General features: G+C 33.9%; 3 pseudogenes; all 3 read right to left on the bottom strand.

The window, feature by feature from the left end:
- Nucleotides 1-121,943: 121,943 nt before the first annotated feature.
- LOC129072905 (pyruvate dehydrogenase (acetyl-transferring) kinase isozyme 1, mitochondrial-like) lies at nt 121,944-128,145 on the bottom strand (annotated as a pseudogene).
- A 44,074-nt stretch (nt 128,146-172,219) lies between these two features.
- Nucleotides 172,220-284,602, bottom strand: LOC129072811 (non-POU domain-containing octamer-binding protein-like; annotated as a pseudogene).
- Nucleotides 173,713-174,435, bottom strand: LOC129077013 (leucine-rich repeat-containing protein 57-like; annotated as a pseudogene).
- Nucleotides 284,603-288,358: the final 3,756 nt, after the last annotated feature.

Raw genomic sequence — 288,358 nt, 5'->3', positions numbered from 1 at the left:
TTTTTTTCTTTTTATCCAGCATATCATGTTCTGTTACCAAGGTTTCACTAGCCTGACAATACAAGTTGTGGAGATCTTTTCTTTTCTTTTGTGCTGGATTGGACATACCTGTTCTTTGAATTTTTGGTAAAGGTCAGATAAAAATTCTTGAGTCAGTTAGTCGTTTTAAAATAGTATTTACATTTCAAAAATACATTAAAAAGACCCCATAAAGGTCATTCTTACAAAAAATTTGAATATAAAACATAGTTTATTATCATATCCATTTCTAATTCTCGTTATCTTAAGCTTTCATATTATCCCTCACCTTGAGAACTGTGGTCACAGTCAGTATCCTCCTCATGTCTCTCCACCTCCTCGAGCTGCTTACTGTGACATTTAATCCCAGCATGCTTGTCTGACCGGGACATTTGTGCCTCAGATATTTTCTGGCTCTATTAAAGGAGATTTATTCTATATAAGCTCTATGTAAGCAAATATTTATTACTGTTTTGAGAAGCATCTATGTCAGTAGACATTGTGAAAGAATATGTATGACAGGCTATGATAAAAAAACTAGGAAATTCTATTCATTATACTATAAAAATCTGGCTTCATTTTACAATTAATATAATATATTTATTAATATTTAATTGATAAGTGGCTGACAGTGGCTTATAGCAGTATCACTTCCAGAAAACATTTAAATGTTAATTGTCATCTTTAAGACTTTCGAACTGCCACTTGGAGCATTGAATTAAGTCAGTGAGAAAATATGTGGGGGACTGAAAAGTCTTGCAGTCCTCAAGTGGCCATGTGCGGCAAGCTGTCTGATCTACACATCAGGAAATTCCTAGTCAGCCAGTCACTAGCAAAACCTACAAAGTGAATTTCTAATTTAAAACAGAGTGTTTTAAAGGTACACAGCACATAAAATATTAAGCTGTTACTTTTCCTCATGGTTAGGGTTTTAGTGGCCATCTTCATTGTTTACACCGAATATAACTTTGACTAATAAAGGAATTCTGAATGCCACATAGAGAAGCCTCTTTTCATTCACTTTCTATTAAAGTTTAATGATCTGAGTATGAAACATAGGCACAGATTTGTAGCTGTAACACAAATATAGTAATTTCCTTCCAAAAAATTTTGTTTGCATGATTGCCATTTTAGTAATGATTGTGTTTCCTATTTTATGACGGAGGATTCTTAAAAAAACATAAAAAAGAGAAATTGTAATGATGAAGAGTACAAAGTATGAGGTAACATCGTCTGGGTTAGAATCGTGGCTCCATCTGACTGAGCAAGTTAGCATGCTGCCTCATGTTGTCTCCATTTCCGAACTGCAAATTTGTGCTTCCCCACATATACTACTGCATGAATATTAATTCCGAGGACATTTAAAATTATTGACATGCCATTTTCAAATATTTTCTACTCTTACTGTTATTATTATATGATTATTATTGTCATTACTATGAATACTTTCATTGCTACCAGAAAAATTATAGATAAATCTGTATACATTTAAATGATTGTAAGGTGGTGAGATATGCTAATTTATAAGAGGATAAAACATTTGAAATCACTTTCATATATACACTTATATCCTGCCTGTGTTTTCCTAGCAGTTAAGAGTTCATGCTTTCAAGTCAGACTATTTGTGTTCAAGTCTCAGCTATTCCATTTTCTAGAAATATATTCTAACATTTTAATCAGAGTTCACTCTGCCTGAGTTTCCTCATCTGTTAAATGATAATAATAGCAACAATCTCATGGTTTGCTGATGGAATTTTATAAATTAATGCACATGAAATATTTAGTACAGTATCTAGCACACAGCAAGTGCTAAACATCCCCAAATCAATTTCTAATGTGTATGTCCATTAATGCAATATTTAACATTCCCATATGCAATTTCAAAGCTCTAAAAACAAATACTAAAAATATTAGCTAGGAAATATGGCCATGTTTAGTCATTTCCAATGTAATATTTTATTTTATAATAGGACTAATATTATATTAGAATTCTGCAACAAGCTAATAGAAAATCTGCCTCGCCAATCTCCGTGACATAACATAATATTGAAATTTTACTGCAAATCACTTTACAGTCCAATGAGATTAGAAGTTATGGTAGTTGCCTTCTTCATGAAATTATTAAGAAATCTAGTTTCTTTACTTTTGGATGTCACCATCCTTTACATTCCCATCTAAGTATGAGGAAAGGATGGGACAGGATTTGGTGTGGGATATATTTATAACCCAGTCTTGGAAGTGGTTTATATCATTTTTCTTACATTACGTTAGCTAGAACTAGATACAGCTAGGCTGGGAAATGTACTTTCTCTGTCTTCAGGAGGAAAATAAAATGAAATGCCATGTGTTCATCATATTTCTTCTATTGTAAATATTAAAATTTTATATCAAACTTCATTTCAATTTTTTTCATTTTTATCACTTAATATTTGCTGAAGCATGTGAACACAACTGTATAAAACTTGAATAAAAAAGAAGTGATAATGAATAAGTAATGCAAATCAAATCCCTAAATTATTTTAACAGTAAACTGTTTATTATCATTGCTGAGAGAGTACTATAAACCAGTAACAAGAGCTTCTGAACCTGGAAATAACAATATATCTTAGAATTCTGCAAATAAGCTAGAGAATATCTGCTAGGAGTCATCATCTGATACATAGTTTTAAGAATTTTGGCCAGTGATCATTTCATAAAGTAATTATTAAAAAGCTAATATTGCCAAATATATTTGTTCCTCTTTTAGTATGCCATATGCAAAATAAAGTGATTGAAAAATTCATAGGTGAATTTTTATATTAATTTTCCCAGAATGATTAGTATCTGTCATTTAAGTCTCATAATTCCTTTTCTATGCATGCATAATTCTATTGGGATATATAATAGTATCCAGAAGCATGAATGAGCCATATCTAACTATACTTTACTATAAAACAGAAAAATAAGTTTATATGAAGAAACTTATTTTCTCTAAGTTTTACTTTCTGATAATAATTTTAATAGCTTTATTGAGGAATAATTTACACCTCATAACATTTACATATAGCTATTTTCTTTTTTAATTTATTTTTTATTGTTCAAATACAGTTATCTCCATTCCCCCCCCCCCCCCCCACCAATCTCCTCCACACCACTCATCCCCGCCTGCCATCTTTAATCCTTCCCCCCTTTGGAAAATTCTCAGAAAAATAGAATAAGTCCCTCATGTTTTTACAGCTAATGTAGAGAATTATGAGCTTGCCAATTCACTTAGGCAAATTAGGAACTTATTAAATGACCTCGACTAAAAGGAGTTGATGAAAGAATGAATGTCATCTTCGAAAAAGACTATTAGTTATGTGTAAAGGGTTCCTTGTCTGTTCTAACATATTCCACAATTGAAAAGTAATGACCTGAATAAGGACATATTTAATACACCTGTAAAAGTTGTTAATAATAAGAACTGATGACAAAATTGACATACAATTTAGATATGTAAAACAGAATAAATTTATAAGACTTAATTTAATAACAATGCATGTGAATACTTGAACATTTTTCTCAAATGTAACTACAAAATTTTCAAAGATGAATCAGAAAACAGATCAATTTTGGAAATAGTATATTAATAATCTAACAATTCATTCTTTAATTGTTTACTGTCTTACTATTATGTACCAAACATTGATAGAACAATAAAATATGGTTAGAGAGTAGGAATTGTGGATTAATTCATAGTTAAATTGTTTATAATTAATGGTATATAGATAAGATAATCAGCTCTATGCAGACTTTCAAAATTCTCTAAGATATTGACATAGCACCTTAACTGTTACATAGATTCAAGGATATTACCAGGGTATTGACTAAGGGATTCCAGAAATTTGAACCCTTTTACTTGAGGGATCATTAAAAGAATTGAGCATTTAATCTGGAGAAATATGGGACAGGACTGTAGTGAAAATCTCTCCTAAATTTTAATTTCAATTATCAGTTAGAAATAGTGAATAGCCTTGTTCTCAAGAAGATAAAAGTCATTATAAATATTTTGATAAATGGTAAAATATTGGTGTTGTTAAAAGAAGTGACTGAACCATTCTTTTCTTAAAACCTAAGTTGGCTTTCTTTTGTAAAATATAAGACATAATATTTTGTTTTGTTTTATTCACCACTAATGAAATGTAATCTAAATTGTCCTGCTTGAGATGACATGATAGTGTACATAGAAAACCCTGTAGACTCCACCAAAATACTCCTCAATCTAATAAGTGAATTTGGCAAAACAACAGGATACAAAGTCAACATTCAGAAATCAAAGGCATTTTTGTACACCAGCAACGAACTAGAAGAAGAAGACATCAGAAAAAAAAATACCATTTGATATAGCAAGAAGAAAAATAAAGTACCTAGGCATAAATTTAACCAAGGAGGTAAAAGACCTGTATGCAGAAAACTATACAACATGGAAGAAAGAAATTAAGGAAGACACAAATAAATGGAAGCATATACCGTGCTCATGGATTGGAAGAATTAATATCATCAAAATGTCCATACTACCCAAAGCAATTTATAGATTCAATGCAATCCTTCTTAAGATACCAATGACATATTTCACAGAAATAGAACAGACATTTCAAAAATTTATATGGAACCATAAATGACCCCAAATAGCTGCAGCAATTTTGAGAAAGAAAAACAAAGTAGGAAGGATCACAATACTGGACATCAAACTATATTACAAAGCCACTATACTCAAAACTATCTGGTACTGGCACAAGAACAGACCCATAGACCAGTGGAACAGAATAGAAAGCCCAGAAATAAGTCCAGGTCTATATGGGCAACTAATATTTGACAAAGGGGACAGAAGCATAAAAAGGAGTAATAATAGCCTCTTCAACAAATGGTGTTGGGAGAGCTGGACGGCTACATGCAAAAAAAATTGAAATTGGATCATCAGCTGACACCATACACAAAAATAAACTCGAGATGGATAAAAGACTTAAATATAAGTCACAACACCATAAAAGTCCTAGAGGAGAACATTGGCAGGAAACTCCAATATCCCATGCAGCCATTTTTTCACTGATATGTCTCCTAAAGCAAGGGACATAAAGGAAAGAAAAAACAAGTGGGACCTCATCAAAATAAGAAGCTTCTGCACGGCAAAAGAAAACATCAGCAAAATGAAAAGGGAGCCAACCATATGGGAAAATATATTCGCTAATGATACATCAGATAGTGGTTTGATCTCCAAGATATATAAAGAACTCACTCGACTCCACTCCAAGACAAATGATCTAATCAAGAAACGGGCAAATGACCTGGGCAGACTCTTTTCCAAGGAGGAGATACAGAGGACCCAGAGACATTTGAAAGGATGCTCGGCATCACTAGCCATCAGAGAAATGCAGATCAAAACCACCATGAGGTACCATCTCACACCGGTCAGAATGGCCATCATAAACAGATCAACAAACAACAGGTGCTGGCGAGGCTGTGGAGAAAAGGGAACCCTAGTCCACTGTTGGTGGGAATGCAGACCGGTGCAGCCACTATGGAAAGCAGTGTGGAATTTCCTCAAAAAGCTGAACATGGAACTGCCTTTTGATCCAGTGATTCCCCTGCTGGGATTATACCCTAAGAATCCCAAAATGCCAATTCAAAAGAACCTATGCACCCCAATGTTCATAGCAGCACAATTTACAATAGCCAAGTGTTGGAAGCAACCTAAATGCCCATCAGTAGATGATTGGATCAAAAATTATGGTACATTTACACAATGGAATACTATGCAGCAGAAAGAAAAAAAGAACTACTAAATTTAACGACAACATGGATGGAACTAGAGACCATTATGCTAAGCAAAATAAGCCAGGAGGTGAAAGATAAATACCATATGATCTCACCTATGAGCAGAACCTAACCAACAAAACAAAGATGCAAAGAAAATAAGACCAGCAGCACTGAAAGGAAAAGAAACCAACAGAGACGAGAGGCAAGGGGAGACGAGTAGGCGCGGGAAAGGAAGGGAAGGGGCAAGGCAAGGAACATATATGAAGGTCTCATGGACAAAACCAAAGTGAGGAAGTATTGAAGGAGGGAGCGGGCGGAGGTGGCAGCGGAAAGTGGTGGGGGGAAGGCAGAGACAAATGTATTTGGAAAAACAAATAAATTAATTAAATTAAAAAAAGAGGTGATTATAAATAGTAATTAGGGACAATAGTGGAAAATGTAAACAGGATAAGGGGACAGCTCTGGTTGGCAACAGAAAACTGTTATGCTGATGTTATGTTATTTATTCTTTAATGAGTGCGATCTGGACTCACAAGGTGAAGTTCCTAATAAACTATTTTTGTGATCAAATAAATAAATAAATAAATAGTCCTGCTTGAAAGTTAAGGGAAGTCAGATTCCTGTTTGTTTAAAATTCTAATCAGAATATAGTAAAAATGTTAAACAGAATTGTTGTTGATTTAAATATAAAAACACTGTGCCGTTTTAAATGTAAAATAATAAAAATGAGTTAAAGTCAATATAAGCCTTCCTTTTCCAGTATATGTCTGATTAGATTATCTTAAAAGACCCATTTATCCTGAAGGCAACAAAAATGTTGAATTAGTATATATTTTGTATTTTAATTTTATTATGTCTGTAGTTCTGTCATGTTTTCCTGGAAGCTTTTCCTTCCTTAGTTATCTCTATCAAAATACTTATACTGATTTACAACTTTGTGCTTACTCATCCCTCTAGACTGAGCTGATTCAAGGCAGAGACAGTAATTCATTATTAATTCCAGAGTGTTCACAACAGTAGTATTGTGTAAATCCTTGAAAAATGACTTCTAATTAGAAAGAACACCCTGTCCCATCATTGAAAATTGTTGCTTGCATAAAACTGCAAATTATTTTAACATTTTTCATTGTATGTGTAATGTTATTTTAAAATGTAAATTGTTAATTGGAGCTCTTTCAATCTGTGATATTACTATACCTATATTTTATAGTTGGCTGTGGATGATGAAAATAGGCATTGAGATCATTTCTCTTAATAACTCTAAGTTTTACCACATATCTAATTTAATATTATTTTATGGAATATTTGGATTCCAAGTCCAATGGGTTTTTCATTACACCTGTTTGTTCTTAGTTATTAGAATACAGAAATAACCAAAATGTTATCAGAGAGCTAAACGTAAATTTAGTAGGTAAATTATGAGGGTCATTTATCAGTTTTGAACCAAAAAGTTGAAAATATTAAACAGATGATTTCACTGATAACATATTGCATTCTATCAAAAACAAATTAGAATCTAAAAACAGTTGCATTATTTTAAGCCATATAACAAATATTTTCATATCATATATTTCTATAAAAAATTATACTCTATATATAGCAAAAATATATATTATGCAAAAATATATAGAAACTGGTGCAGCCACTGGGGAAAACCATATGGAATTACCTCAAGAAACAAACGTGGAACTGCCTTTTGACCCAGTGACCTCATTTCTGGAAATATATTCTAGAAATCTTGGGACACCGATTTGAAAGAACATATGCATCCCTATGTTCATAGCAGCATTATTTACAGTAGCCAAGATCTGGAAACATCCCAAGTGCCCATCAATAAATGAGTGTATAAAAAAGCTGTGGTACATTTAGATAATGGAATACTATGTGGCAGGAAAATAAAAGGAACTCCTACCTTTTGTGACAGCATGGATGGACTGGGAGATTATTATGCTAATTGAAATAAGCCAGTCAGTGAAAGACAAATACCACATGATCTCATGTATATGTGGAATCTAATGAAAAAAATAAACCGATGAACAAAATAGAAACAGGCTTGGATACAAGGAACATACTGACAACTGTAAGAGGGGAGACAGATGGGGGACTGGATGAACGAAGGTAAAGAGATTAGACAAAGTACATATATGCATAACCCATAGACACAGACAACAGCGTGATGATGGCCAGAGGGAAGGGGATCAGGGGCTGGGTGGAGGCCTTCAAAGGGGGGAAAATGGGGACAACTGTAACAGTGTGAACAATAATAAAGTTAAAAAATACTTTGCTAAAAAATACAAAAGTGATATTAAAAATTTTTTAAATAAATTTAATCCTTAAGTTTGGAGAGAAAATGCTACAGAAGCACAGTGATTTACTGCAAAATGCAGTTTATTGTTTTAAGGCACAATTTAACAGAATAATTTTCTGAATTATTTTGTATTTTCATTATTATTTGAGTACCATTCAGTAATACAGTATGGTCACTTAGATTTAGGTGAATTATAAATAATAATTGTTTATACCTAAAACAGAATCAGAACTTGCCATGTTTGATTTTATATTACTTTTTACTTTCAAGACAGGCACATTAAAAATACAATATATTGTAAAATTTGAACTTATTACAGAATATTAACTTTCTTAAAATAAGGTTAATTTAGATATACCGAAATTCATTTATTGCTTTGTCAGACACTTTTTTAAAATGTTATTTTTTAACTTAACATCCTCAACTTTAATGAGAATATGATTTGATTTTCAAATATATTGTACAGTGAAATTTAGTTAACCACCTGGTGGAATATACTGGAATGCCCAGATATCTTTACTCCCATGTTCATTGAAATACTATACACAAGACCCAAGATATAGAAGCAACCCAAGGGTCTATCAACATAGACAGGCTAAATAAAGTGAGGTATATATATAAAATGGAATGTCATTCAGCCTTAAAAAAAAAAAAAGGATATTCTGCCATTTGGGACAACATGGATAAACCTGGTGGGCATATTGTTGAGCAAAATAAGCCAGTCACAGAAAGAAAAATATTGCCTGATTCCCTTTATGTGAGATATTGAATATAGTCAAACTCATAAAAACAGAAATACAACAGTGACTATGGGGGCTGAGGGTTGGGAGAAATGGAGAGTTGTTATTCAAAGAGTATAAAGTTTTAATTATAAAAAATAAGACCTAGAGATCTACTATATAACATAGTGCCTATAGTTAACAATTTGTTAAGAGGGTAGCAATCATGTTAAGTGTTCTTTCCATGTGGACACACCTCAAAATGAAAAAAAACAAAACAAAAAAAGGGACACAAGAAAACTTTGGGAGGTATGGATATGTCCATTATTTTGCTTGTGGTGATGGTATCATGGGTGTTTGCATATGTCCAATCTCATCAAATTGTATACACTAAAGATGTACTGTTTTTTGTATATGATTATACCTCAATAAAGGTGTTTTTTAATTAACTACCAAGTTGTTGAAATATCCATAAAGCTTTGGTATTTAAAATGTTACCTTTCCCATGACCAAATGTAATAATTTCTACAGTTTGAACTTTTTAACCAGCTCTGCTAAATCTCCCACATAAATTTTTAGGATATTACTACATTAAAAGCAATGCATAATAAAACATCTCAGCGTCATTTGAAAAGCTCATGTTTTTTCTTTAGTCTTTGGTATGATTTACTGATTGAAACTGAATTGTAATTGATTTATATAATCCTTTAGTTAAACTATCTTATAAGGTTATTTCTTAATTTTATACATGCTATATGAGTGAAGGACTAAAACTTAAACTGGTACAAGATCCTAGAGCTTATGACACCTGTACTAGAGTTGATCCTATTACACCATTCTGTCTCTCATTAGCTGCAGCCATAAAAATAAATTTTGAAGGACCCATTTATAGACATCATAAATGAGATTTATTCAAAGTATTATATAAAAGTGATACTACAGATAATATTCTGTAAGCTATTAAAAGTAAGTTATTAAGTATATTTAAAAATTTCAGTATTTCAGTTTTTAGACTAATGTACTAGGATCAGATTCGATAGTGTTGACCTATGAGATGCCCAAAATATAAAACACTATGACTTAGAAAATAAGAGACAAGACAAATGCACAAAGAACCAAAAAATATCTGTTGCTCCTGAATATTTCTTAGCCTTCAGCATTTTCCCTCATTATTTCAGGATGGTTGTTTTCAATTGGCAATTAAGCATCAAGTTAGAAAAGAGATAACAGGAGAAAGGTAAAAAGCTGAGTACAATAGATCTTCTTTCCCAGGATATAGATGATAGAGATGATAATAGCTTGATTGATAGATAGTGGATAGGTGGGTGATAGATAATACATACATGGGTACATACACACATATATGCATACAAAATACATATCTATATATTATGTATCCACTTATCTTTAGATATAGATATCTATAGACATGCACACATATGTCACCAGGTCACCAGGGGTTTCTGCAAGTATTTAACTGGCCAGAACTGTGTCACATGTTGCACCAATATTAGGCAGGAATAAAGAAAAACTTCAATATACTCATATACTGTGGTCTCACAGGAATCAAATTCAAATTGATTCAGATCTACATGTATTAAAATATTTGTGTTTTTAAAGTTTTCCCCAAAGTTATTGTAAAAGAAATGCTATTAAAGTTAGAATACAAAATGCATTGCTGTAGGGTCAAAGTAGGCTATCTTAATACTGAGAAAGAAGCATACTCTTCTCTTGCATGCTTTGGATCACATACTTTGACAACCTTGATCAGCAGCTCAAAATATCCAAAATAGTTTGTTTTTATAGATAAAATTTTATAGCATATCTACTTGGTAACATTCCAAAATAGTCATGTTTTGGTCCTGGCCAGGTAGCTCATGTGGTTAGAGTGTCACCCTGATACGCCAAGGTTGTGGGTTCAATCTCTGGTCAGGGCACATAAAAGAAGCAACCAATGAATGCATAAGTAAATGGAGCAACAAATCTATGTTTCTCTCACTCTCTTTCTCTCTCTCTCATTATAGCATTGCCTTGTTTTTTGAACAATCAATTTTATTACAAATATTACAAAAACCATTATTCTATGGATTGTATTGTTATTACAAAATAAATGTTAATTTACAGTAGGAATATTTCTTCCTTCCCAGAAGAATTGGTCTTTATCCATATACTAAATATTAACATAGAGTAGAATATATATCTAGACAAATTTCAATAAATTTTAAATTCCAGGTATTTGGTGAACATCATATAATCCTTCCATCATATAAACACTATACTAATATAATGTTATATCACTATATACTAATATATACCTATACTTATATATACTATCTACTTATATCAGTATACATTGATGTAAAAAATTTAATACACTTCTTACAATCAACTGTACAATTGGATATGTTTTGTTTTTCATTTAAGTGAGAGTCTGTGGCTGAAGAAGTACCCGTATATAAATTGCATTCATCATTTGTGAGGTGCCAAGGCTTAGAAGACCCACGGTTTTTCCAAGGTTTATAACTTGTAGTCCTGAGGCCAATATCCCTGAACATCTTCCTTGAGGTAGTTATTCCATTGGATTAAGCATACCTAATACCTTCCTGAGTTTGAAAATTCTCTTCCCCAATCTGTCTTCTAACACATTGTCTAATTCTTTGTTGAATTGGTTTTACTAATTTTTAAAATTTCAAATTGCAAGTCCGGGCTGTTTACCATAATTTATCTTCCTTCTGGAATAACAACCTTGTTAGAAGGCTATTCAAGTTAATGAGTCTTTTTTCTTGGTAAATTTCCTCAAATGTAAGAATATTTGTCTGGCTCTTTGTGACTGGTTCAGTGCCAGGCTCACTTTAAGTGCTTTGGCCCATGTTGATTTATGGGCCATAAGTATTGGTGTCACCATATACTGATTTTATGTTTAATTTGTATATATATTTTCTATCAAACATATATTAAGTATCCTAACAGAAAGTCATGCAAGTATAAATTAATTCTAAATGTACTTTAGTCTGAATGTGCCAAAGAGCTCCATCAGGCAGTTGTCAGTCAATGTCAGTATTTTTAACTATGGGCATAAAGCGCGCCACGCTACTCTTAGGCATATATTACTTTTGATTTGCCAAACATTTTGCCTCTCAGTCTTTGCTTTTGACCCACAAAAACAAGGTATTTTTTTTTACCTTGTATTACGTACAGATTACAGCACATTATTTTGAGACAGAGCATAGGTGTAACAATCTTCACTCATCATAACCAGACACTTTTCTCAAATAGGTGTCACCTTTGTTAATAGCTGTACAGCACTTAGTAGATCTTATGTTTAATAAATCCAGTTGTGATTATTATGGTGGCAGAAACTTTTTCATATGCTTCCCAGGAGGTATCTTTGATAATAAGTATAACCTGTAAAATGAAAGTCAGTAAGTATTGCCGTATTAAAATCATTGCAAATGTTTATTGAAAATGAATTTTTCAAGTACTCAAACTACCTCATATATGTCATATTGGCTTAATTATGCCTAAGGTCTTCTGAATTCTAATTTATTTCCTCAATTTTTAATAATGGCAAAATTTTTAGAAAGCAAATATCTTTATTCTTCTGGGCATCTGAATATATAACAATATTTTTCATGCTCTCAAACTATAATAAAACATCAAAAATACTAGTCTGATACTTTTCCTTTTACTTTGATTTATCATTAAGTTTTATCCACATCTTTCTCCACTCTTCTATCTTTCCTGGAAGTAAAACCAGCTAGTTCAACAAGAGTACCAACCAACAGAACTGTAGCAATATAAGCCTGGCCAGTGCTCACATTTGTCCTATTCCTGTTGTGTAGAATAGGGCTAGATAAACACATTCTTACAGATTTCACTCATCTTTTGGTCCACTAGGTTTCAAAAGTCTGAAACATTGAATCCTACATTAGACAGGAGAAGAGAAGGCACAACTTAGTCCATCATTAATTCCTTTAAGAATTCAGGCAATTATATTTAGAACTATTGACATATTGCAACTTTTTGCAATGGATTCTTCTGAAACTCATGAAGGCAATTCAGGCCCAGATAGTATAAGATAAGTTGGAGGGGAAAAAAGTAACTTAACAACAAGAAAAAAAGTTTTATGAAATTTCCAATGTTATCCTCACCCAGAAATTATTATCTTCTTCACAATATCTCAATAACCTATGTGATTTATTAAAGTTTAAATCACAATGATTTTATAGTGCAAGCCATTCAGTCGCTATATTGCCCTATTTGGTCAGAGGTATTTCAAATACCCATTCCTGTTTTCAATCAAGCTACATTGTGGATAGTTAGGCTATTGTAAGTCCACTATATATGATGCTTCTTGATACACTGGTGCACTGCAACTTCATTAAAATGGGTTTCTAAATCAAATGGTATACAAAAAGAAAGTCATTTTTGAAGTAATATTTTTGTCCTGATCTTCTAATGGCATTTGAAAGAAATCCATATTAAATATCTATTCCAGTGAAAACCCAGGACTACCCATGCATTACCACAGTAATGTAACCCAATCACCAGTTATAGCCCTGCCTAGATTCTGTATAAAGCCCCATAGTTTTTGCTGGGAAAATAAAATACTTTCAGTACAATTTTAGACTCAGAGATTTAGTAGAATATGACTTTTTCTTCTGAACTACTGCATTACTTGGATGCCCCTTTGACTTCTTATCTGTTTATCTTGTTTATCTTGTATGCACAGCAGAGTATCCACTTGTCGATTATCAGTTTCTTTCTAAGATTGAAACAGGCTTTTTTTTCTTATATCCTAATTTTTCTCATTTTATGTCCATGAAGTTACCATAACAGAGCACCCAATATCAAACTCCTTTTTTTTTTTTTATTTTCCAGTGATATAAATTCAAATTTCTGAACTACACAGTGAAACCACTGGCATCACCACAGTGTTTGCTTGTTTATTGGCCAAATCTTTAGCATCCATGTGTCAGAAGTAATTATTATGAAATTAGACTTTACTAATTATTTTATAATTAATAAAAATTATTTTAATTATTTCTATATTCTTTACTACATGTTAATTTGAAAAACCTTTCCCAAAATTAATGTCTTAATTTGAAGACTCTTTATCACAAAAGCTTTTAACTCAGAGAGAGTGAAAGACCACTTTGGGAACAGAAACATCCAACCTGGTGGAAAGGGTAGCCAATGCCTGTTTCAATGTAAAGAAAAATGCCAAGAAGTGTCGTAAATAAAATATCTTTCCCTTTAATTTGGGCCTTCCAAATTTCTTAACTGACATTTCTTCTTCTAATCCCAAGACATATTTCGAGGATGACAACAAAAACAAAAAAATCTAAACCATGTTATTTTTGATAAACTCCCTGTGTGCAAATAATATTGTTAAAAAGAGAATATCCATAAAAAGCAAGTTGGAGTTAATAATGAAGTGATAGAAAACTGGTGACTTTATTATAACACAAAACCTTACTGTTGCTTAATGGAATAGGTTGTGGGGATTTTTTTCCAGGTCTATTGAAGTATGCTTGACAATTGAAAATTGTAAATAGTTAAGATGTACAATGTAAGGTATACATTGTAAAATAATTAACACCAATTAACATATCTATCACCTCCCATAGTTACCCTGTGTGTAGAAACACATAAGAGCTACTCTCTTGTCAAATATCAAGCACACAATTCAGTATTATTAATTGTAGTCATCATGGTGTACATTAAGTCTGCACATCTCCCCATTTTTCCCACCTGGTACTTTTTGTTTGTTTGTTTTCTCTCTCTCATTTGTGCCTCACAGGGCAGGCTCTCCAGGACTGGAATAGCAGTTCCACAATCACCACATTTTCTTCTCCACCAGCCATAGCATGGCACTTTTATTCTTTTTATGCAACTTTGGGTATCATGGCTTCCTTCCGGGCCAGAAAAGGGATGAGGCACAGATGAATGTCATGTGTAAGCTGAAAACCTTTTTCATTAGTTAAGAAAACAGCAGATCTCCCAGGAATCTTAGCCTCTGAGATTCTGCTTACATCTCTGTAGTCAGGACTTGGTCAAAGAAACTCCTGTAATTTTAAGGGGATTTGTGGGTCTGTGGAAGTTTGGTTTTTAAGTGCATTGTCAACCTGAACAAAAATAAATAAGATATTTTAGTAAGTATAAAGAGAACAAGGGAACATTGAGTAAAAATTAGTTATCACTGCCACATACAATATATCAAAGTCCAATTGAAAGGATTAAGAAATGTTTTCTTTTTCCCCATTCTTCATGTTTTCATAAGATTCTTTATGAAAAAAGACAATTTTTATGGTCACCTGCAGAGGTACTTTGACTTCCATTCAAAGTTCATTTCTGATACTAAGGCTCATGATACCACGCATTTATCTGCTATGTACCCAGAAGGTATGAAAAGCTTTATTACTTAATAATTCAGCAGGTGTAAAATAATTTGAGAGAGCAAAGAAAGAAGACTGGCCTGCATTTTTATTGTGGTTGGGGTGGTGCCAGGGTGACGGTTCCCACTGGGAACAAAGGGTCTTTCTTGATTTGAATCCCCCACTTTGGCCAAGGAGGGAACACCCAAGCTTTCTTACAAGTAGACAAAGATGTGGGGCATAAGGGAAAATAGGAAAGTTAAGGCTTAAGAGATGTCTGCATTCAATTACCAAAAAATGGAATCAGGGTCATCACTACAACAATGAAACCAACTTTACCTATCTCCAAGACTCCTCTAAAGGGTGTCTTTCTGATTGGCAATTTCAATGGCTCTGAGACGCCTAATTTTACCATTCCATGAATATTCAAAGGTTTCATCGATATATTCACTGTTATTCATATAGAAGTGCCTTTGAACACACACCTTTCTGTTTTGTTGTCCCATCTCTAGTATTCTCATCTCAGTTGGTAAACTGGGATTTTATATTTAACTAAATAAGCAGACTTGAGGTTCAGGTACTTAAGTTGGAGAAGTGAAGAGAGTACATGATCCTTGCCACATGGTTTGTATTCATGGTTTTGTGTTAGTTTTGCCTTTAGGTTTTCTGTTGTTGCTTTCACATTTCTTATTTGGGTATGTTGGAATGTTTCATATATATGTATTTCTGACAGATTTTATTAATTTTATTAAACTTACAGAGTTGTGCAAATATCACCACAAACCATTTTTTTGTATTTCCACTACCCCATAGATAATTCCTACTTGTTAAAACTCAATTCCTGTTTCTGCCCAAGCCCCAGGCATGCATTTAATTTATTTTCTCTCTGTACAGTTTGTCTTTTTTGGGTATTTCAAGTACACAGACTCATATAATGTATGTAGTTGTTTACATCTGCTTTCTTTTACTTAAAATAAAATTCTTGAGGTTCATTCATGTTGCAGCATGAATCTCTTCTTCATTTGTCTCATTGCTGAATAGTATTCCATTGTATGGATATATCACAATTTGATTTTCCATTTTTCAGTTGATGAACTTTTGCATTGGCTCCACTTCTTGGATGTTATAAATAATGTTGCTATAAATATTCACTTTCAAATCTTTTGTGGACACATTTTTCTTGGATAGATACCAGAGTTGGAATTGCTAGGTCACATGGTAAATTTCTGTTTATCTTTTAAAATACTACCAGTTTTCCAAAATGGCTAGATCATTGTACATTCAAACCAGAAATATGAGAGAGTTCCAGCCTCTCCAGGTCTTCAGTAACTTTTATTTTTGTTTGCCTTTGGTTTATACCTATTTTATTGGATGTAGAGGTATGTCTTTTTGGTTTTTTTTTTTTCTTTCTTTCTTTCTTTATTTTTAAATACATTTGTCTCTGCCTCTCCCCCACCACTTTCCCTTGCCCCCTCCCTCCTTCCCTCCCTCAGCTCTTCCCCTTTGGTTTTGTCCATGAGTTCTTGCTATATGTTCCTTGACTTTCCCCTTCCCTTCCCTTTCCCTGCCCGCCCCTCCCTCCTTCCCTCTTATCTCTGTTGATTTCTTTTCCTTTCAGCGTTGCTGGTCATATTTTCCTTGCATCTTTGTATTGTTGGTTAGGTTGCGCTTATAGGTGAGATCATATGGTATTTGTCTTTCGCCCCCTGGCTTATTTCGCTTAGCATAATGCTCTCCAGTTCCATCCATGCTGTTGTGAAGTTTAGTAGTTCTTTTTTCCTTTTTGGTTTTAATTTGCATTAAAATACTGACTAATGATGTTGAGCTTCTTTTTGTTCTATTTAACTGTACATTTTAAATTTCATCAGGATCATCCTCCTAGCTGCTATTTGTTTGTTCACACACTATTTCTCTCTCCACACACATACACAGATACACACACCTTGATTTCAAATCCATTATTCATAAACTGTTGTACTCTGTCAGTGTTTTACTTTTCTCTCTATTATTGTTACCAAACAAAGTGGGATTCAGCCACCTGCCACCATGCACAAACATAACACAATAATTGGTAGGAGAGGAAAAAGGTTTTTATTAACAGAGTGCCCAATCTGGGTGAGCTGGGAGCTCCGCTCCTCCAAGTCATTCTCTCCTGCAAAATACAGAAAGAAGCCAGCCACCCCCAAGACCAGAATCAGTGTCCAAATACCCCCACTCCATTCTGGTCTGTCTTCCTGGAGCCTAAGGCTGTTACTGTGAACGGGTTTCTTTCTTCAGGTCCTTCCTTCCTCCCTCCCTCCCTCCCTTCCTCCCTTCCTCCCTCCCTCTCACGGGGCATGTATCTCCAGTGCGTTGCTGCAGCTTCCTCCCTCTCCTGGGGCTGAGGGTGTGCTGCCAGATTACCGCAGGGTCCCGTGAGGGCCTCTGTCTATGAAGCCCTGGCATCTAAGGCTGCGGGAGCTCCCAGGGCTGATGAGCATTCCCAGCCCGGTATGTCTGCATGCTGCTGTCAGAGGGAGAGAATGGGAGCCACCAAGGACCCATTCCGGGCAGTGCGAGGCCGCAGCTTCCCACGGGCTGCTACCTGTGAGGGGGGCATCCTGCATGAACCAGCTCACCACCAGGCGAGCAGGGGCCAGGCCAGAGCAGCAAGCAGGGTTTGGCGTCTGCCAGGTCGCATGAATACTCCAGTCCCTCAGACCAGACTGGGTGAGAGAAATGCAGAAAGGGAAAGAGACTGTCCACGTCATCCATTTAAAATCTTCCACCCCAAAATCCTGTGTACTGCAGGACTATCCAAATTTCCAGCCGATCTAGGCTGGCAGCCACCATGCTGATCAGTCCGCGCAGTGCACAGCGTATCTACCTCATTCTCCTGCAGCCATGACCTGGGATGGGAGGGGCATCACCATGTTCACCTCCATGATACTTCTGTTTTGTGACCATTTCAACCCACGCATACTCTGTGCAAGCTTTGTCACTGCTGGTTTGTTGTTTACCTTCTGCCCGGGGTATGGAGTCTATTACGCAGTTTCAGGTGTGATTTAAATTTACCACTTTTGGCACTTCCTGGCCCCTCTCAATCAAGAGTCCTTCCCTTCTGCACAGAGATCTGGCCAGATCTCTCCGTTGCGCTATCTTCTTGTAACAATAGCCCTTGCTATCTTCCTACATTTTTACATGCCAAATATTTCAGGTCCATTAATGACCAATGGAAAAATTTTCAAGCACCAAAAACAAAATGAATGAGTTATTCTTAGAAGTCATATTGCTTCACCAAGCATTCCATTTTCTATTAACATATTCCTATGCATTTTATTTTATTATAAATATTTCCTTTTAGTTCATGTCATCTTTTAACTTTTCTTTGTTTCTATATTTATTTATTTATAAATCATGATTGTTCTATTACAGTTGTCTCAATTTTTCCCCCTTTATCCTCTCCACCCATCCCACCCCCCCCTCCCTCCCACAGTCACTTCCCACTCTGTTGTCCATGTCCATGGGTCATTCATACATGTTCTTTGTTTAGTTCCTTCTTCTTTCCATCATTGTCCTCTTTCCCCATCCCTTCTGGTCACTTTCAGTCTGCTCCATGGTCTGTGCCTGTGGTTTATTTTGTTCATTAGTTTATTTTGTTGAATAAAGCCTACTTATAGGTGAGATCATATGGTAATTATCTTTCATCAACTGGCTTATTTCATTTAGCTTAATATTCTCCAGTTCCATTCATGTTGTCACAAAAGGTAGGAGTCCCATCTCTCTCTCTTTCTTTCTTAAATGGATATTGATTTTCTTTATTTTTTAAAATGTCAAAGTTAATTATAAAATATTTTTAAAAATTTAAAAAAATTATGAAGTCTCAGCAATTAAACCAACATGACACCAGCACAGGAATAATCAAGTAGATCAATGAAATATAATGAATATTCTAGAGATAAACATATATATCTGATTAATATATGTATGATTAAGTTGATATTTCAAATCAATGGGTACAATAAGTCTTATTCAACAAATAAGGTGTATGGACCACTGTTACTTGAAATAAAACAAATATAGAGCCTTATTTAACACATTATACAAGAAATATGCAGGTGGGTTAAAAAACAACATGTAGAATCTAAAGAGTTTTAGAAGAAAATAGAACTAATATTTTTCATGACCTGAAGTAAAATATTCAAACCCAGAAGCTATAAAGTAAATATTGACAATATGACTATATTAAACATTTAAGACTATACAATAATATACACATTAAAAAAAAGTTAAAGGACAAGGACTAGAATAGGAAAGTGTTTGCAACATATCTAAAACATGGTTAATAGATTTTTTTTAAGGGAAAAAATTTCTACAAACCTTTAACCAATAAAAGGATAAAGAATACCAAAGAGTCATTTAAAGCTTTCTTTAAAAAGAAATAATAGAAATAGGTCAGAAATATACAAAACCAAGTTTAGTTTCAACAAATAGGAAAGGAACAATTAAAATAACATCATTGTCACAATCAGATTAATGAGTATTAAAAATATTGGTAATATCAAGTATTGGCAACTCTGAGAGGAACTGGGTATTCATAGGAAATTTTTCTTCATCTTAAAGCAGTCCCTCTAGCATATTTTGCAGTGCTGCTTTGGTGGAGGTGTATTCTTTTAGCCTTCTTTTGTCTGGGAAACTCCTTATTTCGACTTTCATTTTAATTGAGAGCCTTGCTGGGTAGAGCAGTCTTGGTTGCAGGCCTTTGCTTTTCATGGCTTGGACTATTTCTTGCCATTCCCTTCTGGCTTGTAGTATTTACATTGAGAAGTCAGCTGCTAGCCATATTGGGGCTCCCTTATATGTTATTACCTCTTTCCCTCAGGCTTGCTTTAGGATTCTCTGTTTGTCTTTGATATTTACCATTTTATTGATGATGTGTCTTGGAGTGGGCCTCATTGGGTTCCTCTTGAATGGGACCCTCTGTGCTTCCTGGACTTGTGTGACTTTTTCTCTCCTCCAATTAGGGAAGTTTTCCATCATTACTTTTTCAAACAGGTTCTCTATCCCTTCCTCATCCTCTTCTCCTTCTGGTATCCCTATTATGTGGATATTATTACATTTCAGGTTGTCCTGTATTTCCTTAAATGCCTCTTCATTCTTTTTGAGTCTTTTTTCATTTTCTTGCTCTTTCTGGGAGCTTCTTTCTACTTTGTCTTCCAGCTTGCCGATTCGGTCCTCAGCTTCATCTACCCTGCTTTGAATTCCTTCTACTATGTTCTCCAATTCAGAAATTGTATTCTTCATATCCTCTTGTCTCTTATTGATAGTTTCTATGTCCTTTATCATGCAGATATAGTTTGCAGTAAGTTCCTCGTAGTTTCCCTGTAGTTTTTTGTAATTCTCTCTGAGCTCACTGAGCTCACTGAGCTTCCATAGAACCATTGTTTGGAACTCAATATCTGATAGTTTACTTGCCTCTATTTCATTTAGTTCTCTTTGTGGGGATTCCTCCTTTTCCTTCAAGCAGGGCATATTTCTTTGTCTTCTCATTATTTGTGAGACTCTTCTCTTTTGCTTCTGCTTCTTAAGTTGATCTGTCTTGATTTCCTGACTTTGTGGTGTGAACTTCTGTGGTTAGAGACCACTGTTTTTACTTTCTGGATCTGCCTCTGATGATGTCAGATGTTGACACCGTCTGACCTTAGGCAGTCTAATCGAGACTTCCAGTAATCTACTGTTTGTGGCTGTGTCCTTCAGCTGTTAATCTATTCACTCTGCACTCAGCAGGATGCCTTAGACAGCTCAAGGCCAGTCGGAGTACCTCCTGGAAGCGGGGTTATTGGGTCTTCTCTCGCTGCTGCCATATGAGGGAGGAGTCCGCACTGGGATCATGCCAGCTACTCTCTCGGTTCTCTTTCCAAAGCCTCCTTCCCCAGTCTCTCCTGAAGTGTCTCCTGACCTCTCTGCACCAGGGATCTACTGTCTGTGGCTGCCACTCTGCACTCAGCAGGCAGCTTAGTGCATCTCACCTCGGGGCAGGGCTATTGGGTCCTTTGACGCTTGTGCCAGTCAAAGGGAGTGGCCTCTTCCTGAGCAAAATGCTACTGCAGCATGGAGGATGAGTCAGCACCGAGATCCTGCTGGCTACTCTCTCAGTTCTCTTTCCAAAGCCTCCTTCCCCAGTCTCTCCTCAGGCATCTCTAGCCCACTCTGCCCCTGCCTTTGACAGAGACCAGGTCAAGTGGCTGCAAATAAAAATTTTGCGTTGGCCCTATAGAAGGATCTTCGCGTCTCCAGCCGCCTGTCTCTGGCAGAGAGCAACCCTGCCATTTTTTGCAGCTGGCTGTTTTCTGTGTACCTTTTGGGCTCTGGAGCTGTGGGCTAGAGATCCCCACTTTTGGTTTAGACCCCGCTCTTCTTAGAGGGATCCGACTGGCCATTTCAATATCCTTGTGGTGCTGCCACCCATGGGTGCCCCACCTGCCTTCCTGAATCTCTACTGCACTCCTTACCACTTAGATTGCGCTAAAGCTGATTCTTCCGTCTCCGAGGTTACAAGGCTCCTCTCTCACTCTTGTTCAGTTTGTTCCAGGTGATTTCTCCACAATTTAGTTGTAATTCCAGGTTGGTCCTGGGAGGAGATCAGTGTGACTTCCACTTACTCCTTTACCATCTTGATTCTCTCCTTTTCTTATGCATTTTAAACAAATTTTTCTTAATATTTTTAACATACAGATTTATTTAGCACACAGGTATTGATTTAATGGCTGGTCTCAAGAGGAAATAAAAATCCTTAGGGAACTGCACTGTTGATTAGAGTGATTTTAACAAGAATTTTTCTCCTTAATCAGATTTTACTTGCTTAAAATCAAGTTAAAAAAAAAAAAAAACTTCTAGAAATTTAGTCTGTGAGTCCACTTTAGAAGTTTTAGAATTTTTTTTTTTAATGAAAGTCGGTACTGAATGCATTTATCATTCCTAAATGGACAGTCTATGAACTGCTTCTTAACATGTCTTGTATTGATCACTTGGGAACTCTGCAAAGGGGCTATGATCAATGGAGAGAACAGTAGTGAACTGGCAGCTAATTATGTTTGCCTGTGCCTGGGGGCATGCTCCTCTCTACTGGTAGATGATGATAGCTGGTTCATTATTTTTCCAAATTACAAATGAACTCCCTCCCTACTTTTTTCTCATTGTCTATGAAACACCAAACAAAATTTCAATTGGAGCCAATACTATAAAGTGATAGAATCCCTAGAGGAGACCAAAGGAAGAAAACACCTAATTAAAATAAAAGAATAAAGCAAAATGCTTTTATTAGCCTCAGTAAGAGAGAATATGTGTAAATCCCCAGTGCAGGTCTTAGGTTTGAAAACGTCTTTATGGCTAATAGAAACAAAAGAGTCCACTTCTGAGGACTCCCAAATGTAACATCATGTCAGACCATTTTTTAATGGCATTCCGTTAACTTGCTTTGTTTGAAAAAATATTCTCACTAAAGTCCCTTCTGCCATATAAATACAGTAATGTTTTCTTTCAAATAAAGGAAGACTGGTGGGATTATATTCAAACTCTCCAATGGAGACAGAATCTCTGTATGAAACTTGTCTATATAAAATAAAATTAAGGATTTACTTCCTTTGATATAATGCAAAAAACATATATAAAAGATGTAGTGTTAATTTTGATGATTTTTGGATAAGGGAAACTGAATTCCTATGGAACTGAAATAAATGTTCATAGTTGCACACTAGTAAATTATACTAAGACACTTTTAATGGCTTTTAAAGCCAAACACCAGTCTTCTTCCATTCTGTCCGTGTTCCCCTTTGGACCCAGATACGGTATGCGTCTTGGATCCAAGTAGGAAGACTGAAGGACACTGCCACCATTGTAACTTGCTAACTTTACAGCCAAATACATAGCTTCATGAATCCAAAAAGGACATCTTACTGTTCAGGGGCATTAAAGAGAGAAAGCCAAATCTATGTCATGAGATTTTTTTAGAAGAGATTTGATATTTATTATGGAAAGTATCTCTTTTCATCAGCATTATAGGAGATATTGAATTAAATTTCTTAATGTTAAATAATTTTTAAAACTTTTATTCATGATGTATATAAAATATAAGCAATAAAAGCATGATTTGGCAATATTATATGGAAAAGGTATTTTAATTTATCAGTTTTGGAAATATAAATATATACATTAATGTAATGGTCAGCGGAAGAGGAAAAAGCTTCTACTGAGAAATAGATTTTTTTTTCTCTACTCCCTAAATATTTCCATATCCCAGATATGTGTAGCTATACCAAGTAATTCTGTGACATCAGTTGGTTGTCCTACAATTTAACTCAATTATGACATTATCTACCTGGAAATAGCAACGAATCCCACAGATTAAGGGCTCAATCATAAGCCCAGGTAATCATGTGGGTTTCTGACTGACCAGCTGTAAATCAGATGTTCCCATGACCTCCCCCCATGAGGTTTGATCATTGCTAGAAGGACTCACAAAATGCAGAAAAACAATTTACTTACTAGATTACTACTTTTACACAAAAATTGTAACTCAGGAACAGCCAGATGAAGGAGATGCAGCTGGTAAGGTATGTGGGAAAGGATGCAGAGCTTTTGGTCTCTCCAGCTGTGTCATCCTCTCAGCACCTCTGTATGTTCGCCAATCTCAAGCTCTCCAAAACCCTCCAGGTAAGTTTTTGGTTTTGTTTTTAATGGAGGCTTCACTACAAAAGCACAATTGATTAAATCATTAGTCATTAGCGATTAACTTAACCTCCAGTATTTTTCTTCTCCTCAGAGGCTGGGGTTGGGGCTGAAAGTTTTAACCCTCTAAATCACATGATTAGTTACCCAGGCAGCAAGTCCCAATCTTTGGGGGCTTTCCAAAAGTCATTTCATTAACATAAACTCAGGTATAGTTAAAAGAAGTTTGTTATGAATAAAAAAGATACTTTCACCTTTATCACTCTGGAAGGAAATATACTCAGGAACTGTAGCTCTTTGAAGACAAAAAAAAAAATCAAATACTAAAATCTTATTGCTTGGGAAATTACAAGAGTTTCAGGAGCTGTGTACCATGAAAAGGGAGATAGGCCAAATAACTATTATTGTAAATCACAATATCACAGTAGCATAGTATCCTCACTTAAAACTAAGAATGTTTCCACCTATAGCCCAGAATTTCTACCTCGATTGTCTAACTTTGAAAAATTTCCAACTTCATACATGATGTGCCAGATATTAATTGCATTCCTTAGCATAAAAAAATTGCATTCTAAATGTCCACCAAAAACCAATGTTGAAATTAAATATGGTGCATTCCTACATTTAATACAAAGTATACATAAAGAAATGCTCAATCTACATATTTTAATATGGAGATAATAATAAAAAATATTTGGCTAAAAACAAATAATTTCTGGAACAATATTAGAGTAAGATACTATTTATCTGAAAAAATACAGAAAATTATACAAATTGCTACCTATTTCAATGATGTTTACCTAATATAAAAGTTCAAAATTGAATCAGGCAAATAGTGATCATCTAATGTGAGGAAGAGAGGTAACTAGGTCCTGGAAGGATGATTAGGGAACAATTTTAATTTTATTAAAATATGCATATGTTATAAGGGAGAGCATATTCATCTATTACTTACATAATTAAAATTTAATAAAATTGGATAGTTATTAAAATTTAACACTCATTAAAATTTATGAGTGATTTTATTGGAAACTGCTAAGTAAATATCATGTCTGTCTTATATTCATAGACTCATATTAAGCATCACAATATATTTCCTGCAGTGAAAATAGTTTCAATAACAACAACAAAACATTTTTGTCCAGTTTGTATACCACAGGTAAATGTATATATTGTTATTCATATACCTTATGAATTAATTTACTGCCATTGTAAAATATCTGTCTATTCACAAGCACTTGTAGCTAGCTATGAAGAAACTGCATATCTCAAGCTGAATGCAATCACTAAAATGCTAGCATTAATATTGTTATAATAATGTTAACAGTGATATTCCATGTACAATATGGCTGACTCATTAGCCCATTTACTTGCATTATAATTTTATAGGGTTCACAGTTATGACTATGAAGACCTAAATGCTGCTATATCACTGTGATAGAGAGCATCTCCAAGAGTCATATTAACACTCCCACAATTTTAATTTCAGAAAGTCTTACATTTACATTATTTTGATTGAACCATTATACAAGTAACCTTGTCAACTTTTAATTTTAACAGCCATTTAGAAATTAGCAAGGAATGGTTTAAAGTTTTTCTGAACCATGACGAAATCCTAGAGATGAGTACTACAGTTAAGACATTTGAAAGTGGAAGCCAACTATAGTAAGAATGAAAAAGCAGAAGTGAGAAAGAACTGTGGTAGAGGGTAGAGGAGGGAAAGTAAAAATATGTGGGTGGGCATCTGGGGAAGATGACTGCTTCATACATGTTACGCTGCAGAACCATGAATAATATATCAGTATATACACATTAAAAATGAATTCTATTTTTCTAAGTAAGTACATGGATTTCTCTTAATGGAAAGAGAATATTGAAGCTATTGTTTGATTCATTTTCTGTGTGCTTTAACAAGTATGCACCATTCCGCACTAGAGCAAAGTAAAAATACAATTTAAAATCAATCTTGTCATTCCAATATGTGACATTTTGACATGTCTGTAAATATCATAGCTCATAGTCTTAAAAACATAAACCTGTAAAATAACAGGCAAAAGTTTTCATTTTCTGGCCCGTACAATTAAAAGGTTTACTCTGGATTTTATTCATAATATAAGAAAATAAAATATGAGCTTGTGATTCCATCAGATGTTTTAGTCCTGTAGAAACATAAATGAGCCAGGAGAGAGAGCGAGCCAGAGGTCACAACTAGGGGTAAGCTCGAGCTTTTCTGTTAGGTCCTTTTGTGTTCCTGCACTGCCTGCGTGGACCTCTGATTACCTCTTTTCAAAAAGCAGCTCAGTCAGCTAAGGGCAGTGGGGCAATATCTTGATTATAATGTGTCTGCTTGTCTGGGGAAGGACCTGCCAACCACCAGTGCAGAGAAGCTATCTGTCTTCCTGTGCCAAATCTCCTCCACTTCAATTTTAAAAAATATAATTGTAACTGCATGAGACAAACCTTTACAAAAAGTAGTTTTTATGGTATGTGTAAACTGAGGAGCTCTGGGGGAAACCAGGAGTTAAAGTTATAGGGTTGAGCCTTAGTTTCACATATGAAAATCTTACAAACTCAGGGAGAGTTCTCATCCATGAAGTATGCTCTGAAAAATGTGAGTACTTATAGTCATTAAAATGACCCTTGATAAATAAAATCCTGAGATTTTTAGATAAAACAAAACCCAAAAACACACTGCAGTGAGCAATACTTTTAAGACAACCACAACATAATATTAGGTTCTTTATTCATTTCTGGTTTTGTTTTCATTTCCTAGACTGATAATATAGGAACAGAGTATGACATCCTAGGCAAATATCAAAATATTAAAAGAGTAATATTTATATGTGACAAAACCAAACATGTGAAAAACATTGGACAAAGGAGGAAAGCTATAATTGGTAAAAATAATACATTTGTACTTAAATTAATGTCTCAGAAAAAATTAGTGGCCATCAGATTTTTACATAAATACAGAGAGATGGAATAAACTTTGCATCCAAATAATATAAAATGTACTTTCTTGAAGCATATGGATAATGGTCATTTTGATACGTCAACTTCAAAACAAACACTATTCTTAATATTGCTATAGAGATATTTTGTAGATGTGATTAAAATTCATAATCAGTTAACTTTAAGGGAGATTTTCTAGATAAGCTAGTGGACCTAATACAACCAACAAAAACCTAGAGCTGATGCTCCCCAAAGAAGAAGTTCTGCCTGTGGTCACCAGCTTCAGCTTTTGCCTTGCAGTTCCAGGCTGCCTTTCCCGACAGCCAGCCCTATGGATTCTGAACTTGCCTAGCCCCATGATCACATAAGTCAAGTTCTTACAATAACTCCCTTGATATATATCACCTACTGTTGTGTTTCTCTGGCTGAACTTTGATACAGCATTCATGTAGCTGAGGAACAATAGCATGTTCTATGGGATATTGAGACAATAAATGTGCTTGTTACTAAAATATGGCAAAAACCAAGACAGGTGACATGTCTTCCAAGGTAAAATCAGGAAGGTACACTGCTGTGAAAGTCCACCTTTCACTATCATATGAAATAAAACTGATTCTAGTTGTTTTTGTTTTTTTTTTTGTTTACAAATGTGATTGCAAATTTTGTGTGTCTACTTGACTGAATCATAAGGTGCCCAGATATTTAGCTCAACATTATTTCTGTGTTGTCTGTGAAGGTGTTTCTGGCTGAGATTAGCATTTGAATGAGTAGAGTGAGGAAAGCAGATTGCTCTTCCCGTCATGGTTGGGCAAGATCCAATGCATGGAGGGCCCAAATGAAACAAAATGATGTAGAGAAGAGAATTCACTCCATCTCTGCCTGACTGCATGAGATGAGAAATAGGTCTCCTGCCCTCAGATCAGAACTTAGACCATCGCTTCTCCTGGTTTTCAGGTCTTTGTACCAGAATAGAAACTACACCACCAGTTTTTCAGGACCTTCACCTTGCCACCTGCTGATCATGTGACTTCTCATCTTGCATAATCAATTAAGCCTATTTTAAATTTTTACATGTATATACCCTATTTTATTGGTTCTCTTTCTCTGGAGAAGACTAATACAAATGAGATAGAAGAAAAATATTTGCCAGAAAACATAGTTGCATATCAAATTCCAGGACTTGAAAGTTTTTTCCAGATAAGAGGAAATAACCTGAATAGTAAATGCAAGGTAAAATTATATAATTTTCCCACATTCAAAGAATAACCAAGTGAGATAAATAAGGATATAATAGGTGTCTCTATTTTTGTAGTGTTCTAGTTATTTATGGTGGCACTTGTTTCTCCCATTCCCTAAAGAATGGATATTGCCTTTGGTTCAAAATTTTCAGTTTAAAGGTCAGGTTCCACAGGTCTTTCCCGCCAAAAGGGCCAATATTTGGATGATGTAAATTTAGCACAAGAAAATATAAGCTTGGTTCCTAATTAACATATTAATTAAATGAAATCAACAATGAACTTATGAAGTTATATACCATGATCAAATAGGGTTTATCCTAGGAATGCAAGAATGGTTTAATATTAGAAATGTATCTATGAAGATCACTTCACTAATGGAATTAAGAGAAAAATGTTAAGGGATATATGATGAATTCTACTTCATTAAACATTTTTAGATAAAATAGAAAAACATTTAACTTGAAAAACATGTCTGTCAGAAAATATTTCATGAGGGAAAACATATCTGATATGTTTTTTTTTCATCTGATATGGAATAGTATCAACAACTATGAAAGAATTGAAATTTTAGTCTACTTGCAAACTTACATTTTAGCCTGTCACAGTTTTATGGAAGCTGATAAAAGAACTGAAACTGTTAGATCAAAGACAAAGGACTGCATTAGTCACAGTACAGCAAGCACAATGAGCACCAGAACATTGTATTAGTCCCCTTATGTGCAAATGTCACAGCTTCAACATAATGGCCCACATGGGTTCCTCTACATACAATGGGCTATGTTATAGGAAAAAAACTCTGAGCATAGGAACCCAAGTTTTTTACAATATTCAGTAGATATGCCTATCCTTTCCTTCCACATGGGACAATGTCTACATCATGTTTGACAATAAGAATGCCTGCCCTTTACTTTGCAGAAAGTTATTATCTCTCTATTACAAGCCTTTGTAAGCAAACCCACCCTTTGCTTTCAATTGAATCACATTCTTTAGATTGTTTTCTAGTGAAACATTCTTTAAAAAATTGTCCTGAATAAAGGCAGGCATGTGTTCCTTTCACAAGACAGCCAAGAATATGAGAAACCCAAAAAGAACTGTTTCCCAACAATGTACCCCTGACAGTCATAAACACATCTTGGTTTCAGTTTAGTTTTCCTATAAGTACTCCACTCTGGCAGCTACTCTGATTAATTTAACTAATAGAGTCTGTGCCATATCTATTCACTGTCTATCATACATCATTTAATTAAGGTTACTATTAACAGGACTCCAAGCAGCAAGTAGAGGCCACCCTGCAGTACTGAACTCAAACATATCCCCAGGGTGCTGGACCGGAGCAACTACAGAAAACCATCAGGACATTCTTTTTTTATATTTTAGCAATTGATCTTTCCACTTGGCCTGATGCATTAATTGCATTAGCTCTTGCACAGTCACCGCCTTGACCCCAAAGCTGGAGGTACAGGCCAATTCAATCATTCACTGCAATCTTGGCCAGGGAGCAGAGGCTGACCCAAATGCCTTTTGTGGCTGATGTGGTTTTATTGATTACTTCAGCTTTTCTAATTGGTTCATTCCAATTTTAGAGGTAATGAGTCATTTAATTCTCTAGTGAGATTTCCTGAGTAAACAAGGGTAGCCTCATTTTGGAGACATTTCTGCCAGTGTCTGGGACCACATGATTTTTAGTGGAGTTTCACTATACATTTAAATATCTTTTGTGATAGTTCTATAGTGGGAGTCACTATGTTTTGGGCAGGTTGGCACATTGAAAAGTATGTATGCTTGGCTTTGACATGAGAAGCACAGTTCCTGAAGTGCACGTAGTGTCCCTGGAAAGAAAATAGTTTTTGCAGTTTTTGACCTCCCCAAGTGACTTACATCATTCGGGAGACACAGGTTGACAGTCCCTCCAGGATGGCACACCACCAGCAGGTGGCATTCATTTGCATCCGGAAATGACTGAGTAAAGGCTTTGGGATTGACTATGGGGAAAATGGCCAGTGGTGCTGACAGGTATTTTCCTCACTGGTTTGTAGAACCTTGGCTCCACATACACACAGCCAAATTGCCTCTCAGTGGGAATGAGACTTGTGTTGTCCCTTTGTTATGACATTGGCTTTTCCTTTGCCTTTTTAAAGGAGAGTAAGCAATAACTCCAGTACCATCTGGACAGACTGCCTAATTCATTTCCTGCTCTTTGTCCTATAAACACTCATTAACAGCTAATGCAATGAAGAACACTCGTTATTCCCATCACCACCACCACCACTTGGATGACGGCAAACACTGCTGGATTTCAGGGAATCCTCTCACGTCACTGAATCTAGCCCGCAACAGAATTCCATTCTGATTGTCAAAACTGTCAATAGGTGTCAAGGGCCTGAGATTTTACTTTCAGGGTAAGTTTACAAATTAACCTGCTGGTAGAGGACTCCTAACTCTGAGTCTAAAACAAAGATCTTTCATTTTACATCACAGTAAGTAACTTAAGCGGGAACCACTCATTTCATTTTCTTGCTGATGTCACTCCAATACTGTCCTTCTCTTATTCATTATGTCTCACGATATCTATTCTTGGTTATCAAGGTTTGTGTTCCTCCCTTATACAATGGGGCGGGGGGAGACAGGAAAAACAGAAAAGTTATAGCAACTAAATATATATAAAATGAATGATAAAGCAAACAATTAGTGGAAAACCATCATGACATGTGCCATAATAGATATCAGGAAGCTTTTATTTTCATATCCATATTTCCTGTTCCCACCATACACAAAAGAAAATGGTTTATTTTTCCCACATGCCTAATTCAAGGTACCTCATTAATTTTTTAAAAATTTCTAGTAGCTTCCAAATCTTTAAATCTTTGATTTGTCAAATATAACTAATTTTTGAAATTTAACAGGTATATGTTTAAACAGGTATGAGTTGCCCAGCTGCTTAGGAATTAGGTCCAGAAATTAATGTTTGCATTACTCATTACTGCATATTATTTCATTATCTTCTTCCAGACCATATGAGTTTGTTCACTATGTGTCTGTCAGACTCAAGGCTCTATTAGCTTACTTCCCCAATCCCAAACAAGCACCAGAACCCAGCTGGCCACTGGCTCAGTCCTCTCCCCAAAGCTTTCTTCCCAATCCCTTCTTAGGTGGCTCCAGCCCACTCTGCCCTCGCCTTTGCCCAGAGACCAGGGGAAGTGGCTGCCACTGCAAATTTATGCACTGGCCCTTTAAAAGCCTCTTTGCATCTCCAGCCGCCTGTCTCTCTGGCAAAGAGCACCACTATGCTTTTCGCAGCTCTCTGTTCTCTGTGTGCTTTTTGGGCTCTGGTGCGGTAGGCTGGAGATCCCTGCTTATGGTTCAAACCCTGCTCTTCTCAGGGGGATCAAACTGGCCGTTTCAATATCCCTCTGGCGCTGCTGCCCATGGGCGCCCCGCCTGCCTTCTTGAGCCACCACCACACTCCTTACCAGTTCAGTTGTGCAAAAGCCGATTTCTGTCTGTCTGATGTTTTAAGGCTCCTCTCTCGCTATCGTTCCATTGTTTTCCCTAATTTAGGGTTTTTAAATTATGATGATGTTTTTCCTTCATATATTTTAAAATTTTATATAAATAAGTGAATGGATTTGAAAATTTTTTTATAAATAAACTGACAATGAGCTAAAAGAGCATAGCCTACTTTACAGAAGTTTCTTTAAAGAAACAAATTTCACTCTCTTACCTAGTTTAAAAGGGCATTCATCACTTCTTGACACTCAGATGCTGTGAAATAAATGTACTTCCAAAGAACTCAATACCTAGTTCAATTTCCTCCTCACAATAGCTTTCAAGTTATCTTCCTCGTAACTTCTGTGGGTCGACAGATAGTGTTGCAGACGTGCTAATTGACAGACAGTTCCCTGTGTGACAGATGTTAACACAGACCCAATTGTCAGAGTGCAACAATGTTAACTGTCAGAAATGAGACACAAACACATCAGGATCCTGCTTTACACAAACACGCACACACACAAGCAAAAGCACACTACACTAAAATACAGATAAAATGTTCATGTGATAGAAGCCAAATACCACCTTAATATTTAAGTCTAAATGACATTGGAATGTAAATTATATTACAGAGATTTCTCTAAGAGAAATAACCTCAAAATAGTATAAAATATGATATTAGGGTGATGGAAATCGTTCTCAGAACAATTTCATAAAAGTGATGGGCACCTTTAATATATGTTTAACTTTCTATAATGATCATAATTCATGGAAGCTGTCCCAGGATAGAGAATAAATGTTTTTGCACATCGTATCACTTATAAATAAGTACTTTATGCTTGATTTCAAACCTTATCTTGAGAGGAAAGAATGAGTTTTAGTGTAATATAAAATAAGGGATTAGATTTGACATAACATCTGGTTATTTTAAATTTAAATATACTCTTAGAATACCTAGAAAGAATCCCAACTTATATACTGTACATTATGCCGTTTTTAAAAAATTATTTTAAAAGTTACATGCCAGCAAAAAGTCGAAATTTGTGAAGGAAACAAGCATCCTATAAAGAGCCATCAGAGATCTGAAAAGATGGCGGAGGAGTGAAAGGGAGTCACGCTGACCTCCTCCCAAAACCAAACTGGAATTGCAACTAAATAATGCAGTAATCACCTGGAAAGCAGTGGAGCGATAGTGGGAGAGGAGCCTTGGGGCCGTGGACAGTGGATTCGACTCTCACACATCCCAACGGGTGAGAATTGCGGTGGAGGCTCCAGAGGGTGGGCTGGGTGCGCACGGGCACTGGCACCAGAGGGACATTGAAACGGCCAGTTAGCTCCCCCCGTGAAGAACGGGGTCTGAATCATAAACAGGAACCCCTAAACTACAGCAGCTAAAGCCGAGAAAATACAGACAAAACGCAACCCCAAAAAGCTTAGGGGTGCTCTCTGCCAGAGACAGGTGGCTGGGGATGCAAAAAGACATTTAAAGGGCAAATGCAAAAGTTGCAGCGGCAGCCACCCTCCTTGACCACTGGGTAGAGGCGGCAGCAGGGTGGGCTGGTGCCTGGGAAAAGACTGGTGAGGAAAACTTTGTGAAGAGAACTGACACGGCAGCCAGTGGAGCCCGGTGATAACACACTTCCCATTCTGTAGCTACCATCTCGCTCAGGCATAAAGGAATCAATTAACCTGCCTTTTGTGCGCTCCGCACACAGCTTGTACGCATGTGAGCTACGGGGCTGAGTGCAGACTGGCTGGGAGAACCTTGAAGAGAGACTGGAGACGCAGGCATTGGGGAAAGAACAGGAGGAGGAACCGGGGAGTCCCGACTCCCTCCACGTTCCGTAGTCTCCATTATGGGCTGGAAAGGCGCGACCCCAAAGAGGCAGAAGCCGAGTGCGCATGAATCAGACTGCCTGCGATTGAAACGCAGTCCGCACAGGGGTTGGATCCTCGGCCGAAGGGGTCACAGAACTGCCCAGAGGCCCCTGAGGGGAGACTAGAAATGGAGGCATTGGGGAAAGAACAGGAGGAGGAACCAGGGAGTCCCGACTCCTTCTCATTGCGTAGTCTCCATTGCACGGGAAGAGGCCACACCCCCAAAGAGCCAAAAGCTGAAAAGCAAACATAGACACCCACAAAACACCCAGAGCAGGCGCGCACACTTGCGCCAAGTGACCGGCGAGGGTTGGCGAGCGTGTCTGTGACCCACGCGGGCTGGCGAACGCTTGCACCTGCCGGCAAGGCCTCACACAGACTGGCATCCATACGGCCTGCGAGGGAGTGCACAGAGGGGCAAGGGCAGGCGTAAATTGACCTACCCGCCGCGATTGCGGAGCAGCCCACAAAATAAGTAGAGCTGCCCAGAGTCCCTGGAGGAGAGACCAGAAACAGGATTAACCGGAGAGTCCTAGAGCTGATTTCCTCCCATTTCCGAAATCCCCATTTGGCGAGGACAAGCAACGCACCCAAAGAGCTAAAAGCGGGGAAAACACACAATAGAAGACCCTAAACTGACCAGTGCCACGAAGCTCACAATCCAGGGAGGCCAGATGAGTACGGGAGGTCGCGAATAAGCCCCCTGGTCTGGGGCAAGCACATGCGAGCCCAGGCAGGTGGGGGACCCTGCCGCGCTGGGAACGCGCTCAAGGAGCCCCCGTGAGAGCGCAGAGAGATCCCAAAAAATAGCCCAACCCTGACCGAAGGGGTCACAGAGATGCTCCAAGCAGGAGTCAGACATAGGCATTAGACTCCTGAAAGACTCAAACAAACAACCCAAGGCCCTGTAGGGTCAACAACTGACATCATCAGAGTCAAGCCCAGAAAGAAAAGTAAAGGACAAAAATACTTAACAGACTCTCACAAAAATGGGAAGAAAAAGAAGTTCCCCTCAAAGGAGTGGAAAAGGGGACTCCCCACAGAGAGAGCTAAATGAAATAGAGGCAAGGGCACTCTGATATGGAATTCAAAACAATGGTTCTAAGGAAGCTCAATGAGCTCAGCCAGCTCAAAGAGAACTATGAGAAACTGCAGAGAAACTATCAGGATCTTAGAGCAAACTCTATCAGCCTGGAAAAGGACATAGAAACTATCAAGAAGACACAAGAGGATATGAAGAATACCATTTCTGAATTAAAAAACACAGTAGCAGGAATCCAAAGCAGGCTGGATGAAGCTGAGGATCGAATCAGTGAGATGGAGGACAAGGTAGAAAAAAGCTCCCAGAAAGAACAAGAAATCGAAAAACGGCTCAAAAAGAATGAAGAAGCATTTAGGGAAATGCAGGACAACCCGAAAGGCAATAATATCCGTATAATAGGGATACCAGAAGGAGAAGAAGAGGAGCAAGGAATAGAGAACCTCCTCGAAAAAGTAATGATGGAAAATTTCCCTAATGTGAGCAGAGAAAGGCTCTCATGGATCCAGAAGGCAAAGAGGACTCCACTCAAGAGGGACCCAAGGAGGTCCACTCCAAGACACATCATCATTAAAATGGCAAATGTCAAAGACAAAGAGAGAATCCTCAAGGCAGCAAGGGAGAAGGAGAAAGTAACATACAAGGGGGCCCCGATACGCCTAGGAGCTGACTTCTCAACAGAAACACTACAAGCCAGAAGGGAATGGCAACACATATTCCAAGCCATGAAAAGCAAGGGCCTACAGCCAAGGCTGCTCTACCCAGCAAGGCTCTCCATTAAAATAGAAGGAGACATACGGAGTTTCCCAGACAAAAGAAAGCTGAAAGAATACATCTCTACCAAACCAGCACTCCAAGATATGCTAAGGGGACTGGTTTAAGCAGATGAAGGAAAAGAATGAGACAGAGAGGAACACAAGTACAAAGAGAAAAGATGAGTAAGATTCTATCAGTAATATCTCTCAATGTGAATGGACTAAATGCCCCAATCAAAAGACACAGGGTAGCTGAATGGATAAGAAAACATGACCCACACATATGCTGCCTACAAGAGACCCACCTCAGAGCAAATGACCTACACAGATTGAAAGTAAAGGGATGGAAAATAATATTCCAAGCAAATGGACATGAGAAAAAGGCAGGGGTTGCCATACTTGTATCAGACAAAGTAGATTTCAAAGCAAAGGCCATAAAGAGAGACCCAGAGGGACACTTTATCATACTTAAAGGAAGAATCTATCAAGAAGACATCAACATTGTAAACTTATATGCTCCCAATATAGGAGCCCCCAAGTTTATAAGGAAATTGTTGGATGACTTCAAAAAAGATATAGACAGCAACACACTGATAGTAGGGGATTTCATCACCCCACTGTCAAAAATGGACAGATCTTCCAAACAAAACATTAATAAACATATCGTGGAGCTGAATGACACACTGAATCAAAGAGACTTAACTGACATATATAGAACCTTACATCCCAAAGAAGAAAAATACACATTCTTTTCAAATGCTCAGGGCAGTTTTTCAAAGAGAGACCACATGATAGGACACAAAGCAAGCCTCAGCAAATTCAGGAAAAGTGAAATAATACCAAACTTTTTCTCAGACCACAAGGCCTTGAAACTCGAAATCAACCTCAAAGAGAAACTTCAAAAACTTGCAAACTCATGGAGACTGAACAGTACACTATTAAACAATGAATCGGTCAATAATGAGATAAGAGAAGAAATCAAAGAATTTCTGGAAACAAATGAAAATGAACAGACAACTGTCCAAAACCTATGGGACGCAGCAAAGGCGGTCCAGAGAGGGAAGTTCATAGCAATACAGGCTTACCTTAAAAAGATAGAAACATTTCAAATAAAAGACCTAACACTACAACTTCAAGAACGGGAGAAACAACAACAAATAAATCCCAGAACAAGGAGAAGGAAGGAAATAGTCAAGATTAGAGCAGAACTGAATGACATAGAGACAAAAAGAACAATTCAGAGGATCAACCAATCCAGAAGCTGGTTCTTTGAAAAGATTAATAAAATTGACAAACCTTTAAGCAGACTCATCAAGAAAAAAAGGGAGAGGACCCAAATTAATAATATCAGAAATGAAAGAGGAGAAATAACAACTGATACCACAGAAATACAAAGGATCATCAGAAACTATTATGAGCAATTATATGCCAAGAAATTTGAAAATCTTGATGAAATGGATAAATTTTTAGAAAAGTATAATCTTCCAACACTGAAGGAGGAAGAAACAGAAAGCTTGAACAGACCGATAACAGCACGGGAAATTGAAGCAGTAATCAAGAAACTCCCAGCACATAAAAGCCCAGGGCCAGACGGTTTCCCAGGAGAATTTTACAAAACATTTAAGGAAGAGCTAACCCCTGTCCTTCTCAGACTATTCCAAAAAATCCAAGAGGAGGGAAGACTCCCAGACTCCTTCTATGAGGCCAGCATCACCCTGATCCCAAAACCAGATAAAGACCCTACAAAGAAAGAAAACTACAGGCCAATTTCACTGATGAACATAGATGCTAAAATCCTCCACAAAATATTGGCAAACCACATCCAGCAATACATTCAAAAGATTATCCACCACGATCAAGTGGGATTCATCCCAGGGATGCAGGGATGGTTCAATATATGCAAAACAGCAAACGTGATACATCACATCAATAAAAGAAAAGACAAAAACCACATGATCATCTCGATAGATGCAGAAAAAGCATTTGACAAGGTACAGCACTCATTTATGATCAAAACACTCAGCAAAATGGGAATAAATGGGGTATTCCTCAACATAATAAAGGCCATATATGAAAAACCTACAGCCAATATCATATTCAACGGGCAAAAACTGAAAGCTTTCCCACTAAGATCGGGAACACGACAAGGATGTCCGCTCTCACCGCTTCTTTTCAACATCGTATTGGAAGTCCTAGCCACAGCGGTCACACAAGAGAAAGAGATAAAAGGCATCCAAATAGGGAAAGGAGGAAGTAAAACTATCATTGTTTGCAGATGACATGATAGTGTACATAGAGAACCCTGTAGACTCTACCAAAAAACTCCTCAACCTAATAAGTTAATTTGGCAAAACAGCAGGATACAAAGTCAACACTCAGAAATCAAAGGCATTTTTGTACACCAGCAATGCAATAGAGGAAGAAGAAATCAGGAAAAATATACCATTCGATATAGCACGAAAAAAGATAAAGTACCTAGGGATAAATTTAACCAAAGACACAAAAGACCTGTATGCAGAAAACTATACAACATTGAAAAAAGAAATTAAGGAAGACACAAATAAATGGAAGCATATACCGTGCTCATGGATTGGAAGAATTAATATCCTCAAAATGTCCATACTACCCAAAGCAATTTATAGATTCAACGCAATCCCTATTAAGATACCAATGACGTATTTCACAGAAATAGAACAGACATTTCAAAAATTTATATGGAACCATAAACGACCCCGAATAGCCGCAGCAATTTTGAGAAAGAAACACAAAGTAGGAGGGATCACAATACCGGGCATCAAACTCTACTACAAAGCCACCATACTCAAAACAATCTGGTACTGGCACAAGAACAGACCCATAGACCAGTGGAACAGAATAGAAAGCCCGGAAATAAGCCCAGGTCTCTATGGACATCTAATATTCGACAAAGGGGGCAGAAGCATAAAATGGAGCAATAACAGCCTCTTCAACAAATGGTGTTGGGAGAGCTGGACGGCTACATGCAAAAAATTGAAATTGGATTATCAGCTGACACCATACACAAAAATAAACTCAAGATGGATAAAAGACTTAAATATAAGTCACAACACCATCAAAGTCCTAGAGGAGAACATTGGCAGGAAACTCTCAGATATCCCACACAGCCATTTTTTCACTGATATGTCTCCTAAAGCAAGGGACATAAAGGAAAGAATACACAAGTGGGACCTCATCAAAATAAGAAGCTTCTGCACGGCGAAAGAAAACATCAGCAAAATGAAAAGGGAGTCAACCCTATGGGAAAATATATTCGCTAATGATACATCAGATAGAGGTTTGATCTCCAAGATATATAAAGAACTCACTTGACTCCACTCCAAGAAGACAAACGATCCAATCAAAAAATGGGCAAAGGACCTGGGCAGATGCTTTTCTAAGGAGGAGATACAGAGGGCCCAGAGGCATTTGAAAGGATGCTCAGCATCACTAGCCATCAGAGAAATGCAGATCAAAACCACCATAAGGTACCATCTCACACCGGTCAGAATGGCCATCATAAACAGATCCACAAACAACAGGTGCTGGCGAGGCTGTGGAGAAAAGGGAACCCTAGTCCACTGTTGGTGGGAATGCAGACTGGTGCAGCCACTATGGAAAGCAGTGCGGAATTTCCTCAGAAAGCTGAAAATGGAACTGCCTTTTGATCCAGCGATTCCCCTGCTGGGACTATACCCTGAGAACACCAAAACGCCAATACAAAAGAACCTATGCACCTCAATGTTCATAGCAGCAGAATTTACAATAGCCAAGTCTTGGAAGCAACCTAAATGCCCATTAGTAGATGATTGGATCAAAAAATTATGGTACATATACACAATGGAATACTACGTAGCAGAAAGAAAAAAAGAAGTACTAAACTTTGCGACAGCATGGATGGAACTGGAGAGCATCATGCTAAGCGAAATAAGCCAGGGGGCAAAAGACAAATACCATATGATCTCACCTGTAAGCGGAACCTAACCAACAATGCAAAGATGCAAGGAAAATAAGACCAGCAACACTGAAAGGAAAAGAAATCAACAGAGACAAGAGGGAAGGGGGGGGCAGGGAAAGGGAAGGGAAGGGGAAAGTCAAGGAACATATAGCAAGGACTCATGGACAAAACCAAAGGGGAAGAGCTGAGGGAGGGAAGGTGGGAGGGGGGCAAGGGAAAAAGGTGGGGGGGAGGCAGAGACAAATGTATTTAAAAAGTAAATAAATTTAAAAAAAAATAAAAAAATAAAACCAACAAGAATTAAAAAAAAAACAAAAAAAAAACAAAGCAAAAAATAAAAAATAAAAAAAATAAAGAGCCATCAGATGACAGAAGACAGCTGATCTTTAAGATCTCTTCCAGCTTTCATATTTTAGTCCCAGAGAAATTTCAAACTCTTCTCTCATATTTCATCTTACAGGTAGGATTGTAGATTAAATTTGGCATATGTTTTGTATTGTAATCCCACTGATGACAACAACTTAAAAGCAAATTTATGTATAATTGGGCGGTTAATGTATAGTTAGTTAAAGCATAGTTAAATCAAGACAACTGGCTTCTCTTTTGGTAACTAATAAGGAATACTGGAATTTACATCAAATACAACTGCCTTTGAGTAAGTTGTAAAAACAAAACAAGAAGCTCAGCTTCCTCTTCAAGCCACACTAAAATAATAGTAAAATGATTTTTAAGGTATAAAAGCAAAGAGGGGACAAAGATAACAGGGGAAATAATGATAGCTACATAGTTTGAATATTTTTAATGAAAGGTAGGTGATATCTGAGGGGACCTAAAGAGGTCATATTTTACTTTATTTTTAAAAAGATTTTATTTATTTATTTTTAGAGAGAGGGGACGGGAGGGAGAAAGATAGGAAGAGAAACATCTATGTATGAGAGAAACATCCATTAGTTGCTTCTTCCAACTGGACCAAGGCATGTGCCCTGACCAAGAATCGATCCAGCAACCTTTCTATTCACAGGCTGGTGCTCAATACACTGAAACACAACCAGCCAAGGCAGAGATCATATTTTAAATAGGATTGTTATAATTAGCAAATGCAGGGGTACCCATTAATTTGAATCTCAGGAAAACAATAAACAACAATGAACACTTCTTTTAGCATAACCATTTTCAAATTTAAGAGTCCTGGGCCTTATCTGGGAACTCTAATTCTAACACTTGAGTGGGAGAAGCTGAAAAATAACAAGGCTTAAAATAGAAACCATAAAATCATGGAGGAATATTTGGCAAAAACAGGTGCCTAAAGTTTTTATGATGCAATTACCCATTTAATGTGGACAACAGAAGACTAGAGAATTATTTTCTGGAGAGAATGAAACACAGTGTGTGATATTCAGATAATTCAGACCCAGTTGAGGTTAAATATTATAGTGAAATTTGGGATTATGTGAAACAGGTTCTAGAACCACCGTTCCTCTTCCAGGTTTTTTTCTAAGGCTACAGTCAGTGAGGCTTATTCTCTTCAAACTGGAGACTGAAAGAGCCTTCTTTATAAATCTTGAACACTTGAGAAAAACATCTTGTACATACCATTAAGGAATTCTCAAATGAATACCCTATCCATATTATTCTACATTGATGGCCAGAGGTAATACCTTCTCAGACATGAACAGAGATTTCTATGTTTGGTGTTTCCTTCACTTCTAAATAGGCAGACAAACATAACCAGATATCTGGAGAAAGTATCTAAGAAGAAATATAAACAAATTGATAAAAGGAATTTGAAAGAATGACTGTGCAAGGTGAAAACAACTCCAAAATCTCAGTGAATGAAAATATATCACAGCTATGAAAAAAAAAGAATGTTTGGGGAAAAAAGCACAGTAGAAGAAAAATAAAATGTAGTGTCAAAAAATTAGGTGTTGAAACAAACTACGGAAGAGTTCAATAAGCATTTTTTAAGTAAATTTGCAAGAATATAAAAATTAAAGCAAAAATAAAAATAGATAAAAATTAAAAGACAAGTTGAAACCCTTGTACCTGCGTTCATTTAAGTGCTCCTCCAAATAGCCAACATGTGAAAACAACCGAATTGCCCATCAATGGATGAATGGATAAAGTAAATGGAATATATACACTAATGAAATATTTCTCTACCTAATAAAAGAAAAAAATCCTATCATTTGTGACAGTATGAATGAACCTTGAGGATATTATGCTAAGTAAAATAAGCCAGTAAGAGAAGGACAAATACTGCATGATTCCATTTATATGTGGTATGTAAAATAGGCACATTCATAAAAGAAGAGAATAGAATGATAGTTGCCAGGAGCAAGAGGGTGAGAGAAATATGGAATTGCTAATTAATGTGTATAAAATTTCAGTAATATAAAATGAGTAAGTTCAAGAGATATGATGTAAAACATTGTGCTTATGGATAACAGTACTTTAGTGTGCACTTTAAAATCTGTTAAGAAGATCCACCTCATGTTGTGTTCTTATTAAGAAAGAAAAAGAGAAAAGAGTGTGACTCTGAAGTCACTTTTTGAGCACCTGGCTCATAAATGCAAGTCTTGTATCAATGAGAAACCTGAGCTATTCCTCTTCTGCGTAAATACTATTTTCCTAGGAATCCACCTTTTTTTTTTAACATGGTATAACAGGCTACACATTATTGGAAATTGTTGGACAGAAAGTGGAAACAGGGTTAGACTGAGGTTAGACAATTGCATCTTTGTTGATAGGGGTGAAATAAAAAGCCACTGGAGTAGCAGTGTGTGATAACAGAATCAAGACCTTTTGACTCCAGTCTATGTCAGAGGACTAGGAATATAGTCTGGGAATAATGTTATTGCAAGACAGCTGCACCGCATTCATCGCAGGGACTTGGCTAGAATCTTCTGCTTTTACCTGACCTCTTGCTGTTGTTACCATAGCTCTGAAGGGAGATCTGATTAATAACCAAGTAAAGAAATTCTGGGAACAAATGTCATCTACCTCTCAGCCTATTACAGAAAACTGGTTCAAGCTATTGTCTCAGTTGAAAGATAATCTGAGAAAGTAGTTCAAAAGAGCTCAACATATTCAAGATAAAGTCAATGATGCAAGACCACAAATGTAAAATGTAATTGTCTTTTAAAACTATAAGATAAAGGAAAAATTTCATATGTCAAATTGGGGGAAAATAGAATCCATTATGTAATGAAATTCAGACTTGTCTTGTAGTTCTCTGTTCTCTTTAGCAATAAATGCCAGAAGTTAGCATATTGTCAAGTACTAGGGTTAGCAATGAGAACTATTTATTGGAGATTTACTAAGTGTCTGGCACAGTTTATTTATACCAAATAGTGTTATCTCTTTTTAAGAAGTGAGGAAATTGAGGCACAGAGCAATTAAAATCTTATCTAAGGACAGATCCTATGAAATCACTGAGGTAAGAATTACAGCTGGGACTTCAGGCTTTATAGCAAGACTTCTGTGCTCTGCTCCATTCCATTCTTCAAAATGTAAGGCCAAATAATTTTAATATTTACAAAACAAAAACAAGCAAGACGTTTTAAAATGTACATAGGTTCATAAAATATATCATCCACTTGCCTGACTCAAAAATAATAATAAATTTTATTATTTAAAATAATAAAAATTATTAAAAAAATGAGAAAAATAAGATATAAAATAATTGATTGGAATAACTGAAACCAATTAATGACAGAGGGTCATAGTATATAAAATACATGAGTCAAATAATAATATTCTGCATCTAAAATCCCAGCATATCTTAACACAAATCAGAAAATATTGTAAGTATAATTTTGCATTTAATAAGTAGGCTAAAATTCTTGTCTTACAAGAGACAAATTTTATAAAATTTTGTTAATCTTGAAATTTGATAGAGAATTATATTCAAGTAAAGAGACATATTTCCATAGCAAAGAAAATGTTACTGAAAGTTTGCAGTTTTTTAAAATATAATGGAATTCATTATTATGTTATAAATTTATAAATTAGAGAAAGTTATTAATAGGTAACATTTATTTAACAGATATTAATATCTCAAGTACTTTATTGTATGTATAAATCTCATATTAATAGTCAAATGATGGAAATTCAGTATGGCTGGTTGCATTACTATTAGAATGTATGCAAGTATTGGTTTGGGGTGTATATAGTGCACAGAAAGGAGCCATAAATGTGGCAATGATATATCATATGATCAGGAAAAAAGAAAATAATGTACCAACACCTTCATACTCTAATGTGTCATTAGTGGTAATAGAATGTAACCAGTGATGACCTTTTCTTTATCATCATGTTTTGTGCCATGTGACTGCATTGTATTGTCTGATGTAAAATCAGTTCTATTTGGTCAACTGTGATTAAAACTGAAAAAATAAATAAACTATTTTATTAGAAAATTAGAATAATACAGGATTTATAAGCATATTTCAGCTGAGAAAGAAAAAATAGAATAAATTCAGATTATATTTCTACACATTTCTTTTATGCTTTGGAGTTAACAAAGGAGATTTTGTTATTACTATTCTGAGGGTATTTCTGGCTGTTAATTACATATGCAATCCAGGAAACAGCATAATAACATTTATTACATTTTTCATGAAGGAAATGGAAGATATTCATTAGTTCTGGTTAAATAGTCCAATCCTTTCTGTCAAAGGGCCAAGATGAAGTCTTTTGGACTCAAGGTAACAAATCCTGTAACAGTGGACATCTGAAAGGTAATTTAAAAAGGACTAAGGAGCAATTGGATATTATCTAAGAACCTCAAAATGTGATATGGTGCATAATACTAAGGAAGAGGCGGACCTAATCTGTTGGTCAGCCTGTTCCTTCCTCTTGTGCTGCTTTCCCTGTTGGAAGTGGGACACCCGGGGAGAGTGCATTGCGTGCCCAACATTGTGCCACTTTATATGATAATTCTAAGACTGGCTTACTTCTTCCTGGGACATTCATTTTCTAACACTCATCCTTGTAAACAGCTAAATATGTTTGACATAATTATTCAAAGTTTTAGTAATATAAGTATGAAGCTTACCTTTTGAAATTGGCCGTCTGCAGCACATAGCTTCTCTTCCCACTTAAACAGCTAGAGTCTACATTTCAACTTTGTAGCTATTGTTAATTGCAAACACTTTCAATGCATCAATGTTGAATACCGTCCTTTCAGTTACATAGAGATGATTTAAACATTCACATGCTTTGTCAGAAACCTGTCATTTTTAATAGTCACTTATCTGCATGCCATTAAAATCACAGCACATTATTCTTCAACCGTTAATGAAACAAAATTTCATTAAGAGCTCATCTTACACAAAATACTCAGGAAGCAAATAGTAGGAGACCACATGGTTAGGAAACTCACATTCTACATTCCAAAAAGCTCCAAAATATTCTGAGGGCTAAAACAAAATGAATATGAACAATTGAAAAACTTACTTTTAGAAAAATCCAATATATCTTTACCAAGCTGTCTTATTAAGTATTTGGAGAACAAATTGCCAATTTTAAGTTCTGACTCTTGAGCAGCAAATACTAGGGCATAAAGAAACAACTGGAAGAACCAAAGTAAGGAAAACAAAATTGAATTTTTTTCTTTATTTGTTTTCCAATTTTTATTGTTATTCTGTTACAATTGTCCCATTCTCCTCCCCCCTTTACCCTCCTCCACCCAGCCAACTTCCCATTCCTCAGTCAATACTATTGTCCATGTCCATGGTCATTCACACATGTTCTTTGAAACAGAAAAAAAAACTTTAATGAATTTATTGGATTTAACAGGAAGAGTGAAACTGACAGTCTAGGCAAGAAGTTGTGATTGCTGACACATGGACATATATTTATTTCAATTCTGCATTCAGTTTATTCCTGTCTTTACACACTTATGGAGATAAATTTGAAAACTCAAATATTTCAGACAAATTAGCGACAAAGGTCAAGACTACATTAATTTGTTGATGCCTCCTCCTGTATTTATGCTTAGAACATGAAATCCCTACTACGCCAGAGTTCATTACATTTGTTTGTTTCGCTGCTTAAATCAAGACATGTACAACAAATTTTGCCTTGTTTTCATGTTCCTAAGAAAAATCCAAAATAACTTCATAAATAAGAAATTATCTATTATTTTTCTTTGAATTATCCCTCCTGAACTGAGAAGTTGTTCAGATTGAGAAAACAATAAATCCATCCTCTTTCTATAATTTTAGCAATAAAATTCAAATTGTATGGTAAAAGAAAAAAAGCCCCAAAGTAGAACCTGCACTTAGTTTTAGCAGTCTGGCAGCTTTAACCAAAGAATGGGATGCATTATATCTTTATGTCATCTATTCTAAAGTCAGCAGCCTTTCATGGATTAAGATACTGTTCTTCCCACTTTTCTTTTTTAGTTGTTCCTGTGGCAGAGCCCTGCTTATTTGGACATTATTTCATGCTCCTCTTCTCTGTTTATATAACCTCTCCAGGACACAACTAATTTTCTTGAACAGAACTGAGTGACTTAGAATAAAGGATACAGCCTTAAACGAACTTACTGGTAAGATCTAATTGCTTTCCTATAACAATTTTACTTAAGCGCAATTTTACTAATTGCTTTCTATATACAAGGATCTAACCTAGGTGCTAGAAGTCTGATGAAGTCTCAGACATACTTGGAGCTGATGTCACCCCTGGGTTATCCCGGAGACTAGTCCTCATGAAAACTATGTCTAGAATCCTATATGTATAATAGAGTCCTGTAGCAGATTCACATATTGGTTTATAAACTTTACAATATGTATTATTAAATAACATCATTTTCATATCTGATACTTATTTGCTGACTTAGCTATGTTGAAGTACCATGATGTTTTATATTTTATTCTTTTTTGAAAAAAAATCATAGAGCTCTTTTTAAAAGTTCACTTTGGGAATGATTCACATGTGAAACTTGATGAAACAGCATATTCTTTGCCTTGTTTGTCTTCTTAATTATAAAGAAAAATGTTCTATGTAGCAACTCTGAGCAGTTAGTATTAATGTGAGTATGGTTTTCCAAAGCAGTGTCTTCTGACAGGTTATCACTCATGTGGCTTGATTTGCATTATCAACAAGTAAGAGAAATCAGAAGGCAAGCAAACTATGGCTAATATATCATAAGGCTGATTTACAAAATTTCTACAAGCAAGTCTGTTTCCTGGACATCAAATTAGCAGCATGGGCAAGATGAAATTTGCAATTGCTTTCAGGCAGTGCAGAGATAAAATGCTTAAGCATATATTAATGAAGTCCTAATTAATATTCTGAAATGCTTTTATATGGATGAAAAACAAGAGCTTTATGTTAAAAGGCAAAATATCAAGTAATTAACAATATAGAAATTATACTCTGTTGCAAATTCATATGTGCACCTAATGCCCTCATCCTTTATGTAATAATGGTGACACCTAATGCATTGATTACTTAAACTTCTTCACTGACAGAATTGATTTAGAATTTGGTAATAATGGGATAGATTGTTGTAGATTATATAACAAATATTTTTAAATAATTCTTAGACCCCCATTAACTATATACACATATGTCCTTGAAAAAATTATTCTGGATATGGGCATTATATTCCTTTCATAGACAGCATGATCAAATAAAGCAAAGGTGCCCCCTCCCCATTACCCTTCTCCCAAAACAAAAGGGTCTGAATAATTGTATCATGAATGATGGGGCAACCTGTTGCTGAGGTGGTGAGTGTGAACAGTTAAACAGTTCTATAATCTTTAGGTATATTCTAAGGAATGTAAGGCAGAATGCCTCATCATCAGAACTCAGAGACAATGAGAAGAAACTGACACCAGGCCCCCAGGAAAATTGAAAAGCTGTAAAAAATCTTCAACACTTCCATTATTCTGGAGATAATAGGGCATTCTGACCAGACTTAAGTTCGATGTGGTTAAATCTTGTCCAGGAGGCTTGTCTGCATATGTGTAAAGTCAAGCGGCCACCATGACTGAAGGCATTTCCCCACATAGTTTTATATTATTAACATGTTTTAATTTTACCAAACTCAAATGTATCATTTATCTTTATTTTACTGTTGATGCTTTTCGTTGTTTTTCTAGGAAATCTTCCTGATCTCGAATTTCCCCAAATATTCTCTTAGTTATTTCTTTTAATAGCTCAATATTTTCACCTTATTTTTTAGAAATCTGGTGAACCCTGAATTAATTTTTGTCTGTGGAATAAGGTTGGTTTTGAAGTTTATTCTGTTTTCCCTCCATATACCTAGCATTTCTATCACTGCTTGTTGAAAAGGTTCTGCTTTTAACATTAAATTATTTTCACACCTTTGTTGACACTCAACTGAAATCATCAGTAAGAGTCTATTTAGATCATCTATTCTATTTTTCTCTTTGTGCTATTTATACCAATACCAAACTCTTTTGACTACTGTAATTTTACAGAAAATTTTGCAATAAAATAGTATGTCCTCCAGTTTTTTTTTCTCAAATTATACTGTTTTTTTCCCTATTATCAAAGAAATTTTAGAACAGTTTGTCAGGAAAAAGGAAAAAGAAAAAAAAAACAGCTTCAATGTTGATTGGGATTACATTGACTTGCAGGGGTCAATTTGGAGAAAATCAATATCTAAAATATATCCTATATCTCAATCAATAAACATGATATAACTTTTCAATTATTTAAATCTTCTTTGGATTCTCCTTTCAAATGTTTGTGGGAAATAGAAATAAAATTGATTCTGGTAGATTGACACATCACGTAGCCATCATAATTCCCTTATGAAATTTTGTAATAGATGCCTATGCATTTTCTTTAAAAAAATAGTTCTATATAAAAAATTTTTCTTCTACCTTTTAAAAATTTATTAATTTTATTTCATTTTATTGTATTTTTGTTTCTGACTAGGATCTCTAATAAATGTTGTATATAAATAGAGAAAGCATATGTACAGCCTTGAAGGCTAGAGCTCTGTACTTAGTTTGCTAATTGTTTTAATCAAAGGTTGGTATTGAATTTTTTCAGTAGTGTTTTTTGCACCTATTGATATGATGTTGTCTTCTCTATGAGTTACATTGGGTGATAGAATACAAAAACAAATTCACCTCCTTGTGATAAACTTGACTCAGTAATAATTTACTAAATATCTGAATTTTTCTCAATGTATTGTTAAGGATTATTTTATTTAAGTTCATGAATTTTAGTTCATCCTGTCCGCATTTTTTTTCCTTCTGAAATGTGTTAACATGATTTAGTTATGTTCTTCAGGATGACTGTTAATAGACTCCAAAAAATAAAAACTGGCATTTTTTTCCTTAGTGAGATGGATCTGGGAAACACATTCTAAGAGCCAGCCTTAGTGAGCATGGTAAGAGTTTGAAGTGGGGTATAACAACCATCCAAAGTCATGACGTTGTAATCAACTGATAACTTAGCAAGTGTGATGTAACTGAGAATCTTAGATGAACAAATTGTCTGGAGTTGTCCAAAAGGGCCCTTAATGTTATCACAAGTCTCCTTGTAAGAGAGATGAAAATGGAAATGAGACACACAGAGGTGGTGTAGAGACTGAGGCCATATGCCAAAGAACAAACAGAAAGGCCTTGAACCACCAAAATCTACAAGAGAAAGCAATGAGCCAATTCTGCCGTTGAACCTTCAGAGCGAGTATGGCACTGCTGAAAAATTGATTTCAGGTTTCTGGACCCCAAAACTGTGAGAGAATAAATTTTCCTTGTTTTACCTCACCATGTTTATGGTAATTTGTTATGGCAGCCGCAGGAAATTAATACTGGAGAAAAATATAGTAGTGAGAACTTAACATTATTGGTAATTTAAATAGATAATTCATGAAGACTACTGAAAACATTTACAGTTTCTGGATGACATTGGTCATTGATAAAGTGCCCATAATTAAGTATATTCGTGGAGCAAAGAAACCCTGAATCCTAAAGAGGCAGTACGTGATTGGTTATTGGACACCTAAAGCCTCATACTTGACCAATGCTCTTGAGCAGATTTCTGTGGAACTGTCAACCTCAGCCATCAAGGCATTTTCCTGAGGTGCATTCAACCATAACCTGTCTCATCTGTCCTCACTTCAACAACAGGAGATGGATGATGCTGGCTGAGATTTGACATAAATAGATACAGTTGGCTGAGGACCTGAAGTTGGGGGTTACTGCTTCTAAAGCCACCTCTGGGTTCTTGTACTCTTCATGAAGATGACAATTACTGAGGGTTTGGGAGGGATTCTTTAAAATCTCATTTTGCCCACCCAACCCACAATCCGATTCTATTTGGTTGTTTTTGTTTGTTTTTCTCCACAGCACTATCATTACCTAATCCAGTAGTTCTGAATCAAGCGCCATTTTCCCCTCAACTCTAAACTGAGGGATAGTTAGATTTATCTGATGACATTTTTGACTGTCATGACTACTGTAACAGAGGTCTTGGCATCTATTGTGTGTAAGTCAGGGTGCTACTAAACATCATACAATAAACAAGACAACACTTCACAACAAAAATATAAAATTACTGGTCAAAGATGTCAATTGTGCCAAGGTTGATAATTCTGATTTAACCCAATCAAGTTTATTTATTTATTTATTTATTTGTTTCTACCCTCTGCCTAGAATATAAAATCCATGAAGGCAAGGATGTTTTATTTTTGTCTTCTGCTCTATCTCTAAAAACTACAATTACAAACTTAAAAGGTCAATAATGTTTTATTTTATGACTGAAGAAGCAGTCTATGCCCCAGGGTAAGATTGTTAAATATTATGAGAGATCTCCTAGAGAAATAGACTATCCATTTTACCAATAATGTTTATTGTCTTTTATGTAAATATATTCCACCAGTATTTATTTTTTTAAATATTTTATTTATTTATTTTAAGAGATGGGAGGAAAGGAGGTAGAGATGGAAAGAAACATTGATAACCTCTCGAGTGCCCCCAGCTGAGGACCTGGCCCGCAACCCAGGCATGTGTTCTGACTGGGAGTTGAACTGGCAGCCCTTTGGTTCTCAGGCCTGTGCTCAATCCACTGAGCCACACCAGCCAGGTCTATTCCACCAACATTTAAATACACACATGTATAAATACACTTTTTCAATGGGTCTTAATTATTCTAGTTTATACTATTTTCAAAGAAAAGTATAAAAATATTAATATGACTATATGGAAACACAACTATATATGTTTTATGTTTATATTTTTATAATTGAAATAAAAAATAATTAAAATTAAAATGCTGAGACAGCTCAATCATCATATCCCTGAAACATTTTAACTGATGGTTAATATTTTAAAAAGGTGAGTAAAATGTTTTACTATACTCATTAAAGAGAGTTTTTTATGTAGTGTTTATGCACATTTTATCACACTGAAATCTTTTTATTAAGGAGATTCCATAAATAAGAAATTATTTTTATTTTTCTTTGATGATTAGATAAGTTGTCAGTTTTGCAACTGTATAATTTAATGGCTGTAAATTCTTATTTTTTTACTTGCTTGAAATCAATCAAATATATAAAACAATAATGATGTATCAGGTATTTCTCACCATTATAAGGATCTGATCCCATTTCCTAATCTCGTTGTATTTCAGATTCATTACTTGTAAAATGAGAAGAGTAGCACTTTCGTATGTGCTTTTGAGGATGCATGAGACAGTAAAACACAGAAGAGGCTAGAACAATGCCTGTCATATAGCATGAGCTGCACAGATTTTACCCATGCCATCTGTGATAGTGCCTGATTCTGAAAACCTGAATGCATGGCACTATTTTCAGTAATGAATACATGCTTTCCCATCAGTTGGGATAACTGTGATGTTAAGTACATTTATCTAAAAAGATATTACAACATGTGTCAAGCTTATATTTAAAATTTGAAGTACAGGAAAAGAAAAAAAAGCCTGGGGCTGAGGGAAGGGGATGGGAAAGGAGAGCATATAAAAGGGAGGCAGTACAGTGCAGGACTATCTGCCAAAAGATTATTGGGCTAGTTGATCAGGTGACTAGGCAACCCTAACTGCCCAGAAGATGTAAATCTCATTAAAGTATATTGGAATATAGTTCAAACATTTAATTCAGAATACCAGTTCTGTCCACAAAGGGCTCAATGACATGATGCAAAAATATTCTGTACCAAGGAAGTTTAGGACAATTTTCTTTCTTCAGTTCAGTGAGGAAAGATCTACTTAATTGTTTTTGTGTGTGTGTGTGAGAAAATTATTAATTGGACTTGTTTATTTGATTACTTTTGAAATTCCATAGAGATGCTGGAAATCAACCACAGGCTAATTTATGCAATAAATATACAATCATAATAACCAGCAATATTACACATGATTGATATACTTCACTTAAATAAATTTCCTATTTTAGAAAAAAAAATCCAAACAAAATGCTATCATGATTCATTTTCCGTGGTAGATATTTCATGCAGCTTTTGGATGTTGAATTTTACATTCTGTGTACTTGAATTTATTTGCCTTGTTTTTTTCTCCCTTCTCCCTCTCTCTTTGTTAGTGTAATAAGAAACATTATTTATGAACTTCCTTGTTCCATCCTTATAAAAGTGATACATACAAAGGTAAAAGAATTAAATTCTTGTCAGGAAAAGTCCTAAAAATAATAATTGAGAGCTATAATTTTGATTACTTTCATTTTCCTAGAAATTATAATAATAATATTTTATTGTCCTATTACCTTCCATGTTTAGAGTACAGAAATCATAGTATTCCCATGTACTGATTAATGTGCAATCACATCTCTACCACTGGGAGCATAGTAAACTTCAGGGTACATACTGGATGGATATCCTGGTCTGGGCAGGACACTTCAGGCATATGTATGCCTGCATATGATGGTTGATCTTGCTGAATAATAAAAGGTTGTCATATTTAATAAATTAAAGGTTGTCTGTGATGTTTCCTACAAACTTTTAAAAATATTGTATCTCAGTACAAAGGAAGACTAACTCTTGTTGAAACTGTGAACACAACTATGTTTCAATGAAGAGTAAAAGGAATCGCTAAAGGTATTTTAATTAATATTTGCACTATTTATGTAAGGAATAAACCCTATTATTTTGCAGCATATTTTAGATCCCGACAGAGACATTACCTGGGAATATGTTTAATTGTTTACAAATGTGATGTGGTTGAAAGTAACTTTAACACAATGTTTTTTATCAAGATAGTTGTGATTTCCCTAAGCTTAATCAGAAGAGTAAAACATTCCTTTGAATTCCAATTATTATAAGCATTGTGCTTCAGTTCTCCTGAGAGACATTTGCTTCTGAAAGCAATTTGTCACTTTAAAGCTTATTACAGATTAATTTTCTTTCTTATGATTCCACCTTGGGAAATCTATGTACTTACTTGATTCTGATGGGTTACAACAATGCAAAAATTATTCTGAAGAATTCAATCCCTCACTTCCTAAAGGTGAATCACCTGAGGCCAAGAGATTATTTTTTAAGTGGATTCTGAAGTACCTGTTATAACAATAAATCCAAAAATTGAATTTTAAGAAGCCAATAGCTAAAGTATTTTAAGTTATTTACTCCTTATCCATGGTTTTAAAAGAATATTCATTCTAAGTCATTTAAGTATACCCTAAGAAAAAGAGGGTTAAAGGTATAAATAATTAGGGAACAAAAGCTAGTGGGCTTTATTAAGGATTCGAAAACAGAACTTTGGAAATAGTGACAAGACTCTTCTCAGATAAATACAAATAAAATTTCCCTCAGGGTTTTCACCCACACCCATATAATAAGTTTTGTTCTGTTGGCCTATGGTAAGCAGAGCAATCTATTTCTCAAAGTCATGGATTCCTAATATTTCTAGATATCCTGGGTCTTTCATTTGTCTGTGTCATTTGATGTCAGCTTACTCTGGAAGCATTTTCCTGAAAATATCCTCACAATATTAACAGTTGAGTGTAACTCATACAGTCCTTTCAAGAGGCCAATCTCTGGCCTAGAGCTCAGATGAAATTTCAGGTGAGACTGAGTATCTCAGATATTTATGTCAGCATTTAAAAATCAAAATTGAGAGGAGGGGACTCCCCTAGGAGCATATAAGTGCATCTGATCATATTAAGGCATTTATGAGAATTGGGTGATGATTATAGTTAGGCATAGAATGTATAAAATTAGAGACAGATGTTTTTATTTAATTTTCAGCCTTCATCAAAACAAAAAATCTCAGATATTCTAGGATAGGATCTGATATTTGGAGGCACAAAATGAATTTGACTTCAGATCACAAACTGATGTAATTCATGACTCTTACTTATGTTACATAAGATAGGCATTTGATTAATTTTGTTTTTGCCTCAAATCCACCAAAAACCTATATTATATACTACATTAGTAAGAATATTTCATTTGGGAGTATAGAAGAGCTAAATCTACAAGTATCACTTGTGTCATATTTTTAAAGACTTCCCATATACTAAATACTGGCTTTGAATCCATATATTGAATTTTTGTTTTGCTTTATATTTTTTTGTTTTTGCCAGGCACAATAGAACACATATCATGATACAATCACTGGCCTCGTAATAATATCATGAGCTGGGACCTTTTCACCATAACTTGTTCTACTCTTCACAAATTAACTATGACTATATGAATATTTGAAGTAAGTTAAAGATAAGAAACCTGTATTTTACTATAAAAACTCCAGCTGGAAGTCATAGTAGCCAAGCCAGTGGCTGTCTTCTGCCAAACTCCAATAAAACCAAATTCAAGATGAGGAAAAAAAATCTTCCAGCACCATATGCCAAGATAATCTTGTAGTTTCATTCTCCTCCAAGAGTATACAGTCAGCATGAGTTTTCATTGGGCACTCTGTCTTGGCAAAGATGTTTGCTTTGAAAAGACTCTTGTAACTTCTCTCTGTAAATTCTTGAATTTAGGTTTCTCCATAAATTATTATTCAGTGGTCAAAATTTTACTAGTAATTTGGATACTAAATGTAACAGTTGAGTCCCCAGCACACATGTAAGGTAAAATATCAATGTTGTGACAGTTTTTGTATAATATCCTAAAACTCAGAGTGGCTCTGTTGAATGTTATTGGAAATAAAAAGTCCCCAAGAATTAAGAAGGATGGCTCTGGCTCCTGAGCCTGTAATATAAGCAGAGAGACCACCATACCAATTTCAATCACAGCCATTATAAAATGTTCATTTATACAAAAACTCATAATCACTGTACTTATACCTAGATATATGTTTAATAAATTATTGCTACTTATATTAATTACTTTATATTAATTAAATTACTATATTTTAATTAATTTAATTAACATTAACAGTTACTATTTATTTAGTATTTACAATGCTCCAAACACTGTGCAAGGCCTTACAGCTACATTATTTCTAATGAACTCTCCTTTGATGGTAATTACATGTATCAACCTGACTGGGTCATGAGATGTCCAGATATTTGGTTAAATATTATTGTGGATGTTACTGTGCACTGTCTAGATGAAATTAACATTTTAATTGGTAGACTGACTAAAGCCGATTGCCTTCCATAACGTGTGGGCCTTATCCAATCAGTTGAAGGCCTGAATAGAGAAAAACATTTGATTCTCTTATGAATTAAAAGGGAATATCTCTTCTGATTGCTTTCTAGCTGGAACATCGCTTTCTTCCTGGCTTCAGACTTAAAGTGATACATCAGGTTTTTCTGGTTCTCAAGCCTGAAATGACATCAAGGGCTCTCCTGAGTCCCCAGTTTGCCAACTGCAAATCTTCAGACTTGTTAGCCTCCTTTATCATATGAGCCAATTCCTTATAATAAATATCCTTAAATATATGTGTATTTAAAAATATTCTGTTGGCTTTTTATCTGTAGAACCCTGACTAATAAATCTATAAATCTTTAAATGTGCAATTTTCACATAAAAGATACAACAAATAAGAGATTAAATTACTTGCCTAAATTCACACGTTCAGTAAGTGAAAAAACAGTTACAAAGACAACTTGTGGAGCTACATAAGCACAGTCCCCATTACACAACACATTTGGGTTCTCCAAGAGGATTTTTGTGAGATATTCCATTGGAATTAAATCTCTTAGAGAGTCAAGTTATTATATCTATTTTATAAAATAACTTGAGGACTTTATCTAAATATTATAGCTAACATATTTTTCAAAACCCATAATTAAAAAAATAGGTTGAATTCTCACATTTCCTGGTGACTCAAGTATTTTAAGATTACCTCTGGGTCACATAAGACATAATAAATAATATAAAGCAAAGTTAATTTACTGTAAATAGATATATCACAGAGGTATGGGTAAATTGGTATATTCCAAGCATCAAAAAAAACAAAACAAAACAACAAAAAAAACTTATAAGATGGTTTGTGGTTTCTAACAAAACCAAACATACTCTTAACATATGATGTTGATAGCAATCACACTCCATGGCATTAATCCAAAATACATAAAAGCTTATGTACAAAATAAATAAATAAATCTTCCCACAGATATTTACAGCAGTTTTATTCATAATTGCCAAAACTTAGAAGCAACTAAGTTTTATATAGTGGTTTCTTTTAGGAAAATCTGTCATTAAAAAAATTATAGCCTTGCAAATAACCACTCAGCCATATTTAAGTCACGGTTTATTCTAGTGAGAAGTAAAGAATGCTGACTTCATTTATTTTTCTACCTATATACCTGTCAGGAAAGGAGGAAGACTGATGTTTAAAAAAGAAACAAACAGAAACCCAACAGAATGTAATCTACGGGGTGGTAAATTTTTAGTGCTTATGTGTAAGGCTGGTTGTATTTGCTTACAGTCACAATTGGACAATTTTAGAAATATGATTCAAAGAAAAAAAAATGTTGTATCTAACATCTTAAGATGTCCTTCAGCAGGTAAATGGATAAACTAATTTTATATATTTTTGTGCATAAATAAACACCCAGACAATGGAAGGTTATTCAGCACATAAATAAATAAATAAATAAATAAATAAATAAATAAATAAAGCAAGCTACCAAGCCATGGAAAGACATGAAGATACTTATACATGTTACTAAATGAAAGAAACCAACCTGAGAAGGCTACATGCTATATGATTCCAAATATACAATATTGCATAAAAGCAAAACTATAGAGATAATAAAATACCTCAGTGGTTGCTGGGAAACAACCAGCAGAAAACAGAGGATGAATAGGCAGAAAACAGAAGATATTTAGATATTTAGGACAGTAAAAATCCTCTCTATGATATTATATGTATATGCCATTACACATTTGTCCAAACCCATAAAATGAGCACCACCAAGAGTGAACTATTAGTTAAACTATGAACTTTGGGTGATTATGGTGCATCACTATAGGTTCATTTTGGTGATATACGAATATACATACTATTGTGGTAAGTAATGTTGATAATGGAAGAGACTACGCATGCCAGGGACAAGGAGAGGGTATATATAAAATCTCTATAACTCCCTCTGAATTTTGTAGTAAACACAAAAACTCTCTATAAAAACAAAGTCTTTAAAAAAACAAATAGAAACCTATGTTGTCACCATAAAACAGATTAGTGACACAGACCTTATAGTCCATTGGTATTGCTACATCCACCTTGTGCAATTATATTGAGTACCATTACATTGCATTGTGCTCTGATACAATGAAATTTTGTATCTTTTCTAAAGATCAGAAGAATGTGAATCTCTGAAATGGACAAGGAAAAAACATTCTAATTATGTGTTTGCTCAAGGTTTTTTTTATCAGACATATGATAAAGAGAGTAAAAATCTCTACTAATCTATGCATCATATTCTTTATAATTTATTATATGTAATAATACACAATTGTTAACAAATTATACACTTACAAATGTATGTTATGATTTACTCATTGTTTTCTGTAAAAATCCATATAGGCATTATTACACATAGATTACCTGCAATCATTGCACCTGTCCTCAAAAAAACAGTCAAGTTTCTGGATCCTCCTTTGTCAACAACTGCTGAAACAGCACCCCTTAGAAACAATTGCTTAAACAAGAATTACTTCTGCCTGGGCCCATCATACGTTAAATAATAAAATTTATATGTACAAAATTTAGAGGCGGTATCAGGAAATTGATTAATTTAATATTGGTCAGAAATGACTTCTAAGAAAAGATGTTATCTAAGCTTGGCTTGACAAATTAAAAAGAACAAAATTTTTTAAAAGACTAAAATGAACAATTGTAAGTCCAGTCTCTATCATATCAGCTGTGTGTCTTGAGGTACTTACTTTTTATGTGTTCTTAACTACAACATTCTCCAGATAAGTGGAAATAATTAAACATGCTTCACAAAGCTATTAAAAGGATAAATGAGATACTTTGGAAAATTTCTATAAATGTATTGGGACTATATTACAGATAATCAAAAAAATAATTAAAATTAAGTGCAGATTTTCTCCTAAAAGTAGATAAAGTAGGATATATTTCATGATCTCAAGCATTGACCTTCTTAAAATAAATTTTTTATATAACTTACAAAGAAGAGCAATTGAAATTTAAAAAAAAATTTACTGAATACAAACTACCTGCCAGGCAATATTCTAAGCACTTGGGATACATCTATAGGTAGAACAAACAATTTGCCTTTTCCTCTGGGAAAACATGTACAATAATGACATCATTGAAAAGCTTAATGAGCCAAAGGAAAGCATGGTCAGGTTATGAGGAATGCTTATTGTCATAGTTCTGTGGCTTTATGTAGTTAAGAGAAGTGTATTGCTTTTCCCATTTTCTACCATTGCTCCAAAACTAATCTCTGCTTTACTCTGCAGCTTCAGAGGCTTCCACCTGTGGCATCACCCAGCCTTCCTTTCTATTTGGTTTACAAATAGGTTTAGCCAACAGGAGTTAGTGATAGAAAATCAGGAAAAGAATAAAGAATAAGCATAATTCTTCATACCTCCCCTCCGATATCAGCACCTTTGTTCTAAAGAATATTGCCTGCTTGCCCTACTATGTATGGAAGATCAACCACCACACCTCTACTGCAGCTTCAGCTTTAATGAGCTTACAAACATTATTTCCTCACATTTTCTCTTTGCTGTCTTGAGTCTTAGAAACTAGTTATTGCTCTGCCATGTGTGTGGATATTGAAAATTCATGAAGTTCATTGAGCCTCATTCCCTGCTCCATAGAAATAAATGCATTACATCATTGTGGTTTTGATTTGCATTCCTCTAATTAGAGATGTTGAACATCTTTTCCCGTACCTGTTGCCTTTGTATTTCTTAAAAAAAGAACCTGTTCAAGTCTTTCGCCTATTTTTTAACCAAGTGCTTCTTTTGCTATTGACTTTCAGGGGTTCCTATAGTTAAAAATATAGTGCACTTCAAAACTTAGACTGATCTCATGCTAAGTGTTCTTACCACTTAACACACACACACACACACACACACAGCAGAGGATTCTTTTGGAGGTGATGGATCTGCTTATAACCTTGCATGTTATGATGGTATCATGGATGTATGCATATGTCTGAAGTCAAATTGTATACAATAAATAAGTGCAACTTTTATATATTAATTACACTTCAGTAAAGTTGAAAAATACATTTAACTTAAGTGACTTTTTTTAGTCAAATATATATATTTTTATTTATTTGTTTATTTATATTTGCCTTTCATATAATAAGTAGCACTTACACTTCGTGTGATCAAAATACTTATCTTTATATCTACTGAAATTTTACAAAAATAAGATATTTTAAAATTACAATTGTGGAATATAAATTCTAAACTAATAATTATTATAAATTTAAATCCTGCCCCTAGATGAATCTGGCTGCTCTGAAACAAATGTGGAATAATGAATGTGTGCCAGAGCATAAGCATAAAGAATAAAATACCTAAGAAAAGAAAGTGGCTACATATTAGTTACAATAATAAATGCTGATGAAAATTGTTATAGATGTAATTTTCTTTGTCTGCTTATTAATATAATTATTATTCATTTATTTCCAGTTGCATTGAAATGGGTTAACCTGAAACTTTCACCTACCACATTTATATTCTATAAACTCTTCCCTCTCCCTTTCTCTGTCTCTCCAGATTTAAAAACTAAAATATTGACTAAAACAAATCTACTTAAGTGGACTTCTTTCATCCTACGACCCTACTTTTTCCCATAGCAGTAACTGCGATAATGAATCATATGCCCATAATTCTATTTCTGTCCTTGTTATATTCATTTTTGTCATACACAGATACCCTCACACATGTATATGTGTATATGTGTATCTGTATAAATAGTTTTAACTCTTTTGAAATTTACTAAAATGACACCATGTTGTAGTTAATATTTTGGAATTCCCCTTGCTAAATCTTATATTTCTAAACCATATTTAGTCAACTATGTATCACTATAGTTAATTTATTTTGCTGGCTATAAAATATTCCATAGCATATACCAACATTTATTAGGGCCACAATTTAACAATTAATAATAATAAATGTACATCCCGAAGTGTTTTTTAAAATGCTTCCTGATGCACATGGTTAAGACTTATTGGATTGTATATTTGGCTTTACAAGGAGAAGCCAACCTGTTTGTGTGTGTGTTAATTTAATCCTTATTGCATTTTTTCACATTACCTTTTAGTTCCCAATATACACTTCCCCCCAGCAATCACCACATTGTTGTCCATGGCCATAAGACCTTTTTTCCTTTTTTGCTCAGTCCTTCCACCCACTAACCTTCCCTGCCACTAGCTGTCATCCTGCTATGAGTCTGTCTCTGTTTTGCTTGTTATTTCTGTTTGTTCATTAGATTACACATGTGAGTGAAATCATATGGTATATTCCTTTCTCTGATTGGCTTATTTCACTTAGCATAATGTTCTCCAGGTCCCTCCATACTGCTGCAAAGGGCAAAATTTTGTTCTCTTTTAAGGTTGAGTAGTATTCCATTGTGTAAATATCCCATAGATGTTATTCACTCATCTATCGATGGACATTTGGGCTGTTCCCATATCTGGTTGATTGTGAATATGCTGCAATGAATATAGGGGTGCTTGTGTTCTTTCAAATTAGTGTTTTGGGTTCCTTTGGATATGTTCCCAGAAGTGGGATCACTGGGTCAAAAGGCAGATCCATTTTTACTTTTTTGAGGTATCTCCATACTGTTTTCCACAGTGGCTGCACCAGTCTGCATTCCGACCAACAATGCTAAAGAGTTCCCCTTTCTCCACACCCTCACCAGCACTTGTTGTTTGTTGACTTATTGATGATGCTCATTCTGACAGGTGAGAGATGATATCTCATTGTGGTTTTAATTTGCATTTCTCTGGTGATTAATGACATTGAGCATCCATTTTTTTTTTTTCAGCATTCCAGAATATTTATTGAATGCAAATGTTCCACTGTGTTCCACTGTGGACGACAACAAATGTTAAACTCAAGAACCATGCTCCTTGAAGTATATTCTACGTATTTCCCAAATGCCTTTATTCTTATGTTGTCTTCAGTAACCCTAGTGACAGTGTCTATTCAAGGGCCAATTAAAGAAATAAATAGTGATGAGTATTTCTCTTGAAATGAAATAATTATAACTTTTAAAATAATATTTTATAAAATATTTTATGAAGCTTTTCATTCTTAAAAGCAAGCTTAGCTGTTGAATCTGACATAGTGGATGAGTTCACAGAAACTTGCTATTCCATCCATGGTATTAAATTGGACACATTTTATTTGTAGCTTTGGGTTGTGTATTCTTTATGGCTAATAACTCATTTATGGGCTCACAAGACAACTGTTGTGAGTATGTTATTCATAAAGCCAACTAGAGTTATTCACAGCATGAAGGAAAACACCTAAGGTACAATAAACTAGCAACACGTATTATTATGGGACTACTTAAAGAAGAACAGTTAAAGTACTTTCTAATCTTTGGTGATTAGATTAGTGACAGTGGAAAACTTCCAGAAGATTTATGCTTGTAAATGTCCATACACTAGTTAATAAAGCAGCATGCAAAGCCTCTGTATCTGCAGGTTAAGAGTAGACCTCAGATCTGTCCCTACCCTCCAGTTTTATACCCACCAATCTAGTTCAAACTCGTGCACCCTATTGTTTTTATTATGCACTTCCTGCCTGGTATCCTTTTATATGTCTATTGGCCATCTGTATGTCCTCTTTGGAGAAGAGTCTATTTGGGTCCTTTGTCCATTTTTTAAATTGGGTTGTTTGTTTTCTTAGTGTTAAGTTTTGTAAGTATTTTGTAAGTTTTGGATATTAACCCCTTATCAGATGTATTAGTGAATATGTTCTCCCATTCTATGGGTTGTCTTTTTATTTTGTTGATGATTTCCTTTGCCAAACTGTTTTATATAGTGACTTTATCAATTTATACTCCAATCTGATTTAACATTTTATTGACCCACGTGTACTACAACAATTAGTTTTACTGGTATTTTTATTTTTGTCACTGAAATGGATATAAAATGGTCTCTTCTTATAATCTGGAGTTCTAAGTCTCTGGTCACAAATAAGGTTGAACATCTATTTAAATCTTCTTTGGCCACATGGAGCCCTCTTTGTGAAATTTCTGTTCATGTCTTTTGTTGACTTACATTATATTATTTATTTTTTCTTTAATGTGTTTATAAAAGTTATTTATACATTTTTGATAATTTATCAGTTATACATTTCAAATATATTCTATCAATTGGTAAACTGTTTTTCAAATTCTTTGAGGTGTTCCTGAGGAATTAGTATTTTTAATATAAAATAAAAAATGCTGTTCTTTACTTTGTATTAGTTTTTATGTGTTCTCTTTCAAAAATTGTCTCTAATTTGCTGTCTAAAATACATTAACTCATATTGCTAAACTTTAGAGTACATTTCTAAATATCTCAGTATTCAATTCATTTGGAGTCATATTTTCTGTATAGAATAAGATAATAACCCATTTTTTTTGTTTGATATAGATGATCATGTCTTATTCTTTCATTTATTGAATCATTCTTCCTTGATCTACATTGCTGCAATGTAAAACCTGTTAATATCAGTGGTCGACGTATACCTCAGCTCTGCTTTTGGTTTCATTTTTACATTTCAGTCGAGTGCTACTCCACTTGATGAAAAGAAAGAAAAAGTATAGCAGTATCTATAGCTGGACAGTCATGTGAAATTGTTCAATTACAACAGAAAGTACTGAGGGGCACTAGAAACCTCTATTCATAGGTAATAGCAGAAATGTTTATATAAGCATTCATTATTACTCTTTTAATAGAGGTTTATGGAACTTTTAGCAGAAAAAAAGTTTTCCTTACTTTCCTCATCTTTCCCAAAAGTAAGCTACTATTATGTGACATCTGTCATTCTACTCCAAGCTTAGCTTTTGTTGTTTTTTTGTTGTTGTTGTTGATCATATTGTTGGTACATGCAATTGTGTTAGTAGGTTGGTTAAATAGGAGAAAAATTATTTATTTCCTAATATCTTTCCAAGATCAAACAAATATTACTTTAAAGTTGTTAATTACCCATATAGGGCAAGTGTTCTTAAGAATAAATAGAACTTTTCATATTATTGGATATGTTTATATACTAAAGTGAAACAACAGATAATCTGAGATTGAGCAAAAGTATGTAAATAAATGTATTAATTCAATTATTTATTCATTAATATATCCATAAATATAACTATATATATTACTACTATCTGATATTTAGTACTGAAATTACCATCAGTACAACAGTAATAGTGAGCAGACTTCATGGACTCAGTCCTCAAATACTAATAGTGCCAATAGTTATAATCTTTTGTTTTCACATCAGTAAAAGATGTGTAAGTATAAGTCAATAGCTAGGAACATAGGTTCTGCTTTTAATTTTTCTGCAACTCCAGTTATGGCTTATTTTTGCCTAACTAAAACACAATCTAAATATTAGTGTATACTTGTTAGTAAAATCAAATTACTAACAACTGCCACCTAGAGATTTTTTAAATAAAAAAATTATATTAATTTTTTGTTTTAATTTATTATGAATATAAATAAAATTCAGAAGTCTGTTGACTGTTTTCTTAGTACATGGTGCCACAGAATCCCATGGTTCATCAGTCTTATTTTGAAACATTTTTAACTGTTTCAAAATATTAACTTTTCACATGCATTGAGAAGTAAAACTTTTTTAGCTCTTAAAAAGTTGGAAAAAATTAAAATAACTCTTATAAATGTGTAGATCAGTTAAGAATTATAAAATAAAGTCTACAGTCTATAAAACATGCTTCTAGCTTATGAGGAAAACTGAAGGGACCTGGGAATTAATTAATTTCCACTCAATTCTTTGTCTCAGCCTTGTTCTTAGTATAACTTTAGCTTTTGTTTTCTGACTTCTGTTTTACAGTAGCTTTGAAAACAATCACTAAGATTTTATTTGACATTTTCTCCTGCAAAACTAAGAAGTCATAATGAAAATCTTACAAAACACAAAGTTGTCTTACATAGAGAGGACTTACCTGCTAGAACAAAGAAAAATGGTAATGTATTTTTCACATAGGGGAGTAAAAAGCATGTTAGTAAGAACATAAACTTTAGTGTCAGAAAGATCCAACTTAGAATCTGTGTGCCACAATTGACAAATTATGTGAGCTTATGGAAGTTAGTTAATTTCTCAGTGCCTCAGTTTCTTTTTCCATGAAAAATCACAGGTATAAAACTTTAACTTATCATGCATTTTTAATGATGAAATAAAAGAAAAGTAGTACAGTAATTAGAACATACTAAACTTGAAGTAAACTTAAGCTATTAATACATATTAGTTAGATTCAGTTAATCAGTTGCCTCTTCTCTGGCTCTTCATTCATCATACAGTTTCTGTTTAGTTTATTTTAACCCAACTATAATAACTAAGAAGTTGAATTCTTCAGCCATTTGCAAGGTATTCAATAAGCTCAAGCAGGGAGTAAAGAAAAAAAAATTGGCAGACTTTACACAAGTCAAAACTTTTTTGTTTTTCAAGTTAAGCAATTTTCAGAGGTGTCGCTCAAAAAGGTGACACCTGTCTTGTGAACATGCACAAAAATGTGGTATCACAGATGTGCTATCAATAGTTATGACATTGAAACAAAAGATGGCAAGGACAAAGATCGTTGGTAACCAGCACTGAAGACTCCACTCACAGAGCAAGCTCAAGTTGAGTTTGCTGCATATAAGGGGATAAATACGTAAATGAAATTACTAAATAAAGATAATAAACATGAAGGTAAGAAATAAGAATTGAAATATAGAATCCTTTCTTTACTAGTAAGCATATATTATCTAATAGTAAAGTGAAAACAAAAGGGTTTTTTTCTTTTTCATTAATCTCTTTCTTTCCTTAGAAGAAATATGAATTGCATAAAAGAAAAAGAACACTAACTGCCTCCATATAAAGTGGTTGGGAAGGAAACACATAAGAAAAATAAGGCTTTTGAATGCAATGAATGATATATATGATTGGCCTTACATTATTCATAAAGGAAAATAGTTATCAACAGTATTAGCACAATTAATAGCTGAAGGAGACAGACACAGACAGTAGATTCCTAGAAGTCTTGAACAGACTGCCTAAGGTCAGACAGGCACAACATCTGATATCATCAAAAGCAGATCCAGAAAGTAAAAACAGTGGTCTCCTACCATAGAAGTTTACACCACAAAGTCAGGAAATCAAGACAGATCAACTTAAGAAGCAGAAGCAAAAGAGTCTCACAAACAATAGGAAGACAAAGAAATACCCCCCCAGTAGAAGGGAAAGGAGGATCCCCAGAAAGAGAACTAAATGAAACAGAGACAAGTAAACTATCAAATATTGAGTTCAAAAGAGCAGTTCTAAGGAAACTCAATGAGATCAGTGAGCTCAGAGAGAATTACAAAAAACTACAGGGAAACTATGAGAAACTTACTGCAAACTATATCTGCATGAAAAAGGACATAGAAACTATCAATAAGAGACAAGAGGAAATGAAGAATACAATTTCTGAATTGAAGAACACAGTAGAAGGAATCCAAAACAGGGTAGATGAAGCTGAGGACCGAATCAGTGAGCTGGAGGACAAAGTAGAAAAAAGCTCCCAGAAAGAGCAAGAAAATGAAAAAAAACTCAAAAACAATGAAGAGGCATTTAAAGAAATGCAGGGCAACCTGAAACATAATAATATCTATATAATAGGGATACCTGAAGGAGAAGAGGATGAGGAAGGGATAGAGAACCTGTTTGAAAAAGTAATGATAGAAAACTTCCCGAATTGGAGGAGAGAAAAAGTCACACAAGTCCAGGAAGCACAGAGAGTCCCAAAAGAGGAACCCAATGAGGCCCACTCCAAAACACATCATCATTAAAATGGTAAATACCAAAGACAGAGAATCCTAAAGGAAGCAAGGGAGAAACAGGTAGTAATATGTAAGGGAGCCCCAATACAGCTAGCAGCTGACTTCTCAACAGAAACACTTGCAGGCCAGAAGGGAATGGCAAGAAATAGTCCAAGCCATGAAAAGCAAAGGCCTGCAACCAAGACTGCTCTACCCAGCAAGGCTCTTAATTAAAATGGAAGACAAAATAAGGAGTTTCCCAAACAAAAGAAGTCAAAAAGAGTACTCCTCCACCAAACCAGCACTGCAAAATATGCTAAAGGGATTGTTTTAAGATGAAGAAAATGTTTCTATGAATACCCAGTTCCTCTCAGAGTTGCCAATACTTAATATTACCAATATTTTTAATATGTATTAATCTGATTGTGGCAATGATGTGTTATTTTCATTTTTCTTTTATTATTTGTTGAAACTAAACCTGTTTTTGTATATTTCTTGCTTATTTCTATTATTTTTAAAAAGCTTTAAATGACTCTTTGGTATTCTTCATACATTTATTCATTAAAGATGTGCAGAATTTTTTCCCTAAAAAAAAAAATCCAAAACTATTAACCCTTCTATAGATGTGTGGTAAATACTTTCCCATTCTATTACTTGTCCTTTCACTTTTTTATATGTATACTACTGTATAGTCTTAAATGTTTAATGTAGTCATATTGCCACTATCTTACTTTATTACTTCTGAGTTTGAATATTTTACTTCAGGGTAAGAAAAACATTAGTTTGTATTTTCTCCTAAAAGTCCTTAGATTTTTACATATTGATATTTAACTCACCTGAATATTTTTTGTATAATGTGTGAAATAGGGCTCTATATTTGTTTTATTTCAGGCAATAGTGGTCCATGCACCTTATGTGTTGAATAAGCCTTATTTTCCCCATTGATTTGAAATATCAATTTAATCCTACATTACATTGTTAGACAGATATGTGTGTTCATTTCTAGAATGCTCATCATATTTCATTGATCTACTTAATTATTTCTGTGCTGGTGTTATGTTGCTTTAATTGCTGAGACTTTATACTGGTTTTAAATTTTTTAATATCTTATAATTGACTTTGACATTTAAAGGATAAATAAAATAAATCTGCATTTAAGAATGAAAGAAATAAAAAGAAATAAAGAAAGAAAGAAAGAAAGAAAGAAAGAAAGAAAGAAAGAAAGAAAGAAAGAAAGAAAGAAAGAAAAAGAAAAAGATGGAACTCCTACCTTTTGTGACAACATGGATGGAACTGGAGAATATTATGCTAAGCAAAATAAGGCAATTGGTGAAAGACAAATACCATATGATCTCACCTATAAATGGAATCTATTCAACGAAAGAAACTAATGAACAAAATAAACCACAGGCATGTAAACATGGAGCAGACTGAGAGTGACCACAGGGGATGGGGAAAGAAGACAATGGGGGGAGGAAGGGGAAGGGACTAGACAAAGAACATGTATGACTGACCCATGGACATGGACAACAGAGTGGGAATTGACTCTGGGAGCAGGTGGTGGGGGTGGGATGGGTGGATGAGGCAAAGGGGAAAATATTGAGACAACTATAGTAGAATAAACGTGATTTAAAAATTTTAAAAAAGAAATAATTTTTTTTAAAAAAGAAAGAAACTATTAGCAAAGTCTGTATATAACCTCAGAAGTATCATATTATTTACTTCTCTTTAATTCTTACTGGGAAATGCTTCACTTTCTGGAAGACAGATAATAATTTTTTGGGTCTCCTTTATAATAAGTACAGTATTACCAAATGCAAGAAATATACAGTATAAGGGAATTAGCTAACATTTTTTCCAAAAGTGTGTCTTAATAGCATTATATTTCTCTTAGTTCTTTATAAAAATTTTATTTGTGTAAGCTGTCTCATCTTTTCCAATAGATTTTCATTGTTTTCCTCCCTCTTTTACCTCTTTCCTCCTTTTTTCCCTTCCTTTTTTATTTGTGTAGCTGTCTCATCTTTTCCAATAGATTTTCATTGTTTTTCTCCCTCTTTTCCCTCTTTCCTCCTTTTTTCCCTTCCTTCCTCCTACCCTCTCTCCCTCTCTCTTTCTCTCTCTCCCCACCCTCTATCTTTCTTCATCTCTCCTTTTCTCTTTCTTTCTCTCTCTTTTCTTTCTCTTTCTTTCTTTTTCTTTCTCTTCTTTCTTTCTTTTTTCCTTTCCTTCTTTTCTCTCTTTTCATCCTTTCTGCCTTCCCTCCTTCCTTCTTCCCCTCCCCATCTTTCTTTCTTTTTTTCTTTTTCTTTCTTTCTTTCATACTCAGGAGAAAATTAAATTTAATAAAAAAGCAAAAATGCGTATTAACTTTTTAAATTTCTATCAAAGAAAGACAAATGCACCCCTCAACTAAGTCACATTAATGACTCTTTTTTTGTCAATGAGTTAATCCTCACCATTTTTACCATAGTCATCTGACACAGTTCAGTCTAGTTTAATAAATCCTTTTACTAAATTTGTTAATAAACTCCAGCATAGCTAGGTGAAGAGAACCCCTTCTTTGTAAGGATTGAATTATGACTTTATCATTAACTGCCTAGGATATTTTTGACAAGTTAATTTCACATTTGTTAGTCACTTTCATCAGGGATAATAAATGTCTGAGATGTTAGTGAAAGCTTAAAAAATGATGCATGTGATGTGCCTTACACAGGCTGATTATTACTAGAAGATAAGAATTACCATAGATACCATCAAAACACAAATATAATTTTATAATATTTCTTTTTTTCAACATATATCTATCGATATGACATTAACTAAAAGTAATACTTCTATCTTCTTTTCTCATTTAATGCCCTCTCAAGTCCCAGTGACTACTAACCATCCTTAAAATTTACATTTGTGAATCAAATCGGGCCATCTAGGAGACAAAACAGTAAGACAATGCTGATAAATGCTGATAATTCATGACAAAATACTTAGCTTCAAATATAAATACTGGCGTTGAAATTATGGCTGAGAACTTTTGCTGAATAATCAGTGGGACCCCAACAATGCACTCTATGAGGCATGGCGTGCTTGCTGTATAATATCTTATGTAAATAAATGACACTATAAATTTTGTGAAAAGCAATTTTAGGTATTCATGTTGATCAGAATCAAATATATGACAAGAGCCTGATACTTGATATAGCATATCACATAAAATTACATATTAATAGGTACTGTTTTACATTCAAAGTGACATGGAAATATCCATATAAAGGTAAATTCACAATTATATCATTACACTTTATTGGTCATAAGTAGAAGATGTAAATCAATAGTGGTTATTCAAAATGATCCTCCACATGATTACTTCAAAATGGCCTACTGACATTGGAATGGATATTACCATCCAAACGTCCAAAGTACAAGATACATGCACCTAACATTGGTGGAAACTTTTCATGAAAATGGAGTATAACTTTGTCAAATGTTAGTTTATATTAATCATGTATATTTAAGAATCTCTTGAAAGGGAAATGATTTACACTACTACAATCAAATCAAGGAATTCATGAATTTAGAACTACCTAACTGTAATATATTGTTAATAGGATTCCACATTTAGTCTTCAAGGAACTGGTAAATTATAAATGAAGCCAATAGTTTTCCATTTGGATACAGTTATTGAAGAATTTCACTTAAAACATACAGTGTTCTTTTGCCAAAAAGGAAAAACTCTTCAACATTAAAAAGGTAGGTTTATATTTCAGTATTTAATAACAAAAAAAGAATATGACACTAAAACAAAAGAGACTAACTTCTGCCAAAAATTCATGTTTTGAACTTACCTGTCTCATCATCCTGCACTCCAATTTTCACAATATATAATTAATACAATGTTTAGTCATAGCCTAAGTTTCTTTCCTGCTCTATCATTTTGTATGTTTGAACAAATATATAAGTAAAAGATGATATACATGTTATTACCAATCACAAATTTGATGATAATATACTTTATCAGACATATCTTCCCAGACAAGGGAAACAAAACAAAAAATAAAAAAATGGGACTATATCAACCTAAAAAGCTTTTTCACAACAAAGAAAATCAACAAAATAAAAAGACAACCCACAGAATGGAAAAATATATTTACTGATACATATGACATAGGATTAATATCCAAAATTACATATATAAACGTCAAGAGATGTTGTTTTACAAATCTGTTAATCACTTAAGTGACTTAAGCCACAGTTTTTACCACTTACATTTTAAATACAGTAGTTATGTTTAAATGTAAAATATAAGGTTGCATCTAATTCATCATTAAGTCATTTCCCATTGAGATTAGAGTGCCCTGACATTTCTTAGAGTTTTCAGGAAATCTGATGACAAGGTTTTATTTCTCTTGAAGTCTATTTGTTACTTTTTGTTCCTCTTAAAGTTTATTTCTTCAAAGATTTAGTAACAAAATCATTTTACACATGCTGTAATAATTTCATCTTTGTATAAGGCTACTGTAGAAGAGAAGAAAATGAGTCCATTATAACAAACATCTCATGTGGCAAAGAAGTGGGTGGTTACATGAAACTCCCTTAAGCAGCACAACACTAAAGGCTCCCGCAAGATACAAAAAGGATGATATTCAAATTGTCAACACTGAGGTTTCAAACTTACTGAGTGATACACAGCTATAAAGAATCTGGAAGACTGGATGTTCACAACTGAAGTTATTGCTTATAGGAGAGAGAACAGCCCCTGAACAAATCCCTAATGAATGGAGGGAAATACTACTGGTTTGGGGCTTAGAGAGATGTCAATCCTCGAGGAGACCTGAACCACTGGAAATGGAAGCCGAAGCTGAAATACAGACAGAGGTTTACTTAGTAATGCCATGCATAGCTGAGAGAGTGTTGAGTTTGTTAAAATGAAAATGGTGACAAACATTGATTTCCCAGTTTCTGGGCAAACTACATTATATTTTTGAGGTCATTATATCATCTATAAAATGGGAATAATACCCATTTGGAAGTTTTGTAGAAAAGGTTGGGAAAAAGAAACATGCCTGTACAATATTCCATACACTGGATTATCAAAGTCAATTTAAATATTTTTTGTATAAAATTACTAGGTTATTTAGACATTTCACTAATAACCTTGGGATTGTGATTTTAAAGATTTGTAAATCATATCCTGTTGTCCGTATACATGTGGCCACAGTATTTTTTTTTTATTTTTTGTACACATATTAAATTATAATCACATTTGTTATTTTATCAGAATAACTTGTCCACAAAAAGTGAAGTAGTTTTATATGTAGCTCAGTTTCAGAGGAATATGGTTATATCAAAGCTAGCAGTGTTTGGCATTTTTCACTTGTGTGCTGAGAGGTTCTCTGTTCAGCCGGCACTTCCTACAGTTAAAGATATGCTGCATATTTTGCAGCATTTCTTCAAGAATGAAAGAAAGCTCTCCAGATTCCAGTATTGTTTTGTATTAGTTTTCTAAAAATGCAAAGTATACACTGAGGACTTATATACGTGTAGTTTCTCTGAAGATGCAGGAGAGGAGGAAAAGGCAGTGTGAGTGTGCGTTACCAAGGCTGTCCCCAGGCAATGGGTGCCTGCTTCCAATAGGGACTCCTGACATGTGTCCAAATGCCTGCTATTATTCTCTACCTAAAGGATAGGAGGTGGGAGCATTCTATCCATTTGTTCAACCCAGTGCTCCCTCCAGAACTTGAATGTTTTCCTTGGGGTATTAAACCCTTGAATATCTGAGTTGCATCTATGTGCTACCTGAGTAACTCTAAAAGAGACATGCACTGAGAGAAAAGTCCCAGGGGAAGAAAACAAGAGGAATTGAAGTGATGATTTGTCTGTATATCAATTTGGATAGAGTTGCATCTTTACTTTGTTGAGTCTTCAAACCTGTGAACACTGTATGTTTTATTTGAAAAAGTTCTGATTTATTTCTTTTATTTTTAAATGGAATTTCATAGTTTTTAGTATATTAGTCCTTTATATATTTTGTTAAACTTACATCTAAGTATTTCATTTTTAGAACAATTATAAATGATACTGTGACATTTTAATTTTGATGATTCTTATGTTCGCTACTCATTTATAAAAATATAGAATTTTTGTGTTTTTGTTTTGTATTCTGTGACCATGCTGAACTCAGTTCTAAAAGTTCTCATCATTTTTGTTCTCTGTATCTTTGGTTTCTTGAGATTTTCTCCATAAAAAAATTTGTTATCTGTAAATAAATGTGGTTTCATTTCTTTTTTAAAAATCTGCTTATCTTTTCTATCTTTCATTCACTCAGTTATATATTCATTCATTTATTGTTGCCTTATTTCATTGGTTAGAAATTGTAGTTCTATGCTGAAAAAGAGTGTTGAGAGCAGATAATCTTGTTTTGTTCCCAATATCAAGGGTGAAAACACTAATTTTTAAGTATGAAATTTGCTGTAGGGTTAAAACTCTACTAAAGTGTATGCTCTTTATCAAAATCAGAATTCTCCCTCTAAGTTTGCTGGGAGTTTTTAAATGAATGGGTGTTGAATTTTGTTAAATGATTTTTCATAATAAATTTATATGATTATGTGATTTTTCTTCTTTAGCCTGTTAACATGAAGTTTCACAGTGATTTATTTTCAAATAATGAATCAATCTAGTATTGCTAAAATAAAATCCATGTGGTCAGAATAAGTAATTATTTTTACATATTGCTGAATTATATTCACTAATATTTTGTAAAGAATTTTTGCATCTATTTAATGAGACATATTGGTCTATAGTTTTTGTGCAATGTCTCTAATTTTGGCATCAGGATAACACTGGTCTCCTAAAATGAGTTGAAAATCTTCCCTCTTTTTCTATTTTTTGGAAGATATTGTCTAGATTTAACACTCATTCTATTGTATACATTTGGTAGAATTATCCAATAAAAACATGTGGCCTGGAGATTTCATTTTTGGGGAGTTTTTAAATGAATAAATTCAATTTTTTGTATAGTTACATGGCTACTAAAGTTATTTCATATTAGGTGAGTTGTGGCAGATTGTATTTTTTAAGGAATTGGTCCATTTTACCAAAAGCTCAAGTTCTTGAATATAAAGTAATTCCTAGTAGTCCCTTGTTATCATTTTGATGACTGTAAGATCTTTAGTGACATCCTCCATTTTATCCCTGGTACTAGTAATTCATTTTCTCTTTTTCTTTGTCAATGTTGAGTTTTGTCAATTTTATTGATTTCTTCTTTAAAAAAAAACCCAGCTTTTTGTTTCATTGATTTATTGTTGCTTTTTTGTTTTCTTTTCCATTGATTTCTGCACTTATCTTTATTATTACTATCTTTCTGCTTGCCCTGAATTTATTTTGCTGTATAATTATCTTAAACATTCCCTTTATGTATATTTAGAACTATCTTCATCTTCCAGGTTTCACTTCAACTATTGACTATAAACCTTAGGAAGGAAATGACATTATATTTGCCAATATATTTGCTAGTGTTATGTTCTTCCTTCCTGATAGCCAAAGATTTCTTTTAATTTGAATATTTAGTTTAGAGAACTTGCATTAGCCATTCATTTAGGATCGGTATGCTGGCAACAAATCCTCTCAGTTTTTCATTATTTGAGAATGTCATTTAGTAGTTTAAAAAAGTTGTTTCATTCCCTTGTGGCATCCACATTGCTGATAAGAAATCCATTGCCATTTGATTTGTTTCAGAATTAAATAAGCACTCACTAAGATCATTTCCAAAAGTTTGACAATTGTGTCTTGGTGTGGATTTCTTTAGGTTTATTCAGTTTTTGTTATTCTCAACTACTTTAATGTGTCAATTTGTGGATTTTTATTCTCCCATGATTTGGGAAGTTATAAGCCATTATTAATTCCAGTACTTTATTAGTCCCAACTTCTTTGTCTTTGACTCCTGGGGCTTTAGGGGTATTAATTTAAAAACATATGTGGTAGTCTAGGGCTCTGTTTATTTTCTTTCAGTCTATTTTTATCTTGTTCATATTTGGTAATTTGCATACTTCTATCATTCAGTTCACTGATCCTTTGCTTTGTTCTTTTCATTCTATTATTGATCTTAATCTTGAAGTTTTCCTTTTTTAATAGTTTCTTTTTAATTTTAGATTTTTTTACAGATGAAGAAATGTTGCAAAGCTGGTTTACAGAGTTTCTAAATATCATATATCCAGTGTCCCTCTTGATTAAAATCTTTCATTATGCTATATTTGTCACAATTAATGAACTAATAATGACTTACTATTATTAACTTGAGTCCATAATTTATTCAGGTTATACTGTTGTGACTCTTTTTTCTGGTTTCCATGGTTTCTATGGAAAAATCTGTGTTCAAATTATTGTTCCCTACAGACAATGTTTCTTTCCTGTTTGTTATTTTTCTGACTGTTTTTAAGACAATTTTTTTTATTTTTAATTTTCAGAAGTGTCATTATTAATGGCCTGGTCATGGAGTCCTTTGTTCTTACCCTATTTAGGATCCAGTAAGCTTCTTCAATTTGTAAGTTTATATCTTGCACGAAACTTAGGGAGTTTCTATTCATATTTTTAACACTTTGCTCTTTTTCCTCTCTTGATACTCCAAAGACAAAAATCACGTGCATTTTTTTTTTTTTGCATGATGAAACGCTAAGGTAATAGTAATTAATTTTTTTCATTCTACTGTTCAGCTTGGATAATTTATTCTGATCCAGTTTCAATTTCATTGCTTATTTTCTTTATTATCTCTATTCTGCTAATTAGTCTCTGTAGTAAGTTATATTTTTATTTTTTAAGTAATGCGTCCCTTTTTTTAAAATTATTTTTCTATTATTTTCAGATATGGTTTAAATTGTTTTCTGAAGATTTTTGTAATAACAGTTCCTTTAAAATGAATTAAATAATTTTAATATATGTGTCATTTCATCACTGGTGCATCTTTGATTTTCTTTTTCTATGTGTGTTGAGATTTTCCTGGTTCTTCATATTTCAAGGAATTTTGAAATGTACCTAGACATTTTAATCAAGACTCTAGGTCTTGATTAAATCCCATGGAGAATGTTGCTAGTCTTCTGTGGGCTACAATTCAAAGTCAATTCTGATTCAAATCATTTTGTACACTGTTTAGATCTCTTTCATGTATGTACTAACCAATATCCAGATCTGAGTGTTAGACTAGCTATTCAATTCTCCAAGTGTTTGTTGTACTGCATGGGATCAGATGTATACATGTTCAATTTGAGGAAGAGCCCAGAAATTCATAAACAACTTTGTGTATCTCTTTCTTCAGCCTCAACTTTCCTCCCCTCAACTCCCACTATATCTCCTGGTTTCTTTGGGTTCATCTCTGGAATGAAAGAATAAAGCTGGGTTTTTACGTACCTTCCTTGCTGTGTATTCCTTCAACTGCTCCTGCATCCAGAGGCAAGCAAAAAAGGACAGAGAAAGAAAAAATAATAATAACGGAATTTCAACCATTCTTTTGGAATCACATTCCATTGAAGAGAGAGCTCCTATCCCTTAGAATTTTGCCTCTCCCAGCTTCCACTGCTGCTGCTAAAGGAACAGAGCAAAGGAGAGTAAAAAAATGAAAGAGAAAAAAATAATACACACTCTCTGAATGTTAGTGGTTCTCTTTGACACTCTTTCAGCTGTATCTGTTTGTGCACCGAAGGCCTCTTCTTATGCACTGGGTGCAAGTTAGTAGATAGCACAAAAGAGAAAAAAATGTTGAATTCATTGCAGCTTTGATTGTATTTTGAACTCTGGTCTTTGTCTCTATTCTATTTACTTGTGAGGGTTTTGGTATTCATTAGAACACACAGGTAGTATATATATATATCTTTTCCTCAACTTGAACCCCAAATATATATTTTAGTGTAGTTTTATACACGTTGAAACCAGAAAGGTGCGTGCATGGCTAGAATACCACTGGTAAATTTCACTTCTTTGACAATGATATATAAAATCTTAGATAAGATAGCTTCTTGAATCCATTATTTTTTTAATTTATTTATTTTTTACATTATTTTTCACTGCATTTTTCATTACCATTTTACCCCCATCTGCTCTCTTCCACCTTCTGATATAACATTTCAAAAAGCAAAACAAAACAATGCTTTACGTGTTATTTATATTATTTATTAAAACTTACACAGTAAGTGCTTGCTTCAGCAGCACATATACTTAACAAACATATACAATAAAAAATAGTAAGAAATATGGAAATGATAATCATTAATTTCAGGAATTTGATTAACTCTGGGAAATGAGAAAGAGGAAGAAAATAATACATGGAATTTTGTCTATGTCTGAAAGATTTTTTTCCTAAAAGGAGAAACAAACTCAATTAAAGGTAATATAAAGTATATTTCATTATAATAGTGAACAGATATGTATATGTTACATTAGTTTCTCATACTTTATGTTTGAAATGTGTCAAAATTAAAATATTAAAAATCTTATGAAAAATATTATTTTAATTAATACTACAAACTCCCATTTAAGAGCAGGATTATTTTGGAAATGATATCCTTAATACTGTTAACTGTAGTAACAATTCTACAGGAAGATAATAGCTATATGGACAAAGGAATTAAAGTCCAGGAGATGGTGAGTTTTCTTTTGTCTTGTCTGGGTAGAGATTTGATTTACTCTTGATATGCCAGGGGAGAGAGAGACTCGGAGAAAGCACAGGACGTATATAGGTCTATTTGGTGTAGTTTTCTTCTTTGTTTTCATCTTCACCAAAAAAAAGATAGTAGAATATTTGCTTGCAGAACTGAACGACGAAGCTGGATTTTCCTCAGGTTTCTTTGGGTCAGGTGCAGACTGGGAGTCTTATTCTTTGCCATTTTTCCTATCTGACTTCTTCCAGTGGTCGTTGTTCCCTCCATCTCCTGGACCACTTTGGAGTTCCCACTTTGGCCTTTTGGACCACTCACCCTATCCATTTTATTTTCATCTGGTTTCCTTGCTGGTCTTTCCTCAGAAGGTTGAACTGGAACGACTTGACATCATCAATATAACCAGGGAGAAAGACATATTTTAATGGAAAAGTTGTGCGGTTTTATGTGCATGCGGTTGCCTGTGTGATTACTGCCTAGGGGCCTCCATTTAGGAAAATGGCAACGACACAGATGCAATGTCTGTAACCTGGTTGGATGGTAGGGCAGGTGTGAAGAAGAGTGTGAGATTCTTTCATTCTAATTATCCTAATATGGCATATATGAATTCCAAACATCGAAATAAATTCTCCATTCTTGGAAAGATAGATTTAGTCTCTGAAATTTTAGTCTCCAGGAGGCTGTTGGCCCCTCCTCTTATTTAATTCTGAGTTACTGGGGCCAGCCTAGGGGGAATTCTTCCATTTTTACCCCCGTGGGGGTGGGTTGGAGTGAATCTACAGGCCACTAAAGAATAAGACGGTTTGGTGACCAAAAAAAGTGGGGAAATCGTGCTTTGAAATGCTTTGAAAAGAAGCTTTGGAGAGGTGATGAATTATTTTGCACAAGTAATAGAGAAAAATGGTATGACCTCCAGTAAACGCATGTATGGTTACTCCCTGCAGTGGGAATTCTCAAGTCTCTCTTGTGTCCTGGTTTTGCACTTTCTTCAATATTATCTATCTTTTCTGAAAGTTCAGCTATATCCACAGTCTGCTGAAATCTTGAAGCTTTACAAATTTAGACTCATCTTACGTTCCTCACGCTCCTCTTTCCTGTTACCTCCCCCAAAACAGCTTCTGTGTAAGCCACACACCCAGTCTCCTCAGCGTTCTGTATCCTGGAAGCTGTCAGAGGAATCACTGCTTTTCTCAAGTAAATATTGGCTATCTTTGTCTTTTGACTCTCTATTCATTCTTGATCCTGCTTCTTGGACCCTTTTTATACTTCAGAAAACTAGAATTAATAGTGTTAGGTGGTGAGTGAGGGTGGATAAATCGGAACAGTTAAATTGGGAGTCTTTGTTATGATCTTGATTTGGAGTTTTTTATTTTGTGTTTGCTGTTTTTGCTTTTTTTACAAATCTTCTCCTCTCCCTGGCAATCTCACACCAATGTTTGGATTTATAATGTGGCCTAGACCAATGGGTGGTTTTGTTTTGTTTTGTTTTTAGCTTCCCTTGAGAATAAATAATAATGGAAAAAAGATTAAATTTAAAAAACAAAAACAAAAGCATAAGCTTGATAGGTCCAGGCTTTTTTAACATTCTGTATCGCTGTTTAAAGAGAAAAATTTGTGTCAGATCTATGGTGCAGTATTACAATATTACACTGATTTTTGATAAAGTCAAATGTATATCTGCCCTCTAAATAAAATATCTTCTTATTTCTAATATATCTTCATACCCTACTTGGGACAGTATGAAGATAGAAGGAAATATAGCAAACTAGTTCATTGGCATATTATAATAAAGTACACTTGCAATTAAATAATTTGAACAAGAGGATTTTCAGACTCAAATTGAAAAAACTTAATTGTTCTTTATATACACACATATATGACAGTTGATATAAATAAGAGTTAAGCTCCTATGGAATATTTCTGATCACAAAAACATCACAAACTTCTAAATAAAAACCCAAAATGTTTTTAATATTAAACATTGAAATAAATGTGAGCTATCGATACATTTAAGAAAAATTCATAAAAATGAGCAAGGTAAAAAAAGAACTGTTAAATAGGACTAAGAGGAGAAAAGATTTACTTACTTTAAGGAAATTACTATTTTATCTGGCTTAAATTATTTTATAAATCAATTTGGTTATCTAGTGTCTCCTTTGGTCATGAAAAGGGGAAAAAATGTGTGTCGATGTCTGTGTGTGTGTGCATGCTTTTCTTTCAGTAAATGTGGTGAACTGAATGGACTACTAGACTATACACTGAATGATGTGATGACCAGGAAGAAAAATATGTCCTACTAAATTTCTTCTTTTTTCTTTTTCTTGATTGTCAGTGTTGTACATGCTTACCATAGTATATTAGTCAAGTTTAAAATTTGGAAGAGGCTATAAGCTTAATCTTACCAACATCCAGTGGAAACCACTATTATTTTGGTTAACAGTTTCATGAATGTAGTTACCTCATCTTTTTTCCCCATTCATTTTTTATGTAGTTGAGGTTATGCTGTATATGTAAGTTATAGTTTACTTTTCTCACTTCACAGTATCATGAAAGCATTTCTTATTATTTTTAAAAATTCAAATGGCATAGTCACTATGGAAATAGTATAGCGTTTCCTCAAAAAATTAAAAATACAATTAACATATTTTCTAAAAATTCTACTTCTGGGAATATATTTGAATGAATTGGAAACAGAGTCTCAAAGAGATATTTGTATATTCATAATATTATTCTGCATTATTCACAAGAGCTAAAAGGTAAAAGTAACCCAAGTGTCCATTGATGGATAAATGGATGAACAAAATGTAGTATATATATGGACAATGGAATATTATTCAGCCTTAAAAAGGAAGGAAATTCTAACACATGCTACAACATGGGTGAACCTTGAAGATTTTATGCTAAGTGAAATAAGCCAGTCACAAAAGGACTAGTACTATATGATTCCAGTTATCTGAGGTACCTACAGTAGTCAAATTCTTAGAGACAGAAAGTAGAATGGTGGTTGCCAGGGGCTAAAGAGCAGGGGACAGGGAGGAATGAGGAGTTAGTATTTAAGTAGTACAGAATTTTAGTGTTATAAGATGAAAATAGCTCTGGAGATTGGTTGTAAAACAGCATGAATGTGATCAACACTTGAACTGTATACTTAAAATAGTTAAGTTGGTAAAATTTATATTATGTATAGTTTATCACAATTAAAAAATTTTAATGAAAAAATACTTTAATTTTGAAAGATAATATTCTTTCAAAATTTCAATAATAAATGTATTATAAAAGGAAAAGAAATGTTATTTTTTTAAAATATTTTATTTATTTATTTTTAGAGAGAGTCAAAGGGAGGAAGGAAGAGAAGGAGAGAAACATCAATGTATGGTTGCCTCTCGTGTCCCCCTCACCAGGCACCTGGCTTGCAACCCTGATTGGGAATTGAACCAGTGACCCTTTGGTTTGCAGGCTGGTATTCAATCCACTGAGCCACTCCAGCCGGGGAAGAAAAATAATTTTTATAAAACATTCCAGTATAGTATACTTATTTGTCAATTATTTTTATTTGTATAGTTTTATGCTATTCTAATCTTATATATCCATAATTTAGAAAAGGTTTAATCATTCCCATTATGGCTTTCTCAATCTTATTTTAATAAGGACAGCATAACAATTTCTTAAGACCTGATTTATCTGGTATGCACTGAATCATCTAAATCCTTTTTAATCTTTCCTTTTAAAGGAACAGAAAAGTAAGGGAAAAATATTACTAGTTTGGCCCTTTATTTATCTAACCTATGTTATTATAATTTCACAATTATTATTATCATATATCTTATAGTATTTAGCTAGTAGAGTCATCGGAACATAATACACAGCAAAAAGAATAAAATAAATACATGCTTAGAAATTATTAGCATTATTCTCATATTTTTAGACTAACCTGTGTATATTAGTAGTCACAAAAAAAAACTTCTTTTAGTTTAAAATAATTGAAACTATTTTAAAGCACATTATAAGAGATGTTTTTCTAGTTTTCCAAAAGGGACATCTGCAAAGTCGATTTATACCCTGAATTATTATTTTCTTTCTCTCTCTCTCTTTTTTTTTCCTCTCTCAACAGTCTCACCTGGATTAAAGGTTATCAGCATATGCAAACTTGTGTAATTGAAAAAATATTATCTCGGGCTTTTACTTCAAGTCGAGAAAATAAGAATAACGCTACTAGACTAAACATGACAGAGCCTTGATCAAGTCTAATAAGCCAACCATTGAAATTCACTTTGAACGGGGATTGTGTGTTTTATTTCCCTCTAGTGGTTAAGTAAATGAATAAATACATGAAAATAAAGTGAATTGTGCTTTGATGTGCTTGCTTAAAAGCCATTTATAATATTGGAATGTCTCATGTAGAGCACTTACTAAATTCACTGTAAAAATGGCCAAGAGGAAGTCTACATAAGCATTCTGGGAATCAGTAAAATGAATCACTAGAAAATAAGCAATCAGTATCAAATTATTTCTGTGTGTTCTAAAAGTCAGTGTTCATGAGGCAGAAACAATGAGAAAAAGTGGTGCTTTTCTTTTTTCAGACTAATACAGAAAAGTTACTAAAAAAATAAATTAAAGGAAAAATATAACTTTTTATTTGCTGTTGAGATACATAATTTTTTGCCAAAAATTAGTATTTACTTTGCTAACAATTATTTTTGATAAGGCCAACTCTAAAATCATTTGCATCACCTGAACATTTGGCCCTGGACAGAAAAATCATTAAAAACAAAAGCTATATATGTTCTAAAAGACAGATCACATGCTAAATATTCCGATGAAATATTTAATTCTAGTATCATAAAGGATATATCATGATTATGTTTACCATTTTCAAAATGCTAACTGAAGGAGATTGATAAGATAGTAATTTGTAGACGTCAAAAATCATACAGCAAGGATTTAAACCCAGGTAGTCGAGTTCTGTAATTTATAGTCTATTAAAAAAGCACCAAGGCATGTTACTGGCAGAAAAGTTTGATAAGTTTTAAATATTTACCATGCATAATGTATAGTTGAATAATCTGGAAAACAGTGATTTTTTTTTTTTATTAGAAGGTGATTGTTTGATATATGTATATTTTCTCAGCAATTTTGTGATATGAGTGACATAGTTTGTAATTTTTTTAATTTTAACCTATTTTATATACTTAATTTTTAAAATAGTATTATGGAGAAAAATAAGCCAAAATGTTGAATTAAAGAAGAAAAATGAGAGTTAGCTTGAATGATAAAATTATTTTTAAAATTAAAATTAAGTATGGAAAATTTAAAAAGCTAATTTTAATTCTAATTTTCAATAGTTAGCATAAAACAACTTGTAAAATTAAAATGTAAAATATATATTGAAATCAGTTTTCTGGATATTTTTCTGTCAATAGATATCATATAAATTTATTATTTTAATTTTAATAGGTCAGTTGTCTCACAGATATATTTAATTTTTAGAAACAAATTAACAATGGTGGATTATAATTTTGTCCATAATAGATATAAATATATAGTAATTTTCCATGGTTTATTCATATATTTGCAGAAAGGTTTAGAGAAATATCCAAACATATTTTAAGTAAATGAAGCTTCATTGGATAAATATATATCATGTGTGAAAAACAGCAAATGGTCAATTGAGTTAATCAAATTAGTAACCTCAAAGAACACTCTAATTGGTTAAATATTTCTACTTTATATAATAATTTTGCTGCACACTAGAAATAATATATGATCTTAGAAATTTCATAACATAAAATTCAACAGAAGATAAATTTGTTTTGCCTGCCAACCACAAATATTTAGTTGCGGAAATGAAATCAGTAATACTAAAAACCAAAACAAATCAACTAAAATAAGTTTAGAAAAATAATTGCAAGAGAAGTGATTAGGAACTTGTGGGTGGTGGAAAGCATGAAGAGTGAATTGAGGAGTGTATTTGTAATTTACATCACATAAATATAACTTTTCTTGTGGCTATGATTACAGTATACCCTAACTGAAATACAGAAATTAAGGAATACAACTGAGTTAGTTAAACACCAATCCAAAAGCCCCACTGACTTAAATTTAACTTAATACTCATTAGCAAAAATGAAACTAGATCACAGTTGTTGTAAAAAATCTATTTTACTATTGAAAATATAAATGGAAGGGGAATCAAGATGGTGGAGGAGTAAGTGGAAGTCACACTGACCTCCTCCCAGGACCAACCTGGAATGACAATTACATTGTGGAGAAATCACCTAGAACAAACAACTGAACAAGAGCAAGAGAGGAGCCTTTAACCTTGGAGACGGAAAAATAGGGTTTAGCACAATTTAACTTGTAAGGAGTACATTACAGACTTGAGAAGGCTAGTGGAGCACCCATGGGTGGCAGCACCAGAAGGATATTGAAACGGCGAGTTGGACCCCCCTGAAAAGAGTGGGATCTAAACCAAAAATGGGGATCTCTAGCCCAGTGCACAAGAGCCCAAAAAGTACGTAGAAAACAGCCAGCTGTGAAAAGTGGCAGGGTTGTTCTCTGCCAGAGACAGGCGGCTGGAGATGCAAAGAACTGTTTAAAGGCATACATTTTTATTTGCAGCCACTTACCCTGGTCTCTGGCAAAGGCGGGGGCAGAGTGGGCTACCTGTAGAGAGACTGGGGAAGGGGCTTTGGGGAGAGAACTGAGAGAATGGCTGGTGGGATCTCGGTGATGACTCATCCCCCAGAAGGCAGCAGCCATCTTGCTCAGGCAGAGACCACTCCCCCTGAGTGGTACCAGCGTCAGAGGACCCAGTAGCCCTGCCCCCAGGTGGGATTCCACCCCACCCTGTGCTGTCTAAAGCTGCTGCAGAATGGAGCCACAAACAATAGATCCCTGGCTAAAGGGGGCACAGAAAGGTCTGGAGACACTTGAGGAGAGACTGGAGATGGAGGCTTTGGGAAGAGAAAAAAGAGAGTAGCTGGCGCAATCCCAGTGTGGACTCCTCCCCCATATGGCAGCAGCGAGAGAGGATCCAATAACTCTGCTCCCAGGAGGGACTCTGCCCCACCATGAGCTGCCTAAGGCATTCTGCTGAGTGCAGATTGACTAGATTAACAGCTGAAGGAGACAGCCACAAACAGTAGATTACTGGAAGTGTCGAACAGACTGCTTAAGGTCAGACAGGGACGACATCTGACATCATCAGAGGCAGATCCAGAAAGAAAAAACAGCAGTCTCCAACCATGGAAGTTCACAGCACAAAGTCAGGAAATAAAGACAGATCAACTTAAGAAGCAGAAGCAAAAGAGAAGAGTCTCACAAATATTGGGAAAACAAAGAGATGCACCTCACTCAAAGGGAAAGGAGGCATCCCCACAAAGATAACTAAATGAAATAGAGGCAAGTAAACTATCAGATACTGAGTTCAAAAGAGCAGTTCTAAGGAAGCTCAGTGAGCTCAGTGAGCTCAGAGAGAATTATCAAAAACTATAGGGAAACTATGAGGAACTTACTGCAAACTATATCTGCATGATAAAGGACATAGAAACTATCAGTAAGAGACAAGAGGAAATGAAGAATACAACTTCTGAATTGAAGAACACAGTAGTAGGAATCCAGAGCAGGCTAGATGAAGCTGAGGACCGAATCAGTGAGCTTGAGGACAAAGTAGAAAAAAGCTCCCAGAAAGAGCAAGAAAATGAAAAAAGACTCAGAAAGAATGAAGAGACATTTAAAGAAATGCAGTACAACCTGAAACATAATAATATCCATGTAATAGGGATACCTGAAGGAGAAGAGGGTGAAGAAGGGATAGAGAACCTGTTTGAAAGGTAATAATAGAAAACTTCCCTAATTGGAGGAGAGAAAAGTCACATAAGTCCAGGAAGCTCAGAGGGTCCTATTCAAGAGGAACCCAATGAGGCCCACTCCAAAACACATCATCATTAAAATGGTAAATATCAAAGACAGATAATCCTAAAAGAAGCAAGGGAGAAAAGGTAGTAACAGGTAAGGGAGCCCCAATATGGCTAGCATCTGACTTCTCAACAGAAACACTGCAAGCCAGAAGGGACTGGCAAGAAATATTCAAAGTCATGAAAAGCAAAGACCTGCAACCAAGACTGCTCTACCCAGCAAGGCTCTCAATTAAAACGGAAGGTGAAAAAAAGAGTTTCCCAGACAAAAGAAGGCTAAAACAATACACGTCCACCAAAGCAGCACTACAAAATATGCTAAAGGGACTGCTTTAAGATGAAGAAAAAGTTTCTATGAATACCCAATTCCTTTCAGAGTTGCCAATACTCGATATTACTAATATTTTTAATAATCATTAATCTGATTGTGACAATGATGGTATTTTAATTGTTCCTTTCCTATTTGTTGAAACTAAACTTGGTTTTGTATATTTCTGGCCTATTATTTTTTTTTAAAAAGCTTTAAATGACTTTTTGGTATTCTTTATCCAATTATTAATGAAAGGTTTGTAGAACTTTTTTCCCTTAAAAAAAACACCTATTAATCATGTTTTAGATCTGTTGCTAATACTTTCCTATTCTAAACCTTGTCCTTTAACTTTTTTAATATGTATATTACCATATAGTATTAAATGTTTACTATAGTCATATTGTCAATATTTATAGTTTCTGGGGTTGAATATTTTACTTCAGGTCATGAAAAATATTAGTTATATTTTCTTCTAAAACTCCTTAAATTCTACATATTGATTTTTAAGTAACCCAAATATTTCTTGTATAATGTGTGAATAGGGCTCTATATTTGTTTTATTTCAAGTAATAGTGGTCTATGCACCTTATTTGTTGAATAAACCTTACTTTACCCATTGATTTGAAATATCAACTTAATCATACATACATTAATCAGATAAATACATTTGTCTCTAGAATATTCATTATGTTTCATTGAGCTACTTGATTATTTCTGTGCTGGTGTCATGTTTAACTGCTGAGACTTTATAATGATTTTAAATTTTTCAATATTTTATAATTAACTTTGACATTAAAAAATAAATAAAATCAATCTGCATTAGAAAGAAAGAAAGAAAGAAAGAAAGAAGAAAGAAAGAAGAAAGGAAGGAAGGAAGGAAGGAAAGAAGGAAGAAAGGAGAGAGAGAACTCCTACCTTTTGCAACAACATGGATAGAAATGGAGAATATTAAGCTAGGTGAAATAAGCCAGTTGATAAAAGACAAATACCATATGATCTCATCTATAAGTAGACTCTATTCAACAAAATAAACTAACAAACAAAATAAACGACAGACACGGAAACATGGAGCAACCTGGAAGTGACCAGAGGGGATGGGGAAAGAGGACAATGGTGGAAAGAAGGGGAAGGGACTAGACAAAGAACATGCATGAATGACCCATAGACATGGACAACAGAATGGGAATTGATTGTGGGAGAGGGAGGTGGGGGTGGGATTGGTGGTGGAGGGGGTAAAGGGGTAAAAATTAAGACAACTGTAATAGAATAAACATGATTTATAAATTTAAAATAAAATAAAATAAAATTTTTTTTTAAAAGAAAAAAAATAATTGCATCATTCTTACTGATTTGCAATCTCATCATACGTTATCCTAATAGTTTTAATTGGAAGATGAGAAGAATGGTGACAATAATTGTTTTAGGCTTATTTCTGACTTGATGTTTTAACTTCATCTTGTCCTGTCTATTGGAAAACATCTTGGAAATAATATGACAGACATTTTGCAAAGTACTTTACATACTTACACAATTTATGTAAAACACATGCATTGCTTTTAAATGTCAGAATAATTATGAATATGTTCAAAATCATTTAATTCCAGTAACCTAACTTCCCTATATACCCCTGCAATTTAATGGTTGCTTCTGGAACAAATTATAGAAAATCAAAATGTTTTAACAAGAGCCTCTCAAGAACTGTGCAGCTCAATTGAATAAGCTTAAGGAGCTTATACAGCATTTGTATCAGTGTAAAGCACCTGGAACCCCTGGTAATCTGAGTCCAACCAGAGTCTACTAAAGGTCACTCATTTCTACTCACCCTTTTCTTGACAGGATTTAAATGATAACTAGAGCTGCCAACCATCTAGAAATAAGTGTAGAACCCAAACGCTAAGAATATGTGGTTATAATAATAAGAAGTTTTAGAAGACATGGAAGTGAATTTAGTGCTCAGGTGAAGAATATAAATGATTTTCATATTTTTCTCATGTGGGTATATTTGGTTCACGTTAGACTTTTAGTTCTACCTTAAAGAATAAAAATTATATTAAATCTGGAACTTACTCATGTATCCAACCAGTAGTTGTTAAGCCTCTAATATGTGTCAGGGAATGTAAAATTGAAATTAATTTTTTAATACAGTTTTTAAAGATTTTACTTATTTATTTTTTAGACAGAGGAGAAGGGAGGGAGAGAAACACCAGTGTGTGGTTGTCTTTCACGTGCCCTCCATTGGGGACCTGGCCTGCAACCCAAGCATGTGCCCTGACTGGGAATCGAACCTGTGACCCTCTGGTTCTCAGCGGGGTGCTTAATCCACTGAGCCATACAAGCCAAGGCTGAAATTAATTTTAAAATATATGAATAAATACATGAACACAGAAAATGATTATTGCTTTCACATAGATTACATTCCAGTGGAAGGTGAAAATGCTGATTCAATATAAAGAAAGAAAATATGTAGAGTGTATGATGTAAGTTTCATTCTTCTTTTTCCATTTTTGTTATTACCTTTTTTGATGTTATTTAAAAATTGTAAGAATTTTTTAAATTTAAAATTCCCTTTGCAGTTATTTTATAGTAATCACCCTAGTGGTTATTCAGCATCAATATTGTATATAAAATTAGCTATTTTGCAACAGTATATGTTTTTTACTCCTTTCATCTTTTATACGTTAGTCATTATAAACATTACATACAAAATTTTATAAGCCATAAGACAATATTAAAAAATTTGTACAAATAGTCATGTTATTGTAAAGAATTAAAAGGAAAAGTAATATCATATAGTTACAATTTCTGAAGTTCTTCTTCCATCCCTTATGAGTCTTCTTTCTCTCTAGCATCATTCCACTTCATTCTCAAGAATTTAGCAATTCTTCTAATTCAGGTCTCTGGAGATACATTTTCTGATTTTATTTATTTAAAAATATTTTCTTAGTAGAGACTCACTCACAGAGAGCAGGCTAACAGCCCGAGGAGAGAGTGCTTGAACAGATTGAGCGGAAAAAAAGAGCGAGAGAGTTTAGAAAAAGAGAGAGAGAGAGAGAGAGAACTCATGGACATTGACAACAATGTGGTGACTGCTCAGGGGAGAGAGGGGAAGAGAAGTGGCAGAGGGTGTAGGGGGGATAAATGGTGACAGAGAAGACTTGACTATGGGTAGTGAATATACAATACAGTGTAGAGATGATGTGTTGTTGAACTGTGAACCTGAAACTTGTATCATTTTTTTAACCAATGTCTAATAAATTCAATAAAAAATAAAAATATTTTCTTAAATTGTGGTAAAAATTCATAACTTAACATTTACTATCATAACTATTTCAAAATGTACAGTTCATTATTGTTCATTCTATTCACATTGCTATGAAACCGACATTCAGAACATTTTTATCTTGCACTGCCACAATGCATATGACCGTTCATTTTTCTTGTTTCAAAGGTCCTGTAGGCCCTATTCAAATTTCATTAATCTTTTTTCTTTCTGTTCCTCAGTCTCAATAATAGTTGTCATTTTATCTTCAGGTTCACTGATATTCTTCTGCCTGCTTAAAATTTACCTTTGAATCCCTCTGGTAAATTTTTATTTGTTATTGTAAATTTCAGTTCCAGAAATTATTTTTGGTTTCTTTTTATGTTTCATGCTTTTATATTGATATTTTTGTTTCATTCATACATACTTTTATTGAATTTGTCTATGTGTTTCTTTAGTTTGAACATATTTAAGGCAGTTTTTTAAAACGTCTTTATCTAGTAGATATGACATCATGTCTTTTTCAGTGAGAGTGTCTGTTGATCCCCCCCCTTGAATGTACCATGATTTTCTATTTGTTTATATGCCTTGTGATTTTTTTAATTGAAAACTCAATATTTGAATTTAATAATGTGATAATTCTGGAAATCAGATTCTGTCCCTTCACTAGGGTTTAATGCTTTTGTTTTTAAATATTTTAAATTTTTTAAATTAGTATAAACTATCTATGTGGCAAAGATCAACATGAAGTATAAACTTAAGGTTACTCAAGTGTTTCTGAGTCTGTGTCTTTAACTTGGTATGTGTGGTAACTTTCTCTTTTCCCTCATATATTCAAGTTGCTGTTGAATGTTCTAGTCCTTTATGTCTGGCTTCCAAAAGGAGAGAAAAGGAAAAATAATAGGGATAGGGTGGAAGAAGGCACTATTCCTTTGAATCTTCTGGAAGTCACTTCGGCAAGTGTGGAAGAGACAACAATGTGGGGAAGTGTAACAACAGTGGCCACTTGCCTCTTTTCCTGCACCACTGAGATCAAAAGTAGCAACCATTTGATAAGAGCACTGATCTTAAATGTTTGTGGAACAAGTCCCTTTTTGTGGACCCTGATTCCCACAGAGTACGTGCTCCTAAAATACACTCACGGCTGCCTGAAATAGGATAGGAGAGAGAACCGGTAGACGCTGCTGTGCTAGAGAAAAAATTGACAGAAATTAATTGCAATTTATTCTCCAAGTATTCTCTTGTAATTTATAAGCATTCACTAGAATCCAAAGTTCTAACATAGTTACATCAGACATGCTGTCACTATAACTGCCATCTAGGTGGTAAGACAGGTTCCCAGTTCCTTCTATACTGCCATCTTCACAGGATCCTCTCATTCTTAATGTTTGTTTCTTCATGGCAGTTTTCAATATTTTTTCTTTACATTTTTCTTTCACTAGTTTTGAGATAATGTGCCCAAACATGTTTTCTTTTGTTTTTATCTCACATATATGAGTATGTAAATATTGTACATAATTCATCAAATTTGGGAAATTTTTCAGCCATTATTTTAAATACACTTTCTGCTCCATTTTCTTTACACTCTTCTTTTGAATTTAATTATATGTATCTTAGTCCATTTTGTTCAAAAATATTTTTTATCCACAAAAGATCCTAAGTAACCACCAAAATCTGAGAAAGAACAACGTTGGAGGAATTACGACCTGATGTTAATCTATACAACGTGGCCATAGTAATCAAAATAGCATGGTACTGGTGTAAAACAGACATATAGATCATAGGAACAGAATAGAGAGCCCAAAAATAAACCCACACTTATATGGTCAATTAATATTTGACAAAGGACTCAAAAACAAACAATGGGGTAAAAATAGTCTAGTCAATAAATAGTGTTGAGAAAACTGGACAGACATATGCAGAATAATGAAAGTAGACCACCTTCTTACACCACACACAATACCTTCAAAATGGATTAAAGACTTAAATGTTAGGCTCAAAAACAAATTCTAGAAGAAAATATAGGTAGTAAAACCTCAGACATTTCTAATAGCAATATTTTTTCTAATATATCTTTGTAGGCAAGACAAACAAAAGGAAAAAGAAAATAAATGTGACTGCATCAAACTAAAAAGTTATGGCTTGGTAAAGTAAACAATGAAAAAAATGAAAGGACAACCCACTTAATGGGAGAACATATTCGTCAATGATACACCTGATAAGGAGTTAATATCCAAAATTTAGAAGGAATTTATGCAACTCAACACCAAAAAACAAAATATAATTAAAAATTGGCAAAAGACATGAACAGACACTTCTCCAAAGAGGACATACAGATGGCCAAAACATATGAAAAGATGCTGAATGTCACTAATGATAAGAGAAATGCAAATTAAAACCATAATGAGATATCATTTTATACCTGTGAAAATGGCCATCATCAATAAATCAATAAACAAGTGCTGGTGAGGATGAGGACAAAAGAGAACCCTCGTGCACTGTTGGTGAGAATGCAGACTGGTGCAGCCACTGTAAAAAACAGTATGTCATTAACTCAAAAAAAATTAAAGATAGAACTGCCTAATGATCCAGCAATTTCACTACAGGGAATATATCTGAAGAAGCCTACAACACTAGTTCAAAAGAATATGTGCACCTGAAAGCTTGTTGCAGCATTATTTACAACAGTCAAGATTTGGAGGCACCCCAAGTGCCCATTAGCGGATGAATGGATAAAAATGCTGTGGTACATTTACACAATGGAATACTACAATACTTGGCCATAAAAAAGCAAGGAAATCTTACATTTTGGTAAGCATAATTGAACCTGAACAGTGTTATGCTAAGTGATGTAAGCAAGTCAGAGAAAGACCAATACCATATGATCTCACTTATATGTAAAATCTAATGAACTAAATAAACTAACAACCAAAATAGAAAGAGGCATAGACACAGACAATATACCTGTCACAGGGGAGGGTTTTGGGGGATTGGGTGAAAAAATGAAGGGATTAAGCAAAAAAATGAACAAACTCATAGACAACAATATGGTGCCTATTGGGGAGACAGGGGGTTTGGGGAGTTAAGAGAGAGTAGGAGACTTAACTGGCCAGGTGAACACACAGTACAATATGTAGATGATATATAATAGAACTGTACACCTGAAACATACATAACATTTTAACTAATGTTATCCCAATACATTCAATAAAAATAAATAAATGAATAAAATATTTTCTCTTCTCCACAGGGTTACTTGTATTGGCTTATCTTTTTTTCTAGTTTTTAAATGTAAAAATGTGTATGTTTATAATCCTTGAGAAACTACCATTCCTTACAAAAATTCTTTATGAATAAAATGCCAAAAAAATTACAATAGTAGCTTATGCCAAACCAACAATATACATCTGATGTGTACAAACTTTGAAAAGCACAGGCACTGGGAATACAAATAACCTTTAAAATATTTCCCATAACATGGTTACAACTTAAATTTTAAGACAGACATCAATAATAACATTACTTAATATGTTTATATACTTAAAGTGTCATATTTATTTCTATGAGACAAAAAGAGATGACACTATAGATGTCATTGCCTAGCCGTTCAACTATTGATTGTTTTTTTAAGTACAGCAGGACTTTAAGTTACTATTTCCATCTGACCTTTCTATATGATTGAGAACATGCACTGTTGCTGTTGCAAGAAAAAAAAGAAACATGAAGGCAAAAATCAAAAGAGTTTGCTCACTGAGACCAGCAGAATCAAGACAAGCAGTTAGGGAGTATCTTGTATCCTTGTCCCTTTAAATTGATACTTAAAATTTAGAGATGAATTTGTTGTATATCACAAAAAGTAGTTACATATTTTGATATGCTTACTTCTATCCCATTAATGCACCTTATATTACAAGGCAAAAGAAAACTTCATAAAAATCAAAAGACCCTTTCACACCAGAGAGGATTTTTTATTTATTTTGAAATACCTGTATTACCTTTTTAGATTTCCTTTCTTACTGCCATGCACAAAGAATATGCTCTGTGTAAAGTCTTTCTAAGACCAATTATTGGAAATACAAAATTTAAAAAGAGGACACCTAGAAATTTAATATATCAATAAACTTAAAATCAATATTCATTTAGAGTGCATGTAAAGGAAATGAAAACCGTTAAGTATATTTATTTTCTTCAATATTACTTTTGATTGTCAACTTTAAGTGTCCAAACTCTGAAAGCTTATTTTGTCATATCATTTTTTTTTTCAGACTAAATCAATAATATCATACTTGGATGCAAAATAAGTGTAGAAAAAATGATACCTGAGCGTTTCTTTAAGGTCATCTAGTAAAATTAATTGTGCTTACTATGAGATAATCAAGTCTAAATCAGTAGTAGAAATAAATAATGTTGGGGGAAAAAACACTTTTCTAAATCTGAATCCGGCAGTCCATCCTCACTCTCCCTCACGTCTGCTGAGCATGAACACAACATGCCTTAATATTTTCATAGCTACTGAAATAAGTTTTAAAAAACAAAGCTAAACTAATACAATTATTTTAAAAATGAAAATCTACAAATGGTAAACAAGAATGTCATAAAGAGTTAAAATAACTGTAATTGATAACATGACAGAACCATTCACTTGTTTTTGGAAAACAGAAGGCAGGTGATGAAATTGCACTTAATTCTGAAGCACTTCAGATACAGCCAGTCCCTCCTAGCCTTTCCAATAGCATTTACAACATGGTCTCTACCTCCTGTTGAGCAGGCCTAGCACTAGGTTTTCAGCATTGGGTCCTAACTGCTGAGCAGGGTCATATAATCTCACTGTCTTGCTTCTGCTGATATGCGTTGGACCATTTTATGCCAAAGACGGACAGTTCTAGGACAAGGTTTACAAATCCAGGTTACTTGGAATTGCCATTATCATCCATGTCGGCACCCATGAAATCGCCCTCCGCTCCATCTGGTTGGAGTCATTAGAGGCGGGTGCAGCCTGACTTCCAGGCTTCTTGCTGCAAGACCTGAGCTCTGCCCGGAGGATGTCTTCCTCTGTCTTAAAACGCTCCCTCATGGGAGCATTTGATTCATTCCTTCTTCATCTTCCCACTCTAGATCTAAGGATGTGCTGTCATCATTTCCACTAGTTGATTTCATTTTGGTCATTAGATGACAACTGCTCTCTGTATTTGGTGTCAAATCTATGGCATCTGATGAGATTCTACTGCTTCAAAAAACTTCATATTGCGACATTATATTTTTCAAACAAGATTCAAAGTCGTCTTCTGTATTGGCTTATCTTAAACTTCACAGATCTGCATTTTCCCAGCCAATTATTTTTTAATTTAAATAATGCAATTTTAGTGCCAAAATCCGCATTTAGTTCTCTTTTGTATTTTGTATTACTCTTTTGAAATTTCTTGTTTTTTTTTTTGTCCTTCATGTGTATATTTTCTTTGCCTCATAAAGCATAGTTATAGGAGTTGTGTTAATACCCTTTTCTGATCACTTCAATGTCAAGCCATCTTGCAGTTGGCCTCTGTTGATATTATTTTCCCTTCATAGTCATATTTTTCTGCTTCTTTGTATGACTTTTGACTTCAAATTATAACACAGATGTTGCAATATTACATCATAAAGATTCTGTTTTCTGATATAATTCTGAGAAGACTATTGACATTTTTATTTAGGCAAGCCATTTTCCTAGCTTATTCAAACTGCAAAATTTGTTTTACCTTGATGGACATGGTAGAGAAGCAACTCATTAATCCTTTTAATTTATCTGCTCTGTTTGTTTCTGTCTTGGGGTAGGTGGAGAGCAGGGTTGAACCAAGATGATGTCAGTCCTGTCAACTAAAAAGCCACGTTTTGAGCGTGTGCAGTAGTAGAGCAATGACTCAGAGGGATGATGCAATCCCTCAAGCATGCAGTACAACTTGGTGGACAACCTTCCTTATCTGAATAGCGCCACCCTCTCAGAGCATGCACAGTAGAGCGACATAATCAACATGCATATCGAGATGCTACAAAACCACATGCGTTAATCAAAGTCTGATACAACATTCCATCATATTAGAGTATGAAAATAGGCCTTCTAACAGAAGCTGCGACAGCTGAGAGGAGCTGAGACTGCAAGACCAGATCCGGTGCTCCATCAACCCTGCTCTCGCTGACTCTGAAGGTACTGTAGACTCTGTCTTACAAGACACTGACTGGCTGCCTCCCCCACCGGACCTGATCTGGACTCTTGTGTGATGTTATAGCTAATTGTTTTTGAGTGATTATTATTTCTGTGTGTTATTATAGATGGGTATTGAACCTGCATTAATAAAAGCTGTGTGAATAGCAGAGTCACCTGTGTTGACTTGACGGTATTCCTTGGTGCGGGTGTTACCTGTAGGGCTGATTGCCTCCGAGGCGGCCGTTGCCTCTGGTCCATGATGACGCTTGAGGCTGGCTTATTGGAAAGACTATAGCACAGATATACTCTTAAGGTTAGTATCGCTCAGGGAACGGTCCTTCAGAGACTTGGGTAAAATTGGTGTACAGAATTTAAGACTACCACAATTCTTTTTTTTTTTTTTTACCCTCTCAGTACCCTCTTTTCATGGTTCATGGTTGTCCAAAATTTTACTCCCACTTTTCCTGGACCACAAAGGTAATGGACGATCTCTCTTGGATCTTTAGCCACTATATGTCATATTTTTAGGCTTTCTTGCAACATCAGCTCACTCCATGCCAGCATTTTCCTTCAAGATTCACCCGTCCTTTAAAATGTATCTATTTTGTTTTGTTCTCCAAACTCCTCCTATGGTTTTTGTTTGTGTGTGTCCTGGGCTTACATTTGTTATTAATCATGTAATCATTCTTTTAAAATCTTACAAAGCTACACTAGAAGAAACAATATTTAACCCTTTTCTCTTAAGAGGAAATAAAATGAGAAAGCTCTGGAATAATGCTGGACATTTTCATGTTACTGTAGTGCCTCTGAACTAGTAGATACATGGAGGGGAAAAAAAAAATCTCTCAACAAGATTTAATTCCACAATTTATTATTTTGATGTTTTCATGGGGAAATTATCTTGTACTTATAAGAGAAAGTGGCTTTGGTTATTGCTCACTCTCATTTCCTTATCCAAACATACAATAGTGAATTGGTTTTAGGCTTTTAGTTAATTCTGGAAAGTAAATCAATGTGGTAAAAAGTCTAAGTGTCACATATGAAAAGGATTCAGAAAATTGCTTTAACTTTCTCTTGCATTGAAAATTATAGCCATTTCAGTGATTACTAACTATGCTAATAAAAAATGACCATATTTTAAAATCGTTCCTCAATTTTGAACCAAAAGCATGAGGAAAATACGCATTCCATGCTCTAACACAAATCATTCCGTATCTCAACAATACCCAGTAAACAACTGTGAATTATTAATCCTGCTTTCATGGGGTCTATTTCATGTGCTCACCAGAAAGTTGCTGACTAATGAAAATGTCTAATGAAATGAAGTGATCAAATTATACCTGAAACCACTGGAGAGTTTCCATAATTGATCTGCCACTGATTCAGAGACACTTTCTCATTTTCATGGCAGAAAATTCTGTGTAACACATAGCCATATATTAGAAGCTTTTTCACCCTGTAGACAGCATGGTTATAAAATAGAAAAATATTAGAGATTTTTCTTATGTAAAAGTAGATAGCAGTAAACATTGAGCTTTTGTGGGGCATGCATTTGCAGAGGGATCCTCAAAGGATCACTTCAACTTCAACACCAGAATTAATAAGTTGTTTTAAATAACTCATAGCATTAACACATAAATATTGGACACTTTTTAAAACTGCATGCATTGCATTTTTTTAATAGTGTAACAATTATTTTCATTATGCATAAAACAGTGAAACATATCAATAGAAAATTATCATTGTTTTGTTATTAAAATGTACATAGTTCTGATTTTTATGTAATATAACTATCACAGTTCTATTCAATATGATACAAGCTAGCCTCTTCATATCTTAACTGGTATTCTTTGTTGACAGATGTAAATAATTCTAAAATTACTTGATTATATAGGCAATAAATTAAAGCTTGAAACAAAACATACAGAAAATTAATTGGGTAGTGGCTTATAATGCATGACTCATCAAAATGTAAGAAAATGTAATTTTCAAATTTTGACTTGACTAATATTCAATATTTGTAAAAAAACTGGTGTTCTACAAGCAAATGTTTCATGCTTAATTGAAGACCATTCTCATTTTGTAACATATCTAATTTAGTAGTCATTTACTCATAATTTTCTAAGGAAAATCCCATAATTGAATTAGTAATTTATTTTTACAGATATCCATCAAAATATGGTTTTCTATTCTGAACAAATATCCAAGTAATTTTATGACTAGTCAAGTTTATAAGCTCAGATCCTGTTAAAAATGATTTAAATATTTTTGTTGATTCTAATTTTCATTCACTAAATTTCATCAATTATTTTTTGATATTTGGGAAGAAATTTCTTTTTAAATTCATATGTGTTTACTGAAAAAATCTTAATACTGTCTACAGTATTTCCAAAGGAGTTTAGACAACAAACATTTTGTTTGTCATGGAAATTTGCTATTGTCATTTTATGAAATTTGTTACCTAACTTTTCTAGTTCTTGTTTTTCCTAATGATGTGGTCTTCATCCTAGCTCCTACAGTCCTGATCAATTTGGCATCAGTAGTAAGCCTTCATCTGAAATGTATGCATGTGTTTATACTTATGTTTTTAACCATAAAAATAATTTATTTACATTATAAATTATAAAAACCACTGATGATTTTGTAGGTATCATTGCAATTTATGTCTGAATAAAATATTCAAATAACCCTATGTCAATTTAAATCAGAGTATAGAAAACATCATTCATACTAAATCAACCTGTCGACACAGAGTGAATAAGTGACCTGTTTCTGAGTATTATTGGAAACAAACTATTCATCTGACAGGCATGCTACAATACAGCAATAAAATCTTATACACATCAGCAGTTAAAGTTAATTGCAGTCTTACAAGAAAAATAATACTGAGTACAATACAAAAATTATTTTATACTGCTTCCTTTTTTAAATTTAAAACTTAGATTTCCTAAAAAATAAAATAAAACATCATTTGCTTAGTTGGAATAACCACATATTAAGTGCTCGATATTCATATGTGGCTATTGGTAAAATTGTTTTGGAGAATGTAGCTCTAAATCCTAAGTGAGACCTGTACGCATAATTTAGGAGAAGATTCTTATTAAACTTGAGGAAAATATATTTTCACTTAAAGCATATGAATTAACTTGTTTTTATTGTGGCAAAATACACATAATATTCATCATTGAAAAGTGAGAATTTATCATTTTAATCAATTTAAAATGACAGTCAATGTCAGTAAGTGTGTGTGTGTGTGTGTGTGTGTGTGTGTGTGTGTGTGTGTGTTTTAATGCTAGGAAAGTATGAAAACCTTTCATGATGGAGAATTGTGTGAACAAGAGAGTAGGCAACTGTTTTTTTTTTCCTTTTTAGATACTGAATATTCAGTAACCATTTGTGCATTTAATTCTTAACCAAAAACATAATGTGACTTATGAGGGGGGGAACCAAAAAATGGAATTTATTTATAAAAAATTGTGTACTTATTTTTACATGTTTAAACTGTACTACACTTATCAAGACTTTTTTTCCACTGTTCAAAATAGTTTTTTAACTCATTGATTTTGATGCCTTTAAGTGCTTCCACTGTTTTTTGTTTCACTTCTTCCACATTGACTGTTTTCCTTTGAAGACTTTTTTTCACTGGGAAAACAAATAAAAAAAAGTCACTTGGGGTGAAATTGGATGAATAGGGAGGGTGGAGTATGGGAGTCATGCCATTTTTGGTCAAAAACTGCTGAACACTCAGTGCAGTGTGAGCATGTGTGCTCATAAATCACCCATTGTGAAAGGGGCAAACACATTGAGTCTTCCCAAAAAAATGGACTGAAGCTAAACGCAGCCCTTCGCAACAATGCTATCTGGTACACTGATATAGATGGGTTCCTAGAACACACCTAGCAGGAGAAGCCTGTACTGCAAGGGGCCCACCCTCCAGGATATAACTCTAGTTCCTTGTGGGTCCCCCTTCATATGAGCATTTGACCAGTAGAACCTGAGCATCAAGAACAAAAACAAAGAAACAATAAGAAGTCATTGCAATTGCAAAATGCAGGAGATAATACTGTATGAGGTAGTTAAATGGCTATAGAACTAAAGGAAAAATTGATTTTATAAAATGAAAAAATCAATAAAATTTTATTTCTGGCTCTGAAGAGTACATTTGGTATTCATAGTTCAAGATGGTTGTATTGTACACTGATACAGATGGGTTCCTAGAACACTCTCCTAATGGGCCAAGCAAGTATTACAAGGGGCCTGCACTCCAGGAGATAATTCCAGTTATTTCGGGGTTCCCCCTTTGTATACACCAACAGAAATTCCTTCAAACATACTTTGCTCTATCAGTAAATTGCTTAGGTCAGAAAAAATATTTTTTTACTTCAGAAGGTAAAATATAATATATAATATCATTTTTTTCATTTTTTTAAATTGTTGACATTGTTACATATGTCCCTACATCCTTCCCTTTATACCTCCCTCCTCCTAGCTCCCCTCCCCTTTCCCTCCAGCCATCACCAACCACACTGCTTTCTGTGTCTATGGGTTATGCATGTATGTTTTTTTGGCTGATTCTTTCACCTTTTTTCATCTAGTTCTCCCCTTCCCCCTTCACTCTGACAAATGTTAGCCTGTTCCATGTATCTTCGCCTCTCTTTCTATTTTATTAGTTTACTGTGTACATTAGATTCTCATATGATATGAGGTCACATGGTATCTGTCTTTCTCCTACTGGCTCATTTCATTTAGCATGCTAATCTCCAAGTCCATCCATGCTGTCACAAAGGGTAAGATTTTCTTCATTTTTATGGCTGTGAAGTATTCCATTGAGTAAATGTACCTCCGCTTTTTTTACCTACTCATTCTACTGAGGAGCACTTGGGCTGTTTACAGATCTTGGCTATTGTAAATAATACCACTTTGAACATAGGAGTACATATATTCTCTCAAATTGATGTTTCAGGATTCTTAGGATCATTGGTTCAAAAGGCAGATCCATTTTTAATATTTTGAGGAATCTCCATACTGTTTTCCACAGCAGCAGCACCAGACTGTATTCCAACCAACAGTGCATGAGGGTTCACTAATATCATTTTTTATATAGCTTGGAATTTGGGTTTTTTATTTGTTTGTTTTACATAGTCAATTTCAGAGTTGATGTATGACATTCTCACGATCTCCTTCTGGTTCTCTTCTTAATTTTATTTTTTTTAATCATGTTTATTCTATTACAGTTGTCTCAATTTTTCCCCCTTTTCCCTCCTCTGGTTCTCTTTTTAAACTGATGTCACTGGGAGTTGTCTATGTTCCTTATGGATGGAAAATGCATCTATGTTTTACCAAAAAAACAAACAAAAACAAAAATAAAAAACCTCTTGTTTTGTTTTTGGTGTTTGTATCTTGTCATTTATTTCAGCAGACTAACTTTTATTTAAAAGTCTACAGTAAATAGTTTAAAACTCTCTTAACAGATAGTCGCTGAGAACTTTTAAAAACCTTTTTTATGGCTTTGAGAATATAATTTTTTACTTTGACCTGGCACTAACTCAAACTATTTTAAGGTATATATAGCACTATTTGCTTTGTTTATAGGCCATTGTTTTAGCAAAATAGATTTCCTATATTTTGGAGAAAAGCCTGATGATATAGTAAACTATACGAATATTCAGATTAGAAGTGTCAACTGCACTGATCAACAAAGATTAATGAGCAAATCTACAGGGAATAATTAAATTAAATTGTATTGAGATCCACTTAGGAAAAGAGACTAAACATCTTCTATTTCCTCAATTTTTTTCAGTTATGGGGAACATGAACCTTGAGAGCATTTTCCAGAAATTACATTTTAGAAACAAAAGATGTTTTACTTATTGACAAGAAACATTCCATAAGACAGTGAAAGATTGATGGAATATGTAACAAGAAATGCTACTACACAAGCAAAAGACACTGATCTATATCAAAGGGGTATCTCCATCTATTCTCTTCTGCAAAAGAGAATAGCACTTGGGATTGGTAATTCAGTCGTATTACCAAAAAAGAGTAGCGAAGTCATGGAGTGGTTATATGAAACTTCTTTTTCACTATTTATTTTCAGATCAAATGATTTCTATGACAAATAATATTTTTGTCTTTTCTTAAAATCTAGACATTGTGCATAAGTCTTATATAATAGCAACAGTAGGTAACCACCTGGTTTTATTATGCATTTCCATTCTCTCATTCTGTTTATTCTATGGAAACACAGGATAATGAAAACTATTAAACTGACAAATATCAATTATCAAAGGGCATATTAAGAACATCTAAACAACATATTTTTTTATAATGGATAATGAATCAATGAAGAATGAGTTATAAAGAGCTTGTAAAAAAATTTATTCTAGAGCTATGGACCTAGCTGTCAATAGTATATCAAGTTTTTCTTTTGATTTCATCAGGTAAAACCAAGTCTCACTATAAGGCAAAAGTTCAGCTGTCTGTTTACTTTATCTTCCCATTAAATAGTTTTAGTGGCTATTTTACTGAATAGTTATAAATATATAGATCAGAAGAGTAGAGTGAAGAAAACGTCACTTTTTTGACATCTTTGACTCATTTTCTCTTTTCATACAGTTTTAAATGATCAGTTGTATCACACTTTTTAACACAAGGTCTATGATGAATTAATAAGCTGAGTATTAACACTGTTGAGACTGTATTTACTGCTTATAAGAATTTTCCCTATGTTAAAAAAATACTCTGAAATACTAAACATGCTTAATATTAAAAAGAAAACTTAAACATTCTATTTAGAAAAATTATAAAACTGATAAATGAAATAAAAAATAAATAAATAAGTATAGAGATATTCTATGTTCATGGAGAAGATTCAATATTGTAAACTTGATTGGTAGATTCAAATCCTAATCAAAATCCTAGAAAGTTCATGACTATCAACAAACTAACATTTTAATGCATAATGCATATTATATGGAAAAGCAAAAGGCCTAGAGTAGCCAAAACAATATTGAAGGAGAAAAAATAGTTGGAGAACTGACACTAACTGATTTCTAGACTTAATATAAAGCTACAGTAATCAAAACAGTGTAGCACTGGCAAAAGAATATATAAACAGGTCAATGCAGTAGTACAGGGACCCTGGAAATAGATACCCCATAAATAAAGTCAACTAATCTTTGACACAGGAACAAAGACAATATTATAGAGGAAAGATAATCTTTTCAAGAAATGCTGCTGAAAGAAAAAAAAGAAAGGCTGGAACAACTAGACACTCACATGCAAATAAATTTAGATCACAGACCTTATAATCTTCCCCAAAATTAACTGAAAATGGGTCAGAAATCTAAATGTGAATTTTAAAACTAAGCTCCTAGAAGATAACATAGGATAAAATCTAGATTATCTTGAGAACAGTGATGCCTTTTTAGATACACCAAAGGTGTAATTCATGAAAGCAATGTGATAAGCTAGATTTAATTAAAATTAAAAACTTGTGCTCTGTGAAAGACAATGCCAAAATAATTAAAAGATAATTCACAGAGTATGAAGAAATAATTTAAAAAACACATCTGATAAAGGACTGTTATTTAAAATGTTAAAAAGTGTTAAAACTCATGAATAAGGAAAAAAAACTGCATTGAAAAAATGGGCCAGGACCTTCACAGACACCTTACCATACAGGCAGCAAATAAGCATAAATAAGTATGCTCCACCTCATATGTCATCAGGAAAATGAAAACTAAATCAACAATGGTATACCACTCACACCTATTAAAATGGACAAAATCCAAAGCACCGTCAACCATGTGCTGGTGAGAATGTGGAACAAAAGAAACTCTCATTCATTGCTGGTAGAAATGCAAAAGTATGCAGTCTCTTTGGAAAATAGTTTGGAAATTTCTTACAAAACTAAACATACTTTTACCATACAGTTGGCTTCCTTAGTATTTAGCCAAAAGAGCTGAAACATGTCTACACAAAAACCTGAACAGAGATATTTATTGCAAGTTTATTCATAATGATCCAAATTGGAAACAACCAAGATGTCTTTCAGTAGGTGAATGAATAAACTTGGTACATCCACAAAATGGAAGTTTGTTTAGTGCTTAAGAGAAATTATTTATTAAGCCATGAAACACATAGAAGAACCTGAATGATAGAAGCCAATATGTAAAGACTGCATATTGTATGATTCTAACTGTCTGATACTCTCAAAAAGCAAAACTATGAAGAAAATAAAATATCAGTGATTGCAAGGGGTGTGAGGGGACAGGGAGAGAGATAAATAGGCAGAGCACAGAGGATTTTGTGATATGATGATGGATATATATCATTATTTATTTGTCAAAACCTATAGAACATACAGTACCAAGACTAAACTTTCAGGTAAGCTATATACTTTGGATGATTATGATATATCAATGTAGTTTCATCCTTGTTAAAAAATGCACCACTCTATTAGGTGATGATAATGGAAGAGGTTATATATGTATGGGCATGGGAGGCATTTGGCAGATCTCTGTAACCTCCTCTCAATTTTGTGTAAACCTAAACTATTCTATAAAATTAAAGGCTTATCAAAATCAATTTATTAAATATGATATTTAAACCATCTTTTCATATTGGATAGGTTGTGATTTATTGTTATTTATACAAAAATAGTTTGATCTGAAGTTGCCAAATAATTGAGTGTAGAGTTATATCTACTTGTCAATCGGACAGCTTTCCATAGGGTGTGACATTTCAAATTTCTTCCAATAATATAAAAATGTCATAATTCACTAATATTTTTCTCCTTGTACATTGTTCTTATTTTGATGGATTTACATTTAAATTCCTTCATATTCTTGTTTGGAGTCATGGTTTAGTGAGTATTGCCTCTTGAAAATCCTGTGGTATATTTTTTAAATCCTTGTCTATTCACAAATATCTATCTTCCACACTAAAAATAAAATCATGTCTTGGTTAAGTACCTAACTTTTGTGTTCCACTAATCAAACTTTTCTTAATAGTTTGCAGATAATATTCTAATGTCTTCTACCTTCAAGCTTTTCAGATTACCTGGTGTAATACTCTAAATATTTTCCTCCCAGTTAAGCTATTTCAATTTTGGAATGTCATATTTTCTCTTTACCCTCAAATTTTTTTTTCCAGGAATTCCATGTAGCTTTCAAACTTAATCTTGAATTTACAGATAAAACTGTTTTTGGAATTAACTTTTTTCTCATATATAAATTTTCATTTTTAAACTCTTATTTGCATATCAGATCTCTTGTATTTGTAAAATAAGCTCCTAAGATCTTTCCCTACAGTCTTTCTTTTTCTATTTTTTTCTGCTCTTATTTCAGTAAAAATCTCTCATTTGATATTCTATTCTACTTGAGATCATTAATTGTAATCGAGTATTTAATGTCAGACCTTCAAAGGTAACATCAATTTATTCGTTAACTCGATTTCAAAACCATATCATCATCTGCCTCTCAACAACAGCTGTTTTATGGATTTTGAGGATTGTTCTCCCTATCTGATATCCCTCTGTTGTTCTGCAGGGCTCTATGAAGGGGAAATTCCTTATTTGCAATTTTGTTTAATTATTCACATATTCATTTATACACTGGGGTTCAGGCCTGTGCCCTGTGATCATTCTAGGTGTCTTCTCTATGTAAACAGAGAAAGGAAATAAAAAATGGAAATCTCTATGGTGAGTCAATTCTAATTGAGTAAAAAGGTCTCCAGGCTTTTGCTGAAGTCTGGTAGTAAATTTCAGCATTCTATATTCTCTGCTCTCCAACTAAGGGACCAGAATGAATGGGTACATCCAATCAGCAATTCTTGTCCTGTGTGGTTCCTGGGGAGTCAATAAGAGTTATTTGGACTGTCAAAGCAAAAATGTACCAGACAATGTAAGGAAGGCCTTATTCAAGGCCACTGCAATAGGAAAGAGAAAGAAGAACACAATTTGAATTCAATTCCACCAAAGCAAAAGGTGGGGTAGTTTTTAAGAGCTAGGATAGGGGACAGTAGGTTATCTGTTTGCTCATTGGCTTTACCCAAAGGAAGAGTAAACTTTATCCTATCTTCATTAACAGAGGTAGTTTTACAACTTGGAGCAAATTGTCCACCTAAGTTAGGGTTCCAGCTTTCCACAGAGACTAGGAGATATGGGCAATATCTTCCTTGATTAAATTTTTTATACGGATGATTCACAGGTCCTTGAGAAAGTCAGTCCTGGGTTATAAAACTGCACAAGGAACTTTTAAAAAGGTTTACATACTAAAGTGGCCGAAAAATAATTTACCAGTTTTCTAAAATAAATGCTGCAGTCTGGGCCAGGTAGGTCATTTTGTTAGAGTGTCATCCCAATACTCCAAGATTGAAGGTTCGATCCCCTGTCAGGGCACATACAATAATCAACCGATAATTGCATATATAAGTGGAACAACCAAATGACATTTCTCTCTCTCTCTCTATCTCATCAATAAATAATTCTAAAAAATAAGGTAAATGTTCTAAGACAAGGAAAGGAGGGATCACTGTGGTTAGCCAGTCTGGCTGAGAGGGAGGGAGGTCAGAGGCCTAGAGGCAAGAAGAAGTCTGTCTAAAGTTAAGTCAAGTTTAGGGAAACACAAAGCCTATCTTTGTTAGGACTAAATTATCACATAATAGCAAGCAAGTATCTTAAGCATCTGAGTATCGGAGAAGAGATTAATGTTTGGAGTTAATGGAGTAAGTAATGGAAGAAGTGGAAGCCAAATTCAGAGTGTCATTTGCTAAAAATCCTAAGTATGAACTCCACCACCAACCTCATTATGGTTGACTTTTTTTAAGAACCAGAAAAAATCTTTAGATTTACAGACTCTATTAGGTGATAAATGTAAAAGATTCTTGAAATAAAGAAATATTTATATTTCTAGTATCTATGTATCTAAATTTAATGGCAAAGTAAACTTACATGGTAAATCCAGAATGATTGCCTATAAAATGTCATTATAGTCAACATAAAACCATATATGGTACTCAACTGCATATTTACGTCATAGAATTCTCAGTACTGATGAATTATGTAACACTTTGTTTATAAAACAGTGGTTTTAATTAAGGATGTATTTCATTCCTGTTAATTCTCTAATATAACAGATTGATTATATATGCTTGATACTGTCCTGTTTTTTGTTCTTTACTCTCTCATATGTGACTACCTCACTATGCACATAATTTTAATATATAATCCAAGAAAATGACATTCTTAGAGAGCTATGCTGTACTGTGTAATGATTAAATTATGCAAATTTAACAAGACAAGATTCTTGTTACATTAAAAATGCTGACTCCTTCAAAAATGCTAATGTCCAATTGTTAAGAATTTCCTCTGAGAATAACTTTCATGTAAAATTAACTGTTCTAACAAGATTTGACATAAATGAAATCTGCAAATGAATGAATAATTTATAGGTAGAGTATTGAATGCCAGAAGATTTCCTGGATAGATTTGCTTATTCTGAATGCCAAGATATATTTCTGAAGAGAAATTAATCTTCAATCCCCAACAAAGTATCTGTTATCTCATCTATTTCATGAGTGAATTTAACATATTTATTTCTTTACCCCTTTTTCACTTTATGCTCTTAGCTGAAATTTTAAGGAAACAATTCACTGAAATCATTGAATTATTATTCTTTTAGGCTAATTGGAATATTGGATAAAATTAGATTAAAAGTCATGAATAAGCAGGCTTGCTGAAAGTAAATGGCTTTAATAATGTCTAAAGGGATTAATGTTAATGATGGAAACTTCGGTGATTCTACTAAGGAAGAAAATGTGTATTCATCTGCCTTGCTTCAACTCTGCTTCCTTAAAACCTGCATAGCGAAATATGCAGTGGACATTGGTAAGTAAAACATCCTATTTTTAAATCTTTTAAAATTAAAATTTAATTCGCTTATTAGGGAACTTGTAAAAATATAGAAAAAAATGGTAAATGAAGATAACTTAATTTAGCAATTAACTTGACAAGAACCACAATGGGAAAAAGGAATAAATGTAAACTTGAAGTTTTTAGTTTTATGATGTCATATTTTATGTAATCTTTTACTTCTAAGATGAGAAATATTTTTAAATGAAAATCAGTCAACTCTTTGTGAAAAGTTTTAAACTGATGTAAAGACAGAATTGACTGGGAGTCGAGTACAACTTGTACTATTTCATGGATTCTTCTGTTGGAAAAGACTGTAGCTATTTGACAGGAGTGGGAGCTCTGGCAGCACTTTCTCATCAAGAATGGTCATAAAGGAGACCATTCTAACGAGAGTGATTCTTCGAAGCCATTGGCAACTTTCATCCACGACATATTGTAAGTTAGTACTTTCCTAGTATTTACATTTAAGAAAAGTTCTGTTCAAATAAACTTTGGGTTTCTTTTCAAAATATATTCTGGGGGGATAAAATCTTTTATGTATAAGATGGTCATTAGAGATAGCAATACTTATTTCAAAATTGCCAAGCACTGCATATTAATTAATAGCATTGCATATTTATCAACCAATTATATTATTTACACAATCCAAGCAGATCCCTGTTCATTTAATTATAATTTGATAACTCTTTCAAATAAACTTAACAACAGTGGCAAAACCTAATAGACTATATTGGGATTTTACAAATGAATTACAATTTATAAAATAGAAAATTATTTTTTTACTTTAGGGTTATAATCAAAATGGCATGTGTCTGAAGACAGGAATAAGTGTGATGTCTTATTGCTTGTCATGTACATGGGTAAAATAAATTATTTTACAAGCCATGCTACATAACATTATTATGCTTTGACACATTATTTTGCCTTCATATTGTTTATTTGGATGCATTTTAATTGTCAAGTTAATAGGAAAGTATTAATTCATTTGAGACTTTACATATTTGAATATTTATTTATATTATGATCTTCAAATATTTACTTTTCTGAAAATATATAAAGAATTCAAAATAACCATTAAAACCAAGTTAAAAAGTAAGCAATCATAGGATATTATCATATACTCTTACCAAACCAAAGCGGGGGTTCAACTGCCTTCCACCAATAGGCAAATTCTGGAGGCAGATGTTGGAGAGAAAGGAAAAAGGTCTTTATTCAATTGCTGCACAGTCTGAGAGAATGGCAGACTCTTGTCTCAAAGCCCATCAACACTGGGAAATCCCAGCCACCCTCAGCCAGACTAAAACCAAAAGCAGTGTCCAAAGTTCCTTTCCCTTTTAAAAATACTATCCCATGAGAATCACCAGCATCCTCTGAGTGGTTATCTAGGCATTTCAGCTTTTTTCTGAGCCACAATCAGGCCTCAGGCTTCCACCTCAAAACTCATGTGGGGCCAGTGCCACCATTGGCCACATGGCTTACAGGGCCTGTGGTTCAGGAGGTGGGTAAGAGGCCATCCCTTCCTTCCCTTGGGATTATATTAGTTTAGGGTATGAGAGGGGCCAGGTGCTTTTTCAAAATACCCAAATAACTTCACAAACTTTCACACCCTCTGAGAGGGTCCAGCCCACAACCAATCCTTTCTCTTCTCCAGGCTAGACTGACAGGTTCCTCTAGTCCCACACCTCCTCCTGCCAATATTCTGATCTCTGTGGTGCATGCGCCTGCCTTCCCCTAGTCCCACCCCAAATCAGACACTGGAGGAGGGGAGGAGGGCTTTTCCCCATCCAGTTATTTTACTAGCCTTGTGGTGCTCAGTGCAATGTTTCCTCTTGCTGCCATCTTGCCCAGGGGCATGGGATCTGCCACCAGACAATCAGTATCAATACTAATTTAAATGTATTATTTTATCTTGTGCAGATTTACATAAAACAATTATTAGGGCCTAATAAGAAAGTTCTGACTGGAGAAAAGCTTGGAATGCAGTTATTTTTTCTTCTTTGACTTTGTATAACTTATTTTTACAACCACATTTTTGTTTTAATTTTAATGCTTTTTTAAAAATGTTAGCATGGTGTATCTTTTTATATCCTGTTACTTTTAACTTACCTGTGTCTTTGTATTTGAAGTGGGGTTCTAATAAACAGCAATTTTGGTTCAACAGTTTCCTCTCCCTCTGCCAAAAAACATTAGGGTTATTTTGGGGTTTTTAGTGAGAACCTTTGGGGTTCCTGTGAGTGAACCCATAGATGTATTAACGTCCCTTAACATGGCATTCTTCTAGGAGTTTCTCACTCACAAGATAGTTTGCACTGAGCCTCCAGCAATTTGTCATCATTTAAGTTTTTCTATCAGATATGATTTCAGCAGCTTCAACTGCAGGTAAAGTGGCCTGGCTGTGACTCTCAGGATGTTCTCGCCTTCTCAGAACTCAAGATGACAACTTACCTTATGTTCTCAATTTTTTGATGCGTGCAAGGTTTGTTCTGGTTTTTCTTTCTGTAAGGAATGAAAACATTGCTAACAGGAATGTATTACAAAGACAGATAATCTATTCAAGCTTTAAAATAAATTTAAAAAATTTCTTTCTTAAAGAAAACATAAAACCAATCTATAGAAAGAGTAAGTAAACTCGTCTAATTTAGTGATTAAATATTTTGAACTAAAACTGTAAACGGTATATTTATAAGTGATAAAGAATAGGATATATATGTGTGAGTGTGTGTGAATGTAAAATCTAAAAATCTTTATTATTTTCACTTTTTAAAGTAAACATAATGCATGATCATGCAAAGAAAATTTCTAGGTAAACCCTAACAGTGTATGTGATACTGTGATTTATAGTAATAAATATATATTTGGTCTTTTATCAGCTTTCTGGCACAGAGCTCATAAAACCCCTGTATTTTTTGTGGTGAGAGCAATGACAGTGTCTTGTTATGTTAATGAGATGACCTTTAGAAATCCACTAGATCATGTAACGATGGAGGCTGGTCACTAGAGGAACCAACAATGTAGTTAGATTATTTAAACAATCTCAGTTGCTTTAGAAAGCACAGAAAGAAACCTGACACAGTATCATAGGAGTTTGGGAAGGAGCTGAAGGAGAAAATTTCCATAGAAAACGAACTGCTTATTTTCAATACCATAATAAATAAACTACGAATAGATTTTGACTAAGTGTGCTTTTTCTATTCCTATGTGTTTACTGACACCATAGAAATCAAAGACTCTAAGTGAATCTAATAAAAAGAGATACCATTCATTGAGAGTATCTTCTGCAACAGAAACTGTACTCTGACTTTCAACAAAGCAAATGTTGAAGCTGGAATTCGAATCCAAGCATTCTAACTCCAAACCAAATTTATAATTTGTATTCTTTTTTATTTATCATGTACAAGCAAAAAATGATAGTTTCCCCCGTTAATACATTTATAGGAAATACAATGAAATCCTAGGTTACTTGATATGTTAGATATATAATTGTAAATATATTTACACATTAACTGACAATTTCTTCAATAAAGTGTTAATTGAATTGTCATTTCATTTTTGCTGTTCCTGATTACAGGATTCTTTTTCTGCATTCAGTATGCTCACATGCTTTCAGTTATATACGTAGAAAATATATCTCAAAGTCTCTAATACTTTTCTTTTTTTTAATGGACAGATGTTCCTATTTTAAGATATCCTTAATTTTGTATTAGCCAAAAGTGTACTAAAAAAATCAAATGTATTCTAAAATACATTTGTTAAAAGTTAAAAATAAAACATTTTATCTTTCATGTCATCACTTCCAGTGATAATTACTATTGATCTTTTGGTATATGCTTTTCTAAATTTTTATAATTAAACTTATGTCTTATTTTATAACTTTATTTTCTTATATATTATTGACACTATTAATTACACATTTTAAACTTACTCTATAGTCCCAAATTATAACTGGAAGGAGTGTTCATTTAATACAGTTCACCCATTTTGACTGGTTATTCCTCCTTATGTAGCTAGAATGATGTTTGTTACCTGCTAATATTTAACATTTATGTTTAAGATTAATTCATATTTACACAGGAAAGAACACAGTAACGATAATATGCCTTGTTGTTTTATTTTCCTGGTAAGCCTATGTGAGAGCTATGCTTTGCTGTAAGAAAAAAGGGGGCTGTGGGTGGTTTTTTGCCTAAGCCAAGTAAGTAGGCAGAAGAGGATGAGCAAAAACATGTACTTAGGGGAGCAGCTGGCAGCAACCCAACAGTTAAGGCCTTCCTTCTGCTTGGTGAGTGTCTATGTGGGTTCTTACTAGGATGGATTAGTAACTTGATTGAACTAAAAAGTGACCTTTTCTATGATTATATCTATAAAAATATTTGGGAGAAAACCCAAATAGAAACACAAACAATGAATTTTGTATTAGAGGTAGACAAGGGCTATTGAGAATTCAGAGGAGGTATTGATATAGTAGGCAATTAGACAAACATGAGCAAAGTTGGAACAATAAGCCAGGTACACAATGTCACTGGGCGAGACAGCCCCAGGGTAGCTAGCAACAGGTAAAACTGGAAGAACAAGTATTGTAGGATGAGTCTTCAGCCTAGCCCCTAGCATGTGTCTGGTCATGTGGTTTAGACTCTCTGACCTTTCATGTCACTGGTCATGTGGTTCAGACCCTTCCCTGACCTTTCCTCTGCTGACATGTCACCAGTCATGTGGTGGACTCCCTTAGAGGGAGAACAAGGAAGCTAGAGAACAGCATCATAGGATTCCCATACAAGCCTTACATGACCACACCCTTAAGAATTAAGCCCTCAGGACAATGAGGTTCTGGCCTGAATCAAACAATCTTAAGGAAAAAGCCTGGAATCTTTTGAGAACAGACTTGGACTTTCAGTCAATTAGAGATAAGATCTAGGCCTCAGTTTTTTTTCAGCTCTAGACCCAGAAAAGCAGCAAAACCAGATGAAGCGATGTCATGGCTGACATCAGGACCAGATACAATGACAAATGACCCCCTACCCTGGAACTGACCAATTAGTAAAGACCATGACCCTGAAAACTAATGAATATACCATTGAGAATCTCCCCTGAGGCCTTACCTAAAGTCCTTACCTTAGAGAACAGATAAAACCTCTGAAGAAAAAGGACCCAGTGCTCCTTGTTTTCTCTCCCTCTGTCTCTCTCACTCTGTCTCTGTCTCTCTCCCTCTTACACACATACCCACACCTTTCTTCTTCCTTTCTTATCTCATGGCAAGTATCTTCACTTTCTTTCCTAGGCTCCAAGGGCCCTTCTTTTGCCTCTGTAACTTGTCTCAAGTCCATGCAGACTCTCTGGTTTACTTATTCTACAGCTCACTTCTTCTACCTCTATGACTTTCTAAATAAACTTTCAATTGTATTTGATTCTTGGCTCTGAATTCCTTCTTTGCCAAACTTGAAGACCAAGGTCTAAATTCCCTGGTAGCAGTACCATCTAGCGAATTCTAAAAAAGCTTTTTAGATTTTAATCAGTGATGAAGGCACATGGTAGTATTATATTATACTACCATTTAACATAGAAAGGCAGACTTCTTTCTGAAGAGATCTATATAAAAAGCATTTATTATGAACTAAATAGTTTTAAAATCATCAGTTAAAAATTCTCACAGATCAAAAGCTGTGTCTCAGAGTAAAATGAAATTAAAGAAAAAACACTAAAATCAGACAGAGTCAGGTTTAGAAGCATCAACACCCAGTCAAATACAAATATAGAAAAAGATAAAAAATCTTTTAGTCTTAACAAGCTAATAATGGACTTTATTTTTCCTTCTGATGTTGAGTTTGATATATTTACACATTTACTAAATGTTTTTCTTAATAAATCTGACTCAAAAAGTCTAGCACAGTTCTTCTACCAAATCCTGTCATGTAGCAACACTGTATTGGAGATGCAGTTTCAGTAAGAAAAAAAGAATCCCCCAATTCAAAGGTGATTTTATCCTAAAAAAATAAATCATACCTCAGTCATTGAATGAAAATAAGAATAATAATTGGAGATGTATTAGGAATATATATTACATATAAATTATATAATAATATGATATACAAAGATATGTAATATATTTTATAGCTATACTCTAGGAAAAAAGATGTATTTACAGAATGTTTGAGATTTATTTCTTAGGACTTTTATTTCTGAATATTATCATTTCCTTATTTCCTCTTATTACTGTAAATACCTAGATCAATTAAAGTTAGTAACACCTTAATTACGCAAAAGTATATTTTGAGTTCTTTCACTTTTAGCCAACATAACCTAAGCATGCCATCTTAAAGTATTTAAAGTAAAGAGGCAAATAGTAATTTTTATCATATTATATTTTTTACTGAGACAGATAAAATGCTGATAAACTTGTAGTTGTTTTCTTGGAAGTTTCTGGGTCATTTAGCATGATAGTCTGTTAAACAACATTTCAAAACATTAGTCAACTCTCACCATAAATTGACTTAAAGAAGAAAAAAGAACAGGCTGAAGTTTTAAATTTTATTTACTATATACTGGTTAGAAAATATTTTAAATAGTTAAAAATTATATTTTATTGACATATCAGGACCTTTATTAATAATATCAACACACGGGATACTGAACAACAAGCCATAATAGCTTAATAATTAAATCCACCTTGGGATGGGTATAAGACATATCATAAATGCCCAATTGCCAAATATATCCCTTATACTTTAAATTGATTTTCATATGAATATTCCTCACAGCAGCCATTATTCAAGTATGCTTTACTATGTTGACAACTCTTTCACCATTTATGACACTGGAAAATTTATAAAACAGTCATCTTTACTAATGTCTTACCTTGTTTTAATTTGTTTGAGGCAGTTTTGTTGTTGCATTTTAATTTTATAGTTAGTGTGTAATCTAGAGTTTTCCTTTTTCCTTAAAGGAAATAACCAAATAAATGACCAAATCAGAAGGATAATCTATTATTCAGTTGGCTCTTTTTTGTAAGAAAAGTCTTAAATTATCCTTACTGTTTTCAAGCTGATTTATCTCTTTGCATACTCATATCTATTTTCCTTCATATAAAATTAATACCTTAAATAAGATAACCTTTATCATAATCAAACATAGCAGAGTAATAATACATTTACATAATTGAAAGGTAACTTTTAAATATTAAATTAACGTAGATCAATCACACAGAATAATTTAATATTATAATTTTTAAACAATGATTAGTTTGATCACTAGAACCCATGGAGATGGAAAAACAGCAAAGTATAAGTTGCCATGTTTTTTTTAAATAAGAAGATGGAAGCCTCTTAGATAAAGTATGTTTCTGTGTACCCATGGGTTTAGGAGTTAACAAATGAACTACTTTCATAGAGTTTCTTTGTCCAGTTATATAAGGTATATAGTCCTCTTAAACTAATACACAGGTTGAGTGGTTTGCATTAATGAGTTTAGAATCATTGACCATGTATATTGGGCCAAGTGCTAATATCTAGAAACCCAATTTTCTAACTTGACAGGAATAAGGTAGCATTTTCCTACCTATTTGAGGGAATACTATGCATCCAACAAAATAATAATAATTCACATCAGAATATTTTATTAACTATAATTCTTATAAATATATTTGTGTTCACCTCTGATATCAGAAGGTATTTATGTACTCTCTCTTTTGGCCTTAAAATTATCCTTTTTGTTTCTTATTAGAATTATCACAAGCATTTATTTTGAATATTTTTATTTTCATCCTCTTCTGCATATCCCTGTCCATTTTTGAGATCCATGCTCACCTTTCAGGCATCTTTATGCTTCCACTATGTTTCCTAGATTACCTATACCAGCCAAAAACCCTCAAATTACTTTGTTTCCCTAGCAAAAATTCCCATTCCCTTGGAGTACTTCTCTTACCTAGCTAGCCTGGAGCTCTCCATCATATCTTATTATGTTAATATTCATCTAAACTGAATGTGTTTCTATATCAAAGAATATTTGAAGTTTTCAGATATTACTGCTAAAATAAATTTAGAAAATAAGTGGTTAATATCTAATGATTGAGTTCTGTCAGTTCATGTCGGCCAAATACTTTGTTAGGGTAATCTGCTCACATATCCTTCAAGTTATAACACATGAGTGAATAGCTACTCTGAATAATTATGATGTATTCATTTCAGTCACCTATGAGGTTAGTTCAAAAGATCCATGGGGGCAATAGGCTTAGTAAGTGGATGTCTTAAATCATCCACTATCAAAAAATTATTTTGATAGAACTGATTTTAGTTCTGAGGGAGAGAATTTTATAATAAATAAACTAATAAGATGTTTTATATACAATATTTCTTACCTCTCAGTGGTAATCACTGTTAGTATAAGAAAGCACATAATTTCTTCTAACATTTTATAAAACCAAGAAAATTAAATTCAGCAGCATACAGTGGCTCATCAAAAATTTTAAGTAGTAAAATTTTATTTTTGTACCTTTTAGTGTTTCATTTTATATCTGAACTTTTAAGCCTTAATGATTTTAGTTTATATTTCTACATAATTCATTTAACTTTTATTTATTTTAGCATCAGCTGTATATTTGGAACCATTAAGTTTGCTGATAATGCAAAGGAACCAATGTAGACAAGATGCATGCACTAATAGTGACGGCAGTTTATGTAAGGTAAACATATACTAAACAAATAATTGATGGAGATAATTTCAGTTAGGAGTAAGTTGTAAGAAGCAAACAAAAGATAGTGATTAAGTGTCTGAGGAGGAAAATTAGTTTTGGGGAAATACTATCTGTAGGAATTCACCTCTGAAGAAGTAACTTTTGAATAGAGACATTGATCACAGAAAGATCTGTGGAGCAGAGTATACCAAACACAGAGTCCCTAATCAGAAATACATGTAGAATGAGAAGAAACAAGTCTGGTGTGGCTGGACATCAGTGATCAGGATGCAGAGTGATAAGACCTGAGGATCGAGAATGATCCAGGGATGTCCAACCTTTTGGCATCTCTGGGTCACACTGGAAGAGGAAGAGTTGTCTTGGGACACACATTAAATGCATTGTGAAAGGTAATCACACACACACACACACACAAAAAACTCATAATGTTTTAAGTAAATTTACAATTTTTGTTGGGCTGCATTCATAGCCATCCTGGGCTGTGGGATGCACACCCCTGATTTTAGATGTTAAGGCTTGTAGTGCCTTGTAGTATGAATTTTAATCAAATTCAGTGTCAACCTACATGTTGGAAACCGTCTCACCTGGTTTCAGGAAATATAACCTCGCTGACAGGTGAGAGGGCCCCAAGGCCGGAACTAAGCAAGGGGGCCTTGGGAAAATAGGCCACTGAGGAGACAAAACCTGTCTGCCTGGCAGGGCGCAGCCCCTGCTTCCCTCACATCACCCTGCTTGGCTCCGGAGGATGACTAATTATTCAATGACAGGTAAGACTCCTCAATGGCAGGGGCAACCTAAGACAAGCACAGTCACATGGGACTATCATGGGAAGGTCTTGGGAGATGCGGAGGAAGGGCAAAAGACCCTCAACCCTCAGCTTTGATATGGCTGGAGTCCTCATTCTACCTGAGGGAAGTCTCCTTATCTCTTGGTGGCTCTGCCCCGCCTGCCTGGCTCATGCTTAAAACAATACTAAAGGCAGGTACAGCCCTAAACTGGATCTGGTGGTTCCCAGGGACAATTAGGCCTGGAAAAGGAATGCATTCAATCCTATGAAACTTACTTTGTTAAGAATGCCCTGGAGTTAATGAGTGCTGATGTTAGGGGTTGAGCATAGAATGTGATCAGTTTCCTAGGTTTCCGGGCTGAATGGGTGCCACCCTGTCTACCAGGCCCTGACCTGAGGCAAAACTCTTGCATTTCTTCAATTGTTATCTATGATCTCTATTTGTTTTCTGTAAACATAACCTTTTGACAATGATTGATGAGCTTTGCATCCATGCTGTATACAGTGCACATATGGTTCTCAGTAAAAGTCACTTCAAGGGAAGGGCTTGGGGCATTCTCTACTTGAAGGAATCACCACCCTCCTTCTCCTGGCAGACAGAGATATGTCTGAGATGACTTATTTTAGTTTCCCATCTGTGATGACCTGGAGCGTACTCTGCGGGATAGAGTCCGCCCTCCTCCTCAGCTGGTGCCCAAACGGGGACCTTTAGGACCTGTGCCACCTCACGTATAATAGGATTTTAGGTAATATATAAAAAGTTACAATTGTCATTTTTTAAAGGATATTCTGGATACTCAGTAGATAATAAATTTAAGAGGACAAGAATGGAAACTGAGAGACCCTCAAGTTCAGTGGTTCACAGAGGAGAGAACAGTTACTTCTACTATAATGTTAGCAGAAGAGATGGAAAAGAAAGGCTGAATTGGTGATATTTGTACCTACAGCCTCTAGACTCAATCATAGGTTAGGTGTGGGTGCTAAGGGAAATAAAGAAATCAAAAATTATTTTGTTTTGGGCTTGAACCTGTGAGGGTATAGTGGCGCCATGACTGAAAGGGAGAAGAGGTGGGGAAGAACGAGAGCTTTGCCCTATTCCTTGACCTCTCCTACTCAAATCTCATTTTATATGGATTTATACATATTGAATTTTTTAAACTTCAAATCAATTCAATTACTTGTATATTAATTTAAAAATTACTATATAACAGGTGTTAGCTTGATAAGAAATTTCCCTCTTCTGGCCTCCAAAATTAGTCTGGAGGAGACAGACATAAAATTTTACAGTTCTCAACAGTTTTAAATTTTTACAAAATGCTACACACACACACAAAACAATTGCTGACACTTCTAGCACTTACCCCAAATTTTTAACAAAAGTCCCACATGATTGGTCCACTCACATTTTCTCCCGCAGCCCCATCCACATATTTTAACTTGCATCTACCACCACTTATATCTAAGGCACATTAGGTATACTTTACAGGTAAACTTTAATTTCAAACTCTATAGAAATAGAATGTAAACCACAAATAAAAGCCACATACAATGTTTCCTGGTGACAACATTAAAAAGGTAAAATACACAGATCAATAAACAATATTATATTTTATGTTTCACAGTATATAAAAATATCAGTTCAATGTGTAATACATATAAAACACATAAATGAAATTAAATTTTTTTCTCTTTTTATATCTGTACTAAGTCTTCGAACTCCAATGTGCATTTTACATTTATAGCACATCTCAATTTGATTAACCACATTTCAAGATTAGCCCCATGTGGCTTAAGGCTATTACTGTATTGATGGTACATCTCTAGAATTTTAGAACCATGGAAAGTAAATGAATAATATTAGTAGTTCACTCAGAAGAGAATTTTCAAACTTCACTGCCATGTTACTATCTCAGGATAATAATTCCCCAGGATGGTACAAATCAGATGAAAATTTCAAGGAAATAACACGTAGAATGTCAATGTCTTTGAGACAGTATGTGATACCAGTTTGAAGTATGAATTATAAGAATAGACATGTAGATGAGAAAGAAAGGGAAGACAGCAGTGAGTCTAAAAAGTGACTGAACTTTAGATAGATAATGTTACAAAGGGACCAAAAATAAACACCTCAATATGCACTAAGGACATAGTGACCACTATGAGAATAAAGAGAGAACATTTGGTGTAAGAAATCAAGGACAGGGCTGCCAAGATGACAACAAATGGAATGAGATATGTTCTAAGGTTCAGATCATTGTGACCTTAGTACAACAGTGCTGGGAGGCTGAGAAAGGGTCATACAAAAAAAGTAAATGGGTAGTATGGTACTGGAGGTAGCATGGATTTTTGAATCAGATGGCCTGTCGTTCATTGCCATCAGTTTTCACATCTGAAAGGGAATACAGAGATTATTCCTTCCCTGCAAATTCATTGTTCGAATTAAGGAAAATTTAGTAACTCTTTATTTAGAATTCCTAGGATATAGCAGGTGCTCCATAATTACATTATATTCTCTCTCTCTCTCACACACACACACACACACACACTTCTCTCCTCCTCACACAGTAGGTCAGCTATGCACAAAAGGGAAATGTGCAATCGGTATTATAACAAATCTTTAAATGAGCTCATTGTGTAAGATGATAATTTTGATATAATCATTTTGTCATACAAGATGCATGTTGGATAGGTTGTGTCATTTTGGAATGGAAGTTAAAAGAACATGCTTTGCCCAGGAGGCAAGTAATTGCTGGGGATGTGAGTTATGACCATTGTTGTCAACTCGTATGTGACCCACCCCACATGTTCTTATGAAACCTCTGATGCCAAAAGTTGATAATAGGAACTTATTTTCTTTGATCACTGAGAAGCGTATGTAATAGCAGTTGATACTGGAATTCTGAGTTTCCATTGAGACATCTCTGTTTTAACAGGATCAAAATTATTTATTATAAAAAAGATATGTGGATTATTGGAGGCTGTAAACTTTTGGTTTTGACTTTAGGAAAGTACAGCCTTCTGGGAAATAAATACTTACTAGCTTATAGGGAATAAGCAGAGGCAGACTATATCATTAATTATACATGGTATCTAGGTAAAATAATCCTGTTCTGGAAAATGAATTATGTGATTTAGAGGACAGAGGACTTCAGCTCTTTCCTTTAACCCTAAAGGCTCCACATTTATGCAGATCTCAGACAATTTACAAATGATCAAAGAAAAAATGCTCTCCTAATTTTGTTCTCCTTGCAAATGCCACGTTTCCATAGATCCTGACATCATTTTGTTGCCATTCCCTTAGCGTAAATGGCAATTTATTAAACAGTGGCCTAGTTTAATGTACGTTGCCAAAGTGAGTCATTTGTTCCCATTTTACCATAATGATCAGATTGATTTTTAAAAATTGCATGCAAGTTAATTTTCATTCTTATTCACTTGAGTTGTTTTCTACATGAAGACTTCGAGTTAGTTGTTCTAAGTAAAAATTCAACTGTCAGAACATTTTGAGAACATTGAGTCTGGGGGTAGAATGAAATGATGTTTTCATCATCTCTCATTGATTTCTTCCCTCTAGTTAGATGATCACTTCAATGTAAGTTTTCATGTTATTTTTTTTAAAGTTTTTTTGAGATGGCATATTTTTGAGATGGGATTCTATAAAAAAATAATAAAAGCCTATGTTGTGATTATGCTTAATCTTCCTGTTCTATGAGAAAAACGACTTAATAAAATAAAAATTGCATATAAAATTGCACATTTAAAAGTAGTACTATTGTAGGAAATAATATACTTTCAGCAAGCAAAGACTGGATATTTGTCTAACATGCTATGTGGGAACACAATATTGTTTTCAGATTTGAAGAAGAGTCATTTTGTATAAAGAAAAGTGAGGATAAGAGAAATCCTCTGTGAAGTTGACTAGTAAGATGATATTCAGAAAACATAATTCAATAAAATCTGCTTAAGTTAAAAACTGCTTTGTATATATTGCAATTTTCATAAAAGTCTCATGTTTTATAAATAGGTGATCATCTTTAATAGTTTTCTGTTTATATTAACGAGCGATAATTGTATTTGACCATAAGAAAGTGAATTTATGTTATCTGAGAAACCTAAAATACCTTACAGATACTACAAGTTTCCATTTGTTTTATTTTCATAAAGTATGTAAAGATTATCCTCCACCCTCAATTATCCAAATTACTTGTGCAATATTTTTAATGGCATTAACCTAATGGCTTCTGATTATGCTACTTTTATTATAGTTGCTCCTTCTTTTTACCTTCCAAAACTTTCAGGATATTTCTTAGCTTAATATTTTATAAGGGTAATTTTCTTGAATATTTCTCTCATTTTTCACTGAAAATGTCTTCAAACCTTATCTTCATGAGAAATAAACCAGAAGTTTAGACCTCATTCATATAGGCACAAAATGTTTTACTAATTTAATCCAATTTAGAATTAACTACTAAATCGATTATCTTTTTCTGCGTAACAAACTACTCAAGAGTCAGTAGCTTAAATTCATCATTTTACTACTCCTGATTCTGTGGGTCAGGAACTTAAGGAAGCCTCCTCAGGTTTGGCTCATTTCTTCTTGCAGTGTTAGCCAGGGCTGCTTAACTGGGACTGGGGGAGCCAAGATAACTTTACTCACATGTGTAGTAAAAGGTGACCAAAAAGTTCAGAGATTGGCTAGTCCCTTATCTCTTTGTAATCTCACATCTTCCAAGACACATCCCTCTGTCTTCTTTCTGAAGTGGAGTTGGGGTGTGAGGACAGATATTTTTACATAACTCAAAGTTCAAAGGGGACGAAGGCATTCTATTACTCAAAGCAAGTCACAGTCTAGCAAAGTGCCTCAGTGGAGAGAGATAATAAACTCATCCCTTAATGGGTGAAACAGCATGTGGTGCAGAGAAGGAAGGAATTACTGGTGGCTCTCTTTGTAGACAATCTATCACAGCCACTACTACCTATACTCTATCCCACACAAAGTGTTCATTATTCCCTGTCCCTTTGCTTATGCCTCCACATTCTCTCTACCTGTTAAAATCTTATTTACCTCTCAAGGATTGTGTCAAACACCCTCTCACAGATTGCCTTGTACATGATGGCTTTCACCTGTATCTTCAAAAATGTTATCCTCACATTGAAAAGAGTGAAATTAAATATCTGCCTTAAGTTTTTATTGCACTTTAGGTAATCCTTCTTGGAAACTGAAAACAAAACTAAATCACTGAATCCAGTGGTCAATTACATCACAATTTCACTTGAGTTAGCAGGAGTATTTCTTTAAACCTTTCTTTACTTGGCTTCAGTTGACAGATTCTGATTTTCTTGCTACCTCACTAGTCTCCTGGCTTTCATTGTCCTTTGCTGGATTTATTTCATCTCAAATTATTGAAATGTCTCAGGGCTCAACAGTATGCTCTCCTCCCTTCTCTATCTGCAATAATTTCCTTGTTTTCATCTATACCCATTGCTTCAATGCCACCTATAATCAGGAATCCTATCGTATGTCTCTCTAACTGTCAATGCGGGGTATCCAACCTTTTGGCATCTCTGGGCCACATTGTAAGAAGGGGAGTTGTCTTGGGACACAAATTAAATATATAAACACGAATGAAACTGATGATCAAAAGAAAAAGTATTAAGTAAATTTACAATTTTGTGTTGGGCCATATTTATAGCCATCCTGAGCTCCATACAGCCCTCGGGCTATGGGTTGAACACTCCTGCCAGAGGTATATATCCAACTGATCGGTTAACATCTCTGTGGATCTAACGAACACTCAGTATTAAAAAAATTAATGTCTTTATTTTTTCCATTGTATTGACTTTATTGGGGTGACACCGGTTAACAAAATTCTACAGGTTTCAGTTGCACATTTTTCCTACACATCATCTATACACTGTATTGTATGTTTACTACCACAAGCTAAGTCTTCATCCATCACCAGTTTTTAAACTCCACTGCTATCTATTGTTCTGCTAGCGTCCCCATGGCAGTAAAGAGTACCAGTTGCTCAACCTAAAAATCTTATTATCATCCTTAAATCCTTTATTTTTATCATATCTAGACCATCATCCTGAATTATCCTTTAGCTTTACTCTCAAAATATATCTAGAGTTACATATCACTACATTCACGGCTAATGACCTTGTCCTAGGCACCATCATCTCTCAGACCACTACAGAAATCTGAACTTCCGTTTCCATTTTTATTCCCCTATAACCTATTCTTCACAACCAATTGTAATAACCCTTTAAAATTTTATGTCATTATTTTTATTCTTAGCTCAAAACCCTACAAAAACATTTTATTACACCAGTAATATCATTTGTTTGTTATCATGAGATATATTGTTCCCACATGCTTTCAGTTCTCCCTTATAAATTTACTGCTCATTTAATATGTTCAGCCACACTGGCTGCTTTTCCTAATATATGTCCAGCATGTTCTTGACTCCAGGCCTTTGAACATGCTAATTATTCCTTCTGGAATTTATTTTTAATAGGCATTAACAGAATTCAGTTTCTATTTATTCTATCCAAATAGCTGTGAAAAGGACACATGAAGTATTTAATATAATGTAGTTCTGAACATCATGTCTTCCAAATTTAATACAAAAGCCACATTTCGATTTCCTACGAGTCTTAAGTGTATCTAGGCACTGAGGAACATTGCTATGTCTTCTGGTCCTCTGCTGGGGGACACACCAGTCATCAGCCTCATGGCTGGTGTTTTAATGGTTCTAGGAAGCTCTCTTATACACTGGTAGTCTTTCTGTTCATTCTGTTGACCAAGCCTTAATGATGATCACTGCATCTGTCCCGTAGCCCTCACAAGAATACAGCTTTGGGTCTTCTTAGAAGGACTTGCATACAGAGAGGAAAAGGACAGTTCAGAGCTAAAAACCAGCCAGGGAACTGCTTGGGACTTCTGGACACAAGGTCGACATGCAATTGTGTATACGTAGTTGAAAAGTCTGCCAATTTTCCTCAAAGGAACACCACATCCTTCGTCACTCATTTTCACAGTCAAATCCTCATTAGTTAGAGTGCCATGGACTTGAATAGGTGGATAAACATCTTAGCATGATGTTCCATGGTTTGTTCTCATTTCATTCTTGAAAAGTTCACATACTATGTGATAGAAACAGGATGATACATAAACCACTTGTATTGGCTCTCCTGGTGACTTTGCATTTAGTTCTTTAAGCTCTAGTTCATGCGAGTTAATATAATACAAATCACATAGATACCTAGCATTTTCATATCCACCTTGAGTAACTTCAACTACATTGCAGTTTGGGTTTATGCTTCCCGTGTGTTTTCCATGAAATGATCTTCTTTTACTCTCCCACCAAACAACAAAGTGGGCTAACGTTCTAACTGAAATTCTACTCCTGAAGAAGTGATCCAAAAAGTACTGAACATTCTGGCTGGTGACGGGATCCACCCAAAACTCTCTTTGTATTCAATTACACCCTGAGCCATTGTAGGAACAATGGCATTGTGTCGGTTTCTGATACGTATTATGGTATCTGTAAAATTACAAATAGTGTTAGCATCTTCAGCATCTTTTGTACTTAAAATCAAGAAGCTCCTGGAGACGCTGGATAGACCAGCTTTGTACCAATTGAACTGATAGCGTCCTGAGAAGGTTATCTGAAAGAAGACATTTCTTTCATTGTATTTGCCAATCTGACAGGCAACTCTTGCCGCAAAAATATAAATGAGGTCCTTTCACAAGCATTCACAAACCCGACGTCCTGAAACTACTTCATGGAAAGCAAAGGCGGGGCGGGGGGGCGGCGCGAAATGCGTGTAGAAGTCCACTTGGCCCCGAACGCCGCGGTAGGGAGCCAGGCCGGAGCCTGGGTCCGACAAGAGGCTGCATCTGGCGCTGCAGCGGGCGGCGCGCGGCTCCGGGGCCGGTGGCGCAGGCAGCTTCACGCCGCAGCCCTGCCAGCCTCACACCAACCCAGGCCAGAAGAGCGGGAGAAGCCGGAGCCCCACGGGCTGAGTGGCCACTACCTGGAATGTTCCTTTAGATATTTGTTAGAGCTTGCTGAATACCACCCACAGGCTTTAGCTCTATTAATTTTATAGAAAGGTGTTTCAGGAATATCCTACTTCAAGTAGCATACCGTTTTTATCGCTCTTTTTTTTATTGCCTAGTTTAGTTTTGTTTTTTTTTAAACATTTTAAACAAATTGACATCATATTTTAAATAAGTTAAGTTTTCAGAGAGACATATAATCTCATAACCCAGAATTAAGGACAGAGTTCTGGGTTGAGAAATGAAATTTTAATTCAGTGTATAGCCACTTTCTAAATTTTCAAATTTAGATTCCTTTTAAAACTAAATCATTCTTCTGAAATATATATAACAAAAGTCTTATTAACCCCAATTCCATATCTGTATATAAATTTATATATTTAAGTTTTTTATATGTATATAATTTTAAAATTTATATACTTTATTTATATATTTTAAATCGAGAGACTGTGACACTTAAAGCCTGTGAATAGGTATCTAAATACTGGTGCAGCATCATTCATTGGTGATGCAACACTGGGAAAATTTCTAAACTTAATTGGATGTCAGTTTACTAACATTTAAAATAGGACTGAAAAAACAACTGTCCTACATTGCTTTATTTTATTTTGTTAAATAAGGTTATAATGTTTTGGGCACAATACAAATGTTAACATCATTTAGTAACTACAAATCTTGTATTCACAGTTCTGAGGTCGCTTTCTATGGATATAATAGTAACAGGTGTTTGTGAGAGTATTTGGGAGTAACTCTTTGCTTCTCTCAGTTTAACTCACTTTTAAAAAATAGTTTTTATTTCTCTCTTTTTGGGGGGAATGATATAACTCATTTTCAAAGAAAACAAATGAAAATGTCTTGTTTAAACACTGATTTTTTGCACATCAATGTTTACTAAATCAGTATCTTAACTGTTGCAATTTTAGCACATGAAAATATTATAAAACTGATTAACAAATATTTTGAATATCAGTAAACAAATTGGTAGAGTAAGTGAATTTAAACTCTTTTGTTTTCCTATATCAGTCTTATCTAGAGATACTTTTTCCTTTTGGGTTAAAATACAATCACAGAAAGCCATAATCCTCACTTAGTATCTGACTCATTCATGTGGCTGGTTATTTAAGATTGAAATACAATTCCACTGACATAGTAACAGCAGGACCATAAATGGATGAAGATCATTTTGAGTGTTCCAATACTCTCCTGAGATTTAGACCTTTCACGTTTCGGGAAAAGAGAATAAATTGGTTGGCATTATACATCATTTTTACAAATAATTATGAATTTTGAAGGCCTCTTTGGTGGTTGAGCAATGAAATGTCATTAAAAGTAAAGGGAATTTTTTTTGAATTTATGAAAACTTTTATTCTCTTAATAGGAAGCTATAAAATTCACTGTACGTTAGCATCTAATATCTCAGATTGATGGCATTTAACTAAATTATATTTGTAAAGAACATCAATTTGAAATTAACTTTTTCACCATTATATTATTTATCACTTTAACCAGACATGAAATTTTTCAAACACTTCCATTCAAAACAGTATGATTTTTGTGATTAAAAACCTTTTATCATACACATAAAAATAAACTCTGGAAGGTGACCCAGCATAACTTAGTAAATGTGCCAACTGCAAGTTTTTTGATGAACTTCAATCAACTTCATAGACTGCAAACTTTTCAGTGTTAATCAGTTTTTAAAGGAACAACATCCAAAACTTTTCAATTGAACAGGAGTAGGTCTAATTAACTATTATAGCAGCTCATCAGTATTCCTAGTAGGATTCCCAGGTTTTCAACAATTCAGTTTGCATTCTATTGAAGCAGCTAGGGTTTCTCTTTACTTTCACTGCCACCCCTCCTCCCACCAGGTGTACATCAGCGTTTAATGTACATTTGCATTTAATGAGTATTTCACATTGCATATGTAATAAGTTTACCTCAGTTCACTTACTTCAGAGTTTATCTATGACAATATATTACAGATACTTGGACTATTTAGAGAAAAAAGGCAAAAATAATATGGTAATAAAAAATTGATAATAGTAATGTAATTAATTTTTTTTGATCATTCTCAAATCTAATTGAATGTCTTTGCATGAGAAAAATTAGGGGGGGATATATTGGATGACTTATCTAAACTCAACTATTGAAAGGAAAATTATTGTATATTTGTCACTTTTCAATTACCACAGTTCTGACTATTTATGTCCATTATTAATTTTATGTTAATAACTCATATATTGTCAAGGAAAATGTGCCATTCAAAATGTTTTAAACCTAAGGCAAATTCTATGTATAAGATATTTCAATATTATTGTATACTTGTATGTCATTTTATTTTCTCAACATAAGAATGTACGGAGTGTGTGGTTTTTTGTTTGTTTTTTAATCCACACCTGAGGAGTGCTTATTGATTTTTTAAAGAGAGTGAAAGATAGGGAGGGAGAGAAACATCGAGATGAGAGAGAAACATCTACTGGTTGCCTCTTGTTCACACCCTGACAGTGGAGTGAACTCACAACCCAGGCATGTGTCTTGACTGGAAATTGATCTCAAGATTTTTCAATCTATGGGGCTACGCTCCAACCAATTGTGCCACACAGGCTAGGGCTGTATGTTGTCTTTTTTATAAACACTTATAACAGTAAATTGTAATCCTTTCAAATTAATAATGTAGGACACACTAAGATTTTCTAAAAAGTGCAAAGTGGATCTGGTGGAATTTTAACTTAAAAACTTATACCTTTTTGTAGACTACAGCTGATTTATAGATGGACAGGAAAAAAACTTTCACCCTGACTGGTGTGGTTCAGTGGATTGAGCGCTGCCCTGTGAACCAGAGAGTCGCTCTGAGAGAACCAGGTTCAATTCCCAGTCAGGACACATGCCTGGGTTGCAGACCAAGTCCCCAGTAGGGAGCGTGCAAGAGGCAACTGAACATTGATGTTTCTCTCACTCTCTTTCTTCCTCCCTTCCCCTTTATCTAAAAATAAATAAATAAAATCTTAAAAAAAAAAACTTTCTTCATTGCTGGAGAGGTCTGGATGTCTTGTTTTGACCCTTGGCCATAATAAGGCAGTGGGATTTACGATATGCTTTATGAAATCTGAAATTCCTCTGGCAAACCTGAGGGTCACTTTGTTTATTAATTGTTTTTATCTGACATAACAGCTTAGATAGCCTAGCTAGCCTATGTGGTTAGAAGGGCATGAAACTCCTGGGAATTTCTGCTTTGAGTTCTTCTGAAGCCAAGATTCCTAGCACAGATTTCTGTGGTTCAACTCAGAAGCAAAGTAAGATCTCTTTGCAACTAGAGAACTCACCCCTGGAAGGAATAAATTTTTTAAATTCAGTGAAATAATTCTTCAAATTTACACAAGGGAAGACACTAGAGAAGCTAGATTTATAGCGAAGATTATGTAGCTACAAAGAAATGTACATAACCTGTTTTTATAAATAGCAAAAGTTAAATGACACTTTGATATTGTTTAAAACCAGAGGTAAGAGATATTAAGGGGCACCTGGGATCAGATGTCCCCTTGTTACCTAAATGAAGATGTGTATTTGTTGATTATGATGGTCAAAACAGGAAAACCTGTTTCCTTACCAGGAAACACAGAGCTTATTCATGAAAGTCATTCTTCACTGGAAGCTTAAACATTGAATGTAGAAGAATCGTCAGCCTGTAAGAACTGACCATTTCCTTACTTGCATAATCCCACCCTAGCACAGATTAACTTTTGCAGCTGGGTGAACATTCTGGAGCCAGGAGGCAGAGAGGGCCTAGCCCAGCACGTGCTCTGCTCTTCGTTAAGTGTTTAAATCTTCAGATCATCACACACTTAAGTGTGTGGGTGGGGTCTCTTCTAATCCATTTCTATTGCACATGACAAGATGAAGTAACATTCAAAATGTTATGCCTACCATATACTTGAAATTTGGCCTATTATATAATGAAAGAACTGTGAAAGGAAATAGGCAGCTTGGGAAAAGGGACTGAGTCAAATTATTTTTCTACCTGTTTTATTTTGCCCCTTTAAATTTTATGTACATATAAACAATACTTTTTCTAGAGGATGTGTTCCAGAGGTGAAGCTTGGATGGAGTTAGGTCACATGGACACAAGCTAAAAATCACCTCAAAAGTTATCAGTGTTTAGATATAAACTTCCTGGGAGATATTGAGGACAGTCACGAGACTCATTCTTTATACATCTTGACATTCATTAGAGGTGTTATTTGTTCTAGAAACCCTTACTTGCCCCCTCATCAAAATCAGTAATTCTCCATCCCTAACTTCTATACCTCCATTCACTGCTAAAACATAAAAACTGTAAGATTACAGTCTCTTCAGCTCTCAGGAGGCAAAAAATGTGTGGGGAAGGGAGTTATAACCAACAAGTTTCATGTATTATAATTGTAATGTAAAAGGTCCTATGATGTGACTGAAGAAAAAGAATGGTTTAAATAATTTCTTCAATAAAAGCAAGATTATTATAAAATATACCAAATAATTTTCAGTAAGTGTATCCAAAACTACATTATTGAGAAAAATTCTAGGGGAAAATACAGTTCAATCTGACAATTCTTAATAGCAAAAAAGAAATATTTTTTAAACAACAAATAAAATTAGAAGCTTTTATTTAATATATCCATATTATTGAGCAAAATGAGAAAATGTTGTGTGTAGCATGTAACAAATTTAGTAAGAAGATTATTAAATCTAGTTTAAAACATACTTTTGCTCCATAATGTGAGCCAGAAGCAATACTTTCATGCTCAATATTTTTGTGTCGAAACATGCTTTTAGCCTTAGGGAGCTCATTTATTGTGATTTATGCTGTTCTAGTTTGCTTTTTTTTAAATAAAGTGCATTATTCAGTTTTTTTATACTCTTACAAATAACAGCCATGCAAGTGGAATGTTTAAATGAAAAAAATGTGTAGTAAAAAATAGTTTTATTTATATTTTTAACATAATATATATTTACATATAACACATATTTAATTAATATATGTAGTATAAATTTACTCATTTTGAAATTTGTCAAATATATTAATATACAAATTAAAAACTAAAATAATTTCTTAAATTTGGCATTGTAGTCTATATTTCCAGTCATTTCCTTCAAACAACATCTGTTTTGTAGGTCAGGCTAAAATTGAGAAACTTTGCCCTTTGGATGCTGATTGCTGTCCAGCCTGAGGAAGGAATCCTCCTTCAGCAGCCACTGTGATCAGAGCGTGGGACACAACAAAGGCTGCCTCCGAGACAGACGCCCAATGCAGCCTTTGGGACATTGAGGGCATTAATCTATTTTTATTCCTCTCATACATACATAATGAATTAAAAGTCAGAATGTAGATTTTTTTCATCATTCTTGTTTTCCTTTTCAATATAGTGGGTATTTCTCAGTTCAGCGCTTTGTCTGTGAAAATTATTTAACCATCTTTTTAAGTGCAATCAGTTCTCTACCACATTCAAGCACACCCATCAACATCATCAGCGTATGGAGTTGCAGGAATTACTGGGCTCCCAGGATCCATAAAAAGTTCATGTTCAGCCTTGTTATTTTGTATAGTTGAGTTTCTACTTAATCTCTATAAAGTCAGTAGTCTGCAGTGTTCTAGTGAATTTATTATTCCTAAAATTGCTTTATCTTCCTTTGGCAGGTTTTATTGTTATTTTAATTTGGGTTTTGTTTGTTTTGTTTTGTTTTTTTTCCTTTTAGCCATGGAGTCTGTGTTCCTTCTCTCTTCCCTACGAGGTATTCTGCCTTAGTTTATTCAACCCTGTTTTAAAATCTCTTTCTGAAATGAGCCATGTCATTACCCAAGGCATATATCTTTATTTTTAATTATATGACATATGAATACATATTGCCCCAATCTATCTGTAAATCCAGTGCTACAGGAAAAGGTTAGGGAAATTGTCTCCTAATACCAATGTTTGCTTCCTAGAATTATATATATCTTCTTGGTTTGAACTGGGTTCATATATACATTCTTCAGATGTGGCCTTTTCTTCAACCATCTTTGACTTCATCTGTGAAGGAAATAATATTAGCAGTTTTTCTCAAAGATACATTTTGGTCTGTCAGTAAATAGCAGATTACCGCAAGATCATTCTTGCTTCCAGCTATCACACAGCACTGCACATCTTGTTATAATCGATAAATTTGTGTTCTCCCAGATCGTTAGGCACATTTGGAAGAGAGGCTTTGGAATCTGCCATTTTGAATACTGAAAAACAGAGTACTAGATAGCAAATTAATATATAGGCAATCATTTCACAAGTGTTTACTGCTTTTCAAAAACTATTTTTTTTAATATGGCTATTGGACAAAGCTACATCAGTCTTTATTCCCAATAGGATATTCTTTGCCCATTTTCTGAAAATGTTTTTGTGGTAAACTACTTTAGAAATTGATATTATTAACAATTTTCTTCCCTAAATAGAGATCATTTAAGAAGTTTATACTACAAGTAATGCAGGAACTGATAGAGTCAATCAGGCTCTTGCATATCTTATTCAAAAGAATTTAAATGTATCCAATGGTCATATTTCAATAAATATCTTACGTATTGATAGCCTTATGTTATTTCTCTCAAAGTCAGAGAATAGGTATTTTATGTGCATTTTCACTGTTGCCCATGGATAACTTATTGTGCTTTAAGTGTTTTATTAAATTCTATTTTTCCATGATATCATTAAATAAACATTCATTATCTTGGTTATTTCTAAATCATATTTTGGATGCTAAGGAAAACCAAAGATCATATTTCAAAGAATATAAAATTTTTTTTAATTGTATACCTGCTTTTAATAAACTGGTTTAAAGAGAAATGAAAATAAAAATAGATAATTTGAAAGTGCCATAAATTACCACTAGAAAGACATATGTGGCTCAGGAAAGACATTAAAATGAGTTTTTACAAATAATTCATATGTACCTTTGCTTCTTTCCTAGACATATTTAATGTATTGTTTTGGTGTATTTTTAAAATTTTATTTTGAAATAATTTTAGATTTACTGAAAGAATTCTAATGTGCCCTTTAATCAGCTTGCCTGAACCTTAAAATCTCATAAACCATAGGATAGTTATCAAAACAAAGACCTTAACTTTGACAGAATGCTCACTAAACTACAGACTTCCATCTGATGATCCAATGAATGTCTTTTTTCTGCTCCAGAACACAATCCACATCATTCCCATCTCTTAAATCTTCTCTAATCTTTGACAGTCTCAGTCTTTCCGTGTTCACCATGACTTTGATATTTTTAATGAGTACTGGTTAGGTCTTTTATAGAATGTTTCTCCATTTTGGTTTATGTGACAGTGCCTCATAATTAATAAGAGTATTTTTTAAAGATAGGTTTGTAAATATATTTGGCTTTCCTACTCAGGTATCCATTGATTTTTCCTTTTATGTAAATGTTCTGCAGGGTCTGGCACAAATAACACCCCCTGTTTGTTACACAATCTTTTATTACAAAAGCATAAGAACGTAACTCTGTAACAACACTGTCACACTCAAGCACACTATATGACATTTTAGGTGAAATGTTCAAATTAAAGCTATAAATTATTATCTTCATATTATTACTCTGCCAACCACACTCTAGCAGGCCTTACTTCTGCCGGACCCTGTATATTCAGAGCCACCACATGTTTGTGCAGAACGTGCACTGAATAAAACCAGAGGCTCCACATGTCTCACAGTGCTGTATTTATTTTTTTCACATGCTTTTCAGAATACAAAAATAGTTGTATTATGAAAGTTTGATTTACTTGAATTACTAATCAACCTGAACAATTCTCACTTGTACAGATGTATTATATTTTAACAAACTACTTGTTTCTATGACAACGACAATTTTAATAAGACTGTTTTGTAGAATACCTCCGAATATGACTTCACCCTGTAAGAACCTCTAGTCCATACTTCACAGTCATGCAAATCAAAAGATATCAGAATGCAATACCAAAATTCAGTATTAAATTTCCCCAATTGCCTTTTCCTTTCCAAGGCCTCATTGCAGAAATTTCTAGTCCTATCCAGGTTGCCATTTTGTATCTTTTTTCTATTTAGTTCCATTCTCCTTCTCTACAAATCTGACTTACTGCAATTGAAAATCTCAAAACTGTAAATAGTATATATAGAAGGTACTTTTTATATAAAACAGTGCATAAAAGAAATTCATATTTATGGGGACGATCAAAAAGGTTCATAAGTTCCTCAGAAAACTGAAAGACCAAACATTTCACAGTAAAATGCATTAAGAAAAAATGATTATATTACTTCCATCTTTGGGGAATATGCATTAAAATTTTAAATAGATTTATGAAGTAAATATCAATGAAGTCCTCCTATCCTTCCTCTTTTTATCAATGGGTATGTGCTTTATAAATTTTATATGGCAGTCTTAGCCTTAAAATTCTGCAAGGATGTAGTATTATAAAAGCTATTTACTCCTTTGAACTCTAATATTCTATTATTACATGAAGTTTTGTAAATAGCTAATTGACAACTTGAACTAGAAAGTGGTAAAAAATAAAGACTATTTGCATTCATATGTATGTCCATAGGTGAGTGAAACATTATACACATATTAAAAGATTTTTAATACAATGTTTTAAATATTAAATATATTCACTTTCCTAAATAAAAAGATACACTTTTTTTCTATTTCTTTTTCTAAGGTACAGAGACTCAAATGATTGATTAGATTCTTCATAGGATTCTATTGTAGTAAAATAGGGTACTACAATAGAAATTACTAGATTTTGCATTCAGTAAAATAGCAATTATCCCTAATTACTACCACTTTGAACATTTTCTTTTCAACACTTTTTCATGTATTTTTGACATCTTCTCTGTATACAAATCTTTTGAAATTTGTTTGCATTTGGTCAGTCATTTGTACATTAACTTCTCATTGTAAATCATAAATCCTTAATCTTTAATCACTGATACAATCTTAAAATTTGTGGTATATTTTGTAACATGATATGATATTATCATTTTACAATTTAGAGTTATTTCTAGATCCAGAGTCTTGATCAAATCGAAATGTCCCAAAAAACAGATGCATCCTGATCAGTGGTATTTACCAAAAAAAAAAAAAGTTATCTTACAAGAAGTTAGTATTGTATGCTTAAGCTAAATTTTGAAGTAGGACAATTTATTTTTAATTGATCTTTCTTTAGTACCACTCTGTCCTGGGCCTAGTGCCCATGCATTTCTACTTCAGAAACTATATTTATCCAATGCAGTTTATATCTAAAATTACTTTCTTTCCACACCTGAAACCCTAGAAACTATGACCCACTCTGGATGCTTTCCACAGAGGCTCAAATTATCACTCAGACCATATTCAATATATTCAACAACTTTGTGTGTTGCTATCCACATAGATTTTTATAAAAATCAGATTTTAACCCAAAAAAGAATTCACAAATTATCCTAATGGAGAACATAGTTGGGATCACGTATATTTCCTAATGATCCTTTTTTTTTTTATGATTCTAATCCCAATATGCTTTTTCTTTCTTTTTTTTTTTTGTTGTTCTTCAATTACAGTTTTCCCAATTTTCCCCCCATTGCTCTCCCTGTCCCCACCCACCCCCCTCCTGTTCCCTCAGTCAATCCCAACCCTGCTGTCCATCACCATGGGTCCTTCATACATGTTCCTTGACCCTTCTACTTCTTTCCCCCATTATCCATGTCCCCCATCCCCTCTGGCCACTGTCAATTAATACTCTTGTTTCTCTTCAGAGCAAATAAATCTTTCGCATTTTACCAGTGACTCTTAAAACTCCTGCAGTCAGAAATGTGATGTTAAGATAATAGGCTTTGCAGTCTAGTTTCTCAGTAGAAGTGCTTTTAAAAATATTTGTCACACATAAATTTATGTTCAAATTACAGACTAACTAAAAACTATTAAACAAAGTTTTTCCCTTTGCTAATTTAATTTCCAACATTTCTTCACAATGACTTTAATTCTATTGCATTTTTCTACTTGTTATGCACTCATTTAATTTTATTCACCTCATTCAAAATAGCAGTTTCTACTTTATAGATCTTAAAAAAAAATCAGTTAAAAAAGCCAAATTCTGATATTGCAATGTTTTACTTTGTTGTTCCTTCTGTTTATACTATGGATTCAGTTTCTGATATATTAGAATTCTTATAGTACAATTATCTAACTAGGGGATGAAATTTATTTTATTCAATTTTTGCCCTTGATGAGAAGAGCAAAGATATTTTTGATATGTCAGAAGCTCCTTATTTAAGCTGGGGAAAAAAAAAACCATCAGTAAATGAGTGGATCAAAAATCTATGGTACATTTACACAGTGGAATACTACACAGCAGAAAGAAAGAAAGAACTACTACCCTTCACGACAGCATGGATGGAACTGGAGAGCATTATGCTAAGTGAAATAAGCCTCACATAAATATACCTCACATAAAAAAAAAAAAACTAACCTTTTTTTATTTTTTATTGTTTTTTTCTCATTAACATTTAGTCCCCATATATACCCCTTTCCCCCACCATCCATGTATTCAATCCTTTAGATCCAAGTTCTTTCTCAAAACAAAACTTCCCTTCAAGCTTTCTCTTTCAATTTTATTTTGAACTTACTCCAGGCAAATTTTGTCCTCCCTCCACTGGAAGCTTCCTTGTCTAGGTCATCAGTGACTGCCTGCTGGCGAAATCCAATAGGCCATTTTCTGGCCTCCTCTGATTTGACCTAATAATAATATTCAACACAGTTCATAATTCTTTCCTTAACACACTTTTTCTTCTGGATATCCTAGATGCCTCTTCTATCCTAACACTGTCACTCTCTCAGTTTACTTTGTTAATTCATTATCATCTACTTATCTCTGAACCCAGGAATGTTGGTTCCATGGATCAGTCCTTGTAATGCTTTATATAGTTTCAAATTTATGGACATTTACATAGATTCTCATTTAATTTTATGGCTTTGAATACTATCTCTGTGCTAATATGGTTCAGTTGTACATCACTAGCCCATCTTTTCCTCATTTATATATCCAAGCCCTTATTTAACTTGGGTGCCAAATGTTTCTTATTTGCTTTCCCTCAAACCTGTTGGTATCATTTGTCATCAGTCTCATCTTCCCAAATTGTCAGGGCCAAACATTTTTTCCTTTTAGTATCACATATATTTCATGAACATATCCTGCTATTCCTATTTTCAAAATATATTCTTTACCCAGACAGTTCCTACCATCCCCACTGCTACCTTACCATCCTGAGCTATTATCACCTTTTACTAAAGTAAAGTGCTATGTCTGGTTCTGTGCATATTCCTTTACTTTCTTTCAGTTTTCAACACAGCAACATAATATTCCAGACAGAACTATCAGATTATGTCATGGTTCTACTTGCTCAATACCTTCAAATGGCTTCCCTTCTAACTATGAGTTAAAATCAGTCAGTATAGTGTAATTCATTTTTAATGTTTGACTGCTGACAAATTTTGATTTCCACCCTCCTTTCTATCCATTCGTTCCATGTCTGGGCAAACTGATTAGAGAGCTGGTATGCTCTCTCCCAGCGCAGGCAGGAAGTTCAAACCCTGCAAGCCCCACCTTCATGCACAGAAACGCTTGCCCCATCCCTGCTCCTTAACCACTCACTATAAAAGCCAAGCCAGTTGCTCCTTCCTGCTCTCTCAAGGGACTTTCAGTTCCACCTGGGATCAGGCCCTGCTCTCCCCAGAAAGCTACACTATGCGAGTGGTGATTTCATATTTAATTGGCATGTGTGTAACATCAGTTCAACACCTGAAAAAAATTTGGGGTAGAGCGTTATCCCGCTTACATATAGTAACCACTACATCTGGTCACACATTACTTCTCTGATTTCATTCTCTAATGCCCTGCACTTCATTCACTTCACTACAATTCATTGGATTTTTGTTTTTCCTATTTACACTGAGTAAAATGGATTCTAAGTTTCCTTACACGTGTTGTCCACTCTGGCTAGAACTTTACTTTCCCAGATATCCACATGGCTCACTTCCTCACACCTTAGATCACTTTCTGAGACAGACACTTTTTAAGAAACATTTACATTCCATAGTACCTATTTACATCTAACATAATTAAAGCTGCTTACTTAGTTTATCATAGGTAAGTCCTACATGAGCAGACATTTTTATTTATTTTGTTCACTTCTTTATAGCTCTTAGAATAGTACCTTGTACATACAATAGGGTTAAACAATATTGGTTGAATGAATAGACTAATAGATGTGTATTGGTATAAAAATAAAATAATAGTACCAAAGTTTCATGGGACTATTTTCAACTTCCCTAGTGATCAAATAAACACTAAAAATATTTATTTTCATTTTAGTAACCAATAAAGAAAGATCAGGAGTAACAAAAATATTGAATTCCGTTAAAGTTCAATGAAATAATTGCTCTTGTACTTTACAGGTGGAACAAAGTGTTAACATCATTCTTTTGGAAAGTAACTTAGAAACACACCAATAACTTTATAATTTCTTATGTACTTCTAAAAAGTAATTTTAATTTCAAATGTCTTTTGTTAGGCAATGTACCAAAATTATGGAAATTAGAAACTTATGTAAGAAGAAAAAAATTTTCATATTGTTGTTTAAGTAACAAAGATGATAAAGATACAGCTCTATTTGCAAAAAATAAAATTAAAACATGTTTCTTTCTAAGATCATATTGGTGATCACTTTTGAAGTGAAGATGCAAAGACTGGTCTTAATATAAAAACTAGAGAAAAAATAATTATCCGTAGGCCTGGATGTTGTTTATTATGGAACAAATAAATATTTTTTTGAAGTATCAAAATTCTAATATGTATGTTATACTTTTAATTAAATAAAAAATTACATTATTTTATTTTTATTACTGTAATTATTTTGAACAAACAAAAGAGATATAAAAATTAGGAAAGTGACATATTTTCTGAAAATAACAGAACCTATTCAGTGCTTTCCATGTCAGGCACAGTGCCAAAAGTGTAAATGAATTATTTAAATGTATTCTTAGAGTGGCTAGAAAATTATAAAAGTTTCAACATAATTTATCATTCTCCTCAATGGTATCAATATTGTTATTATAATCATATATACCCACTTCAAAAACATTATGAATATAATAAAGATCCAGGCTAATAAACAGGGAATTTAAAAAAAAAGTATGAGATAAATCAAAATGTTTGAAATAGAAAAATAATATTTCCTTTGTAATAATTCTGATCAAACTCATAATGCTATTTCAAATGGGTTGGTGTTTTTTTATTCATTTACATCAGAAAGCAAATGGGCAATATGAGACAATTTTTAAAACCATTTTATTTTAAAAAAATAGTTTAGATATAACTGTGTCACTAAGGACAAAATATTAGAAAACAAATTTGAAAATCTGTAATTTTGCATTGTCTTAAGTAAATAAGATATTTTATATAGGATGGGTATGTCATGACCTTCCCTGTAGCAAATATTTGGCTCAATTTCTCCTTTAAAATTAACAACTTGCGTGATTCAGCTCAAATTTGTTTTCTTTTCATTGAAGTTCAGAAATGCTCCCAATTTTTCTATATTGAAGCATGTTATTTCCTGTTCTTGATAGTCCTTATGATATTCCTTTCTCCTGAAATCGATAAAATAATAATGATTTTGCCATAAAAAAATACATATCTACATTTGATCTTTCTTGAGGACACTAACAGAGAGAGATAAAATATTAATCTCAAAAATGTTGTTAAAATAATGCATCGGAACTAAGGGAGTGATTGCTAGAGGGAAAGGGGATACCAAGCAGGGGGGTGCAAAAGGGGAAAATTGGGACAATTGTGATAGCATGATCAGTAAAATAAACTTAAAAAAATAATGTGTTGTATCATTTGCTCCTGCATTTAGCATTTATGTTTCAATGAAATTCACTGGAGAAAATATAAAGTTTATGGTGGAACCTCAAAATGTCAAGCTTTGCTGAAAGTCATTTATATTCTTCTATTCCTGCCAAATTTCAAGTTCTGTGCTTTGTTTTTAACTAATAATAGTATCCTGACAACCAATAATTTATTTTATTACTCAGGTGTCATCCACTCCAATTCTCTAGGAGAAACAGTTACCACTGAGAGTTATTAAATATATTTTACTATTGAGATTAAATATGTCAAAAATGAACACTTCCAAAAAAATAGTCTTTTTGAGTATAATCTAAAAATCATTGTGTAAATATAATGTATTGTCTATAAAAGCAAATCAAATTTTTTTAAAAGCAGGATAGTAATCTTAACTGTCCTTTATAAACAGCAGCAAAAAGTAATTACATGTCATTCTTTTTGAAGGGCAAAATTACATGTATTTGTATAAAATGCATTTTGAATAATGGCATAAAGCATATGGAGACATAATCATCTTTCCTATCAAGTGTTGAAAATTTCAACAAAACTTCCAGTATTTTAATTCACTATCTACAAAACGACCAAATGCTAAATCCTGAGGACATAAATATCAAATTAAATACACCTTTCCTAAAGGCACTGCAAAAAATGTAGAGTGTCAGACACATTTAGGAACACTGCCATATGAGATAAGTTTTAGAATAGAGGCATAGAAAAGGAAATGGCATTTGAATTGTCTTGAACATGAGTCAATAGGATGGAAAAAAATTAATTTTATTTTAAATCTCATCGAGCTTTTATTTAGTCACTTTTTAAAATTAAAGAAAACCAAATTCTTATGTTGATTTTTTAATTTAACATTTTAATGTGGACATATGCAATACTAGATACTATTAAGTATCTTATAATGTTTGTGTGACTGTGTACAGTTTTATACAAATAGAATTATAATAGTTTTCTATTATTGTCTTTTTCACCCATTTTTACTTTTTTTGCGGGGGGGGGGTTCTGGAAATTCTATCCATGTAGTAAGACTTGCAAATACCATTCCCACCATGTAATTCTATTACATCTCAATTTTTATTTTTCCATAGATACCCATGCTGAAATTATCCTATAACTTATGTATCATTTGTTCATTGCCTAATTCAAACAGATTGATTTTTCTTTTAGAGTTATAAGAAGAATAAAAAAATTGAAGCAAAAATAAAACTGTGCTTTATTTGATTTTTAGGCCAAGTTTTTAATGAAGTAAAACTTCATAAAAGTAGGGGACTCCTAAGAGTTCAGATGCCAGAATTGCAAGACTGAAAAGACTGGATTCTTGCATGGCCATCTGAAGGACCATTTCTCATTAACCAGCAAGAAAAGTATTTTATTGTTACATGATTATAGAATAAATACACATTTTAAGCCACTAAAAAATTGTACTTTGTTCATTACAGAAACTAGAAATCAACTAATAGAGTTGGAAAGCATACACACAAACAGACAAACACACAAAATTAAATCCCAGATGGGAAGGAGGAAGAGTGTGGGAAGGAAGCACTTTGAAAGAAATCTGGCCAACGCTTATTGAAAATTGAAAGAAGGACACCTAAAGGACAGAAGAAAAGGGAAACACAAAGAAGTGAGTCCTTCTGTATGTAATTACCCCTCACTGGGTGACATTGGGTGACTCGTAAGATCCATGTATGTGATGCAAGACACCCAGAAACAAAGCAGAGAACAGATGTTAAGAGGCTAAAAATGCTAAAGATAATTGTTGGCAATCTCATAGGACATAGACACAAAAATTGGAGTTCAGGCCAAAATGGTAAAGGGATCATAACAGGCACTCCATACTCTCACTTGATACTATCAAAAGGTTTCACTTAGGAAACAGAGTAAAATATAAATAAATCATTCTCAAGACAATCTACTTTTATTCCATCTACACACTAGAAAAAGAATTTTAACTATTATGGAAGAAGCTAACATAATCCCAGAGACACAATATTTTTAAACACTTATCCTGAGTGTTTATCTGGCATATAAGAAAAAATTACAAGAAAATAAAAACATATCCTAATGACTAGATACAAGAGTTAAAAGAGACAAAGAAAACATGTCCATAAGTAATACAAACTTAGAAATTATTGAACAAAGATATTAAATAACTGTCATTAATATTTTAAAAATATAGAAAAATATAGAAAATTTTACAAGAAATCAGAAATTATGTTAAAAGGTATCACAATAATATTTTTCATTGAAATATTCATAACATTTTAAACTAATAATTCAATCAATGCATTGGAAAGTAAGTTATAAAAAAAGAATTAAGAATTAGTGACTTTGGCCCTGACTGGTGATGTTCAGGGGGATGGGCATCATCTTGCAAACTGAAAGGTCGCGGGTTTAATTTCTGGTCAGGGACATACCTGGGTTGCGGGCCAGATCCCCAGTTAAGGGTAGGCAAGAGGCAACCAATTGGTTTCCCATGCACATCGATGTTTCTCTCTTTCTTCCACTCTTTCCCTTCTCTAAAATAAATAAATAAATAAATAAAATCTAAGAAAAGAACTAATGGCTTTGAATGTACATTAGTGTATATTAAGAATTAGTGTAACTGAATAACAATAAAAAAAGAAAAGAAGAATAAGTGACTTTGAATATGTTATACTCTACACCTTGATCTGGGTTTTGCTTACATGGTTATGTTTACAGCTGAAAGTGTCATCAGGTTTGTACTTGCTATTGGTATACTTTACACTTCAATAAAAAATTATGTTATACTTCAACTAAAATATAAAATAAGTAGTTCTGTAACTACTTATTTACCTTTCTACCTGCATAAATTATATAGTATGATTTTAAATGATTTTTTAATCTTTTCTCTACATAAAAAATTCTAGCTTGGCAATTATTTCCTCAAAGTATTTCATTGTAATAATTTTATTGTTTGTGTCTTCCATCATTTCTGTGGAAGCATCTGCTATAACCCAAAATGTTGCTCCTCTGACTTTTAATTAAATTTATTTTAAATTTATATGAATCCCTTTCAAAAGCAGTAAGAACAACTAAAACTCTTATCTTGTCTTAAAATAAATCAATAATATCTTTTCACCCTGTATGATATGTTCCATTCAGACAATTTATAAATTCCTAAGGGGATAATTTCATATGTTGCTGTCAAATGTTGCAAACTCTAACTAGAATACAAATGTTTAATAGCTACAATGATATTTAGCTCTAAAACAAAATATCTTACCTTCAAAGCATCATGCAAACATTAAACTTTACAACTTTCTAGTGCTTTAGATAAGTACACATTCATGATAATGTCTGTTTAAGAAACAGATATATAATTATACTGGTGAGTGGACTCAGAGACAGAGAAGACTACCTTGTGTATCGAAGCAACTGTGTTTCTTTGGAAATCAATATTTTTAAATAAAATTATACATTGATCTACTTGATTATTTCTGTGCTGGCGTCATGTTGTTTTCATTGCCGAGACTTTATAATGGATTTAAATTTGTTAATATTTTATAATGGGTCTTGACATTTAAAAAATAAATTAACAAAATCAATCCGAATTTAAAAAAAAAATAAGAAAGAAAGAAGGAACTCCTGCCTTTTACGACAACATGGATGGAACTGGAGAATATTATGTTAAGTGAAATAAGCTAGCTGGCGACAGAAAAATACCATGTGATCTCACCTATAAGTGGAATCTATTCAATAAAATCAACTAATGAACAAAATAAACCACAGGCAAGGAAACATGGAGCAGACTGAAAGTGACCAGAGAGGATGAGGAAGGAGGACAATGGTAGAAAGAAAGGGAAGGGACTAAACAAAGAACATGTATGAGTGACCCATGGACATGGACAACAGAGTGGGAACTGACCGTGGGAGAAGGGGTGGGGGTGGGATGGGTGGAGGAGGTCAAAGGGGGGAAGATTGAGACAACCATAATAGAATAAACATGATTTTAAAATAACAAAATAAATAAATAAAATAAAATTGAAAACTCTCCCTTTATATGCACAGATTTAGAGCAGGTTTCCTCAAAATTCTGAGTAGGATATCTGTATCATAATTACTAGGTGTATTTAATAAAATTATAGATTTCTTGGACAAATTAACAATATGCCTACAAAATCTGGATCCTTAGAAATTGTGTAAAGGAATTTGTATTTATAACATTACCTTGTAATTCTTACATAAAGAAAAATTAAGAATGATGGAGTTTATTTATACATGATATTTATTAAAACCAATCAAAATATTTTAAGAGGAATGATTTTAAGTGCATATGCTATGACATACACACATTCAGTGGAACTGGATAATTACAAATGAATAATTTCCTGTAAGCAGTTGAGAAAATATTGAATAAGGTGGCATCTGTTTCCACCAGTTATATGTAGTGCTGTACAAATTCTCCTTTCCTGTCTATCTTTACAGCTAATAAGAGAATGATGTTTTTCCAAAGACATCTCATTTTGATCTCATTTCGTTCTTTACCCAAGAATCTTGACATTTATAAATAAGTTGTCTGAAAAACCCTACAAATTATTTTACTTGAACTTAGCTATAAAGACTTTATAATGGTTCAAAATGTTTTAAATAAGTAGATTTATCTTGACATAGACTTCTGTCAGCACCTGCAAAATCATAGTCTTAATTGGGATACAGCTGTTACTGATTGCTGTGAAGAGAGGGTGTTTGTGTTGACTGATTGGCCATTTTTATTTAATACTACATTGAGCTTGCTCTCCTTTTTCAACTTGTAGTTTCTTAGAAAATGGTTTTAAAAGATTAAAGACCTAAAATGGAGTGTCACTTTGCCAACAATCAACAGTAGTAGATGAACTGCTTTCAGTGAATAAACATTGCCAGACACCTGTGCATGACTTCTTCCTTTTTGGAACAAGAATATTGATCTGAAGAACCAATTTGCTCAATGGTTCAGCTGTCACAGAAGTAAATGTTTTAAACTGATGAGACATATAAAGTAGTAAAAATGTCAAGGCAGCAGGAACAATTATGTTTGCTCTAAAAAGTACAAGAAGAAATAGGCATGGTTCTAATAAGTGTTAAATAAACGTGTTCCAATTCCTTTTCTAGTGAGGTCATTGAAGTATTTGCAATTTCCTGTGATTTCCATTTATTTGTTGACATTTAAAGCAAACAGATTTTTAAAACCTTAAATTATATTTCGATTTCTACCCTTATATAAAATTTAATATTTCAGTAATGATTAGCATTTTTACTATTTCTTTTCCTTAAATAATTTTGATGGCTCTAATAATCTGCCCCACAATCAAGAGACAAGGATTCACGTAAACTTCCTGAGGACCCACAAAGATGTATAATTTCTATTACCAAGACTCTAGGCCCTAAAAAAACCAAAAGTGTCAAGTCTGAATATTTCTACTATTTGCAATAATTTTATCACACAATATCAAGTCTTTTTATCATCAAGTTTATGCTTTAGACATTTAATAGTTTGTAATCTCCTCTTAGAGTATATTACTAAGAAATTAAGATAATCCTCCAGAAATATTATTTTAAAACCTATATTTCAAATGATTGAAGCCTTAAAGATTGAACACTTTTTAGAACCTTAGACTAAAACTTACTGCCCTTAAACTATATTCTCAAAATCTCACTTTGTTGTATGAAAACGTACATACTTTCAGTCCACTCTTTTCCTTAATAAACCTCAACTTCCATGACATGAAGGCATTTCATTATATTTGGATCGTATTATTTAGCATGTTTGTTTTCTCCTTAAAAACTAGCTGACACAGCCCTGGCCAGTGTGGCTCAGCTGGTTGGAGCAGCATCCCAAATATAGATTAATAATTGAACTATATAGAAATTTGGATTTTGTCCTTACAGTAACAGGAAGGAAAAGCATAAGTGAAGGAGAATACACTGGCAGATGGCATTACTGGAAGTAGAAGGCTAGAAACCGAAATCAGTACATTTCAGAAACATGGTTTCAACCAGAATGGCAGTATTGGAGATGAAAAGAAGTAACCTGATTAGAAAAATATGTAGAAGTCAAACTCTGCAAGAATTCTGATGAGAGAAGAGTGACTAATCCAAGGATGACTTTTAGAGTCCTGACTTGGGAAACAGTGTTGCAGTTTTAAACACACAGTTGGAAATGTGACTCTGTGCCAAGGGGAGAGCTCTAGAATTGAAGACAAAATCTGGAGGATGTCATTGAGAAATGTTATACAAAGTCATATGGCTAGATAAGAGCTTCTAAGGGAAAGGTGCAGAATCAGAAGAGATCTCAAAATAGAGCTCTCTAAGATTTAGATCCTAAGAAAAGAAACTGAGCTTATATCAAGAAGGAGAACAAACAGAAGATTGCTGCATCATCAAACTCCGCAAAAGAGATTGCTTAAAGAATCAGGAACGGTTGATGAACTAACAAAATTCTAAGAGATTAAATAAAATTTATTTATAAAGAAAAATTATTCAATATACAATTAAATACAATTTTATTAATACCAAAATAAGATATATTAGGAATTACCTATACTTACAGTCTTGAAAACTACAAAAATTTGATTACTTTGTTCCCTGTTTCTTCCCATATTGCTGATAAAGTAAAAGGGAAGAAAGAATGACATGTGTGTGAGCAAGAAGTATCAATGACTCTTAGACATGTTGGGAAGACATTTGAATGTCAAAGAGTGGGTTAAATCTGTCAAAATTTCAGAAGCCCCAAGACTCAGTAGAACTTCTAGGGGTTCACATCCTTTCTACAAAAATTAAGTTGTTAAATCTGACCCCTCCCATTACCAAAGATGAGGCACCATACTGAGTGGAACTATTTGAATTTTGGAGGCAACATATTTTTCATATTACATTCTATTAAGAAAGCAATCAAAAGAGCAATCCATTCTGAATGGGACTCAGAACAACAAATAGCTCAACAACAGAGCTAGGATGCCATGCATAATGTCTGCCTCTTAACCTGTATAATCTAGTAGATCCAGTGGTGCTTGAAGTGGCAGTGGCCGAATTAGAGACCATTTGTTGCCTTTAGCAGGTCCCCATAGGACCCAGTCTCTATGGGTTTGGAGGAAAATTTTACTATCCTTTGAAGATAACTATTCTTTTTAGAAACCACTTTTGACTAGCTTTTGGCCTTAATAGAGACTGAATGCTTAACTACAGGCCAGCAAGATATTATGTCACCTGAGTTGCCCATTACTGATGATTCATCAAGTCATAAAGTTGAGTATGAACAAAAGCACTTTATTATCAAGTGATAGTGAGTTTGGGAGGTCCTGAAGGCACCAGTAAGTTATATGAGGAAGCAGCTCAAATGCCCATGATCTCTGCTCTTGCTGCATTACATTCTCTTTTGCAGTAACACCTATGGCCTCGTGGAGGGTTCCCTATAAACAAATTACTAATGCAGAGACAACTTGGCCTTGTTTACAGACAGCTCTGCCTGATACACTGGAACCACCCAAAAGTAGGTAGTTGTAACACTACGGCCTCCTTCTGGGACATCCCTGAAGGAAAGAAGTGAAGGAAAATCCTCCCAGTGAGAACTTTGAGTATTATGCCTGTTTTTTTTTTTGGTTGTTTTTTTTTTTAATTTTTCATTGAAAGGAGATATGGTCGGAGGTACAGGTCTATATCAATATTCGGAATGTTTGATCTGACTGCTCACAGAATTGGAAGGAACATGATTGAAAAGTTGATGATAAGGAAGTCTGGGGAATTAATATGTAGATAGACCTCTCCAAATAGGCCATCAAAATAAAGATATTTGTTCCCCATGTGAATGCTCATCAAGGGGAAATTTTAATAATCAAATGCATACAATGATACATTCTGTGGATGCCAGTTAGTTTTTTTTCCCAGCCAGCCCTCTCATCACCCAATGATAATTTAAAGTAACCGCGGTGGCAAGGATGGAGTTTCTGCATGGATCTCACTAACCAAGGCCTATCTAGGTAGAGTCATTGCCCCGTACCTGATCTGCCAGCCTGGAGACCAACACTAAGTTTCTGATAAGGGACCATTCCCAAGGGTGATCAGCCAGATATCTGGCAGCAGGTTGATTATGTATATAGAATTGCTTTCATCTTAAGAGGACCAATGCTTTGTTCTTACTGAAGTTGACACTCTAGCTAAGGATTTGCTTTACATGAAAATAATGGTTAGGCTAACTACCATCTGTGGACTTACAGGAAGTCTTGTCCACTGTCACAGTATTCCACACAGCATTGTTTCTGCTCAAGGAAATCACTTCACAGCAAATGAAATGTGGCAATGCACCCACATTCATGGAATTCACTGGTCTTACCAGGTTCCCCATTATCCTTAAACATGCGGCTTGACAGAATTGCAAAATGGCCTTTTGAAGACTTATTTACAATGCCACTTACGTCTTGATAACTTTCCTGGTTGGGACAATGTGCTCAAGGAGGTTGTGTATCCTCTAAATGAAAATCTAATATTTGGCTCCAGTCTCTACATAATCATGTTTCACAAGCCCAGGAACAGGACCACTACTACTTCTAGAGATTCAAGTGCAAAATATTTGCTGCCTGTTCACCACAACCTTGTTATTCTAATACAGAAGTCTTAGCAAAGGGAGAGACGCTTCCATTGGGAGCCACAACAAAGTTTCCATTGAATAAAAATGATAAATGCCACTGTGCAATTTTAAACTCCTTATGCGTCTGAATCAAAAGATAAAGAAGGCAGTTACAATACATACTGAATGAGATCGTTGATCTTGCTTAGCAAGGGGAAATTCCACTGCTTTTACACAGTGAAGGTAGTAAAGGTATGTCTGGAACAGAGGAGATCCCTTTGGGCTTATTTTATTAATACTGTGTCCTGTGATTAATGTCAATGGAAAATTAAAACTGAACTCAAATAGCACCCTATTACTATTACCTCTCTAAGTTGTAATGACCAAGACCCTTTAGAAGTGAAATGTCAGGTCACTCCACCAGGCTATGAACCATAACCAGCCCAAATGCTTGCCCATGGCAAAGGGAACATGGAATATGTAGTGGAAGAAGGTAGTTATAAATACCAGGTATAACCATGTGACCAGTTGGAGAAACAAAGACTCTAGTTGCCATGAACATTTCTTTATTATTGTATGAATGCTTACATGAGTGTGTGTATGTGTACATGTATGGATATATAATATTTTATATCTTTCCTTACTTATCTTTCTATGATGTATTATTAATACATCATATAAGATATATTAGTAATTGCTTACATGTATTTAAATTATGTTATGTTAAACAGAATGAATATCACCTGAGGACTTTGAAGTATTTCCTAGAGAAAACTTTAGTATGTTTTTGGTTATATGTGGAACAGGTACATCATGCTTAGTATAAGTGTGACTTTGTTTGTCTTTCCTAGTAGATTAGGTGCGGATTAAGGGGTTGTGTATGGTAACCATATTGATAAGGAGTGTACTGTGATGATCATTAACTCTATGTCAACTTGGCTAAGCTGTAGTCCCCAGTTACTGAATCAAACACTAACCTAGGTGTTTCTGTGAAAGTATTTAGTAGATGTGAGCCACATCTTCAATTATTTGACAATACAAAGGAGATTAGTCTGTGTGAATCTGATATATAATAATTAATTGAAAGTTCTTAAGAACAAAAATGAGATTTCCCTGAGAAAAAGAAAAAAAATTTTACCTGTGCACTGCAGCATCAACTTCCGCTTGAGTTCAAACCTACACATTTCAGACTTGTCTATCCAGTGCATATAAACACATAACAACTTCCTTGCAACAAGTAGCTCTCTTTCTCTCCCTTTCCCTTTATCTATCTACATACTACACACACACACACACACACACACACACACACACATTCTTCCTACTTTTTCTGTTGGAGTCCTGACTGATGTAGAGATATAGTCACTTAGAAAATTTCATAAACCTGTATCCAATGCTTCTTTTGTTGTGTGTCAGAGTATTGAAATAAAATTGTATCTAAATCTATTTACCACAATTAAGGAGAATATTTTGTCTTCAGTCCTTTTTGGCCTATTTCCTAGTGTTATTGGTGTTACTGAGTAATACATTATTTCCAAAATTCCCTAATAGCCCACAATGTTATGTGCAAGGATGAAAACATCAGATAATCGATCATTTGCCTTGCTAGACACACTGGAGCTGAGACCTCCTGTTTCCATGTTTTAAATTGTGGCATTGCTTTACTGTGTAACATATTTATAGATGCTGGTCTGGGTATACATTGCTCTAAGCAATATTAATGGATTAAAATTTTGGGAACAACTAAATATTTTATTTTTCTTCAGGGATTTGTGGTATATCATATGCTGAATATATTTGTATTCATTTCAGATATAATGCTTTAGGGTTTAATAGATATAATGTTTGAATAATGGGCAAAAGTATGTTTACAGTTGTTCATATGGAAAAAAAGACATGCACATTATGATTATTACAATAGCTTCATTAACTCAAAAGAATGTCACAATGAAATAGCAAACTTACTTTTGCTCATCCCTGTATAATTTAACATACAAAATGTGTAAAAGGAGAAATTAGCATTATGAAACAATTGTCAAGGTAAAACATCCCTGAATTACCCTTAAGGTTCTCTATGCTTAAGTCCTGTGATAATGCTTCCCTAGCATTCACATTGAATGTGAATTTCTACAACAGGAACACTGGAAAGAGAGGAGGACAAGGGAATACTGTCTGTTATTTTGCAACTTCCTTAAATCTTTGTAGAAATTTATTGATTTAAGTTGTCCTAGAGATACAGTATTTCCTAGTCTTATAATACCAGTAAAAACAAAGGTAAAACAATTCTTTTAGATTTTCCAGAAAAAGCAGATGAGTGAGAGGTAAGGTGAAATTCTAACAGCAGAAATACTCTGTATATTATTATTATTTCTACTACTACCTACCTTGGTAAAGTGACAATATAAGTTGTTTGAAATAGCATTGATTTTTGTTTTGCATGTAAAAAGATATAATTACCCATTTGAGCTCATTTTGAAGTTATTTATATATTCTGAGCAATATTTTCTCCAGTGAAGAAGTAGAAATGTACCACCTCTCAGAAACAGTACTCTTATGGTGACTAACAGAATTTTGGTACATACTCAGTAAACAGTAGATTTTTTTTAATTGGTTGCTCTCTATTTTCCTTTGTTTTTGAGATAGAAAACATTTTTTCAAATGTCTTATCAATAAAAATAAAAATGGCAGGCCATTAAAAAATAAGTAAAACCAAAGGAGCAAATTTGGCACAACTGAAACAGCTTCACTGGCCAATCTAGAAACTCTCAGTACAAATTTAAGCAGAGTTTTGTTTAATAAAGAAGTAGGATTTCCTAAGTTCTCAAAGAGCCATCATCACTCAATGATCATTATGTTCATAATTATGTATGACCTTTTATAGTAGTAATAAGTTAATTTTTCCATCTACTAGAGTTTATTTTAAAATTTTTCCAAAGGTATTCTACAACATGCTACAGCAAATAGGAAGCAATGCCGTGTTTGGCAGTGTTTAAGGTCAGATTATTTATAGTAAAATCTGGGAATTTGAGAGAGGACAGAACAGCAGATTTGGTGATTAAGTGGGGCCAGCCCTTTCAAACAATGAAAGCTGATAACCATAAAATTGAAGAATTGGAAGAATTGTCACAACATGATAGTTAGTAAGAAAAAATGGAGGCAAAGAGGGGTGCGGCACATAGAAAATCATATTAAAAATTAGGAAAATGAACATATTTCAAAATCTCTGTGATAATTAAAATTGCCTACAATATGCAAGACATTAACTATGGTTGTAGTCATGTAATAAATGCTCAGTAAACCATAACTATAAAAGATTAGAATGGGTCTGGGCAAGATGGCAGAGGAGTGAATGGAAGTTACACTGACCTCCTTCCAGGACCAATCTGGAATCACAGCTAAATTATGGAGAAATCTCCTGGAACAAACACCTGAACAATAGTGAGAGAGAAGCCTTAAAACATCGGACAAACAGAAAAGTCAGCTTCAGCACAACCTGACTAGTAAGGAGTGCTGTGGAGACTCGAGAAGGCTGGCTGGGCATCCACAGGCAACAGCGCCAGAGGGATATTTAAGTGGCCAGTTAGAACCCCTGAGAAGAGTGGGGTCTAAACCGTAAGCTGGGATCCCCAGCCTACAGCACCAAAACCCAAAAAGTACACATAAACAGTCATCAGAGAAAAGCGGCAGGCGTTCTCTGCCAGAAATGAAAGGAGGAATTCTCAGAAAGAGTGCTAATGGAAATAGAGGAAAGTAAACTATCAGATATTGAGTTCCAAACAATAATTTAAAGGAAGCTCAATGAGCCCAGTTGGAATTACCAAAAACTACAGGGAAACTATGATGAACTCACTGCAAACTATATCAGCATGAAAAGGGACATAGAAACTATCAACCAGAGACAACAGGAAATGAAGACTACAACTTCTGAATTGAAGAACAGAGTAGAAAGAATCAAAAGCAGGCCAGATGAAGCAGAGGATTGAATCAGTGAGCTGGAGGACAAGGTAGAAAAAAGCTCCCAGAAAAAACAAAAAAGATGGAAATAAAACTTAAAAAGAATGAACAGGTATTAAGGGAAATGCAGGACAACATTAAAAATAATAGCATCTGTATAATAGGGATACCAGAACAAGAACAAGAAGAGGAGCAAGGTATAGAAAACCTGTTTGAAAAAGTAATGATGGAGAACTTCTCTAATATGAGGAGAGAAAAAGTCACACAAGTCCAGGAAACACAGAGGGTCCCAAACAAGATGAACCAAAAGAGGCCCCACTCCAAGACACATCATAATTAAAATGGCAAATACCAAAAACAAAGAGAGAATCTTAAAGGCAGCAAGGGAGAAACAGGAAGTAACATACAAGGGAACCTTGATAAGACTATCAGCTGACTTCTCAACAGAAACACTACAAGACGGAAGGGAATGGCAAGAAATATTCCAAGTAATGAAAAGCAAAGGCTTGCAACCAAGTCTACTCTACCTAGCAAGACACATAGAATTGGAAGGTGAAATGAGGAGCTTCCCAGACAAAAGAAGGCAAAAGGAATACACCTATACCAAACCAGCATTGCAAGATATGCTAAAGTGACTGCTTTAAGGAGATGAAGAAAAAGAGTGAGAAAGAGGAAAAGAGGTACAAAGGGGAAAAATGCATAAGTACCTATCAATAATAATTTTAAATGTAAATGGGTTAAATGCTCCAAACAAAAGACATACATAGGGTAGCTGAATGGATAACAAAACATGACCCACACATATGCTGCCTACAAGAGACCCACCTCAGAACAAAAGACCTACACAGACTAAAAGGAAGGGATGGAAAAAAATATTCCAAGCACATGGACAGGAAAAATAAGCCAGGTAGCAATCTTTTCATCAGACAAAACAGACTTCAAAACAAAGACCATAAAAAGAGACCCAGAAGGACACTTCATAATACTCAAAGGAAGAATCCATCAAGAAGACATAAACATTGTAAACCTGTATGTACCCAACATAGGAGCACCCCAGTAAATAAGGAAAATCCAAAAGATTAAAGGAAGATATAGAAGTAACACAGTGATCATAGGGGATTTTAACACCCCCATTGTCAAAAGTGGATAGATATTCCAAACAAAACATCAACAATGATATTGTGAAACTGAATGACACATTAGATCAAATGGATTTAATTGACATTTATAGAACCTTTCATTCCAAAGAAGCAAAATACACATTCTTTTCAAATACACATGGGACATTTTCAAAGATAGATGACAATGACAGGATACAAAATAAGCCTCCAAAAATTCAAGAAAATTGAAATCATACCAAGCATTTTCTTGGACCACAAGGGCTTGAAACTAGAAACCAACCAAAAGGAAAAAATTCAAAAATATTCAAAGTCATGGAGACTGATTAGCATGCTATTAAACAATGAATGGGTCAACAATTAGATCAATGAAGAAAAAAAGAAGTTTCTAGAAACAAATGAAAATGAACACATCACAGTCCAAAACCTATGGGACACATCAAAGGCAGTCCTGAGAAGGAAGTTCATAACAGTACAGGGCTACCCAAAAAAAGAGAAACATTTCAAATAAAAAACCTAACCCTACATCTACAAGAACTGGAGAAACAAAAACAAACAAAGCCCAGAGTGAGTAGAAGGAAGGAAACAATCAATAAAGAACAGAATTGAATAGACACTAAAAGAACAATTTAAAATATCAATAAATCCAGGAGCTGGTTCTTTGAAAAGATAAACAAAATCAACAAACCTTTATGCAGACCCATCAAGAAAAAAAGGGAGAGGACCCAAATAAATAAAATCAGAAATGAAAGAGGAGAAATTATAACTTATACCAGAGAAATACAAAGGATTGTAAGAAATTACTATGAACAACTATATACCAAGAAATTGGAAACCTGGGTGAAATAGAGAAATTTATAAATGAAAAATATAATCTTCCAAAACTGAATGAAGAAGAAGCAGAAAGCCTGAACAGACTGATAACAGCTGGTGAAATTGAAGCAGTAATCAAAAAACTCCCTTGCACACAAAAGCACTGAACTGCAAGTTTTCACAGGAGAATTTTACAAAACATTTCAGGAAGAGCTAACCCCTGTCCTTCTCAGACTATTCCAAAAAATCCAAGTAGAGGGAAAACTCCCAAACTCTTTTTATGAGGTCAGTATAATCTTATTCCCAAAACTAGATAAAGACTCAATAAAGAAAGAAAACTACAGTCCAATATCGCTGATGAACATAGATGCTAAAATCCTCAACAAAATATTGTCAAACCACATCCAGCAATACATTAAAAAGATCATCTACCATGATCAAGTAGGATTCATCCCAGGGATGCAAGGATGGCTCAATATTCACAAATCACTAAACATAAAACATCAAATAAACAAAGGGAAAGACAAAAATCACATGATCATATCAGTAGATGCAGAAAAAGCATTTGATAAGGCACAGCACCCATTTATGATAAAAACACTCAGCACAGTGGGAGTAGAGGGAGCATACCTCAAGATAATAAAGGCCACATATGAAAAACCTACAACCAACTTCATACTCAACAGGCAAACACTAAAAGCTTTCCCATTAAGATCAGGAACAAGATAAGGATATCCACTTTTACCATTTCTATTCAACATAGTATTGGAAGTCCTAGCCACAGTGATTAGAAAAGAAAAGAAATAAAAGGCATCCAAACTGGAAAGGAGGACATAAAACTGTCATTTTTCACAGATGACATCATAGTGTACATAGAAAATCCTATAGACTCCACCAAAAAACTACACAATCTAGTAAGTGAATTTTGCAAAACAAGAGGATACAAAGTCAATATTCGGAAATTTTTGTACATCAACAATTGAATATCAAAATAAGAAATCAGGAAAAAATCCCATTTACAATGGCAGCAATAAAAATAAAGTGCCTAGGAATAAACTTTACCAAGTTTTCTGTATTCAGAAAACTACACAACACGAAAGAAATTATGGAAGACACAAATAAATGGAAGCATATACCATATACAGAAATGGTTCATGGACTGGAATAATTAACATCATCAAAATGTCCAAACTACCCAAAGCTTCAATGCAATCCCTATTAAAATATCAATGACATATTCCACAGATATAGAACAAACATTTTAAAAGATTATATGGAACCATAAATGACCCCGAATAGCTGCAGCAATTTTGAGAAAGAAGAATGACATAGTAGGGATCACAATATCTGACATCAAACTATATTACAAAGCCAATGTAATCAATACAGCCTGGTACTGGCACAACAGACACATAGAAGAATGGAAGAGAATAGAGAGCCCAGAAATTAACCCGTCTCTATGGTCAATTAATATTCGACAAAGGGGGCAAAAAGCATAAAATGGAGTAAAAGTAGCCCCTTAAACAAATGGTGCTGGGAGGCCTAGACAATTACATGTAAAAAAAAATGAAACTTAACCACCAACTTACACCACACACAAAAATAAACTCAAGATGTATAAGGGACTTAAATATAAGTCATGACACCATAAAAGTCCTAGAGGAGAAGATAGTCAGAAAAAGTTCAGATATTCCACACAGCAATATTATCACTGATATTTCCCTTAGAGCAAGGGATATAAAGGAAAAAATAAACATGAGACTTCATCAAAATAAGAAGCTCCTACACTGGTAAAGAAAACATGAAGAAAATGGAAAGGGAACCAAACATATGGGAAAACATATTTGCTAATGATACCTTGGACAAGGGTTTGATCTCCAAAATATATAAATAACTCATACAACTCCACTCCAGGAAGACAAACAATCCAATTAAAAAAATAGACAAAGGACTTAAATACTTCTCCAAGGAGGACATACACAGGGCCCAGAGACATATGAAAGGTGCTCATTATCACTGGCTGTCAGAGAAATGTAAATTAAAACCACAATGAGATACCATTTCACGCCAGTCAGAATGGCCATCATAAACAAATTAACAAACAATGCGTTGTGGAGAAAAGAGAACCCTAGTACACTGTTGGTGGGAATGCAGACTATTGCAGCCATTGTGGAGAACAGTTTGGAACTTTCTCAAAAAACTAAAAATAGAACTATCTTTTAACCCAGAAGTTTCACTGCTGGGATTATACCCTGGGAATCCTGAAACACCAGTTCAAAAGAACCTATGCACCCCACTATTCATTGCAGCACAATTTATAATAGCCAAGTGCTGGAAGAAACCTAAGTGCCCAAAAATAAATGAGTGGATCAAAAAAACATGTTACATTTATACAACAGAATATTACGCAGCAGAAAGAAAGAACTACTACGCTTCGTGACAGCATGGATTGAACTAGAGAGCATTATGCTAAGAGAAATAAGCCAGGCAGTAAAAGACATTTACCATATGATCTCACCTGTAAGTGGGATCTAATCAACAAAACAAACACGTAGGCAAAATATAACCAGCAACATTGAAATATAGAACAAACTGACAGTAGCAAGAGGGGAAGGGAATGGGTGGTAATGAAGGAAAGGAAGGGTAAGAGTCATCAAGCAACATCTACAAAGGACTCATGGACAAAACCAAAGGGGGGAAGGATTGAGGGTGGCAGGTGGGGGTGGTTGGGGCAGGGGAAAGTGATGGTGGAAAAACGGAGACAACTGTACCTAATCAACAATCAAAAAACAATGAAAATAAAAAGTAAACAAAAGATTGCTGGGAACCTGAGGAACAGGCAATAGTTTACTACTAAATTACATCTTGATTTTAGATAAGCTACTTATTCAGATAGGTATGAGTTTTAACTGGGTCTCTAAAACTCTTCTTATTGGATGAATTTTACAACAGTTTAATTATATTGATTAATTCATTCAAAATTGTTATGCATGTACTTTATGCCAGGCATTACTCTAAGACCTAGAATCTAGTCATTGGGAAAAGTGTAGGTAACAAAATAGATAAAATTCCTTTCTTAAGGAACTTAAATTTTAATGAGGGGGGGGTATAGGAAATTAAATAATTAAATAGTAAATTTTGTTATAAAATAGAGTACTTCCAATGATGATGAATGATAAGTAAAAATAGACCAGAGAAAGGGTTGGAATGGGTCAGGGCTTATACCTCTAAACAAGGAAATCACAATATTCTCTTGGAAGTAGCAGTTGAGAAAAGACCTGGAAGAGGTAAATTTTCAAGCCAATAACAATACTAATAGTAGTAATAATAACTTTAGTTGCATTTTAGTAATTTTTTTAATGTTTTCTATGTGTGTACCTGGTGTTGTATGCAAGTTACATACAGTCCCTTAATCTTTACAGCAATGTCATATTTCACAAATTAGGGAATTAAATCTTAGAGAATTAATTAATTTTTCTTAGGTCACAAGGCTAGTCTGTTGTGGAGTTAGAATTTAAAGCTAAAATCCCAGACCAGAACCTATGCTCCTAACAATTACAATGCACTCATATGAGTGAATAAGACTTAAACATCAAAAACTGACTCAACCTCTCCATACGTGTATGTCTATATTTAAAACTCCAGGGAAAAAAATGCAGTCTTTCTATTTTTCTAGTGAATGTAGCATTCTCTATTTGAGAAATTTGTTCAGTTCTGCTTTGCAATTGCTGTGGCTTTATTTTTTTTATGAGGCACAATATTACCTCATAAAAAAACAAAGAAACAACAAACAAAGCAAACAACTTCTGAAAGGCTCTGACTATTTGCCTCCTTTCCAGCTTTCATTATCTTGTGCTTCATTTCTTCACCTGTGACTGTCAGGAGAACAATAAATGTTGTATAATGACACTATTTATCTTTTCCTAAAAATCGATCTACACATTCTGAATGGCTCAATTTGAAAGTTGTAGAATTTATATTTTTTATTTTCTGGAGAGTAAGTACCCAATAAATTATTGATCAAAGAATTTTAATTTAACTCAGAAATGTTGAAATGTTGATATTTACTCCCTGGCCTATTTCAAAAGTAATCATTTAAAAATGCAAATTTTCCACCAATATGTTGGGTGCAGACCAAATATCTGTTAATGAATGGACAAAATGCAATGTATTCCCATCCGAGGCAGGTTACAAAATTATATTATGAGTTAAAATTTGGTGGTGAATTATATTTAATAACAATGATAATTGAGAACCAGGACCTAATTATACTTGATGAAAATTAGATGACCGCTTATAAATCAATTATATTTAAATATTTATATTAAAACATGAAATATTTGTTTGTGATCTTGTCACTGGAAATGTTTCCTTAAAAATCTTGTAGTTATTGTATCATTGCATTATAATCTATATTGAAGTCTGGCATTACTAATTTTGGGTGGCAAAATAGTACTACTTCCAAGTATGAAAAATAAATTTTTAGTGAGTTTAAAATGTGATAGTTTGTGCAGTTTTGCAGCAGACTGAACCTGGGTAGCAATGTGTGTGCCTCAGAAGGCGCCCCTGTAACCTGGGTCCCTACTAGGCCCAGACCCAGGGAGCCAGCCCAGGGAGCCCAAAAACTGTCCTCATGCATCCACAGCTTTCTGGGTCTGTGTGGACCAGAGCCACTTCCACCCACCAGGCATCTTCGTGTTTCTGGTTGTTCCCTTCACTGCACTTCTGAGGCAGACACTGGAAAGGTTCTTACAAGAAGCAGCAATAAGAACTTTAGGATGACTTTCATTTTGTCTTAGATATCAAATATGGAAAATCTCAGAATGAAATATCTTAGAATATGTAATAATGAGGATGCAGAATAAGGACTATACCATTATGTTTTTGTTGTTGATTTTTTTAATGTCCTCATTGAAATGCTGTTATCACTATGCAATTAATTTAAGTTTGATAAAAGATGGATGAGATGTGAAAGAAAGAAATCAATACACTGATCCAGGAAGGTTTTGCACATACCAGGTTTGAATATTGGCCCCCCAAATATGTCCATTTCAAATCCCTGGAATCTGCAAACATTACCTTATTCGAGGGGAGGGAAGGGGGAAAAGCATTTGCAGGTAGAAATAAATTAAAGTTGTTGAGGTAATGAGATTATTCTGGATTATTCAGATCAATCCTGAACCCAATGACAATTGTCTTTATGGAATACACACAAAGGAGACACACAGGAGAAGAGGAAGTGGTAATGTGAAGATTTGAATGATATGGATACAAGTGTGGAAGCTAGGAAATGCCAACAGCCACCAGAAGCAAGAAGAGGCAAGGAAGGATTCTACTCAACGTTGGCTGAACCCCACAACTCTGAGAGAAAAAATTCTCATTGTCTCATTGTTTGTGATCATTTATTACAGCAGTTAAAGGGAGTTAATATAAGTTCTTAAAGATCAGATAGAAAATGTCTTTCATCCTGTGGACATAAATAACGCTCTCTCTTTAGCCTCTAGTATGGGCAAAACGGGCTGAAGATGTAGGCATATGATGCAAAACTAAAAATATGGACTAGATATCTTCAATAATTATATAACTATTGCTACTGTGACTGTCTAATCTGCTTGTAGCAGAGAACATGCTGAGCCTTTTATATTCCAAGGGTTAAGATCATTCGGGATAAAGTCATGTTTCACTACCAGACAAGTAGTATAAGCCAGTCAAATTTGTAATCAAGGGTGAGAAAAGCTAGAAGAATAGTGGAAGAATAAGGTAACATATATCAGTTATGGCTTTGGGAGCAGCTTCAGGGGCATGAACTGTAACTATCAAATCTCCTGTCTGAAGTCTTTTTTATAAATTGAGGTTAACCCTTTTACGGTAATTACTTATACTTTTACCTCCTTTTTTGGGGTTTGAAGTGAACATTTGTTTCCATTAATATAGAAGCACTCTATTGTATAGTAACATGAGAGCTAAATACAATGAAAGATCAAATATCAATTTATGTGATGCAAGAAGTGAACTATATTAGAATCTTCCTTCTTCTTAGGGTAAATGTGTTATATTTGGGACATGGAGTTTTTATTGTGGGAGAGGTTTGATGTAAATGTAAAATATGGGAAGAAGAGAGTAAAATCATGTGCTGGATTCAATGTAGTGTCAGCATAAACTTGCAATTTAAAAAACTACTTTGCCAGTTCTACTTTCTGAATTATGCTATATAATGCTACTTATCAAGAATTAGGATACCATATTTTGCCATGTATAATGCACAATTTTGCAACCCACATTTTTGAGGGAAAAGTAAGGACGAACTTTAATGTTGGGAAAGGCCATGTCTGGTTTCAGGAACTGTAACACTGCCGACAGGCGGGAGGGCCCCAGGGCTGGAAATAATCAGGGAGGCCTTGGAGAAACAGGCTCCTGAGGAGACATGGCCTGTGCCCCCAGGCAGGGGCATAGCTCCTGCCTCTCTGCTTGCCATGGAGGATTTTGCCATCAAGGACAGGTAAGTTACCTCGAGCTGAGGTATACAACCTAAGACAGATGCCAATTGATTATTGGTAGAAGACAAGAAATTGTGGGACATGGAAAAAGAGCAAAAAGGCCCGCACCTCTTGGCTTGGCTTGGACATGGCCTGGGTCCTCATTCTAGACAAAAGCAGTCTTCTTATCTCTTGGAGGCTCCCTCCCCCCACCTGGCTGAGGTTTGAAACTATACAGGAATCAGCTCTAAACCAGATCTGGTGGTTCCCAGGGAAATCAGGCCTAAAAGTAAATTCTTTAAAGTCTGCTTTGTTCTGTCCTCAAAAGCTCTAGCCTGCTCATGCTGAGAAGGACATTTACATTATTCACAGACCCTACTCTATACCCTTAGGCACCCTTATGTTTACTTTGCTCTCAAATTTAGTCTCTCTTTTGTTTATACTAGTCTCCTCCCAGACCCATGTAAATCGGTGTGTTCCTGCCATTTGTTTTCTTAAAAGCATCACCTATTCTCTGTGAACATTAACATACTAATGTAATGAGATAGCCTATGCATTCATGTTCACCTAGTCCCACTGATAACCTTTTCAATAAAAGCTTTGGAACGAAGGGCAATGGGGCCTTCCCCACTACAGAGATGTGCCACGGGCTTCACTAAGAGTGAAATGCCCGCGTCTGCTCTTCCGGCAAACAGAGAAATGTTTCCAACAATTCGTGTTCATTTCCCTCATCCGTGACAACCCCCGGGCGGGCTCTGCGGGATTCAGAGCCCTGCTCCCTCAGATTCAGGGAGCGCCGTGCTCCTTCCTCCTGACAGGGCCGTTGCTGCCCCGGCCGCGACCAGCAGGCGCCTGAGCAGCGCTCCCCGCAGCGGCGCGCCCCGTCTAGCCGCGGCATAGCACAACACATCATGCCTGGGTATAATGATTACATATCATGGGTATAATAATCTTGTATATAATGCACACAAAACATGGGTATCAAGCTTCCAGAATTGACACTCAAATGTTATTCCTTACTTAAGTGAAACAAGCTTTCTCAGAAAAATGGCTGATCCCAGGTCATAGGCTGGGAAAGTATGAAGGATCCTAGAACATCTTTTACCAGAAAGTAAGAAAATGTTCAAACAAGAATATAAGTATGTCAGAAAGAAATGAAACTTCTATTGCTCAAATTGTAACAATCATTAAGATGATATTCTTTACCCAAATGTCCCTAAATATTATAGATAATGAAGTAACAGAGTCAGTGAAGAAAATAGGAATTTATGAGTCTATAAAATAAAAATAAAGAAAGAAAGATAATTCCATAAAGTGGAGTGCAAACTAAATAAATGTAGAAGTAATGGTGGAATTAGATAATCACTGGTTGTCAACTAACATAGAAACAATTCAGATAATACTCATACTAGCAATTATCATCAACTGATGCAATCATCATGAATGAAAAGTTGTTGAGGAACAGATCTCCATATATATAGCATTTATTAATTAAAAGGAAAAATTACTGTTTTACAATGTAGTTTTGTTTAGATCCTTAATATAAGCTTGTTGATAAACATATTTATTGAAGTGGTCAATTTTATTATTAATCACTAGATATAGATTGTTATTGTTATTATGACAATAGAGTATTACACTTTGGACACAGTTTTCTTCACAATGGCAATGATGCTGATGTTTTTATAGCTAAAGTTCTCATTTTTTCTTTAAAATTATTAAATCAATAATTCTACAAAGAGTAAAAGGCTTTTACCTTTTTATAAGGACATTTTAGGTATTTCTTAGTACCTGGTGATTTGTTGTTATTGATATATCAGCCTAAGGGAATTGTGAAAATGTAAATTTAAGACAAAAGAGTTGTCTACTTAGAGCTTAAATTTAATTTGTGGTTGTGAAAGAATTATTTTACTACCTTCCTAGGTGTGTGCATTATCTACAGAAATTATAACATGGAAATATATATTTTAAAAATGTCACATTAAAAGCAACCACTTAAGGGTATGATCTGCACCCAAACAAAAAGCAGGCACAGTCTTACATCACTTTTATCCTGCTTGGCTCAAGGATGCTGACGGAAGTATCTTGTCAGAGTAAGTAAGCTTTCCTACAGGTCATCATTAAATACATCGAATGAGGCAGAGTCATTGATAGGGATCACACAGGGCCTGTTACTAGTTTGTGATGCTATTTCTTATTTAGAGAAAGCATCTCTATTATAAAGAGTCAGGACTATAATAGCATTACCTGACTGAAAGTGCAATCCAAGATAGATCTCTTTACTTCAATTCTTCCTTTAAAAAATAGTCTCATAACATCTACAGTGCCATAACTGATATTTTTTTCCTTATACCATGACTGCTCCATTGAGTAAATTTGATTAAAAATATTAAAAGATCCATCATTTAAAACACAATTCTATCATAGTTAAAACAAAATTCAAGGCATATTTTGATGTTAAAGTGGTTTTGTGCTTCAGTGAGTCCACTTTCCAGATGTAAATTAGTGTGCCCTTTAAAATGAAAAGATCTCCTCTTCCAAAATAAATATAAAATATCTGTTATCATACCCCTCCTAACTAGTCCCTTGTTTCATGTATGAGTATGCTATTGAATGTAATTATGATATAGTTATATGATAGGGATTCTGCATTACCAAATTAAAATTCAGATTAATTCCCAGTTAGCAACCACTGATAAAGGGAATCAAGATTTTATGAAGCCTGACACTTAACCAATGGGGGAGGATCTTCTTTAAATAAAAAAATGCAAAATTGCCATATAAACACAGGTATAGTGTATGTAAACATGTAAAACTTGAATACCATTGTGTAGCATAAAGAACAATATGGAGGAAACAGTGGGGGAAGATCAGCCTGATAGAAATGAAAGGAGTTAGCAGAACCTCTAAAGAACTTCTGGGGCTAGCATAGTGTTGGGCAATTTACATGGACATTGCAGCAAGATTTGCATTCCCACGATAGCAAATGACACTGGCTTCAACTGAAGCAAATTACTTAACCTTCCTGAGACTCAGATTTCTCATTAACAAAGAATAATAATAATTAACTCATTATGATGAGGACAATTAATATAGTAAATGTTAAGTCACTTGTTTCTCTGAAAATAATTTTATAGGTTAGAGATTCAGGATATGGAAAATCACAAGAAAATCTACTCCTACAACTTGAAAAAGCTGTGCAATCTCCAAAATCCTAAATATTTTTGAGTTCCCAGAGAGCCAAAGTTTCAAGGCAAACCAAATAAACTGAAATCAAAAGTTTAAATAAGAGCTTCCTGGGAAAAACTGTTTAACCTTTAGCATTGCATGTAAGAAACAGGTGGCAGCAATAAAAATAGGTATAAAAAAACAAGTAAAAGCTTAATAAACTCTAAAGGCCTAATGTGGCCTACAATAACAGTTTAGAATCACCAGGAGTCCCAGACACAAAAGGAGACCACAACGCCTCACCAACTTTGTGAGTTTCTATTTGAGGCTCACAAGAAAGTGATGGGGGGACTCAAGATTTGGAAAATTTTAGTTTAACATAATAGTTAATAATAAACCCAGTAATTAACTCGTGTAAAAAGCTATTGTTTCAGGAACTGCAGGTACGGACCATCCTGATTCTAGGAGGGACCACAAGCGATTGACCTTTGAGCCCCAGAAGACACCCTAAGCAATCAAGGTGGTATCTGAGCCATTGTGTTTCAGGGAGAGACAGTCTGTCACCGCGGACACAAATAAAGAAAATCGCTAGTCAACGGCAGAAAGGATGTTAGGGAAATTGCCAGACTGCAGCTTTTATCTGATTAACTTCTTTCCTGAATTCCAAATCCCTTACCTACACTTTTGCCCCCTTATAAAAAAGCCTGGCTTGAAAGGAAATGGAAGATGGTCTGTTAGGGTACAAACCCACTGCCTTTTCAGATCACAGACCTTCTGAATAAAACACCCATGAAGATCCGATCCCTGTCTCTGCTTATTGGGTCTGGTAGGTGACAGCAACAATGTCGGCTTTTCCAATTTCAAAAGCGTGGAAGCGGGTGGAAGACCTGACAGGCCTTTATACGCAGATACAAAAACGTACTTGCTTTCTGAGTCTTTCAAACCTATCTTAAGAGTAGAAGATTTCTGCCCTGAGTCAGTGGCATAAAACTCATTGGAACTATGAAATTAACTAAATACATATCCTTTACTTCCAGGTCACATGAGTGACCACATTTATCAAAGTAAACTCTGACCCTGCTGTACTCACTACTAGATTAAAAGTTATCCAGATAAGCTCTGGCAGAGTGGCTAAGTTGGTTGGAGCATGGTCTCGTACACTAAAAGGATATGAGTTTGTTTCCCAGTCAGGGAATTTACCTGGGATTGTGGGTTTGATTCCCAGTCGGGGCATGTACAGGAGGCCAGCTATCGATGTTTCTCTCCTCTCTCTCTCCCTCTCTCCCTCCATTCCTCCCTCTCTCCCTCCCTCCCTCTCTAAAAATCAATGAAAACATATATTTAGGTGAGTAAAAAAAAATTACTCAGATATACAAGCTCTCAATTACTTCTTTCTGTTGTCAGCATCTACTCTCAAACTGTCCTGTTTCTTTAACCCACCTCAAGATCACTCAGTACATGCCCAAATCCTAATGTAAGTAACTCTCAACTCCCTCCTTCTGTGATGCACTACCTCACTACAACAAATTAAAAATTAAATTGACCTATTGTTGTATACTCCAGTTATGTTTCTGTAGCTTTGTAAACAAAGGAATGTATGGCAGTGTAAACACTAATGCGATTTTCCAGCAAGCAGATTATGGCTTCTGCTCTTGCCTTACATATCTGTACCCTTTCCATGGACTCATCATGGTAAGCAGAGTGTACTGCCCTGTCTTTTAATTTCAAGCTTGGCTATAACATTCATTGGCTGATACAATGTTAGTGGATGTGATATAAGCGCAGGCTTGGATGGTACTTTGGTCTTTTTTGAGCTTTTGGCAATACCATGAGAAAAACATATCCTGTGTAATTGCTGGCCATTCGAGCTGGACCACATATTGAGGCAAATAGAGCAGATCCAGAATTTGGAGTCAAGCCTAGCCAAACTACATCCTGAAGCAGAGTCACACCAGCTGAATTTCAGCCTACAGCCAAAAAACAGCCTTTCCAGCTGACTTGTAAAACTGTGATTAAAAAAAAAGATACATATATATACACACACACATATATATATATGTGTGTGTGTATATATATGTGTATATATACACTTTAGCAGAGGAAAAACAGTTTTCCTTCTACCCTGCTAAGTTCTTCTGGCTGGTCTAATAATCAAACAGACATAAGACAGATTAACAGGAGAAAATCACCAAAATTATTATGTTCATGTGTATGTAGGGGCTCCGGAAGTATATAGGACCCAGGGACAAATGGGCAATTAAGGTTTATATGAAATCTAGAGCTAAGAAGAAAGGGAATGGGTTTTGTGGTTTGGGACTTCATAGGGGAGGAAGGCTATTCACATTGAGATAAAACAACAACAACAACAACAACAAGTTTGTTATACAAATGTTTGCTTTAACAATGGAACACAGAAGACTGAACAATTGGGCCTTGCTGGTTCCTCCCTGTCAATCACACACTAGTTCATTTTCCACTTATACTTACCTATGACGATAACTTCCTTCCTGGATCAGGTTTTCTATCTAAATTCTTCTTTGCAGTGAGGAGGAAGGTCAAAGGTTCTTATTGAGTCCTTTGCTTCTTAAAAATAACCAGCTTAAAACAATCAATATCCTCCAAAAGACATATATTGGGTCTCAAACCCTGCTACTCCTCAATATCACCAGATGTGGGGGAAATGTGTTATGCAACATTATTATAGATGTATATGATTAATACAGAAATTGGTCCTAAAAAAATGAGATACTGTCAAAGGGAAAAAATTCCTGAAGTATGTGGCATTTGCTGTGGAACCAGACAGTGGACAGTGAGGATATTTCTATAAAAGTTGGAAAAATGGTTCTACATATTATGTAGTGATGAAAAATGTGGGTAAAAGGTCACCTTTAGGAACTAGAAGGACAAAAAAAAATGTATCTAATCAATATTCAGGATGTCAAAGCAAAAATTGTACCAGATAAAGTTAAATAAACAAGAAAATTTCATTTAAGACTATTACAACATGAAGACAGACTGAGCTCAACTCTGCTAAAGAGCAGGAGGTGAGCTCATGAAGAAATACTGAAGATTTTTTGGGGGGAAGTTGATCTATGGATGTGTCCAGATCGTACAGATATCCCTGAGTTTGCAACTGCTTTTCTTTGTGATTAGGCCATCTGTGTTTCCTGATGGAGTTTAGGCTCTTAGCCTCCCACAGAGACTGGGAGGCTGGGTGCTATCTTTTTCAATGTTTACATTTCAAAGAGATGGTTTCCAAGTGCTTGAGAAAAACATTTCCTGTTGTAAAACTGGCAGGAGGCTAGGAGAAGATTTACATACATTCACAAAAGGACCAGAAAGAATTTAAAATTACAAATCTAAAGAAAATGTTAAGTAAATTCTTAGTGAATTCTAAGAAAATGGAGGTCAGGTGCCTATAGTTAAGAAGAAACCTGCCTAAATATAGTCAAGCTGAGGGGAATATTAATGCCATCCTGGTCAAGCACTAGGTAAGAAACTTCCAGAGAAGAAAGTTGCAAATGAAAGGAAGGAGTTAGAAGCTACATTTCATAAGGTGCCACCTCCTAACACTTCTTTTAACTCTAAAACCCCTATTCTCCTCAGGTAGTAGATGAAGCTTATGAGAAAGTTCAGATCACATACAAAAGATAAAGAATCTACATTTTCTTTTCCCCTTGTGGTAGATAAGATTTGTAAATATCTACTTACTACATATGAGACAGTGATGTAGCCATGGGCTTGAGCTTTAATTACCTAAATTTGAATTATTTATTCTCAAACTTCTTAGCTGACTAATCTTTAGCTAATTGCTTAACTCCTTCACTCATAATACAGGGTGGGCAAAAGTAAGTTTACAGTTGTGAGGACACAAAGCAGAGTTTATTCTTGTATAATTATTTATTAATTATTGCATTATTTTCCATACAAACAACTTAAAACCTACTTTTGCCCACCCTTGTATAAACAGAATAATATTAATAATAGTTACATGATAGAGTTTTTCTGAAAATTAAGCTAGAAAATACTCGTAAGGAACTTGTCACTCTGTAGTGGGTGAACCCTATGGTTTATATTAAGCATGTCATAGAAGTAAACTGCAGTTGCAGTCTGAAAGAATAGTCAAAGATAGAAACAGCTTAAATCGTATATAGCTTATTTAAATTCTCCCTGAATATCTATGTGTTTTAATAAAATTCAGCATTCTCTAACAAGCAGGCAATAAAAAAGAAAGGGTCTATATATTATTTTCTGTTGAATCATTTTAATAGATTTTTTTAAAGACATCTCCTTCAATCAAAAAGACCATCATCTCTCACTTGTACTAATGTTAATAGTCCCCTTACTGATTCTGTACCATCCCATTCAGTTCCCAATTATTCTCAAGAGTGCAAATCAAATGAACTTTTCAAAATGCAAATATAATTAAACCCCTCCAGCTTAAAACATTCAAATACATTCCTGTTACATTTAGGATTTTAAAAATCTTTAAAATTTTCTTTAAAATCTTACTAGTTTTGCCTATGGTTATTTCTCTAGCTTCATCCTATACCACTATCATCATTGATTTTGAGTCTCTACAGTCCTTCTCTACAAGCCTTCTTGGGGGGATTTGTACAAACTGTCCTCTCTGCCCTCTGCTCTTACCCATCACCTCCCTCCTACAGTCAGCATTCTTCTGTCAGTTCAAAAACCATGCACTTAGAAATAAACCCTGACTCCCTAGGCTGACAGGGTCTCTGTCATAAATTTTTATAAAATTGAGAACTTCATTCATAGTGATTGTTTTTGTTTTAAATTTACATTCATCTCTGTGATCTTTTATTATTTACCTTGACCTCTCCGTACGGTTCATGACTGGCACAATGTCTGATTATATAAATATTCTATCCCCAGAACTTACCATGTTGATAGAAATGTAGTTGGTTTAGATAATCGTGTGTTTAATTGTTTACTTTAGATAATCAATCAGTTTAACTGTAATAGAAACTGAAAATGTCACTACTTGGCCAATACACTAATCAGGCATCATCTATCTTAAAAGAGGAAAGTCTCAATGGTTCGACATTCTCAGGATTGCAGTGCTTTTTTTGGTTTGTTCCCTTTTAAGTTGATACAAGACAGTGTTTTAACTCAGTCTTAAATTTATTTATACACACACACACACATATACTCTATATATACTACACACATATATATTATTTGTGTAGTATATATAGTATATATGTGTATATACACACACACACACACATATATATTTATATATACACATACATATATGTGTGGACCCTCAATTTCTGGCTGAGATTTAGGCCCCTTATTTTAGTCTCTGTCCAGCTTCTGCCAATCAAAGAATGAGCTTGCCAGAGCTCTCACAACCGCAAAGCTTTAAATATTAGAAGTGAGGACTTACTTTCCAGGCACATGTATTTTTATTTAGAATTTATATTTTAGTAGTAATTAATTACTACTGTTCCATTTATTGAAATCAGAGTTAAACATGGTTAGTTTAACATTAGTAAAATTAAAATTAAATTAGTAAAATTAAAGATTAGGTTGACAAATGCATAAATATCACTGATGTATGAGGTCTGTCCAGAAAGTATCCACCATGTAATATGAAAATTAGAGAAATTTATCAAAGAAGATATAAGGTACAAGAAACATTGTACATAGGACAATGATGCCTCAGCCCCCTTCAAAGTAGGCCCCTTGGGACCTCACACAGTTTTCCCAGTCACAATCAGGTGCCCAGTCACATTTTCCTGAATCTCAGCGGCAGTCTGAAATCTCTTCCCTTTTTAAGAGGATTTTAGTTTAGGGAAAAGCCAGAAGTTGCAAGCCCCTAAATCTGGGCTATTGGGAGGCTGAGTCACCTGGGTGATTTGATGTTTTGCCAAAACATCCTGCATGAGATATGATACATAAGCGGGCACATTGTTGTGATGAAGCTGCCAATCACCAGCTGCCCATAGCTGCAGCCTTCTGCATCATCCAAACACTTTCTACATAGCGATGTTTAAGCTTTATGCAAAACTTCATGAAGATTCATTGCTCTACTCACTCATTCATTTTGAATACACAGCCACACAGTACACATGCTCACTCAAAGGCGTCTACCACCCCCACTGACCAGTACAGTGAAGTCATCATTGTTCACCCATGCACATTCCAGGCCACTTTCCTTGGCTGCCAGGTTACACTGATGTTGCACAAACCGTTCTCATTATATTAACAATTTTTCTGGACAGCTTTTATATTGCTATATTCATAAAACACAATAAATATACTATATTATGTCATTGTTTTATATCTACCCTGCCTGAGTAGCACAAATTTCCTATTATGATTTTATAAATATTTACTGTCATTAACCTTTTGAATAAATAATCCATCTGTTTCATGTATACATAAGACAAAATACAATTATTAAAGAGGAGGAGGTAGGTAGAAGAAGACAAATTAGTTAATGCAAATGTATACAAATCTATATAAGAGATGATTAGGACTTCAACGAGTCTTGGTTCTGAGGTAAAAAAGAATGGTCAATTGTAGATTTTGTAACAAAAACAAACATTGAAATGTATGGTTCATAAGTAAAAATTCTCAAGAAAGAGACTTTCACCCAGAAATTTCTGGCCATAATTACCCAGCACCCTTTTCTACTCTCTGGCCCCAGTGTATTCCTTTGGACCTAGCAAAGTATTTCTAAAGTAGGAGGAGACAAAATTAATGTTTTTAGCAGGACTCATTGATCTGTAAGCTTTTCTGTTATGTGAGTGCCTTTTGGCACTCATGTCATGCATGTGTACATACAATGCAAGATCTTATCATTAACTGTTCTGAATTTGGAACAAAGTAGAAACAAATATTGAGGAACTGAAGACTTTGCCAGCAACTAACAACACCAACAATGTGCTTAACAAATAAAATACAAAATAACTTTTTTTAATATTGCTCCAAAACATCCATTGCAACAATAGAAAAAATTAGAGTAAGGTCAAGCTCACCATAGATCATGTAATTTTTAATAGCACTAAAATGGGATCACTATAGCTGCCACTATTGCTTTCCAGCTGTTCCTAGCTAAAGAGAGCTAATTAAATAGTTCAATAAGATAACACAATTATATGATTCGGCAGTAAGCTTTTTCATCCCGGTCTTTAGGGAGAACTTTAGGATTATAAATTGTAACTTAAAAGGAGGAGGATAGGAAGAGAGAGGGAGAAGAAAAACAAAGAAGAACAACAAAATGTAAATTAAAAGTGAATATATAGGAAAATGCTTAGGAGAAAGGAGAACTTTTTCTCCGATTTATTTCCAAAATGCTTCATGAGGTTGAGAAACATTATTTCTATGTTACTTAGTTGCACATAAATATATACTTTAGGAAACTTTTAGCTCTTCTGGTACAGTGAGTATTTTTCTTATCAGTGACTAGACTACAAGAAAATTCATAGGAAATCCACATTTAGATCAGATATGTGAGAAGGTATGGAAATTTGTGACGCTGGTGCTTAGTGTGGAGTAAAATTTTGGCATAGCCCAATCATAGCAAACCTGAGTAACATTCATAAATTTACTGTCACCTTAAGCACTGTACTTTTCTTTTCAAAACACATTTGGGCAAAAAGATACAATAAAAGGAATATATTAAACATGAAAAATTGAAATATGTGATATTTACACCATGATTTACTGGTTTGGTTGTTCTATATTTATTGTTATATAGAAAACATGTGAAATGTTAATGTAGAAATGATTGTTAGTTAAGAACTACATTGAATAATTTGTATGGCACTAGAGATTTAAAAGCAATTGTGATTTTAACCTTCCTCGATATTTGTTTCCAATATGACTTTTCTTATTAAACTCAATGTCTATTCCTTTTGCTCTTTTTTTTGTTTAAGCTAAATACCACTGATAACAGTACTGTGCTGTATCACCTGGAATCAACCAACCCTGGTCCAACGGACCTGCCCTAGATGCCCATCCAGTTAATGGCCATCTTACCTTCACTTTTAGCCAATCAAATCACTGATTCATTTACATTTAAACTGAACCCTTTGATTCCCAAAGCTCTAGAGAAGCATTGCATGTTGTGTTGTTTCTGCCACAGGGACAATTTTTCTTTGCATTTAATGAGCTTGAATTCTTTTGGAATAAAAAAATACCTTCTAGAAAAGAAAGAAATTCATAATGGTAAAAGTTCTCATCATTGTCTGCTACATGCCACTGTCTCAATATTAGTGAACTACAGGGCTTGATCAAGAGACACATAGCACATATTATATCCCATACCAATTTATTCAGCTTAAATACATAAAAGAAGCAATATAGTGCTCAGTAAAAACAGCGATTACACTGGAAATTATCATGACATTTCAGGTGCATTTCCATTCCACATAAACTTGGAGAAATGACCCCTCCATTTCTTTATCTTATAGTGTGTCAGTCACGTAGTCCCTGTGTAAGTACTGCCAAGCACATTCTCCTGTAGTCACTGCGGTCATTAAAGATGAGCCAGCTCTGATATTCATGAACTACTGGGCCAGTTAACACTCTACATTTACTTTTGCTCACTGTTCATTTAGGAAGATAGTTTTCAATGGAAAATTCTAGATCATGGCCTAATAAGTCTGGGTCTGAGAAAAACTTCAGATCCACCCCATGATTCTGAATTAAAACTTTTACAGGCAAATCATTCTCTTATATTATTCAATCTCTTTTCTTGAAGAGACTTAGAGTATTACAATGATGCATGTTTGCCAATAGTTAAAACAATTTTGAACATCTAGAGTACCAATGGTATGCCTGCAATTAGGCCCATCAATTTCCCCAAATATGTTTTTATTTCCTGTATGCTTATTGGCAAACATATTGAAATTAATTTCCATGAAACTGCCACTAATTCCATTATTAGGCAGATAGCATTACATAGATAAAACACTAAAAAAATGTTTACTACACCAAACATCATCTCTTCTTTGTTATATGTAGTATTTATATCTCTAAATAAGCAGAACATCTGGTTAATTTTTGCCCTTATTTCTGGCCCATAATAATTTTGAGTGTTCGTTATGAATGTCTGTTCATTAAAGCTGCTAAGTTTTGTGGTGGTTACATAGCAACAGATAACTAATGCAGTTGAGAAAAGCAGAGAGCTTCATTATGGCATAATTCTCCATACCATCCTTCTACTTTGTACTTTAAAAACTTTTTCAAAAGAGATCCCACCTTATTTACTTTTTTGAATACAAGGTAGCAAACATTCATCACAGCCAATTTCTAATTTCTTTTCACACACCCCTCCCCCTGCTTTCTAAAACAAATAATTTAATCAACTGTAAAAGGACTCAGATTTATGATGACACAACTTAACATTTTTTGACTTTATGGTGGGGCAGAATATACATACTTTCAGTAGAAACCGTTATTTGAATTTTGAATTCCTTTCTGGGCTAGCAACATGTGGTACCGTATTCTCTTGTGGTGCTGAGCAGCAGCAGTCAGCCCCAGCTCCCGGTCAGCCATAGCACAAAGGTGACCTGCTGATTCTCAGTGTACTGGTTGCCCATGATTTCTGGATCTTGTGTTTTGTTTTTACATTGAAATCCCATCAGGTCTGCAAAATGCCCATCTGTGACTTCTGCTTCTGGTGAAGCAAACATGCAGGTGATTACATTTGAGATGAAACTCAAGATGATTGCCTAATATTGGGCAAATATAAGTGTTCTGAACGCACTTAAGGTAGACTAGGCTAAACTATCATATTTGGTAGGTTAGGGGTATTAAATATATTTTTGACAACATTATTTTCAACTTATGATGGGTTTATCAAGGTATAACCTCATTATAAATCAAGAAACATCTGTACTTCAATTTTATATTAAATTACTACTTTGAGAGCTAAAAAGGAATGTGTAGTAGCCAAAGAATAAGGTAATATTTAGCTCATTGCTGAGCAGTCATCATTTTATTTATTTATTTATTTCCTTTTGCATTATTGCTCCATTTTCCAGAAAAACTTCAGAGGTATCAGGGACAAATCAGACATGGTGCACCAATAAAAACAATGCACAGCATAACTACCTAAGGTAGGCAAAGCTAAGAACTACTGTCCAACATTCAGCATACAGCAACCTGGTTCCCAAGGTTATACTAGGCCTGTCAAGAAAAGCTGTGAACAGCAACATCACACAGAAGGGCCATTTGTGGGTCATCCTTATCCAAGAATAAAATGGGGGCAAATTAACACAAGGTTTTTTTTAAGATATACTAAAGTGAAAATCTCTAAGAGGAAATGTCTTCCTTAGGACAAGAAGGGATAATACATGGGATATAACAGAACTGCTATGTATGTCATCTGTGACCTCTGCAGACATTTGCCTGAATTCTCACCTGGGAGTGAATGGAGTGATGGGGCTAAGGTCACTGGGGGACACTTGTGGGTTTTGTGGTATATGTAGCCGTGTCTCTGGGGTTGGGGAATTTAAGAATGAGAAAGCAAATGCAACAAGATAAAGAATGGAACGATCAAGATTAATGGGGCTCTAACTGGATCCACTTTGCTATTGTTCCCTCTCTCCCAGGCCCTCAATAATCCAATGAGACTTCAGGAATGTACCACAAGGAAATGATTAAATGATGTACCACACAAAATTCATTTGTTCAATAGCGCCATTCCTTTGCTCTCTGCCTCCGGCATACTCCCTAGAGTAGTACAGTCAGGGAAGACCTAACTATTGGGAGGAATCCCTAACACTTTTCCAGGATAGAATTCCGCCTAGTCCAAAAAGGGTTCTTCTCCTAAGACTTTTGGGAAACTAGACAATGAAAATTTATTAGTATCAGTGATGTACGCTTGGAGCAAATTCAGCTCCAGGAGCTGCACAGTTGAATGCAGGAGGGGTTCCACCAATTGCCCACATTCCTTCCATTGTAGCAGCCTGGCCAAAGCGTTTGGTAGTTGGTGGGGTCAGTCCCAAGGTGCCATCTAGCATCATAGAGGCAGGTCCTGGAGGAGCTGAGGTACCAGCAGGCACAGGAGCAGGGGCTATGGCGCCTCACTTTCTTATGCTCATTGCACCTCCCATAGCCATCTGGCCCACCTGTATCGCTTGCTGTGTTGCATCAGGAAAGGTTCCCTTAAACCATTCCTGCTGTCCCCATACCTTTTCTTCCCCATCACATCTCTTCCTCACAGCTCTTGCGCCCCTCCTCTTACCTGAGCTCCAGCTGCTTTCATTTTTGTACTTCTTAGTTGTGCAGCTCTTCCATTCTCCGAAGTTATTATTTATTTATTTTTTACCTTTGTATTAAGTTTCTTTTAATAAGCCTGGTTCCACCACCACAAAATGTTTATCAGTCACATGAATGCATTGCAGTACTCATGCAACCTGAACACGAAACATTTCTTCCTAATCAGTTCACTTTCAAAGAAAGGGCCAATTACAGGTTAAAGTTTTTCTGTCTTCTTTTAAAGGATGAACCTTTCTTCCAGCCATGAAGTTCATTAAAAATTCTTTATTTAGTATATTCTCTCATTCAGAGAATAAACTTGATAAATATAGGTTGTTTTAAAATATTGCAGTAGTTTTTTGATAGATAATTTGATTAGTAGACATAAATACAAAAAAAGGAAAAGGATTACCAGAGATAAGACATTATTTCTAACAGCTTCATGAAAATCTTGATTATTAAAATCCCTTTTATCTTACAAATTTTGCATATATGGTTTTAGCTCTCCAAGCCCTCTACCAATAAGACACCTGGAATAGTAAAGAATTTGCTACTGCAGCCTTGGGGTTCATCTCTTAGTGTTGCATTGGTGCTTCTATACTTCTACTCAAGACAGTCACATATTTATATACATCCTAAGTTCCAAGTATAAATACTATAATTGAACTGATGGACTGGAATAAAACACAAATCCTTAGATTAACCCTAGTGACCTCTCACAAGTTATTTGAATTTCATAAAAATGTGAAATGTCAACAGAGGTGGGATGGCAGTTGACTTTATGAAAGCTCACACATTGAAATTAAACATGAAATTTCAAGCTGTGGTATGGAGCTATTACCAGGCGGCATCCCTTCCTCACTGTATAAATAGCTACTAGCTACTGGTTTCTTAAAGCCAAACTAATGATTTTGAAGATCAACATTGTCCACTGCCCTATCCATGAGTCAAAAGGGAAAACTCCTGTCTGTTGATCCCTTTTAGCTTATTTAAGATAAAGTATCAGCTCCTTACTGCAGATGTCCTTGACAAGAGCCTTTGATTGAGCCAGTTGCAACAGGTTCCAAATGTCCTACAAGGATTCCCATGCTCATGGAGAACATCATGCAAACTTCTTCTTGGTGGCCGAGAACCTCTCCATGTACTTATCATAGCCTTCTAGTTCTCATAGTTTCTGTATTTCAAAAAGGTTGCCCTCCACAGCAAGCAGACAGATCTGGGAATCACTGAGGATTCTCTGTGGAAGCATGCTGAGCTTAAGACAGTTCTCTTCCAGGCAAAGAACTTTAAGAGGAGAGGACAGCAAGATATCTTTACTGAGATCTGCAATATCTGATTCTGGTTGAGGTTAAGTTCGATGACCTGCAACTCTCCCACTATGTCAGGTATGCTCCAAATCTGGTTCTTGGAGAGATCCTCCACATCCAGGTGCCGTAGGCTACAAAGTTGGGGTGGTAATGCTCGGAGCTGGTTCCCAGAGAGGCTCAGAGTCTTGAGGGCAGACAGTTTCCCAAAGGTAGAGGGCAGTTCTCTCAAGTGATTATTGTTTAAGCTTAGTGTCTCTAGTTTTTTCAAGATTGTGTAACTCATCAGGAAGAACAGTTTGTTGTTGTTCAAGGAGAGGCTTTCCCGCAGAGTGAACTTCCCTATAATCATTGGCGGTAGGCTCTCTGTTTTGTTGTTGGATAAATCGTTGGTCCTGAGATTGCTCGTCAGCTCCTGCAACTCTGAAGGGAACTCAGTCAGCCCACGGTCGGTCCTTAAGCTGAAAGGCACCCGTTTTCTGCGCGGTTTCCACGTGAGTGCGGAGGGCACTGTCTCCCATCCTAGCACAACTCGGCTCAGGTCCTCCTCAGCTCCGCAGGCTCTTCTCTCTGAATTTATTCTTGATGCCTCAGCAGATCCTGCCTCATTAGCATGGCCTGGCGAGCAGCCTCCAGCTCTATGTCCAGTTTCTCGCGCTTCCTTGATGTCGTGGTCCACTTGGTCCTGCTATTTCTCCATCTCAGTGAGTGCCTTCCAGTGCATGGCATACTCATACTCAAAGGGCCAGCCTGTGCAAACCTTGGTGGCTGCTCCCTGAGCAGTAATCATTTTAAAATGGGTACCTCAATCCAAGGAAATATAGATCAATGCCACAAATGAAAAGAATCCATGTTTTTCAATCCTTTCACTGGAACCTTCAGTATAGTTTTGGCGGTAAGGTGTAGAAATCCCCAATTAGAGTACATCTAGACTTCTAACAGGATCCGTTAAAGTCATCTATGTGTAAAAGGGTACATCTGCCAGCTATTACCGGAATATTGTCCCTAAAGCAAACATCCTATGGCAAACTTTAAGTCTGTTTTATTGATATTCTGAAAAATACTTGGCTTCCAATGTTGCATCAGCTATTATTAAATAAAGATTAATAAATAACAATTTTGGTGATTATATAATTTGATTTTTTATATATTTTTAAGATTTTATTTATTTATTTCACGAGAGAGGGGAAGAGAAGGCGAAAAAGTGGGGAGAGAAACATCAATGTGTGAGAGAAACATCAATCGGTTGCCTCTTGCACACCCCCAAACCAGGCCCTCGCCTGCAACCCAGGCATGTGACTTGACTGGCAACCAAACCAGCAGCCTTCTGCCTTGAGGGACAATGCCCAAACTACTGAGCCATACGGGTCAGGGCTAGGGATTTTTTTGTTGTTGTTTTGTTTTGTTTTTTTAATTGAAGATTTTATGAGCCAAAGTTAGAATGTACCTACTCTTCAGTAAAAGAAAGGTATAAAAGAGGAGAACACATTCTAAAGTGAGTTATAAAATAAATTAAGTGCAACTTATTAAAATAGTAAGAAATATAAACTTCACATATATATGCACATGTTTATATATACATATGGTATCTCCGAATAAGTGGAAAAATGCAGTATAAAAGGGCTTCTAGTAAATAAAATATGGGCCACATTTTTTTTTAAAAATGAAGAACATAAAAAGGAAATAAATGGGAGACAATAAAATTTAAGAGGAAAATCAGATTAAATACACAGTATGATGAATAAAAAAGAAAAATTGGCAAAGAAAAATGTGTAGCAAGGGAAGGAAACAGCTAACCATTATATTATTATAACTATACTAACTGAATCTTCAACTGTGGCTTTTCATTACTCTCTTTTCATTCAGTCTAGGCTGGGAGTCAGATGGCACCTTACCGTTGTGGAATATTTAAGAGCTTTGGCTACAGAAACATCCAACCTAACATGAAATATTTGATCTGGTGACTTCAACATATTCCTTTACTTATTTCAAAACAGAAAGACAGATTACTTCCTGGGGTGCTTAGTTAATATACAGACAATGATTGCAAAACAATCTAAAATGTTATTTAAATCCAGACAAGTAACTCACTAAAAATATTTTAAATAAATTAGTCAGTTGAAAGTGATCTATAAAATTGCAAGGTTTTTTTTTTTACTTTTATTTTTTATTTTATTTTATTATTTATTTACTTTTTATTGTTCAAATACATTTGTTTCCATTTTCCCGCCACCACTTTCCCCTGCCTCACCCACCCCCACTTTCCTCCCTCAATCCTTCCCCACTTTGGCTTTGTCCATGGGTCCTTTATACATGTTCCTTGATTTGACCTTTCCTATTCTTTTCCCCATCACTCCCCTCCCTCCTTCCCTCTCATTACTGTCAGTTTTTTTTTCTTTCAATATTACTGATTGTATTTTCCTTGCTTGTTCATTTTGTTGATTAGGTTCCACTGATAGGTGAGATCATAGGGTATTTGTCTTTCACTGCCTGGCTTATTTAACTTATCATAATGCTCTCCAGTTCCATCCATGCTGTCATGAAGGGTAGTAGCTCTCCCTTCCTTCCTTCCTTCCTTCCTTCCTTCCTTCCTTCCTTCCTTCCTTCCTTCCTTCCTTCCCTCCCTCCCTCTTTCTTTCTTTCTTTCTTTCTTTCTTTCTTTCTTTCTTTCTTTCTTTCTTTCTTTCTTTCTTTCTTTCCTCTCCCTTCTTTTCTCTTTCTCTTTTTTCTTTCTTTCTTTCTTTCTTTCTTTCTTTCTTTCTTTCTTTCTTTTCTTCTGAGTAGTATTCCATTGTGTAAATGCACCAGTTTTTTGATCCACTCATTTACTAAGGGGCACTTAGGTTGCTTCCAACACTTGGCTATTGTAAATCGTGCTGCTATGAACACTGGGGTGCATGAGTTCTTTTAAATTGGATTTTCAGGATTCTTAGGGTATATTCCCAGTAGTGGAATCGTTGGGTCAAAAGCAATTTCATTTTTAGCTTTTTGAGGAAATTCCAAACTGTACACAGTGGCTGCACCAGTCTGCATTCCCACCAACAGTGGACTAGGGTTCCCTTTTCTCTACAACCTCACCAGCATCTGTTGTTTGTTGATTTGTTTATGATGGTCATTGTGACTGGTGTGAAGTGGTACCTCACTGTGGTTTTGATCTGCATCTCTCTGATGGCTAGTGATGCTGGGCATCCTTTCATGTGCCTCTGGGTCCTGTGTATGTCCTCTTTGGAGAAGTATCTGTTCAGGTGCTTTGCCCATTTTTTAATTAGATTGTTTGTCTTCCTGGAGTGGAGTCTTGTGAGTTCTTTATATATTTTGGAGATCAAACCCTTGTTCAAGGTATCATTGGCAAATATATTTTCCCATACAGTTGGTTTGTAAACTTTCAAGGTTCTTATGACTTTGAAAGTTATAAATGATGCCAGGAACATTCATTTTGTTCAATGTTAAATTATATAAACAGTACCTATTGATAAAATTGTGAAGGTTGATTAAATAATGATTATAGTAGATTTTTCATTTAAAATAATATTATATTAAGTAATATAATATATTGATTATAATATATGTTAAATAATATATTATATTATATTATATCATAATATATATCTTGATAATATAATATCAGGATTTCTTCAATTCATGTTGTGGTAGAGAGCTTTCTGGTAGCTTATGTTTGGAAAAGCACCATGTAAAACCTTGGGCAATTCTATTCTAATGTGTGAAAGAGAAATCCATTAGTCTTCTCAGTTTCTATACTATACTTTGAGAGATACCTTTAAGTAAAGATGAAAACTAGGAGTTCGGTAACTTGTGTGGTTTACCTTAATAGCTGAGCTTTAACAATCAAATTTAGTCAAACTTTTGTGACCTTGAAATGATTATAATCCAATCATTAGAAGATTAATTTGGCTTTAATATAAACAAGGAGAATTTTTTAAAAGGGTATTTATAAAAAATCTATGATTATAAAGATACTATTAAAGCTGGATTATTTTCTTAATGCTAAAAATAATATGGGTTTGCAATTTCAAACATAGCTTTTTAAGATTTTAGTTTAAAAGGTAAAGAATATCAAGTTTCAATTAGTATTTTATAAGATTTTGTGAAGGTAAATATTTTGCATTTGCCTCTACTTTCACATTAGGTATATGTAACTTTAAGAATGAAAAAAAATCAGGTGTTTTAAAGTATTTGTTTAACTAAAATTCACTCACATTTACAAAATTATACAGAAATATACCTGGTCAATGTAAAGATAGTAATTCAGGCTTAAAATAAACATTATACCATTTCTTAAATTAATTTTAATTAACAATAGAAAAATTTATATAAGTTAAAAAGAAGGTACACTTTTTTAAATCAAATTTTCTTAAAATTATGAAAGGTAGGTGCTTGTTTCAAACATTTTTATTGATTGTAAAAATAAATTCATAACACATGTAACCCTGAAAAATAAAGATTACCTAAAAGAAACAAAGATTACCCATAACCACTCAAATAACAGAAAAATGAATGTTTATTGTATGCCTCATCACTCTTTTACCTATATGCTATTTTTAATTTTCACTGTTTCCTTTACATAATAAGTTTGCACCGTTTTAAATTCTAATTTTTTTCATCACTATCCCTGAGCCTTTTTCAGCAGTGGGGATTCTTCTAAAACATAATTATTAATATCTGCTTGCTCTTTCAGCACACACCATAATGTACTTAACCCAATACATAATTTTTTCCTTAGTAGTCTGGTGGTTTCTGATTTGCTGCAATAATGTCCTCCATGGCGTTTGTAGTCAACATAGTTTAGATGTCTGGATCATTTTACATGAGAATGAAGCTATAATTTTGTTAATATAAACTACATAAGGAAAGGTGGTTAGTTAAGAGAAACTGTATTTTTAAGTTAGGTTAAATTACATTCTTTGGAAAGCTTAAAGCTAGTTTTGTTCTTTTAAAGTCTTGGTTTACCTATTGAATAGGTAAGCCTTGTCACAAGGAGAACTATGTGATTCCCTGGAAAGGTTATTCTTGAAATACTGAAGAAGGGCACCTACATCAATCCCCACACATGGGGACAAGGATGAATTATTAACTACCACTTAGGCCAAGGAAAGAGATGGATATGTTTTGAGAAGGTGACACACAAAAATAAAAATACCCTTAGTCAAGGGATTCAAGGAATATTTGAAAAGCATGTTAAAGTGTCTCAGAGCTCTATACAGAAATTCAGCTTTGGAAAATATTCTCTTCAGGGAAGCGCTACATGATTCTTTGAGATTCAGTGAAGTAGTTATAATCAAGTTGACTGATTTCACAAAATGGTAGAGTATCCCATCATTGTGAAATTGTCCAAACAATTCAGCAAAAGAGAATTTGGATATATAAAATGCCTGTATAATATCACAATATATTGACCATTCTTGCATAAATAGACCATGTGATTTAGGATAGTAAAACATTACAGTTTTTTTCCTAAAATTTGTAAATAAACTTTAACTCTCCCTTACTCATTTTCTTGCCACTAATATTGAGGTTTAATTTAGGTATGTTTACCAAACATTAACTTAAATTAGTTTCCTTCTTCATATTACCAGAGGTTAGGCTGTATTAACAGATTCCTAAAATTGTAAAGTCTTGAACACAAAGGATTGTGTTTTTGATATTTTAAGTCTTAATTTTTTTTAGTTTACAGAACATAAAAATAGCTGGTGGAAACCTAGGCTATCTTCAACAAATGCCTTATAATTTAATTCTGTGGTTTCCCTTTTGAAAGAGAGCTGGGAGGAACCTGGCAGCTGGAAGTTTCCAGAGTCCTGTTCCCTCACATGCCAAACATCCCTGCCTCTCCTATTTCATTGGTTAGAGCTCAGTTTCAAGGTCATACCAGTAACCCAGAGGCTAGAAAATGTGGTGCCCAGGAAAACGGGAAAGGGATGATTTGAAAGATTTAACAGCCTCTCTACAATCTTCAAAACTAATGAACGTATACGGAAAAAATGCTAGTTCATATCCTTTCTTATCTCCTGAACAAGTTATTCATGACTAAATTCTTATGAATTTCAGTTGACATTAATTTTTTCAACAGTTTGAAAATCAACTGAGCATTTAAAAAAATGGCTATTTTAGTTCTGGAACATTTTCTATTGAAAATGTTAACAGGCAAAAATACCTATACCATTAAAATTTTTTTAAATATCATTATTTTATTTTATAAAATGTTTAAGATGATTCATCTCAAAAGTTAAGACTGAAATCCAAACTCTTCAGAAACTGTATCATTTTTGAGGATATTGTCTGGATTTTCTAGACAAATTCTTCATCTGGAAACAAAAAGTGTAACTACATGGAACTATATATAGTTATATATAGTAACTATATATGTAAGATAAAAAAGTGTAACTATATGTAACTATATATAGTATACATATAGTAACTATATATATATATAGTTCAGGGCTCTGGCAAGGATATTTCATTTTAATATAATGTAAAAAAACAATGCTCCATCCTGCTGTTCATACAGCTATAAATCTTCACCCATTTTCTAGTACTGCCAGTGGTTCTCAATCTTTAATGTTCAGTTAAATCACCTGAGGTTTAAAGTAAAATTATAAATTCCATCTACTTGCTTTCTGAGATCCTGATTCTTTGTAGCCACATCTCCATTTTTCCCATGCACACAGGTAATTCTGATACAAATGACTCAGAAAAAAATAGGATTATGTAATATGCAATAAAATTCCCTTTGCTAGTAAAGTATCAATATTTAAGAATTTAATAGAAAATAAATTAGTATTTATATAAAAACATTTCTGAATTTAGTTGAATCTATATTTCAAGTTAAAACTGTTATTCCATTTTAAAATTTCACTTTTAGGTGATATTTCTGAAGTCTCTAAAATGTCTTTGATGAGTACCATACATTACAAATTAAAAATAATTCTGTCTGCAGTTCCAGACTTGAGAAATCATTTAAAAAACTAAAGTTGTGCTCAATATAATTTGCTAAAATTAAATTTAAATAATGAGGTACAAATCAATTTTAATATGGTCACTGACTCAAAGCTCTCTGGTACTTGATTTGCCTAAGAGGCCAATAACTAGCATGCCCTTAATCTTTTATTTCACTGACAGGGAATATTGCTGAGAAGAATACAGAGATGGTTTACTCTGAAGTTGCAAAATGTAATTGCACGTTCTTCCCATTTTACTTCCTTGTTATTCTCTACATCACACAGTTTGATATTCTATTGCTGTTCCATTTTATTTAATATGTGATACTTTCAAACCCACATCATAAATCTCATTTCTCTTACAATTATAGTTATAATTTTTTTAGATATGAAGGACATTCATAATAACTTCTTTGTCTTGTGACACATTATTTTACTGAGTTTTCTGTTATATTGTGCTACATACCTATATATAAAACTATTGTGTAATGTTATGAATATTATATATTCATTTATATATATATAATTTTAAAGAGCCACAATTTTTGCACTGCATTGGTAATTGTTTCTAATTTTGGTATAACCTTTATAATAAGAGTCTTTATGTATTCAATTGTAGTCAGATCATTTAATATTTTATATATACTAAATGCATACTTTAAGTAGGCCCAGAACAATAGAAAATTATGAGTGGGATATAAATTATAAAACATATCTCAACCTTTTCTGACAAATATGTATCATTTGAAATTTAAATTTAACTCATGTGAAACATACAAAAAACAATACAGGGCAGTATTTAATAAAGCAGTGAAGTAGTATTCCCTAAAAACATGATAATATTTCAAAATACAAGATGAGGCTGGTGAGGTATGGGCAAAGAGTTGTCTGTTTGCTTTCTGTTATTAAAGTTTGCAATATTTCTAATCCACAATGATTTAGTCTTCTGTAACATTCACCATACTGGTGCTATCATATATATGTATGTTTAATTCTAAAAGAGCAGTTGCTCAACTGCTCAAAGAAAGGATAGGAGCTCCTTCCTACTATTTCCCCTTCGCATTTGTTATTTTACTTCTCTCTTCATCATTAAAGAGTGAAATTTCAATATTGACATTTTAGTACAATGACAGGTGTGTAAAAGTTATGCAATGTATCTGTTGAGTGAATACAATCAAAACTGATTATTACTAAGGACCTATTATCCTATTTAATTTGAGATAACTGACCTGATAATTGACTTCTCATTACCCCTTGTTATTTTTCCCTCATTCTTATCTTCAAATTGTGTGGAGTATCCCTTGCCAACCTTATTTGAATCTCACTTTTCTTCATTTAATTTATGAACCTAATGCCCTCCCCCATCCCTAGTCATTCTCCCCTGTAATTCTCAAATATCAATAGCTCTTTCTACCTCATATCACAAATATATGAACTTTGTTACACAATTCTCAATTATAAAACCTACAAACATTTTGGATAACTACATTATAGAACCAGGTCCCTTATCTTTATTCTGATATTCAAGATGCACCCAGATTTCAACATAAATGTAAAGTTGGGGGGGTAATCTATTTATTTTCTCCCTAACGTGACTGTTCTCTATTAGGCGTGTTCATGTGGTGAGGCCCCCTTGCCAGCCATTTGACCTTGCTCCTTATTAGAGAATTAAATCATTTTCTTTCTGATGGAGAAGCACTACCTACATGATCTTCTACAGACTCACATGTTTCAGAGGAGGCTGGGTAATCAAAATATTTGGGGAAACCCATCTAGATATCTCCATCTCCTGCATCAAAATACTGTTTTCCAAACTAGAACCCTGACTTCACAATGATGAGCATGCTTTGCTTGGACATTTAGCTTTCTGTTAAGTCAACTCAATCATTATTATGCCTTTCCCTTGGTCCTCAGAGTTTTTGCCTTTCTGATGCAGAAGAGGATTTTTATCTTAAGTAATTTGGAATGGCAGTCAACTTATTGTAAAATATGTAATGTTTAAAAATTATAATAAGTTCTCATTCTGAGAGTAAACATAAAATCTCCATATAAATTTAAATAATTAGAAAAAGAAATTAAATAACTGTAAAAAGTTTATCACTAAAGAGTTTGGAAATTCCAAAATTCCAATCATAATATCATGAGTATAATCAATGAACAAAAGTAGATGTGATTTTAATTTGCAAAACAGAAACTTAAATTTATCAACTTTTACCTTGCTTAGAGAAAAATCATGTAAAAGAAGATCCAACTATGGGAAAAGTGAAAATAGTTGTAAATGCCATCTGAGAACACTCCACGGATTAAAGTTCTTCCGTCTATCTGGCAAGTGTGTTCAATGTGTGAATCACATATTGACACTCACTTGTTTTTAGTATTATGCTGGCTCAGCATAAAGCTCCTCTGTTGGTAGAATATATACAAACTTGTCAATCCAAGGAATTGGTTCCTTCAACAGTAATTTTTCTTTTATGGAAGAATACAATGATATATTGATTGATATGTATCAAGTTTTGAAGAGGACCTCAAAGACTCATTGTTTCAACAGGAAATATACAGTTTTAAAATTAAAGATCTAATTGTCTTATATTTGGTAGATTTTGCTAACTCCATTTTATAGAAAATAAAACTGAGATACTGTAGGAATTTTACCAAGTCACCCAAAGCAAGTGTGTAGTTAATCCTTTTCTGTCTGGTTCCAAAACACATGCCATATCCACTGCAGCCATCTTCTCATAGAATTCATTGCTAAGACTAATATATTAATGCCAGCTATTCCTAAAACTCAAATGATCACAAGTCGCAGTCTCACAAAGTTATTTTTACTGTGTATTTTCTATGATATAGGTTCTATATTTACTCACTTGATTTAGGAGTAAGGGTTTCAAAGTTTTACCCTTTATAAAAATTATTTAATCATGTAAACATTTTCTCTTCCTGAGACATGAGTCTCCTGGCCTTCAGAAGAGAACTACATCATTGCCTCTCTTGCTTATCAGCCCCTTAGACTCAGAATAGTGTTAAACCCCCTGCTCTCCTGGGTCTTGAGCTTGCCAACTCACCCTGCAGATCTTGGGACTTTCCAGCCTCCATAATTGTGTAAGCCAAATCCTTATAATAAACATATTTATAATAATAGTTATTAATAATAAATAACACATACTTTAACAGATTAATTGTATCAATTATCACCAATTAATTAGTAATAATAATTATTATTATAAAGATAATTACTAAAAGGAATTGGCTCACATGATTATAAAGGCTGGGAAGTCCCATCATCTGCAGAGTGAGCAGGTAAGCTGGAGACTCAGCAGAGCCTGTACACAAATACACACACACACTTCTGTTGGTTTTCTGGAGAGCCCTGACTAATGCACATAATATTAAAATAGCCTGCCTTAGTTATCAAATTTGTTTATTACATTAAATTTTTATAAATAAATTTTTTCTCATTTTCAAATAAAAATATTCTTACTGAAACTTTAATTACACTATAATTAAAAATAAAATTAATTTTAACTTCTTCATACACTCCATGATTTTAATTTTAGATTATGCTCTATCTTTTTGTTTAATGAGGTGTTATGCTACTTCTTATAGAGAGCATTATAGTTTTCCACAGTTATTTGTATTTATAATTAAATATATTCCTAAGCATTTTATTTGCTGTTACTGGGAATATTTTTCATCTTATTTATTTATTGTATTTTTACTGCATTTCTTTTTTATATTTTATTTAATCTTTATTGTATTTTTCCCCATTACCATTAGTCCCCTAATACCTTCCTCCCCCCAGCAATTACCTCATTGTTGTCCATGTCCATGAGTCCTTTTACATTTTTGCTCAATCTGTTTACACCCTAACCCAACCCCACTAGCTGTCATGTGCTCTCCATCTATGAGTCTGTCTCTGTTGGCTTGTTAGTTCAGTTTGTTCATTAGATCCCACATATGAATGAAATCACATTGCGTTGTCTTAGCTTAGCATAATGTTCTCCAGGTCCTGTTGCAAAGGGTACAGCCAAGTAAAATTCCATCGTGTAAATGTCCCATAGTTCTTTTACCAACTGATCTATTTTTTAAAATATTTTATTTATGTATTTTATAGGGAAAGAGAGGAAGAGAAACATAAATGGTGTTTGCCTTTCATGGACTCACGCACCCATGCACCCCCTACTGGGGGCCAGGACCCCATCCCAAGCATGTGTGCTGACTGGGAATCAAACCAGCAACCCTTTGGTTCGCAGGACAGCATTCAATCCATTGAGCCACAACATCCAGGGCTATCCACCCATCTATTGATGGAACCCTGGGCTGCTTCCATTATCTTGGTGATTGTAAATAACATTGTATGAACATAGGGGTACTTACATTCTGTTGAATTAGTGTTTTGGGTTCCTTCAGATATATTCCCAGAAGTGGGATTGCTGAGTCAAAAGGAAGATCCATTTTTACTTTTTGAGGTACCACCATACTGCTTTCCACAGTGGCTGCACTAGTCTGCATTCCCACCATCAGAGCAAAAGGGGTTCCCCTTTCTCCACATCCTTGCCAGCATTTTTTGTTTGTTGATTTATTGACGATAACCATTCTGACAGGTGTGAGATGGTATCTCATTGTGGTCTTAATTTGCATCTCTCTAATGATTAGTGATGTTGAGCATCTTTTAATTTGTCTTGGCCATTTGAACATCCTCTTTGGAGTGGTGTCTATTCAGGTCCTTTGACATTTTTAATTGGTGTGTGTCTGTGTGTGTGCTGAGTTTTGAAAGTACTTTATACATTTTAGATATTAACACTTTATTAGATGTATTGGTAAATATGTTCTCCTATTCTGTGGGTTGTCTTTTTATTTTGTTAATAGATTTCCTTTGCTGTGCAAAAACTTTTTTGTTTGATGTATTCCCTTTTTTTTTATTTTGTATTTTGTTTCCTTGCCTGGGGAGATATATCCAATAAAATATCGCTATGAGTAGTGTCTGAGATTTCGCTGCCTATGTTTTCTTCTGAGAGTTTTATGGTTTCAGGTCTAACATTTAAGTCTTTGATCCATTTTGAATTTATCCTTATGTAAGAATGGTGTTAGAAAGTGGTCTAGTTTCATTTTTCTGCATGTATCTGTCCAATTTTCCCAACACCATTTACTGAATAAACTATATTTAGCACATTGTATGTGCTTGCTTCCTCTGTCAAATATTAATTGACTGTAAAAGTATAGGTTTATATCTTGGGTCTCTATTCTGGTCCACTGATCTATGTCTGTTTTTATGCCAGTACCATGCTGTTTTGACTATTAAGGCCTTATAATGTAGTTTGATATTAGGTAGCATGATTCTTCTAACTTTGCTCTTTCTCAGGATGACTGTTGCTATGTGGGACCTTTTGTAGTTCTATATAAATTTTAGATATATTTATTGTAGTTCTGTGAAATATGCCATTGGAATCTTGATATGAATTGCACCGAATCTGTAGGTTGCTTTGGGTAGTATGAACATTTTAATTACATTAATTATTACTATCTATGAACACAGTATGTGCTTCCACTTATTTGTAGCTTCTTCAATTTCTTTCTTCAGTGACTTATACTTTTCCATGTACAGGTTTTTTACATCCTTGGTTAGGTTTATTCCTAGGTATTTCCTTCTTTGTGAAGTAATTATGAATGGGATTGTTTTCTTAATTTCCCTTTCTGTTAGTTTATTGTTGGCATATAAAAACGCAACTGATTTCTGGACATTAATTTTGTATCCTCCTATCTTGCTGAATTCATTTGCCAGTTATAATAATAGTTATTATAACTATTATAATAGTTTCTTGGTGGAATATTTGGAGTTCTCAATGTACAGTATCATGTCATTTGCAAATAAAGGCAATTTTACTTCTTCCTCTCCGATTTGGATGCCTTTTATTTCTTCTTCTTGTCTGATTGCTGTGGCTAAGACTTCCAGTACTGTGTTAAATAAAAGAAGTGAAAGTAGAAATCCCTGTCTTATTCCTAACCTTAAGGGGAATGTTTGTAGTTTTTGCCCATTGATGATGATCACAGTGTGTTTGTCTGTTGCTTTTATTATGTTTAGGTATCTTCCTTCTATTCCCACTTTGCTCAGAGTTTTGATCATAAATAGGTGTTGGATTTTATCAAAAGCTTTTTTTTTTTGCATCTATTGATATGATTATGTGGTTTTTATTCTTTTTTTTTTTTTAAGGTGGCGAATCACATTTATTGATTTGAGAATGTTGTACCAAACTTGCATTCCTGGAATAAATCTTACTTGATAATAGTGTATGGTCTTTTTGATGCATTGTTGTATTTAGTTTAATAATATATATTGAGGAGTTTAGCATCTATGTTCATGAGAGATATTGGCCTATAATTTTCTTTCTTTGTAGTGTCTTTTGGAATTAGGATAATGCTGACCTCATATGAGTTTGGGATCCTTCCTTCCTCTTGAATTTTATGAAATAGTTTGAAAAAGAGAGGTATTAATGTTTCTCAGAATGTTTGGTAAAATTCACCTGTGAAGCCATCAGGTCCAGGACTTTTGTTTGTTGGACAATTTTTTTTTATTATTATTACTGCTTCATTTTCATTAGATGTAATCTACCTATTCAGATTCTCTGATTGTTCCTGATTTATTTTTGGAACATTGTATGATTATAGGAATTTATCCATTTTATCTGGGTGAATAATATTTTCTTACAGTCCTTTGTATTTCTTTGGTGTTAGTTGTTATTGCTACTCATTCATTTCTCATTTTTTTTTTTTACTTGGGTCTTCTCTCTTTTTTCTTGATGAGTCTGGTTAAAGTTTTGTCAATCTTGGTTATCTTTTCAAAAACCAGCTCTTGGATTCATTGACCTTTTGTATCATTTATTTATACTCTATTTAATTTATTTCTGTTCTGATGTTTATTATTTATTTTCTCCTACTCACTTTGGGCTTTGTTTGTTGTTCTCTTTCAAGTTCTTTTAAGTGTGCAGTTAGATTGTTTACTTGAGCTTTTTCTTGTTTTTTGAGACTGGCCTGTAATGCTATAACTTTCCCTGTTAGGATTGATTTCCAGTGTCCCAGAGATTTTTGATAGTTGTGCTCTAATTTTAATTTTTTTCAAGGTATCTTTTTATCTTCCTTGTTGACACATGCATTGTTTAACAACATGTCATTTAGTTTCCATGTCTTTGCATGTGTTTCAGTGTGCTTCTTGTGATTGATTTCTAGTTTCACAGCATTGTGGTCACAGAAGATGCTTGTTGTGATTTCAATCTTCTTAAATTTATTGAGACTTGTTTTGTGTCCTAACATGTAGTCTATCCTAGAAAACATTCCATGTCTACTTGAAAGGTAGTTATATTCTGCTGCTTTTGGGGTGAAATGCTCTGAAGATATCAATTTAATCCATTTGATCTAATGTGTCATTTAAGGCCACTGTCTCCTTGTTGATTTTCTGCCTGTAAGATCTACCCATTGAAATCAATGGTGTGTTAATATTCCTGAGTATGACTGTATTTTGGTCAGGCTCTCCATTTGTGTCCATCAATATTTGCTTTACATATTTAGGTGCTCCTATGTTGGGTGCATAAATGTTTACCAGAATTATATCCTCTTGTTGGCCTATTCCCTTTATCATTATGTAGTGTCCTTCTTTGTCTCTCACTAAAGCTTTTGTTTTAAAGTCTGTTTTGTCAGATATAAGTACTGCTATCCCAGCTTTCTTTTTTCTTTTCCATTTGCATGAAATACCCTTGACTAACCCTTTACTTTTAGGCTATGTGTATCTTTCAATCTATGATGGGTATGTTGGAGACAGCATATTTGTGAGTTTTATTTTCTTGTTCATTCAGCTATCCTGTGTTGGTTGGTTGGCACATTTAAGCCATTTAAATTTAAGGTGATTATTAATAGATATGTATGGAGTTCCATTTGATTGTTAGACTGTTTTCCTCTGTTTTTTTTTTTCTCTTTCTCTTCTTCTTCTCAAAGCAAGCCCTTTAACATCTGTTGCAGTACTTTTTTGGTGTTAACAAACTCCTTTAGCTTTTTCTTGTCTGGGAAGCTGACTATTTCTCCTTCAATTTTAAATGATAGCCTTCCTGGGTAAAGTGGCCTTGGTTATAGGTCCTTGCTTTACCTCACCTTGAATGTTTGACGCTTCTCCCTTGGGCCTGAGATGTTTCTGTTGAGAAATCAGATGACAGTCTAATCGGTGCTCACTTGTAGGTAACTATCTGTTTTTCTCTTGTCTTTTAAGATTCTCTCCTTGTATTGAGGCCTTTCATTTGAATGATGATGTGTCTTGGTGTGGGCCTCTTTGGGTCCAACTCGTTTGGGACTCTCTAAGCTTCCTGGATTTTTGTGACTTTTCCCTTCACCAGGTTAGGGAAGTTTTCAGTCATTATTTCTTCAAATATCTTCTCAATCCCTTGCTCATTCTCTTCTAGTATTTCCATGATGTGGATGTTGTTCTGCTTCATGTTTTTCAAAATGTGTCTCAAGTTTTCCTCTTTTTCTTAAGTTTTTTTTATTTTGTTGCTCTGCTTGGGTGTTTTTTTCTACTTTGTCTTCAAATCACTGATTCGATCCTCTGCTTCATCTAACCTACTGTTTATTCCCTCTGGTATATTTTTTATATCAGATATTATATTCTTTATTTCTGACTGGTCTTTTTCAATGGTTTCTATGTCATTGTTCATGCTGTTAGTACCCTTATAATCATTACTCTAAACTCTTTATCTGATAGATAGCCTGCCCCTATTTCATCTAGAGAATTCTCTTGTTCTTTCACTTGGGGTCTATTTCTTTTTGTCCCCTTTTAGCTGCTTCTTTGTATTTTCCATCTTAGCTATTGAACTAATCAGTCGTAAATCTATTCAAACTGAAATCAGTAGCTTAGCTTAAGCACAAGTTGGAGCAGAATAATTCCTGTGGGCTGGGCTATTGCTTCCCCTGAGAATTTTGCCATTTGAGAGGAGTACTCTGCCTGAGAAAGATGGCTTTTGCATATGGGGAATGACTGAGCACATGGATCCTGGTAGCTGTTCCTTCAGTTCTCTCCCCAGAGCCAACAGCCCCAGACTTTCCTCAAGTGTCTCAAGTCCATTCTGGCCTCCCTTTGTCTGAGCCTCAGGTAAGTGATGGCAAAAGGTGATTTTTTGTTTATTGGCCCTTTAAGAGGCTCTCTGAGTCTCTAGCCATCTTTCCCTGGCAGACAGAAACCCTGCTGCTTTTCACAGCTGGATGTTATCTGGGTTCCTTTCCAGCTCTGATGCTGTAGGCTGGAGAGCCCAGCTTGGGGTTTAGACCCGGTACTTCTCTGAGGGAACCACCCCCACTATTTGAAATATCCCTCCAAAACTTCAGCTGTCACCTTTGGGAGCCCAGCCTGGCCTCTAATGTCTCTGCCCTCCATATCAATCTTGTTGTGGTGAAGTGGTTTCTTCTTTCTGTCCTTGGTTATAAGGCTTCTCTCCAGCTAGTGTTCAGTTGGTTATTCTGGATGATTTCTCTACAATTTAGTTGTAATTCCAGATTGGTCCTTGGAAGAAGTTAGTGTAAGGTCCTCCTCTTCCTTTTATTTTAAGTAAACAAGATTTTAAGGTATAGCTAAAACCCCAACTGTTTTCTTTCTTGTTTAGCTTCTCTTTCACTAGAGATACACACTATCTTAAATTGAAATGGATTATTTTCACCTAATAATTACTACTTATCACCTATTTTAAGGTCATTATTTGAATTATATGATATTGCTATAATTGTTGGTAAAAAAAACAAACATTAAAAATTTTATATGTCTCAGTCTTACTAGGTATATTCTATTATTTTAACATTTAAAATACCTGAAACTAATAAATTATTATATGTCAGCTATTACTGAATAATAAAAATTAAAAAAATTAAATATATGTAAAGGCTATCAGAAAATACGTTCCTTTGAAAACTACCTTCTAAAAAAATCCCAAAATTATTTTATGATACTTAGCTATAACGATTTATTCCATTCAACTGAACATCTCTGATGCAGTCCATCATATAAATGAACCAATGTTTATTCAAGAATTTCCTCATTGAGGAACTGTTAGGTTATTTGCCATCATTGAACTCTATAATAATAATGTAAAGAGCATACATTTTTATGTTCTCCAAAAGAATCCAGGGAAGAATTTCCATATGAAAGAGTCCTTTGAAATGGATTGCCAGATTGTGGTATCCACTTTTTAACACCACTGAATATTTCTAAATTGAGATCCAAAGAAACTGTACTGATTACTATCACAGTAACATGTAAAAAGTTCATTTTCTCCCTACCAAAATGTATTAATTTAAAGCAAATATTAATTTGTATAGGCTAATAGATATAAAATTGCAATAAAATGTTTTTGTTTTCTGTCATAGTTCCCTAATTACAGTAATGTTGGACAAGTTTTCCTGTTTATTGGTCACCTGGCATCAATTTTCTTTGAATTACCTATGTATATCCCTTGTTTATTTTTCTGCTTTCTTCTTTTTCTTTTACAGATATCTATTTTTGTTTCATGGCAATTTGATAATATACATATATGATGGCTCCATACATATACATATACCTGTGTATAAATATATATTTAAATATAGTCCCCATTCTATAGTTTATAAAATACCTATGCTGTTCATATTCATACAAACTTTTATTTGCACATACTAAAATTTACCCAACTTTAACTTATTAGATACTTATTTTGTACATGTTTAAGAAATCATATTTGAGATATCATGGAGAATACTATATGATTATTTTCATGTTTAGGCTCTAATCATTCTAAAAATAACTTTAATAAGATAATGTACATGTTTACTCATATCCTATTTTTACATATGCATAGACAATTGTTCTCATATCATTAATTAGACATCTTATTTTAATTCACTTATTTGTAGTGCTACTCATTGCTACTCAGTGTAGTCATATTTATTCAGTTAAGACTTACAGTTACTACACACAAAAAAAAGATAAGAGATAAAATTCAAGACATTTTCTAAAAGAAAGCTACTTTCATGGTTAAGATTTTGTTTTTTCGCTATTTAGAAGAAATTCCTTAAAAGTTACTTGCTTGTATGTTCATTTCCAACCACATTTCCCCAGTTACTCACTTTCCATCAACTAAATTAGGTTTACTAGTGAAGCATTTAATTACAAAGCGTTGTGAGACAACCCTGCCTGTTTGATGAAGAATGCTTGGGAACCCAACAGCCAATAAGAAGACTGAGATTTCCGGGACAGTCTGTGACAAGACTCTGCCCAGTGAGGGTGGCAGCTGGGCAGCAGTGGTAGATTAGTTAGTCCTTTCAAGGAAATCTGCATACACCTTACTGCCAGTACCCACTTTGGCTGAGATCAGCAGCCTTGGAAAAGTATTTAGACAACAGTAGTAGGTCACATTTATCCCATGCTGTATGTTATGAACAGTTATTTTATTTGTGGATGCAAATTCTTTTGATATATAGTTTATTTTTCACTTGAGGAACACTGGGATTATGTAAATCCTAATTTTTATTTTAGTAATTTATTTAGCATAAATAAAAAGATGCTATTAAAAACACTCTAGTAAGCCATTCCTAAGTACATAACTAATTTATGTACTAGCTTGCAGAGTTATTCTTGAAATGTCCATTTCTTATAACTGCAATATTATGTATGTTTTATTTCTGCTCTACATGGAGATCCTAACTTTCCTGTTACTCCTATTACTCTATATTTGAGGAATTGGAGGCATCTTAATGATTGCTTAGAACCTAAAGCCCCAGAAAATTGTCATTATTGACACTTCTGCTGACTTGATTGGCTTTTCATTTAATATTTATAGTGCTGAAATAGCTTCAGAGTTACATACAGGATTATCACATAAGTGCCAGCCAAGTTAGCACTTACTGAAAATTCTTCGATTTTTTTTTTTTCTGAAGAAGAGATGTTCCTAAATTTAACTGTCAGTATGTAGTGAATTAGAAAAGTTCCTGTGTCGAGTTTGATCAAGTCTGATGATTCCTGGCTAAATTCCTACGGACCAAATTCCTAAGTTTGGTCACTTAAAGGGTTGAGACTGCATTCATGATTTTATATACAGAGAGAAAACACATGAAGGGGGACCCTAAACAAACCAGAATTATCTTCTGGAGGGCAGGCCCCTTGTAGTACAGGACTCTCCCCCCGCAGATGAATATTCTAGGAATCCATTTGTGTCAGTGTATCAGTCAGCATTGTTGTGAGAGGCTGCATTCGGCTTCAGTGAATTTTTTTTGAAGACTCTTTCAATGTGTTTACCCATTTCATGATAACGTCCCTGCTCACACCATGCTGAGTGTTCAGCAGTTTTTGACCCAAAACAGCGTGATCCCCATGCGCCACGCTCCTTATTCGACCTTTTTTTGTTTGTTTCCCCAGATTAAGTCCCCAAAGGGAAATGTTTTGCCATTGTGGAAGAGGTGAAACAAAAAACACAGCAAAAGTTCTAAAAGACATCAAAATTAATGAGTTCAAAAACTGGTTTAAACAGTGGAAAAATCAGTTTGGTAAGTGTGTTATATCAAATGGAGAGTGCTTTGAAGGTAACTGCAGTTTAAACATGTAAAAATGTATATTTAATACATGTTAAGAATACATGTTGTATCCCCACTTGTTTGTATGCAGATACATGTATACATGTGTATAAGTGTGTGTGAACACCACATCCATGTTCACATTAATAAAATATTATACATTGTATTTTACCTTTGTTTAATGGTTAAGAACCAAATAAAAGGAATTGCTGAAACCAATAACTATTTGTTCCCCACAAATACTGTTGGAGTTTTTTTTTCAGTTTGTTTATTTTTATTGAATTTATTGGAGTGACATTGGTTAATGAAATTATATAGATTTCAACTGTACAGTTCTAATATATTCACCACCTAAAGTCCAGTTACCTTCCATCACCATTTATCCCCTTTTACCCTCATTTACACCTCCCACCCCCTTTCCTTCTAGTAATCACCATCCTGTTGTCTGTGTCTATGAGTTGTTTCTTTTGCTTTTTTTAACCTTAATTTCCTCACTTTTTTCACCCAGCCCTCTAGCCTCTTCCTTTTGACAGCTGTCAGTTTGTTCCTCATATATATGAGTCTGTTTCTATTTTGTTTATTTTGTTCATTGTAGCATTATGTACAATAGCCACGTAGATCTGGGAGGAGACTAAGTGCCCATCAGTAGATGAAAAGATAAAAATACTGTAGTACATTTACACAATGCAATACTACTCAGCTGTAAAAAAGAAGGAAATCTTATTTTTTGTAACAGCATAGATGAACCTGGAAAATATTATGCTAAGTGAAATAAGCCAGTCAGAAAAAAACAAATACCATATGATTTCACTAATGCATAGAATGTAATGTTGGTTTCTTAAATCCTTCTCTAAGGCAAAGAGAAGAAATTGGGATACTATTAGGATTCTGCATATATATTATTTCCCTTATGTTAAACTATATTTTTATTTAAACTATAGAGATAAATTATCTATAATGGAAGAAGCTGAAATAATTGTACCCAGATTCTATACCATTATATCCACTAATTTTGTACCTTCTGTTATTTATGCATTCTCATGGTTTATATCATTTTTATTTTGATTCAATGGCATTTTCTTGAGTAGTTTATCTCATTTCCAGAGTCAAGTTGGAATGTTCATTCTTCCATTCAAATATATGAAAAATATATAGCTTTCTTTATTATTTATAACAAGGCTCAAATTGCTCAGGAGGGCTCATGTCTACACTACAGAACAATTTTTAAAAAAAAACTTGGCAATTAAAAGTATATAAGCATTTCTAATTCAAATCAGTTTTTTAAAACCTAATGCATTTCATTTTTGGATATGTTCAGAGCATTAAAAACTCAAGTTGTCATTAAGTCTCCCTCTATTCCATTCAAAAAGGATTTCTCTGCTTCTACTAATCCAAGATGTGACTGGATGCAGTGGGAAGTTTACATAGTCTCAAAGCAGTAGTGGATTGGTCTCTGTTTTTCTGTCTGTCTTGCTGAACTTCAATAATATTTCTGACTGAGTCTTGCACCCTCATAATGAAATTTTTGTCCTGTTCTCAAATCCATTGTGATCCCTTCTTTCTCACAGGATTCAGCACCTGATTACTCAGCTATATTCTCTGCCAAAATACTACATGATTTGTTTTTTCATGCTTTATTCTAAACCAGCTAGACACCTAAAAGATACAAATAAATTAACAATAATAGCATAAATGCTCATTATTGTGTGCTTTGGGGATACCTATTTGATCTCAGTTGTTCCTTTACTGGAAGTGACAAAAACGTACATGCTTTGTTCCCATGATAAGTTTATTTAATCTTAAAGATAGGGCAGATACTAAGGAAACAGATTATTAGAAAAAATTGTATAATTCTATTTAATACATTAAAAAGTAGAAAAATATACCTACAAACAGAGACACATTTTTATATAGATTTACACATGTTTGTGTGAGCAAGAGGAAATTTCCTAAGGACACATTCCTGGAACAATGAGATACCTGACAACTCAATTATACCTTAAATTTTTATTAGGTAGCTTCTTACACTAAACATTTATTTTTTAAAACATTAAGAAAAGCATTAAATGTGAAATATATGTATATATGTATATATGCATATATATATGTATACACACACATATGTAATGTAATTTGTTTATTCACTAAGTTGGGTTGGTAGCATTCAAGCAGAGAGAAATTTTACATCTTCTAATTTATGTCTTTTCTTCCCAGACCCTAAGACCCAAACCTATTTCATAGCTCTTACAGAAATATTTAGGAACGAAATTCCAGTTCACTTTAATGACAAAACATCAATGTCTCATCCAAATAAGGCCATCTCTCTCTCCCATTTAAGATCTATTTTTGATGTATAAACCTTCAATTTGAAAAGAGGTGAGGAGGTGAGGATCCTGGCTTCCAGTTAAAAACTGATGTGTAATTTTTCAGGCCAGATATCAGACAACAAAACTTTTTGTTGCAAGCCCCTGAGGGAGAGCCACCCTCCACACAGCAGACCAGAGCTCCACCAGCGCACTGAGTCTCGAGAGGACTTGGAGTCAAGGACACAAGCCCCTCTGGCCTGTCATTCTCTATGCATATTGACATTCCTAGCGCAGGCACCTGCACTCTGAAGCCTTCAGCAGAGATCTTTAAAAAAAAATGGTACAGTTTTGCCTTTTTTATTGAATTTTAAAATATTTTTAAATTTTTACATTTAAGTATAGATTTCAGACTATCGCACTAAGGATGCCTTATAGGGGAAAAAGCATTAGAGACACTTTTCCCAATTCCCAGTCAGAACCCAGTACCTTTAACTCCTAGCCCTTCCCTTCATCTTTCCCCCAAGGCCAGGGTCCAGAAAATTGCTGAAGCTTTTTGCCCTGACCTGTGTGGTTCAGCTGTTTGGGAGTCATCCTGCAAAGGAAAAGGACCCTGGTTCGATTTCTGGTCAGAACACATGCCTGGGTTGTGGGCCAGGAGCCTGTTGGGGGTTGGGGTGCATGTAAGAGGCAGCTGATGGGTGTTTCTTTCACACATCAATGTTTCTCTCTTTCTCTTTCTCCCTCTCCCCTTTCTCTCTAAAAATAAATAAATAAAATATTTTTAAAAAAATGCCAAAACCTTTTGCTCAATGCTCCCTCAACAGTAGGAGAGCCGCCCCTATATCTGCTGATTCACCCGAGCTTCCACCTCGACTCTCTTTCATGGGGGTAAGTAGAGCAAGAAGAGTTCCTTGAATTTTAAACTATTGTTTATCCTATCTTGGTAAGCAATTAAGACTTATTTCTTTTATTTTTGATTTGTTGATTCAATCTGCTATTCTGCTGACACCTGGCAATCCAGGCCCTCTCCCTCGCTTGCTGGCTGTCTCCAAGTTCACCTTAGTCTTGACTGGAGGAACTGTAGAGTTCCTTTCTTTCACTCACAACAAGGTATGAATTTAAAATTGTACACAAGGTAAAAAAAAGAATTAGAGTTCCTTTGTTTCACTTACAAAAAGGTATGAATTTAAAATTGTGCACAGCCTAAATTATAATGGCTGCCACAAGTATAACATTCCGGGTATAATTAAATACTCACTAGGGACTCAAGTATCAGTCTTATTGTTTTCATTCTCCCTCAACTGACAGTGACCACATGCTAGGATTTCTGAATTAAAAAAAATCTTTAAAATCTTTACATGTAGCTTGAGGGATAAAAGAGAAAAAACAATATCCAAAGTCACTGGCATATAAAGAATTCCCTATTACTAAGTCCTGATCAGTTCCTTAGACTACCATTATAATATCTTAAGGTTTGCAATGGGCTACAAAATTGTCAGACTGTTTTGAGATGATTGTTTGTCCAGTTAAACACAAATCCTCTAGCACTTCAGACCCTCTTCCTGCTCCTCCTTTTTCTGAGTTTTAATGTCTCAGAAAAAACAGAAAACAAAAAATATCTAAATTTTATATCGAACATATCATAACTTCGTACTTATACAAAAACTGTGACATCAGACATTATAGTCCTCATTACCTGTCTCCATCAATTTAGGGAAATAAGATCTATATGAGCTCAAGAGTGAGTTTATTCTCCTTCAAAGTAAGAAGAAAGTGAATTTTTAAAACCTTAAAATTCTACCATTGTGAGGACTGAACTCATGAAAAAATTATTGTGCCATGATTTACTGAATATATTAGGAATATATTAAATAATTCAAGACCATTTTAAAAGCTAACAGAGAACTCATTGTAAGAGATCTATTTACCAGGCTTATATTAGCATAAATATTTTAATATTTTCTTATCTATTTAGGAATACATATTTAAAGAAAATACCAAAAAAATTCCACAGACTTTAACTTTAAAATTATTTTTCAAATCAAACAAGAAAAACTTATAAATATAACTTGTTTTTAGATTTGCTCATGTGTTTATCAAATGCCTGAGTTGTTGCAATCCTACCGTTCAATATAATAACAGAACAGTAGCCTGATACCTTAAATTTCTGGTAGTGATAGTAGCATTTTTCTTTATGAGTTAGCTTAAATTAATTACTACTTTAAATTATTGCAACTCATCTGTATGTATATTATTTATATGCAATTATATTTTAAAGAATATAAAACCAATATGTGTATGTAAATACACATATATACATAATATTTCTGGTGTTATCTTATGTTGTTAAACTTATAATAAAATTAACAAATCATTAGGGAGTGAAATTAAAAAATGCAGGAATGTAATATCACCTTACAGCCCTTAAAAGTACAATTAATAAAATTGTTTTGGGTTACATGTCAATATTATTAATATTGAAATGAATATTAGAACTAAATAATAGTCAACCAGAAGTTGAAAGAAAACATGTATATGTCAGAAAATCAGTTAATCAATAAGTTTTATGTCACATTCTTTATTTCTTTTGACAAAAAGAATTGATAAACTTTAGTTATGGTCATGACTACTATCCATCATTTCAGTCTTAAAGAAGATATGATAATTTAATGATAATGTATTGCAGTGTTTAGGAATGTTGCTTCTGAAGAAAATATATAGAAAATGGCATAAGAGGATCTGAAAATGATTAAAAGTCTGGCATTTGGTAATTTTTGTTTTCTTTAAGCCTTAGAACTCTCATATTTAAGTGAAAGTCATAATGAAACATTATATTACTTATGCATATATATGCAGATATATGTACAGGGGGGGACCCCAAAAATTTATTTATAAAAAACTGTGTATTTATTCTTACATGTTTAGACTTCAGTTACCTTCAAAGTGCTATCGATTTGATGCAATACTCTTGTTGAGACTTTTTTCCCACTGCTCAAAACAGGTTTTAAACTCGTAGATTTTAATGCTTTTTAGTACTTCAGCTGTTTCTTGTTTCACTTCTTCTACATGGGTAAAATGTTTTTCTTTGAGCACGTTTTTCATCCAGGGAAACAAACAAACAAAAAATAAAGTCGCTAGGGGTGAGACTGGGTGAATAGGAAGGTAAGGCACAGGGCTCATGCCATTTTTGGTCAAAAACTGCTGAACACTCAGCGTGGTGTGGGCAGGTGCATTATCATTAAATGGGCAAGTGTGTTGAGCCTACAAAAAAAAATTCACCGAAGCTGAACACAGCCTCTCATAACAATGCCAGTTAGTACATTGTTACAGATCTATTTTAAGAACACTCACTTAACAGGGGAAGCCAGTACTACAAGGGGTCTGCCCTCCAGAAGATAATTACGTTTTTGGGGGAGTCCTCTCTCTACACATAAGTGTGTATATCGATATATGTATATATTTATACACATGTTTTTTGTATTTAACCTTTATGAAGCTTAGACCTGCATTAGATGTTTATGCTCTCTAGTCACAGCTTAGCTACCATGAATAGTTGGCAAACTTAGTAAACATATGGTTTAATACAATAAATGTTTATCCATTTTCTGTAAATTAAAAAGCATTGGATCTAAATTTTTTTGCCTTGGAATTAGCGTTTTCAAGGTCTTAAGTTTTAAGGAAGGAACATGTTTTCTATGTGCACTCTCCAAAAGGTGGTACTGATCAAATTGACTCTTGAATGCTTGAAATAGGGCTAGTCCAAGTTGAGATGCACTGTAATTATACAATACACACCAGATTTTGATGACTTTTTAAGGAAAACAAATATCACTAATAATTTTATTTTGATTAAGTGTGGAAATAAAAATATTTTGGATACAGTTGGTTAAATAAAAAAATAATATTAAACTCCTTTTTTTACTTTTTTAAAACTGTGGCTCTATAAAATTTATTATAAATCTGGCTTGCTTTATATTTCTATTTCACAGTGCACTAATACATACTATGTCAACTTTTCACTTTGGTTTTGTTATTTGTGTTCCTTAATTCAATACTATTTTAAAATACATTTTACATATTTGTCAACTTTTATCAACTATTAAGCAATGCATTTGGAAAAAGTAAGTAATATTTTGAAGCTATCTTATAGTGTCCAACTTTAATTTTCATTTTTATGTAAATGTTAATTATAGTATCAGATTAATGATATCAAGTTACTTAAAATGTGTTCTTATGAGTATTGTACTACAATTTTCCTTTAAGTTGGTACATGTTTTAACAAATCATAGCATGTGGATTATAATTCATACTCTAGTCATGTTTTTAAGGCAGATGTAAAACTTTGATATTTAGCAATGTTTCAAATACGTGTTAATTACTGGCACAATAACTTCCTGGATTAGAACTGACTATTGGTTTATCAACATTCAGTACTAGCTTTGTAATGAAGAGAAAATAATAAAAATGTATAATAAAGAGTTATAAATTAAAAAGCTTAAAATTTTGAAATCTTACTATTGAACAGTCATGGAGATAAAAGAAATAGTCATTTTGTCACAAATCCATATAAACTTGTACATATTAAGTTACTTAAAAATAATGTGCCACATGTCAGGCAAAACCTAAATGCCTGTCATTTGACCTTTTATTTTGTAAGTATTATGACCACTCAGTCTTCATTTATTAAAATTTTTTTAGCCTACCAAGAACACATTTTAACTTTTTTTTCTTGCAAGCATGTGATAGTTTAAATACAAAGCCATTTAATTATAACTCAAAATTTAAATAATAAATGTTTTGGGTAAAAGCAAATACAAACTTTTATGTTTTTTATGACTCTTGCTAAATATCAAAAGTATATTTGAAATTATCACCGCTGAATGGAATAAACAACTTAAAATAGGCCAGATATTAAAAAGTCAGCTTTGATAATTTTAAACATCTGTGAAAATTCAACGAAAGCTCATTAGTAATGTTATTTATTTTATAAGAAATATCTGCAAGATTTTTACAAAAAGGCATTATCTTCATTAAGATTTCCTCAGTATTTACAAGCAACCTTGAGAAATGATTGTGTAAATTGAAATATCAGATATTCTAAAAATATAGCACAAATTGATTTTAAATGTAGTAGTTTTGATACTGACAGCCTCCTGCAAAATGAGCATTTTTAAAGGTTGAATCAAATTGTCCACAGCACTGTGCCAAATGAAACATATAATTATCTCTAAGTAAAATACAAGTTTTTTCAATAGATTTCTGTTACTCAGTCACCATTTCAACCTAGCAGATCCTCATGCTATACAAGTGTTCTGAAGAATAGAAAAAGAATGGAAGCCCTGGTCAGTGTGGCTGAGTTGGTTAGTCATCGTCCTACAAAGAGAACAGTTAGTGGTTCAATTCCTGGTCAGAGTATGTGCTTGGGCTGTGGGTTTGGTTTATAATAGAGGCAACTGAAAGATGTTTTTCTCTCTCACATCAGTGTTTTTCACACAGTCTTTCTCCCTCCCTCCCCTCTCTCTAAAAACAAATAAATAAAAGCTCTAAAAAAAGAAGAGAAAGTTACATTATTTTAGAAGCCTGTTTTAACTCTAATACTAAAATCAGAGAGAAATATATGAGAAAAGATAATTATGATATATTATCTCTTATGAGCATTAATCTTTGACCCATAAAGCCTACCTAAAATTCTAATTTAAGACAAAATGCCAACACAGAAGAATATACTAACACCACACATGGCAACATAGATGAATCTCAGATACGTAATATTTAGCAAAAAAAATACAGATACAATAGAGTGGTGCTGAATAATTTCATTCATTCAAATTCTACAACATGCCAAATGAATCATAGGGTAGGAAGTCAAGATAATGGTAACCTTGGTGTGGCGGTGACTGCACTGGTCCACCTGTTCTCTTCACTTTTTGCCTAGATGTGGGTAGCATGGATGTAAATGTTTAAGACTGAATATGAACTTTTTTTGGCTACACTAGGGTTGGAGTGGGCATTTCAGGAAGGCAAATTCGTATTTAAAAGACTAGAAGCATAAAATCTTATAACATGTTAACATAATTTGAAGTAGTTCAAGATATTTGCAATATCAAGTACAAATGATGGTAGAATATCAAGGAGTGATGACAACAGTAGTTGTTTAAACAAGGAAAAGAGTGGTTATCTCTTCCCTCCTCTTTGAGCATGGCGCACTCCCTCAGTACACATTAATAAAGAGGTTCATTATAAGAGGTTCATTATCTTATAAGAAAGATAAAATACATTTTTTAGGTAGGCAGATTCTGTAGTTTCTAGAGGCTATTCTGAATTCTCTATCACAGTAACCTTCAAATATGCAATGAGAAGAAGTGAGTATTCATTAGGCTTAGGACAGGATAGCATAGGGTGTTAACTCTTTTGTGTTAGAAGGTATAGAACAACTAGATCCAACTTTTAAAATTAATTTATAAATACAATTTTCATTTAGACACATATTTTAAAACAAAGTTATTTGCAATAACTTTCAGTCATCATTCCAAGGAAAAAAATATTGGTGTTTATTTCACTAACAATCATCTTTTTATACAAAACATCATATGTTAATTTCTTGTATAGCTATGTTTGCATGACCTATGGTTTTTCTCAATCAGATATATGAAAAACAATAATTCCAAATTTCAAAAATTTTGTGAGCACCTATTTTTGCTAAATACTGTGGAGGACAAAAATAGAATCCTTACTTCTGAGCAATATACATAAAATGGGGAAAATTACATGTTTACACATATCTAAAGACTAATTTACTTACTAATGATAAATATGAGTTTGCAGAAAGAAAAAATATATCCACCTGAAAGAATCTAAAAACTTCCATGAAGAAAATGAAAGATGCGCTCAATTTAAGAATCATAAGATTTGGACAGGAAAACTTGAATAAAATGAAATAGAGTTCCATTTGATGACTAGCAAGTAATTTAATTTGAAATAATAATCTTGCATAAACAGAAGCTAGATAAGGTAATGAGGCAGGTTCTAGACCAGGAAGGTACATAATGATGATGAAGTTTTAGATTCATTTTATTCATGTGAAAAGAGCCATAGTTTTGCCAGGTAGATTTCATAAAATTACAAATTTTAGACGAGAGAGAGATAATATAGAGGGGTATTCAGGTCTTCCTTAGCTATGATTATAGAAAGAGAAAGAGTACTAAGGTAGTAGGGTCCCATTCTCTCCTAGATTTTTATGACCTTTTTTAAGCATATAGGCCATTTATTTTGTAGAATGCTAATCAATCTAATGTGTTTGTTGTTTCCTCCTGCTTTGATTCAGGGTGTATATTTTTGGTAAGAATATTACAGCAGTTATGTTGTGTTCTTACTGAATCCTAACAGATGGTGAACAGTTTCAATTTGTCCCAGTACCGATGAATTTGACTTTCATTACTTCATTAAGGTAGAGCCTGACATGCTTTTTCTTTATAAAGTTACCTTTTGAGAATAATTTGTGAGAAGACACCATGCAATTACCTAGTATTTTGTTCTTTATAAAACTTAAATTTGTTATTTATATCAGAATATATTTGTTTTATATTCTATGCAATGAAGTATAATTTGTTAAGATGACTTTTTTAACTTAAATTCTCTTAGGTTGAACCAACGGTAGCTGTTCCTTTGTTCTTTTGATATGGTATCAGTCACTGAGCTTTTTTTTTTTTCTTTGTTGAGCACTTTCTTACTTTCTGGGAGAAGAGGATGATACAGATTCATCTTGTACCATCACTACCCTAGCCCTCAAATCAGGCATTTTCCCAAGGTTCCCTGGTTAGTTTTGTGAAAATTGTTATAGAGAAACCAAGAGTTGATGTGCTAGGTGTGCTGGTGTGCTCATTACTATCGCTAGTGTGGCAGCTCCTGGCCAGGAGACCAGGCACCTTGGCAAAGGCTACATGGTGAAAGTACAAGATGAGTCTGTTCTTCCAGGACCTTGTTCTTCCAGAAAGGAAGAGAGTGCTAAAAAAAAAAAAAAAGTGAAAGAAAAGAAAAGAAAAAAAAAATCCCTTAACAGACAGAGCTAAGAAACTTCCTTATATAAGTAAAACACACAACTCTAGGTCTATATTTATCTGTCTGTCTACCCACCTATTATTTGTCAGTTAATACCTCTATCAGTTGAAAATCCCAAGTTCAAACTGATCCCCAATTCTAATCCAACACAATAGGGTATATTTTATCCTTCATTTCCATAGTTTAACAACCATGTCTGGCAATGAGTCACCTTGTTTAAATTAATATATTTCTCATTTAACAAATTCTCTGTATGTCACCAGTCTCCTACCTGCACGCTGGCCCTCATCCCTTGCACAAACACCCTCTCCCAGTCAGACTCCCACGTCACTCAGTGGGCAGTGGACGACCAGGCACAAGACCTGTTCTGTCCATGCAGACTCCTATTTTTCAAAACAGGCTAACCCTCCTCTCAGGAGCCTTATTGGATTGGCAGTCCTACTGTGGATCAGACCCTGTGTGTACATCCTCTTCAGTCTGTACTGAGCCATCACTAATCTTGGAAGTCATTTCCACCCTTGTCGTGACCTAACACCCCACCACTGAACTTTAAATTTAGTAGAAATGAAATTTTCTACTGTTCTCTTCAGTTTTCAAGATGCCAAAACAATGCAGAACCTGCTTTAGGAAGAGATCTCTTAATCCTTAGCTATATGCAATGCTGATCCATCCTGTCTTTCTAATCACTGTGAATAACTCTTCTATAGTATTTTATCTTCTTTTGTAGTTGTCAACTTTGCTCCCATCGTTTTTACTCAACCAAGACCTCCTTTTTGGCAGTGAACAGGCCACAGTTTGTTTGTTTGTTTTTAGTTGAATATTTGTGATATCTAACACAATGACTTGTACATAATAGGAGCTCACTTACTAACTACATTTGAAGACCAGTAAGTATATTTCCTAAGAGTTAATTTAAGCATTATATGTATCCTATGTGATTTTTTAACAGCATTAAAATGAAGTAATCTGGAGATAATGTATAATATGAGATCTAAAGAAAGCAATGGTTCCTTACAATAGAGAAAAATGTTAAAATATTTATTATATTTCATTAAAATACATTTTATAGAGACAGAAAATAAAACAAAGCAGATATTATCAGTTAGTTCTAGAAAATAAATGAAAAAGAAGCCAAATAAATGTAAATACAGATTAAATTAAAATTTTAAGAAGATGCTTTTATGTTTTCATTTTTTAGAACTAACATTTTATTTTTTATTTTTTAAATTTTTTTTATTGTTGTTCAATTACAGTTATCTTCATTTTTCCCCCATTATTCTCCCCTGCCCTACCCACCTCCTGCGTCCCACTTTCAGTCCTCTCCCACCTCTGTTGGCTTTGTCCATGTTCCTTGACTTGACCCTTCCCCTTCTTTCCTCTGTTATCCCCCTTCTCCCACCCCTCTGCTTACTGTCAGTTTGTTCTTTATTTCCATGTCTCTGGTTCTCTTTTGCTGGCTTATTTGTTTTGTTCATTAGGCTCCAATAATAAGTTAAATATATAATTTTTTTACTTGGCTATCTAAATGAAATCTTTGGCAGCAGATTTCAAATACTATGAAACAATGGAGTTGAGTATTAACAAATCTTGACAGATCATTTTAATTCAATATTCATGTATCATCAGTAAAATAATTCAGCAGCTTATCCAAATAAAACAGCATGACCTAATTACAATGATTAGCTATACTAAACTGTGGCTGAAGATAGTAAACTTCTTTAACTAATATATATGAAAGTTTAGATAATATTTGAATGGAAAACTTGTTTTCTTCTTGTGGGTTTATATACTTAGCATCTAGGGGTTGCTAGAATTAAAGAATTCTTGTTTTAATTCATGAAAAGGAAACAGTTTTATAATGTAAAGGGAAAACCATTTATCAACTATGATCACACTTGAATATTCAGTAGAAACAGGGGAAAAAAGTTTTAAATGGTTTTATAAAATTTATGTGAATGGTTCTTTGCCCCTGGATTTGAAATAGACTATTACGTAACTTTGTTAGAAAGGATTAGTGTAGTATTTAGTATGGAGATAATTTCCTTCTCTACTGAGGCAAAATTCTTTTGAGTACTTAGCCAATATTCCTAGAATTACGAAGTGTTCCATTCTAGCTAGTAAAGACAGATTGTTTTTACTGTTCCCAACCATCCAACCATCCAAACAGTAAGCTTGGGTAATTTTGCACTTTTTTTTTTTCTTTCATGTCCCTCAATGATCACTGTCCTTTGCATGATGTTCAATGTATTTTTTCATATATTTCATCCAGGTTTTCATTGTTTTGCAGGAGGGGAAATAAGCCCTAGATTAAGGTTGCTCTGGTTCCACCAAATAAACTGTGAAGAGATCGAATTGTTTCTAAGAACTTTAAATATATCCCAAAACAAAGCTCAATAATATCCGTACGGGTACGAAATTATCCATCACTAAATTTCCTCCAACAGTGATGGAGGAACAGGACATCTGAGCTCTCCCAGCGCATACCTGTCTTCTCTGATACTCTGTTCTGCCAACCCAATTTCCTCAAACCCCCAAGGACTCTAACTCTAAATCCTCAATCCAAGGCTATCAGTGTACTCTCACTGTGCCCCCCCATCCTTTGCTATATCCAGGAAATTCTCCGTAGGCTGTAATTGGTGGCAATATTAGAATGAACTCACTTGTTTCTTTTCTTCAGGACTCCCTGACCTGGGAATTTTGACATTCAATGTCTGAAAACAGGTGTTTCTATATTTGGGGTTTTTAGTTGTTTATTTGGGGAAGATAAATCAGATTAATGTTAACTCTCTCTTGGCCTGAGGCAGAAATGGACTCCAGCAGTTTCTATCATTTTGAAATTTCACAAAGCATCACATGAGCCCCCTGTAGTAATAATATTATGCTGATTTGCCTGGTGAACAGAAAGCAGCAAACACTTTATGGCTTAGTAAGACATGTGAAATAGCCAGTGGGACATTAATCTGACAAAATCCATGGGTGTTTATACCTCAGTAAAGTTTCCAGGAGTTCTGGAATTTTGAACATATTGAGATATCCCCACCAACGTGAACAACAAGTTTCTGAGCCTCATATCACCCTGAAGAAGGAATGATGAAAATTTTAGGCCATCTGAGGGTTTGGAAGTGAAATATGCGTAGTTGGTGCGCTGTGTCAATCCATCTCCACATCTCCCTGTCATACGGCCGGGTTCTAGTGGGCCAAAGCACAAGAAGGCTCTGCAGCAAATCTAAGCTGACATATAAGTTCCTGCAGCTCCAGAGCTTCATGATTTAGCAGAACCATTGATACTTGAAATGTCAGTGGACATGAAGCCACTCAAAGGATCAATAGGAAAACTATAGCACAGAACTCTGGTATATCTCCCTTCTTTTGCAGGTGTCTATTCTCCTTTGACAAATAGCTCTGGCTTGCTAAGACATAGACTGAATGCCTAACCATAAAAATCAAGTATTCATAAAGTCTAAGTTTCCCATCATGAGCTGAGCATTGTCTGATTTAATTTGCCATAAAATGGGGCATGTGCAGCAGCAATGTGTCATCCAAGGAGAATGATTTACAAGGGAATGAACTTAGGCAGACCCAGAAGCTGAACAAGCACGTAGCTCAGATTCTTGACATGTATTCATATTGCTTTACTTCTTCTTCTTCAATTCATGCTTATGGCACCTTGGGAAGTTCTGCTGGGGAAGGTCATTAATAATATGTGGCAGCCAGATTGCCCCTCAAGCTGGACCCTGGTAATGGAAGGGCCCCACTTACCCCATTATGCTTAGAATGTGCACATCACTTGCCTTCACCAAGCCAGAAGCTGCCCAAGGAGGCAGCCTTCAGAGAGTAATGTGGTGACACTCTCTAGACTTGGTAACTAAACCCTGTTAAGGCCCCCAGTATATGCAAATGAACCTAGTTAAGGCCTCTATGTAAACTTTTAAGATTTGGCAGGGGATGCAGTAAATTACTTGCCTTGTGGTCGCCCAAGATAATCTTTGTATATCTCCTTGTGTATTAAATCTGTGACCTACCAATCTGGAGCAGTCTGCCTTGTTCTCTGGGCTCTCTTTGCCCTCCATTTACAAGGATCAGTTTCAGATCACACCCGGGAAGCTCCCAGGGAGATTGTTCCCTTAGGCTGGATGGCCGAAGAAGAAGAAGTTTAAATGTATATTACAGATTACTTTATATACTGGCTTAATTTGAACAGGTTGGGCAACTTCAGCATTACAGCTCTAATCAGAGTAAATATGAAAAAAAAAAGATGGTGAAAAATACTCTTTGAGTGTTATTTTTGGGTGTCTACTTAGTTTGAAGTAGGATATGGTAATAGTTTGGATGGATGACCAAGGACCTAGAAGAACATTGGGAAGTTGGTAATAAAAAGTTTTATGGAAGATGTGTGGATAGATATTTCAGAAAGGGCACTGGTAAACATTGAACAAAGGGCTTTTAAACATCAGATGTCACTCTGATTAGTACTCTGATCTTATCCTTGACTTTTATGCTGAAGTGTGACACCCCTGCCTCTGTGATTCTGGGGTTGCATCATATCAGGTATGAGAGAGCTCACTTTCATTGGAAGTGTTCCTAATCTCAACCCTGGTCACTATTAAGGACAGCCACTATGAGCTTCTCAAATATGCTGATGCTCTAATCATTGGCACATTTCTATTTTTTTAATTATTATTAAAGAAGTTGTCCTCTTGGCTCTTTGGGAATCATATTCATGGAGTTCTCAGATTATACATAATCAGTTCATTAAATAGGCCCACTTAATCTTATTTTCCAGAAACTTTTCACAAATTTGCCTCAGTAGTTATTTATATTGTTTGCTATAGGCCTGTGGTTCTCAAAGTATGGTGCCAGAACCAGCAACATCAGCAGGATATGGGATCTTGTGGGAAATCTACATTTTTTGCTCCAACTCATGCCAGCCAAATCAGAACCTTTGGATGGAGGCCTTAGTAATTTGTGTTTTAACCAGATCTCCAAGTGACCCTTCTGTATGCTAAAATTTAAGAATCGCTTTTGTATACCATCATCATATTCAGGCTTCAAGGAGCTATCTCAGAATATTAGACCACCTATAAGCACCAAACATCAAATGTCAGCTTATGATTTAGTGTACTGTTTTCCCGTTAAATATGCCTATGGTCATTAAATAATGAGTTCATTAAATCAAGTGACTATATATGGGATGTCACAAAGAGATAATAATTGTCCATAGTGCTGCCACAAAACCATTTTTAATTCTATTTGGTTACTCATTTCTATTCTTTATTCTTTGTATACTTGTGTTTCCATTACAGTAAACATTTTTAGCATGTTATGTTTTTGTCAAATTTTGGTATTAGTGTTATGCCAGCCTCATAAAATAGATTGGGCAGAGATCTTCCCTTTTCTATTTTCTGAAAAATTAACATGAAACATTGGTGTTATATTATCCTTAAATATTTGATAGAATTCAGTGAAACTGTACATTGTGTGAGCCTGAAGTATTCTTTTAAGAAAGGTTTTTAACAGTTTTAATTTAATAAATACATTGAAGTTTTCCTTTCTTTTTCTTTAGCAAGTTGCACTTTAGAAAATTTTCCATTCATCTTAGCAGTTAAATTTGTTGAAATTTTTCTCTATTATTCTTAATCATTTTAATATTAGTAGAACCTGTGATTAAAATTGCCACTTATATTCCTAATATTGGTAAATTGGTTCTCTATTGATTTTATTGATCAGTCCATTTAGAGGTTTATTGATTTTGTTGATTGCTTCAAAAGGTCAGTTTTTCTTTTGTTTAATTGTATCAGTTGGACTTCTGCTATCATCTTCATTATTTATTCATTTCTACTTTTAGTTTACTTTGTACTTTCCCCCCTAGTTTCTCATGCTTGGACATTAATGTGATAGGCAAATTAATGCCCCCTCCAAAATATCTACATTGTAATCCCCAAAACTTATGAATATGTTACCTTAAAGGACAAAGGGACTTTGGAGATGCAATTAAGAATTTTAAAATAGGGAGAATTTCCTGGGTTATTTTGGTGGGATGAATGTCTTAAGAATCCTTTGAAGTAGTAGGCAATGAAGTCAGTCTGAATCGAAGAAGAAGAGCATAGAAGCAGATGTAAGAATAATGCCATTGCTGGGAGGGGTCATGAGCCAAAAAATACAAGCAGCTACTAGAAGCTACAAAAGGCTGGGAACGTACACTCTTGCAGAACCTGGAAGAGGCATGCAGATCTGCTGACACTTTCAGTTTAGTTTCATAATATCCATTTTTCGATTTCTAACCCCTCAACTGTAAGATAGCATATTTGTGTTGCATTAACCACTAAATTTGTGGTGATCTGTCATACGCACTTAGAAAATTTATTTTAGCTTTGTTTTCTGATATAAGAATTTAAAGCTGTCTCCTTCTAAGCACTACTTGAGCTATATTCCACAAATGTTTATATTTTCAACGCTATTCAATTAAAAAATTCTCTTGTGATTTCATCTATAGAGCATGAAAAATGTGGTGTTTCATTTCCAGATTTAGGTTTTTCTTTTCCTAAGTACATTTATTTTAATGATTTTTAATTATTTGTTGTCCAATACATTAGCTGCCAGGCACATGTAGCTGTTAACGAACTTAACATTGAAACTTGAATTAAAATATGAGAAAAATATAAAATCATAGCACCATGAAGACTTACTGTGCAAAAATTATACATAACCAGAGTATAAATAATTTATTAAACTGTTCTGTTAATTAAATGTAAAAGTTATATCATCTATATATTGTATTAAATAGGATATATTATTAAATTAAAATAAATTCTTTTTCTTTTCATGTGACTAATAAATATTTTAAAGTGTATGTGTGGCTCACATGTGTGGCTTGCATAATCTTTCTGTTGGACAGCATTGTTTTAGTCTAATCCCATTAGAGTCTTAACTACTGATCTCCAAATATATATATATTTTCCTCATGTGCATCTACTCTAACCACTCATGTTATATCTTTGAGTTTTTATTATCAATAACTGCATCATGTCAGAAAGTAAACTTCAAACATCCTAAATTCTAACAAATCTCTTACTATAGCTTATCTAATCTGGTACTAAAAATCTTCAATTTCATCAAGTTTTGCAATACATTGATCCTATTATTCTTACTTCCTAACTTATTTATATTAGAATAAATGACAATTGTTATTATTAGTCCATTTCAGAACTTCCAAACTGCACTGTCTCCTAGCATGACAGAAACTTAGGTTAAACCCAATTATCAGTTCACATTTTGACTCAGCTAAGCAGGTGTAAGTGTTGGCAAGAAGGCAAAATAGAACCGTCTTGGTAAATATTACTGTAAATAATGGTGTCAAGGGGTAAAAGAAGAACCATATCACAATTCTCTCTGATGTCTGCTTTTTCATTCTCTCAAATGACAGTTTCATATTCTACTTATCTCCTCAATACTCCTACTTTAAATCCATACATTGTTTCAATTATTTTTTACTCCGCATTTCTACATATATTTTAGATAAATTATATTAATTTTGAAAAAAATAATTCCCCTAAATTCTGAATGAAGAAAACTGATCCTATTTTTATTGATTTTATTAAATTAATAGAGACATTTCCAGAAAATTAACATCTCTAATCAAAATGTGTATTATATCCTTCTATTTATTCTTCAGTTTCTGTGAACATTTTATTGTGTTTAGTTTAGAGGACTTGTTGATGATTTGCTTTATTTTTTTCCTTGGTAGTTGATGGCTTTGATACCACTATAAATTCTCTCTTTAATTTATAATTTTTATCCTTACATATAGAAAATACAACTGTTTTTCTACCTTGATCTTATAGAAACCAACTATTTTTTAATTAACACCACAGAATATCTCTAGAATATTTTTTTACTGATTTCCTTACCTTGTTTTTATTAACTTGGGGAGGATTTAACTAACATGGCAAACTCTTCAGTGTGATAGCTCTTGCCCAAGTTGTTTGCTTTGTCTAGAATTTATTTTTAATTTAGGAGAAAATGTAAATAAACAATTAACTTGTAACTTCAATAATAATTTATTGATTTTCTACTTGTTTCCAGGCATGATTTGAGGCACTATGTGTTCGATGGTGTGAAAAAACAGACATTCTTTATTGCTTACTCGTTTTCAGTGATGGAATCAATATGTAAAAAAAAATATATAATTACCAACCCAAGATCAGAGGGTTCCAGAAAAAAGCTTGGAAGATAAATTTTTAAGCTAAGATATATTGGGTTGGCCACAACATTTATTTAGTTTCTTTTCCATAAAATAAAACACATTTTATTTTCACCAATAACTTCATTTATTTGGCTATTTTGAGTGTGTCAGCTACCTCCTGCTGTTAGTTTATAGTAGGTAGAGGCCAGGGGTGCTGCTAAACATCTTCCAATGCATAAGACAGCCCCATAGCAGAGAATTCTTTGGCCAAAATGTCAATAGTACCAAGAAACTTCGCAAATGACTTTTGACTCATTCGATTTTGACTCACAGCACCTTCTCCATATGCTGCACAAATCTGTTTTTGTGTTTCAGTTGTGTTTTTACCTGTCTTGAAAAAATAAAGCATAATATGCCAAAAATGTTGTATATTTTCTTCCATTTTCAATATTAAAATGGCTGCACAAAAATTCACCAATTTTGATAAGTTTTTTTAAACGCACACTGATATGACAGCTGTCACAAAACAATCTAACAAAATTGTTTCAAATGAAGTCAAAGACAACTAAGTACCACTAGAGACATCATATGGAAAAACTAAATGAACTTTTTGGCCAACCCAATATATGACTAGGCTGAGCCAAATGTACAAAGAAGAGTATGTATAACTTGCTGTTTTATTGTTTTGTCCAAAATTATGCAACTGTATATTTTTTAAAAAATCTGTTTTGTTCAATATAATCTTATTTCAAATAACAGAATTCTAAATTGCCATACTTTGGACACTTCCAATGTTTTTAAATGAATTAATATATATATAAATAAGCACATCTATGTTTGTAATCAAAAAATATTTTGCTTTGATTGCTGGTTACATATTAAAACCCTATAGCTGAGAACACATCAGTGTTTAAGCAACTGTGCAACACTTTAGACTTTAGTGTGAATATTTTTAAATTCTCATGTATGACATCTGTCAAGTAGTTTTGGAATATTTGCCCACTCCCTTACATAAAATAAATGCTTCTATTTTTCATGGAAATATACATATTATTAATATATTTTCAGAAAGGTTACAAAATGATACCAGTTTATTAATATATGAATATATTTAACATTAATACATTTATTTCAAAAGACTTTAAGAAATACGATAAATTTCTGTTCTGTGGATATCACACTTACACTAACCTAAATAAATAGAAAAGATGGCTTCAGTGATCCACTGGGTACCCTATTTCATCCTTCCAAACTTTAGAGATAAGGTCAGTTCTCAAATTTAAAAAAATCTCCCATCATCTAGCTGAGGGCTCAGACTAGGGTCAATGTAGTTTTGAATCCAAAATAAAATGTAGCCTTAATTAAATGAGCATGGAAATCAAACTTCACTGTAGCCTTGTTTTATTTCCATTCTTTCTTTATTTTTTCAGTTTTCTTTATACCATTTCTGCTGTTATAGGATAAAATCTCAATTCTTGAAAACTAGGTCCATATCTTGTTCCTTCTTACATATGACTGAACATTGATAATATTTCTAGTGTTCCCCTTTCCCAAAGTCTTAGAAATGAAGATATGAAATGCATCCATGAGTAGAATATCTGTTGCCAGTAAGTGAAATAATTTTCAACAACACTGAAAACATTGTGCATTTTGTATTGGCCCTTTTGATATAAATAAAACAAACAAAACAAAACAAAATCTAAAAAAATAAAACAACCACATAAAAATAACACTTGCTTAATTTTTTTTCAAACTAATTTATTATTAAGGATTTGGATTAGCTGAACAAAAATTTCTCAAGGAAATCAGATTTCTGGGGCAGCCTCTCTTTCAACAGCATGCTCTCATGGACTATTTTCACATTGGGTTACAATATTTCTTCCTTTTGTTTGTCTTGCTAATAGACATCCACTATTTTCTCATAGTTTCTGTATCCTTATATCTCCATCTTGCATATGGTTTCAGCTTGCTGTTTTAGGTTTTACTTTACATGTCACCTTTTCAGCTTCTGACCTATTGTCTCAGTTTCTCTGTGTCTTAAATCAAAATCTGGAAAGTAGCAATCTATCTGTGAGCCCTTTTGTGGCCAAGTACAAATTCTCTGCACAATAAAAAGAACCAATGCCCTCTTTGTCAGATACTTATTTGTGATAAAATTAGGTACGACCTGGGAATGGGTAGGGAAATGTATAAAATATTGTTCCATATTAGTAAGGATTTTGATTTGGAAAGCTCCCATGGGTGGGGACTGGGTTTCATGAGCATTATGAGAACACTGTTTTCCTGCTATCTTTACTTCTTGAAATACCTACTTAAATTTATTGTCGTGGTTTTCTTCTTTGCTGTTCTAGTTCACTATTTCCAATAACTCTTTAACTCACCTTACAATACCTTTGATCTTGTTTAACAATTTGCAATATTCTCCATTATCAAAACATTGTTAAACTTGATATTTTATAAAATTACTCTGTTGGTAATTTGTCCTGGTGCTTAAAATCCTTCCACATTTTTACTGTTGCATCTTACTGTTAAACATAGCTCTGCCATTTTGTCATAATAAATGTTTCCAGTAAAAAAAAAAATCCTTCCGCATCTATTGTTTCATAGGAGCCTCCTCTCCTGCCAGTCCACCAATGTTATGTTTTCAGGAGTCTATATCTGATCTGCTTTTTGCACACATATCCCCACGTATGTTCTCATCAACAGTCACAGATCCAAATTAACGTGTGTCTTACTATGATTCTGGAATGTATATTTCCAATATAAGCTTCTATCATGATTTACAGAACTTCATTTTCAAATTCTCTATAATAATAGACTGCCCATAATTGATTAAAATACTAATAGAAGAAAGTTTAAGTCCCATAAACCAATTCACTATAAATTGAGATATAATAATACATAAATAAACATGTCTCCTATCTTGGAAAAACTTCACACACAAAGATTGTCAGGCACATACAGACATTATTACCAAGTATTACTTAAGTACAACTAGAAATGTGTATAGTACAATGGGCCTTTCTAGATTAAACATCCATGGAGTTTGCCTTTTTTTGTTCTCTGCTTTATCAATGTTGTCAACTTGGTCACCTATTAGAGGTCATGTTAACATAGATTTATAAAATTTTCCCTGAACTGTAGGTTGTGTGTTAGGAATGGAGAGGTGGAGTAGGTAAACTACATGAGAGTCCAGTAATAATAAGCCATTTGCATTGACCACACAAAAGGAAAAATGTTAAGTCAATATGGACACTCAAGATGATACAAAAGCAACACTTTGGTATTTCAAAGTTCTGCCCCAGTGCAGCAATCAAGCACTTGTGTCAAGAAGAAACATTGTAGAGATCCCTATTGTGCTTCACTGGCAGAAAAGGAAGCTGACTAAAATCCTGGTGGGATCCCCGGCTTGGGACCAGGGAAAATTCTTGTTGGCTCTAATAGAAAGTAACTTCTAAATCACTTTGGAGATGAGACCTCTGGTGTTGAGGCCTCAAAGAACAATGTCTACAAGAGTTACATCAAAGCTTATATGGATTTTAAGAGTTATAGAAAGAGAAACCCAGGTTAGATACATTATGTGGTGTCTAATACTAAAACATAAGCACTTTTACTGGTATTTCTCTCCTTTGAAACACACTGCTCTTTGCTGACAGTCAATTCTGCAAGATTTAGCGCTCGTATGGCTCTGATTGGGGAGACCACAAAAAACAGCTATATGGGATGTCAATGAGTGACAAGAGCAGCAGTGACTGCAATAGAATTATAGGCAATACAGCCTTTCTCCCTTCTTCCTAAAAGTTTGAGGCACTGTTTAGATTCGACACATCCTTCAGTGGGAGAAATGCAGCTTTATAATAGTTTTAATTTTCTTTTAAAATTTTATGCTTGCAAATGGAGCCATTTGTACAAAATACATATGTAAAATTAAAAAAATCATGGATGTGTTTAATGATGAACGCTGTTAGAGAAAACCTCACAGCTTTATGGTAATTATGCCTGGTTAGAGTTTTGAATAATTTATAGAATGTTTGCCAAGTAAATGTAGGCTTAAAGAACATTGTGTTTCTAGAAATAAGGAAAACTTGAATAAATGCATTAAGGCATGAAACAGCATTGTATATGCAGAGAATTAGGAGTTTAGTAATTATACAATATATGCATCAAACAAAAAAAAAATAGACATATTTTTTCTAGTATCCGTGGCACCAAATCAGTTTCAAGCAAAGAGTAGATCTTTAGGAAATACATATATAATGAATGAATATGAGTACAAAAATTAATGTAAAGTGAGGAGTAGGTTGAATCAAGTAAAAAGTTAAGAAACGGTTAATTTATAAAGTTCCTTGTAGGCCATACTCAGGCACATTGGTTTAACTCTATAGTAAGGCACTGCTGAGTCACGGGGGGGGGGGGGGGGGGGGGGCTTCACTCTCCTCAACCCGTCTGCCAGACAGCATGCAGGTCACCAGAGAGGAGGAACATGACAGCCACCAACCCTCACAATGCTCATTTTCTTTACACATTCAGACTTGGATATGTCTCTTAAAAATAAGTTGATTAGAGATGAGGTTTATTTAAAACTGCAGAAATATCAAAGAATGAAATCACATATCTTCAGTATCATCTTGTTTTTGTGTACTTAAAATCACAAAATGAAAGTGAAATCTTAAATAATGCAATCACAACTGAAGATATTTTAAATAACCTCATTTACCTCAACATTAATTTCCTCATCTTATCATCTCAATTACATTTCCATTGCAAATAGCTTTACTTTGATGATTTATAATCAATTTATATTTATATTGTGATAACAAAAATTAGTGTTTTGATGACTAAATTACTTAATGAAATAATTTCACTACGTGTATTTACATAATTGCTCTGACCAAAGCAGTAGGGGAGGAGAAAGTGTATTTGATGATGAACCCATTTTATTGTAATGCTGTGCATTTGCATGACTTGTAATTCACTGAGACTGGGGAATAAAATGCTTTCTACACCATACACACATACACACAAATAACCCTAGAGGTGAATAATCAATTTGTACAAATTCAAATTCATTAAAGTATGTATTATGTATATACTATCAATGAAAGGATTAATCTTCAGCTTTTTGGCACTGAAAGAAAAATCTGTCAGGTTCAAGTTGTAAGCAACTTAACAAGCAATGTATGTAACTGAATTTTAAAGTCATATGTCACTTAGCATACTGCCATCAATTCTGTCCTAGTTGTGGCAAATAGTAGGATTTTCTTCTTTCTCATTGCTGAATAGCATTCTGCCATGTATATATAACACATCTTTATTTGTTCATCAGTAGATGGGCTCTTAGAAATAAGTCAAGGAGAGAAATTCAAACACTGTATGATATTACTTACATGTGGAATCTAAAACAGCCAAGATCATAAAAAGCAGAACAGAATGGTGGTTACCCAAGGCCTGGGGTGGGGTGACAAAACTGGTAAGTTCTAGAGACCTAATGCACAGCATTAGTGAATGTAGTCAACAATACTGTAATATAAACTTCAAAGTTGCCAAGAAACTAGATCTTAGTTGTTCTCATCGCAACACAAATAAATGATAATTGTGTGACATGACTGAGGCGCTGCCTACTACTAGGGTGGTAATCATCTTGCAATGCAGAAATGTATCAAACTAATATTTTGTACATCTTAAACTCATACAATGTTACCAGTCAATTATATCTCAACCCCCTATATAAATACATTTTAAAAAGAGTTATATGTCTTCAGTGTGATGTAATAAAGAGACATGATTACAGAACGGGCTTTACAGAATCTTATGTGAATAGGGATTATTCTCCAGAGTTTCCTGGCATCAGAAATGCACTTTTATGTTCAATGTTCAGATTAATTATCACAGAAAATAATCTTAAAATAAATTAGTGAGGTACAATAATAGTAATATCATTACTGTATTATCTCCATTTTATGCATGAATAAAGGTGTCTCAAAGGGAGTACTTTCTTAAGATTATGTTCATTTTATATGACACTTGATTAACCACAAGGATTTGATTTATTGAATAGGTAGCTTGTTTGTCAATACTATTGAAGAGACATCTTCCTTGATCTTAAACTTCTCAGTTAGTGCTAGTCTCTTTTTCTTTGTGTGACATGTTTTCCAAAATAATAAATCAATTCTTTTCTGATAGAATGTGTTCAACACAGGAACTGCATAAAATATACTCTGTAAATGTACAAGTAAAGAATGAAGTTGTTTATAAGAAAGCTAGTTTTACATGTGATAAAGTACAGTGTTATTACAGTGAGTGAATGTGTTTAGAACACTATGGTGAATTTTTAATTGAATTTAATGGGGTAACACTGGTTAATAAAATTATATAGGTTCCAGTTGTACAATTCTATAACAGATCATCTATAAATTGTATTGTATGTTCACCACAGCAAGTCCAGTCTTCTTTCATCACCATTTATCCCCTTATACCCTCTTCTAATTCTCCCCAACCCACTTTCTTTCTTGTAATCACCATGCTGTTTCTTTAAGACACTTCATAAAGGCAGATGTTTTAAAGATGCTTCTACAATTTTTTTGCATATTTGAATGAGCATGTTTAATTTCAGCAAGTGATTGTGTTCATCAAACTCTGTTGAAATTAAATGCTTTGTAAAGGTACATATACAAAGATATTTATCAGAATATTAATTGTATATGTGAATAACAATGTTATTTCACTGAAAAAAGAAACTAGACCACCTTCTTACACTGCACACAAGAACAAATTCAAAATGGATTAAAGACTTAAATGTTAGATGCCAAACCAAAATATTCGTAGAAGAAAACATAGGCAGCAAAATCTCGGACATTGCTCAAAGCAATATTTTATCAGGTATATCTCCTCAAGAGACAGAAACAAAAGAAGAAAAAGACAAATAGGACTTCATCAAATGAAAAAGTTTTGCACAGGAAAGGAAATCATCAACAAAATAAAAAGACAACCCCCTGAATGGGAGAACATATTTGCCAATACACCTTATAAGGGGTTAATATCCACAATTTAAAAAGTACTTACAAAACTCAACACCAAAAAACACAAACAACCCAATTAAAAAATGGGCAAAGGATCTAAATAGATACTTCCCCAAAGAGGACATACAGATGGCCAATAGACATATGAAAAGATGCTCATTGTCACTAATTAGCAGAGAAATGCAAATTAAAACCACAATGAAATATCATCTCACACTTGTCAGAGTGGCTATCATTAATAAATCAAAAAACAACAAGTGCTGGTAAGGATGTGGAGAAAGGGAAGCCCTTTTGCATTGTTGGTGGAAATTGCAGACTAGTGCAGCCACTGTGGAAAGCAGTATGGAGATACCTGAAACAATTAAAAATGGATCTGCCTTTTGACCCAGCGATCCCACTTCAGAGAATCTATTCTAAGGAACCCAAAACACTAATTTGAAAGAACATAAGAACCCATATGTTTATTGCAGCATTTTTTACAATTGCGAAGATATGGAAGCAGCTCAAGTGTCCAACCATAAATTAGTAGATAAAACAACTATAGGACATTTAAACAATGGAATACTTTTTTAACCATAAAAAGAAAAGAAAAGAAAAGAAAAGAAGAAAATTTTACCCTTTGCAATGGTATGGGTGGACCTGGTGAATGTTATGCTAAGTGAAATAAGCCAGTCAGAGAAAGACAAATACCAAATAATTTCACTCGTATGTAGAATCTAATGGACACACTGAACTAACAAGCAAAACAGAGACAGATACATAGATGGAGAACAGATCACAGCTAGTGTGGGGGAGGTGAGGAGGTGGAGGGATTGAGCAAAAAAAAAGAAAAAGGACTCCTGGACATGGACAACAGGGTGGTTATTCCTAGGAGGAAGGGGGTATTAAGGGACTAAATCATAATGGAAAAATATATAATAAAGATTATATATTTAAAAAAAGAAAACGTGTTCAACAAACATGTTACTTATAATAAACTTGAGAATAAATGCTTTTGAAATCAAATATAAATTAAATCTTCATGGAAACTAAATGTAAGTAGCGGAGGAAACAGTAAAAGAAAATCAATTTTCATCAAAAGGTAGTAATCCTGTAACATTTCTTAATTCCATAAAGCTTGTGGTTAACTTACAGGTAATTTGTTGAATCCATTAGCATCCTTTCCATTTAGCCTTTGAAATAAATAAAATATATTTTGCAGGATTTTGATATACTACTAAAGTCAAGATATTCAGTGTAGATATTCAAACATTTTTCTGTTTTGTTTAAGTTAATGAGAGACTGTCAAAAAGCATTTAATGGCATGTCAACTTCAATTGTAATTTTATAAGTTTGAGGCACTTAAGTATTTTCTTCACTATTAATATCTGTTCAAGCACTTTCCAGCATCATGTTTACCTGTGAAGCTTTTTGGGACTCAAATCATGAGGAAACTTTTTTAAAGCTGCATACAACATAAATAAATTTTGAAACTTAAATAGCAATATAATAATAAGATAACATTTAACTTGACACAAAATAACTTTAAAATGCAAAATATTTTGTTTGTTTTAAACTACTTGGAACATGTATTGGAATATAAAACTAAACTATTTCCTTTAAATTGGTTCTATATTTATAATAAATTTTAGTATTAAATGAAAGGGAGTCTCTGAAAGTAATGACTTGGATATTCCCAGTTATTGGGATTGGAAATATCATTTAAAAATTCCATTTAAAATCCTTGAAAAACACAAAATGGTAGAGATTTTAATAAAATTTCATTTGCTTTATAAGTCCATATTTTTTAAATATCACTTTTTATTATAAAATTAGACTTTTTTCCAGCAATGTAGAACTTGTGTAAATTTCACATTATATATTTCTAGATCCCTTGTATTTTTCCATTGCTATTAAAATGCATCTCCTTTTAACTTACATTTTCTATTACTTGTTAAAAATGAACACTAATTTTAAATATTGATTTTTTTTTATTCAAACACCTTGCCAATTAGTTGATAATCCTAGTAATAAGTGAAGTAAGAGGGTTTTTTTTTTTTTTGCTTTAATTTCTCTGTGTGTGTCTGTCTGCAAGTGTGTAAGGCTTTCTATCAAACACTTACTGTTTAATTCTTCCTAGTGCTTAAGAAGTTGTATACTTCATATTTCATTGCCTGGACAGAGATTTCAGAAAATGTAAAATAGTAATTTTGAACATTCGCAATTTGTTTTTATTTTAAAAGTATACTCTAAATGCTTTTTTTATTAATCATTCAATACCATGTTTTTCAGAGTAAGCAAGTTTTCTTCAACCCTTAATTTATTGATTGTTATTTCTATAAATGTTTTGAATTTCCTAAGTAATATTTTGTTATACCCATTGAGATGATCATTTGCATTTCTTTAAATCAGTTAATATGATAAATGAGCTAACATGAAATAATATAAAAATGATCTCATATTCTTGAAATAAAATGAATATGATAAAGTTCTGCTAAAATCCACAAGTAGTTAATAATTTTTATCATTTAAGTGGACCAAAAAATTTGATACATTTAGTTTTAAACATTGCCCTTATTTTGTTTTGATATCTAATTAACATCAAACTCATAAAATAATTTGAAGGTGAGGGCTCTTTTTCTTATTTCTGAATTAATTACTATAACATTTAATTTTTTTTTTTAGATTTGGTAGAATTAGTTTATATATATGGGATGAGTGTTTTTCTGTTTAGTAGATATTTAATTACTCATACAAAGTATAATAATTGTAGTACTGTTTAGTTTTCTTCTTTACCTTGCTAGTTTTATTATTCTGATTTTTCTAAGAAATTGCATATTTTAGCTAATTATATTAAAATTATTTGCAAAAGATTTTTCTAAAATTCATCCTCTATTTCTAGTGTCTGCTGGATACACTTGATGTAATCCCATATACCTCTATATTTATATAGCCTATATAACACTTATTTCTATAATTATGTGTACCTTCTTTCTTTTTTATTATTTCTGCCAGAGATTTGTCTTTTTATTGTTGGTTTTGTAGAGAAGAAACATTTTATTTGAGTTGATATACTCTTGTATTAAGGTGATTCAGATAAACAGAACCAATAATGTGTGTGTGTGTGTAGGTGTGTGTTATATGCATCATATGAAGAGATTTATTATAAGAAACTTTCTCATACAGTTATGGAAGCTGACAAGTTCCAAGGCCATCAGTTAGCAACCCAGAGACCCAGAAGAGTCGAGAGTATAATTTTAGCCATCCCAAGTCTGAAGGCCTGAGAAGCAAGAGAGCCAATGGTGTACTTCCCCTGGAGAGGCCAGAAAGAAACCCAGAGTCACAGCTGGAAAGCAGTTGGGCAGGGGGCCTTCCCTCTCACTCCCAGGAGGGTCACCTTTTTTTTGTTCTAGTCAGGCCTTCACTGGCTTGGAGGAGGGTCACCACATTAGGGAGGGCAATCTACTTTACTCAGTCCACAGGAACAAATGTCAATCTCATTCAGAAACGTCCCACAGACACACCCAAAATATTTGAGCAAATGTTTGTGCACCTCATGGCCCAGTCAAGTTGATACCTTCTATTGGCCATCACAACTCTGTATTTGTTCTCTGGTTTCTTAATTTCTGCAAGTATTTATTGTTATTGCATTTTATTTTCTTTACACAATTCTGCTTTTCTAATTCTAACTTCTTATGCTAATACTTAGCTCATTTATGTAGAACTTTTTTCCTTTCTAGTTCCATCATGTATGTTTATGGAATTGTTTCTTAGTACTACTTTTGCAGATCTCAGATATTTTTACACGCATTGCTCTTTAGAAACAAATCTGTATCAGTTTTATATTGGTAAAATATGAACTATTTGAACTATTAAAATATGAACTATTGGTAAAATAATATTGCATATCAAAAAAACATTTTAGTGACATAAAATAACATACACTAATTTATTTTGTGTCTCTGGGGCCACTAGGGAAGCTCTCTAATTTCAACTGTTCTAGTTCATGTGATCTAGATTAGCTCTATTGAGTGAACTGTTACACCCTCAGGTCCAGGGGGGGCCGTAGACATACCACATGTGCTTGAAAAGAATTGGTATTTTTCACTTATTCAATGAAATGTTTCTTTAATACCCTTGGATAAACTAGAGATTATGCTCTTCAAATCTTTCAAATTTGTTTGTTGTTTTCCTGCTCTATCAATTGTCACAGAAGTATATAAAATTCTATGAATATAATGCACATTTTTCAAATTTTTCTTATAATTCTGTTAAAAGCATCTGTTAATGTATGTATTGAGATCATGCTATTAGCAACATGCAGTTTAAATTTCATTTATCTTTACATTTATTTGAAATTTTGTTCCATTGATTTGGTGTTACTGTTTTGCAATATACTGTAATTTATAAGGTAATAATCATCAAAAGGGGACAAAAAGTTTAGCTTAAAGTTAATGGGAAATTGTATGGTTATAGAGTGCTAAATACTTTTCACTCATTATGTCCTCATCATGAAGGAAAACAAAACTGTAAAATACACGGATCAGGTTTTTACATCCTGAATTCACTGGTCAATCTTAGCATCACTAAATGAGCCAAACAAACAACATTAAAATGTAATTTAATCTTGGGAAGGTTTCCCCCTTAATAATGATAAATTCTGGACCAAAACAAGTCCTGGGGCTGAACTACAGAGAAACATGTGGCATCTATGATTCAGGTTTTTGTTGGTGGTGGTGGTGAGGTATCAGTGTTTCTATTTCACCCTAAAATATCCTGGTTTCATTAAAGCATGGATTTCTCCAAAGTTCAGGCTCTGTCTTTTGTGCCTTCTCTCCCATGTCAACCCTCTAAAGACTTATCAAACACCAAATTTCTGAATGTTAGAGATTTAACTCATACATCAGTTTCAGAACATAATGTGTTTGACATTTTGTGAAGTCAAGGATTACGCCTCAATTTTTATCTGTAGTCTAAAAAAGAGTTTTCAGATGATACTTCTCTGAGCAATCCATTTTACTATACAAAATCTATGATTAAAATAATATTTATTTCCTTGAATGATAATGGATTAAAATCTGAAAGATGAAAACCTAATTTATGTTGTACCTATACAACATAAGGGCCTATATGAATTTGTCTAAATCAACGCATTACCTATTTAGTAGCTAAAATACAGAGAGTTACTTTTCCAAGACCACACAGTAGGAAATAGTGGAGTTGGGATTTTAATACCAATTACACTCCGGGGTCTTAACCATTATGTTGTATTACCTTTCTAGTATAAACAATGATCTGGAAGGTTGATTCATTAATATTTCCTCCAGAACACTTTTCTTTTTGATTCTCTTTTTTTCAGTTCCCATACTAAATGTATTTCTAATTCTCCATGACTGTACACTGTATACCCTGTTGTCATAAACTCCCAAATTATATTCCAAAGTTATAAAAAAAAATTAAAGCTATCTTAAGCACTTCAACTCAAAGACAAATTATAAATAATAAAATTAACATTCTTAAGAATAGACAATCTGTGGTTTAATATCTTGTTTTGGTTTATGTTTATAATATTTTTTCTGTTTATGTTTTTAATTTCTAAAATTATACATGAATAACATACTAATGGCATAATTAAATATTAATATAAATGAAATATATTATTGTTATGCTTCCTTTCAATGAATCATATTTGTAGTATCTTAAGACAAATTTGAATGTGATGCTTACATCAAATTACCTACTTTTTAAATTTCTTTCAATATTTCTAGTTTATCAATTTTTCAAAGAATGATCCATGACATATTTTATATTATATATCATGTATTAAATTTGTTATCTCATTTAATTTTAAGTCATTTACATAAAGAAGATCTTATATTATTTGACTGAATAAGAAAAACATGGCTAGATTATTAACTGACACAACATTACATAGCTGATCTGGGATTTGATTATATGTTTTCAGACAACAAATACAATGTTATTTTAATTAAACTTTCTTGTTTTTTCTTAAAGAAATACTATTAGGACAACTTGAAATATTAAAATCAACTCAATGAAATCCAACCTATAAATGCAGAATCACTTTCCCCTTAAAAATGCAGGTCCTAATTTGGTTAGAGAAATAAGAAACTACTGAAAGAGTGCTGTAAAGTGAATCTCCAACATGAAAAACCTGTGAGATTAAAAAGCTAGATTTCTTTTCCTCCTTCAAACTGGAACATCAAAAGCATCTGGAAATTGAATTTTCACAGTAGGGGCTGGAAAGGAAAAGAAGAACATGAAGATATAGTACTTAATTATCATAATTCACTCCAGGTGTTGAAATGTTCAGAGAACTTATATTTATAATGAGTATCAAACCATGTATTCACAAATTGCTAAAGGTAAAAAGTCTTGATTAAACATCATGCTTATTATACAAGGAAGGTACAGTAAACCAAAGTTATTTTTTGCCAAGGTATTATTTTTTCTGATATTCATGTAACAATGAAAAAATCTTATATAGTTACATGTGTTATAATTTTGATAGAGTGAGGCAATTGTTATAAAACACAAAGAAGTCTTATAAAAATTGCCAAATGATATTGTGTCAGGTTGGTATTTATTTATTTTTAAATATTTGTAAGACTTATCCAACTAAAGCCACCTTTGGGGGATGTGGGATGATGTGTGTTAACCACAGATTTAGTTTCTTAGTTATGATCCATCTCTTTTTATGTCAATATTAACTAAGATGTGTTTTTCAAAGAATTTTAAAGATTTCAATTTATAGTCACAGAGTTTACATGTACATAGAAAATTTTGGAGAGAATTTAAGGAAGCACTTTTCTGGAAATGCATACTTTCAGGTAGACAATAATTTATATTCATTTTATATGCTTTTGTGCTGTTTGGTGAGATAGCAAACAATATATTCAATTTTAAAAATTTAAAGTTCAAGTTAAATACCTCCTGCTTATATGACAAAATAGATTTAATAAATTAAAAATTATAAAGCAGAAATGTTTACCAATGACTATAAATAATTGATATCATTGATTTTTGATCAATCACACGCATGCATAGTCATCTAGTATTGTGTGCATTCAGAGTCATTGTGACTGAACCCAGCATTAGAAGTATAGATTATTTTTTTTTACCAAATTACAGATTCATTTCAAAATATCTATGCATTTGTTCAAAACTTGGCAGTTTTTTTTAATTGATGAGAAAAAGAGAGAGAGAGAGATTTTTGTTGTTCCACTTATTTATGCACTCATTGGTTGATTCCAGTAAGTGCCCTAATTGGGAAGTAAACCCACAAACTTGGTGTATCAGGAGGACATTCTAGCCAACTGAACTACCCTCCAGGGCCCCTGTTAGGCTTTTTATAGAGCTGTATTTTGTTTTCTTTATTATGTATACTGGCTGCATTTAAACCTAAATAGTGACTACCAATGAAGAAGACTGACAAAGAGTACATACAATATTGATACTATTTTAAAGTGTTTTCTGATGACTGCTAATTTTTAGGATATTGGATTTCAAATGGAAGATGTAACTTTGCAAAAAATCAAACAGATATAATTTAAAATGACAATAAAATATAATGTTCTGCTACAATTTCAGAGAATATGAAACATAATTAATTGTCTTATTCTTATGACAAATTTTGCAACTAAAACTGAAAATTATAATGTATATTTAATATCCAGCCATAATTTTGTAATAAAAATTTAAATACTTCAAAACAAAAATATGTATACAGCCAGAAATTGAATAAAGTACAGAATGTTTTCATAATATGTTAATAACATTGTGAATTATACCTTTCAATTTCTTCTGATGAACAATAATGCAAACATATATCTTTCTCTTTTTTTCTAATGGAAAGAGTAGGAGTAAAGTCTAAAGTTATTGCCTAGGCTTTATATTTTTTTGAAGTTTACCAGAATATGATTGTAAACTTGAACTCTTATTGCTTCATAAGATATGAACCCTAAACAGCACAGAGCTTAAACCTGCACATACATGTATACTCACAATACATAGTTTACAATCTAAGAATACCATATGATTTTATTTATATGTGTTATCTAATGAACATCTGAACTAACGCAATCAAAATAGAGTCAGACTCATAGGCATCGAGCACGGTAACAGCGACTGGCAGGGCGAGGCTAGGGGGTGGAGGGACCAAGCAAAAAGGAAAAAGGACTCACGGACATGGACAACAGTGTGGTGATTGCTGGGGGGAGTGGGTTATAATGGTGTTAAATGGTAATGGAAAATTACAGTACAAAATTTTTTGAAAAATTAATGTTACATACTTCTAACACTTTTTAAAAGAAGCATAGCACTATAGCCATACATAGAACAAAAGTAAGACTGTATTGTTTTACTTATATGTTGGGTACAATCAATTTTGTTAAGCATTTCTTCATACTTTACAATTATCACTGTCTTTAAACTGTCTTTCAACCAGTTTTAAGTAGTTTACTAATAGCTCATTATGAAGCAATATGTTACTCCATTAGAAAGTTTGCTGTTTTTTTCTATCACTCATTAAAAGTCTGCTCTGTTTCTTTGTCTTTTTATTAATTTAGATTGTAAAACTTTTGTTATGTTGTTTACAAATATTACATCTATAATGTTATTATGATCAATTCTCATCTTAAATTTTGGTGTCAAATATATCCTTGCTTCATGAGATAGGAAAAACTTCACATTTTATTTTTTTTAATTTGTCTGAATATGAATAGAAACATGTTTCCAGCATGGTTGTCAAACAATTATGAGCAAAGGCCTGCCTGTGGTCCTAGAGTTTTCTTTGTAGTAAAGTATTAAATTTTAACTACTTCTGCCATTCCTTCAATGATGGCAGGAATAATTTGGTTTCCTCTGTTTCTTCAAATCAGTTTTCGGTGACTTATCTTTTTAAGAATTAGCCCAGTGCATCTAAGTTTCAAAGATTGTGCTTTTCAAAGATGAAGCTTCAAGATTTTTTGGTCTAAAAAATTAAACTACATGTAATTAATATTATTTTTCATTCTATATTTTAGCTAAAATCTGTCCAAATCAAAATAAGTCCTAAAATCTGTCAGTATTAACAAATTTTTCTTATATTTGAAAAACAATTTTTTATATTAATGATGCACAAAAGACAATTTAAAGCAACTATAGCTATGCTATTTAACAGGAAGCCTCAGGAAAGTTAATAATGTGGTCACTAGATGGTTCTTCTAATCAATGAGTTTTGATTAAGTAAATGAAGCGTAAATGTGGATAATCAAATGAAGATGTAGCTCTCTCATTGTGTGAAAAACCTGTATATAAGGTATATTGAATATATACTGATGATTACTGCTGAAGAAAAAGTATTTATTTCTTTCTCTTAAAAACAAAGTTCCATTTCACAAAAAAAAATTATTTTAGGTACAAAGTACTAAGTTTGTAACATGATTAAATTCAATGCTATCATTCCAACCAGGATTACTGTGGAAATACACAACCAAGTTAGTGCCATACCTAGGAAAGGCTATTAGATTATGAGCAAGAACAACTAATTATCATACTCTGCTTTAAGTACACTTTTACCTTTCATTTGACTGCTCTGCCACTCACTCTGAAGAGGGTGCTGAACAGCTGAGCTGTCTGCTTTGGCATTTTAAACAAATTGGACAGCATTTCAACCTATCAGCACTCCAACCTATCAGCACTCGATTTCGGCAGAGACAAGAAAGGCTGGGAGAGCAGTGCAAAGCCTGCTGGGATCACTGGTGCATTATGGATGAATATGAATACAGGGTGGGGCAAAAGCAGGTTAACAGTTGTTCATATATAAAATAATAGAATAATTAATAAAAATAATACAATAATAAACTCTGTGTTTAATGGACTCACAAAAACCTGCTTTTGCCTTACCTGTATCATCTGTTCTAAAGTCCAGCAATAGGAAAGATCTCTCAGCCAGGATTGCATGTTAATATCAGATCTACTGAACTCAGGAAAACAGGAACTAATATAAACTGACAATCAAACACTTCCTCAGTAGTTTCTATTTCAGATATTTTATTCATAGAATCTGAACAAATGATTCTCCAATATCAGACTATCTGAATCAGATCCACCAATTTACTTATTAAAATTCATTTTTCCTGCTCCCCTTCCTCACCTTTGAAATCTAAAATCCTTAACGTGGGCTTCTGGAAACTGAAATTTTTCAAAACATCCCAGGTGACATATATACACTAAAATTGAGAAACCACTGCAGAATGTATGCCTACTGCCCACAGGGGGATTCTTGCCTTGAAAACTTATATACGGTAATTCCTAAAAGCCAAACCCGTTTTCAAACAAACCATATATATATGCCATTCTACATAAGAAGGAAAAAGTAAAAATTAAATAATTCAATGTGAAAAATTATGTTTAAAGAATAAAAATTTGAAAATAAAACAAGAAAAACAATGAAAAAAGAGTAAGAACCTGCATATTTTCTAGAGTACTTCATTACTTTCAAGTTTCTACATACAAGGCAATGGAAATGAAAGGGTAATTTTATAACTGATTGTATGTGCTAGTAGTAGCTTAAGAGAAATCTATGATTTCATGAAATTGCTTACCTTCATGTTGTCTTTGTCAGCTCTTTGAAGTGGCACTTACACTCTGCTAAACTTATTGGAAGGCACAATTAATGACTCCAGTTGGGACTGATTTAGCTTGATGAAAGAAATTGTGAGGCCCTGGTGATCAATGCCAATTTCTTACATTCTGCTAAAATGTTGGCAGCAACATAAACAAATCCTACACAGTGTTGCTTCAACATAGTATTTTCTCTTATTTGACTCAATTTTACCACATATTTAAAATTAATAGATTTATCCAGATAACAACAAATAGACAACTTTGCTAAATAGATGTATGTGGTTTTTCTGAGCCACAAATATATACCTGAAATATTTTACTAATGGCAATTGATTTGTCTTTTCCAATCTATAAATAATACACATAATATTTGGGGTCTAGTTTGTTTTTGTTGTAAAGTAACCAAATATAGGTGTTACAAGTAAACAGGAATTTCTATAAATATTTTCAATATTAGGAAATGTTCTTAATTTTTTGAAATTGATGATTATATATTTATATATTTGAGATATAAATGTCTTAAATAATACTTTATATTATGGGATCTTAATCTGTTTTTCTTTCTGTTACTAGAATATTAGGTATCTGATACATTATACAATACATCCAGTGAGAGAGGTGGTACACAACATTATATTGGCTTAGCCATACTGGAGTTAAATTTGTCCTTGCCACTTGATAAGTCTGAAATCTTCAGCAGAAAACCTTGGTATTTTCATCTTTCAATCAAAGTATTAGTGTCTATTTTGCAGTGTGATTATCATGATTAAAATGTACAATGTAAATAAACTCAGTCTAGTTTACTATGTTTAATAAGCAGCCAATTAAATTCAATGAATACGGTGAAGGTAGCTCATAATAAAATAATAGAAGCACATTGAATTTGAATTCATTTATAGGAAACTGAGACTCAAAAAGGAAAAATAACTGAGAATGACCTAGCCATTGTAAACTTAAGACAAGCTAGCAGAGAAGGCAACAAAACAGTGAAAATACTGTAACAACAAATTCAATTGAGAATAAACTACAAAGAATCTTTCTTAATATTTTAAGATTTTAAAATTTTTATTTTTTTGTTTGTACTTACCATAATATCTAGAGGGTGCTAAAAATATCTTGCTAAAGTAATTTTAAAAGGAGTAGTGAGACAGAAATTTTTCTGAAGTCTCTGTTTAATTTATTGATGATGAAGTTTATAGATGTCTTGGTCATTAACAAATATATAGTTAGGATCAAGGTTCTGATGTTTCTCTTAACATATTATGAAGCAAGACATTATCATACTGAAAAATCATATGCTGACATGCTATACATTGCTCTATGGCAACGCAGAGAGAAAGAAAGAGTATTCAATACCTCTTTTTTCAAAAAAGATTTTATTTATTTATTTTGACACAGGAGAAGGGAGAAAGAGACAAAAGAAACATCAGTGGGTGGTTGTCTCTCGAGTGCCCTCAACTGGGTATGTGGCGCACAAACCAGGCATGTACCCTGATTGGGAATAGAACCGGTGACCCTTTGGTTTGCAGGCCTGCACTCAGTCCACTGAGCCACACCAGCCAGGGCTCAATATTCCTTCTGAAAATTTTTAAATGAAGCAATGGAAGCAGAAAGAATGGGATCTTGGTTTTCTTTTGTTTCTTTCATTTACTTTTTATTGTTGAAATACATTTGTTTCTATTATCCTGCTACCACTTTCCCCTGACCCACACACCCCCACCTCCCACCCTCAATCCTTCCCCACATTGGTTTTGTCCATGGGTCCTTTATCCGTGTTCCTTGACTTGACCCTTCCCTTTCTTTTCCCCATTACCCACATCCCTCTGCCTACTGTTGGTTTGTTATTTCTTTCATGTTGCTGGTTATATTTTTCTTGCTTGTTTGTTTTGTTGATTAGGTTCAGTTTATAGGTGAGATCATATGGTATTTGTCTTGCACCCTTGGCTTATTTTGCTTAGCATAATGCTCTCCAGTTCCATCCATGCTGTCACAAAGGATAGTAGCTCTTTCTTTTTTTCTGCTGCAAAATATTCCATTGTATAAATGTACAATAATTTCTTGATCCATTCATTTACTGATGGGCATTTAGGATTCTTCCAACACTTGGCTATTGTAAATCGTGCTCCTATGAGCATTGGGATGCATAGATTCTTTTAAATTGGTGTTTCAGGATTCTTAAGGTATAATCCCAGCAGTGAAATTGCCAAGTCAAAAGGCAGTTCCATTTTTAGCTTTTTGAGGAAATGCCAAACTGTTTTCCACAATGGCTGCACCAGTCTGCATTCCCACCAACAGTGTACTAGGGTTCCCTTTTCTCCACAACCTCACCAGCACTTCTTGTTTGTTGATTTGTTAATGATGGCCATTCTGATCAGTGTGAAGTGGTATCTCATTGTGGTTTTAATTTTCATTTCTCTGATGGCTAGTGATGTTGAGCATCCTTTCATATGTCTCGGGGCCCTATGTATCTCTTCCTTGGAGAAGTGTCTGTTTGGGTCCTCTGACCATTTTTTAATTGGATTGTTTGTCTTCCTTGAGTGGAGTCATCTCAGTTCTTGATACATTTTAGAGATTAAACCCTTCTCTGAGGTATCATTGACAAATATATTTTCCCATACAGTTGATTCCTTTGTCATTTTGCTAATGTTTTCTTTAGCCATGCAGAAGCTTCTTATTTTGGTGAAGTTCCATTTGTTTATTCTTTCCTTTATGCCCCTTGCTCTGGGGAACATATTAGTGAAAATATTGCTGCATGGACTATCTGACAGTTTCATGCCTATGTTCTTCTCTAGGACTTTTATGATGTTGTGATTTAAGTGTTTTATCCATCTTGAGTTTATTTTTCTGTATGGTGTAAGGTAATGGTCAAATTTCATTTTTTTTGCACGTTGCTGTCCAGATCTCCCAATACTATTTGCTGAAGAGGTTATTTTTATTCCATTTTGTGCTTCTGTCCCATATCTCAAATACTAATTGACCATAGAGACATAGGTTGATTTTCTGGCTCCCTATTCTGTTCTATTGATCTATGTGTCTCTTCTTATGCCAGTACCAGACTGTTTTGATTACCGGAGCTTTGTAATATAGTTTGATGTCAGGTATTGTGATCTCTACTATGTTGTTCTTCCTTCTCAAAATTGCTGCAGCTATTCGGGGTCATTTATGGTTCTATATAATTTTTTTAAATGTTTGTTCTGTGTCTGTGAAATATGTCATTGGTATTTTAATAGGGATTGTGTTAAATATATAAATTGCTTTGGGTAGTAGGGTCATTTTGATGATGTTAATTATTCCAATCCATGAACACAGTATATGCTTCCACTTACTTGTTTCTTCCTTAATTTCTTTCTTCAGTGTAGTTTTCTGAATACATGTCTTTTTCCTCCTTGGTTAAGTTTATTCCTAGGTACTTCATTTTTCTTATTGCATAGCAAATGGGATTTTTTCCCTGATTTCTGAATCTGGTATTTCATTGGTGGTGTACAAAAATGCCTTTGATTTCTGAATATTGACTTTGTATCCTACTGTTTTGCCAAATTCACTTATTAGGTTGAGTAGTTTTTTGGTGGAGTCTGCAGGGTTTTCTATGTATACTATCATGTCATCTGTAAACAATATCAGTTTTACTTCCTCCTTTCCAATTTGGATGCCTTTTATTTCTTTCTCTTTTCTTACTGCTGTGGCTAGGACTTCCAATATGATGTTGAAAAGAAGCGGTGAGAGCAGACATCCTTGTCGTGTTCCCGATCTTAGTGGGAAAGCTTTCAGTTTTTGCCCATTGAATATGGTGTTGGCTTCAGGTTTTTTATGTATAGCCCTTACTATGTTGAGGTATGCTCATTTTACTCCCACTTTGCTGACTGCTTTTATCATAAATGGGTGCTATAACTTATCAAATGCTTTCCTCCCATCTATTGATATGATCATGTGATTTTTTTCTTTCCTTTGGTTTATGTGATGTATTATGTTTATTGATTTGTGAATATTGAACCATCCTTGCATCCCTGGGATGAATCCCATTTGATCATGGTAGATGATCTTTTTAATGTATTGCTGGATGTGGTTTGCTGATATTTTGCTGAGGTTTTTAGTGTTTCTGTACATCAGTGATATTGGGGTGTAGTTTTCTTTCCTTGTTGTGTCTTTATCTGGTTTTGGGATTAGGATGATGCTGGCCTTATGAAAAGACTTTGGGAATCTTGCCTCTTTTTGCATTTTTTGAAATAGTCTGAGAAGGGCAGGGGATAGCTCTTCCTTAAATGTTTTGTTAAATTTCCCTGTGAAATCGTGCAGCCCATGACTTTTGTGTGCCATGAGTTTTTTGATTACTGCTTCAATTTCACACTGTTATCAGTCTGTTCAGGATTTTACTTCTTTTTCATTCAGTGTTGGAAGATTATATTTTTCTAGAAATTTGTCCATTTCACGCTTTTCAAATTTCTTGGTTTATAGTTGTTCATAGTAATGTTTTATAATCCTTTGTATTTCTGTGGTATCAGTTGTAATTCGTCCTCTTTCATTTCTGATATTTATTCGGGTTCTCTCCTTTTTTTTCGTGATGAGTCTGCTTAAAGGTTTGTCAATTTTGTTTATCATTTCAAAAAACCAAATCCTGGATTTATGTATCCTTTGAATTGTTCTTTTAGTCTCTGTGTCATTCAATTCTGCTCTGATCTTGATTATTTCTTTCCTTCTACTCACTCTGGGCTTTTTTTGTTTTTGTTTCTCCAGTTCTTGAAGCTGTACAGTTAGGTTGTTTATTTGAAATGTTTCTATCTTTTTTAGGTATGTCTGTATTTCTATGAACTTCCCTCACGGGACTGCCTTCTCTGTGTCCCATAGGTTTTTGGACAGTTTTGTGTACATTTTCATTTGTTTCTAAAAACTTTTTTATTTCTTCTTTGATCTCATTATTGACCCATTCATTGTTTAATACCACGCTATTCAGTCTCCATGAGTTTGAATATTTTTGAGTTTTTTCTTTGAGGTTGGATTCTAGTTTCAAGCCCTTAGGGTCCAAGAAAATGCTTGATATGATTTTGATTATCTTGAATTTGTTGAGGCTTGTTTTGTGTCCTGTCATGTTTCTATCTTTGAAAATGTTCCATGTGTATTTGAAAAGAATGTGTATTTTGCTTCTCTGGATGAAAGGTTATTTATATATAAAATCAGTTAAGTCCATTTGATCTAATGTGTTGTTCAGTTCCACAATATCTTTGTTGATATTTTGCTTGGAAGATCTATCCATTGTTGACAGTGAGGTGTGAAAATCCCCTACTATCAGTGTGTTGCTGTCTATATCTCTCTTGAGGTCCTCCAAAATTTTCCTTATATATTTGGGTGCTCCCATGTTGGGTGCATATGTGTTTACAATGTTTATGTCTTCTTGATGGATTCTTCCTTTGAATATTATGAAGTGTCGTCCTGGTTTTCTTTTTATGGCCTTTGTTTTGAAATCTATTTTGTCTGATATAAGTATTGCTACCCCTGTTTTTTTCCTGTCCATTTGCTTGGAATATTTTTTTCCATTCTTTCACTTTCATTCTGTGTAGGTCCTTTGTTCTGAGGTGGTTCTCTTATGGAGCATACATGTGGGTCATGTTTTCTTATCCATTCAGCTAACCTATGTCTTTTGATTGGAGCATTTAATCCATTTACATTTACAGTTATTATTGATATGTACTTATTCGTTTTTCCCCTTTGTACTTGTTTTCCTCTTTCTCACTCTTTTTCTTCATCTCTTAAAGCAGTCCCTTTAGCATATTTTGCAATGCTGGTTAGGTGGGGGTGCATTCTTTTCACGTTTTTTTATTCTGGGGAATTTCTTATTTCACCTTCCATTTATATGAGAGCCTTGCTGGGTAGAACAGTCTTGGTTGCAGGTCTTTGCTTTTCATGACTTGGAGTATTTGTTGCCATTCCCTTCTGGCTTGTAGTGGGTCTGGTGAGAAGTCAGCTGCTAGTCTTATTGGGGCTCCCTTGTATATTACTTCCTCTTTTTCCCTTGCTGCCTTTAAGATTCTCTCTTTGTCTTTGATATTTACCATTTTAATTATGATGTGTCTTGGAGTGGGCCTCTTTGGATTCATCTTGATTGGGACCCTCTATACCTCCTGGACTTGTATGATTTTTTTCTCTCCTCCAATTAGGGAAGTTTTCCATCATTACTTTTTCAAACAGGTTTTCTATACCTTGCTCCTTTCTTCTTCTTCTTCTGGTATCCCTATTACACGGATGTTATTATTTTTCATGTTGTTCTTCATTTCTCTTAATGCCTGTTCATTCTTTTTATGTTGTTTTTTAATTTTTTTTTCTTTTTGTTTTTGCTCTTTCAGGGAGCTTTTCTCTACCTTATTGTCCAGCTCACTGATTAGATCCTCTGCTTCATCTAGTCTGATTTTGAGTCCTGCTACTGTGTTCTTCAATTCAGAAATGGTATTCTTCATTTCCTCTTGCCTCTTGTTGATAGTTTCTATATCCTTTTTCATGCTGACATAGTTTGCAGTAAGTTCCTTGTAGTTTCCCTATAGTTTTGGTAATTCTCTCTGAGCTCACTGAGCTCATTGAGCTTCCTTAGAACCATTGCCTGGAACTTAGTATCTGATAGTTTACTTGCTTCTATTTCATATGCTCTCTTTCTGGGGATTCCCCCTTTCCTTTTGTTGGTTTTTCTTGTGTTTGTGTGTCTTCTCATTATTTGTGAGACTCTTCTTTTTTACTTCTGCTTCTTATATTTATCTGTCTCGACTTCTTGATTTTGTCGTGTAAACTTCTATGGTAGGAGACCTGTGAGATTTAGTGGTACAGTCTCCTCGATCTCCTGAACTTGATCCTCCTTGGATGCCTTTTATGGCATTTATGTTGGATCTCTGGAAGCTATTGGGTTTTGATTGTTGGTTTGCCATTCTTTGGTGACTTTTCCCCTCTAGCTGGTTGACTGAGGGTCACTCTGCCCATCACATCTTGTGTGTTTTTGTGCAGGTGCTGCCAGAAGAAAATCACAAAGCCCAGGAAACAAACCCACATCTGCAAAATAACCACCCCCTGCAACCCCACTATCAACAGGAAATGAACCAGTATTAATAAGGCTGTAAAGAGATTAAGATTATTGTAAGAAAAGAGCGAAATAAACTATTAGTATAAAATCAAGTACAAACTTGATGGACCTGAAATGAACATTAAAAAGCTTTATAGTAAAGAAAATATCACAAATCATGGAGAAGACACAGTTGATTTTGTCTTGGTAGCCCCTAGTATTTTCCACAGTGTTTTCTTTCTGTATCTACCTCTGGTCAATGTCAGACATTGACCCTGTTTGAGTTTAAGCTGTCTGTTTGAGACTTCCAGGAATACTGTCTGTTTCAGTTGTTAATCTAGTCCCTCTGTTCTCAGCAGTCAGGCTAAAGCACCACAGGATGGGGCAGAGTCTCTCCTGGGGGGGCAGGGTTATTGGGTCCTCTCACACTACTGCTCAGGGGATGGTCTGGCTGAGCAAGATAGCTGCTGCCATAGGGGTCCTGATTTTCAGTGAAAGATTAGGGCTATTAAAATGTTCAATTCTTCATTTTAAGAGTCTCATAGAGTCAGAGAAGCAACAGATATTTATTAATATTTGTTGCTGTAACACATAAACCTTCTAGTCTTCATTCTTTAACATGTATAATTTTATTTCTTTCTCTATAATAAAATTCAACTTACAGTGTTGGACTGAAAATTCCACATTGTCATTCAGGAATACAGGCTGATAAAGGCTCTGCCATCTTTAAAAGGTGCTTCCAAGTTTGTTTTGTCAGAAACTGTTGGCAATACCTTATCCATAGCCTCCTGGACTGACCCATGCAGTGCATTTCAGCCTGCTCTCCCACTGCCAGAATTTGTATCACTTACCTGAGAATGTCCTTTGACTCTGTGAGCCTAACTCTACCTACAACAGTGTGGGCTGGCGGTGCTCCCAGTATGCTGGCCCCCAGTAAAAGCACTCAACTAATGACTAATGAAAGATGGTAGGTGAGTACCTCACTTATTTTTTCCCTTTTGGGAGGAAAATTTGAGATATGTGTGTTACCCTGATCCCTCAAGTTTCACTATAGGCATTAAACTCCAGTGGCTTACATTGTTAACTTGCCTTATAGCATATCCATATCATCTGCCTTCCCTATACTGGTCCTATGAGCATGAAGGAAAATATATGAAAGAATACATATTCAATTGTTAATATAGATTGCTTTATGGAGAAGGAGGCTTATGAAGGTTTGGGGGATGTATAAGAAAATATTTCTAGGTAAAACAATAAGAAAAAAATGCCAGACTTTAGCATGTATATGATAACATATAAACAATGTGAAGAAATTAAGTAAACAATTACTAAAGATAAAGTTGATGTATAGTACAGTATTATTACTATGTTAAGCCTGTTTCTTTTGGTTACACATAAATTGAATAGTGTTATAATTTATATTTGTATGAATGTATACATACACACAACATGTGAAATCAAATGGGAAGCATTGTCTTAACTCTCTAACACCAGCATTTAACATATCTAAAATATGTCATTTTGTCTTGGAAAAAAGCATTTTTATAACCAGTTCAGAATGGAGTACACAGACCAGAATAACTCTTCTTCAGACTCTCTAAAGTCATATCCATATGAGCACACCTAGGCCAAGAAGCCATATAACTTTCAAATAATAAGTAATATAGGAATGTAGATTTCAAAAATATGAATAATTATGGTAAGATATTTATAAATATATTTCTTAAGGACAATCATTTAACTAAGGAATAAGTTTGCTGAAATCCATCAGAAATTTTTGGAGTTTTCTTCCTATTACATACTCACAATACCTTAACATTAGATTAAATCAATATCTTATTTTTTTAATTAGTGTAGAAATAATTAGGATAACAAAATGTGTATATTAGAGTGCCAAATAAATTTATTGTTTTATTATTTACTACTAGAAGCTAACACACACAGCTCATTCTATTATTTACATGTCACAAAACAAGATGAAAATTGATCTAATTGATTTCTACATTATATATGAGTGCTTATTTGAGTGCTTAATATAAAATTCATCACTCCTGCCTATGCATCTATCCGTCTTTCATTTAAAAAGGAACATGTATGCCACATTATTTATCCACTCATATATTTTCCAATGCATGTTTTAGACATATATTGTTTTATATAAATTGGGATCTTATAATGTAAAAAATAAATACGTAATCAAAGGAAAGTCATAATTTTTAAAATAAAGTTTTTCATGTGTATATATCCTTTTTATATATTTCTTTTAACTGCTTTCCTTTTCCCTCTTAAAGTACTTTTTAAAAATTATAATAAATTTATTGGGTTAACATTGGTTAATAATGTAAAATTATGTAGGTTTCAAGTGGACAATTCTATAATACATCATCTGTCTATTGCATTGTGTGTTTGCCACCCAAAGTCATTTTGTGGCTAAAAGTTGTTTTTAGAATGCATTTTATGTCATTTACCATATATATTTCCCTTATCACTTTCTACCTTTATCTTTCTTTTTTAAAAAAGATTATTTATTTGTTTATTTTTAGAGAGAAGGGAAGGGAGGGAGAAAGAGAGGGAGAGAAACAATAATATGTGGTTTCCTTGAGCACACCCCCTACTTGGGACCTGGCCTGCAACCCAGTCATGTGCCCCGATTGTAAATTGAACTCTTAACGCTTTAGTTCGCTGGCTGACATTCAATCCACTGAGCCACACCAGCCAGGGCTCCACCTTTATCTTTCTTACTAGACTCTGAATTTCTGAAGAATACTAATCATATTTTATTCTAAATAGAGTAGAGGAATTAAATATGTCTTCTTTGTTTTGAAGATTGGAATAGCTATTTAGAGAAGCTTTCACTAAATGGTACTTCATCATTTGTTTATCCATTTGTACTGACTCCATGTTTACCCCTGTGCTGAGAGCTAAAACTATATAATACTATAAAACATGGAGCATAAACTTTATTCTAAAATCTGAGGGAGTTTTTAAGTGGTATTGAACAATGGAAAGATATATGTGATTTTTTTATATACAGAACATTCTGGGGCAGTAGATAAAGGATCTGAGAGTAGAAAACTAAAGAGAAATGGAAAAGCAGAATATATTGTAATTTTCAAGATGAAGGGATTTGAAGTATAACTACTATATATATACTGCAAACATTTCTGAAGCTTTTCTACTATAGCTGATCCACAAAACTGGCCCCAGTGAATGAAACTTTCTAATATTTATATGTAGTGTACTCCCCCTCATTGAATCTGGCTTCTCCTTGTTTATTCTCTTTGATCAATAAAATGCAGCTGAAGTGATGCTATATAGCTTCCAAAGATAGTCCTTAGAAGATGAAGTGACTACTTTTACCTTTAGAAACCATGCTGTTAGAAGTCCATGCCACAAAGAGGAGTCACACTGAGAAAAACTGGCTTGTTCTCAACCACAACGATGAAGGAGCTTCCATCCAAGAGGCAGCATTAATTAGAACCTCACTGAGTTAAATGCCTTCAGCATTCCAGTCCAGTAGACTCCAGATGCCCATGGCACCAGATGACAATGACATGGTACAAGAGAACCACGCAGCTGAGGCATAATCAACAAGCTGAATCATGACATAAATATAAGTATATATTTATTTATATATGTTATATATTAAATTGTTGTTTAATCCAGCAAGTTTTAGAATGTATTTTTCAGGCAGCGCAGATAACCTAAACAGATATTGGTATCAGAAGTTGGTCGCTGCTGTGACGAAAACCTGAAACGTGTGAATCAGCTTTGGGACCAGCTATCAGGTGCAAGCTAGAAGAGTGCCAAGGAGATTAGCAAAGGCTGAAATGAAAATGAGGAAATTGTTACTGGAGTCTAGAGAAAAAGGTGTCTTGTGTTACATAATTTAGCAGAACTATTTCCTGCAGAAAATATGGAAATTATGTGTCCATTGAACTTGTAGATCTGACTAATAAGTATTCATACATTTAAGAGAGAAGCAGTGTGTAAGAAACCTCTTTGTATATTGAAAATAATATATACTTTATTTTGGTTCACAATTCAAATCAATTTATCTAATTAGCTGAACATATGCCAGTTTTGAGTAAGATGCAGAGAACAGGTTGTGCAACAAGTACAGGCTGTGGTGCCAGCTGCTCTGCCACCGTCCGTATGATCCAGCAGGGATGTTTGGCAGCCCCCATGGATGAATCTCACATAGACGTTCATAATATTTGAGCAAAGCTATGCTGTCCTCTGTAGATAACTATTCTCCTGAGAAGAAACAGTTTCATGCTTATGTATGGGCCCTAAAAAAAATCTGAACACCTGAACTTTGACCACCAATTTACTATGAAATTCCATATGTCCATTATTAACTGAATATTGTCTGACTCATCAACCCATAAAGCTGGGTTGCAGAGTAGCACTCAGTCTTTAAGTGGAGGTGGTATAAATAAATAAAGTTCAAGTACTTACTGGGAGAACAAATCAGTTGCATGAAAGAGTGCCCATGTTTTCATTAATTCTACTACTGCTATACTCCCCCCCATTCCTCAGCTGCCATACATGGTCCAAGAGCAAAAATTTCTTATGCCCTCTTTTCAGAGGACAAAATCTTTGGCCAGGCTTACAAATAATTCTGTATGATATTCTGGTACAACAAATAATGGAAATCTATAGCATTAACACCATACACAGGGGTAACTCTGAAGGAAAGTTTTTAGGGAAAACCCTTCTATCAAGTAGTCTATCTTATTGTTAAGTTTACCTGGGAAGAAAGATGAGCAGAATTTCAGGTCCATGTTGACCCACAGACAGTGGCTAACAGGTTGGCCTGGCTCTTGAGCCAAAAATTGCTTCTTATCAGGGAACTTATTTTTCAAAATGAAGTGTGCTAATGAGTTTTTGCTCAAGGAATTCTCTGGTTTTGTCATTTTCTCATCACTGTTAAATAGGGGAATGACCTTTTGCAGGTTTAGTCATGGTGCTGGCTTGATGATAACATAGTGGGGTTGGGATAATAAGCTCCCTGATGGGATATATGCTAAGAATTAATATATCGTGCTGTTTCTCCCATACCCTGGATTCATGGGTCTGGGAATTGATAAACAGGATTTGTAATACTGTTACTGGACGGGGACGGAGCCAGAGTGGGTCTGCCTCAGGCCAGCCTGTAGTGTGTGGGTTCTTTACAACATGAGTCTAGGTGACTTTGAGAGCACATTTATTAAAGCTGGGGACAGTGAAATGAAGGCAGGACTTACAGTAGAAGAAGCAACAGGAGAGGGCTTAGGAGGGGCTCTGCTTTAGTTCCCTAGCAACATTATGGGAAAGAGGTAAGCCAAGGTGGGGCTGCCGTTTGCTCATTGGGAAGTCAGAAGTAAAGGGAACCTTTGAGAGAGGATCAGGGGGTAATCCTGGGACAAGTGGCCATTACCTGCTGCTGTGCTGGTTGCAAGTCTCTTGGGGATGCTTAGAGTTTAGGACGAAGTAAAGAGTTCATGCCTGGGAAGGGGCATGAGCATGTTCTAGAGAGAGCCCACAGTGAGTCTTTGTTTTGAGGTTTTTTATCTCTTTTCTGCAGGTGAGAATCTTAGGGAAGGATTTCAGCAGAATATTCATCAACTTTCCTGGTGCATTTTTAATACACTGATACATCAAAAGGAACATATAGGGGAGTTTAGGATTATCCTTTGGTCTATTTTACTGTTTTACTTTTATCTTGGGTCTGTCTGGCTCTAATAGGGTTTTTGTTATTTGTTCCCCTGAACTTCATCTGTGCTTGGGTTTAGCTGACACAAATGGCATTAATTGTGTCTTTGTTATCTATTTTTTTACCGACCAGGATGATTTAAGCTATTCATTCTCTGGTTAAAGGGGAGAAATAGAAAATATTGAGGGCTGGAGGTGGGGAGGATATGAGGCAGGGGAAAGTGATAGTGAGAAAATGGAGACAAATGTATTTGAGCAAAAAAGAAATTAAAAAAAAAATTTGCTCTCAACTGTCATTAATTAGGGAAAATAAGGTCATGTGAGTCACCAGCTGCCTGTAAATTGTTCAAATTATTTGGCTTAGTTTAATTTCCTTGTCTCAGTTTCCTTATTCTGCTTTGCCTAGGAATTTTCCTAGCATCTTACTATTATCCTGCCTCAGTGTCTGCTCTCATAATTATGTTATAATACAAAGCAATTTTTTTTCTTAACACCTTTTAAACTTGGCTTTACTGGATAGATTAAAGGTTGTGCTAAGCAGAATTCAAAAATATACCCCCCCCCACCATTCTTGTTCCCTAGTTGTTCAATCAAATATTAAAGTACTTACGTGAAGAAATCATTCTGACAACTAAAATTTCAAGTCAGCTGGCCTTAAGATGTGAAGATTATCTGATTATACCCTATAGGGGGCTATTTTGAGTGGCATCACAGACTGTAGTCTTCTGCAAGCTGGGGCCTGGGAGAGGCCCTGTAAGACTTGGTTGGAACACTGGTAATATTGTTAATAGGCAGGCCCCAATAGTAACTCCGAGGGCTCCTAGGGTAAATCAGGCCTAGAAGTAAATTACACTCCTTGAAGCATGCTTTGTTTCTCCCTCAAGCTCTGTTAATCTTATACCAGATAACCAGCTCAAGGTTGGGAAAGAAATTTACAAAATTCCTGGACCCTGACCCAAATCCCCTCTGGTGCCATAAATGTTTGCTCATCCCAGACCCAAGCAATTCAGTGTGTTCCTGCCATTGTCTTCTTTAAATATCATCTATTCTCTGTAAACTTACATTACTAATGTAATTCGATTATTTATACATTCCTGCTACCTGTCCACTGCTTGTAACCCTCTCAATAAAAGCTATTGAGCATGGGGGTTCAGGGCATTCCCCACTAGAGGGAATCGCCTTCCCCTTTCCTTGACAGGCAAATGGTGCCTGGTACAACTTTTCCATCTGTGGCAAATGGGGGGACTTCATGGGCTGAGTCTCTCATAATATGCCATTCATTAAATTGTAGCTTTAAAAGCTAGCAGCAAAAGAGAAAGTCACAGGTATTTGAAGCATGAAGAGTATTCAAGGCAATGTTTCTGACTTTAAAGATGGAGAGGACCACGTGATGAGGGATTCAGGTGGCCTCTGGAAGATGGGTTCAGCTCCTCGCCAACAGCCAAGAATCTCACAAAATATGAAATAATATATTTTAAAAACATGTATCAGTTTTTGAACTATAGGGCATCAAAAAGGATATGTGACTCAGTAAGAAGGGAATGAACATCATCCAAGATAAATGATGTGGTACATAATATTTTTCATTGACTACTGAGGAAAAAGTAAGCATTATCAGAGGATAGTTTGCTAGAAACATGGTTTTGTTGTTGTATTAATGGGGATATACATGAATACCAAGTCAATATGGGTATACATCGATGATCCCACTAATGTAAAACTGTATCCCATAATCCCCTTTCCTGTATATTTCTGAGTGAGGGTCCTTCTAGGGAGAATTTGCCTCAGGTTTGAAAAGTGAAATGAAGCAGAAGTCATTGATCTCTGAAGGTTTCAGTGATAAAGGAGACATGCAGAGGTGCTAGTATGTTCTAGCTTGCTTCTACCCTAAATTGTTCCACGTCCACTTCTACATGATTGCTAGCTCTGTTAACCAACAATGGCATCAGGCCCACTACCTGACACAGAGGCGGTAGCTGGCATCAGGCTTTTTCTCCAGCTCCTCTTCCCATTTTCATTCTCTCAGCTACCTGTGCCTGGCTTCCCATACAACCTTCCAAACATACTTGCCCATCCTCCCTGTGCTTCAGGTTGATGCAGGAAATGTCTGTTTTTATATATTTTCTATCATCTTCCAACAAATTCTTTAGGGTATTACTTTTCAAATCTCCCTCCAATTGTGTAAGGCCATTCCTACCATGAATTTCTTTTTCCATAGCAATTACAGTGGGACAATAGACATATGAAAAAATGCTCAACAACACTAATTATCAGAGAAATGCAAATGAAAACCACAATGAGGTAACACATCACACCTCATTGAGTTATCCCTGACTGTTCTGACAAATTCCTTCCAACAATTCTGCCCACTTCTTAGAGCACAATGCTTCTAGCGACCCCTGGGTAGATGGGAGCGCTGGACCTTCCCCTTACTGGTTCCTCTGCAGCCAAGCCATCTAGCATCACACCTAGAATTTCTAGCTCCTCTGGATCCTCCTGGGCCAAAATGAACCGCTACAGTGGAAGGTAAGAGATCTGGCAATCCGGTGTGGTCTTCAAGGGGCTACATCATGTAATACAGAAATGAGAGAAAATTAACTCCCTGTGTGGTAAACATTGACCAGTGCAGATAGAACATGGAGGTGAGCCTGGCAAATGAATGCCCTCTTCTTCAGCAGACTCATCTGAAAGTTTTTCCATGCATTCCCTTTAAAGAAATACCAAATGCATGCAGCTTCCAAGACACTGTTTTGTTTCTTTTCAGCACACTATGAAGCAGAAGCTATCACCTGCACTGGATCACTTCACGTTGTTTCCTGTCCCTCAACACCTCCTTTCCTCTTTCCCTCTTCTTCACTGTCCTGGGTTTAGCCTCCCAAATAAGCATCATTGCCTTATCCCCTATTTTATTTTTCTCTAGAGAACTAGACTGAAACTCAATAACAAGTCAAGTCACCATGGCAATGGAAACAAGTGAATGGGGCATATACGAATGACATGAAGGAAAGAGACCCACTCAATGTGTTAGTCATGGAAAGAGGGTAAACGTCCAATGTTGCCAAATTTGGTAGATAAATGTATTTTAAAAATATAGAAAATTAATTAAAAAAGAAGGTTTAAGTGGAAGTTTCATATGGAGGCTGAAGAACTGTGAGTCTGTTGAAAGTGACAGGAAAATTTTTTCAGGGATGGGATATACAGTGAGAAAAACAAAATGTGAAATTGGCCATTTTAGTAATTAGAATGCCCTCCTGTTCTGTTTAGCCACTGACGCTAGGGAAACCGCAACAACAATAACAGCAAAATAATACTTTTTAATACAGGTATAAAATGTGTAACAAAGTAAATAGAAATCTAGGGGAAAAAGATGATATTAAGAATTTTTAAAAAATTTCCAAGTTGTATTCTTGCTTCTCTAAATTAACTTGTACATGGATACCTGATTTTTGTTGATGAAATCTTTAGTGCAGTTAACTTCTAAGTAATTTTTGTTGTACTCCAACATTCTTAAAGCATATCCTGTTAGATTTTAAAGCTCCTCAGTTACTCAGATGGCTTTACTTAATCATTATTTTATTAGGTGTGGTTATTTTCAATAACATATATATGAATATTATATGTGTATATTCTGAGTCAATGCTAACTTTATTATAATTACAGACAAGAAACACACTCTTTAACTCCACTATAATTTGCCCAATCAGAAAATCTAGCACAATTGTTTTCATGCAAAAAGTATGATATCCTCTTATTTACTTATAATGGAGGTTTCCTACTATTTTTCTATAGCACTGAGCAAAAGGTGATGTTCTTCACAACTAAAGAGGGCTAGGAACTAAATACTTTTCTCTGTTCCATAGTCCTAAAATTTGATTGAATGGACCAACTTGCAAGGGCTGCTACCTTTGAAAATAAGATTAAGACTTCATTGGAAAAATTCAACCACTTTTAAGACAAGTAGAACATTGTACAACACAATAAACTTTGCATTTAGTAGTTTCTTCACAAATATACCCATATTCAAGTCAAGCCCTAACTGTAGTTTAGTTATATGAAGTTTACCACTGAGTAATGGAGAAACAATGTAATGACCTAGAAGAGGAAATATATAAAATAGAAAGATAGCCTCTTTTTTAATGATAAGTGAGGAAATTGTTTTTAGCACAATGAACATTTGTACCTAGAGAGAATACTGGCAAAATAAAAATGAAACAAATCAAAACAATACCACAGTCTTACTACTACCACCAACAATAACAGAAAATAAATGCAAATAACTTTACTGTGTAAGTCTTTACATTGTTTAATTGAAATATAATGATCAGCATATTTGCTTGTCAATTTTACCCTTTAATTTTTCTGAGATTTGAAAATTAGTTAACAGCTCTTTTCATAGCATACAACTGAGATGATACACAAAAATCCTCTAAAATATATACTATTAAATTTTTGAAGTCAATTTTCAAAGTGTCCATTTTTAAGAAGTTATGTTAAAAGTTTTACTATTATTGCTTATATGATTTGGACATTTTTCTGCTGACTAGGTTCATGTCTACTATTTACAGTAGTCCACCCTTATCTGTAGGAGCTACATTCCAAGAGTCCCAGTGGATGCCTGAAAATGTGGCTAATAGCCAGTCCTATATATTATATTCTGTTTTTCCTACACATATATACCTTTCATTTAAAGGAACTCTTTTAGGACTTCTCTTTGTATATTCAAGTTGACACTTCGGGGCCATTATTAAGTTAAATAAGGGTTATTTGATCACAAGCACAGAGATACCATGACAGTCCATCTGATAACTGAGAGGACTACTAAGTAACGAATGGGCAAGTAGGAAGTACAATGCAGATAAACTTCACAAAGGGGTGATTCGCATACCCAGTACAGGAAAGCAGGCAGGCAGATTTTATCATGCTACTCAGAAAGGCGCACAATTTATTACTTATGAATTGTTATTTGATGGTAGCCATTCTGGCAGGTGTGATGTGTTACCTCATTGTGGTTTTCATTTGCATTTCTCTGATAATTAGTGTTGTTGAGCATTTTTTCATATGTCTATTGTCCCTCTGTATGTCCTCTTCGGCGAACGGTTTCTTCAAGTCCTTTAGTCATTTTTTAATTTAATTGTTTGTCTTCCTGTTGTTGAGTTGTATAAGTTGTTTGTATATTTTGGAAATTAGTCTCTTTTTAGATGTATCATTAGCAGTATGTTCTGCCATGCAGTGGGTTTCCTTTTCATTTTGTTGATGGTTTCTTTAGCTGTGCAGGAGCTTTTTAATTTGATGTAGTCCCATTTGTTTAGTTTTTCTTTTGTTTCCCTTGCCCTAGGAGATATATTGGCAAAAATACTGCTACAGAAGATATCTGAAATTTTACTGTCTATGTTTTCTTCTAGGACTTTTATGGCTTCACAACTTACATTTAAGTCTTTTATCCATTTTGAGTTTATTCATGTGTATGGTATAAGGTGGTGGTCTAGATTCATTTTTTTTTTTGCATGTACCAGTCTGATTTTGTCAACACCACTTATTAAAAACTCTCTTTATTCCATTGCATGCTCTTGCCTTTTGTGTCAAATATTAATTGACCATAAAGTCATGGGCTTTCTCTTCAGTTCTGATGATCGGTATGCAGACTGGTACAGCCACTGTGGAAAACCACAGAGTTTCCTCCAAAAAATTTTAAAAATGGAACTGCCTTTTGACCCAGTGATCCCACCTCTGGGAATATATCCTAAGAATCCCAAAACATCAAAGAATATATGCACCACTATGTTCATAGCAGTGTTATTTACAATAGCTGAGACCTGGAATTAGTCCAGGTGCCCATCAGTAGATGAGTAAATAAAAAAGCTGTGGTACATTTACTCAAAGCAATATTACACAGCAGTTAAAAGGAAAAAAAAAGGAACTCATACCTTTTGCAATAGCATGGATGGATCTGGAGATTATTATGCTGAGTGAAATAAACCAGTCAGGAAAGAAAAATACTGCACTCACTTATATTTGGAATCTAATGAACAAAATAAACTGATGAACAAAATAGAAACAGGGGAATAGAGTCATGGAACAGACTGACAGCTGTCAGAGTGGACGGGGGAGGACCGTGGAGGGGGAACTAGAAGAAAGAAGATGAAGGGATTAACCAAAGAACATATACACATAACGCATAGATATAGCAGTGTGTGGTGATGGTCTGAGGGAAGGGGGTAGTGGGACTGGGTTGGAGTGGAAAAGGGGAGAAAAATGGAGGTATCTGTAATAGTGTAAATAATAAAAATAAAGTTAAAAAATATCCTATTCCCTTCAGAACAAAAGCCACGTTTTTTTGCCCTTTCTCCCCCCATTCTACCAGGATTTTCAAACCTTGGTGCATATGGTAGATCTTTCCATTTGGAAAAAAAATGCACTTTTTCCTGTTTTACAGCTCTTTTTTTCTTTTTCTCTCTTATGTTTTTTCTACTATCTGCAGATCCACATGAAATGTATGACATGAATTGAGAAAATATTTCTCTCATCCTTCAATTACGTTATTCCAGTAATATAATGGTATTTTATGGTCCTTTATGCATTGAGGACCTGGACAAAGAGTTTAGCTGTGGTTGGATAGTTGCTTTATGAGTTTCTAAACAGGGTATGTATAATGTCCCTGAACTGGAGAAAGGAAGGGGAAGGAAGTCTCTAGTCCATTCCTGTCCCTCAGCTCCTTTCTCAGTTGCCATGCAGTTATGCTGGTGCAGGTGCACTCCATGCATATTTCACAACTGTGAGTTCAAATAATATGTAAATGCCTAAATATTGAGGTTAATGTAGATTTTTACAGCTCACATTTCCATCTTTTCCCCCATGTTATTCAGTGTTTTTTTATTCCTTTTTTTAACATGTATGTATTAGCAGATATTTTAATAAGATTGGGGGAAATATGGGGTGGGGCAAGAGTGGGTTTACAATTGTATGTGAAATAGTTTATTCTTGTATTGTTTATTAATTACTGTATTATATTCCATATGAGCAACTGTAAACCTACTTTACCCCACCCTGTGTATCAGATATTGTAAACTTCTAAAGTTATTTACACTTTATTGATAATTTTTACTAAGAATTACTAACATGAAAGTTTTTAACATTTTTGTTCTATACAATGGTGTTTATGTTTCAAAAGCACTATTTTGATCAATGAGTTAAATGCAAAGATGATGAGAAAAGCAAAGTGTATGGAGGGCACTCTGGCATTCCTTAATGGGCTTTCATTGTTGAATATATTTATCTGGAAATATTATCTTAGAAAGACATTATTTTATGAATGAAAGCTTGTGATCCATGTCATTTAGAGAATTGTAACCATTACTCTCAAAACAATCAAACTTTGATTAAATCTTTGCTGGCATTTTGGCAAGGAAAGCATTGATGTGAAACTGCTGCTCATAATACACAGTTGGGAAAGGGGAAAATGTCAGGATGTCAAGAATAAGTAAAATGACATGGCAGTGTTTAGAAACTTCTGAAAGAAACACTACTAAAGGAATAAACAATTCTGTATCCATTTATCTCAAAAAAGCTTAAAAGAGAATTTTACTGAGAAATTCATTTAATAGAATTATCAAAGATGTTTTTCTAAGTAAATGTCAAACTTCTATATAAAGAAGCTTATTTCTAAAGTGCAAATAATGTCAAGATTAAATAGACAATCTTTACAGTATAAAGAAGTAACTGTCCTCAATATCTTCATGTCATATGTTTCTCTTTCATAAATTTTGACTTTTCTTTTTTCTTGTCCATTTGTTTTCTTCTCTGTATGAAGTATCTGACTGCCTCTATTTGTAGTTTGTTCTCCTTTATAAACTTAATATGCTTACAGCTATCTCAACTTCCTTCATACATTAACTCTATTATTAACAACCTCAGTGTCTTGACTTTTTTTATTTATATGAGAAAATTTGATTACTCTACCTTAGTTTCTCATTGCATTAATCAACATCAATTTCTCACAGGCCCTTGGACCCCCAGTGGGCCATATATCACACAATCTAGAGTAAGGTGTCCTACCCAGCCATGAGGTCTGTCTGGAAAAAGTCTAGACACTGTTAATATAACAAGAATGGTTTGCCAGACATTGATGTAACCTGGCAGCCAAGGAGAATGGACTGGAATGTGCATGTATAAATAATGATGACTTCACTGCACTGGTCAGGGGGGGCAGTAGACACCACTGGTGAGTATGTGTACTTTGTGGCATCACATTCAAAATGACTGAGGAAGTAAAGCAACAAATATGCATCAAATTTTGCATTAAGCTTTAACATTCCTCTGCAGAAATTATTTGTATGATTCAGAAGGCCACAGCTATGGGGATCACAACAACATGCCCACTCATGTATCACATTTCATGCAGAGATTTTGGCAAAACATCAAATCACCCAGGTGACTCAGCCCCCTCTACAGCCCAGATTTGGCACCCTGTGACTTTTGGCTTTTCCAAAAACTAAAATCACTTTTGAAAGGGAAAAGATTTCAGACCAATGATGAGATTCAGGTAAATATGACAGGGCACCTGATGGCAATTAGAACTGTGTGAGGTCCCAATGTGCCAACTTTGAAGGGGATGAGGTGCCATTGTCCTATGTACAATGTTTTTTGTATCTTGTATCTGCTTAAGTAAATGTCTCTTTTTCATATAACATGGCTGGATGCCTTCTGGACAGAGTGTACCAGGAATACACTAGTCTAGTCTATTCGGCTTATACTCAGATCAATGTGTCATTAGAAGATGTAAGTAGAATCATGATTATCATAAATAACTTTTTTTATATAATAGTAATTATTTCTTTTTCAGTTATTTTTAATAATAAACACTGTAACTAGCATTCAAAATACTAGTATTAAATATTATAACAGCATTAGTTTATATTCAAGGTTTTGTTCTCTTCTGTCTTAAAATTTTGGGAAAAGTTATTAAACTGTGGCTACCTCTATCATCCTAATCTGATGATAGTACAAATCAGAAAAAGGACACATGATTCAATAATTTAAGAAGGGAAGAAAATTAGGATTAGCTGAGTCAGATATAATACCTCTTTTGCCAAATTTGGTCTGTTCATATTCTCAGATCTATTTGTTAAATATGGTAAGTCAGGTAAACAAATTTTGGTGTCAATTAGACAATTGGTCACAAGATCAAATGTCTTACACCAGAGCTCAGAACTCTGGAAGTCTGCCAACTTCCAGGAATAGTTGTGAGTTCTGTGCACCTTTTACTAGCAAGAAACTGAGGTAAGGAATATAAATCAGTCAATTATTTAAAAACAGATAAAAATGTATTTCACAGAACTGGACATGAACTTTCTCCAAAACTAGTTTGACACAGTATTTATTTACTTTTACCACTATGTTCTGATTTGTTTCACATAACATACAATTCATTCATTTAAAGTGTAAAATTCAATGGTTTTTAGTACATTTAGCAATTGATGCAACTATAACCAGTTGATTTTAAAGTTTTCATAACCTCAGAAATAAACCCAGACCCTGTAGCTGTTAACCCTTATTCCTATACCCCCGGGTACCCTTAAGCAATCACTGTTCATATACATATACTGTATCTACCCTATATAATATATATATATATTTACTATATATTACATATATAGGTAGATATAAATGAAATCATATAGATATATGGTCTTTTGTGACTGGTTTCTTTCACTTTGCACATTTTATTTTCAATGTTCATTTATGTTTTACTATGCATCAGTATTATTTTCCTTTTAATAGCTAAATAACATTACATTGCGGGGAATATTTTATTTAGACATTTACAAATTTATAGGAATTTAGGTCATTTTCACCTACAGGCAATTGTGAATAATGCTGCTACTTAAAGTTGCATGCAAAATATTTTTATTTCCTTTTGTTTGTGTTTTTATCTGCCCAACTGGTTTCTGAGGCAACTGGCAGCTGTGCTACACTAGACTTCTACCAACAAAGTTATTATGATTCTGATTTCTCCATATCCTTGGAACAATGTTAATATCTATTTTTTACTGTTACTATGTATCTGAATGAGAGATGGTATCTTACTGAGGTTTTTGATTTGCAGTTCCTGATGATTAATGATGTTAAGCATCTTTTCATGTGCTTATAGGATATTTGATTATTTTATTTAATTTTAAAGAGTTTTAAAAATTGCTATTCTATTACAGTTGTCCCAATTTTCTACCTTTCCCCTCCTCCACCGATCCCATTCCTTGCTCCCGCAGTCAGTCCCCACACTGTTGTCCATGTCCGTGGGTCATTCATACATGTTCTTTGACTAGTGCCTTCCACTTCTTTCCACCAATATCCCCCTCCTCTACTTGTGATGAGAACTCTTAGTATTTACCTTTTTAACAACTTTCTATAGTCATCATGTCACATATTACATCCCTAGTATTTATTTTCATTATAACTGGAAATTTGTACCTTTTGACTACCTTTCTCCAATTCCCTCACTATACCTCTGGTAACCACAAGTTTGGATTTTTTCCATGACTTTTGTTTTGTTTTTTATATTTTACTTATAAGTGAGATCATATAGTATTTGTCTATGTCTTGACTTCTTGCTCTTAGCATTATGCCCTTAAGCTCCATCCATGTTGTAACAAATGGTAGGATTTCCTCAATATTTTATGGATAAATAATATTCATATATATCACAACTTCTTTACTGATGGAGACTTACATTGTTTCCATGTTTGGGCTATTATAAATAATGCTGTTATGAATACAGGGGTACTGATTTTTTTCAAGTTATGTTTCTGTTTCCTTTAGATATATTCCCAGGTGTGGAATGCTGAATCATATGGTAGTTCTACTTTTAATTTTCGAGGATCTTCCATATTGTTTTCCATAGTGATTGTAGCAATTTATAATCCCACCAAATGTGCATGCACAAACATTCCCTTTTATTTACATCTATACCAGTATTTCTAATCTCTTGTCTTTTGGATGATAGTTATTCTAACAAGCATTAGGTGATATGTCATTGTAGTTTTGATTTGCATTGCCCTGGTAATTAGTGACGTTAAGCATGTTTTCATGTACCTAATGGCCTTTCGTGTATCTTCTTTGGTGGTGTGTCTATTTGGGTCCTTTGCCCATTTTTTAAATTGGGCTATTTATTGTTCTGCTGTTGAGTTGTATATGTATTTTACATATTTTGAATATTAACCCTTTATCAATTATATGGTTAGTAAATATTTCTTCCCATTCCATAGGATGTCTTTTCACTTTGTTAATGGTTTCTATTGTTGTGGAGAAGATTTTTATCTTGATATAGTCCCACTTGTTAATTTTTAATTTTATTGCTCATGCTTTAGGTGTCATCTCCAAAAAATAATTACCAAGACACATATCAAATAGGTTTGTTTATTCCTATATTTTCTTCTAGGATTTTCATGCTTTCTGGTCTTACATTTAAGTCTTTAGTCCACTTTGACTTAGTTTTTATGAGTGTTATAAGACATGGGACCAGTTTTATTTTGTCACAGCTGAATGTCCAATTTTCCCAGCATCATTTATTGAAGAGACTGACTTTCTCTGTTGTGTACTCTTGGATCCTTTGTCAGATATTAATTGACAGTATATCCTTGGGTTTATTTCTAGCTCTTGATTCTGTTCCATTGTTCTGTTTGTCTGTTTTTATGCCAGGATCTTACTGTTTCATGATTAGCTTTACAATATAGCTTTAAATCAGGAAGTGTAATACCTCCTGCTTTGTTCTGTCTCAGAATTTCTTTGGCTATTCAAGGACTTCTGTATTTTCCTATAAACTTTAAGAATGTCTTTCCTACTTCTGCAAAAAAAATACCATTGGAATATTGATAGGGATTACATTGAATTTAAGATGGCTACTGGTAGTATTGACAATATAACAATACTAATTCTTCCAACCTATGAATACAAGATACATTTCCATTTATTTGTATCTGCTTTGATTTCTTTCATCAATGTCTTACAGTTTTTAGGGTAGAGATCTTTTGCCTGCTTAGTTAAATTTATACCTAAATTTTATTATTTTTTTAAATTTAATAAATTTTTATTACTTTTGATGCTACTATAAATGGGATTGATTTATTTATTTATTTTCCAGAAAACATGTTGTTAATATATAGAAACACTACTAATTTTTATGTTAATTTTGTATCTGCATCTTTACTGAATTAATTTATTAGAGCTAACATTTTTATGGTTGAGTTTTTAAGATTTTCTATATATAAAATCATGTCATCTACAAATTGAGAAGAGTTGACTTCTTTTCCCACCCTGATACCCTTACTTTTTCTTGCCTGATAAGTCTAGTTAGGGCTTCTATCACTATGCTACTTAGGAATGGAGAGTGAACATCCTTGTCTTGTTCCTAATGTTAAAGGAAAATCTTTGACATTTCACCATTTACTGTGATGTTATCTGTGAGCTTGGAATATATGGCCTTTATTACATTGAGACATGTCTCTTCTATGCTTAATTAGTTAAGTATTTTTATCAAAAATAAATGCTGAATTTTGCAAATTCATTTTCTGCATCTATCAAGATGATCATATGATTTTTTTTTTCATTCCATCAATGTGGTTCTTTTCTTTCATTCCATCAACTGATTATTTTGTATATGTTGAACCATCCTTCCATCCCAGATTGTTCATGGGGAATGATATTTTAATATGCTGCTGAATTTGGTTTGCTAATATTTTATCAAGAAATTTTGCATCTATATTTATCAGGAATATTGGCCTATAGTTTTGGCATGAGGTAATTCTGGCCTCTTAACAGAAGTTTGGGCGTATTCCTTCCTCTTTGATTTTTGGATCAGTTTAAGAAGAATTGTTGTTAATTCTTCTTTAAATGTTGGGTAAAATTCATCAGTGAAGCCATCTGGTCCTGGGCTTTTCTTCACTGAGAGATTTTTTACAATTACTAATTCAATATCCTTAGTATAATTGTTTTATAAAAATTTTCTATCTTTTTGATTCAGTCATGGTAACTTGATGTTTATAAGAATTCTTCCATTTCTTCTAGATTGTTTCCTGGCATATAGTTGTTCCTCGTAGTCTCTTATGATTCTTTGGCTTTGTATGGGGTTTGTTGTAACGTCTCCTTTATTATTTATAATTCTGTCAATTTGGGTTCTTCCTCTTTTTTTTTTTTACTTTGGTTAGTCCAAGTGTGTTTATCTTTTCAAAGAACCAACTTTTAAAACCACTCAATGTAGTTAAAATGTCTTTATGTGTATATGTGTACATCTGCATTTTAATTGTTCTTATACTATATATTTTAAAGGTATAAATGCCCAGTGTTGTTTAAGAAATTTGAAATGCTTTTAACCAAGATCAGTATATACTTTATGTATTTTACCAAGAAAAATGTGATAGAATCAATTCCCTTTCAAAAATTTTGAGGTGAATACTTTCCTTATTGACTCATAGATGACACAAATTATAGCCCTGGCTGGTATAGCTCAGTGGATTGAGCACCAGCCTGCAAACCAAAATGTCACTGGTACAATTCCTGGTCAGGGCACATGCCTGGGTTGTGGGCCAGCTCCCCATTTGGGGGTGCATGGGAGGTGGCCGATCGATGTTTCTCTCTCTCTCTTTCTCCTTCCCGTCCCCTCTCTCTAAAAATAAATAAAATCTTTAAAAAAAGACACAAATTATAATAAAAATCAGTTAACTAAGAGTTGATAATGATGTAGATTCCCCCAATTGTTTAACCAGTAAGGGAAAGTGGTGGGGGGGGTAGGCAGAGACAAATGTATTTGAAAAAATAAATTAAAATAAAATTTAAAAAAATAAAGAAATTCAAATTAATGTACAGTACTTTAGAAAGCTCTTGAAATAATTGCCATATCTATTAAAAATTATCTCCCAAGTATCTTAAATAGTGGAATTTATATTTAATAATCTTTTCTAATAACAGGGCAAAGCATAACTTCTAATAATATGACTCAATGCTATGATCTTAGGGCCTACAGTACATGTTTAAGTTTCATTGGCTCTCACACAATAGAAGATCATTCTCATTTTTCCTGATTTATAAAAATTATTACTGTTTTATAAATTCCAAGTATAGGAAAATATATTAAAGAGCATGAAAGCCTTCCACTGAGTATCATATATCTATCACAAATTTAAATAACATATAAGTCAATAAAATGTCAAGATTACTCCATACTTAGCTCCTTTTTTATTTCTGAGTTTGTATCAGAAATCACTACATAACTTTTCTGAATATACCACACTATGTGTTCTACTGGCAGATAAAATTATTAGAATGATTAACATAAATTCAACAATGAATTTGATTCTTTCTTCAATACAAACTAAAGTTGGCTTATTTTTAAATTAGTGAATAATTTTCACTATCATTTTAGTTGTTGCTACTTTGTATAAAATATAAAGAAGCTATTACATTTTGATAAATATAATTCATTTTATGTTATAGCTTTATATTTACATCATGCAAAATTGAAGGTAAACTATGAGGAAATGTTATTAAATAGTATAATAGCAGTTGATATTATAAGATGTACATATGTAAATAATCAAAATGAGCATTTCTATGTCAAAAATGTCAGATATATCTAAATACATATTTAGTAAAATATTCAAAATCTCAAAATTTTATGTTAAGGACATTTTCTTTCCTTTTACAACTCAGGCTGTTTCCACGGAAACAGCAGCTGGCACACAGAAGCAGAATGTTTATAACTTTGATATTTCAACTGTGCTTGTCAGGTAGAAGACGGAAATGTCATTTTTCAAAAAAAGCATCTGCAGCTCTTGGGCTCCAACAGGTTCACAGAATATAATACTTTACCTCCTGAAAAAGTTTCAGTTCATAATGTTTCTGTATAAATCATAACTATGCCTGCTTTTAAAAGAGGTTTAATTATTCTAGGTCTATTTTAGAGAATGACTTTTTAAATGTAGTATCTAATTTGAGGTACCTTAGATTTATAACAGCTTACAGGGCTCTCAGAGTCACAATAAGGATAATTACGATGATAATTTGCCCTAGGTCAACACTTACTGGAAGCAGATTTCATCCAGAGTCATTTTTGTTCTGACACAGCTTCTCTATTTCAGGAATTGATTTCTCTTTGGCTGAAAATTCATGATTCTACAAGGCTTCCTTCTCAGTGGCAGATCACACCTGGGTAGTGGGCTGGTATCTCTACAACCCTGCATCCTTTTTATCCTCCCCACCTCAACTAACCAACAAATATCAAAACCTCCTGTCTTTTTGATATCAATAATCTGTGGTGCTTGACATATTTCTGCCAAAAATAAGCTATAAAGTGCTAAATAATCTGCTGGGTCAAAAACTCAGTGAAGTACTTGTTAAGATGGTCCTCATCATTTCCTCCCATCAATGTATTTAGAAAGTTTGCCAGTGCCTACACATTGTCATGATTAGACATCAATGGAAGCCATAGCCAAGGCTGACACTTGCGAGGGCAGCACGAAAGAATTAGAGATCACTAGGAGCAAAGGTGTGTTATTGGAGACCAAGGCAGAGATCACCTACACCCTCACGTTTCCAATTACTATATATGAATATGAAAGTTGGACAGTGAAGAAGGTTGATAGAAAAAAAATTGATTTATTTGGCACATGGTGTTGAAGAGAGCTCTACAGATACCCTGGACCCCCAGAAAGACAAACCAGTGAGTCATAGAGCAAATTAAGCCTGAGACATTGCTGGAGGCAAAAATAACAAAATGGAAGATGTCCTACTTTGAGCACATCATGATATGGCAGAGTTCTTTGGAAAAAACAATAATGCTGGGGGCTGGGGGGCAAACAGAAGGCAGCAGGAAGAGTGGAAGACCAAACCTGAGATGGATTGATTCCATAAGAGAAGCCACAGGCATGATTCTCCAGGAGCTGAGCAGAGCTGCTGAGGATGGGACATTGTGTACCTCACCCATTTATAGGTAACCAGGAGCTGGAGCCAACTCAATGTCATGTAAAACACACAAATATTGTCAATGGCAAAAAAATTAAATAAATTTAAACAGAGATGACCTGTGATCAAGAAGTTTTTCAAATTAAAGTTTTAAGATTGAATTTTCAATTCAAAAAATATAGTATTTAAAGGAAAATAAAATAATATTATCCTTAAAATATTACATTCTCAACTATATATAAATGACTCAAACAAGATGAACTAGAGTTCATAGATTAGGGTAGCACTTCAGGACTTAGAAAGGCACTCAGAGCCTGTAAACTTATTATAAAGAAAAGAGCCTAGTCAGCTGACCATAGTAAGCTTTGGGTGTTTTTAATGAGAATTTACTTGCTAAGGGCAAGTGATCAATCTTTACTAATTTATGGGAACTTACTGAGCAACTGTTGCATGCAAGACATTATCAGGCTGTTAAAAAAACAGAAAATAATTAAAGAGAAAGCAGCACTGATTGATAATGGTTCCAGAGGTCTACATATGAATCTGAGCCATGTAGGTTAGTTGGTTAGAAGATCACCCTGATATGCCAAAGTTGAGGGTTCAGTTCCTGGTCAGAGCACATACAAAAATCAACCAATGAGCATAAATAAATGGAACAACAAATAAATATTTCTATTTCTCTCTCCCCGCTCTCCATCCCTCTTTGTATAAAATCAATAAACATAAAAAAATAGTGTGACCAAAGTTATGATGGTTCTCAAATCACAAATTCTGTGTTGGCTTTAAACTGCTGAGTTTTATGTTGAAGGAAAAAAAAAAGACAAGTGGACTTATGCACGGATGTTCTGTGGATTAAAAAATTAAAACACATGTAAAACAAGTGAAATAATCACAAAAATTAAAAATGCGTGCACACTATGACCAAGTAATCCCAATTTTGGAATTTATATCAAAAAGAAATATTACAGCACAACATCTGTTTTCAGTGGTGAAAAAAAGGAATAATGGAATAATGGATTGTTGGGGATTTGTATCTAAATAATGCTGTTTTTGTCTTCTCAAAATATATAGTTAAATAAAATAATTAATTATCACTGTTTCTACCCAACTAAGATTTTCTTCATCACATTTTGTTAAGTGATCTTAAAACGCTGCAAATGCATGCATATAGTATATACTTATTATTAGGAAGATAAAATCATAACAAATATGTGTGCATCCATAAATATGTATACCTATGTAAAGTCATGGAAAATACTAAAATTAATATACCAGGTTGTTAAATTTGGCTAATTAGAGAGAGATAAGATTAAAAGAACAGAGGAGCAGATGATTGGTGTGTATTTTTTCTCTCATTCTTATAATAAACATTACTTTTAGCTAAAAGTACAAAGAAATAAATTAAGTACAACGTCTGTCCAGAAGGTATCCAGCAGGCAATATGAAAAATAGATGCATTTATTGAAGAAGATACAAGAAACATTGTACATAGGACAATGATGCCTCAGTCCCCTTCAAAGTAGACAACTTGAGACCTCACACAGCTCTCCCAGCATCTCTTCCACTTTTTCAAACACTCTGCAAAATCCTTTGTTGTAATCACTATCAGCTGCCCTGTCATATTTTCATGAAACTCATGGATGGTTTGAAATCTCTTCCCTTTCAAAGGTGATTTTAGTTTTGGGAAAAGACAGACATCACAGGGCACTAGATTTGGTTCATTGGTGGTGGTTTGAACCAAGTATTAGCAACTGCTGCGTGATATTCCTTCTGCTCTGGTAACAGAAGCCATGGAATGAGTTTTGCCATGACAGGTTTCATGCCAGGATCCTGCATCGAAATTTTGGACACAGTAGTTGTCAGAACCACCAGGTCAGCTTGTAGTCCTCATACTGTTAGTCACCAGTATCTGTTGATTACAGCCCATACACCTTCAACATTCTCAGGTGTTCTGCTTGCTCCAGGTCTTCCAAAACATGGACCACTTTCAACAGATTCTTGGCCATCTTTGAGGTGTTTGTGCTACACTTTTATTTGTGGTGAACTCATTGCTTCACCCCCAAAAGCCTTCTGAAACACCTGAATAGTTTCCGCAGAGGAATGTTCAAGCTTAATGCAAAGTTTAATGCAGATTAATTGCTCTACTCAGTCATTTTGAATGCAACAGCCACACAGTACACACGCTCAATCAACAGTGTCTACCATCCCCACTGACAAGTACAGTGAAGTTGTCATTGTGTATGTGCATCCCAGTCCACTCTCCTTGGCTGCCAGGTTACATCAATGTCGGGTAAACCATTTTCATTATATTAACAATGTTTGGACTTTTTCCAGATAGACCTCATATAAGACAAAAGGAAGCATGACTTACTGTTTTCATTCCATGAATATCACAAGCAAAATGATGTACTAAATTAAAATATTTAAAATATCCAACTTAGTCCATCTATTCACTCATTAGGTAGGTAAAAAATTTATTGTGCTTCACCAAAGAGGACATACAGATGTCCAATAGATATATGATGTTCAACATCACTAATCATCAGATAAATGCAAATTAAAGCCACAATGAAATAGCACCTCACACCTGTCAGAATGGCTGTCATCAGTAAATCAACAAGCATCAAGTGCTGGGGAGGATGTGGAGATAAGGGAACCCTTTTGCACTGTTGGTGGGAATCCAGACTGGTACCACTGTGGAAAGCAGTAAAGAGATACCTCAAAAAATTAGAAATGGATCTGCCTTTGACTCAGTGATCCCAATTCTGGGATCCAAGGAAACCCAAAAGACTAATTTGAAAAAATGTAAGCACCCCTAACACCACTGCAGCATCATTTACTATCGCCAAGATATGGAAGCAGCCCAAGTGTACATCGGCAGGTGAGTGGATAAAACTACTATGGAACATTTACACAACGGAGCACTACTCAACTGTAATGGATGGATTAACCTGGAGAACATTATGCTAAGTGAAATAAGCCAGTCGGAGAAAGGTAAATACCATATGATTCCACTCTTATGGGGAATCTAATGAACAAACGGAACTAACAAGCAAAATGGAGACAGACTCAGAGAGAGCAGCATGTCAGCTAAGGAAGGGTGGAGGTTATGGGGTGGAGGGATAGAGCGAAAAAGAAAAAGGACTCATGTGCATGAACAGCGTGGTGATTGCAGAGGGAGAAGGATGTATAAGGTGGTTATATGGTAACGGAAGAAATAAAATAAAAATAATTTAAAAAATGATGACAATGAGCAGGACCTGCCTCATAAGGTGGTTATGATGCATGAGAAATATAACATCTGGCATACAAAAAAAGTGTTAGGTACTATTGAGGTGCACAAGAAACATCAGGAACAGACCAGATAAAGATCTCTGTCTTAGTGTACCTTCTATTCTAGAGGGGGAAAAGAGACCACACACACACAAAAAAGAACATAACGACATGTAAATTATACAATATTTTAGAAGAGGACAATTGTTATGAACAGAGTAAAACGGGGAAAAGAGATCAAAAGTTTTATGGTTTTACTGTGACTGGTCAGGTTTAGGCCTCGCTGGAAGTAACAATTGAGCAAGGACTTGAAGGTAGTGAAGGCGTGAGCTTTGTGACATAGGAGAAAAAGGTGTCAGGCTAAGGAAAGAACGAGTACTTTTCTCACTAAGAAAGCAAAAGTGAAAAAATAATTAAATAATGATTTTACTCATTGTTCCCTTTACTCATTGTTCAACTTTCCTTGTGAACTAAATCCTTTATTTGAATGTCAGGGCACCCATAACAATACTATATAATTATAATGAAATATAGCACTGTCTCATAGTTTAATTCATTTGATTTTTACAATGGTAGTTTTGTGTAATTCACATTTTTGTGCATGATTTCTATGAAGCACATTAAAAAACAGAATCTTGTGTATATGAAGATAAAAAAGCAGTCCCTACTCTGGAACTTGATATATAATGGAGAGGAAAGACATATACACAATTTCTCCAACATCATTGGGGGCAAATAAAATGGTCCTCAGTTGACATTGAGGAAATAAGTTTAAAGAGAGAAAAACAACAACAAAGTCGATGGAGCGCTCTAGTCCCTTCATGCACTGTCTCTTAAAGACAGGTTAAAATATTATAGTCTCGTTGTTAATGATAATGGATACCAAGAATATCAGAAGAAATGTAAAATAGCAGTGATGTTGGATATTTGAGAAATTTTTCCGTACAATTTTAAAATGTATTGTTTGAAAACAGACAACATAAACTAGAAAATAAAAGTTATGTATCATTAAAGATATCAAGTTTCAGTAAAAAAATCTGTTTCACTTATCCACTATATTGATATAGTTATTATTAATATCAATTAACATCATTCTTTATTGCTCTATTCATATATATATATATCAGTTTATGTGAATACCTGAACTCTTTTAAAATTCTAATTTAGTGTTCATACATTTATTTTTTCTGAGGGAGATAAAAGGAGGAACAGAGAACATATTTAATAATATTTACAGCCCCCTTATCAACTGTTAACTTAAAATACTATTCAAGATTCATTTATGTTCTAAAGTATATTTCTGTCATTCCTGATAAATATAATAAATTTAATGGCACTCATTTAATAATTCTGTACTGGGCTTATTAGTTTACAAGTGACATAATAGATTTCAAGGGTTTGACAGACTTATGGAATTTATGAACTAGAATACTCTTTAGATGTAATTTAGTCTAAGTACTAGCCCACACAGATCATTCCATGTGTAATTTCTGTCACAAGATGATTCAGTTTCTCTTTGAACTCTTTCAATGTCAGGGAGCTCACTTACTTGAATAATAAATTTTTCAACTTGGGAATACTCTGATTGTTTGAAATATCTTCTGTGATGTTGAGGTCTGATGGATCTTCCAGAACATATTTGTACTTATTACAAAAAAAAATTACATAAATTTCCAGCTGCTAGAGCTATGTAGTAAAAGTTTTATTTTTTATAAAAACATATTAAATTATAAGGCAATTTACAATCTTCACAATTTATATTAATTATTTTCACACTTTATAATAGCAACTTTCAACTTTTTTCATCTCATGGCATACAAACTAATCATTAAAATCATGTGGCACACCAGAAAATATATTTTTTGCCCATCTGACAAAAAATAGGTATAATTTTGATTCACTTGATGGGAAAAGAGGTCAGTGTTCCTGACTAATCAGTCAGGTATCACATGTTTTCAAAGTCCTTGTGGCACACCAGTGTGCCGTGGCAAACAGTTTGAAAATTGCTGTGTTATAATAATTATTTATATGAGAGTACTCAGGTTCATTCTACTCATTTTAATCAGGGAATAAAGACTTATTAAGGTTAATAAAAATGTTATTTTATGTTTTCCAATTGTTTTATAAATAAAGATGTGTGTATTTTTACCCAGTATCACAACTAGACCATAAGGCATCTTGAGAAAAAGACAGTCTTATTTTGCTTTCCACACCTACATAATGACACATTGGCTAATATACAGTAGGTATTTATTTCATTTTTTTAAAAAAGACTTTTTAAAAGATATCAGCAATATATAGAATTAAACCCTATATCCAGCTGTGGTCTATCCAGATAAAAATAAACTATAACTTCTGCCCTAACTAGTGTTGGCTCAGCTGGTTAAGTATCATCCCACAAAGCATAAGGTCACTAGATCAATTCCTGGTCAGGGCACATGCCTGGGTTGCAGGTTAGGTTCCTTGACAGGATGAGTACGAGAGGCAGGTGATCAATGTTTCTCTCTTACATCAATGTTTCTCTCCAATTCTTTCTCCCTCCCTTACCCTCTCTCTCAAAATGAAATAGAATCTTTAAATAAAGAAAATTATAATAAAGAAAGAAAGAAACCATAACTCCCTCGATTGAATCTTAGTTATCTATTTTCTAAACTTAAAATATTATTCCCCACATGAATATGTCTTTAAACATAGTGTCATGTTGAGAGTTTATATTATTTTCATATGAAATCAGTTAAATCAATTAAATATGGCCTCCTCTATTCAATAGGTTGAGACTGTTTTCATATAAAAATAATATTAATTTAATAAAGTTAAAGAAAACATAAATATAAGCTGATTTCCTGCAAGAATTTTTAATGTATTTATTTTCTACAATTCTAATCACACACCAGTGCACAATGATAAATGTTTAATGGAAATTTAACTTATTCATTTTATGTGTCTAATGGTTGGTTTTGGCTCATTTCACAAAATGTTTCAAAAAGAATTTTGAATACAGAGGCAGGGAATTTGGCACAGCATTAATTACGCTGGATACAAAGTTGAAAAACTTAAATTTTTATTTAGTTCCAGTTCTGTTCCTTAAACAGAATGACATTTTAGGCAATACAAAATATTCTAAATTACCAGGATATTCATTTATGAACAGGGAAAAAAATAGTATCTTATTGAGTGGCTGTGGTGCTACACAGGGATTTTTGAGGATGTAGATATTAGTGTGCAAATAATGGCTGCTCAAAAGAATCAATACATTTATTTTCAACATTGTTTAGATTGTTTGTTTTATCTTTTTAATGTCAAATAAGGGATTTACAGTTTTTCCTACTTTCTACAACTTTCTAATATTTTCTCCCTTAATCTCTTTGTTTTTCTTCCTGGCCTTTTTACATTCATCATAATAGTTTCATATGAAAACTAATTTGTTTTTAGTACAAGATATTGTAGTACATTTGAACATGATACTACTTTCTTTAAATCATCTATGTATATTTTCACTTTGCTCATCCATTAAGAAACTTAATTTGCCTTTTGTAAGGTAAATTTAATACTCAATAATTTAAAATGGCTTTCCATTCAAAAGAAGAACAAATGTGTAGAAACTATATTTTTGTCGATCTAATACTTATTAACATTAAATCGTTGGGAAAGCAGTGAGTCTTTATCTATTTATTGCTTTTCTTTAAATACCTAAAACTTAACGATTTCAGTTTATTTAGAAGAATAAACTTTCTGACACTATGTTTACAAGTCTGAACTTATATCAGGTAAATATTGTATACTAATCTTCCCCTAGTTTAGTGGCTTAAAAGAATAAGATTTTATTACTTCAGAAGGCAGCACGAGGGTGAACAATTCTTTAAGTACGGCTAAATTCACTGATGTGCCCTCAGATAGCTGCTAGGTTATCTGAGATCTGCCTGTTTTAGGGGAGTCAGAGGCATTATGTTATGTCTCTAGTCCACGTAGTGTCTTTTATCGCACAAGCTGACCCAGATTTATTCATTTGTCACCAGTGGCGGGAGTCATTTCTATCATCAGTCAATGGGACATCCCAGATTACAGAGGTTGATATATAACACCTCTGTATATATAATGATATATAACATTCAACCAGTGAAGATCAATCAGTGTAATCCATGATAATAATAGTTGAAAGAAAAAAAATACTTAATAATATCAACAGATGCAGAAAAAGCACTTGAAAAAATCAAACAACATTCATGATAAAAATTTTCAGTAACTCAGGAATAAAGCAGAACTACCTCAGCTTGATAAAGAGCATGTACAAAAAACCATACATGCATACTTAATGATTAAACTCTAAGTGCTTTCCTTGTAATATCAAGAACAAGGTAAGGACATCTGCTTTCATCACTCTTACTCAACACAGTACTTAACATTTAGGCCACTGTAATTAGGCATGAATGAAATAAAGTCATATAGATTAGAATGAAAGAAATAAGACTACTCTTAGTTGTAGATTATATAATTGTGTACATATAAGACTATCCCAAGAAATATACAAAAGCATTACTCCTAAAACTAGAAAGTTTAGCAAGGTTGCATGTTGGGAACCATCCTGTCTGGTTTCAGGGACTGTAGCCTTGCCAACAGGTGAGAGGGATCCAAGGCTGGAGCTGAGCAAGGAGGCCTTGGGGAAAATAGGCCATTGAGGAGACAAAACCTGTCCCCCTGGCAGGGGCGAAGCCCCTGACTCCCTCACATCACTCTGCTTGGCCCCAGAGTTTGGTGGTTAGTCAATGATGGGTAAGACCTCTCAATGGCAGGGGCAACCTAAAACAGGCACAGTTGTAAAGGGGCCATCAGGGAAGGACTTAGGGGACATGGAGAAGGGGCAAAAGACCCTAACCCCTGGGCTTAGCCATGGCCAGAGTCCTCATTCTACCTGAAGGAAGTCTCCATATCTCTTGGCAGCTCTGCTTCACCAGCCTGACTCTGGCTTGAAACAATACTAGAGGCAGGTACAGCCCTGATCTGGATCAGGTGGTTCCCTGGACAATTAGGCTTGGAAATGCCTCAGGTCAGGGTCTGAGGCAAATCTCTGTGTTCCTTTAATTGTTATCTATGCTCTCTAAATGTTTTCTATAAATATAGCCTTTAGGCATTGATTGATAAGCTTTGCATGCATGCTCTATACCCCTGTGTATATTGTTCTCAATAAAAGCCACTTCAAGAGAAGGGTTTGGGGCGTTCTCCATGGGAGGGAATCGCTACCCAGACTCCTGACAGGCAAATTGTGTCTGGTACAGTTTATGTCTTCATCCGTGGCAGGCGGGAAGACTCTGTGCGGCAGAGCCACCTCCACAGTTGCAGGTCACAATATCAACCCAAAATTCAATTTCAATTCAATATACTCACAATACAGGTGGAAAACCAAATTTGTAAAGCAAACACATTTACAAATATTCAAAAAAACTGAAATACTTAGGTATTAACTTAAGAATATCTATGGATCTGTATGTTAAAACTTAAAGAACTCAAAGAAGACAAACAGAGAGACATGCAGTATTCATGAACTCCACATAGTAAAAATGTCAATTCTCTCCAAATTGATTTACAGAATTAATGAAATTTAATTAAAATTGCAACAGTTTTTTTTATAACACAGACAAGATAATTTAAAATTCATATGAAAAGGTAGAGGCCATAGGATAGGTGAAAATATTAAAAAAATAAAATGGAATAATCACTCTATCTGCCATTAAAGCCTTCTATTCAGTACCACAGTTAACACAATTATTAGCTAAGGGATAAATGCATAGATCAAAAAAACAGAATTAAAAGACCATAATTAAACCCATACAAATATGCCCAACTAATTTTTGCAAAGGCGTAAAAGAATCTCAGTGGAATAGGAAGGATATATATAACCTTTTCAACAAATGTCCCTAAGACAATGGGACATCCACAAACCATAGAAGAAAACATTCACTTAAGTCTTAACATATTACAAAAAATAAACTCAAAGTGGATAATGACTTAAATATAAAACAAAACTAAACTTTAAAAAATTAAGAGAAAATCATCAAGATCCACAACTACACATTGAATTTTTAGACTTGACAACAAAGAATGATTCATAAGAAAAAAATTAAATTAGACACCATCAAAATTAAAGCCTTTTGGTCTATGAAAGAATCTGATAGTGGATGGAACAACAAGTCTCAAACTGGGAAAAGTATTTACAAACCACATTATCTGTTAAGGGGCTTATATTTAGAATATATAAAGAAGTGTCCAAATTGAACTGTATAAAACATCATATTATAAGCAATAATCTCCTTGTTTTACAAAATGCCCAGTTGGATTAAAAATTAGTGATTTAAATCTGAAAAAAAGAATTGAAAACTGAATATATTTTCCTATGTGTGGGGAAGGCAGAGGTTAAAATGGCAGGTGTTTTGTTGGTTGTTCGGGGAAAGTTCTGAGTTGCCTGAGAACAGAATTGACTTAAAGACATGCTCACTGGCCAGTATAGCACTTCATGAACTGTTATTATTATTTTTTCCTAAGTACACTATATTTTGATTAATTAAAAAGTCCTAGTTTGATAAAGTTATTTCTATATTATGAACTGTGGTACATGGATTTGTGAAAAAATATTTTTAAGTAATACAAGCATCCATCTATTTAACAATATTATAAAATGCCTTGAATTGTTTAATGTGAAGGAGATCTATGAGAAGACAATTTAGTGAGCTTATTGTTTGTTTTTGTGCCTTTGGAACTCATTTGTTTTTTCAGAAGCATTTTAATATATACCAAGTACAGAGATGGAGAATATTTAGCAAAAGATCAATATATTTACTGACATATTTAGATTTTTCTATGCACAGGTGAATATTTACCACTAAATGGTAAATATTTATTATTAAATACAAAAATTTCTGTTAGCTTAACACTGTCTGAAATCATTCATTGAGACAGTATAATGGAGAAGTGAACACCCAAAATACTTATTTCTAATTAATAGTGTATGATTTTGAAGGGAAAAAAAACAGTAGAAAAGGGTCAATAAAGAATTAAGAAATAATTATCAATTAATTAAAATAGAGTATCTTATCTACCAGTTAAAATGCATATTTACTCAGTAATTAAAAACTAAGAATATAACAAAATGCAGATGGTAAAATTTTCATGATTATGACTACAGCTAACTATATAATTTTAATAAACTATCAAAACTATAGATGTCCTTTTAATAGATGGAATACTAAAAGTACAGGCTAAATCAATGTACAGGATGGATAAATAATTTTATTTATGAACATAGGCAATTAATAAAAGAACACCTAGAAAACAACTAGTGAGATGTTTTAAAAATAAGGAAGATATTATTTTCAATGTTCAATCAACCTGAAAGCTGTTTCTGGTTCAAGAGTTTTCTTATAAAGAGTCTTGAAAAAAAGTTGGAGGCTGGAATGATTAGTTATTCTTTAAGAGACACAGAGTTTCAGTTGGGGATATTGAAAAACTTCTGGAGATACATGGTGATGATGATTGGACAACAATATGAATGTACTTAATGCCACAGAACTATATATTTTAAATTATTAAAATGGTAAATTGTTATACATAGTTTATCACATTTTACAAAAAGGGATGAACCACACTGATAGTATGTACACTGGATAAATGAGATGATAATAATAATAAAAAATAAAACAAGTTGGGAGCCTTGAGGAAAGAATTAATAATTTATAGAATTCTATCCCCAAGGTTAATAAATTAATTTATGTAATTTATTTAATTACTTTTCCAGTTTGTTCTCCAAATTCAGCCTCTCATGTTTTATGTGTTCTTCCTAATACTTCTTTGCTAGTTTATTTCAGATGTGTGTATACTTCATAATTATACCCTGAAGTTAGTTTTATATTACATTATATCAATTGGGAATTGAAGCATTTAAGACCATATGATCTCACCTATAACTGGAATCTAAGGAACAGAATAAACTAACAAGCAAAATAGAATCAGAGACACAGAAACAAAGAACAGACTGGCATCTGTAAGATGGGGGAGGAGGTTGGGACTAGTTGTGAGAAGGTGAAGGGATTAGACAAAGAACATATGTGCATCACCCATGAACATGAACAATGGTGTGGGGATTGACTGTAGCAAGGAGGTGCCGGGGGCAGGGGTGCAAAGGGGGAAAGACTGGGACAACCGTAACAGTATAAATAATAATAAATGAAATACACATATTTTAAGTTTAAAAAAAGGAAAAAAAATTCCTAAAATTCTTACTAGCACACTTTTCACATATCAACAAATTGCACATCTCACTTATATGTGAAATATAAAATAATCCAACTCATAGAAGCAGAGAGAAGAATCATGGTTACCAAGGGCTAAAGGAGGGAGAAATTGGGAAGATGTTTGTCAAGGGGTACAAAGTTTCACTTATGCAAGATAAATAATTTTTTAGATATAATGTACAGCAATGTGACTAATGTTAACAATACGTAATTATATACTTGAAATTTGCTGGGAGGGTAGATCTGAAGTGTTCCTATCACACACACAAAAGTGGTTACAGTCTGAGGTGATACATATATTAATTAGCTTGAATGAGGTGATTTGTTCACAAGGTATATGTATATGAAATAACCAACTGTACACCTTAAATATACCTTGAATATATGTAATTCATAGCTGTCAAATATGGCTCAACAAAATAGAAAATAAATAAAAACCACAAGTTTAAATTACAATAAAAAGTAAAGCTGGAGAACTGAACAAATCTCCTTTAACTAAGATGCCAGTTTCTATTTTTTAATTATTTTACCTATTTTAGATATAAGATACCTTTATGTTGTTATACTTTATACTATTCACAGTAAGATTTTTAAACTTGTGATATTAATGCACTTAAGGTTCTAATTTTATTAGCAGCTTGAACACAAATAATTATGGTAAAATAGAAATGTTATATCTGAGTTAAGGGATTATAATCTTCTTATTAATTTTTATTAACTTATTTGCCAAATTCAGTAGTAAACATATTATAGAATATTTTCCAATGTGATATGGTGCAATTAAAAGCTTATTTAACCCTGGCTGGTGTGGCTCAGTGGATAGAGCACCGGTCTGCAAACCAAAGGGTCACAAGTTTGATTCCCAGTCAGGGCACAGGTCTGGGTTGCAGGTTAGGTTCCCAGGTGCGGGTGTGTGAGAGGCAACCACACATTAATGTTTCTCTCCCTCTCTTTCTCCCTCCCTTCTCCTCTCTAAAAATAGATAGGTAAAATCTTTAAAAATATAAAAAAATAAAAGTTTATTTAATTATGCATTTTTCAGTTTCTGAAACTACACTTCCTTTCACTAATTTAAAGCCTGAGATAAAATATTTTCTTTTATGTTGGCTTTTCTCAGGGTATTATTTAATTTGTCTAATTTATTTTAGTTGCAATACTAATGCGGTAATTAGATGGCTAATGAAAGAATATGCTTGTTTAAAAAAAAGATAATATGTTATAGACACAAATGACTGAGTGTAAGCATTTCATATCTTTATGCACTACCAGCTACATTTTAGAGACCTTTTGTTGAAGGTAGTGATGAAAATAGGAAGTGGAACTGACATAGTGGGGAGCAGTCAATGCTAATTATCTTGGCTGACTGAGCAGGAGTTTACTCTAAGGAGGATACATACAGTAAAGAGAATTAAACACTAATAAGGATATCCCATAATAGTTATAAAACAATTCTCTGTTATCATTGGGGCAAATTCTAAATCCCTGTATAATAAAATATGAATTTAAACTAACAAAATTCCCACAAATAGTCAACCATTCAATCCTAAGCATAGACAACACTAGACAATTAGAAAACAAAATGACTAAAGACTGTTTAATCATTTTTATAAATTATTAATGTGGTACATGTCTTCCTCCTATCAGAGATCTAACATTTATCATTTAGTTATCATTGTAGCAATCTCTAAATGGGTTTGATATTTCTGACCAATGAAAATAATCCTTAACTTTTTCTCATAGAGGAGAGATCTAGTCTTAGTCACAGTGCAGGTGATTGACATTTGCCAAACAAAAATTAAAAGGTAAAGTCTCATATTATTATATCATGAACTCTTGTGTCTTACTCTGTATGTTAGTCACAGTTGGCTTCCAATATTGCTTTGTTTTTGAAATATTTATACAGAGGTCCCCATCACCTACCAATGAGTATGTTAGAATCTCTCAAACATCCAAAAACACTCAGTAGAAATTCCTTCTTATTTTAATTTTCCCAATGAACAGTGGTATTATATACAATATCCAAGCTAGGTTAGCTGGTCACTTGCTTGAAAATCTTGGTCTAGGATGAATTTCAATGAAGAAGGTCTGCATGTGTGTGCATGTATGTGTGAACTCATTGACATATTCAGAAGCTGAAACTATGGTATTTTCACCCCTTCTATTTTTCTATTAATTGTGTCCTAAAATAATTCAAATCATCATTAAGATAATTAATTTTAGTCTTTCCACAGTATTGCCTGCAATTAAAATGTTGGTAAATATATCATATGTATAGACATGGGTGTGTTAATGTGTATACAAATAGAGTACCTAACATTTTTTGGTGATCAAAGACTAATTTTTTTTCCTGGAAATTAGCCTTCAAAATTTATGTGATGAATTAAAAAAGGAAAAGACTGCATTTTACCTGGATATCTCTGCTTCTTATTAGGAATTCAAGTTTTATATCATGCATGAAATCTATAAAATTTAAATATATTTCGTTATAATGAAATTCTTTCACCTCCATAGTTACTAATTCAAAATTTATGTATGTGATTAAAATTTAGTACAGTGGACAGAGAGGAATATATGTGCCAATTAAGAGGAGGTATAATACTCAAAAGTTTACTTCTAGGTTAGCAACCAAACAGGGTTTACATGATCATTTTTAATTAAGTAAACATTGCTCATAACTTAACATAATAATCAAAGCAGTTAAACTCATAATAGTTTAGCATTTCCTTCCAAAGCAGTGTCATCTTTAAACCCAGAAATTTAAAAAAAGAGAATATTATATGAGTTAATGTGTTTTAATTCATAAACTTTTCAAGTATGGAATGTGGCCTTTGAGTCATTCCTAAGTTTTCTTTAACTTATTATTTACAAAGAAGAAGAAACAAACTTGTTTATTTAAGTGTGAAAAATTGCATTGTAATTGATTGAATAATTTATCCTGAGAGGCCTTATATTCCCGGATAAGGATTGACCTTTTAAAATTGTTTCTGTATTGTCTTTAAGTAATGAAATTCCCACAGACTATTATAACATGTGCACATTTACACAATGGCACAATTTGACACAAGTTAACATGTTATAATATCTGTTTCATATTTTATAGATATAATATGAAATTAAAGTCCACGCTGTGTGACTCGTCAGTCCCGTTTCTCCTCTCATCCACCTTAGATGCAATCACCCTCATAAATTGGTGTATATCTTTCCTATCCATATTTTTACATTTTATACAGAGTCTTCAGTTTTTATAATAGCATTTTTGTGTGTTTAAGTTTATATATGTGGTGTCATGCTAAGTGAAAATTATTTTTACTTATTCCACATCAATACACATAAACGGGAACTTTTATTTCAACTACTGATTTTCGTACTATTATTAAACTGTGTGTATAACTTAACTTACTTATTTCACTATCAATGGACTCCATTTGCAAAAATTCTTCAATTGATAAACCTGTACATCTCTTTGTGAACATTTATAACATATTTTAAAGCATATACTTCCTGGTAGAATTGTGGAGGTAGAGCATTGACATTTTCTATTTTACCAGGTTTTTTAAAACTTGTACTGCTAGAATTTTGACCAAGTCTAAATTCAGTAGTTATTTTTGTTTTTGTTTTTGTTTTTCTGTTCTACAAGTTTTGTTGATTCTTTGTGGAACCCATGCTCTTCCTTCAACTAACTAATGTGTTTTCCTATATTGCATTTTTTTCTTGTATGTACTCAAGTTACACTTTGAATGTCATTACATAAAAACACTTTTGAATCATCAAGTTCTATTAGGAGTTAATGAAGGGAGGTGCACTTCCTCCAACATGTTCTACAAAAGGCTGATTGCAAGGTTTCAAATGCCTTCATTCAGTTCTTCAGTTCAGCTTTCTATTAAAGCATTTTTAATAGTGATATGGAAATTTTTAAAAGAGCATAACTAAGTATTTTTGTGCTAAGTATTCCACAACAATATCTGGACTTCTACTTAATGGTAATTATAAATCCCAATTCATGATCCAGATTCAAAAGGAGGTCCTGTAAGGGCTAAACAGCCTCTAGTACAATATCTCTTTGACACTATTAAATACCTTCCTGGTTCTTGTACCTTGGGGTGTTCTTAATTATATCATATTCACTGTGTTTTATATTCCAGTTACAAAGCATGTCATTTATTCAGACACAAGGTAGATCGTGATCATCCTTATGTTGTGGAAAACCAGAACCAGAACATATTCTTTTTTTAATTTTAATCCTCACCCAAGGTTATGTTTATTGATTTTGAGGGAGAGAGGAAGGGAGAAGGGGGGGAGGAGAGAAAGAGAGAGAGAGAGAGAGAGCATTTATCTTAGATAGAAACATTGACTGGTTGCCTCTCCTAAGCGCCCCAAGCACCCCAGCCAGGTATTGGACCTGCAGCCTAGGTATGTGCTCTTACCAGAGATCAAACTTGCAACCTTTCGTGTATGGGATGACACTCCAACCAACGGAGCCACCTGGCCAGCCAGAACATGTTCTTTAGTTGTTTCTTCAGAGTAAGTTTTAGTTTAGATTTTTGTTTTGTTTTGTTTTGTTTTGGGGAAAGGAAGGAAAAATTGTAACTGACTGCTTAATCAGTCCAGGATTTAAGTTTGGTGAGATAAAATGTTCTAGCATATGTAGCAGCAATCATTGCACAACAGTGTGAATATATTTAAAATCCTCAATTACAGTGAATTTTTAAAGTTATGTACATTTTACCTCAGTAAAAATTTTTAAAGAGTTCATTTTCTGCTAGAGCACAAAGAAAAAAGAAAACAGCGGAAGTTATAGTAAGACAACTAGGAGTAGCCAGGCTATATGGTCCACAGAGATCATATTCTTGAATTCAGTCTTAATTAAATTGAAATGAGACACCAATGGGAGATTTTAAGTCATGAAATGGATTATGCTAAAGCCCACTTTAAATCTCATCAGGCTGTTCTATGGGTATGGAGCTATGACAAGGCAGGAATGAAATCGATCAGTCTAATTAAGAGGCTGTTGGAGTTGTCCATGCAAGAGATGATGGTAGCTTGCTGTAGGGTTTTAATAGAAAATGTGATCACTTTTAGGAAATATTTGTAAGGCTTAGGTAAGGCTAATCAATGACTATCTCAGGGTATTGGGGGTTCAGATCCCTATTAAACCCTGCAGGTTACAACAATTGAATGTGAGCTTGTAGAGTTTATTAGGGAAATACAGCGTCCACATTGTCTGGATGCTACTTATACCTCATATTGCAATACTCTCAGTTCTCTAGCCCCTCAGAGCCCTGCACCTACCTGCCTCAGGACTGTGATGTTTAATTTTGTGTCAATTAAGCTAGTCTGTGTTATTCAACTGTTTGATCAAAACACTAGTACAGATGTTGCTGTGATGGTATTTTGTAGATGTGATTAACATTTATAATCAGTTCACTTAAGTAAAAGGATTACCCTTGATAATGTGATGGGCCTCATCCAATCAGTTGAAGGCCTTAAGAGCAAACACTGAGATTTCCCGAAGAAGGAATTCTGCCTCAAAACTGTACTATAGAAATTCTGCCTGCATACCAGACTACTGGTCTGTCCTACACATTTTTGATTCAAGACTGCAACATCAACTTTTGCTGAATTTCCGCCCTATTGATCTACCCTATGAATTTCTAACATTTTTTAACTTGTCAGTTTACACACACACACACACACACAAGCTTTTAAAATGTATTCCTACATTCAAATCTATTATTAAAATAAATAATTGTATATTTTTTCTGAAACAAATTTGTGATTGATTAAAGATGAGTGCTAATTCTTTGCCAGTTGTCCTATTGAGAAGTAGGCTATATTCTCACCCTCTTAATCTGGCCTTGCCAATGGCCTGCTTTGAATAATTAAATATGCTAGAAATGATTCTTTGTAACACTGACATTGGGCCTCAAGAGTTCTACAGCTTGTTTACTCATACTTACAATACTCCCTCTTAGAAGCTATATGCCAGGGAAGTTGTCTGAGTATCCTGAGACCAGCACACTATGTGGAAGATCAAGATAGCCACACAGAGAAAGAGGAACATGCCTAGCCACTTGCTCAGTGCAACTGAGTTAAGATACCAACCAAAAACCACTTAAATTAGAACTAAACAGCTAAACCTTATCCAAATGCTTGCCAGGAAATACTGACACTGATAGTAAGAAAATCATTGTGTACTAGAAAAATGTATTTTAGCTTAACAAAAATACATTCATTTCCATAAAATTAAGCAAATAAGGGATATAAGTAACCATCCTAAACTCATAATTATATAAAAACAATAATCTAACACAAATGTAGTATTTAGAAATATTTAGAGTATGCTACATTATTCACAATTTAATGGAGATTCTCAACAATACAATAAGGCAGGAAAATTGAACACAGTAAAATTAAGAAGAAATATAAAGCAGTATGTATTTGTGAACAATGTGATTACTTGCAAGGAAAAGTTCCAAAGGTTTGAGGACTATGCATAAAATTTTACAAAATTGTCAGATATTAAACCTTGTGCAAAATTAATAACATCTTTATACATGAGAAATAGACAAAAATGCCATAGAAAAATAAAGGTTAAAAATAAAGTGGTTATAAAACAATGAAAATAGTGATGCTCCTAGAAGCAAATCTTATAAATACATATTTCTACAGATAAAATCACAAAATATTATTGGACATAGATATACTTTTAAAAATGAAGACTTATAGTCTTTTAAAAAGAGGATTAATTAATGCTGAAAATACGTCATTTTTTCTCTAAATTAATATATTAAATTCAATAAAATTCCACTCAATATTTCAACAGTATTTTCCAACAAGTTTGATAAAATGACTCTAGAAATAATATGAACAATGTTCTAAGAATATCCTTGTTGGCAATGTTGGTAACTATGCCAAGCCAGATAATATTATTCTAAATCTACACTAATTAGACATCATGTTATCTGTGAAGGCATAGACTGATGATAATAAAAGGAGCAGTAAGAGAATTGTTGTTATCAGTCAAATGTAGACAAGAAAATAGTTTCCACCCCAGGTATTTCAGATAGAAGATTTTAAACAGATAATTGGTTAAAATGTAGTTTAAGGTATAGTAGAAAAAGGGGCAAGTTTAGACAAAAAGGAAGAATGATGATGCTTTTGGGGTTGGATTTCATTGTCTATTGCTTTCTGCTGCATTATTGGAGATGCATTGTCAGGCAGCATCTGCCAACAGGAACCACCAGAAGCAGTTGCATTCTTTCTTTCTCCTACCTTCTGATTATTTCCAGTGTACTCAAAGCTCAATGCACAACCTAAAGTACAACTTCGGGCAAAGGAGACTCAAAACTTTATTTCGAAGAACTCTAACCATAGCAGAATGGGTTGGAGTATAGGACAGTTTGGGACAGAGTGTTTACAAGCACACCTCACAATTTATATAAGAAAAGGAAACATCAATCAAGAAATCACAGTTGAATATCTGCAAAAGATAATAAGATATTTCTGCTTCACACCATATACAAATACCCTTTTTAAATTGATTACACACCGAAAAGTAAAGAGGAATGTTTAAAAGTTTTAAAAGACAACATAAGCACAAATTTTGAAAACTAGGAGAATTTTCTATATGAAATAGAAGCATAAACAAAAGAAAATACTGGCATTTGAATACATTAAAATTCTACTGTATAAAGCATATCATATATAAAAATATAAGGCACCACTGAGAAAGGATATTTTTTTAAAAAACTCATAGAACTACTCACAAATCTATTTAGATCTTCTAAAAGTCAATATTAAGCAATGTAAAAGTTTATAAAGTAGGAAACAAGAATAGTCCATAAATATAAAGTGATCAAAATAGCCAAGAGTCATGAAAGCTAAAATACTAGTAATTGCAATTTCACTTTCATCAATTTGGTTGAAAATGAAAAGTTTGACCATTTATAGCACATTGGGGAACATCTGGAGGAAAGAAAACTCTCATGCATGGAAAGTTGTAGTGCAACTCAGTACAAAAAATAAAATAAAAGATGGTTACACCTAAAGCTAGAGTTTAAGTCTGTTTTGAAGTATACTTTTCAAAGAGCTATATTTTTTAAAAAATTTTATTATGAAATTATTACTATTTTTCAATTAGAGTTAACATTGAACATTATTTTATGTTAGTTTCAGATATATAGCATAGTGGTTAGACATTTATATAATTTATGAAGTGACCCTCCTGATAATTCTAGTATTCACCTGGCATAATACACGGTTGTTACGATATTAATGAATATATTCCCTATGCTAAAGTAAAGCATACATGACTATTTTGTCACTACCAAATTGTAGTTTTAATCCCTTCACTTTTTTCACCCAGCTCCCAAACACCTCTCCCAACTGACAACTATCAGTTTGTCCTCAGTATGCATGAGTCTGTTTCGGTTTTGTTTTTCTGTGATTTTAATCTGCATTTCTCTGTTCATTAGTGACATTGAGCATCTTTTCATATGTCTATTGACCATCTATGTGAAGAAATGTCTATTGAGGTTTTCTGCCCACTTTTTAAATTGGATTGCTTGTTTTCTTGGTGTTAAGTTTTAGGAGTTCTTTATAAATTTTGGGTATTAACCCTTAAGGAGCTATATTTTAATTGGAGAAAGAACATTAAATATTAGTGCTAAATTTGATACAAAACTGATTAATATCCAAAATTTCAATAAACAATAACTTTGGAGTTACATTATACTGAAAGAAAGCATTTGCATTTTCATCAAAGCAAAATAAACTACAAATAATGATGTAATAATGTAAAAAAAAAACCTTATAAAAAAAAAGATAAGAACATGACAGAAATTATTAGCCAACGAAGTAAGTTTTTTTTCCCCAACAAAAGGGGTTTTATGAGACATGCCATTTTTTGTAAGAAAGTACTTAGAAAAAAATGGAAAATATTATGTAAAATAACAACTGAAATTTAACTCTCACTATTTATATAAATAACTCATATAACTAAATTAGAAACTGAGAAAAGGTTGTTATACCAAAATTTAAACAGGTTGTATTAATTATCAATACACATCTAGAAATGTAAATCTAATAAAAGAAATGAAAAATATAGTCTATAATATCATTTTAAATCTATCAAATTAGAAAAGATCTCAAAAATGATAGTAATATTTAAATTGTGGACATATCAAATATATTAAATCTCAATGGCCTCTAACTTATATCTGATGAAAATGTAAGTTGAAGTATAATTTGTTTTAATGCTGCATTTAGATATTCATACCAAGAGGAAATTCATGAATGTGCACAGGATTTTAATAATAAAGATCTCAAAAGAATGTGATAGTAAAGTCTATCAATTAAGAAGCAACTTAAATGCTTAACCACAAGCAATAATTCAGTAAATTTTATCCCATAGCATTTAATGATTAAATTAGTTTTTAAAAAACTAATGACAAAAGACAATAATCCTGAAACACATTTTTAAAAGAGCAGATTATAGAACTTGGTATTTTTCATATTAATTATTCAAAAACTAAAATTAAAACTAAATAACTAAAAACATATCTGGGAATGTACTTTAAATTTATGTTGCATATGTCTGTGTTGAATTGAGGTTCATTATGGCATATTGATTTTTAATCTTTATTAAATTTTCTATAACAAGCATTTTTCATTTTTAATGAACTGCTTATGCGCTATTTAATTAAATAATAAAGAAAGGTTCATCAGTGAGACACTTTGATGTGGTTTGAGAGCTGAAACTGCAACCACAACATAACTATCTTGAACTATGAATACCAAATGTACTCTTCAGAGCCAGCAATAAAATGTTAAAGACCTTTTTCATTTTATAAAATCCATTTTTCCTTTAGTCCTATAACCATTTCACTACCTCATACAGTATTATCTCCTGCATTTGCAATTGCAATACCTTCTCTCTTTTTTTTTCTTTATGCTCAGGTTCTGCTTGTCAATTGCTTATACCAGGAGGGAACCCAAAAAACTGGAATTAAGGCAGGCCCCTTGTTTTACCATCTTCTCTCACTAAATGAGTGTTCTAGGAACCCATCTGTATCAGTGTATCAGCTGGCATTGTTGTGAGAGGCTGTGTTCAGCTTCAGCAATTTTTTTAAAAGACTCTTCAATGTGTGTGCCCATTTCCTGATGGGTCATTTACGAGTGTACTTGCCCTCACCGCACTCAGTGATGAGCAATTTTTAACCAAAAATGGCACGATCCCTGTGCCCAACCCTCCCTAGTCACCCAATCTAGCCACTAGTGATTTTTTTTTGTTTCCCTGAGGAAAAAAGGTCCTCAAAGGAAAAAGTTTTGCGGATGTGAGAGAGGTGAAACAAAAAGATGGCAGAAGCACTAAAGGGCATCGAAATTGATTACTTTAAAAACTGTTTTGAGCAATGGAAAAAAATCTCATTAGGTGTATTGCATCAAATGGAGAGTACTTTGACGATTACTGAAGTTTAAGCATGTAAGATTAAATACACAATTTTTTATAAATAAATTCCAGGGACTTTTTGGGTCCCCCCTCATATACTTTTAGGTCTCTAGTGCTGGCAACATAGTATTGTCATGAGATAATACTATTAAATAAAATCCAAATTACTCTGTCTCATATTCAAGATAATGGTCTTTAAAATCTAGATTCAAATCTACTATATTTATTAGAATTCATCCTCCAACAAATTGTCTGACTTTAACAAAACAGGTTAAGTATCTATTGTAGTCATTTACTAAATACATGTGGAATGATCAATCATCCTGTGATTTCTTATCTCATTGCATAAGCTCCTTGCATTTCAATGACAAAAAAATACCCTCACAATGTCCCTGCCTTGACTACACATTCATTTACATATCTTGGCAGAGTTTGTGACTTCTTAATAGTTCACTCAGATCTTTTCCTTGATTAACTCAGGGTAAAGTGGACTATCTTTACTTTGAATCCTTACTTGCATCTTAGGCATTGTCTCTTAACTCATATTTCTTCATGTTGTTTTTTGTTATTGTATGTTTCTTTCAACTCTACTAGATTGAGGTCAATGAAATAAAATATTGGTAGTAATTTTCACTTCCTCAGACTTACATACTGAGGCAGTACTGTAAAAGAACAAAGCTCGTACTAACTGAGAGGAATCAGACACTGTAATTAGTAAACTTCTTGGGTGAGGATACTTGCCCCATAGAGTTTTTGGTATATGTTAAAACTTCATAAATATGCAAAGTATGTCGACTATAATTAATACAAAAGTACATCTAATTACTGGACTTTACCCATCCTGAGTTCTACTAATATCACCTACTTTGATTGATTTATAAATGATTTATAATAATAATACCAATAAACAACAACAACAACAAACATGTTGTTGATAGATCATGACTCAGCATACCAAGCTGTTACAAGTCATTCTCAAGTTAATAATAGTTAAAAGTCTAAGGAAGCATAACATCATATTTATGAAATGTCTCTGATTATTGTACTGTGACATGAGAATGAATACATCTATTTATAAGATAAGTATAAGTATAAACAGATTGAGTTAATGAGTGGGTATTTAGGGGTAGGAAGACAAGAGAACACATCATCAGGAAGTGTAAAGAGTAGGATGGATGAAAGAAATTTAACAGTAAACTTATTTGCAGATTTAGATTTTTGTCTCTGGCTGCAGAAGGATTCAGCAAGAAAGAAAAACAGGGAGGAACCTAAGGGTGTGGCCAACAGTGTGGTGATTGCAGTGGGGGGAAGAGAGGAGGAAGATGAAGGAGGATACAGGGGAAACAAATGGTGATGGGGCAAAGGCTTGGCTTGCGGTATTGAACACACAGTGTGGTATGCAGTGCTGTCTGGTAGAACTGTACACCTGAAACCTGTTTAATTTTGTTGACCAGTGTCACCCCAATAAGTTGAACAAAAAAAGAACAACTACTAAAAAAGGTTTAACTTGCTGAAAGCCTGTATCATGCATATTAATTGAGTTTTGAATTTTTTTTTAATTTTGGCATTTAATGTTGTACTTGGAGGTACCAGGACTTGGCACAGATGAGAAACTGCAAGTTTTCTAAAGGGTCAATTTGATTTAAATTGGAAGGAAATTATGTGGAAGTCCAGAAACAGGAAAAAATAACAATTTGGGAAGTTGATATTTATATCATCAAAGTTAACTAGTTAGTCATATAACAATGTTTGTTAAACTGAATTAAAATACCAGTTTACAATTTTTTAAATTTTGTAAAATATTTCTAAATATCAGGCAGTAATTAGTTTAAATCACTTTGTCATGTTTCTATATAGTTGTTAGTTATTCATCAGGATATGTGAAAAACATGAAAACAGTAACATCAAAAAGAATTATTATATAATCTGGATTATAAAGAATGCTATATCATTAATCGATTCACATACAAATATTATTAATTATGCTCATTATTTTCATCATGAATACAAGAAAGCTTATGAAGTTATTCCATAATTTCATTATTATGCTGAAATTTTTCAGGCAAATTAAATAGTTCTCATGAAGAACGTTAGATAATAGGGCAGCTTGAAGCAGAGCAGAAACAGAGCCCCATTCTGTAGAGAGTACAGTATTAACAGTCATAGGGAATAAAGACTTCATTTATTTTGAATTATTAGATCTGCCTCTCACTGGATGAGTGATGGTTAATGTTTTGGCAACAAAACAAGTAGTACTATTTTTCTTTGAACAACCTTTTCATTAAATTCAAGGAAATGGTATAAAGCCAAGGTCTACAAGAAGATACTATCTTGTCATACACTGGATGTAAACTTCTGCTTTAAGAAAATTCCATTGTAGTTACTTAAATCAGAAAAATACAGTTGACATTTAAACTCTCCCCCCATCTTTTCTGCCTCATTGAATTCTACTTAATTACCAAACTTAAATTTCTACACTTTTAAAAATGTAGGTCAAAGTGAACAAAGAAAGTAACTGCAATTTAATTTGTATGTTTTTAAGGAAGTAATTCTAGAATTGGCCTTAACCTCATTAGTACGTCACTCAGTCCATCCCCTTGTTATTACCAGCCATCCAGCAGATAAAGAAATTCATCTGTTTATGTTCATTAAATGAGAGATAAAATTAAAATAGGCAACAGATTCTTACTTTAAAAATTGAATTAATCACATAAAAATTACTTTAACTAAATTATTCCCTCATTTTTAGGTTGCATTATTTTTCCTGATTAAAAATAAATAAATATGTGAAGAAGAGTAAGCCTTTTCCATAGAAATAACATCTACCATGTGTCATAAGTTCACAATATCCTTTAGTGTTCGATTTGCATTTAGAAATGTGAGCCAAGATGTGAAAAATCATAGGTAGGCAGAGAGCTCTCTATAGATACAGACATCTGAAAAAATGCCTGTGTATAATCCATTTTGGCAAGTTCATGAACTACCTTATGCTAAAGTGCAGCATAACTACCTTTAATTTTCAACAGAAGAATAGGACATGGGTAAATATGTATAACTAAAACTCACTTCTACTGAGAAATAAAATATTTTAGAGATAATTCAAAAGGTGAAGGTGCATTGGACAGAACACTGTGCTAATTTCAGCCTTTCACGTCACCAAAGTCACCAATTAACTATCTTTTTTCATGCTGAAATGTAAATAGCTTCAGAGTAGTAGGCATCTTTTGCTTTTAATTCCATTCCTTTTGACATAGAGTTGCAGTAGGACTTTACATAGCAAAAAATCTTGTCTAGGACCATTAAACTATTGAGCATTTTTCCCTAAAGTAAACTTAATTTTACTAAGATAAAATATAATACAAACAATTCAATTTGTAAGCCAACTCATTCAATGAAAAATAAAATTAAGAATTAGATACATTTTAGATTTTATTTTGCCATCAAGCAACTCTTAAAACTATACCAATAAAGAAAAAAAACCCTAAAAATCAAAAGCAAAAACAAAAAACTTACAGTGGTGGTGTTACCAGTGGATGTATGGTGGGAACCTGGGGTGTCTCCCTCCCCAGCTAAGATCGTGGCAGGAGGAGGCTCTTACAATGAGCTCAAAAAAACCCTTCTCCCTTATCCTCAGGTACCAGATTGGGAGAGGGACCAGGGGAAGTCAGGCCATATGCAATAGAAATCCAAATGGTGCAGGAGGAGATTCTGGACCAAAAAAGCCTGTCAGTCTAGCCTGGGGAAGGAAGGTTTTGTTTGAGGGCTGGACCCACCCAAAGCACACAAAAGTTTGAGGAGTTGATTGGTTATTTTGAGAAAGTAACTGGTCATCCTACATTCAAAATAAAACAGTCTTAGGGAAATAAAGAAACTCTCTCTTGCTCATGGATCACTGGCTCATGACCTGTGCTTGGACAGTGCACTGACCTGTACTCTGCATGGGCCATGTGGCCTTATAGCAGCCATGTGGCACTTGGCCTCCAGGAGGATGTCTCTCGCTCTCCTGCTGACCAGGTGAAGCATTCACTAGTGCATTTGCATGCTCTCTCCAGAGAGCACGTCACCTTGCAGACTTTGCTGCTGCGTAGCCCATAGCCTCCAGGAGGGAGCCCGAAATGGACAGTAGCCGGGAACAAGCTAAACTACTTGATGACCAATTAGCAGCTGCCTGCAGGCTCCAAAAGATGGCATTTTTAAATGGAGCAGGAATTCTGGGCACTAACTTTTGTTTTGGTCTTGCTGAGGACAGTTGGACTTTGTCTGATTTTGCAGAGGAGATGAGTTTTGAGATGGGGGGTTCTGCCATTCTCCCAGATTGCACAGCATCTGTCACTTCTACTTTTTCCTTTCCTTTTTCGCCACCAGCTGCCTTTTTTACCACCAACTGCCAAATGAGGCTTTTTTTGTGTGGTAGCAGGCAGACAAACCCCTCTTTTTTTGTTCAGTAACAGTGTTGTCAATCTACTTAAGGACAGGATTGTCCTCAGAGGATATATTACTTTCATGAACCAAAAATATATTTAATCATCAAAATTGTACTTGGTGGCATTTTGGTATTATCCAAAGCAAATTAAAATAGTTTCTTCATTCACAGAGTATTTTATTTCAAGACACATCTTGATATATATAATAGTATGCTAAAAGAGTTGAACAAAAAAATCAGCCATCAAAGAAATCATTTATATGTAGAACGAATGGTAAATTCTTCATAATGTGAGTGTTTTCTGTTTAGAATTATTTGTGAAGTAAATTGATCTGGGCTGTGAAGATGAATTTGAGAATTATTTAATGGTTTAAAAAATCTTCCAGGCAAAAGAAATCTTGTAGCAAAAATCACATGATCATATAAAATAAAAGCATATATATTTGGAAAGAATAAAGATGTTACCTCAAAACATGGGCATTGGCAAATAAGTAAACTTTTCTAGAACATCCACTCCTAAAATTGAAAATGTAGTTTTTTTTTTATAAATTATGTCCCTGGAAACAATGTTGAAACTGAAAGACAGTAGTCACATAATTACAGAATTAGACGCAGGACAGATTCTATTTGCAGTTGCACAATATAATTATAATGGGAGCTGGAATATCAGTTGTTATGCGATTCTAAATCTGTTAAAGAATAAAATAATGAATTATGAGAGATTCAGAGATATTACATACCTATTAAATGTAATAACTGAATTCTCTTTTTATAGTCTTGAGACAAAGGTAAGCATTTTCCCACCTAGAATTTGAAATGGAATTTTAATAAATCTGAATGTAATAGTCAATTGCCCTAAGTAAATTTGGTTGTTATGATGAAGGCATTTTCCCACCTAGAATTTGAAATGAAATTTCAGTAAATCTGAATGTAATAGCCATTTGCTCTAAGTAAATTTGGTTGTTATAATGAAGGCTGACTTAAATAAAGAAGCACTTGGAAGGAATGTTACAGTGTCTCCTTCTCAAAAATCACACAACTGTAAGAGCAAGGGTTATAAGCAGCCACAATGAATGTGAAGTATCTGCTCTGCACCACAGTATCAAAGGGATAATATGACTGTCTTATGCATGGCTGCCAGCTTGAGTTTTCTAGTGAAATTTAGGTCCCCAGACTATCCTTCTAGTAATCGTAAGAAACCAAAAGTAAATACACATGTGATATTAAATAAATACCTCCAATGAAACACTGGAATACCTATTATACTAAAAGCCATTACACTGATGGACTTCATTGAATATTGGAAATGTTTGAGAGAACTAGCAATAAACTATGTTATTTAGGAAAAAAACTAAAGCTCTCATAATCCCATGTAAATAAATTTGCATCCAAATTTTCCTCCTTATTCTATATATGTAAGTTTGATTTGCATCCAAATTAAAATTTTGTTAAATATGGTCTTGGTTCTCATCACTGGAAGGAAATCCAAATAGATGATTAACTTAAAAAGCAGGAAATAATTGTCAAATATCCTTCAAAAGTCACAGAAAATAAGAAAAATTAAAAATAACTTCCTGACTAAATCAATAAAATAATGTAGATTCATGTTATTTGTTTTATTTAAAACAATTCGATCTACTTGTGAGAGTAGGATGGCTGATTGTATAGCTTAATCACAAATGAGGGTAATCATTTGTCACTTTGAAAAAAGACAAGTCAGTACATATACACCCTCCAAAACCCAAGGGACCATATGTCTTGATATGCTCAGGGCAGTTCCAGATTATGAGATCGGCTACAGTAAGATTCATCATTCTCAAAAGTGTTCACCTTACATGTAGTTCTTAATGGAGGCAATAACTTTGTTTTCTTTTTTGTTTGTTTTTAACACTCTGTAAATTGCTGGTTAATGTAACAAATATGAATCAAGGAAATGTTATTTTGTCATTAAACAAATCAATTCATGTGCCTTTATATTGTAGAATTTTTCCTAGTTAATGATTTTTTGAGGAAAATATTTTCTATTATGAACAACTCACTTATTGTTGCTTTTCCTTAAATACTTTTTAAATTCACATAATCCTAATACATAGAATAAGCAAAGTTACTTTAGGGTCAAATTGGACATTAGACAAGCAAGTGCCCCAGAGAATCTGTTAGAGGACTGGGAGCACCACCAAAAATGTTTCATCCTGAGGTGTTTAAATGAACCTAACAAATTTCAAGCCCTCATTTGAATTTCAATGTGCCCATACAGCCTAAGTTCAAAGTTATTTATTCAAGATTGCTTATGGCAGAAGTCCAGACTCATATAGCTGTGAATTTTCCTCTTGTTAAATCTGAGGTGATGGCTGTGCCTTGTATTTGGATTTCTCCTAATGTCTGCCACCATATCTCCACAGGAAACAGAGTTAATGACTAAGGATTTGGCACATTTCCTATTTACCAGTAAGGAAATGACAGTGCCCAAATTACTCATGGAGGATAGTTCTGATGTGACTACCTTTCAGACTGCATCTAAGTATAGTTTAAACCGTTCTATTTAAATATGATAAATTGTTAATCTCTGCTTTGCAGTGGAAGTGGAACTCAGGGAAAAGGATGAGGCACTACTTAACCTGAACATACACTTGCCATAAAATGCCAAGTCACACACTCTTCCCCTTAATATCTGTCAAAAACGTTTACTATGTATTTGTATTATAGTTAGGAATTTTGCCTGCCTAGAGAAAGTTAAGTTGCCAAGTTCTCACATTATAAAGCGGGCTTGTTGGTTCAAGGAATATTTAATGAAGTCTCTGAACAAAAGTGATAAATATTACTTAAAAAATAAAAACTAACATTAATTATAGACAAGAAATGGGTCAAGACTCAAAAAAGGAAAAATAAAATTAAGCCGACAGGTGAGTAACAGAATTAAGGAAATCAGAAAAATTTAGAGAAAGACATTGCAAATAGGGTTTAGAAAGTCAATAATTAATTTCACTTAGCATAATGCTCTCCAGTTCCATCCATGCTGTCACAAAGGGTAGGAGTTCTTTCTTTCTGCTTCATAGTATTCCATATAAGCCAGGTGGTGAAAGACAAATACCATATGATCTCTCCTATAAGTGGAACCTGATCAACAAAACAAACAGACAAGCAAGATATAATCAGAGTCACTGAAATAAAGAACAAACTGACAGTAACCAGAGGGAAGGGGGGAAGTGGATAATGGGGGAGAGAAGGCAAAGTGTCATCAAGGAACATGTATAAAGGACCCATGGACAAAGCCAAAGGGCAGAAGGATTGAGGGTGGGAGAAAGGGGAGAAAGGTGGAGGGAAAATGGAAACAACTGTACTTGAACAGCAGTAAAAAAAGAAAAAATAGAAGTTGTATTTTAATGAAGAACAATAACAATATTCAAATTTTTTTTAAAAAGTCAATAATTAAGATGTCTTTAGGCTTATCAGGCATATTTACAGACTTTAAGAAAGAAAGTGGATAATGAATGAGTTAGGGTCAGTATTCCGGAAGTTTGTTTAATATCATTAAGGGTAGAGTCTATAATTATTCCATGAATTTAGGGGAGTTAATCTCTCACACATGCACAATAAGTGACTTACAGTTGTTTGAACTTTTTGTCTCTGTTTTACTTC

Source organism: Pteronotus mesoamericanus, unplaced genomic scaffold (genome assembly GCF_021234165.1).
Source record: "Pteronotus mesoamericanus isolate MK-2021 breed Mesoamerican mustached bat unplaced genomic scaffold, CSHL_Meso_final contig_100, whole genome shotgun sequence".
Lineage (NCBI taxonomy): Eukaryota > Metazoa > Chordata > Mammalia > Chiroptera > Mormoopidae > Pteronotus > Pteronotus mesoamericanus.
Note: the sequence above shows the minus strand (reverse complement) of the source record. Positions and strands in the feature narration are given on the sequence as shown.